This window comes from Rhinatrema bivittatum, chromosome 1, assembly GCF_901001135.1.
Source record: "Rhinatrema bivittatum chromosome 1, aRhiBiv1.1, whole genome shotgun sequence".
NCBI classification, from domain to species: domain Eukaryota; kingdom Metazoa; phylum Chordata; class Amphibia; order Gymnophiona; family Rhinatrematidae; genus Rhinatrema; species Rhinatrema bivittatum.
Window position 1 is genome coordinate 261407258 of NC_042615.1, and position 261608 is coordinate 261668865.

Sequence of the window (261608 nt, forward strand, 5' to 3'; positions counted from 1 at the left end):
ACAGCAGTTAGTGGGTCAACTCCAGAGCCGAGAGTAGCTTGGGTCTATTGTGCCTTGGGGAAAACAGAATGTTAGCCTCTGGCTCACAGGAATGATGGCACGGACATTTGATTCCAAGGCAAGCTCACGGACCTTTCATAGCAAGCAGACACGAGGTGGACAAGCCAAGCACATGCCTAGCGGCTTTTATTGGGGATACAACTGGGGAGCATCTAGGCTAGTGCCGCTGGTTCTCTATCTAAATGATTTCTTGTGATAGAAAAGGAGGTACACCTGAAGGGGTCAAGTTGTTTGACATGCTCCAGGAGCTGTTGACATTCCTTTGGCAGACGATAAGTCTCAAGGCCCGGTAACGGTATTTATCTTCATAGGGATCAAGCTTGATTCAACCACAAAGGGTCTGATTCGTGACCACCACCACTTGCGGATAAGCAGGCCAAGTAGGGAAGACCTAGCTTTATGGTCTATGTCCTACCCTAGACCGGTCAGCAGCGAGAACATCCAAGCATATTCTGATGTGTCAGGAGGCATCGGTTTAGTGTTATGCTAAAGGGATTGGTGCACAGTGCACTGGTCAGACCACTGGACAGCAGGTTGCCCAACCAGGAACATCACACTTACCGAGCTGTCTTCCCATTACAGTCACCATGCACATCTGGGGTGAGGCGCTTGGTTGTCAATGGATGGTGTTGTGGCGTCACTATGCAGTGGTGTTCTGGTCAGTGAATGAGCAGGCTTCCGGGTGCCTCCTGGTATAGAAGCTGCAGTGGGAGTTCGCATTGTGCATGAACATTGTGGCTAGCGAGGCATGTTCCTGGAATGTGCGCTGAGATGGCAGATTCTCTCTCTCACTGCAATGGTCACTGCTAGGGTGGCGCCTTCGGAGAGAATCTGAAAAATCCTGCTAGGGTGAAGTGAAGCTGAGAAGCCCTGCTCGAATGGAGAGAAGCTGAAAAGCCCCACTTGGATGGAGAGAAGCTGAAAAGTATTGCATGGGCGGAGATAAGCTGAGAAGTCCCGCTTGGGCGAAGAGAATCAGAGATATCGAATGATGAATGTCAGGCCCGGGGATTGGGCTTCGACGGATCAACGGCTGGGTATGTTTGAGAGGGGTTCTGGTGGGCCTGCTGTATGACAGCTTGCCCGGGACCACTCCAGTAATAGCGGTCATGATGCCTGTCCAGAGGCTCACAAGGAGTGAAACCCCCTCTGTTCGGCTTGGTCTTTTCAGATATATACTTTGCTGGCAATGATTTGGAAGCGGTGTTGGCCTCATGCTGCTGAACATGATCAGGGATGACTTGAGTCGCACTGTCTCAGCATGGCTGTCTTCAAAATCTGCTGGTCCAAAATTATACCCCAGTGGAAAATGTTGGGCATTGGATGGTTGCCAATTTGATAGTCAGACAGCCAAGGCCATCCAACACTTGGGCGGATATCATCTGGGGCACGTGTAGGTTGACGCGCATTGTGCAGAATTGAATGCTCCGGACAGATTGCATTTGTCAAATATGAGAAATGATTTGTTTCTGCAGGCTTTGCAGAGGGTATTTAGTGGTTAATGCAGGAGCCATAGCTGTTGGTATGGGGGGAACCCGTCCTGTGTGTGTGTGTGTGTGTGGGTGGGGGGGGGGGGGGGGGCGAAAGGGTACTTCCTGGGCCGCACATGACAGGATCCCTGTGGTGGCAGCGACCGAGTCTTGGAAGATTATTGTAACATTAGGGGCTGTATTTGAAGCAGGGAGGTGCTGGTAAAGAAATGAGAGGGGCCTTGGGGCCACCATTCGGCGATTGGCCATTGATAATGCATGTCAGGCCTGGGCATTGGGCCTTGATGATTCAACGGCCAGGCATGTTTATGAGGGGCTCTGGTGGGTTAGGTGCATGGCGGCCTGCTGGGACCCCCTCTGGTAATGGCACTCTGCTGCTGGTCAGGGGGATTTGCAGGGAGTGCGAGCCCCCGCCCCACGGATCCACTCAAGCAGAAGGAACAGAGATAACGGCACTTGCCCTGCGGTTGAGATTCAAGACTCAGCACCTAAATTAGACTCCCCTGTTAGGGTACTCTAATAAATGGCTGCAGCCATTTGCATCCCAGTCATGACTTAGGTTTTCATTGTGTCTGTATATTGTTAGATGTCCAGCTCAGATGGGTGGGGGAAGGAAAGAACCACGGGTGTCTGGGCTGCCCGGTTAATCCCTTGTACCCTACCACTGAGGAGCAGGCCTGGATTTCCCAATAGGCACACTAGGCCTGTGCCTAGGGAGGCAAACATCTGGGGAGGTCAGTAGGCCCACATAAGATTTGCTATCTCCTAGCTTTACTGAATCTCACTCATCAGAGAACAGCCTTCTGCTTCCTTCTGCAGCCCCCCCCCCCCCCCCCGTGAAGAAAACAGGAGGGGAGGGGTGAGGCTGGAAGAGACAGAGCAAAGACATGAGGGGAGGAGGTAATAGCAGATAGAGTTGAGCAAAAAAACATGTGCCTTATACCTTCTCCTCTATTGTCCATTGCTTGGGGGGGGTGGGCGCAAAAGTGCGTCAGCCAGGTCACCTTCTGCCTTGTGCCTCCCCTCCCCCAATCCCCCACCCCCACCCCGGTTGCAGCCCCGACTCCTACCTCTCGTGAGCGGCAGCGGTAAAGAGGAGTGAAGATTCAAATTTCCAATCCTCTTTGCCGCCGCTGCTCGCACTCCTTAATGGTCGGCACCTTAGACCCAGGTCTAGCTCGCTTAATGCTTCTGCTGGCCCTGACATCAGCACCAAAGGTGCCTAGAGGCATCAAAATCCTAAATCCATCACTGCCGAGGAGTATCACCACAGAGGGTCCAGGCTATACCAACAACACAGGAGGTACAGTTGCTTCTGACAAGAACTGAATCTGATATTTTTAAGGAAATGCTCAGCAAATCTATGAAACAGTATTTCTGAATTGGTTAAATAAAGAGGTGTGCTGCTATCATTTATAGCACATGCATTTAAATCATTATTTGTACTAGCAATGAAAGTTTAGGGGAAAAACATGATTACAAATGTCATCCAAAATCTTTAAGACAGTTAAGTAAGTGCCTGCAATAAAGAAAACCATCTCACCACATCAGGAAAGTGTGCAGAACCTGGGGGAAACAACAGAAGAAGAAATGTAGTTAAAAACAAAAACTATAGTACATTGATTGAAAGATAGGAAAACTATGAGATAACGTCCATAGGAAAAAATGTTCATTTAAGTCTATCACTTGAAATAGGAGAGGTTCCAGGAGACTGGAGAAGAGCAAATAAAGTACCCACTCCATAAGGGTGGGAAGAAGGAGGAAGCAGAAAACTATAGACCTGCTAATTTAATGTCAGTGGTGGGTAAGATACTGGAAGCACTACTGAAGCACAGAATTAGTACAATGCCTTGAAGCCAGTGGGTTGCAGGATAATAGGCAGCATGGTTTCACTAGGGGAAGATCTTGCCAAGCAAACGATTGATTTATTTGACAAAGTGCCCAGTGTAATAGATCAGAGAGGCTGTAGTTGTGGCCTGTCTGGATCTCATTAAACCCTTTGAGACTATTTCACATTGAGGACTGGTAAGGGAGCTGGCCAGGCTGGGAGCTGGAAGAAAACGTATGAACTGGGTGAAAAGCTGGATGAGCAAGAGGTCTCAGAGACCGATGGCCAGTGGGATGCACTCTGGTGCAGGGAACATGACCAGCAGGGTGGTGCAAGAATCACTGCTGCCCCAGACCTTTCCAAGGTCTTTAAAAGTGACAATGAGGATGGGTCAGAAGGGAAAGTGGGCCTGTTTGCAGATGACAGGAAAATTTGCTGCAGAGTAGACACGCCAGAAAGGGTAGATAAAACAAAAGATGACTTTATAAAATGGAAAATGGTCAAAGATATAGCAATTATGCTCTTATCCAAAAATGTAAAATCATGCAATTCGGATGCAGAAATCCAAGGCTAAAACTACCCTTTTGAGGAGAGGGTGATAGCAAATGTAACGCTAACTTTCAAAAAGGGCCCTAGAGGTAACCTAAGTAGCTAAGATCAGTGAACCTGATATCTCTGCCAGGTAAAATGGTGGAAGCTATTGTTAAGAACAAAATATGGATAAATATGGCTTAATAGGGATGAAACATCACTGATTTAGCAAAGGGAGGTCGTGCCTTGCTTATCTATTGGAATTCTTTGCAGGTGGGAATACGTATGCGGTGAACAGATAGATAACAGTGCATTTGGGTTTTCAGAAGGTTCTTGATAAAGTCCCTCATGAGAGACTCCTCAGAAAAATAAACTGTCAAGGGATAATAGGTGTTATCTTATTGTGGATTGGTAACCGATTAAAAGATAGAACACAAAGAGCAGAACTAAATGGTCAGTTTTCCAAATGGAGAAATGTAAACGGCAGAGTGCTTCAGGGGTCTGCACTGGGACCAATGTTGCATAATGTGTTTATTAACAATATGGAAGATGGAATAACGCATGATGTGACTGAATATTCAAAGTAATTCAAATGCAAGCAGACAGTGAAGAACTACAGAAGAACTTTAAAAGACTGGGAGAGTGGGTAACTAAATGGCAGAGAAGTGCAAAGTGTTGCACTTAGGGAACATAAGGGACCAAATTTCGCTGATGCTTGCCCAGTTACATTGATAGCCAGCAGCACAACGAATTAAATTCAAATGTTAACACTGGTATTTTAAGTAATCAAGGGGAAGGGCCCATCTTACTTATCTAGTTTGATTTCCACTTATGTGACCCGTTTCCCGGTTCGATGGATATGTTAATATTGACTGTGCCTACATATCAACAGATTTGTCACATGGAAATTCACGTGTGGGCTTTTTCTGTAGTTGGTTTGTTATTATGGAAAGCCTTGCCCAGTCAGTTGCATCTGATCACTGAAATTAAGCTCTTCTGTAAGCAGCTAAAGATTTATTATTATTTCAGCAAACATTTGCTCATTTATCATGTAATTGGTGTCTGTAATTGGTATCTTTCTGATTTTGCTGTTTTTTTGCACTATATGAAATTATTAATGTTATTTTGTCTTAGACTATTTTTCAGAATCAAGGTTATCGTATACACTGCTTAATACAATTGATTCATTATGAGAAGAATTTTGCTTTATTTATTTTTATTTTTTTTCACTTTTTATTTATGCACTTTGATTACAATACATGACATCATCTTGATATGATAAACCTAGAAGCAAAAGATACAATATCATGAGAAATATAAAGAAGAGGAAAAATGTAATAATTCATTTCTTTCCAAGTCCTCTAATAATGGGGACACAATACCACAACTCAAAGAATCATTTAAGTAAATATATAGTCAGCGGCACTTCCTATATAATATACGGTACAGTATTCAGTGAAATTACTAAGCAGACACAGTAACAGAGAACAAATGGATTTCTAATTAAACTGATCTACTATTGATGAAACTGCCCAACAGACTAGGTTCAAAAAATATAAGAAATATCGCTGTATTTAATATAACATTTGCATGGGAATTTAAGGGAAAACATTGCTCCTAGTTGCTAAACTCTTGGTCTCATCAAAAGGAATTGTCTATAGTTCTTCCAAGTCTGCCTAGCAACATCAGGAAAAACTCTTACACTAAATTATAAAAAGGACTCCGTCCGCTACCTAAAAAAATAGTCTCAGGACCCAATCTCTATCAGGTTCCAAATCTAAAGGACGGTGTAGCCAGCACAGAATCTGAAGTCTCCAACATTTGGGTAACATTTAGATTATCCTCAATAGCCACAGCAGGAAACAACTTCATAAACTCCCCTTCTTCTTTCAATAATAGATTTTCGAAACTGGTGGAACTGCATGTTTAGGTACCTTCAAAATCTCCATCAGATATCTTTTAATCATCTCCTAAAAACCAAGAGCAGTTTTGGAAAATTGATAAAATGAAGATTTTTACTTTCCAACCAATTTTCCAAACTTTCCAATTTTCCCAAAATGGAAGAATTAGTCTTAATAACACTCTCCTGAGCAAGCTTCACTTGCTTTACCTTAGATTGTATTTTTGTAAATTGCTGTTCCAAAATTGTAGGCTTTGATTCTAATATCTGCAATCAATTTTCCAAATTTATATGGTACAATATGAGAAAGTATAATGACACCTAATCCCTCTATGGTATCCCATATTGACTCCAGAGTAAATTGTGTAGGTCTCATCAAATTAACAGGATTATTCGTCAAATTGTGTTATGGCCTTATCACGGGCATTAGGACCCTAATGCCCATGATAATGCCATAATGCATGCAATAAATAGCGCATTGCGAGAAGTGTATGCAAATTTTAAAAACTTAGTCAAAAGTGAGGAGTTTATAAAAATGAAGTGTGCTTAATGTTGTGTGCGATAGCATAATATACAATCCTGAGAGAGAGAAAGAACCTCTACGGAGACTCACTCTATTAGTCAAGTTTTTATACCACTGTAAGAGGGGCCATTCTGAACTAGGGGTGAGGTTTTGGTGGTGGCCTAGGTTCTGGGGGGCAGTTTTACATGCACAGTCAGAGGTATGAACAGCCCAGTAGACATTAGTGAAGATTTTATATGATTTGGAGTGATGAAAGGTACACAAAGTTGAGATTTGTACAATGTACTCTTGACCTAGCTTGATGCACTCTCTACCTAGTTTTCCCTTCAGAAAAGGAATCTGAGCAAGATTCTTGCTTAGACCCTCCTCATGGCTACTCTAAGCACTTTGTTTCTCCCTCCTGCAGCTCCAGGGATTCTGACCTTGAGTCCTTTTAAGGAGTAAGGGCCTAGAAATGTAGAGACCCTCTTGGAATCTTCACTAGATGGCCATAGTCTAGGACAGGGGTTCCCAAACTTTTTGGGAGCGTGAACCCCATTTCAAGTTCCAAAGTTTTCATGGACCCACACATTCTACTCTTTCAATTTTACCTGCAGTTATATAGAAAAGTTATTAATGTACTAACAAAGAAATAATTATATGCACACCAGACACATTCATAATATATAAAACTGGCGGGGATGAACTGGTGGAGGGAGAGAAGGGGACTGTTATGTGAGGGACCGCTAGGAGCGCAATCCCATCTTGAGGGAATTGTGTGCCCTTGGGCCTCGGCACAACCCCAGACGAATCCAAGACAGCACCGAGGGTTGGCGAGGCATGTCCCAGCATGGGTGAAGACAAAGTCTGACCATCTGCCGGACCTGCATGCTTCTGGAAGCCAACAACGCAATGTTGGTTAGTGAACAGTCCTCCGACCATTCCCAGCCCTTTCAGACCTGCCGCTAGGTATCGGCAAGAAGCAGCAGGCTGGTCTGAGGATGAGGGCAGATGGAGGCCTTGTGACACAGAAGACTCAAGATGAGACGAGAAGACTCTGGATGTAGACCAGGAACTTGGAAGACTCTAGATGAGACGAGGAACTTGGAAGAGTCTGGACGAGATGAGAAGCTTGGAGGGCTCAGACACAGGCACTGTCTCTCAGTGCGCCCTACACAGCCCACCTACATGGGCGGACCCAATGGGCTAGTCGCGGACCACCCTGTCCCACTGCACGCCCTACACAACCTGAAGAGGCTGGTCGCGGACCACGTGGAGAGCGGGACAAGCGCAGGAAGGGAATCCAGCTGAGACAAAACTCCAGTGATGAGGCTAGGTGTCATCTGGAGAACCATAGGAGCTGGAGGGTCAAGAGGACTTGGAAACACAAGAAGGGAATCCAGCTGGAACGAGACTCCAATGACGAGGCAAGTGTCATCTGGAGAACCACAGGAGCTGGAGGGTCCGGAAGACTTGGAAGCACAAGAAGAGAATCTAGCTGGGACGAGACTCCAATGACGAGGCAAGGTGTCATCTGGATAACCACAGGAGCTAGAGGGTCCGGAGGACTCAGAATGAGCAAAGGAAGAGCGGAACCTCGGAACATCAGGAAGCGAAACATCAGGAAGCCTGGAACATCAGGAAGTGGAACATCAGGAAGCCTGGACTAGGAACCTCGGAACATGAAGATATGGAACATCAGGAAACCACAGGAAGCAATGAAGACTCAGGAAGCAAGACGAGACATAGAGCTCCAACGAGAACGAAGACCTGAAGAAGTGCTGGAAGACGAGATTTCCAGAGACAGGAAACTCCAATGCAAGGCAACCCAGGAGTGCAAGAGAAGCCCTTTTATAGGGCTGAGACAGGAAACAGTTCTTAGGTGGGGCCCAGGGCATATCCGGCCATGGACCCTTTAAATCTGGTAAGGAGGCGCGGCCTCGCGCCTAGAGCAGGAAACAGGAAGTTGTGCAGGACCATGGTCAACGGCCCTGAACAGACGCCGACGATGAAGAAGCAGGGCTGGGCCGAGGAGCAGGCCCCAACATCAGCAGCAGCTCCTGTCGCTGCAGGAGGAATTGGGGACGGCTCCAGCCGCCAGGAAAGACCGGGGACTGTGGACTCTGGCCGCGAAGATGGAACAGACATCGGCAGTTGCCCCAGCCGCGTTGAAGCACGGCGGCAGGCCCGCCGTGCCGGAGAGGCACCCCGAAATCCGCGGCTCCTGCCGCGGTGAAGACAAACAGCTGACTGCAGCTCCTGCCGCAAAGAACATCAGTGGCTCCGTGCCATGTTGGAGAAGGCAGCACAGGAGGTGAGAGGCCTGCTCGCAAGGAGTAGCTCTGCGGGCAGGAATCATAACAGGGACAGGTTGGGATGGACTGTGGATCAAAGACAGAGAATGAGAGATTGATTGGGAAGGGCAAAGGAGGGATGTTTGAGACAGGCCCACATCACTTTAAGGGAGATGTAGAGAGAGATTTGGTGCACAAATTTCCCTTCCAGCCTCCACCCCCCAGTACGGTATTTTTTGAAAATTATTATTACTATTTTTTTAAAAAATCACCTGTGACTGGGGAACCACCCTATTAGTTTGATCTTGACAGGGATCGAATGGCTCTCTCCACATCTACCTGTTACCAAATTGCATATATGTGGAGACAGGACACCCTGACCCATAAATTATGAGGCACTGCTACAAACATTTTGCACCATTATTACAAGGTGCTGAGCAATCATCTCGGTGGCATCTCTAGACAAAAGTAACAAAAAAACCCTGGCCAGTTTCAACCCCTAAGTTGATGGTCGCCGCATCTCAAAAAAGATATAGTTGCAATGGAGAAGGTACAGAGAAGGGCAATGGAGAAGGTACAGAGAAGGGCAATGGAGAAGGTACAGAGAAGGGCAACCAAAATGATAAAGGGGATGGAACAGCTTCCCTATGAGGAAAGGCTGAAGAGATTAGGGCTGTTCAGCTTAGAGAAGAGACGGCTGAGGGGGGATATGATAGAGGTATTTAAGATTATGAGAGGTATTGAACGAGTAGATGTGAATTGGTTAATTACACTTTCGAATAATATAAGGACTAGGGGGCATTCCATGAAGTTAGCAAGTAGCACATTTAAGACTAATCGGAGAAAATTATTTTTCACTCAACGCACAATAAAGCTCTGGAATTTGTTGCCAGAGGATGTGGTTAGTGCAGTTAGTGTAGCTGGGTTCAAAAAAGGTTTGGATAAGTTCTTGGAGGAGAAGTCCATTAATGGCTATTAATCAATTTTACTTAGGGAATAGCCACTGCTATTAATTGCATCAGTAGCATGGGATCTTCTTAGTGTTTTGGTAATTGCCAGGTTCTTGTGTCCTGGTTTTGGCCTCTGTTGGAAACAGGATGCTGGGCTTGATGGACCCTTGGTCTGACCCAGCATGGCAATTTCTTATGTTCTTAAGTAAAACTACTACTACAATTATTCAAGAGCATCAATCAAAAATTCTTCTATATAGGAGTGGGACAAATCCCAATTTAAAACCTGCATCTCATGTTCTCCAATACCCTGTATTCACAGAAACTCCCCAACAAAGGGTGCAGAGCAGAACAAGGACATTTCCCCTTACCATTCACTGCAAACAAAAAAAAAAATTCAAATTCTGTTGTGATCTCTGTAACAGCAACACAAACTCCCTCCACTACCAGTAACATTGTATAATTCTCAGAATCTATAGGAAATCTTCCATATCCTAACTGCTTGACTCAAAAAGGCAACACTACAAATATTACAACAGGCCCTAAAACATCAATGCACCTCCTATAAGGAAAACAGAACAAGTCAGGCTGCTATAGATCCCTATATAGAAACTACATGCTAGCATAATACCTCACCTGTCACACAGAGAACACAGACCCTTGCCAAATACAGAATACAGAGACCAAAAGTATAAATACAAATGTGCAGACAATAACTGAACTAGAAACCACAAGAAGCCAGACTCTGTATGCATTGCAATAATAGAAAACAGAGATTGCTGTTCCTCGTAAAACAACAAATAATACAATCAAGAAATATAAAATATCAGTAACAGTAAAGCCATACTAATAAAAAGAATATTCCAAATCAAGTGACATATAGAACAATAATATAAAACTCGTATAAATTATTTTTACATTTCCCAAACAACAATAAAATATTTCAAAATATCAGACGCATCAAATAGCCAATAATTAAAACTGATAAGGATTTAAAAATTCCACACTCTACATACCTGGGAATTTTTTATTTCCAGTCACCCTGAAATTGCTGAGGGTTAGTAGGGGTGGGGAGAAGGGTTCACAAACTTTCTCCTCTCGCTCATACATACACACACACACACACACACACACACACACACACACACAAACACACACACTCACTCACACATACTCACTCACCCACATATACTTCCTCTCTCTCAAACATGCTCACACAAACACGCTCCCTCTCTCTCATGTGTACATTCTCTCACATATACACCCGCTTCCTCTCTCTCATACACACATGCTCTCAGTCTTTCAAACATACAATCTCATTCACATTCCCCCTTCTCATACCCACACCCACATATACTCCTTTTCTGTCACACAGCATGCTCCCTCTCTCTCACACAAACATGCTCCCACACACACAAATGCTCCCTCTCTCTCTTATACATACATTCTCTTTCTCATTCACATGCGCCTTCTTTCACAGACACACACATGCTCATAACTACACATACACTCCTTCTCTCTCACACAGCATGTTCCCTCTCTCTCTCATACAACTCTCACACACATATACATTCAAGCTCTTATTCACATAAGCTCTTTCTCAGACACACATTCTCGTATACCCTTTCTCTCACCGCAGCTTCTTTGTCCTGGAATCTGCAGGGAAGAGAGGGTCTCGTGGCCTGCTCCTCAGGCTGCTGGTGGTCTCGCACCCTCCTTCACACTTCACCCACTGGTGAGTTGGAGGTGTGCCAGCAACCTAGCAGCCTCTTTTTGTCTTCAACCACCGGTAAGTTGGGGTGTGCCGGTGTCCCGCAGCCTCATTCAGTCTTCAGCCGCTGATGGGTTGGGGTGCACTGGCAACCCAGCAGCCTCCTTTCATCTTCAGCCACTGGTGTGGTGAGTTACGCTGGCGGCCTCTCAGGCCTCCTCTTTCGCTGCCACCACAGGATGGAGTCTGGTGGTGGCCTGTTGGGTCTTTTCTTTGTGGGGGCTTTTTCTTTCTTCTTCCACAACTTACGGACCCCCTGTTAGGGTCTGGCAGATGCCTAGGGGTCCGCGGACTATAGATTGGGAACCACTGGTCTAGGACATGGGGTTAGGAGTTAAAAAAGGAGTGTACCAATTCCTACAGTATCCCCTCTGAGGTTAACCGGAATGGTAAGTTCCTGTCTGCTCCAAGGCTGGCAGTTCAGGGTGGTATTTTAAATTAGCAGTCTAAGTAGGAATATTTTTTCTTTTGGTCCCTTAATGTTTGGTGGGCTAGACCTTATGACTTAGTGTTCCCAGGATAGGAAGGAGATGGTATACCCTATCAGTCCACAACCTGGCTAGAGAGGTTGTCCCACTGTTTTGCAATTTGTTGAGGATATTTGGATTTTACTGAAAGACTGAAGGAGGTAAAGACATACTCTCTAATAGAAAGAAAGGACACGGAGGCTAGCATACGACTGAAGGAGCTAAAGACATACTCTCTAAAAGAAAGAAAGGACACGGAGGCTAGCATATGAATACTCTAACAGGCTTTGGTAAAGTACCAGAAGGAAGCATTTTCCAGAGAATGAAAAGCTCAAGGATCATATGATGCTGAAGGGAGGGAGACAAAAGAATTGAAAAAAAACAAAAAACATTTCCACTTAGAGGAAGATGTATACCTGGAATAGACTTTTAGCAGAGATTATAGGAGACAAAACAGTGGCAGAATTCAAGCAAGCATGGATAAGAGGGCAAGAGCAGTGGCAGACCTTGAACCTAGCTAGTCAGAGGGGCTGGTGTTTTTGTCAGGGCCAGCTCTAGGCTAACTGTTACTCTGTGCAAAAACTGAAATTGGTGCCCTCCTTGGATACAGTATTCCTTCCTTTGACAGTGTCTCCGCTATAGTATACCCATCTCTCTGTCCCCCCACCCCCATATGCCCCTAATCTCTGCCCATCATTAGTATCCCCCTGCCCTGTCTCTTCCCCCTCAGTCTACCATACCCAGCATCCTCCTTCTCTCCCCTTTCCTGCCCAGCAGCATCCTTCCTCCCACCCTTTTCTCTCCTCCCTTTGCTTACCACCGCAAACAGAAGTGTCCTTCCTTCTATACTGTGTTTATGAGCCTCCTGCCCGCAGACATGCTATGGAAGCATGTGGGAGGGAGGGGACAGTGGAACCCCCTTTAACCTTGCACCTTGCACAGATGGCATGCTCCAAAACCTGGCCCTGTCTTTTGTCCTCCGAGCCACGGGTAGGCACTATAGAGAGCAAGCACAGCCAAGGAGTTTTGTACCGAACCTGCAGGCAAAGGAAGAAACCCCACCCCTGAGGAAACAGAATGGTCCTCAGGGCTTACATAGGGGTAGTTGGGAAAAAGGGCTTCATTCCTGGCATCTTGAAGGCTGTGAGTCATGCTGCAGAACTAGGCCAGGGTGATCCATGGGCCTCTGGGTGGAAGTAAGTGGTGCGTTACTTGCTAACAGTGAAGAGAAGGGGTATATAGTCTGTTAAATCTGCTGTAGATGAATAAAATTCTATGTTGTAGTAAGAAAAATGACCTGAGTGTATTTCCTTCAGGATTCCAATCTGACAATGAGATAGACACAAAGGGATTGTAATGGCAGAGGAAGGGAGGGAGAAAACCACACATTGAATAAGACTTATGACAACATGGTAGGCAGGACAGATAGGATGGACCAAGTGTTTATGTATTTAGTATGTTGCTTTTCAAAGCAGATTACATTCAGGTACTGAAGGTATTTTTCTGTCCCCCACAGGGCTTAAATCTAAGCTTGTACCTGAGGCAATACAGGATGAAGTGACTTGTCGAAGGTCACATGGAGCTGCTGTGGGATTTGAATCCTGGTTTATGTGGTTTTCAACCTGCTGCTCTAACCACTAGGTTGCTCCTCCACTTCCTTTTCTGCTGCCATCTCTATTTCTAAGTGTTACCTCCTCAAGGCCTATACCTACACAGTGCACAGTTCTGGAGACTGCACCTTCAAAATAATATGAAACAGATGGAGTCGGTCCAGATCGTGGCTACTAAAATGGTCAGAGGTCTTTGTTCTGAAGTATATGGGGACAGACCTAGATATATATGCATGTATACCTTAAAGAGAAAGGCAAGATATGATAAGAGATTTAAATACCTCCAAAGTTTCCATGCACAGTAGGTGGGCCTCTTTCAAAGGAAAACAAAGGCTCAGGAACGAGGGGTCATGGAATGGTGTGAGAGTGGGTAAACTCAGGAATAATCCAAGGAAATAATTCTTTACAGAGAGGGTCGTGGATGCATGGAACAGTCTCCCAGTGGAGGTGGTGGAGACAAGACCAGTATTTGAATTCACGAAAACAGGGGATAAGCACAGATGATCTGGATGGGCAGACTAGATAGGCCATATGATCTTTTTCTGCTGTCACAGTTCTCTGTTTCTAAGTTTTATTATTAGCTGGATTGAATTGAATTTCTTCTGATATGAATGTTGAATATCTACATAAGAAAATGTAAGCTAAGATATTACTGTGCCTGTGTTTGTTACAGCTACAATGTTATGGGATAGAGCGTTCATGCTTTTCTAGACACATAAATCTTAACCCATTTCTATTACAGAATCAGTAGAGACAGAGAGTCTTTTAGTGGTCTCTAGTGGTTTGAAAGAAGAATGACAATGCTTCTTGTATGTGGTGCCAAGTATGAGAGGGGTTTCTCTCCATTTGTAGTCTTTGTTATGGGAGTGAGAGAATTAACTGAAATTGCTTGGCTATAGCAATGGAAGATCACTTTGTGTCTTATATTTAACAAAACTGAATAAGAATGTGCCATTGCTGCTTTATCTTTTAAGCTGTGCAATTTATGTGAAAATCAGAAATGCTGTAATATAACTAAGAAAAGTTAGACAAAGTATTTTGATGGGCCATGAAAAAAGAACATTTTAAGCACCATAAAGTGAAACAAGCAAATTGCTGTAAATCCTTTCACTTTTAAAAAGCCCCAAAAGTATAGGTACAGTGTGAAAACCCACGATTTCTGCTGTTCCTAAAAGGTGACCTAATCATGGATTCTATAACTTTAACTAAAGTCAATATATGGCAGCATGGTGAGCAGACAATTTATTCTAGGACACTTAATGAAGATAAAACATTACTTTGTCGTTTGGAAAGAGTATGGAGAAGAAACATAAACCCAATTAATTTAGAGAATTATAAACATCAACTTGAGAAATAGAGGAGTAATATTGCGACAGCTAAAAAACTTTTCTTCTCCAAGAAAATTCATGAAGTTAACCTTAATAATAAAATTCTCTTTTCGACAGTAAAATTTCTTACTTCAACAACTAGAATATCTGAGAACGGTAATACTAAAACAACTTTAGGTTTATCAAGTGATGTGATCGCAACAGCCTTCCTAAAAAAACTGAAGACATCTGAGGTAAGTTCCCTAAAGTTCCTGATGTTTTTTTGGCTCCTGATGTAACATTGGTCTCCCAATGAAACACCTTTGATTCTGTCTCTGCATTAGCAGTGCAAACAAATTATTTAAAAAATGAATCCATCTTATTGCCAGTTTAACCCAGTATATTGCAAAGCTAGTGAATTTGTCTTTAATAGATCAGTTAAAAAGGTCTGTAGTTCAACCATTGTTAAAAAATATTAGATCCATCTAATTTGATGAATTATCATCCTATATCGTCTTATCTTTTATGGCCAAAGGTATAGAGACGGTGGTAATTAAACAATTGGAGAAAAATTCTTTATTAAATTCCAATCAATATAGTTTTAGAAGACATGATATGATCTTAAGAGGCTTTGATTATGGACAATGGTATCTACTGTTGCTGCTAGATATTTCGGTGGCATTTGATACAATTGATCATACTTTATTCTTCTCTCATCTGTCTGAATTGTGAATAACTGGCATTGTGGGAAAATGGTTCTCATCTTTTCTAATAGATGTTTTCAGGTGATCTTTGAAAATAAAGTTTCTCAATAGGTCAGTATTAAAACCGGCATTCCACAAGAGCCTCACTATCAGTGACTATATTTAATGTTTATATTTCTCCACTTTATAAACTATTAGGTGGTTTGGGACTGAAATGTAAAGTTTTTGCGGATGACATTCAATTTTGTTTTCCAATAAAAGATTCTATGTCATCAGCTCTAAAAGAATTAACTATTTATCTACAGATAATTATAACATGGCTTTTTCATAATCTTTTGGTGCTTACTTAATGTCAAGTCGGAAATTTTGATATTAACTAGGAGGAATTTAAATGAAAATTAGCCTGTCTTCTCATTTGATGGATCAGAAATTACATTGCCCGGAATAGTTCAAGACCTGGGGATGGAGATTGGCTCTAGGGCGGCTATCCATAAAAGAATATATCAGGAAAACTGTAAAAAGAGGGTATTATAAACTGCATATAGTACGACGTTTAAAACCATATCTAGAAAGTGAGGATTTTCGTTTAGCTTTGCAAATGTTGATTTTCACAAACATAGATGACTGTTTCTAGGATTACCTAAAAATACAATTAGACCTTTACAATTGCTCCAGAACTCTGCTGCAAGAGTGTTAGCTGGTGCAAGAAGATATGATCACATCACGCCTCTCCTATTTAACCTCCATTGGTTACCAGTAGAATTTAGAATACGCTATAAAGTTTTAACAATAATTCAGAAACCAGTGTTTATAACCTTGAGAATGTCTGGCTGGGGACTAGACTCCATTTATACATACCTCAAAGAGATCTAATATCAATGAATAAGGACTATTGATAGTTCCCTCTATTAAACAAGTTCACTTAGGGGAAATGCATTATAAGGCTGTATCAGCTGCAGGCCCACAAACCTGGAATTCTATGCCAAATGAGCTTTGTTTAATGAGGGACCACAGAGCATTTAAGAAGGCTTTAAAGACCTGGCTCTTCAGAGATGCATTTAAAGAGTCGCAAATATTTGGTTTTTATTTATTTATTTATTTGTTGAGTTTTATATACCGTCATTCGGTAAAGCCATCATAACAGTTTACAAGGTTCAACTTGCAATACATTTAACAATTAAGCAAAAAGTATAACAGGATGCATATTAAACACACATGAGAGCCCTCCGATTACAAAGATATTAACTAGAACTAGCACTACGAATTGCACGAAGGGGTGCACAAAGGGGGTGCCCTTTGTGTTGTATCTACTTTGTGTTGTATGCACTGTCTGTGATTGCTGTTTAAAGTAATTGTGTTTGTGAAAAAATGTAAACTGTTTAGATTTGTGATAAGCGGTATAGAAACTAACTAACTAACTAAATATTCAGTAGAGTGCTGCTGATTAGGCACTCTACTGAGTATAGCTGGATAAAGTCCTCTGCAGCCAGATAAACTTATCTGAGGAGCTTTAGAGCCGCTCTCTGGCAAGACCAGATTTAGAACCTTTGAAATCCTCTTCTTCCACTTAGACAATGAAGCTTCTGGCTGGTGCAACAGAGATTTCTGGATGAGTCTCCTACACCCGAAGACTGCGACAGTAACATTTGTGGACCACCGACTGCAGCTGGATTCCTCTTGGAACCTACGCCAGCAGGAAGAGAGAGAGCAACCCATTCTCACAAGTTTCAGGAAGGCAAATTGCTTTTCCTCCTTCAGGAGCATGGAAAGCTACAGTCTTTGCTCCCCTAGATGACATCTCCCCTTAGTGACTTGTGGAGTCCCCTTTACAGTTTTGGATAAATGACCCATCCCATTGGCCATGGACCCTAGGTATCACTCACAAAATGAAAGAAACTCCCTTAACTAGAAGTTTCCACACTTTGCACTATAGTGAGGCATTCTCTGTCTTACAATATCAATTAGAAATATACATGTAACTATTTGAAAGGCAAGTGGTTTAGCTAACCAGTTCTTAAAAAGTAGAAGATATGGTGTCCACCAGGCTGGCTGCTCAGGGGCACTGATGTGCACTGTTATGTTAAACACTTGGGTTCGATTCCCAGGCCCAGCTTCTGCTCCCCGGGCCAGCCAGGGCTCAAGATGCTGCAGAAACTGCATTCGCAGCCCCTGCTGCTAGTGACAGTTATAGATGATTTATGCGGCTAGAATAAGTTGGGGATGTTGCGGGGGTGGGTGGGAGGTGTTTCAGGGAGGAGTGGAGTTGGTCACATAAGTTATGTGGCTAACTCTTGTCGCGCCGTAGGGCTGCCCTAAAGTTAGCCGGCTATACTTATCTGGCTAATTTTAAGAGAGCGAGGTGCTGCCATGCCACTGAGTATCCCAGTAAAGTTATTCAGATAGCTATATCCAGATAACGTATCCCTAGATTTATCATTCTGCTGTATTTATTTATAGCAGAATGATGAGACGCAAAAAAAAAAAAAAAAGAAGCCGGGGGGGGGGGGGGGGGGGGGGGGCCATAGTGGGCAGCCGGCCACATCGCAGCGATACGATTTCACATGCTGTGCTGCAGCTGTGCCGCACACTATCGCCCCCATGGCGCCACAGGAAAAGGTGTAGTTATTTCCTGCAGTACTGCCGGCGCTAATGTGAAAAACATTATTGCTTGCAGCGCTGCCGCAAGATAATTCCGCCCAAACCCCACCCACGCCCCTCCCCTTCCCCTAATTTAAATAATACACAGCATAAAATCACCTAGACATGTAGGTGCATTTTTTATTACTTTTAATGTTAGAAAAACTCAGTATAAAGTACAGTACCTGTTTGATTGCCTTATCATTCAGATGAATGAACTGGATCCATGTCACTTACCATGTACATGGTATCGCGTTCGGTAGGACCTTATCACATGTTTATTTATTTTACTTATTTATTTAAAATCTTTTCTATACCGTCGTTTAGTTATGTACCATCACAACGGTTTACAGGGAGGCACAAATATTTAAGTTTGTGTATACTATTCTAACAAGAGTTCCCATAAGGTTTCGGTTCCAATTTTTCATAAAATAATATATATGGTAAGTGACATGGATCCAGTTCATTCATCTGAATGATAAGGTAATCAGACAGGTACTGTACTTTACACTGAGTTTTTCTAACATTAAAAGTAATAAAAAATGCACTTACATGTCTAGGTGACTTTATGCTGTGTGTTGATGTTTATTAATGATGGTATACAAAATATGTTAAATAAATAAATACATATTCACCATTCTCGCTGTGAAACGCTTTTTTGAAAAGCCATGTATTTAAACTTTTTCTGAATAGTTTTAAATCTCTTTGTAATCTTGTTTCAAGTGGCAATGTGATAAAGCCGTACTGCACACAATACCGGCACATTGCAGAATAAAGAATGACCCTGTTAATTAGCCACTCCATGACTGAATATCGGCTCCATGATAACTTGCATATCAGAGAAATATCTTGCCCTTCTAATGACCAAAATTTCTGTGATTGCAGTGTCACCACATGATTGTGAAGCAACTCCTCCAACATGTGAGGCTATTGTTAACACAATTGGAAAAGAAGAGAGGGGTGTGGTGAAGTAATTGGTATAATGTCTGACAACTTTTGTGACAGATGGAAAAATTTCAGAAGCATACCAAATGCAGCTCCTTTCGTTGGACTCTATGGAGGTAATTTTCATAGGAGTTATGTATGTAAATGTAACATACTTTTGTAGAAATTTTAAAAATCCATTTACATGTGTAAAGTGCATTTTCACGTGAATATCCTATGGACAACTCAATGGCAAATATTGTAGAAATTTTCAAAAGCCCACTTACAAGTAAAATGCCCATTTACATGTGTAAAACCCAGTTTTACACGTGTAAATGCTTTTGAAAATCAGCCCCTAAATGCATTTCAGATCTTTGTTCCATTTCTGAATCAACATTGGAGATATTTCTTCTTCCTAACATGATTCTCTGAGACACAAGTTTAACCCCTTGGGAGGGCACATAAAATGTTGAGAGACTCTGACACCATTGGACTAGCAAGTGTCAAGCTCTAAGGTTTGAGGTCATGCAGATGGTGAAGTGGACCCAAGCTAGAAGCAGTGGAGTAGGTAGCTCCTCTTGGTCTGGACAGCGACAACTGGACAGCTGTGGCCTGATACATTTATAGTGTGTATGTGCATAAATTTACATACGTATTGTCGCGGGCACCTCTGGAGTTCTCACCAGCGAGATGTAGTTCCTTCTCTCACAGGGCTGTCCTCCCTCTAGGCATCACAGCAAGGCTGAAACGGCTGGGCTCTGCTACAAATTCAGACACTCTGGCATTTCTTTAAAACAGTTAGGAGCCAACCTTTTGAGCGAGGTTTCCCCTTCTGTCTCGGACTGGCCCTCATCCAGTCAGGTCTTTTTACTGAGCTCTCACCGAGAGGCAATTATCAGTTCTTCCCCCGCCTCCACAGAGGAAGGATTCACAAACAAACATATAATAGTTTATCAAAATCCAGGCTTTTTGTCCTTTCCTAAGATTGTGCAGAAATTGTAATTCACTATTGCCTCTGCACTGAAACCGAAATGTCTGTAGTCAGGCTTCTAACCTTGCACTGACTACCCAGCGTGGGGATCCAGCATCAACTCACCCCTTCTCCCCTACAGTTGTGCTCCCCGTCCTGTCTCACCTCTATCTCTTGCGGTAATCAACCGTGTCCTCCGTATAAGTGTGTAGTGAAACCAGGTAACACCACTGCTGCATGACACACTCATTCCGTCTCCATGTCAGACCCAGATGAATCCTCAGAAGGCAGCTCCCAGTCCATCTCCTCCTCACTCTCCATGCTACTGCTCTCTGAGCTTTCTCCCTCACTCCTGGACACACCCTCGGCTTCCCACAGCATGCTCTCAGCTGCCTCCAATTCCTCCAGATTACCCTCGGCTTTCACCTCAGCCTCCTTCTGGTTAGGAGCCTTCCCCTGCCGCTCTGGGATTCTGGGAACTGTAGTCCATACAGGGTGTCTCCACGCCCCCTGCTGTTTCCCCTTGGTATCTTTGGACCACTGCTTAGCGGGGACCTGCAGAATATCCTGCCGTGCTAGGAGTTTGTTACTCTTCTCCTGACATATCCCCCCCCTTTTGAAAACGCTGGAACTCCGAGGATTGGGAGTTGCAGTGTTCTCCTCCAAGCGAGATAAGAAATCTGCATTTATATGCTCTTTGCCCGCCCTATGGCGCACTTCAAACGCATAGGCCTGTAGGGCTAAATACCATCGGGTTAACCGGGCATTAGAATCTTTCATTTGGTGTAACCACTTCAAGGGGGCATGGTCGGTAACAAGAACAAACTGTCTACCGCCCAAGTAATACTTTAGAGATTCCACAGCCCATTTCACAGCTAGACATTCTTTCTCTATTGTAGCATAATTCTCTTCATGGGGGTGTAATTTCCGGCTTAAATACAGAACTGGGTGTTCTTCCCCCCCTTCGAGCTGGGATAATACAGCTCCTAAACCTCTTCCAGAGGCGTCAGTTTGTAACACGAAGGGCAAAGCAAAGTCCACTGCCTTTAGTAGGGGCTCTTGGCATAAAGCCTGCCTAAGCGTCTTGAAATCTTGGGTTGACTCCTTTTCCCATATTAACTTATTAGGAGCTCCTTTTTTTAACATATCATTCAGGGAACAGGCTGAGTCTGCGAAATGAGGAATGAACCTCCTGTAATACCCTACTAGACCCAAGAAAGCTCTTAGTTGCTTCTGCGTTTGAGGCAGCACATAGTCTCTTATACTTTGCACTTTATCCAGTAATGGCTTCACTACTCCCCTCCCCACTATGTGTCCTAAATATTTCACTTCTCTTTGAGCCAGCTTGCATTTTGTGGGATTGGCAGTTAATCCTGCCTCTCTCAAAGACTGCAGTACCGCCTTGACATGGCCCAGATGGGTTCTCCATTCTTTAGAATAAATAACAATGTCATCCATATATGCAGCGGCGTACTTTAGATGGGGCCGTAACACTCTATTCAGCAGGCGCTGACAACTTGCGGCGGCCCCTTGTAAGCCAAACGGCATTCTTACAAAATGGTACAAGCCCCTAGGTGTAGCAAAGGCTGTCTTCTCTTTTGAGCACTGCTCTAAGGGGATCTGCCAATATCCTTTGGTTAGATCCAAAGTCGTGAGATACTGGGCTGTACCTAGTTTTCTCCACCAGCTCATCTACCCGAGGCATCGGATAGGCGTCGAAGGTGGAAATGGAATTAACCATTCTGAAATCAATGCAAAAACGCATGGTCCCATCTGGTTTTGGTACTAATACCACTGGACTACACCATGCGCTATTGGACTCCTCAATAACTCCCAGTTGTAGCATTTCTGCTACCTGCTGATCCATCTCTTTCTGCATGGTTTCTGGCAAGCGATAAGGTCTTCTTCTCACCACTTGACCTGGAGGGGTACTAATTGTGTGCGTCACTAACTTAGTGTGCCCGGGTAACGGGGAAAATACATCCCGAGCTTGGTCTATTAACCTCTGGACTTGTCTTTTCTGCATCTCCGTTAGTTCGCTTCCTATAAGTACATTCCCTCCTAATTTTATGTCTCTTATCTGAGGGCCCAATTCTACCTCCTCTTCAGGTCTTACCTCTGCCCCTAACCCCTGCCTTTCTACCCAGGGTTTGAGGAGATTGACATGATATACTTGGGGTCTTTTGGATTCTACCTGTACTTCATAGTCTACAGGTCCTAATCTCCATACCACTTTACCGGGCCCCTTCCACTTAGCCACTAACCGGTTTGGGGAAGTAGGAACCAAAATTAATACCCAATCACCTTCCCTAAATTCCCTTTCTCGGGCTTCCTTATCGTAATAAGTTCTTTGTTTATCCTGGGCTTTTCTTAAATTTTCCTTAGCCATACTAAGCGCTTTTTCTGCATGTTGTTTTAGGTTTTGCATGTAACTCACAACATCTTGCTGCTCCGGTTCCTCCCCCCTCCATTGTTCACTGAGAACATCCAATAAACCTCGTGGCTGACGCCCAAAAGTCAGTTCGAAAGGGGAAAATCCTGTAGACGCTTGGGGCACTTCCCTAGTAGCAAATAATAAAAACGGCACCAACTGGTCCCAGTCACTAGAGTCTTGTTTCAAACAGCTCTGGAGCATAGCCTTCAGGGTTTGATTGTATCTTTCCACCAACCCGTCTGTTTGCGGATGGTAAGCAGCCGTAAGCAAGTGTTTAATACCGAACTGCTTCCACATTCTGGCCAACTCCCGTGACCTGAAGTTAGACCCTCTATCCGTTAGCACTGCTCTGGGGAACCCGAATTGGCAGAAAATTTTAATTAACTCCTGTCCTATTACTTTGGCTCCCGTAGACCGTAGGGGAATTGCCCAGGGGAATCTAGTAGCATAATCAATTACTACTAGTATATATTGGTGACCTCGCTTGCTCTTTTCCAAGGGACCGATAATATCCATCGCTATTCGATCCATTGGTTCTTGCACAACAGGTAAGGGTACTAACGGCGCTTTTGGAGGCCCTCGGGGAGCAACCAATTGACAGTCCCCACATGACCTACAAAATTTCTTGACTGCCGCATATATCCCTGGCCAAAAAAAACGTCTTTTAACACGAGCTAATGTACTATGAACCCCTAAATGGCCCGCTAGGGGATGCTCATGGGCTAACGCCAAAACCCTATCCTGGCAACTGCTAGGTATCAGTAATTGATGATGAGGTTCCTCTTTGGTTAGCCCTTCCTCCACTCGGTATAATAAACCTTGTTGTATCACAAAATAAGGATAGATTCTTAGATCTGTATTAGTCCCATTCGAGCTATCCACCTTAGCCTTTTCCCAAGCTATTTTCAATGAGGGATCCCTCCTTTGTTCTTCCCTCAAATTTGGAACTTGCAATAGTATTTCCTTTAACAAGTTTGGTGCTGCCACCCCCTCTGCCCCTTCCTCTAGCAGCTCATTAAAGTGCTGCTGGGCTTTCTTCCGCTGTGCCGAGGATTTGCGATCCTTCCCTGGAGGTGCTATTACCTCCTCTCCTTCAAACGGAAACACCTCCCCCAAAGTCTGACCTCTGGTTAAGGATGCTTGCTCTTGGGCTCGCGTGGTTACAAAAGTGTGCCTATCCTCCATTAATTCTCTAAGGCGCCTCCATTCTCTTCCCAGAATGAGTTGCACTGGTAGCCCTTTCACCATAGCTACTTCTATGAAGTCCTCGTAACCCCAACATTGGATCCATACCTTCTGGACAGGGTGTCGGATCGCATGCCCGTGTACACATCTAACAGTTACGTAATTTCCCTGTTCTTGTGTGTCATATAACCCTATTTCCTGCGCTGTGTGGTCAGAGATCAAAGACTGGTTGGTACCAGTATCTAGTAATGCCTGAACCTCATGTCCATTCACTTTCACCCTCTGTAAATAGGGATTGCTGGTAGAGTTATTCCCCTCCTTTTCGGCTTGTGGAGGGTAAGTGTAGGCCGCCGTATAGTGCGGACATTCACTACGGTAATGCCCTACAGCCCCACAATGATAGCATCTCCGGGGTCCGGCCATACTACTCCTTACTGGCCCTTTTCCTTTCTCCTTATCGGGAGGCCCCTCCCGCCTAACTCCAGCAGGGTTAACTCGAGGGACACCTAAACCTTCTTGTCCCCCATTACCAGAGGCTTTAGGTCCTTTGTGCTCCTCTACCCTCCCTTTATGGGCTGAAGCTTTTATCGTAGATTCGGATTCAAGATACCTTTCCGTATTTATAATGGCCCTTTCCAACCCTCCGGCCCCTTGCCGTACCACCCAGGTTCTCATTGGCAAGGGAAGCGCCTCTATATATTGTTCTAGTACCACCATTTCTATTATCTTGGAAACCGATTTGCCCTCTGGTTCTAGCCAGCGCTGAGCTAAATCTTTTAGCCTTTGGGCTACGGCCCTAGGGCGCTCATTAGGTTTTAGGCAAGTTTCTCTAAAACGCCGTCTATAGGAGTCCTGCGTTATACCTAATCTATCTAAGATGGCTGCTTTGACTGCTGCATAGTTCAAGGCCTGTTCCGGTGTCAGGGCTCTATAAGCAGCTTGTGCTTCACCTGTTAAACATGGGGCTAGACGCGCTGTCCATTGTTCCCGGGGCCAACTGGCCACGCTAGCCACCCTTTCAAAAGTTACTAAGAAGGCCTCAGGATCGTCCCCAGGTCCCATCTTTTCCAAATGCAGTTTCTGACCCCAGTCAGGCCGGCTTTGTCCTGCCGTATGCACTCCCCTTTCTGTGGTACCTGTGGCTTCCATAGTAGCCTGTCCCTTTAGAAGTTGCAAAGCTTTCTGTTGCTCCTCCAATAACTGCAATAAGGGTCTCTGTTGCTGCTGCTGAAGGTCCATGAATTGATGAAGCATCTGCTGCATGCCTTCTTGCTGCTTTTGCATTTGGCTTGCCAGCCATGTTAGGATCCCCTCCGATGCCATGTCTTAAGACAGTTTCATCAAGCCTTTAGGTGCACTTTCACATCCAATCTTCTGTGGTAAGCGAACTTCAGGATCCCACTGCTGCCACCATTTTATGTCGCGGGCACCTCTGGAGTTCTCACCAGCGAGATGTAGTTCCTTCTCTCACAGGGCTGTCCTCCCTCTAGGCATCACAGCAAGGCTGAAACGGCTGGGCTCTGCTGCAAATTCAGACACTCTGGCATTTCTTTAAAACAGTTAGGAGCCAACCTTTTGAGCGAGGTTTCCCCTTCTGTCTCGGACTGGCCCTCATCCAGTCAGGTCTTTTTACTGAGCTCTCACCGAGAGGCAATTATCAGTTCTTCCCCCGCCTCCACAGAGGAAGGATTCACAAACAAACATATAATAGTTTATCAAAATCCAGGCTTTTTGTCCTTTCCTAAGATTGTGCAGAAATTGTAATTCACTATTGCCTCTGCACTGAAACCGAAATGTCTGTAGTCAGGCTTCTAACCTTGCACTGACTACCCAGCGTGGGGATCCAGCATCAACTCACCCCTTCTCCCCTACAGTTGTGCTCCCCGTCCTGTCTCACCTCTATCTCTTGCGGTAATCAACCGTGTCCTCCGTATAAGTGTGTAGTGAAACCAGGTAACACCACCGCTGCATGACACACTCATTCCGTCTCCATGTCAGACCCAGATGAATCCTCAGAAGGCAGCTCCCAGTCCATCTCCTCCTCACTCTCCATGCTACTGCTCTCTGAGCTTTCTCCCTCACTCCTGGACACACCCTCGGCTTCCCACAGCATGCTCTCAGCTGCCTCCAATTCCTCCAGATTACCCTCGGCTTTCACCTCAGCCTCCTTCTGGTTAGGAGCCTTCCCCTGCCGCTCTGGGATTCTGGGAACTGTAGTCCATACAGGGTGTCTCCACGCCCCCTGCTGTTTCCCCTTGGTATCTTTGGACCACTGCTTAGCGGGGACCTGCAGAATATCCTGCCGTGCTAGGAGTTTGTTACTCTTCTCCTGACAGTATTGATCATACAATTTTCTAACAAGCCATTTCTATGAGTAAAGCACTAATTCAACTACAGAAGTCCCTTAGAAAATTACTTTCTTTTAACATATAGCAATATGTGAATAAATCCCAAGTTGAACTTGATACAAGTTGTGCTCAAGTGTCCTCTGTCTAGCGACCTGATAGCACTGCATATATTTGGTATGCACTATATAAATGAATAATGATAATATCTGTGCTGCATCCTGAGTTGGCTGTTTTCTCTTTCAGCTCCATCATGATGTGCCCCTTCTTCTGGATCTGGAACCAATTGGAAGAAGACGGGATGCCCTTGAGGGGAAGGAGGACCCCGCCTACTGTGGAAGCAACAGCAGAAACCCGATATCTTTTTTTTACCAGGGAGCACATGCCCTGGAAGGGGCACTTAAAAAATCAGCATTATTTTAAAACATTTGTAGCTGGAGATTGGTTTATAGTCCAAACACGGGACAATGGGGTTATTTTTCCTAGCAAGTCAGAGAGGCGTAGAACTGGGCGTCCAGTGTGAGGAAAACACCCTCAGCTCTCTGCCCCATTGTAGAAACGGAGCTCCTTGCAGAAGCTGTTGTGTTCCCAAGGACTTAATGCTTTTATTTAGATAGCCGTAGAGCAGTACAGGAGAAACATGAACAGTTGACAGTATCTTGTATAATCAGTGCCTCTGCTGCTAGGTATTGAGTGAAGCTGAACAAATGAATAAAATACAGAGGTCAGTACCCTTCAGAAATATTTTCCTACCCTGGGTGTGTTGATATAAAGCATTGTCCAAAGGCAGCAGTATTTCCTAGCATCATGATTCATCCCTAAGGTATGTTCCACTTCATGAGCAACATGCCTGGACAGTTACCTGGCATTGACTCCTGTATCCTAGAAGAGAGACATTTATCAACATAAAATGATTGATTTTTTTTTAAGCCCAGGCTGAGCGATCAAGAACTGTGCAGTTCTGATTACAGATTCAGTGAGCATCCAATTAAGCAGAATGAGATCCTCTATAATGGGTCTGGACAGGAATCCCAAAGTAAGGATGAACCAAAAACAAAAACCCCTCACCTCTAATCTATTCAAATTAATGTGCAGACTTTATCTCTAATTGCAAAAATCTAATCTGCTAAAATTACTGAAAGTATTATTGTGGAGTCCACGATTTATGCAAGACAGAACAGGGACGTGCAGTCTATTGAAATGAAACAGTAATGCTTTAATTTGTTTTAAATCAAAAGAAAAACCAATACAATTTAGTTTTCCTTCATTTCAAAAAGTATGATCCCAAAAACTCCCATTACCGGGCCCTCTTCCTGATCCCCCCTCCCCAGCTCACCAATACTCTCTTACTAAGTTGATGATTCTTCACAAGGCAGGAGCAATGGCCGGTCACTCCTGCCCCACTGGTACTGTGATTAAAAACAGTGCCAATGGGCAGAGGCCAGTGCCTTTTTAAATTTCTTTCATCCAAAATGGTGCCAGTCTGAGCCTGGGCCTGGTTGGCAGCATTTTGTATAGCAAATTTAGCAGTGGCACTGGCTATGGTCTTCCAGCACCATTGTTAATTTGCCATTCAAAATGGTGCCGGCCAGGCCCAGGCTCAGACTGGTGCCATTTTAAATGGAAGAATTTTTAAAAGGCTCTGTTCTCAGTCTGCCAGCATCATTTGTAATTACAGTACCAGCTGGGCAGGAGCCATCAGGGATAGCTCCTGCCCTATGAAGAACATCAACCTGGTAAGTGGGTTTGAGTTGATGTTGAATTGGGATAAGGGTATGGGAATGTTTTTTTTTGGGGGGGGGGGGGTTTTGAGAGGGAGGGGGAAATGAGGACAACATTTTTGTTTTGTTTTTTGATTCTTTTTAATTTTGTTTGCTCTTTTTTTCTTTTAAATAAATGAAAAGGAGTGAAAAAAAACCCCCAACCCATCTCCATCCCGAAAAACACAACAAAACAAAATTGTTCCAGACACCATCTGAGCAGTGCCTATTAATTTGTAGATAAAAAGGAGATAGATCTGTGGATCATGCAAAATTGCTTAATTCAACGGAGTGAAGTGGAGTGGGGGAGGTGCCCCTCCCGTATGTCTCCCCCAACATACACTTTCCAGTCCAGGGCTTCCCAATTATGGCCCGAGGGCTAAATGTGACCCTTGGCTGAATTTCATCTGACTCCCAGCAGCAAAGGCAGAAGAAGCCTGATCTGGCCCACCACAGAGATGTCAGAAAGAATGTGATCTGACCTGAGTGGCAGAAGCCGATACCACTGCTATCTCCAGACACTTGAAGTCAGAAGTGGCAACAAGTTAGAGCAGTGTGGGTGGGACATGCTGATTCAAGGCCACCACTGAAGGCCACATGGGCTGAAGACAGGAAAGAGAGACTGCAGCACCGCCATACTGACTTTTTGGTTGCTATGGATAGCATTACAAATCATAGGGAGGCTGCTAAGGAAAACCAGGTAAGGATGGTAGTTTCTGGAGCTCACCATCCAGCTCTTCAAAGCTGTGGGAAAGGGGGCATGGACATGATCCCTCTAAGAACGCAGGCTTTGAAGGCACATAGCGCAGAAATCCTCACTATTATAACCCATATACCAAGTGTCTCTCCTTGCTCTAGAGTCTCCAAAAGGAGTTGTTTCACTCGTACCACGAATCTGGCATGTTCCAAGAGAGAGGAATGAGAGGAAGGGAAAAAGGAGAAGGGGTGAGAGGAAGGGAGGAGAAAGGATGTAGAGCGAGTAAACATCTATTGATTGGGGAGGATGCATGAAAGGGAATGCGCACCATACCACACACACAAACAACCCATCCTGTTGTCCTTTCATCCTATATACCCTCTGCTTCCCTATGTGGGCATATATTGGGGAAGGGGGAGAGGCAGGGCGCAAGGTTACTGGCGGTGGTGTTGGGAATCCAGGCCGCGGGTTGCCGCGGCCGGTCCCCCCCTACCTGCCTTGACTCTCTACATCGCGGGGCTTTTCTGCGCTCGGCGCGGCATGGTTCGGCCCCGAGCCGGCCAGCGGCACTTCCCCCACGTGGCCCAGGACGCCGTCGACATCCTCTCTGCGTGTGTTCCCATAGGCGCGTGCGTGCGGGACTTGCCGGCACTTAAAGGGGACGCGGTGGGAAACAGTAGCCCGGTCCCCAAAGATGACATCACGACTCTGGGGTATTTAAGCCCGGCTCAGCTTCCTGTTCCTTGCCTTGGCAACAGGTCTTGCTCTTTGGAGTGCATTGTTGCTGTGATCCTGCTTGTTCCGGATCCTGAGTTCCTGCTTGTTCCTGGTCCGGAGTTCTTCCTTGCTCCTGGTTCCTGTGTCCTTCTCCTCGGATAGTCCTCCCGATTCTGATTTCGGCTTGGTTTCCTGATTCTGCGTGTCTGCTGCCCTTCCTGACCTCTGGCTTGTCTCCTCGTTTCTGCTCATCTGCTTCCAGCCCTGACCTCTGGCCTGTTTCACCGTACTGCATCTTCGCTGCCAGCCTCGACTCCTGGACTGCCCTCATCTACGCCTATACTCCGCCAGCCTCGATCCGGACCCCCGATGCTGTCTCAGCCTGTTCCTGGACTCCACTTCAACAAGGAGACCCGCACCTAAATCCTGCCAGCCCCGGCATCCAAGGGCTCAACCTGAGGGGAACGAGGGCTGGTATACGTGAAGTTCCTGCTGGGTCTTCCTCACCAGTACCGCCTTCTGGCGATGAGGTCAACTGGGGGGGGTCATCCCTTGGTGGTGGTTCCAACTCTCATCCCGGCCCAAGGGTCCACAGTGCTAACCGGTGTTGCTAGGCTTCCAGCTTTGGTGAAATCTATAAATATAATTATTGACACTATCTGCCTCACTCTATACCCCTGGGAACCCTGATATTTGCCTTCCCCGTTCCCAGCATTTCTAATTACTGAAAGGACTAGACACACTCTCTCCTTCCTCCCACCCACCCCTGCTTTCTCAGCAAACTCTGAGGGGCTCTTTCTCTCTTCTCTGCACCCTCTTTCCCCTTCATTGTTTTGAAATGTCCTATTTGGCCCTTCTCTACACCAGGGGCAGGCCTTTATATCACTCAGCCTTGCTGCCATACCCCAAACTCTTCACCTTGAGGTATTCATGTCACTATGAGTGGCTGTTTTTCACCTCCCATGGTAACTTGCCACTCTTAGTGCTGCTTTATCCTTCTATCAGTGCCTAGATTTTATATCTGCCACCTTTGCTGCTTTGTTCCCCCTTTATGATGTCTTATGATATTCATGCCACTCTTGGTGCCACCTTGCCCTGCTTGTACTGCCTTTGGGGGTTCATGCCACTTATTGGTTTCCTCTTTTGAAGCCTTGGGGTGTTCTTGAAATTTCTACTACTGTTTTGCTCCTCTGACTGTGCCTTGGAGAACTCCTGCCATGGCTGGAACAAGTTTGCCTTTTACAGTGCCTTAGGCTGTTTATGTCAATTTTGGTGCCATTTTGCTATAGTCTAGGTGCCTTGGAGTTCACTTCCCCCTCTTGATGTTGTCTACTATCAGAGAAAAAGTTGTGTTTCCTGGTCTTGAACTGGGGTCTACTAGATTTGGGGCTGCTGTGCTGTGCATGGAGCCATGGGATGGGTAAGCAAAACCCAGCTTCAACCTAAAGATAGCCTGCTATATGGCCCCTTCCCTGAGGATCTGGCTTGGCCTCGGGGGACTCCCAAAGATTGCTGGGACACTTCCTAGGTGTTCCCAGGATTTAGACGTGTGGAGGCCAAAGGAAGGTATGGGATCCTGGAGGAGACATGTGAGTTCTTGCTGCTGTTTTGTGTTAATGTGATACTGTACTGTGAAGTTTTGTCTCTATTCATGTTTTAGCTGTTATTGGAAAGAATCTACCATGCAAAGACCTGGACTGATTCCTGGACTGCAATAAGCCTTAGCTCATTTGTAATTTACCTTCACTGTGAATTATCCTATGTTTGCTTGCAGAGCATAAGTCAGGAAGTGTCTGTTGTTTGCATTCTTAATAAAACCTCAATTGTATCATAACTCCTGTGTATGTGCACTGCAGAGGTCTTCATCCTAATGTCTACCCACACATTTCATAAGAATTGATTAGCAAACCCCAATTTTGAAACTCAAAATAGACTGTTTTCCTTCCCCCATTGATTCTAATGGAAAATGATATGAAAAAAAATTGAGACTAATGAAATGAATAGAAGTGACCTGCGAAATGAATAAATGAACCGAAATGAAAAGTTTGTTTTGCACATTCCTAATATCTGACATGTTGTCGGATACCTCGAGGAGAGCACTAAACAGGCACATGAGTAGTAAAGGTGCATGAGATAAGAATAAGGCAGGCATTAGTTTCATGGTGCCAGCATAGGGAAAGAGCAATAGTGAGTAGGTATGTCAAGAGGACACTTTTGGGAAACTGACTGAATCCTTAGTGGCTGTGGCCTTTATTAAGGAACTTAGTATTCAGATTTGTAGGGATGGGGAACAATTGTTTAAAAGCAGAGTGCAATAGCAAAGGGAGTCTGCAATAGCATACACAGTGCCTATAGGTGCAAGCATGTATTTGTGGAACCAATCCATTCACATCTGTTTAAATCTATTGCTTATATTCCCTTTATGGTGGCCTTTAGATTAGGTGTCAGTACTATACCTATGTCTGCAGTGTGCCCTCAAGACACAGTCTTCTACAGTAGTGGAAAACCTAGATGATCTCAGTTACACTTACACACAATTGTTTCCCTGGACAGAGGAGAGTTTGGTTAATTTACCAGAGGCCTGCTGCATGTGAGCTTAGCTGCTCTAGCCACTTTGCCTCATTTAGCCGGAGGTATTGAGCCTTTTCTTGAGGTCACAAAAAGATAGGAACATATGAAAAGAGAGAGATGATGAACAACTGAGACCTTCATACAGTGTGCATAATTTTGTTTCCAGGGCAATGCCATGGACTCTGGTTGATGTGGAATTTGCCTTGCCTATTGGACATGAATGTATCCTGTGCGCTTCTACCATGCTTTCTGGTACCAACTTTCCATTTCTATCAGATGCATCCATTACCCTTTCCGTTACCATAGCATCATAGTCTCACAGGAGATGCTGGCAGAAAAAAGACAACTTGGCCCTCCATTCAGCCCAGTTATCCTGTCCCCACTGATAAGTATATCTTCTATTTGCTAGCACAGTGCTCCCGTCTAGCAGATATATCCTTCTGTAGGACAACCTTTCTCTCCCTAATTTGTAATGCAGCATCTGAGGCAGATGAGCATATAAATTGACCCCTTAGTTCCTAGCAGCACCCACCTTTCTCTCATGCCTATATATAATAACTTTCTAGTTCATCTCCTTGAATGCTCCTACCTCTTGGGGCAGGAGGCTCTGTGATTAAATTGTTGCCAGAAATCCTATGAGGTCCAGTTCATCCTGCAGTGATTCTTCCTGATCCGACAGATGGGGAACATCTCCCCTCATTTCCAAAAATGAGTCGAGCCAGTCATCTGATGTCTACTTCTGTGAAATTAGGCTTACAGGCTCTGGGTGCCATTTTGTTGATATCCTTGAACATTGCCATGGCAGAACTGGTACTTGCGTAACACATACACAGACTTTCTATGTGTGTAAAATGCACACATATTTTCACTCATGCACGTGCACTTTCGGTGGTGGACATATGCGCACTCAAGTATGCAAGAATCTGCTGACTTAGGCACACTATTGAAAAATTGCCTCCCTAAACAAATTGGAAAAAGTATTTTTTTCATTCAATGCACAATCAAGCATTGAATGTAGAATTTGCCAGAGGATGTGGTCAAGGAATCTAGCGTAGCTGAGCTTAAAATGAATTTGGTCAAATTCCTGGGAGAAAAGTCTATAAACGGTGGACTAAGACAGTTATAATCCAGTGCATAATCCCACTGGGAGATGTCACAGTTGGTCAGAGAGACTCCTAGAAGTCTGCAGAAGAAAGAATTGAAGTTTTGGAGAGAGAAAATATCATCCTCTTGTCTCTCTACCTACAATGGATTGCAGGTGGTATAAAATAGTGTAATAATTCCAGGGCATTGGGTAGTCCTTTACAGTTCACTTTCTGATCCAGTATTGGGATGGAGAACATTCTTCTGTCTGAAGGAAGAAAGTTCAACCCTCCTGGATCTCCAAGGGAAGGAAACCCTGATCAAGGGTTTATCTGAACTGAGATCTGGAGCAGTGTTCAAAGAACCTGCAGCTTTTGTACACATCATTTTTCATTTTGAAAGGAAAAGGAGATTCATGTCAGCTATCTGTTGGTGCAAGGGTATTATCCAGTCATTTTTAAGTGCTTAACGTTTGGCAACATTTCAGCCGAAATTAGGCACCTCAGTTTTAGACTGAAAATTGGTGCATCTTAAGTGCCTAAAACCAAGCTACCTAACTTTAGGCCTACTATTTATTTATTTATTTATTTATTTCTATTTAGTTCATGCCTTTTCACAGATAGCTAAAGGCTAAGTGTTAGTACTTAAGTAAGGCATGTAGCACGGATATCTGTGCTAGGCACCTAATTTTCTTTCCATGCCCTGGCACCTAAATTGTATGCACCTAGTGAAAATAAGCACTAAAATTTAGGAATTCAATCCTAGGCAGTTTTTAAAGGGGTAAAAGTAGGCATCTAACTCTCAAAGTTGAAAACTGATCTCACAGCAACACAGTTGAGAATAGCAGAAAAGACCAACTGGACAATTCAGACCATCCATGCTTCCTGTCCACACTGCTAAATACTGTATATCTCCTCCCTGCCAGCTGCACAGAGTGACTGAAAGATATCTCTCCTTTCCCAGGACAGATTTTTTTGTCTTCCTCAAGTCATTTGTACTCCAGCATATTGGGTAAATGAGCATTTACCCAATTTACCCCGCTTAATTCCCTTCAGCACGCCAGCTTTCCCATGTTGTCTAATCACATAGCTCAGTAATAATCTAAATAGACCTTACCCAAACATCTGGCCTTTTACATCCCCTGCACAGACTGCCTAAGAAGCCCAGATGTTCCAACTTTTGTCAGAAAAAAGCATCAAGGCATCCCGATTAGAAGGGCAGGCTTGTATAGTGCAATATGGGATGAGTACTCAAAAATCTCCAAGAATCCTTTTTGGAATTCTCACTGACCTCAGGAGGAACATAGAAAGCGCACAATGATGACTTGTAAAACTTTAAAAGGTTTTCCAGTTTGTCCACAGAGTGGCAGTGTAACCCCATTTCAGGAAACAAAAGGACACATGCACTTTCGAGCCTTACTGAAAAAATACTTTGTCCAATTCCATGCTTATGAGAAAAAAATGTGTATTGTGTAAGGCCCTTAATATTAAAAAAAAGTTATGATACTTTGTTAGGTAACTACTGTTATACCTCCTTCACCCTCCATCCTCTCTTTCCAAATGCAAATTGACTGGGAAGTATAGCGGGTACATGTTCTTATACGTTAAGGGCTAGATTTAACTATTTCTCAAAAGTCTTGTAAAATAACACCAGAATTATGCAAAATTGTATGAAATTACATTTCGTTATATTTGTATCTCTTCTTCCTTAGACATAGTCCAAACCAAAGCGGTTCTCAAAACATGAGAAAAATATAATAAAAAGAAAGATATCATAAAAAATAATGCATAAAAAATGCAATATTAAAATAATTCAAAAATACAAATTCATACAATTTATACATTTTGTGGGAAATTTAAGGTTCGGGAAAAAAAAGGAATCCCTTGTATTTATTTTATTTATTTGGATTTAGCTCACACCTCATCATTGGTAGCTCAAGTTGAATTACATTCAGGTACAGTAAGTCAATGTTTCCTAACCAATGTGCCATGATGCCTTCGGTGCCTTCAGACTTGATCTGGTGTGCAGCTGAAAAATTACTAATGCTTGATGCTCAGATCTAGACCAGCACACTTTTAGCACTTCACAGCAATGGAGACATCAGGCGCACCTGTCTGAGAACATATGTAATCATGCATGCCTCTTCTTCCTAGTTACAATATGAGCCCAAGGTAATGGACACAGCATGCAAGGCACAGAGCATCTCTTCGTCATCATCATCATCATCATCATCATAATCATCATCATAATCATCTGCATCCTTATCCTGAGCCTCTTCTGAGTCCTTCCAGCCTCCATTTTATCCCCAGGTTGAGTGAGACAGGTAGAGCGTGCACTGAGCAAGGATGTGACTTACTCGAGTATTGGGAATGGTAGCCACGAAGGAGTTCTGGCAACTATATATGGCAGCCAAGATAACTAACTTAACCAGCTGCTCACATAATACTGTCTTCTCTCTTCAGAGGGATAGCGTTGTTAATCTGGATTAGCAAAAATGACAGGAATCAAGTGGTACCTTATAGACTAACCAATTTATTAAAGCATGAGTTTTCGAGGACAGAGTCTACTTCCTCAGATGCATGAAGTGATATACAAGAGATGGGTAAAATATATACAGAACAGAGAGAAGGCATTGGATTAGGCAGGACATTGTGTGGATAGAGTGTTAATAGCATTATAGTCTACTGACACCTAAGGTGTTGCGAAGGCCGGCCTCGGCAACTGGCTCCCTCCTTAGTTGTCTTGGCTCCTTGCTAATTGCTTTTCAAATTCCAGCATTGTCTGACCGCTGCTGGAACCTGACCTCTGCCTGTTCCACGACCTCGCTCGACCACTGCCGGAACATGAGCTCTGCCTGTTCCACGACCTCGCCTGACCGCTGCCGGAACCTGACCTCTGCCTGTTCCATGACCACGTCTGACTGCTGCCGGAACCTGACCTCTGCCTGTCCAATGACCTCGCCTGACCGCTGCCGGAACCTGACCTCAGCCTGTTCCATGACCACGTCTGACCGCTGCCGGAACCTGACCTCTGCCTGTCCAACGACCTTGCCTGACCGCTGCCAGAACCGGACCTTTGCCTTGACATCGACCACGCACCCTTGATCATGGTGGGCATGCCTCTCTACTACCTCTCCAGGAGACCCTGCGAGACCCACCTAAGTCCAAGCGGCCTGGGTCCCTACGAGCTCCAACCGGAGGGACCTCGGGCTTCCAGTGGTGAAGCTCATTCTAGCCTCTGTCTCCTCCTGTGCTCCACCCCATGGGGGCAGGTGCTTCCTGGTCCCTACCATGGAGCTGTTCTCCACTGCTCCAGGACAAGGTTCCACCTCTAAGCGTAACATAAGGTAAGTGTGAAAAGACAGAATGATCTGAGAACAGTTAAGTTCATAGATATTTGTAGTGTGCCATGAAGTCATTGTCTCTATTCAGACCTAGGGTGATGGTGTTAAGGTTTTTGATGAGTTCCAATCAGCAGTTTCACGATAAAGTGCTCCTTTGAAGTTCCTCTGAAGGAGTATGGCAATCTTAAGGTCTGATGGAGAATGTCCTGGAAGGTTGAAATGTTCTCCTACTGGTTTCTGAATGTTGCTATTTATAATGTCAGATTTATATCTATTTATTCTTTTCCTTAAGATTGACCTGTTTGTCTTATGTAGACAGCAGAAGGACATTGCTGACGGGTGATGACATATGTTACATTGGAAGAAGAGTAAGTGAATGAGTCCCGGATATTGTAGTTGATGTTGTTGGGTCTTGTGATGGTGTTGATGGTGGGATATCGTCAGGCTGCAAGTGCCCTAGGAGGCACCCGGCAAGGAGGGGCTGGAGGTAAGAGCAGTGGTCCACAGGACTGCCCTGTGGACTATCAACCGCAACACAACCACTCCCAGCAGGAATGTGTGAGTCACATACCTGGATTACGCCTACATCCTCGGTGCCACTAACAACCCACCAGTAATTTGCTCCCCCACTTTCATCTCACAGTCTCCTCAGGGTCCCTCTAACTGTGGTACTCACACACCACAGGCCACAAGGCACAATCTCCATCCGTGTCCTGTGTCCTTTTCTCCAGCAGTGTTTAGGACATGCCTGGCATCCTCCACACTCCGGTACTCCTTTTAAGGCATTCCTCTTCTTGGAAAAAGCCCCTTCTTCTCCAATTTCTCCTAATTCTCCAATCCAGGAGCCCTCTTCCACCTCAGGTCTCAGGCCTCTCTTCTTGAGGGGGAGAGCCCCATGCAGTGTCCACCAGCCCAGAGGCTGGCTCCCTCCAGAGCCCTACTCCATCCTGGGGGTTCCTCGGTCTCCCTGAGAAATTCAACTCCCTGCCAAGCTTGACCCAGGTTAAAAACCCTCCTAGACTTCTTAAAGGGAAACCCCACACTAGAACCCTTTGGTAAACTTTATCTGGAACATTTCCATTAACATGTATATATAACATAACTCAACAGGTATATAGCATAGTTCACCACTGTTTTCTTAAGCCATCTAGGGGTGGTTCACTATTGCGGCCCAATATAATTTTCTGCTTCCAAATCTCCAACAGAGACACTAAAGGTCTTTCCCACACACAGTTTCTTTATATACCAAACTCCTTGACATGGCTCCAATTTGGGGTCCCGCCGCATATAAGTGTAAATAAGTAGAAAATAAACACAAATTGTTCATTTTAGTTTTGTTTGATGCTTCTTTTCTGCCAGTGTTCTGTGCTTTGTAGTTATGTAATGCTCCCTCTGTACCTTTCTCTGGTATTATATGTGAAGGATCTTCAGTCTCCAGCATCTTCAACTTCCAAGAATCAATTTAATGTATTTGAATTTCCTGCAAAGTCATCAGATTTTCAGAAAATTTGTAAATAAATCTCCATTATAGCACTTAAAGCCTCTGGAGGATATAAAAGGGATGGTGTGGCACAGTCATTAAACATAAAAAATTAGGAGAAACAGAACATTACTATTTTAAGCCACTATTCCTGTTTATCTTCTCATACAGACTTCTTCCTCAAGATAATAATAATAATAATAATAATAAAACAAGCTATATTATGGCACCCTAGCCTGCAGCTAGTATCTTGGCTGTAGTCCTAAGTTCATTAAAAGGAGACAAGCAGATACTGAAGTAGTCCCCTGGGTGAGAATACGTCACTGATTTAAATTTGGAAAGGAAGCAGAAAAGCACAACATAAAAGTCCAGCAAGGCCAGAGGAGAGGGCAGAGGACAATGGAACTGAAGAGATGATTACATTATTCTATGGGGACAATCCCCTGGACCATCCCCCTTCCTATCCCCCTTCTCTTGCCCTCTCCTGTGTTTCATCACTCCATCCCCTTGCTTATTGCACTTGACCTCTCCTGCAAAGCTGAAAAGACTGAAACATTCACTCTGCACAAGATAATGCTTGCTGCACGACTTTGCCTCCAGGCCGCATATCCACTGCTCCCCTGCTTGCTTCATCACTGCTCTCCCTCCACTTCTAGACATAGTGTTCACCCAGAGATCTCTTCGTTCTCCCAGCTTCAGACAGTTCTTTTCTCCACTTCCAGGCCTCCTTGCCTGCCACCACCACCACAATCTTCCTCCTGCTGGCTCTTCCTGCAATGCCTCCAGGCCTCCTTGTTTGCTGCCATCATGCCAGCTCTTGTAAAATATCTGCCTCTAGGGCCTCCTGGCTTGCCAGGCTACTGTAGTGAGCAAATAAATAATGTAGAATCATTGGTAAAAACAGATGATAGTGCAGTTTCTGGAATACAAAGGAGTGCAAGATCCAAGACAGCATAGTTTTAACACAGGTAGGTCTTGTTAGATGAATCTGATCAATTTCTTTGACTGGGTGACTAGAGTGATGGAGCAGGGAAGAGCATTAGATGTAGTATATTTGGATTTCAATAAGGCTTTTGACACGGTTCCACATAGGTGACTTGCAAATAAATTGAATGAAACAGGAGAGTTAGGGCATCCCAACAGAGAGGTTCCAATAAAAGCAAAACTAGTCCATGTGTCTATAAGTAAGGAATCAACTGAGCTAAAGGATTTCAAATTATCCCTATGAACTGAAAATCAGGCTATTAATAGAAACAAAAAACACGCTTTGAAATGTCTGTACGCCAATGCCAGAAGTCTAAGAAGTAAGATGGGAGAGTTAGAGTGTAAAGCAGTAAATGATGAGATTGACATAATTGGCATCTCAGAGACCTGGTGGAAGGAGGATAACCAATGAGACAGTGTTTTATCAGGATACAAATTATACCGCAATGATAGGGGGTATCTACTTGGGGGGGGGGGGGGCGCTTTATATCCAGGAGGTCATAGAGTTCAACAGGATAACGTTTATACAAGAGACTAAATACACAGTAGAATCTATATGGGTAGAAATCCCATGTGTGTTCGGTAAGATTATTGTGATAGGAGTATACTATCGTCCACCTGGCCAAAATGCTCAGACAGGCAATGAAATGCTAAGAAAAATCAGGGAAGATAACCAATTTGGCACTGCAGTAATAATGGTAAATTTCATTTGCTACAATATTGACTGGTCAAATGTAACAGTACAAGGACATGTAGAAAGGTAAAGTTCCTGGATGGAATAAACAGCTGCTTCCTTGAGCAATTGGTTCAGGAACGCTGGTAATTGTTTGGCCTTCCTTCCATCTTTCTTAATATATGGATTATATCTGGATTGTGCTTCTAAGCTGGTATTTTTAATGTCCACGCCTGTGGTATACTCCTAACCTTTGTAGCTACACCTTCCTTTTTTTTTCCTATTTTCCTCATTTTATCAGTTTCCCTTTTGAAAGTTTAGTGTTAGAAATGTAGATTTACATATTTCCCCCCTTCCAGTCATTCATTCAAATGTGATTATGTTATGATCACTATTGCTAAGCGGCCCCACCACCGTTACCTCTCTCGCCAAATCCTGGGTTCCACTAAGAATTAGATCTAAAATAGCTCCTTTTTCATACATTCCTAACTGGCCAATCCAGGTTACAAGTACCTGGAAAGTACCAAACATTAAAAAATCACATGCTGCTAATGCCGGCAGTAAGCAGTGGCTATTCCCTAAGTCAACTTGATTAATAGCAGTTTATGGATTTCACCTCCAGGAACTTATCCAAACCTTTTTAAAACCAGCTACATTAACTTCCCTAATCACATCCTCCAGCAACGAATTCCAGAGCTTAATTGTGTGATGAGTGAAAAAGAATTTTCTTTGATTTGTTTTAAATGAGCTACTTGCTAACTTCATGGAGTGCCCCCTAGGCCTTCTATTATCTGAAAGAGTAAATAACTGATTTACATTAACTTGTTCAAGTTCTTTCATGATTTTGTAGACCTCTATATCCCCCCTCAGTTGTCTCTTCTCCAAACTGAACAGCTCAGTGTGCTTTGGTGGTTAAAAAAGCAAACAGAATGTTAAGAATTATTAGCTCTGCTATTACTGGCAACAGTAGCATGGGATCTTCTTAGTGTTTGGGTACTTGCCAGGTTCTTGTGGTCTGGTTTGGCCTCTGTTGGAAACAAGATGCTGGGCTTGATGGACCCTTGGTCTGACCCAGCATGGCAATGTTTTATGTTCTTATGTTCTAAGGGAATGACGAATAAAACAGTGAATGTCATAATGCCTCTGTATCGCTCCATGGTGAGACCACACCTTGAATAATGTATGCAATTCTGGTTGCCGCATCTCAAAAATGATATAATTGCACTGGACAAAATACAGAGAAGGACAACCAAAATGACAGAGGGCATGGAACAGCTTCACTATGAGGAAAGGCTACGTACGATATTTTCAAAGTCGTCAGAAATCGGGGGCTCCCCGAAACCAATAAGAAAACCCCACGAAATTGTTCGTCGGGTTCTCTTATCATTTTGGGGGAGGGCGGGAAAAATGGCAGACAAAGACAACCCCTAAACCCACCCGACCCTTTAAAACAGATCCCTTAGCTTCCCCCATCCTCTCGACCCCCCAAAAACTTTTTAAAAGTACCTGGTGGTCCAGTGGGGGTCCCAGGAGCAATCTCCCACTCTCGAGCCGTCGGCTGCCACTAATAAAAATGGCGCCGATGGCCCTTTGCCGGCCGTCCATTACTCCTACCATGTGACAGGGGCCGGCCAATGGCACGGATACCTTGTCATATGGTAAGGGCAAAGGGCCATCGGCGCCATTTTTATTAGTGGCAGCCGACGGCCCGAGAGCGGGAGATCGCTACCGGGACCCCCACTGGACCACCAGGTACTTTTAAAAAGTTTGGGGGGGGGGGGGGTTTGTTTATCGACTCTGGCACAGCCGATAAAAAAAAAAACGATCGGACCGCACGAAAAAAATTTCACGATGTGAATCAGAACCGGAATTGGAACCGATTCCGGTTCCAATTCACATCTCTAAAGATAGAGGTCTACAAAATCATGAAAGGTCTAAAATGAACTAAGAGGCACTTCATAAAATTAGTATGTAGCACATTTAAAACAAATTGGAGAAAATTCTTTTTCACTCAATGCACAATTAAGCTCCAGAATTCATTGCCAGAGGATGTGGTTACAGCAGTTAGTGTGACTGGGTTTAGAAGAGGTTTGGATAAGTTCCTGGAAAAGAAGTCCATAAACTGCTATTAATCAATAAGGAATAGTAGCTTGGGATCTGTTTAATGTTGGGTACTTGCCAGGTACATGTGACTTGGATTGGCCACTGTTGGAAACAGGTATCTGTTGAACTCTGCAATATTCAATAAGAGTTCCTGGATGCAATTCAGTCTAATATCATAAGAACATAAGAAGTTGATGGACCTTTGGTCTGACTCATTATGGCAACTTCTTATGTTCTTATGATATTAGACTGAATTGCATCCAGAAACTCTTATTGAATATTACAGAGTTCAACTGATACCTGGTGGCTTTCGTATAAAAAAGAACAGGAATTTTATTGCAAGGACACTGATTTTATGCAATATCGATCATTGAACAGGCAAAATCTGTGGCCACACAAAAAAAATTGAACTGGATATATTGTTTGATAATTTTCATACTAATTATCTGTAACCTTTTTTTGGAGGATTTTTTTCTCCTAAGGGCCAAAACTAATCTATATCTACAGGGTCTGCTCCATCCATCCCACGCTGACTCTTAATCCCTGGGGGTGGGGCTCTTTTTATGGGTGGAAGCTCTCAATTATGGCCAGACACAGAGAAAAGGTCACCAGTGTGTATGTAGTCATTTGGTGCTTCCCATGAGGTGAGAGGCTGTAATAATTCCAACAGGACCAGGTCTGGGTGTTAAAAGAATAATATACTGATTGGTAATGATTAAATAAAGTCCAGAAGTGTGCATTTACATCTGACTGATGGTACATTAATGATTTTCCTTAGAAGGAGGGTGTCCTTAATCCAGACCTCTCTGTAGAGCCCATGGTGATTTTAAATTAGCATACTCTCCCAGCAGCTGTGTGGGAATCCTAGTGGAGGATTTACTGAAAAATCCTACCTTTGGTTAGCTTCTTCCTCTGACACCCAGCCTGTCCTGGTCCCTTGGTGCTGGTAGAGATCCATTTGGGATCTCCTGCTCTTGATCTTCTTTCATACTTTAGTTCTTACTTCAGAGGATTTCTCTTGAGGAAAAATCTTTGGGATCAGGTTAGTTCTCAACTCTGCAATCCCAATGAGACGGGGGATCCAAAACCTCCCCACTCTTCTTAAGTCCAAATAATACTTTCAAAAGTTAAAATGGATATCTTTTCTGCCCTCACTGGCTCTCGCAGCAGGATCCATCACTGGTGCTCGCCTACCTAGGATTTAGAGTAGGCTCACAGGTGTTTGGTCCCTTGTAGAAAGCCCCTTCACCCCAAAGGGATATCAGGCTTAAAATCTATCTCTCTGTAAAATAGAAGAAGGACCCTCAGACAGGGTGTGCACTGGAAGGTGTCTCTTCTAAAAGAAACTCCTTTGGGTGAGACTGGGAGGCCTCACCAGAGTGTGGAAAGAATACATCTTGCTCTCTGACTTCTCTCAAACTGAATCCCATGGTGTCTTAAAATGACTGGACTAAATACTCTTCAGGCATTCATTCCAGACTCTCCAAATGGGTGGGATTGAGGGGTATGGATGGTTTCTCACTAGAGTGTATTCTAAGGGGATGATCTATCTAGGGACAGTGACATCTGGTGGCCAGACCTGGTACGGGTGTCACAAATGTTGTTGAGGAATATGAACCACAGTTGTCGGAATTTAAATCTGAAATGGGTGACTTCAATTATGACCTTCAGAAAATGAAGTATGGTAAATGTTTGCGAGACGAATCCGATTATAAATGGATGCATCCTACTGTATATCACTGTATATTCAGAGACATAGTTACTTTTGAGGAATTCTTCAATGACTCTTCAGTAGGTGGCATAAATGATGCAAGTAAATCTTATCATGAAGATGATCTCTTTTTTTAGGTGCATTTCCACCGCATTCTTCATGTCATAGCAGGACAGAACAGCAAGGACCAGGAATAACACTTGAAAGAAATAGACCCTTGTGGCTACGGTGTGGTTGGCACCACCTAGTGAGTCCTCAGGTTCTGGCGGACAGCAGAACTTAAGTAGGTCCCTAGGGCTATGCTGAGTGAAAGTCCGATCTGAGCAAGGGACATAGCAGACAAAAGAATGGCTAACAAGCATGAGGCTGAGGCAGTCAACAGACAGTGGAAGGTCAGGGGCCAGGCCAGGGTCAGGATCCAAGAAGTCAGTCCAAGACCAACAGGACAGACAAGACAGAGAAGGACAAGACAAGCAAAGAAGGAAACAAGGAGGGTCAGGAACAAGGGCAGACAGGCAAGGAATCGGACAAGGAACAGAGCACAGAGGAAACAAGACAAGGAACACAGAACAAGGCATAAGGCAAGAATGAGACAATGAAAGCACCACACACTGGAACACAATGGCACTAGGAGACCTGTTGCTGAGGTGCTGGATGGTTGCAAGAGACTTCCTTATATACTCCTGGAGGATGTGACATCATCAGCCAGTGCCACAGGAAGTCCCAGCTAGGGGACTTATAAAGGCAGTCCAGATTTATAGGAAGTTCCATCCTGGGCCCTTGGAACAGCATGCTGCCGGAGGCTATGCCAGAGTCGCTTTGGATCAGAGGTGAGGGGCTTAACACCAGGTCCCGGGCGAGAGGCTTGTCATCGGACACTATTTTCTAAACCCAGCAGTCACAAACATCTGCTGACCAGGTCTCAATTTGCGAGAAATCAACAGTTATAAACATTTCTAGTAAGATAATTACTTTGGATCAATTATCCGTACTCAATAAAGGGTTACCAGCACAACTGATTGTTTTCAAATTGAACAGTTTGTGCACAGTTCTTGGTTTTTTTTGTTTTTTTTCAGTACGTTCTTATAAAAGCTTTGACAATGCTATAGTATCCAGATCTTCCCGGTGGTTTCCTCTGGATCCTGTTGATCCTGCAATATATACCTTTTTAGAACATGTAAATAAAGATATTGCAGTAATGGATATTCAGTCTGGATGTCCTTTTCAGAATCTTACTCATTGTGACCGCTTAGCTTTGTATTCTTTAAGAGATGATGATGACCTCACTATAAGGGAGGAGACAATTGTAATTAAGAATACAAGTGATTATATGCTGGATATTAACAGACAACTGTATGATATATTTTTTTGTACTGTGCTACCTACTCTAGAAATGAAAAAGTAACATCAATGAGGTTATAAATCATGGATGCACACAAGGATGTCTTACTGTTAAGGAGGATGAGGTTTTATGTGTAGATTATCTTATTTGTCCTGTTATATATCTTCACAAAAACAGAAAGGGCACTCCAATTAAATATTTAGACTGGTATCTAAATATTTAATTGGAGTGCCTTTTCCTTTTTTGTATGTGTGTTTACCTTGATAAGTTCGGACTTTTGGCTTCCCTTTGTGTTTTGTAGTCTATACTATTGTACATCTTGACTAACATCTATAAAAATTTAATACATCCTCTCAGTGAGCATATTATCTCATCAAAAGATTTTTCATTAGAACCCCTGTCTATTTTCATCTACAAATGTTTACATTCTTTTATTCCTCTGTTGTCATCAAATATTAGAGGCTCTGCAGACATCATTACAGTACTAGACGTGCTCTCCAGACCCTTTGATAATATCAACATTGCTCTATGCTTCAACGGCAAGAGGAAATGTGGAAAAAAGGATTTGCATCCTCAAAAAAAGCAGGGGAGTAGCTTGCTTGTTACGGCGGTTACTACCCCCAAACCAAATAAGCCTGATACTTCATTTTCAATGTATATCCAGCATAGCTCTCTGCTTCAACGGCAGGGAGAATGAAGAAAAGACGATTTATATTCAGACAACAACCAACAAGGAATGAATTACATAGTCTGGGTAAACAAATAAGCATGGGTGTAGCTTGCTTATTACGGTGGTTACTACTCAGAATCAATTAAGCCTGATACTTCACTTCACTTGGAATACATATCCAGCGCAGTTCACTGCTTCAACGGCGGGGGGAATGATGTAAAGAGGATATATAGTCAGACAACCAACAAGGATTGAATTACACAGGCAGGGTAAACAAGTATGGGAGTAGCTTGCTTATTACGGTGGTTACTACCCCAAACCAATTAGCTAGTTACTTCACTTAGATGCAGCTTCAGCACTGCTCTCTATATCAGTGGTGGGGGTGGAAGGGAATTGGAACCAAAAAGTTACACATAAGGGCCCTGACTTCAGCGGTCAGAGTAACAGAGAAGTATGAAAACAATTAGGTGTGAAAGCTTGCTGGGCAGACTGGATGGGCCGTTTGGTCTTCTTCTGCCATCACTTCTATGTTTCTATGTTATGTTTCTATTGTGCTCATCATGATGAAACAGCCTCACTTTATACTAACATTCCTCATGATAAGGCCACTGATATCACATGTTAAACTTCAGACATTAGATACGCGCCAGTGAATGTACCCACACAGTTTGTCAACTACTAGCTACTTTTTCACTGAAGGAGAACATTTTCATGTTTTACAATAGGTTTTTCCAGCAAATGAAGGGGATTCCAATGGGAGTCTCTATGGTTCCTGATATAGCAAATTTATATATTGGTGACTTTAAGCAGAAATGGTTGTCTTCCTATCTATTTAGTAGTAGTTCTATTAAACTATGGAAGTATTATATACTGGTAATCTATTACTGTTAGAAGATTTTTTTTACAAGGTTAAACAATGTTAATGCAATGCAATGTTAATTTAAAATTTACATATTTTGCTAGTACTCAGTCACAATCCTTTATAAACATTACTATATTGATCTTTATGGAAGGTTTTCAATTTTCTATTATTCGTAAACCCACAGATAAAATGCATTTCTGAAATACTCTAGCTGTCACCTAAATAACAATCTTCCCACTGGGCACTTTCTTCACCTCTGTCGACTTTGTTCCTCCATTAATGAATTCAAGTTATATGTAACAGAAATGAAAGTCTCCTTCTGATCTAACATTTTTGGTTCTTGAGAAATCATAGAGAAGTATACTTGGTGGGGGATTATGATTCTGTTCTGCTTCAACATGAACAGAGGGTCTAAATAAAGGTATTGAATGGTCTGTTTTTTATTAGATAGAGATTTTTTGAATAACCAGTCATAGGCTCTGATTGGTGCATTATTCTACCAATCACCTTCATGTCCTAGGGTATGTGAGCTGATTGGATGATTTATACCACTTTTTTGTCTGAGTGTATAAGCTGATTGGGTGATCTGCATTCCATCAATACTGGAAACCAGCTGAATTTATCGGAGCACTCAGTCAAGTATCCTTTACCCCATTCCCTCCCACTGACAGCCAGCATCCGATCAGCCCCAATCCTGCCTGGCTTTGGTGGATTAAAAAAAATAAATTATTATTATTATTATTTTGGTTTCTCTCCGCTGTAAACTTCATCCAAAGCCTCCTCCCTCCCTGCCCGGGATCATGAAGGGATGAAGCAGCAAAAATTGGCAGTTTCATTGGGTGCTGGAAACTTTGCTCCAGCTCTGACCAGGAGTTAAATTTGAAGTGCTAAGAAAATAAGGGTTAGGCCAGTGCACCTCTCTGCAATGGGAGATATTGCTTAATGCCCTCATTTGCATGGCATTTCCATGCAAGGGCACTAAGCAGACCACAGAGTTGGCATGTAAAATTCCTTATTGTATTGGCAATAAGGTTTACATGCACAAAATGCACACACCACTGTGCCCTACTGGTCCAAGCACGTTCCCCCCGCAGTTAAAGTACACTTTTCCTTAATCTTCAGAATGGCAACACCAACATATTCCTTTCCCTCAGGCTTCATGAGACACTGAGAGTATTGCTGCCTGTTCTCCTGTTCCCCCCCCCCCCCCCTCCCTCCCCATAATCCCTGGAGAGGGTCACAGCTACACCCTCCTTATGTCTCTGTGACTCTGGAGAAGAAACCCTTGACCAAGGACAGTCAGGGTTTTTTATAACCGTCTCCTAAACCAAGCCCAAAGGGGCTTTAACCGGCTGTCTGACAAGGAGTGTGAGTAACACCCTCTGACCAAAAGATGACCTGTAATCACTGGAACCTTCCCAGCGCCATTTACGTAACCCTACAGGATTTCCCTTAGGAAGAAAATCACCACCCTAAACATAACACATTCTCATTATATTAACTTTGCACACTTTCTGTAGCACACAGATGTTGCAAAAATAAACTATCCAGTTAAGAACATTTTCTAAACAACCAAAAGTTCTCACATTAAAAAAATAACCTTTCTCTCTTTCTCCCTATTTATCTCCCAGCCAGTCAACAGAATTCTCCTCAGAAAAGAAAAAAAAGACTCCTTTTCCCTCCTTGCCAGCTACCAGTTGATCATTAAAAATAAAAACAAATCCCTCCCTCTCTTTCTCTTCCCCATCCAGTCAACAACCAGCTGGTCATTAAAAAAAAAAAAGGAAAGAAAAATATCCTTCTCTCTTCCCTCACCCTCAAGTCAGCCACTGGCCGTCAATAAAAAGAAGATTTAAGAAATCCCTCTTCCTATCAGCCAGTAACTCTACCAGAGATAATAACCCTTCCCTGTGTGTTATGTTGTGAAGAAAGTCAATAGTGGACCCTTGGGCCGGCTGATATGGACGACGTCCGCAGATGGAAATGAGCCGGGAGGCGGAGCTTAGCTGGAGCAGATGGATGACGTTTTCACCCTGGAAACCCGAGACCCCCCCAGGAGGAGCCTGTAGGGGTCCGAGTCGCTGGGACTTAGGAGAATCGTGAAGAAATCCGAGAGTCGTGGCTGGCTGAAGACAAGGAGAATCGTGAAGAAGTCCGAGGATCGTGGCTGGTTGAAGACAAGGAGAATCGTGAAGAAGTCCGAGGATCGTGGCTGGCTGAAGACAAGGAGAATCGTGAAGAAGTCCGAGGGTCGTGGCTGGCTGAAGACAAGGAGAATCGTGAAGTCGGAGCTGGAGTCAAAGGCACAGCAGGAACAAGCTGGAGCCAGAGCTGGAAGCAAGGCACGGCTGGAACAAGCAGGAACCAGAGCTGGAAGCAAGGCACGGCTGGAACAAGCAGGAACCAGAGCTGGAAGCAAGGCACGGCTGGAACAAGCAGGAACAGGCAACTAACCACTCAAGGAGCGACCACGTTGCAAAGGCAAGGTAAGGCAGTCAGACGCTGGTTTAAATAGCCAGCCAGCGTCTGACGTCAGGGACGGGGCGTTTCAGCACTTCCGGGTGCTGGACCTTTAAGAGCCCCCTCCTCGCGCGCGCGCATGCCCAGGCAGTGGGAGGAGTCAGGCTCGGCCTTCGGCGGCGTCTCCACGTGGAGGGAGACGCTGCCATGCGGCCCTACAGGCCTCAGGCGCGGCGGATCGCTGCAGCCCCGGGGGAGTCGGCAGAAAGGTAAGGACCCGGTCGCTAGCCTGGCGACCGGGACCGCAACAGTACCCCCTCCTTTACGCCCCCTCTTCAAAGGGCTTGGCCTGTCAGGATGGTCTTGATGGTATTGCTGCAGAAGAGTCTTGTCCAAAATGTTGCGGGCAGGTTCCCACGTATTGTCTTCATTCCCACAACCCTCCCAAGCCAACAGATATTCCCAACGTCTGTTGGCGAAGCGCGCATCAAGGACCTCTCGTACCTGGAATGTAGGATCCTCAACCGTAGTGGTGGAACCATCATCGAGCGGTCTGGGGTGAAATCTGGAAAGAATTACTGGTTTCAAAAGAGAGACATGAAAGACATCATGAATGCGTAGAGTGGTAGGGAGTCGAAGGCGATACGAGACCAAACCTACCCTCTCTGCTACGCGGAAAGGCCCACAGAACTTGGGTGAGAGTTTTTTGGATGGTTGCCTCAAATGAATGTTCTTTGTACTGAGCCACACTCGATCGCCTGGAAGGAAAGAGAATGCAGGTTTTCGATGACGATCATAGTGGTGTTTAGCAGTGCGTGCGACTTTATGGAGTCGATGTTGAACAGAGGACCAAAGTTTACTCAGTTGATCTGCGGTAACCTGAGCGGCAGGTGAGGAGGTTGGTACTGGTAGAGGTAATGGTGGTTTGAGTTGTTTACCATACACGATTTGAAAAGGCGACTTCCCTGTCGCCGTATGTATTTGATTATTATATGCGAATTCCGCCCAGGGCAAAAGTTCTACCCAATTGTCTTGTTTGTGATTAATGAATGCTCGTAGGAACAACTTCAATGAACGATTCATGCGTTCTGTTTGCCCATTACTTTGTGGGTGGAAAGCGGTAGAGAAACTCAACTGGATCTTGAACTTTTTGCATAAGGCTTTCCAGTACCTGGCTGTGAACTGAGGACCCCTGTCAGACACAATGTCCTGAGGCAGACCATGTATACGAAATATATGATGTGTGAATAGAGAGGCCAATTCAGTGGCGGAAGGTAATTTGGGCAAAGGCACAAAGTGAGCCATTTTAGAGAAGCGGTCCACTGTGACCCATACCACGGTTTTGCCTTGCGAAGGCGGAAGTTCCACCATAAAATCCGTGGCGATATGTGTCCATGGTTCTGTGGGTACGGGTAATGGTTGCAGAAAGCCTCTCGGAGGGCCATTTAGTGGTTTTTGCAGGGCGCAAGTAGGACAAGAGTTGATGTAGATGGAAACGTCACGTCGAAGACCAGGCCACCAATAGTAACGATTTATAAGGTCCAAAGTTCGTAGCCTACCAGCATGCCCCCCGGTCAGCGAGTCATGTCCCCAAGACAAAACTTTCTTCCGTAGTCTTTTAGGAACAGTAGTCTTACTTGTAGGAACAATGGAGGTGGTACTTAGTTGAACACAAGCAGGGTCCAGGATGGTCTGTGGCGAGTCCTCCTCCTCCTCCGGCTGAGAAGTACGAGAGAGGGCATCGGCCCGCACATTCTTCTCTGCTGGTCGAAACTTGAGGAGGAAATTGAAACGACTGAAGAAGAGTGACCATCTTGCTTGCCGCGGGTTTAGCCGTTGAGCTTGGGCTAAATACAATAAATTTTTGTGGTCCGTGTACACGGTTACCGGATGGTTAGCCCCCTCTAGCCATTGCCTCCACTCCTCGAAGGCTAACTTGATGGCTAGGAGTTCTTTGTCTCCGATGCCGTAGTTACATTCGGCGGGTGAAAACTTTTTAGAAAAGTAAGAACATGGCATCAATTTGCCGGAAGCATCGTGTTGACTGAGAACGGCGCCGACAGCCAGGTTCGAGGCGTCGACTTCCAAAATAAAGGGACGTTGTGGATCTGGGTGTCGTAGGCAAGAGGCTGTTATGAAAGCTTGTTTTAACGCTTCAAAGGCATCCGAGGCGGTAGTGGACCAGTCGTGAGCGTTAGCTCCTTTGCGTGTAAGCGCAGTGAGGGGAGCTACCTTCTGAGAATAATGTGGTATAAAATGTCTGTAAAAGTTGGCAAAGCCAAGAAATCGTTGTAGAGCCTTCAGGCCAGACGGGCGAGGCCAATTAGTAATGGCTGCCACCTTCTCTGGATCCATCTGGAAACCGGACGAGGAAACTATGTAACCCAAGAACGGAAGTGACTCACACTCAAACTGGCATTTTTCAAATTTAGCGTATAGATGATTGTCTCTTAAAGCCTGCAAAACCCGTTTGACGTGTTGGCGATGGGAAGAGAGATCTTGGGAATAGATCAAGACATCGTCGAGGTAAACAATGACAAAGGAATGAAGCATCTCCCGGAGGACCTCGTTCATAAGATTCTGGAAGACAGCTGGGGCATTACATAAGCCGAAAGGCATTACCAGATATTCGTAATGTCCATCTCGAGTGTTGAACGCTGTCTTCCATTCGTCACCCGGACGAATACGAACGAGGTTGTAGGCCCCACGCAAGTCCAGCTTTGTAAAAATCTTAGCCCCTTGAAGTCTATCGAGTAATTCCGGGATCAGAGGTAAAGGATAGCGATCCTTCTTCGTGATGGAATTCAGGCCTCGATAGTCTATGCATGGCCTGAGGGAGCCATCTTTCTTGGATACGAAAAAGAACCCTGCTCCTGCAAGGGAATGTGAAGGGCGAATGAAGCCCTTAGCAAGGTTTTCCGTGATGTAATCCGACATTGCACGGGTCTCTGGCAGTGAAAGAGGGTAAACCCTACCCCGTGGTGGGGTGGAGCCTGGTAAGAGATCGATGGCACAGTCAAAAGGCCGATGGCATGGGAGGAGTTCGGCCTTTTGTTTAGAGAACACGTCAGAGTACTCTCGGTAAGGCTGAGGAAGTTCTAGGACTGAGTGAGAGAGTACTATCTCTGAACTTGGAAGAGGATCCAGGCAATTCTGGAAACAGTGAGGACTCCATTGCGCAATCTGGAGGGAGTCCCAATGGATCACGGGGGCATGTTGTTGCAACCAGGGAAGTCCCAAGACCACAGGGTGCACAGATTTCTCGAGTAGTAAAAAAGAGATTGTCTCTGTGTGAAGCACACCGGTTCGTAAAGTGAGAGGCATCGTGATTTCAGAAATGTAACCTGGTAACGGGGTTCCCCGGATAGAGGTAACCCGTAACGGGGGTCTCAGGTGTTTAGTAGGTAGTCCGAGCTGGTGTACCAGTTCTTCCCAGATAAAATTCCCTCCGGCACCGGAATCAATCAAAGCTAGCGTCTGGAAGGAACCTCCAGGATACTCCAAGGTTATAGGAACTGTACATTGAGGAGCAGGATTGACACAGCCTAGGGGAATCTCCTCATTTCTCCCTAGACTCGACCATTTCCCGGTCTTGCAGGACATTGACCAAGGAAATGACCCTTAGTACCGCAATATAGGCAAAGACCCTGGATGCGGCGTTGTTTCTTCTCTTCCTCGGTTAGAGGTGCCCTTCCAAGTTGCATAGGTTCCTCCGAGGAACTGCCGTTGGCCGATGATGTTTTGTGAGGTACTACCATAGACCTGGAGAAGGAAGGCGCCAAGGAAATGGGGCGACGAAGAACTCGAGCCTCCTTGGTTCGTTGTTGCAATCGTCGATCTATCCTCCCTGCTAAGTCTATTACCCCATTCAGGGTGAGGGGCAGGTCGCGAGCCATCAACTCGTCCTTGATACGACCTGCGAGTCCTTCCAGGAAAATACCCCGTAAGCAGTCATCCTGCCAACCGAGTTCCATTGCCAGAGTACGGAATTCAATAGCGTATTCTGCTAGCGAGCGGGACCCTTGTCTTAGCTGCAGGATTTCAGTGGTAGCGGTAGCTGCACAAGCTGGCTCGTCAAAAGTCTGTTTGAAGTGAGTCACGAAATCCTGCAAGTTGTGCAGCATGGCGTCTTGCTTCTCCCACATGGGAGAGGCCCACAGCATGGCCCTCCCATCGAGCAAAGACAAAATGTATGCTACCTTGACGGCATCGGACGGGAACTGCCCCGGTAACAAGGTGAAACGGATGAAGCATTGGTTCAAAAATGCCCTGCACGATCTGGCATCCCCAGAATAACGTGTAGGCGCTGGAAGCTGAGTCTGTGCGGGCATTTGAGCTGCCGGTGGAGGCGGAAGTTGTGCCACCGGTGGAGGATTGGCGTCCAAGCGACTGGCTAGGCGATCCACCGTAGCAGCCAAGACTTCTAGACATTGCTGTTGCTGCTGGATTCTTTGAGCCATGCCAGGGATGGCCTGCACAGGAGAGGAGTCCGCCGAGTCCATGGCCTTTGCAAACTGTTATGTTGTGAAGAAAGTCAATAGTGAACCCTTGGGCCGGCTGATATGGACAACGTCCGCAGATGGAAATGAGCCGGGAGGCGGAGCTTAGCTGGAGCAGATGGATGACGTTTTCACCCTGGAAACCCGAGACCCCCCCAGGAGGAGCCCGTAGGGGTCCGAGTCGCTGGGACTTAGGAGAATCATGAAGAAATCCGAGAGTCGTGGCTGGCTGAAGACAAGGAGAATCGTGAAGAAGTCCGAGGATCGTGGCTGGCTGAAGACAAGGAGAATCGTGAAGAAGTCCGAGGATCGTGGCTGGCTGAAGACAAGGAGAATCGTGAAGAAGTCCGAGGATCGTGGCTGGCTGAAGACAAGGAGAATCGTGAAGAAGTCCGAGGGTCGTGGCTGGCTGAAGACAAGGAGAATCGTGAAGTCGGAGCTGGAGTCAAAGGCACAGCAGGAACAAGCTGGAGCCAGAGCTGGAAGCAAGGCACGGCTGGAACAAGCAGGAACCAGAGCTGGAAGCAAGGCACGGCTGGAACAAGCAGGAACCAGAGCTGGAAGCAAGGCACGGCTGGAACAAGCAGGAACCAGAGCTGGAAGCAAGGCACGGCTGGAACAAGCAGGAACCAGAGCTGGAAGCAAGGCATGGCTGGAACAAGCAGGAACCAGAGCTGGAAGCAAGGCACGGCTGGAACAAGCAGGAACAGGCAACTAACCACTCAAGGAGCGACCACGTTGCAAAGGCAAGGTAAGGCAGTCAGACGCTGGTTTAAATAGCCAGCCAGCGTCTGACGTCAGGGACGGGGCGTTTCAGCACTTACGGGTGCTGGACCTTTAAGAGCCCCCTCCTCGCGCGCGTGCCCAGGCAGTGGGAGGAGTCAGGCTCGGCCTTCGGCTGCGTCTCCACGTGGAGGGAGACGCTGCCATGCGGCCCTACAGGCCTCAGGCGCAGCGGATCGGCAGCCCCGGGGGAGTCGGCAGAAAGGTAAGGACCCGGTCGTTAGCCTGGCGACCGGGACTGCAACACTGTGGACTATTTCCATTTATGGCTGGTCTTTAGGCCCAGTCTCTGGGAAGGGTATTAGTAATGTACAAGAGGCAAGTCTTTAACAATGGAAAGTAAGCTTTGGAACTAGGGGCTTGATATGAAGCTCCAAGGAGGTTGACTCAGGATCAATATCAGAAAATATTTTTTCATAGAAATAGTAATAGATACCTGGAATGTCCTCCCAGTGAAGGTGGTAGAGAAAAAACCTGTATCGGAATTCAAGTAGGCATGGAATAAACACAGAGTTTCCCTAGGATGGTGAAAGAGCACTAGGGTAACATGCATGAAGATAACAGGAGTTGGGTGGCATATTATTGAGGCATGAACTTTAAAGGACAGAGTTCATATTGTTAGATGCATGAAGAGGCAATTATAAACCTAATAAGCAGGCATGCGGTAACCTGCACAGAGCAACAATTACAATCCTGAAAAATTTTACTGGGCAAACTAGGTGGGCGATTTGTGTTTTTTTCTGCAATCATTTATCACGGGCTGTCCTTAGCCCAAAGCAACTCCTCTCCTTGGCAAAAGCACACATCCCTCCCCAACAACAGCACAGGCACTTCTCTCCCTGACAGAAGCAGACTGTCCCCCTCCTTGCTGGAGCCCCCTACCCCCAGACATATTGCCCTCCCCCCCCCAAGAGTTTTCAGGGAACCTCCAAGCCCCATATCCACCCACCTACCCCGTCCAAAGTGATGAACGAGATAAGTGGGGGCAGAAGCAATTCCCACTCACTCCTGTTCCCAGGGCCAAACTGGAGGGAGGGGGGTTTAAATAGGAGCGATCATCCTGGGCCCCATGCTTTGGGGCACCTCAAACTGCCACAGCAGCCCCACCTCCAGTACTAACATTATCAGTCAGCGTGGGAGGTGTATCTTCTACTCACATCAGTGATCTGGGACCCTGCTGCAGCTAATTCAGTACAGGCCACGCACCCCCCCTCCCCCCACACCATAAGGTAAGCTCTACCTGTCCCGCATGCTCCAAAGTGTCAAGTGACAACAGCTGATCTGACCCTCCCCTTTGCCCTGCAGTGAAAAATGAAGGACATATTTTATTTTACTTCTATCCAGGGGCGGATTGCAGGAAAATATTGGCCCGGGAGGGGGGGGGGGGGGATTTTTTTTTCAAAACTAGCCCATGAGGTATCTGATGCCTTCATGCACTTTCCCTGCAGCACATGTGTCACCAGCTTCCAAAAGCACACTAAGTCAACCCTGAAACCCAGCAGAATGGAGCCAAGATATCTCCTAAATAAACTTAATCTTTCCTAAATAACTAAGATGTTGAACACATTCTAGAGACCATGGGTGAGCAGAGTTGTGCCCCCTACATATCTGCTTATATCTCTTATAGAGATATATTCTGGATTCCTGGTCTGGCTCTTGAACCAATTGCAAGTAGAGACACTGCCAGCCAGTGTCAGACACACACATGCTCAGTCACAGATTTTTTTAGATTGCAGACACTTTATTGGCACAAACATACTAACAACTACAAAGACACAGACTCTTTCTCAGACACCCCCACACACTGAAAGTATATGTGTCTGTGTCATCGACAAAGATACCCATACACACACACACACACACACACACACACACACACACACTCTCTCACAAAGTGTGTGTGGGTGTGTGCATCTCTCACTCTCTTTGACACAGACACACAAACACTCTCTCTGACATGCCACTGTTGTACTGCTGTTTATGTACTCTCACAGTGAGTACCCCCAGTGGAGCATTGCTGCATCACGGTGTAAAGTTCATGCTTGCTGCCAGCCCTTCCCCAATCTGCAGCAGCCCCCTCCCTTTCCCAATCTCATTCTCTAAGAGACTCACTGGTTCCAGGGCCAACTGCTTCTCTCAGAGCTCAGTGCAGTCACCTCAGATAGAAGCCTCCCCAACACTGCATAGGCACTTTCTCCTGGCTTACTCCCTTCCAACCTGTGCCTGTATCTTGCCTCCACTTCTCCACAACCTTCCCACCACTCTAGTGCATTTGCAATGACTGCAGACTACACAGCCTGCTGCTTTTATGGTTCCCCAGGTGCTGCTCTGCCTACTGACTCCAGGGAAGAGGGGACAAGAAGTTGTTGCGTCCGTCGGTTGCAGACGGCTGCGACCGCTTTGCCTTATCTCTTTTTCTCCCCTTTCTCTCTCTTTGGGCAAGATGGCTGCCTCCTGTGCCAAGTGCCGAGGGTCTCAGCGTTTCCAAACCAGCATGGGTGTCACCATTCACCATGCTCACTCCCGTGGGCTCCTAGGGCGCAAGCGCGCACATCTCCTATGCTCAAATACACGTCATGGTGGGAACCTCAGGGGCAGCCCCACTGCATGATGTCAGTACCTCCGGGTATATCTAGCTTCCGCTTTCACTACCATCTTGAGGTAGCAAGGACTTTGGTTTAAGCTACTCTGACCGCTCTAAGCTGCATGCTTAGACGCTGCTTTTCTCCAAGGGCCTCGCTCCAGTAGAAGCTCAAGATACCCACTCCTCGGGGGTCTCTCGCTTCCAACTACCCTTCGGGGTCCTCTCTAACTAGACAACCGCTCCTCGAGGGTCTTTCTCTCTCTTCTACATTTCAGGATATCTGACCATCGGGTACTCGCTTCTTGAGGGCCTACCACACATTATATCCTGCACCACGGACATTCGGTCCCAATTTTCCACCATCAGGAAGATGCCATCATTCCTATGAGTACCTCTATGATCCGGTGCTTCAGCTCCACCCACCAGCTGCGACGTTACCCACACTGCTGGCTTCCACCATTGTGAAACATCTGGGTGAGACTTCACTTCTGAGCCTGTTGAACATACTGGCACTTCTGGGATCAGTGCCTTACCTTCCTGCTTTACTATCTATCTCCAAGCAGTACAATAAAGCCTCTATCCATACTGTGTCTGCTATATGAGTTCAGCCTATCGCAGTGGTTCTCCACAGGGCCCCTCCCCGTGGGCGGAGTCATCTCCATTACGACCAAGGGTCCACAATGCCACAAACACAACAGAAGTGACCCCTACTGTTCCCTGGGCTTATAGAAACAAAAAATTAAGCCTTGGCTGAGACTGGGAAGAGCCACTAACCCAAAGTCGCACAGCTCCAGATGGAATCCTGCTTTCTCTTGTGCAGCCAGAACTGGTGCAACGGTATTAGGTGTCATAGGTAAACGTTACAGCCTAGCACATACTCCTTCCCACAAATACATCCACACGCATGTTATAAAATCCGGGGTCGGCGAGCGCAAGAGGCTGCACACTTGTGCACCTTGTGCGCGCCGAGCCCTAGGGGAAGCCCGATGGCTTTCCCCGTTCCCTCCAAGGCCGCTCCGAAATCACTCACACTCACCCTTAAACCCCACACACCAGGTCTCTTCTTTCTTCCTGCCTGCAGGATGTAGGATCCCAGCAGGCACGCCAAAATCCAGTGCCGTCCTGGGATCTCCAAAGGCATGTCTAGCTGCTGCTGCTATTGTTTTCTTGCCCATGGGGCCTGGGATCAGCGCGAGCGCATCATAAATCTGTGCCACCACCACCGCCGCTATCTTCTTTCTGCTCGCTGGGGCTGAGATCCCTGTGGGCACATCATAAATCCAAATGTCACCAGTGTCTTCTTTCCTGTGGGGCCTGGGATTCCTGCAGGCGTGTCATAAATCCATTCCACCGCTGCCATTTTCTTGCAAGAGCTGGATCCCCTGTATTGCATCGGCCTGTGATGGGGTCTCTTCACTTCAGTTGTGTGGCTGAAGAAAAGAGGCCACTGTCAGCTAGGCCGTGGGGCTGAAAAGAAAGAGGCCCCTGTCAGCTGGGTCAAGTGGCTGAAAAGAAGAGGCCCCTGTCAGCTGGGCCGTGAGGCAAAAAGTAGAAGGCTGGGTAGCCCAAATGACAGCTGCCTCTTCTCTTCAGCCACGCGGCCCAGCTGACAGGGGCCTTTTTCTTTTCTGCCGCATGGCCTGGCTGACAAGGGTCTCCTTCTTTTCCGTGGCTTGGCCCACAATGGCATCTCCTTTTCCTCCGTGTGGCCCCGCACAATTTAGCTCTGCAACCACGTGCTGGCCTCATGCTCAATCGAGGCGTGCCCAAAGTGCCGATAGGCCAATCCGCCCCTGTGCTGCGGTTTAATAATTATTGACCTTAGTGAGTTTCAGTAGTGCTTTGTGAAGTATTGACAATGATAAACAACATTGTCAAAAAGAAATAAATCATCAAACAGGTCAATAATAGAAGATAGAAGTCTGTTTTTGGAAGTGACCCACTATAATGTCTCAGTTGAACAGGCCTGCAATTCCTCAAAGGATAATACCTGATCCTCCGTATCTAGCAAATGAAACAGTTGCATGATCCCCCTATTCTTAAATGAACGAAATCCAATAGACTCCAGTCTTGGCAAGAACACTTAGTTCCCCTGAACTGGTAAGAAGGGGGAACAATGTACTGACGTTCCCAATAACTTTGATAAATGAGCACAAACCCATCTTATCGGATCAATTAAAATATTGTATGAAAGATGTTTGGGAAGCTGTGAAGACTTAGCATGTAAAATATAACACAAATCTAAGGGGACCCCAGAGCTCTCTCTCCTTGAATGTTCATGTTACACGATTTATCAGTCATCCATCCAATCCCTAATGATTCTGGAAAGACTGGCATGATTAGGTCTCTAAATCTGGAAGTCCCATATCACCATGCTTCCAGTCCCACTTTAACTACTCTAAAGGTATCCTAGGCTTCTTTCCCCGCCAAATAAAGTCCCTCAATAAAGCATCCATAAATTTCTTATCCCTTAACTTCAACTGCATAGGTAAGTGTTGAAGAACATAGAGCAATTTGGGGAAGAGAACCATCTTAAAAAGATTTATTTGTCCTCCCAAAGAAAGTGGCAAATCTCGCCACGCTCACAACTTGGCCATTAATTTAGAAACATTCAAATCATAAAGAAAGGATAAATCCAGAGAGATTTGCAAGCCAAGATATCAAAAAGCTCTATCGGCCCATCTCAACGGAAAGCGGTCCCCCCAAATACTTTGCAAAGTATTTGGAAAAGCTAAAGCTTAAGACTTATCGGTGTTCAGTCTAAAGCTTGAGTAAACCACAAACTCCTCAAATATTTCCAACAACGCTTTAAGGGACAGAACTGGGTCAGTGAGAAAAATCAAAATATCATCTGCAAAGGCTAAAAACTTAAATAACTGTGTACTCAGTAGCTTCCCTTTTACCAACACCGAATTTTGAATAAAAGCCAATAGAGGTTCTAGTGACAATAAAGATAAAAGAGGGATAAAGGGCACCCCTGTCTGGTTCCCTGAGTAATTGAAAATGCTTCTGACTGCATACCACTGCATACCATTTGCCACAATCACAGCTTCAGGCTGAGTATAGAATAATCTAATTACTTTGAGAAAAAGACTCCCAACCCTATACGATCTAAAAGGAAAAATAAATACCCTCATTCCACTCTACCGAATGTGTTTTTGGCATCAAAACTGACTACCAAAAAAGGTTCTTTACATTGCTGACAGAGGTCTATGGCTGTTGACAAGGAATGCACATTGGATAAAGCAGAATGTCTGCAAACAAATCCCACTTGACCCAAACTAATAATCTTGGGAAGAAGCACTGCTAATCGATTGGCCAATATTTTAGAAAAAAGCTTTTGATCAAAATTTTAAAGAGATATAGGTCTTTATGGGGATGAAGAAAGAGGATCATTCCTAGATTTTGGTATTATGTGATGTGTGCTAAATTAGCATATACTGGATACTCATCTTTAACTATCAAAGCATTAAAAATTGAACTTAAAGGTACTGAAAGATAATCGATGTGAATCTTAAAAAATTCTGAACTTTAACCATCAAGCCCCTGGGGTCTTGAAAGGCTTAGCTTGGCGAATGCAAACTCAAATCTTTTCACTAGTAATAGCTGTATTCAACCTCGACAACTGGTCTGTGAATCTGGGGATCTTCAACTTCTCACAGAAAAGTTTACATTTTTCCAGATCCCAACTTTCAGTAGAATAAAGTTTAGGTAGAAATTTTTAAAACAATGAAGGATATCTTGATTAGAATTAGTCAATCGCCCCTTCTCCATCATCAATGCTGAATTGAATTTAGATCGTCTATTGGTCTTGATCAAATTGGCCATAAGTTTTTCGGCTTTATTACTGTACTGATAAAGCTTAAACTGATAAAAGAGTATACTCTTTGCAGTGCGCTGGTATATTAAAGAGTTCAATGCTACTTGTGTAGCTATGTAGTTTTCTTTATGAACAATGGTATTAGATTTTAACAACTCACATTTGGCTTTCTGCAGTTGAGCTTCTAAATGTAATAACCTCTTATCAAGAGCCCTCTTCCTATGTGCAACATATGAAATGATGTTGCCCTGTAACATTGCTTTTGCAGTATACCAAAACAGGATTGGATCATTAGAGTGAACACTATTATAAGTCTCATATTCTTTCCATTTGTGTCTCAAATACTATTGAAAACAGAGATCCATGGCTAAATAATATGGAAAACAGTTGATCTTCAGAATGAAAAAAAATCCAAATCCAGACAGGGGCATGATCTGAGATCATAATCCCATCAATACCAGTTTTAGAAGTTCTAGAAAAAATGTCTTGACCAATCAGAATATAGTCTAATCTTGCTTATGTGGCGTGGGCTCTTGATAAGTGTGTGAAATCTTTTTCAGAAGGGTGGAGCACTCTCCATGCATCTACCAAATGTAGTTTGTCTTCCAGAAAAGCTATGCCCCTTCCCTGTGGGTTTTTATCTGCCTTGACTGGGTGAGTCCTATCCAGAGTCTGGTCTCGAACTATATTAAAATCTCCTCCCAACACCAAACCTTGGTAGACATATGGAAGTATATGATTATGAATTCTACGAAAAATTGCGTCATCATAAGTATTAGGGGCATAGACATTGCAAAGTACTAATGACTTTTTATCAAGACAGCTATCAATATCAGAAATCTCCAATTGGGATCTTTAATCTCTTTCTGGATGGTAATCAATACATTTTTATGTATCAAAATCGCAACCACAGTGGACCTCAATGAGGCTGAAGCAAAATGAACTGCTTCCACCCAATCCCATCTTAGCTTAACATGTTCTGAATCATTCAAATGGGTTTCTTGGAAAAAAGCGAAATCTGTAGCTTTCTTTTTTAAAGAAGCAAGGATTTTAGTTCTTTTTACTACCGAATTTATCCCACATACATTCCAAGAAATGTTTAATTTCCTGTTTCTGCATTTAATCAAATTTTCCCCACAGACTAAGTAATAATCTACGTGTTTTGTCAAAAAAGGCAAGAGACCCTCCTAGCACTGGTCCCCCCCTTGAACTATGATGTTGCTCTGCTATTTTTTCATGTGGTACATATAAGGTAAAGAAAATAGAGGTTGACTCTAAAAGGATTACTTTAGAAAGAAACCCTCCCCACCCATCCCAAATATTCAGTACAAACCCCATAGAGATCCCCATATTTTATTAAATGAGATCACTTTCTGTGCATATGACTCTTCCCCTTCTTCCACCCCCAAATGCCACGAACTGGTTTGGCGATATGAAAATGCCACAATTAGATATCAAAAAACTAAGCGTAATAGAGAGAAAACCAAACAGAATTTCCTCCCACTCCTTGTGTCCTTCATCTTTTGTAGAAACTGGAGAAAGTAAAGTGGTCGAATAAGTTTGCCGAACAAACCGGACTCATGCTGCATCCATAGACGTCCGGCGACTTGCAGATTGTGCCACCTACAACTTGTAAAAGAATTCTTGTGCCTCAGATAACTTAGAAAACCATCGAACACCGGTTGGTGTTGCAACCCACAGTTTCTCCAGATAAATCAACGTTGCTCAGAGTCCCATATCATATAGTTGAGAGCATAATTGAGTAAATGCTCCACGCTGCGCTGAAAGACCTGCAGAGTAATATCGAAAGGCTAGGAACTTTTTAGTATTGTAGCATAATTGCTTTCCTGATTGAAGAGCTTGAAATATTTCAATCTTATGTGCATAGTTAAGCAATTTAGTTATTACCAAATGTGGTTTATAAGAGGCAGGTCTCTTGGGGCCTAAGCGATGTGCCTGTACTATTCGCAAGTTGGCATGCTTCTTGGATAAACTTAACTTGACAGGAATCCAGGACTCCAAAAAAGCCTCTAGATATTCTTCTTCCAGCGTTTCAGGTAATCGAATAAATCTCAGATTGTGCCAACGATATCTGTTCTCCAGATCTTCCAGTTTTTCTGCTTGTTTTTTAATTGATGATTATAAGGAGGAGATCTCTGAAAAGGCAGAGAGAAGGCCATCTTGATTGTCAGAGTTCTGCTACTCCACTTCAGCAAATTGTCTCTCGAACCCGTTCATACCGAAGCAATCGATACTTCCTCCAATTTATCAAAATATTTTCGCAATTTGGGTTCTAAAGCAGGAACCACAACTGACTTCAATTCAGCTACCACTGTCGACTGAGCTGGCAAAAGATCCGAGTTAGCAGCCTCCTTTGTCATGTTGACGCAATGTGATTTTTGCCTAGTGCTCTGTATGCCAAAATGAAGAATATCACTTCCAAAAAGGAGAGAGTCTCATTAACAATTGAATGAATGCCCCCTTACTCATGTGTATGATATTGGCACAAATGTACAATATATCAGTGGTTTCTGACCCAAACATGTTGTCATGACTCCATAGCTAATCAGGTTTTCAGGATACATGCCTGCAAGCACTGAAAACAGTATGAAATTGTCCTCCCCATATTTTATATACAACTTATTTTCAGTTTTAAAATAACATGTAATACTTGACAAATGAATTGACAGCTCCCTGTTGTGCAATTAGTAAGTATTTAGGAGGAAAAAATCCATCACATGCTATCCATCCCTCCCCCAGTTATTTACCCCCGCCCCCTCCTTTGTCTCGACTACCCCTATCCATCCCTCCCCCAGTTATTTAATTACTTGCTCTGTTACTGCGTTTATGTTACATACTGTTTTCTGTAAAGGCTTTGCCTATATATCTTTTGGTTGTAAGTTACTTGTAAACCGGCACGATGTGCAAACGGTTGCCGGTATATAAAATTAAATAAATAAATAAATAAATAAATGTTTGCCATATTTTTTAAGAAGAAAGAGAGGGGAACGCTTGTAATTTTTTTGTGCCTCTCAGCTCCATCCCATTTAGCACAATAATGCAGACTTGAGCTGTTTGGGGCCATATGTGGTGATGGTGAGAGGTGGTGTCTGTGTGTGGGACTTATCTTTCACCAAAGTCACTATGATCACATAACCTCTCTTTTGAAGTCAATGCATTGGCTCCCTATCCACTCCCGCATTCGGTTCAAACTTCTCTTTCTCATCTACAAATGCCTTCACTCTGCAGCACCTCACTACCTCTCCTCTCTTATCTCTCTCTACACTCCTCCTCGTGCACTCCGCTCATTGAATAAGTTACTCTTATCATTGCCCTTCTCCTCTACTGCCAATTCCAGACTCCGTGCTTTCCACCTGGTTGCAACTTGTTCTTGGAATAGTCTTCCTGAACTGGCGCGTCATGCTCCCTCTCTTGCCATGTTTAAATCCCATCTAAAGACTCACCTTTTTGAAACTGCTTTTAAATCCTATGTCTTATTATCTGCTTTTAGTCTTGTTAACTTTCTTTTCTGTTTAACCATTGTCTTGCTTTATGAAATACCCTAAGTCTCTTGTCCTGTATGTTTATTAGATTGTAAGCTCTATTGAGCAGGGACTGTCTTTTTATATGTTTGTACAGCGCTAAGTATTATTTATTTATTTATTTATTTAGAGCTTTTCTATACCGGCATTCATGATACAATCATATCATGCCAGTTTACAGGTAACAGGGTGTGCCAAAAACCTTGAAACTTTAACAAGTGGAAAGGAAGCAAAAAAGTTACAAAATAACAGGGTTGCTGGAACTGGGGAAGGAAGCAGACAATAGAAGAAGTATTTTTACAGAAGAAATTATTTACATTGTGCAAAAAGGTCTCTTAAGAGTATGTTGCATAGCGCTATAGAAATGTTAAGTAGTAGTAGTAGTAGTAGTAGTAGTAGTAATAGTGGATATTAGATGCAGGGTTTGTGTGTGTGAGGAATGAGAGACATGTAAGTGGTGTGCAGGAGGTGAAGGTAAGGCAGGTGATTGTGTTTTTGGGGATGAGAGTTCCCTTTTTCTCATTCAGGTAAATATTTATTAATTTATACATTATTCTATTTCTCTACTTCCAGCAAAAATTGTTCAATACGGATCACAAACATCCATTCCTAATTTGTACACAAATGTTGAACATATACACTTTACATACAATATGTATTTTTTAATGTTTATTCCCCCCATATCTGACATGGGTAAACTGGAAGAACCTGCCTCATCAGACAAAACAAGTTTACTGGAATAGTTCACAACCATCAGTTACATTAATGGAGAACATTAAATTAGTTACTATTTGAATTGTCTTCATTATTTATAGAGTTGAATACTGCTGCTTTAACTTACTTATGCTTTCTAAGAGAAATATAGATATATTTGAAAAATAATTTGAAACATGAGCAAATGATCTCTGTTATTTTATCTTGTCTATATACAATATGAACCATAACAATAAAGTTTCTTTAAGAAAAAAATGCTGCCAGGAGGGACTTCAAATCCCATGATTCCTGTGTACTTCCTGGACTCTGATAATGAGATTGTTGTCAGGGTTACTAAAAACAACATGGATTCCCGCAGCAGTTTGCAGAAACTTTGATGCATTGAAATGTGCTCATGTAAAGCCAGAAGAGTGAAACGAGATATGTATACAAAGAAGTCAGAGCAACAGCTCTGTGAAAACAAGGAAGGAGCAGCAGAAGAGGGAAGTAACTAATAAATCCTATACATATTTATGTGCATGTATAATTGGTTGTTTTAATTCATTAGAACTTGCACCGTTTGCTCATAAGGGACAAAGAATAACATTTAAGTGCTCCTAAAGCATGGCAGTAATATTTGATGAAGAAAATCTGCATGAACTTTACACCTGGGTGGATAATATCCCTCTGTCCAGACCGAAAAGGAACATTACCAGAGATTTCAGTGATGGAGGTCTGTATCATTCATCCCCCTTCAACTACAGTGACTCAGCTTTGACAATCCATATGCAAACTTGTCTTTTGCCCTCCAGTTTGCCTGTTTTTCCTGTAAATTCAAATGCAATGACAGCTGAAAGATAGACCTGGCATTCAAGACTAAGAACAGATGCTATCACTGATCTGTTCCCTGGTGAACAGTGTCACCCTCTTCTCATTTGTACTTCAGTCTAACATCAGAACCTGCCACTGGCAGCTACAGTAAAAGATATTATGAAGATGTCTATAGCACTTGATTTTGGCTTTAGTGTGCCAACACCTTAACTTTTGAACAGTGATTGAGATATGTTTCCACCAGGGTTGGTCCAGTAGCAATTCTGAACTTTTTAGCTCCAAATATGTTTGCCATTAGTGGGAGCAGGGGAGAAACTTCTGCTTCTACCTGGTAAATTTAGAAATATCTCAGGTACAGTAGTTGCAGCATTACTAAATCAAGATTGCCATGTAAGACTCCTGAGGAGGTGAAGTTCTGATTAAGTAAATTCTTTCTAGACTGCTAACTGCTGTTCTAAGTGTGTTAAATTTCATCCCATGCTTATTTTTTTTTTTTTGTTCTTACTGAAAAACTGCGTACCATTGGAAATAATTAATTTTAGGTGCTGGGTTTTAACAATACTAAAGAAAAAATACAAGTTGATTGAATGTGCTGCGTCTGATTTATGACTTGATACCACATTCAATAAAATTGAATTTGACCTGGAAAATGCAAAATCTCTGTTTACATATTTGAAAGAGTTCTGTTATAAGGAGTATGGGCAATTTTGCCTAAGACTACTGTGAAAGATTAGTCAGAGAAGTCTCTGGTGATAATGTCAGCACTACACAGTAATAACAATATAAGTGTGTATTATAGTCTGCCAGGAGTTAGATGAGATCTCTTGTAACAGATTTCAAACATTTATGTCTGTGGGAACTGATTACCCCAGCCCATTTTGTCATGGAGGCTACAGAGAGTTAGATAAGAAGATTTGTAGAATAATATAATTCATCTAGAAATGTGTGAAAGTTCCAGAAAGAGTGTTGTAGTAGGGTTTGAAAAATTACTTGAGAACTTACTTGCCTGGGATGAAATGCAATCACCATGTACTCCTGTCACTGCCCCTCTCCCAAATATTTTTTTCAGGGTGAGGAGCACAGCAGGAGTACAAAGTGAATGTATTTCTTCGCTCGTGAGTGCATAGCTCCTAGTGTACCCTATTCTATCCCATCCCCATGCAGTCCTCTCTCTCTTTTCTTCCTCCTCCTCCACTCCCCACCTCACCCAGATGCAGTCCTTTGTCTCCTCCTCCAGTCTCCCTCCTCACTTTCCTCCTATTTTCTACCCATCACCCATCACCCCTCACTCCTCTCCCTCACACGCTGCATATGGGAATTTGTATATATATATATAAAAAAGATATGGAACCAACAACCAACAGCAGGAGGTGAGGGAAATTGAATGACAGATCTATGACCACCCCGACGTCACTGGGAGCTCCGGCGACGGTTGAAGAGCGCCTCACCATCAGGTGCCGCGCGCCGAAGGGGCGCAACAAAGGGGCCCTCCCCTTTGTGCACCCCTTCGTGCAACCCTTGTGCTTGTAAAAAAAAAAATCTTTTATATTTTTCTTTTATTTAAACTTTATTTCAATTCTTTACCTTTTCTTTTCGCTTGTTAATAATTTTAATTAGAAATGTTCTTTGTATTAGACTATGGAAATTTATTTCCTGCTATTCTGTTTAATGTAAACCGGTATGATTTACATAGGATGTAAGAATGTCGGTATATAAAAATTAAAAATAAATAAATAAAATAAATATATCTACCCTGATAAATTACTACTGGGCACACTGGATGGGCTATATTGGCCTTTGTCTGCCATCATTTCCTTTGCTATTGTTACTGCAGCTAAAGACATTCCCTCCTCACCAGTGGAGAAATACACTCACCCCAGCCAAGTGAAATTTTCTAATCCTGAGCTGTAGTATGGCCTGGGATCCACAAGGTAGCTCTTTTTCGAATGCATTGAAAATAAAGTAGCTTCTGAGAGTATGGGCCATTTCATGCAGTCCATTTCTGAAGTTCACAAGAATGAGTTGTCAGCTCTGGTCTTCACTTTATTTTATTGCAGGAAAAATCATAGTTATTTATTATTTATTTAAAAATCTTGTATTCCGCAAATTTCCATGCAAGCAAAGGGGTAGATTTTTAAAAAGTACGCCCGCGCATACTTTTGTTCATGCACCAGGTGCAAACAAGAGTACGCCAGATTTTAATAGGTACGTGCGTAGCCGCGCGTATCCTTTAAAATCCGAGGTCGGTGCGCGCAAGGCTGTGCAAAATTGGCAGTCTGCGCGCGCTGAACTGCGCAGCCTGCCTCCGTTCCCTTCGAGGCCGCTCTGAAATCGGAGCAGCCTCGGAGGGAACTTTCCTTCCCCCCCCCCCCCCCCCCCGCACCTTCCCCTCCCTTCCCCTACCTAATCCATCCCCCCAGCCCTGTCTAACCCCCTCTATCTTTATTGCAAAAGTTACGCCTACCCGAGGCAGGCGTAACTTGCACATGCCGGGCCGGCTGCCAGCGCGCCAACTTCCAGTCCGGGGGCTGGTCCGGAGGCCGCGGCCATGGCCCCGGGCCGGAACTCCTGGAACGCCCTCGGATGACGCGTCATCGCGACACGCCCCCGACATGCCCCCCCAGGAAAGTCCTGGGACTTACGTGCGTCCCGGGGCTTGCGCGCGCCACCGAGCCTATTCAACATAGGCTCGGCGCGCGCAGGGGGAACTTGGGGCAGGTTTTCGGGGGGTACGCGCGTAAGATACGCGCGTACCCCTTTGAAAATCTGCCCCAAAGTGTTCAGTGTGGTTTACATAATAACATACATAAAATTGTTAAATGATAGTACTATAAACATCTAAAAACAAAAAAGCATTAAAACATACAACAATTCAAACAAAAATACAGGAACATCACTCAGCTTCCTGCAAAAGCCTCTTGAAAAAGCAATATCTTAATGCACTTCTTAAACATTTTAACATCAGTCTCCTTCATTAAATTCACTGATAGAGCATTCCATAGTGTTGGAGCTACATAGGAGAATGCTCTAGCTCTGGTTTGTTCATGCCTATAGTCTGTCATGGCAGGTGTACAGTACATAATAAACTCTGACCTTTGGAACACAGTGACCTAGCTGCCAAATACCATTGCAGTTTCTGTTGGATAACACAAAGTCTATCAGCATGAAGCAGCTTAAAGGTTGTAACTAAACCAAAATCTCATTCTGTACTTTATTGGTAATGAATGTAAATGTTATTGGCCCCAGAGTCCGGGAAACCCACTTGGGGAGCGGCATGGGACTGCAAGGCAGGACTTGAGACAAGACAAGGGCCGATCTTCTGCTTAGCCAGCCCCCTCCCCCACAGGTTGGGCCCTTGGGTTCTAAAGGCCACTAGGTCTCTACGGTGGCAGTACATCATAGTGGTGAGTCCACACAGGCAGGAACATGACAAGGCATGGCAACACTGGACAGGTGAGGCTGAAGACGAGGCAGGCTTGGCAGGTAGGACAAGGCAAGCAGGCTTGGCAGGCGGGCTTGGCTGGCAGGACAAGGCGGGCTGAATACTAAGCAGGACCTGGAACTAGACAAGACAAGGATGAGACAAGGCAAGTACAGGACTCTGGAACAGGCAGGATTGGACACTGGAATAGACAGGACAAGACCAGCAAGGCAGACTAGGGCAGGACTTAGACAAGGGAAACACAGAACAAAGAACACAGAAGCCCAAAGGCAACAAAGCTTGGGATAGACAGAATAGGCCCAAAGGCCCAGAGGCAGGATACAAGAGAGAATAGGCCAGAAGCTTCAAGACAGGGAACAAGGCAAGATAGGCCTAAGGGCCTCAAGGCAAGGCAAGAACAACGGAAGAAAGGCCATAGAGTGCAAGGCAAAGCTAGAAGGCCCATAGGCCATAAGGCAGAAGGGTCAGGTCACGGAGCCAGGAGTGACATCATGAGAAGACAAGGAGAATCGAGCAAGGCTGGTTTACATAGGACTGAGACATAGGTATGGCAAGGACTGTGAGGAGAAACTGGACAAGACTAGTGATGAGGCACACTGAGGGCCTCTGCTGGTGGGGAGGTGTCATGAAGATAGGATAAGGTTGCTTAGCAGGTGAAATTCTAACAGTAAGCCTTGCAGGGCTGGACTGATACAGTCTCTTTTAGCTAATCCCAGTAACATATGCACTGCCACAGTTTGAATCAATTGAAGTTCATGTATGTACTTATCCAGTAGCCCAATAAGAATACTACAGTAATATAATCGATGCAGGACAAAGGCCTGAAGCACTGTCTGAAACATATCATGAAGGATCAAACATTTCAAAGGCTTAAGCATCCCTCCTTACTCTTCCACGCTGCTGGCCTGGTTTCCGGCGACAGTGGTGGCCCTTCACCATGCTTCTGGCCTAGCTTCTGGCAGCAGCAGCTGCCTTCCTCCATGCTTCTAGTCTGGCCTCCGGGGGTGGCGGCCCTCCTCCCTCCTTCACACTGCCGGCCTGGCCTCTGGCGGCGGCCCGTGGCAGCAACCCTCCTTTTTTCTGCCGCCACCGGCCTGGAACAGCAGATGTGGCAGGGCAGGGGCAGGCAGGATGAGGTGGACACCACAGTGGTGTTCTGAGAGGGGCATTTTTTTGCCGCCTCAAAATTCTGCCTCCTGAAGCGGCTGCCTCACCCTGCCTCATTATAGAATCGCCACTGCCAGGGGCCTTTACCTACCCAGAGTTTTCTGGTTTTAGAAACATTTAAGACCAAACCATAGGCAGTCAGCCAAGAGTTTACCTCATGCATAGAGTTTTGAAACAAGCTATCAGGCATATTACCAAGGGTTTCGTTTGGAATAAATAGCTGAATATCATCAGCATACAAGAAGTATAATATCCTCAACTATAGTAGTGTGGGATGTAGCTGGCCCAGCTATATCTTCACTTTTTAAGGATAAGGAAGCCCTTGCAAGGCTAGTGAGGCTCAGGAGACAGACCACAACCATAGCAAGGGTGGGTAGAAGGAGAACTCATCTCAAATGCCTCTCTTAGGGGACTGCCACAAACTGATTTGCATGCTGGGCCTCAGAAGTGTAATTAATCATGATGTCCAGTACCGTATTGGCAAAACAATGGGAATGGCTATGAGAGTGGACAGGAAGTGCTTCTTTTTGTGCTGCTGCTTCCCCTACTTCCTATGGCCTAATAGCTGTCCTAAGCAGAGTGAGCACACCTGCTTATGATTATAGATAACAGTTTCCTCAAGGGCAAATTTCCTCAAGGGCAAATGTTAGAAAATTCAGCAGAAAAATTTGTAAAATTCAGAAGCATTTCTATAGCACATGTGCATATTAAATAATGTACAATGTATTTTACTTTATAAAATAAACTTGTGTAGCCCCTCTTCTAGATGAAGGCAGGGGCACACTCAGTATCAAGGCTTAGTCCATACACAGTCCATACTGGAGGTTAAATTTAGGCTCTTATGTAGGAAATTGAAATCCAGAGCCTCCAAGATTACAGTCTCAGAAATGGTCCCTATTCCACACGCAGGATTCCAAAGGCAGGCTGAGTTCCAGAGGCTCAATGCATGGATGAGACGATGATGTAAGGAAAAGGTTCTTTATATTTGTTAGGATTTGTGAAACATTCTAGGGATGGTGGAGCCTATTCCGACAGAATGGGCTCCACCTTAACCATGGCGGAACCTGGCTTCAGGTGCCAACATTTAAAAAGGAAATAGAGCAGCTTTTAAACTAGATCAGCTTTCTCCCTTTAACCTGTTCCATGCCAGCTTCCAAGAAGCTGGTTGCCTGTGGCTTCCAATCTACATCTGTTGGTGAAGTTTATCCTTGGACTCCTTTGCATGCTCATGACTTTATCCTGATGTTCCCAGGCCCTTCGCTCTCTCATTCTAGCAGTTCAGCTTTATTTTTTAATTCAGAAGTAATTCCCTTAATTGCTTTGAGAACATCTGAAGACTACACAGGATGCTGTTCTCAGATGTGATCTTACTTCCTGTCTGGCCTTCAGTATGCTCTGTAGTCCTTCTCCTAGAAGCAAACTACTCCAACTTCAGGAAATGAATACCTACATTCCTACAGGATGGCTAATAATCAGGGCTCCTGGTGTCCTGCAATCAGGCCTGGATTTATCAATAGGCACACTAGATATGGGCCTAGGGAGGCAATAATTGTGTGTGTGTGTGTGTGGGGGGGGGGGGGGGGAGGGGCAGCAGGCTGGCTGAAGATTTGCTGAATCTTATTGAACAGAGAACAGCTCTCTGTTTCCTGATCCAGCTCCTCACCTTCCAGGGAAGAGGAGGGGAGTGAGCCTGCAGCAGACTGAGCAAATGGGGATCATTTAAGTAGATTAAGAGGGACTGAGTAGAGATCAGTAGAGGGTAAGAAGAGAGGCTGGAGAATGATATGGTCTTTGGCTGAGGGGAGGTATATGTCTGTGTATTAGAGTGGGGGGAAAAAGGATCGGTGGGCAGTATTTGTGTGTGTGAGAGAGAAGGGAGTGTGCCAAGTGTGTGTGAATGTGTATGTATATATGTCAGATTAGGTGGGATGTTAGGGAATGCAAGGAGGAGCAGAACCAGAGCATGGCAGAGATTCCTCCCTCTCTCCTTCCCTTCCTTAATCTTTGATTCTATCTCCCAGATCCAAGAATCTCCCGTTTCTTCCTATCATTCCCTTCTCCTCAGTCATGGAACTCACTCCTCAACCTTTCCTCTACCCATGAAAACCTTTTCCATTACGGGTACCTCCCCAACATCCTCTTCAGTAAACACCGAAGCAAAGAAATCATTTAATCTTTCCGCGATGGCCTTATCTTCTCTAAGTGCCCCTTTAACCCCTCGATCATCTAACTGTCCAACTGACTCCCTCACATGCTTTCTGCTTTGGATATATTTAAAACCGTTTTTACTGTGAGTTTTTGCCTCTACTGCCAACTTCTTTTCAAATTCTCTCTTAGCCTGTCTTATCAGTGTCTTACATTTAACTTGCCAACGCTTATGCATTACCCTATTTTCTTCTGTTGGATCCTTCTTCCAATTTTTGAATGAAGATCTTTTGGCTAAAATAGCTTGTTTCACCTCCCCTTTTAACAATGCCAGTAATCATTTTGCCTTCCTTCCACCTTTCTTAGGGGCCGATGCAATAAGGTGCGCTCAGCCGAGCGTACTGAATAACCCGCACTCCGACACGGGTTAAATAGGCGCTAATTCACCCCCTAATGCAATAGGGGGATTATTAGCGCCTATTTAACCCGTGTTGGATGTGGAGTGAATACAATAGCTCTCATCACATGCAAATGCATGTGAATGAGGATATTACTCATTCACTCCGCATGCAAAAAAAAAAAGTTTACGTCTCAGACACACATTTTGCTCTCAGATATTAACGCCTGCCTGGAGCAGGTGTAAATAGCTGAGCGCAGGTAAAAGAAGTACCGAAAAGCAGAAAAAACTGCTTTTCTGTACTTCTTTCTTAAGTAAAAAAAAACCAAAAACTTCGGCAGACCGCCAAGTTATGAAGACCGACACCGGTAAACTCGGCGTTGGTTTTCACGTTATCAAGGAGGCGCTAGCGCCTCCTTGCTAGCGCGACCCCCTAATTTGGGTATTGCATGGTGCCCCCCTTGCGGGAGCCATGTGCACGTTAGGAAAGCAGGTGCTGACTTTTCAGTGCCCGCTTTCTGCGCTTTTTATTGCTTCGGCCCCTTAATGTGTGGAATACATCTGGACTGTGTAGCGGATGATCACCAGGGGCTATTTATTTGGTATACAGACGGTTCGGGCTGGTGGTTATGTCTTTGTAAATAAAGCTGCAGGCTATTTTATTCCAGTCAGGTGTTAGTGTGTTTGGTGTGTTTGTTGTGTGTGTGTGTGTGTGTGTGAGTGTGTAAATCTTTTGTGAAAGAGCGGATGCAGGGAGAGGTTGATGTCCTGGTTATCCATGTTTCATGCTAGTCTAAATTCCTTCATAGTAGGAATATTACGCAATTTCTGATTTTGTGATTGCTGTGATCTCCTTGGAACATAGCCAGATACTTGTTCTGCTAGACAGTTATCTTCCTCATAAACAGCTTTGTGCAGAATAGTATATATTTTGAACCAGACTTACTGAGCTATTGGCAACCATTGTAGCTGTTTCATATATGGTTCCACATCCGTTTCCCCATCATAAATTATGACTGTAATCTGTTTGCTTGTATCTGAGCTGTGACAGCTTTTTGGCTTCAGTACAATTCTAAGTTTAAAAGTTCTCCTGTTTAAGCAGTTTTTCTCTTATGCACAGATGGACAGACTTGGGTCGACCAAGTAATCCTTCCTTCCTTTCTTTCTCTGATGGCTGTGATGTCCTAACCAGATGGGCCTATTTCTTTCCCTACTGACTTTCATCCACCCTCTTTTGGACAGTGTGTTGCATGCTTTGTAGTTTAAAGTTATAAAGTCATGCTGTCCTACGATAGAACTATTGGAGGGTGCAGGCTATAAATCATTTTAAATAAATAAATGTATAGAGTGAAGAAAGAGTCTTCAGAGAAAAGAGATGTGGAGTTTGTGAAAGAGATATTTCTCTTGAGATGCAGTGCTGATCATAAGTGAAGGAGAGCATTACAAAGTTTACAGTAGGGATGAGATATCATTTTTCTTATTTTTGCTTAGTATATCATGTTGGCCACCCCAAACTTCTGTAAGTTCAATACAGATATAAAAGTGCTTTCTGTGCCAAACGTTATAGATTCTCATTTTCTCTTATTTATCCACTTTCTTTTATTGATTCCTGTGGAGTTGGTGTGCCTACTTTAAAAATAAATCATTAAAATTATCTCACAGCCTTATTGATTTTAACCATTTTCTTATTAAATGAAATTCCCAAAGTCTCTTTTGCTCTGTATGATTGTCTTGATTATATTGTAAGCCATGAGATACATTTTAAAAGTATTGGTTGTGCAAAGGCAGTTGCATATGCAGGAGGGGGGAGAGAACCTCTCTTAGAGTGAGAATCTGACACTCTCACTCTCTCTCTCTCTCTCTCTTTCTCTCTCTCTCTCTCTCTATATATATATATATGCCCCACAGTAAGAGGAGTACTTGCAACTCAGGGTGGGTTTGGGGGGTAGTGTTACAAGGTCTACAGGCACTTGTGCCCTAGCCAGACCAATGTAACACTGCCCCCCCCCCAAAAAAAAAAAACAAAACCCAAAACCAACCTATCCTGAGTTGAAAGTTCCCCTCTTACGCTTCTTCTCTGGCTCTCTATAAAGTTAGGATTCAGTTTAAGATATTAGTTATTTTGCATACAATTGTTTATAGTGAAGACCTTGGATCCTTGTAGTCAATCCAGTAGCTCCGGAATCAATGGTAGCGGGTATCGGTCGCGTCGTGTAATATTATTCAGATCACGATAATCTATACAGGGTCGGAGAGACCATCCTTCTTTGCCACAAAGAAGAACCCGGCTCCAGCCGGGGAGTTAGATGGCCGAATGAACCCTCTGTTCAGGTTCTCCTGGATATATGCGGACATGGCCCAAGTCTCTGGGAGCGACAAGGGATATACCCATCCTCGTGGCGGCATGGTACCCGGGATCAGGTTGATAGCACAGTCAAAGGGTCGGTGCTCCGGAAGGAGCTCGGCCTTTTCTTTCGAAAAGACATCCATGTAATCTTGATATTGTAGTGGCAGCGCCAGGGGGGTGGTCAGGAGAGGTACCGAAGGTCGAGGGGCAGCGGTCAGACAGGTATCAAAGCAAGACGGACCCCAGGATGCAACCTGGAGAGTATCCCAACGGATAACTGGAGAGTGCTTCCGAAGCCAGAGTAGACCCAAGATGACCGGTTGCATGGACTTTTCCAAAATGAGGAACGAGATTTCCTCTACATGCAGGAGACCCGTGCGTAGTGTTAGGGGCTTGGTACAGGTAGAAATGGTCCCTGGGAGGGGGGTCCCATGAATGGAAGACACTCAGATGGGTGGCTTTTGAGGTTAGACTCCGATCTGAAGTTGCTGGACTAAATCCCAGAGGATAAAGTTCCCCCCGGCTCCAGAGTCAATCAGGGCTAGCATATCGAAGTTCCCTCCGGGGAGGAGTATAATCACTGGAACAGCACACGGGGAGGCAGAAGTAGTGTTACCTAGGGTTAGCTCCCCGACTATCCCTAGGTCCTGGCGTTTGCCGGTTGCTCACCACACCAAGCAAGGAAGTGGCCCTTGCCATCACAATTTAGGCACTGACCCTGGACACAACGTCTTCTTCTCTCCTCCTGAGAAATTGGGCCCCGGCCCAACTGCATGGGTTCTGCGTCTTGATTCCCTGGAGAGGCAGAAGAGGAGGGCACTGGTCGGGAAAATGTGGTTCCAGAGCTCCCGAGTTTCCGAGCGGACCTCCTCTCCTGGAACTGGTGTTGGATATGGCAGTCCACGCGACCCGCCAAGTCGATGAGGCTGTTCAGGTCATCTGGGAGATCCCTGGCCTCCAGCTCATCTTGGAGTCTTGGGGAGAGACCCTTCAGGGATACACCATGAAGGCTGTCCTCCACCCAGTTCAGCTCAGCTGCTAATGTCTGGAATTCCACTGCATTCTCAGGCAGGGGGCTGGTTGTCCTGGTGTAGCTGAAGTAATTCTGAGGCGGCCGTAGGCCTGCGGGAGGGCTCATCGAAGATCTGTCAGAAGGCTGCAACAAATTGCTCCAGGTTAGCCAGGAGGGAGTCCTGACGCTTCCATAGTGGAGAGGCCCACGCCAGAGGTTTCCCGTCCAACAATGAAATAATGTGGCTGGTTTTAATCTGATCCGTGGGAAACTGGGCTGGCAGTAGGTTGAACCGGATGAAACATTGATTAAAAAATCCTTGGCATAGCTTCGTGTCCCCAGAGTACCATGAGGGTGCTGGCAGTTGTGTGGGTGTGGCTGGTCCGATATAGGCCACAGTTGCGGGTACCAGGGGGCTGAATGCAGCGGCTCCATCTATCCGATCGGCTAATCTCTGCATGGTCATCATCAGGGAGCCAATGCAGATTTGCTGTTGTTGCAACTGTTGTGCAATACCAGGAATGGCTTTCAAGCCCATGGCATCCGCCGGGTCCATGGCCTTGCAAACTGTTAGGAACGTGGACCCTTGAGTCGGCTGAGACGGATGGTGTTGCACTGTGGGAACCCACAGTGGACGTCGCAGCCGGGAGGCGGCGCTGAAGAGATGGCCCTGGAAGGCTTCACCCTTGGAAGCTCGTGGTCCCCCCGGGAGGAGCCCGTGAGGACCCAAGCCGCTGGGACTTAGGCGATGCCTCTTGGTGGACGAAGAACCAGATACCTGTGGATGAAGAGAAGCCAGAAGCCGTAGTCCAGCCAGGGATGGAAGCTGAAGCTAGAAGTCAATGGACAAGCCAAGGTCGGAAGCCAGGAGTCAGAAGCCGAAGACAAAGCCAGGGACAGAAGCTGAAGCCAGAAGTCAGTGGATGAGCCAAGGTTGGAAGCCAGGAGTCAGAAGCCAGAAGTCAGAGCCGAAGACAAGATCAGGGATCCGAAGCAGCAACTAGCAACTCAAAATAGAGTGAACCTCATTGCAAGGCGTTGGACAGGCCTAGCTGTACGGTTTAAATACCCTTACAGCGTCTGACGTCATCGGAGGGCTGTCTTGATTTCTCCCACGCTGGCCCCTTTAAATTTGGAGCCCCCGCGCTTGCATGCGCCTAGGGGACGGAGCCAGACGCATCGGGCCGGCGGCATCTCCCTCGAGGAGGGAGCGCCGCGGCAGGGCCAGGATCGGGCCTTGCCGACCGAGGAGGAGGCTCAAGGCCCGGGCCGGCCTTGAGGTGAGTGGGAGGACCCGGGCTCAGCCCGGGACCGTAACACCTTCCCCATTCGAAGGTGGCTACAAGTGGCAGATTGGTTGTTTCTGAACCTCAGTGATTAGGGATTGTATCTCAGCTCTCAACCTGAGAGTTGACAGGTTTTTCTTGAATGGGTGGTCCCAATTCCCATTGCTTCCCTGTCCCTTCAGGAAGGGGGGATTCAGCTGGGTTCCAGGACAACTCTTACAGGTTTCCCTCATGATGCCTGGTTGTCCACCCCTGCAAGGGGTGTCCCTTGTTCTCCATTTCCTGGAGAAGGCATGTCACTGTTTCTGACTGGCAGTCGCTCTCGGTTCCTCTTGGTATTTGAGAGCTGGTCGAGCAGTAGCGCACTCCTTAGAATCATCCAAAGGCACAGCAGGTCTGTTTCACGAGGGAGCCTTTCCAGAGTTCCTCCCCAGTGAAGATTAGGGGTTTCTTCCATCCAGGAGTCTTCTTTGATACCTGCTGAGTTCAATGGGCAATTTTTGGTAAGGACCACTATTGCCAGTCATTCTCGTCTATGGGACCCTACCTCAGTGAGGAGGGATATAATACATCTAATTGGTGAGTATGCCTTCAGCTTATCACCTTTTCCATGTCTGAAGAGTTGGGAGATGAGGGACCCCACAACAGAGGTGCTGCTCTTTGGTTGCAGTGGCTTTCAAGTTATACTTCCCCATTTTAGGGATAACCCTGTCTGTGGACAGGGGAGTCCTGGTTCATGCAACAATTGTTCCATTTACTGGACTGTGTGCTTCCTTGGGGGAAGTATATGCTGTCATAACTGAGATATTAATACCTAAGCTAGGTTCAGGGCAATCTGTTCTGAGATCGCCCTTGCCCTGCCCTAGTACCCTTAGAGTTTCCGGGCCAGTGAAGAAATCCTGTTCGACAGGGGTTTGCATTTGCGGTACCCTGGTTTCCTGTCTCTTAGTGGAGTATTTCTGGATTTCTTCCCTGTGGAATTCGCTCTCAGTTTCAGCTGTTCCAAGCAGGCTGAGGGCCCTATCTCAGAGGGTAACTCCCTTCTGGAATCGGCAGTGAGTTATTCGCTTGGGGTTGAGTTATACAACCTAGTAACTTATTCTTACCCTGGCAGTCCAATGGTCTGCCTCATTGTATTCTTTGTTCCTTCAGACTTCCAGTTGGAATTTTGGGAGGAGGGGGAAAAAAAGCTAAGGTATTCGTGGTATATCTTAGTGTATACCTGCAGGGAAAGATACACTATATTTCGCCAAGCTCTGGCCAATACTACCTTTAGCTTTTCTCACTTCACTAGGTTGCCCAAAGTGCCTTCCTGCTCACCTGAACTATCCTGTACACAGGATGAATAGCCCTGCCCTTGACAGGGAGCAGTGTGGGTGAACTTCAAGCCTAACGTATCTCCTTGTTCAGGAGTTTGGGCTAGCGATCCTATTCAGGGATTGCCTTTCATCCCTGAAACTCTTGATGCTTTTCTGCTTGTCAGCTATGTCTGGTGCCTTGGCTCGTAGGGTCTGTCAGACCCTGTCGTTGTTGATGATTATTTCCAAGTGTTGCTTGGGTTTTTCTGCCCATTGTGCCTGACAGCCAAACATGGACACACTTCTGCAGATGTATTCTGTCCTTCGGATGCCAGTGGACTGCAGTTTCTTTCTGGGGTGCTCTCGGGCCCCAGTTGGTTTTTCAGTTGTCTTGTAACATCGGATAAAACTATGTGGTGTTTGTCTAAGATTCCTTCTCTTGTTTACATCTCTAGACTTTTTCCTGTATCCAGGAGGTTCTAGACCTGCTGTCATCAGGGTTTACTGATCCGAAACCCTGCTTGTAATGTTATCTGTGACGCAGAGTATGTTTCTTATTGGAACTCTCTTCACTCCCCTGCCTTAGGCGCTTCTGCTTCGCATCAGAATTTTGTGTCTCAGTCTTTTCTATGGTTTTCTATTTGTAGAACCCAACTCTTTTTTTCCCTCCTAGATCCCTTTGTAGGGCTGCCTCACAGGCAAAAGGGAAAGAGGTGGTGCTTTCAATACCCACTTTATCCTGCTTGGACAGCCTATAGCTTGGGATTCACCCATATGTGAGGACTACCATCCTGCTTGTCTTCTGAGAAAGCAGAGTTGCTTAACTGTAACAGGTGTTCTCCGAAGACAGCAGGATGTTAGTCCTAACGAAACCCACCTGCTTCCCCTGGGAGTTGGTTTCTCCATGTATTAGCTATGTTATGGACTGAGGGACACTGCTGGGGGGGGGGGGGGGGCAAGGTGATGACTACAGCTGCACATGCTCAGTAGGGCATGTTTGAAAGTTCTAGATTCTTTGAGATCAAAGTTCCATGCCGGTCTCCATCCGATGATGTTACCCATGTGTGAGGACTAACATCATGCTGTCCTCGGAGAACACCTGTTACAGGTAAGCAACTCTGCTCTTCATTGCCGCACAAAATTACCTTCCCTCCTTCCACCCCCTGGTTTAATCACCTTTCCTCTGCCACTCCTCCCAGGTATCATCACCTTCCCTTCCCTTCCTCTACCCTCTGGCATTGTTACCTTCCCTTCCCCTCCTTGTCATCACTGCAATCCCATCCTGTCCCACCCTCTGACATCATCACTTCCCTTCCCATGCCTCTTCTCTGGCACCATCACCTTCCCTTCTGTTCCCCCTGACCTCACCACTTTCCTTCTCCCCCACCCCCACCCCTAGCATCACCACCTTCCCTTTCCTCTTCCCACTTGATAGTACCATTTCCCTCACCCTTTGTTCCCCCTGACATCATCACCATCGTTTCCCTTTCCTTTCCTTTCCTTCCCTCCCACCCCTTGCCATCACTACTTTCCCTCACGCTCTCATCCCCCTGGCATCATCAGCTTCACTTCCCCTCCCCCCCCCCCAACAGCACTACTTCTCGTCCCCCTGGCATCACAATTATCCTTTTCCTTCCCTCCTCTACCATTTGGCATCACTTTCATCCCTTCCCTTTTCTCCTCCCCAAATCCCTGGCATCACCATCTTCTCTTCCTTCCAGTCTCCTGGCAGCACCACATTTCCTTCCCTTCCCATGCCCCCTGACAGCACTATTTCCTATACCTTTTCTCCCCACAGAATTACCACCTTCCCTTCTCTCCCTTTCCTGCCCCCCACCTTCAGCAGCACATTTCCTTTCCCTCTCCACCACCACCTGACATCGCCATCTTCCTTCTCTTGCCCCTTCTCTTTCCCCCATTTCCTGGCATTAGCACCTTCTTCTCTACCTCAGGGTCATCTCTATTGGGTGAGCAGTGCTCTTTACCTACTGCTGCTGCCTCTTCTTTCCCCTCAGCCAGCTTTGCACTGAAGTCATAACAACATAGGGCCCCATAATCTCATGAGACCTGCTCAGCCCATGCAATTCTGCCTTCAGTAGGAAGCCAGCAGAGGACGAAGTATCATCTGGTATGCAGCTCTGCTTGCTGTCTCCTCTTGCTTGGTAGGAGTTCATGTGCAGGTGATTTGGGGGTTGGGGTGAAGAAGAGACGAAGACTTTGCTACTGGCAGCGGCAACTTTGACCTGCTTCCTTAAGAACATAAGAACATGCCATACCTGGTCAGACCGAGGGTCCATCAAGCCCAGCATCCTGTTTCCAACAGTGGCCAATCCAGGCCATAAGAACCTGGCAAGTACCCAAAAACTAAGTCTATTTCATGTTACCGTTGCTAGTAATAGCAGTGGCTATTTTCTAAGTCAACTTAATTAATAGCAGATAATGGACTTCCCCTCCAAGAACTTATCCAATCCTTTTTTAAACACAGCTATACTAACTGCACTAACCACATCCTCTGGCAACAAATTCCAGAGTTTAATTGTGCGTTGAGTGAAAAAGAACTTTCTCAGATTAGTTTTAAATGTGCCAAATGCTAACTTCATGGAGTGCCCCCTAGTCTTTCTATTATCTGAAAGACTAAATAACCGATTCACATCTACCCGTTCTAGACCTCTCATGATTTTAAACACCTCTATCATATCCCCCCTCAGCCATCTCTTCTCCAAGCTGAAAAGTCCTAACCTCTTTAGTCTTTCCTCATAGGGGAGCTGTTCCATTCCCCTTATCATTTTGGTCGCCCTTCTCTGTACCTTCTCCTTCTTTTCTCCCTGGGGGAGGGGAAGGGAGAACCAAAATTTTGCATCACATATAAGGTTCCTTGCACTAGTTGGGAACTTCTGCATTAATAGAAAGGAGTAGTCTATTAGCAGGGTGCTCCCAAGGATGTCCAATAAATTATCTAGTGAGCACAAGTTCAAGACCAGCCAGTACTTGACAACTTCTTGATATTAGTTTGAACTTTCATCACAGTCAGAGCATGTTCATTTCACTTTCTTATTTCAATTCCAAATATTGGTGGTATCAGACGAGTAACTCTCCTTAATGGGAAAGGGATGATGAGACTAATGCATATTGTAATGAGGCTGATAATGTATTCGGTAATACTAAGTGAGTACTACATATCTATAGTTTATTAATTTTTCCCGAGATGCACAGGGCCTTTGAGCCAAGATTTTGTGACACAGGATATAATTATTTTTATTCTCTAAAGTTGAAAAAAATGTTTTGATGGTAGTCCCAGATTTGGATGAATCAAGCCTATTATGATCCTTCTGAATTATTTGATATTTTTCTTATTGTTATATTATTTTATTTTTTCTCTAGTATTGACAGCAGAAGTAGTAAAATATTATTTCCCTAAATTGGTCGAAATGCATAATTATGTCCCAGCCAACTCCATGCAACAGAAACTCAGCAACTGGACCACTCTTAACAGGTAAACCCACAGGTGTTTTCTTCATGTATGTATATAGTTCAAATTGTATATCAACAAAATAGGAAGATTTATCAATTCCATGAGTTATTTCTCTGTTATAATATTATTAAATATGTTTTTTATTTATATTTTATTAATTTTCATAATTATCACGACATATGCAGTCACATATAATATGGATATCTAATGTTCTAAATATACAGTGATCATTTAATACCAACTTTAATTTCCTAAAAAGCAATTATAACTTAAACTTTAGATATCCTAATTACCATGTAATAAAACAGAAATCCAACATTCAATAATGAGCTTTATAAGGCAAATATCTCAGGTAAGGAAAGTATGGCTTCTTATCTTACTTTTTCGACAACTGATATTTAATCAACTTTATTCCCCAATATCTTTCTTGATTCCAAAAATATTTTCAGGTCCTCTGGCTCAAAATATATATACTTAATATTTTCATACTTTACTAAGCACTTACATGGATATCTTATTAACATTTGAACACTCACTTGTTCAGCTAATGCCCTCATATCTAAAAACTGCTTCCTTCTAAGTTGTGTCGCTCTTGTTATGTCAGGAAAAATCCAGATTTGATGATCTAAGAATTTTACTGTTCTATTATGAAGGAACAATCTAAGTACTGTGTCCCTATCAGAGGGAACTACAAATGTAACCAAAACCGTTCCTCTCTTCTCTATTACTTCTTCAGTAGAAGTCTCAAGTACCTGAGATATATTTAAAGAAGGTACTTGCTTCTCTAATAGATTAGTTGTTTTGATATAATATATCTTAGAAATAGGAGGAGAAGCTTCTATTGGGATCTTTAACACTTCATACATATACTTCTTGAACTGGTCTTGCAACAAAGAAAATCTAGTTAAAGGAAAATTGATAATCCTTAAGTTTAAATATCTTGCCTCATTTTCTAATCTCTCTAGATTTCTAGTTTATAACCTTTCCCCCGGAATTAAATTGACTTGTACTTTTTGCATTTGAGATAACTTTTGTTCAATATCAACCAAGTTTTCATTTTGTTTTTCTGTTTTTCCCTCATTTTCCACAACACGGTGATTCATCTGTAAGGTAATAGTAGTTAATTTAGATATAGCATTTTCAAGAGTGACAATAGCTGTCCAAACAGAATCTAATATTATTGTTGAGGGTTTCTCTAATTTCTTCATGGGGGATAAGGTGACCAATTCTGTCACCCCAGTAGGCATCACATCTGTGAGTAAATTGGGGTGACCTTCCACTTTTCCCTTCGATCGTGGATCTTCTCCCTCAACTAGGGACAAATTAGATGATGATTTTTCTTCAAAAGATCCACTTGATGTACTAACAAGTGATGTATTTTCTTGTAGTATAACTTGAGAGGGAGGAGATGGGGTTGTCGGAGCTCCCGGACTTAGTGATATTGGTGAAGCTAAAAGATCTAGCCTTGGCTCCTCTGCTAGACCTGGAGCGCTTCTCTCGGGAGATTTTTCAGAAGCCGATCTGAAAAAATTTTCAATTTTCCCTTGGGTGGGGGAGGTCGATGGAGTCATAGCTGCCAACTCCCTTAACCTCCCCTTCCTCTTAGTATGAGGCATTATTTAACTAATGGCAATAATCCTTTGTAAAATCGAAAATTTATCAGAACTTTCAGATATATTCTGTTGGATACTGCTTCAAGTTGGAGGAGATGGTAAATATATTAAGATATGCAAAGCAACTTTACTTACTTTGAGGAGAGGAGGTGAGCAGAGAAGCTTGTCAGGCAAAGCCGCGCGCGGTTTGGGCGATGCGCGCCAATGTCGACTGCGCGCTGTGGGTTGGGCGATCTTATAGATCCCGGATGATGACGTCAGATGCGGAAGTGTTCCATTCCCGTCAGGGCCAGGCAATTCTTACCCTCAACGGGTCAAAGAAATTATTATTTCAGATGGCTTTACTCAATTCTGGTGTCCACCAAGATCCCACGAGCTGCTTCACACTCCTGCTCCTCACAGGCAGCTGTGGGTTGGGCGATCTTATAGGCCCGGATGATGACGTCATACGCGGAAGTGTTCCATTCCCGTCAGGGCCAGGCAATTCTTACCCTTAACGGGTCAAAGAAATTATAATTTCAGATGGCTTTACTCAATTCTGGCATCCACCAAGATCCCACGAGCTGCTCCACGCTCCTGCTCCTCACAGGCAGCTGTGGGTTGGGCTAAATATGTTTTTTAAAACTATTTTTAATTTCACCTTATAAGCAAAAAATATTTAAAATAAATTTGTTATATTACAATTAAATGTATTTGTGAGATAACTTTACATATTTTGGAGCAAACCAAGATATAGTACTGTCCATTATGTAGCTTAGGTGATTGTGTTTCCAATTATAGTGACTATATATATTTATTTTAAATATTTGTACCCCACACCATCCACAGCTCTGGGTGGGTATTTAATAACAGTCACATGTTTATCATTAGACATAGCAATAAACAGAGTACAAAACAATAAATAACAATAGCAGCATTTGTCTACAGATCATGACAGCTGAACAATAAAATGGCAAACCTAGGAAACCAACAAGAACTAAGTCTAGCTGTGCAAAAATAACTGGCCATTCCATGCTTGATTTATAACTATTAGTATCAATAATGGCTAAAAACTTGTCAGCCAAAATTCAATGTAGACCAAATCATCAGCCATAAACAGGCCAGGCAGTACAGGTTATGAATTAATTGCTGAAAGCCTGGGCAAATAAATGATCTTTTAGCTGCTTCCTGAAGTAACCCATGAAGTCTTGATCTTCGGTTCCTCTGGAAGTAAGTTCCTGAGGTGGAGACCAGCTACACTGAACATGCTTTCTCGGGATTCAGCCAATCTGACCACCTTATAGAGATTATATCTAAGAACAGATCCCTGGGGCAGTCCATTATTTACTTTTCTCCACTGACCATTTAGCCCTACTCTTTGTTTTCTATCTTTTAACCAGTTCCCAAACCACAATAAGACTCTGCCCCCATTCCATGACTTTTTAATTTCCTAAAAATCTCTCATGAGATGGTGAGGCAAGACTTCCTTTGGCTAAATCCATGCTGGCTTTGTCCCTGTTATGGGAGTCTCTGTTTAGTAGACCCTTGGGCCGACCTGCTGGAGACTAGGAAAGGTGGAAATGTCTCTAATGAAAAGCAGGCCGGGAGGCAGATGTTCTGGCAGGACGTAGATGCTCTTCACCCTGGAAGCTGGCACTCCCCCGGGAGGAGCCCGTAGGAGCCCAACCGCTGGGGCTTAGGTGGCTTCACCCTTGGAAGCCGAAGCCCCCCCAGGAGGAGCCCGTAGGGGCCCGGCCGCTGGGACTTAGGCGAGTTGTGGATCAGGACAGGTAACTGGAACCAGACTAGGACAGGTCAATACTGTAACTGGACTTGGGTTCTGGAACCAGGCAGGAACTGTAGCAAGACTCGGGTACTGGAACCAGGCAAGAACTGTAGCAGGATTCGGGTACTGGAACCAGGCAGGTACTGTGACAGGCAAGCAGGAACCAGACAGGTACTGTAGCAAGCAGGCAGGAACCAAGCAGGTACTGTAGCAAGCAGGCAGGCTGGAACTAAGCAGGTACTGTAGCAGGAACGGAGCGATGAAGCCAAGCGAGTCACTCCGGGGCACAGCGCAACAGGAAACCAGGAGGCTAACCCATTGCAAGGCCAAGACTGGATGGCCGCCGCCGGCTTATAAAGGCCACGGCGTCTGACGTCGGGATTTGGGCGGAGTCACCACTGGCGGGAAACGGCCTAGAAAAGCGCCCAAGTCGCGCGTGTGCCTAAGAGCAGGACGTCCACAGGAGAGCTTGCAACGGCACAGCCCCAGCGGGGACGCCACCATCCAGGCCGCAGACTAGGCCTCTGGAAACAGGAGCAGGTCCGGGAGACCGGAGGTAAGGGCCTGGCCGCGGTGCTCGCGACTAGAACCGCAATAATACCTCCCCTCTTAGCCGGTCCGGGTTTACTTGGGTGGTCCAAATGGAACTGCCGTAATAAGTCCTTGTCGAGGATGTTACGGGCCGGTTCCCAAGAATTATCCTCGGGTCCGCAACCCTCCCAGGCAAGCAAGTATTCCCATTGGCCTTGATGAAACCGGACATCCAATACTTCACGCACCTGATACGTGACCTCGTCCGGTACTGAAGGATCCGATGGTTCCGGAGCCCGGGAGTGGTACCTGGATAACACAAGATGCTTCAGCAATGACACATGGAACACGTCATGTATGCGCATGGAGGAGGGAAGGCACAGATGGTATGAGACTGCTCCCACTCGTTCAGCGACTCGAAATGGCCCACAGAATTTCGGAGCTAGTCTTCTAGATGGAATACGTAGCTGTAGATTTCTGGTGATGCCAGACGCGGTCTCCTGGGAGGAAGATGGGTGCTGACTGACGATGCCTATCTGCCAACTTCTTGGCGGTCCGGGCAGCTTTACGGATCTTTTCCTGGGTAGAGATCCACAAGGAACGAAGCTGACGAGCTACGAGTTGCACTGCCGAGAGTTCAGGCAAAGGTAAGCGCGGACGAAGTTGCTTCCCATAAACAACAAGGAACGGCGAACTTCCAGTAGCAGCATGCGTGTGATTATTATACGAGAACTCCGCCCACGGGAGTAGTTTGGCCTAATTATCTTGTCGTTCGTTCACGAAGGCACGAAGAAAGGTCTTCAGGGTTCGATTGGTTCGTTCCGTTTGCCCATTACTTTGAGGATGGAACACTGATGAAAGACTAAGTTGCACATTGAAACGTTTGCATAGGGCTTTCCAATAACGAGCTGTAAACTGTGGTCCTCGATCGGAGACTATATCCTGAGGGAGACCGTGAAGTCTAAAGACATGCTGAGTGAACAAGCCAGCCAGGTCAGGTGCAGAAGGTAGCTTAGGCAAAGGGACAAAGTGCGCCATCTTGGAAAATCGGTCCACGGTTACCCAAATGACCGAATTACCTCCTGAGAGGCAGGAAGGTCCACCACGAAATCGGTGGAGATGTGTGTCCAAGGTTCCACCGGGATGGGTAATGGTTGCAACAGACCCCTGGGCTTCCCAATGAGCGGCTTTTGAACTGCACAGGTAGGGCATGAGCCCACAAAGGCTTGGACGTCCTGTCTCACCGTTGGCCACCAATAGAAATGGTTTAACAAGTCCAAAGTCCCTTTCCAACCAGCATGGCCCCCAGTGAGGGAGTCATGGGCCCAAGCGAGAACTGCTCTCCGGGAGCGACATGGAACAACGGTCTTCCCTTGGGAAGTCACTGAGGTTGTAGCAAGACTTACTTTCTCAGGGTCCAAGATATACTGAGGTGTATCAGGAGTCTCTTCAACCTCAGAGGAGCGCGAGAGTGCGTCAGCTCGAACGTTCTTCGAGCCGGATCTGTAGCGTAACGTAAAGTCAAACCGGTCCAAAAACAGCGACCACCGGGCTTGTCTTGGATTCAGGCATTGGACTTGCTTCAAGAATGCTAGGTTTTTGTGTTTGGTGTAAATCGTAACTGGATGGTTGGCTCCTTCCAACCACTGTCTCCATTTCTCCAGGGCAAGTTTCACGGCTAGCAACTCTTTGTCACCAACACAGTAATTGCTTTCTGCCGGGGAGAATTTCCTTGAGAAAAATGAACAAGGCAACAGCTGTCCAGAATCAGAGTACTGACTCAGTACGGCCCCCACGGCCACATTGGAGGCGTCAACTTCCACCAGGAAGGGCCGGCTGGGATCCGGATGGCGAAGGCAGGTGTCCAACAGGAAGGCCTCTTTAAGGGCCTCAAAAGCTTGACAGGCAGAAGCAGGCCAATCCATCGCGTTAGCCCCCTTTCGGGTGAGTGCAGTTAACAGGGCCACAATACGAGAGTAATTGGGAATAAAGTGATGGTAGAAATTGGAAAAGCCGAGGAAGCGTTGCAACGCTTTAAGACCCCTCGGCCGAGGCCAATTCTTAATAGCCGCCACTTTCTGCGGGTCCATTTGAAAGCCAGCTGCAGAGACTATGTAGCCTAGGAACGGCAGGGACGTCTTCTCAAAGCTACACTTTTCCAGTTTTGCATAGAGACCATGCTCCCTAAGTATCTGGCGCACTTGACGGACATACTGACGGTGTGACGACAGATCCTGAGAGTAGATTAACACATCGTCGAGGTAAACAATTACGCAGGTGTTCATAAGGTCCCGCAACACCTCATTCATCAGGTGCTGGAACACCGACGGGGCATTACATAAGCCGAAAGGCATCACGAGATACTCGTAATTCCCGTCTCGGGTATTAAACACGGTTTTCCACTTATCTCTGGGATGTACGCTCCTCGCAAGTCCAACTTTGTGAAAATCTTTGCTCCTTGAAGCCGATCAAGGAGCTCCGGGATTAATGGGAGCGGGTAATGGTCTCGCTTGGTAATAGAATTTAGGCCTCGATAGTCTATGCACGGCCTCAGTGAGCCGTCTTTCTTGCTGACAAAAAAGAAACCTGCCCCTGCAGGCGACTTGGACTGGCGGATAAAACCCTTGGCCAGGTTCTCCGCAATGTACTCGGACATGGCCCGGGTCTCAGGTATGAATAAGGGGTAAACCCTTCCTCGAGGGGGCATAGTACCAGGTAGCAAGTCTATAGCACAGTCATACGGACGATGTTGCGGAAGGATCTCCGCCTTGGTCTTGGAGAATACATCCGTGAAGTCCTCATAAGGTGCAGGAGGACCCACGGCAGAATGCTTCAAGGGAAGTGTGGGAGTCTTAGGCACTTTTGTACAATTAGCTAGGCAAAAAGGACTCCATTTGACAATCTGTAGCGTATCCCACCGAATCGTGGGCGAGTGTTTCTGTAACCATGGCAACCCTAGCACCACAGGGTGGACAGCCTTCTGCAATACTAGGAAGGCTAACACCTCCAAATGGATTGCCCCGGTGCGGACCGTAATGGGTGCGGTGGACATCTGGACAGGTCCTGGAAGAAGCGTCCCCTGGATAGAGGTAATTTGTAATGGGACCTCCCGTCTCTGCATAGGGATTCGCAACTGGGAGACTAAGTCCTGCAGGATGAAATGACCTCTGGCTCCGGAATCCAGGAACGCCATTGTCTCAAAGGAGCCTCCAGGATATTCCAAGGTAACCGGGACAGTACATTGAGGAGCTGTAGCACAGCATAGGAGGAGCTCCTCCCGACCTCCTAGGCTTTGGCGTTTTCCACACGCTCCTGGCAGCGTGCCAAGAAGTGGCCCTTCTGGCCACAATACAAGCACAACTTCAACGAACGGCGACGTTGCCTTTCTTCAGCAGAAAGTGGGGCCCGACCCAGCTGCATAGGTTCGGAGGTGGGAGCGTCTGGACGAGAAATCTTGGGCAAGGGCACAGGTCTTGGCCCACGAGCCGGACTATGGCGAGAGGAGCGTTGCTCCTTGGCCCGTTGTTGTAGGCGGCGGTCAATGCGGGCAGCCATCTCAATCAAGGCATTGAGGTCCTCCGGCAGATCTCGCACAGCAATTTCATCCTTTATGCGTCCGGAGAGGCCTTCCAGGAAGATGGCCTTAAGACTACCATCTTGCCAACCTACTTCTTGGGCCAACGTCCGAAAGTCTATTGCATAATCTGCCAAGGAGCGAGCCCCCTGACGAAGTTGCAGCAGCTCAGACGTAGCGGTGGCTACCTGGGCGGGCTCATCAAAGGCCTGGCGAAAGTTTGTGATGAACTGTTGTAAGTCCGTTAGTGAAGAATCATTGTTTTCCCAAAGGGGAGAAGCCCAGATTAAGGCTTTCCCATCAAGCAGGGACAGGATATATGCCACTTTCACCGCATCTGAGGGAAACTGCCGGGGCAACAAAGAGAACCGAACAAAACATTGGTTCAGAAAGCCGCAGCAGGTCCTAACGTCACCATCGTAGCGGGAGGGTGCCGGCAGCTGCGTCACTGAAGAGTCTGGGGCCTCGGGTACCCGGTCCGGGGCAGAAGCAGCCCTGGCATCCAATCGGGCCGATAACTCCCCTACCAAACCGGTAAGGACCTCGAGGTACTGTTTTTGGTACTGCAGCTGCTGGGCCAACCCAGGCAAATCCAAGGGGACAGGCGCATCCGCCGAGTCCATGGCCTTGCATTCTGTTATGGGAGTCTCTGTTTAGTGGACCCTTGGGCTGACCTGCTGGAGACTAGGAAAGGTGGACAATGTCTCTAATGAAAAGCAGGCCGGGAGGCAGATGTCCTGGCAGGATGTAGATGCTCTTCACCCTGGAAGCTGGCACTCCCCCGGGAGGAGCCCGTAGGAGCCCAACCGCTGGGATGTAGGTGGCTTCACCCTTGGAAGCCGAAGCCCCCCCCCGGGAGGAGCCTGTAGGGGCCCGGCTGCTGGGACTTAGGCGAGTTGTGGATCAGGACAGGTAACTGGAACCAGACTAGGACAGCGCAATACTGTAACTGGACTCGGGTTCTGGAACCAGGCAGGAACTGTAGCAAGACTCGGGTAATGGAACCAGGCAAGAACTGTAGCAGGATTCGGGTACTGGAACCAGGCAGGTACTGTGGCAGGCAAGCAGGAACCAGACAGGTACTGTAGCAAGCAAGCAGGAACCAGGCAGGTACTGTAGCAAGCAGGCAGGAACCAAGCAGGTACTGTAGCAAGCAGGCAGGAACTAAGCAGGTACTGTAGCAGGAATGGAGCGACGAAGCCAAGCGAGTCACTCCGGGGCACAGCGCAACAGGAAACCAGGAGGCTAACCCGTTGCAAGGCCAAGACTGGATGGCCGCGGCGTCTGACGTCAGGATTTGGGCGGAGTCACCACTGGCGGGAAATGGCCTAGAAAAGCGCCCAAGTGGCGCGCGCGCACACCTAAGAGCAGGGCATCTACAGGAGAGCTCGCAGCGGCACAGCCCCAGCGGGGACGCCGCAGACTAGGCCTCTGGAAATAGGAGCAGGTCCAGGAACCCAGAGGTAAGGGCCTGGCCGCGGTGCTTGTGGCCAGAACCACAACAGTCCCATTAAGTTATAAGTATCTATATGTTTAGTAATTTTGCTCTTTATGATAGTTTCTACCATTTTGCCTGGCACAGACATCAGACTTACTTGTCTGTAGTTTCCTGGATCACTCCTTCATCCCTTTTTAATAATTGGCGTTACATTGGCAAGCCTCTAGTCTTCAATTACAGGAGATGATTTTAATGATAGTTTACAAATTACTAATAACAGGTCTGCAATTTCATTTTCAGTGCTTTCATGTACCTGAAAATGTTTTGCTTATGAGTTTTTGCTTCCACAGCAAGCTTCTTTTCAAATTCTCTCTTTGCCTTTCTTATCAATGCTTTACATCTAACTTGACAGTGCTTATTCTCTTTCCTGTTTTATTCATTCAGATCTCTTCTCCATTTCTTGAAAGATATTCTTTTAGCTATTATAGCCTCTCTCACCTCATCTTTTAACCATGCCAGTAGTCATTTAATCTTCCTTCTGCCTTTTTTAATGCTTTCTTGGGCTTCCAAGATGGTATTTTTAAACAACCTGCCACCATCCATGTTTCATCAGTCCTGCACCTGTTTCTGGGGTAGGTCTCATGTTTTGGTGGTACCAGTCTGGCCCGATCTTGTTCAAGATCAGAAACAGGTGTGTGCAGCAGGGACCCCATGCCTTTAAGGAGAAATTCTGTGAAGCAGAAATAACTCAGCACTCTTGTAGCTGTATGCAAAGATACTTTACTCGGGAAACTGGGATAGAAAAATAATACATTTATTTATTTATTTATTTAGCACTTTTTTATACCGACCTTCATAGTAATAACCATATCGGATCGGTTTACATTTAACAAGGGTATAACTGTAGCGTAACTAAAGAAAATTAAACAAAAGAAATGAATAAGGCAAAGTTACATTCAACAAGGATAAAGAACTTGGAAGCTTATGTAGCTGGAAGGAAGTATAGGTGGTAATAATTAAGAAATACAATAGAGGATACTGGTTAAAGCTTAAAAGTGCTTTAACCTAGAGGTGCCATAGTCCATCGTTCATGAAGATCAAAGGCCATCTTCCAAGTAAGAGAAGGGCAACTAGTGATTGTCTGGGGGATCCCCGAAAGCTTGGTGAAAGAGCCACGTCTTGAGTTTTTTTCTGAAAGTTTAAAGGCAGGGTTCCAATCTGAGGTCTGAAGGGATATTATTCCAGATAGATGGGCCTGCGATCGAAAACGCTCGGTCTTTGGTAGAGGAGAGGTGTGTGGCTTTAGTTGGGGGAAATTTCAGAGTTCCTTTGTGAATATCTCTGGTTGGTCTGTTGGAGGAGTGTAGATTGAAGGGGAATTGAAGATCTAGTTGAAGTTGATGGTGGATGAATTTGTGAATTAGGGTGATTGATTTGTATAATATTCTAAAATTCACTGGTAACCAATGTAGGTTTCTGAGAATGGGAGAGATGTGTTCAGCACGGCTGGTGTTGGTCAGCAATCTCGCTGCGGCATTTTGTATCATCTGTAGTGGTTTGGTGGTAGATTTGGGGAGGCCTAAGAAGAGGGCACTGCAGTAGTCGATCTTAGCGAATAGCAACGCTTGGAGGACTGTCCTGAAGTCATAGAAAAATAGGAGTGGTTTGAGACGTTTTAGCACCTGTAGTCTGTAGAAGTAGTCTTTGGATGTGGTGTTGACCATTTTCTTTAGGTTTAGTCGATTATCTAGAATTACCCCAAGGTCTCTGACATGAGTATGGGTGATGTGGGCGTTGTGTGGGGATGGAAGGGGGAAGTTTTCTTCGTTTGAAGAGATGAGGAGGAGCTCTGTTTTTGAGGCATTGAGGACCAAGTTTAGGCTGTTGAGAAGACTGGTGATAGATAGGAGGCAGTTATTCTAGTGAGAGAGAGCTTTTGAGATAGAACCTGTTATAGGTATTAGAATCTGTACGTCGTCTGCATACAGATAATGAATTAGGTTGAGATCAGTTAGTAATTGGCAAAGGGGGAGGAGGTAGATGTTAAAGAGGGTAATAAACATTATATACATGGTTACATGATTCTGTTCAAAGGGATTGTGCTAGTGTGACTAGACACAGTAAGCAGGGAGAAAGATGGAGACTTGGGCTAACTAATATAGGTTACAATTTATGTAGATAAACCTTATGGTCCACTCCTTCCTATGCAAAGTCAAGTGACACAGCTAAGGAATGTTTAACCCCTTGCTGTCTGGTTTGGAGGATGATCTTTTGCTGTTGGTCATCCAACAAGATCTATACCAGGAGAAAAGCCGTCATTACTGGATCAAGCACTGCAAACTTGAAAATCTCAAAAATTCTATGGGACTAAAAAGTTTTTATATTTCCAAGTTTGAGTTTTCTCATTCTGTCTCCATTGCCGCCTCTTTGTCTTTCACCTTCTTCCAGTCTCCATCATCAGCTTTTTTCTTTCATCCTTTCATCCCCTCCTCCCTGTTATGTATAAAAGTTTCTATACCTCCCACCTCTGGAACAACTGCAGTGAGAAAAAGCCATGCTGATTGTTTTCCCCTTACCAGGGTCAGCCTGTGAGGGGAGGATGCAAACTAGGGTGATTGCCCAAGACCCATACTTTAGTCCCTGTACCAACACTTAGGGGCAGATTTTAAAAGCCCTACGCATGTAAATCCAGCTGGATTTACGCGCCAAGCCTATTTTGCATAGGCCCGGCGACACACGCAAGCCCCAGGACGTGCGTATGTCCCGAGGCTTGAAAAAAGGGGCGGGGCATGGGTGGTCCAGGGTGGCATGAGGGCGTGGCCAGAGGCCTCCGTAGGGCCTCTAGGCCGGGGGATTGTGTGCCGGCACTTGGCCGGAGCATGCAAACTATGCCTGCCCAGAGGCAGGTGCAACTTGCCAAACAAAGGTTGGGGGGGGGGGGTTTAGATAGGGCTCGGGGGCGGGTTAGGTAGGGAAAGGGAGGGGAAGGTGGGGGGGGGGGATGGAAGGAAAGTTCCCTCCGAGGCCGCTTCAATTTTGGTGCGGCCTCGGAGGGAACAAGGAAAGCCATCAGGGCTCCCCTAGGGCTCAGCGTGCACAAGGTGCACAAGTGTGCACCCTCTTGCGTGCGCTGACCCCGGATTTTATAACATGCGCGCACATGTTATAAAATCGAGCGTAGATTTGTCCACGCCACGTTGCGCGGACAAATCTACGCCCGCGCGTAGGTACCAAAATCTGGCCCTTAGTCAAGAGAGCTAGTGAGATGGAGTAGATGTGACAGGAACTATGCACCACATTTGCGCCACTACTTATGGGTTTGCTGACTAGCTCAATGCTGTTGCCTCTTTCTTTCCCTTCCTTCCACTATGCTGTTCTTTATGGCCATGTCCTTACCCATGCTTCAACATTGGGAGGGGGAACAGATGACCATCTCTGCTACTGTACAACCTCCTGTGGGGAGGGGGGGGGCACATGCTGATACATATTTGCCCCAAGCTCTGGACCACTCTAAGGTCAGCCCTACCCTTAACTTTCCCTCCTCTTCTTCATTTCTGCTCAGTGTGTGCCACTTAGAGGGGAAGCTGGAGGCACAGTGAGCATGCCTCTCCATCACCCTGACCCCATGTTGCACACTACAACTGTAGGAGTTCCAGGGACCAGAAAGGAAGAACCATGTCATGCTATTGTTAACGTGGTCCTGTGACCCCAGCATCTAAACTGGGATAATTTGTGGAAGATCTAGGAAGAGGAAAGGAAACACAGCTAAGAAGTCTCCCAGAAGATCTTGGAGAGTTGAGTTGCCTGTGTCTATCTTTCTGCCTCTAATTCTCATCCCCTTGCCTTCATCATGCTCCTGTCTCAGCCCTATTTTTAGCCTCCTGCCCTTTAATAAATAAAATAAATAAATAAATAAAAAAAATAAATTATCTCTCCTTCCCAGCTACCCACCTCTCCATCTTAGTCCCCTGCCCTACCCGATCCCTTTTCTCTCCCTTCAATCCACTTCCCCACCCCTCTAAGCTGCGTCCTCCTCCATTTCACTTGCCTCTATTCAGCAGAGGCAACAGTATTGAACATGTGGGCAATGTGCAATGCAAGCACACTGAAAGAGAAGTGTTTGCAGTCCCCATAGTAGTCTTTCCATCACCCTCTTTTATTGCACTACTTGCTTCAGATTTTCACAGGAAGTTTGCACAGGTGTCCATATGCTAATAAGAAGAGCAGTAGAAGGAACAACTGCTGCAGGGACAGTGAATGTGTTCTCTTTCCACATTGCACATGTTGCCTGCTTCTTAACTACTAAGTACCTCTACTCTGGGAGACATGATGAACCTGGGAGACCAGACAATCCAGACATCTCCTGGAAGAACCAGGATGTGGACTTTCTGTATGTGACCTCTGTTAGGCCACTAAAGTGTGTCCTATGTGTATAATGGATACTTTTCCAGCAAGAAGAGGATCAGAGAGGTATTTTTAGTTGTGGAGTGATGGTAGGTGTCTTCCCTCGAAAGGGGATGGATTTTGGAGGAGTTATTTAATGTGCTTCCACAAGCACTGGGAGGAATCTGGAGAGAAAGGAGTTCTGAGGCTGAGAAATGCAACCTTGGAAGGTTTGCCTTGAGGATTTCAGGGTATAAGAATTTTAGGAGTTGGTTTTGACTGGAGAAGCAAAGGGAATTTCCCCAGAATGAGTAAGAACCATCATGGGGACAGAGAATCCCTCAATCTATGGGGACTCCTTTTTCTGCCTTGAGAAGTCCACATCTGGAAAATTGTGTGCTAGATACAAGTGTCCTCTGGTTGTTTCATCTGGGACCTGGAAGAGGTAGTGAGCCTTGGTGGAAGTGTTACGTCTCTCGGCCGAGGTAACCCCCGGCCGACCCCCCCCCCCCACCTGCTTCTCGGCTCCTTCTTGCCGCAGCGCTGTGCGGCCCGTTCTGTTCAATGGCAGGCCTTCCCATGGCCTGCCGCATGGCCGACAATGCCGTCCTCCTCCTCCTAGCGGGGCTTTCCCTAGGCATGTGCGCATGGGAGGCCCCGCCCCTTAAAGGGACAGTGGCGGGAAAAGCCAAGCCTGGCCCTGGATGATGACACCCTTTGGAGGGGTATTTAACCCCACAGCTGCTGCAGAAGATTGCCTTTGCAACAGGTTTACTCTGTTGCTGCTTGGCTGTCCGTCGTGCCTTGCCTTCGAGTTCCTGCCTTGCCCTGCCTCCGAGTTCCTGCCTTGCCTCATCGCCAAGCTCCTGCCCTGATCCAGCGCCTGCCTCCGTTCCTGTATCCAGTCCTTGGCTTGATCCCCAGGTTTTGACCTCGGCTTGTCTTCACGTCTCTGATCGCCTGCTGCCCATCCTGATCCTTGGCCTGTGACTCCGCTCCGCTTCTTCGCTGCCTGCCTCGGATCTTCTGCCTGGACTCTATTCCACTTCTCCGTGAAGCTTCGATTCCTGGTTCCTGACTCGCTGGGTGAACGCTCCGAGTACTAGGTGTGTGCATTCGTTTCCTACGTATTGGTAACCTGCAATGTATAGGGCCATATTCATTGTATTCGTGGGGAAGCGAAACGTATCGCGATTCCCCATGAATACAACGAATCTTCACCGAATTATTAGGCCGTCTAAAGGAGCCAATTTAAACAAACCCCCCACCCTCCTGACCCCCCCCCAAGACTTACCAAAACTCCCTGGTGGTCCAGTGGGGGGGCCGGGAGCCATCTCCTGTACTCACGCCTTCAGCTGCCGGTATTCAAAATGGCACCAATAGCCTTTGGCCTTACTGTGTCACAGGGGCTACTGGTGCCATTGGTCGGCCCATGTCATATGGTAGGAGCAATGGATGGCCAGCGCCATCTTGTACTTGAATGTAATCCACAAGATGGTGCCTGCCATCCATTGCTCCTACCATGTGACAGGGGCCGACCAATGGCACCGGTAGCCCCTGTGACATAGTAAGGTCAAAGGCTATCGATGCCATTTTGAATACCGGCAGCCGAGGGTGTGAGTGCAGGAGATGGCTCCCGGAACCCCGCTGGACCACCAGGGAGTTTTGGTAAGTCTTGGGGGGGGGGGGGCAGGAGGATGGGGGGTTGTAGTTAATTCAATTTTAACCGGGAAACAAATAAGAATTAACACATGAACATATCGGGGGCCCCCCTTGCCGAATGCAACGTATCTGCCCCCCAACGAATACGAATCCCGAATGCAACGTATGGCGTCTCTCTGCACATCCCTACCGAGTACCCACTCCTTGGGGGCTCTCCCACGTTCATAGGCTATCCGCTCCTCGGAGGGCCGTCCTGCCTGGTCTCTTGGAACCATTCCATGTGAGTGCTTCTCTTCTCCAGCTTCACCTCCCGGAGACGAGTTCCATCAGGGGCAATCCCTCGATGGTCTTCACCGCTCACTCCGGCACAAGGGTCCACAATCATAACAAGAAGCCTATGAGGGTGAGATTCTTTTGGGACTGGTAAGTCAAGCAGCATGAGAAAATGAATAATTAACTATTGTGAATTTTTGTGAACTGGATAAGAAGAGTGACTACTGTTTTCTGCAGTCTGGACTATTTATTGGCTTTTCCCTGCCTTTACTGAACTTTCATTTTTTTCAACTTTACAATAAATTCTTTCTTTCTGTTTTGGAACTACATTTTGAGTGTAGGCTGCTTTTTTTTCCTGGTGTGTGGCTCTTAAGCCCCATAGTACTTGTTATTCCCTCAATGGAAGAAACCCTGTGCCAGGGCTGCAGACAGATTTGTCCACCACTGAAGGTGACCCCCAATAAAGGTGGGCGCTACATGTATGCTAAATTAACTTTTTATATGCAGGCCAATATAATCTATAGTCTCAAGGTTGATGTAAACAGTGGTCTTGTTTTTCAGTGTCTTGTTTGGGTAGTGGCCCATCCTGCTGAGCTTCGTTATCACTCTAAAATAAATACCAACCATTGCAATATGGCACACTGAGATTCTGACTCCTTCACATTTATACAGCAAAAACAATGAAAAAGAAAAGCAAAGGGTTCAAACAACATCACTATAACAACATATGGGAAAATTGCCTTAGGATACAATTATTCTTTTGTCAAAATCTTCTTTTATAATATACCAAATGGGACAGTATCCCTATATGTATTCATGTGGAATGCACAATGAATCACTTCATTTTATCTGCATCCTTATTTTTAATTTTTAGGAATAACATTTGTAAAATAAGAACAGTATCTAACTGTTGTGAGGCACAGGGGCTTCAGCTCCTGAATGTTACATTGAAGTCCTTTAAGAATATATTTTCAATCAAGCACCTAACAACGAGGGTATATGCATAGCTTTCAGACAGCACTTTCTGGAATGTTCTTCCAGATAATATTCATCTACTAGATGATTTGTTATTCCGGAAGCAGCTTACAGCTTTATTATTCCAGGAGGCCTTTGGTTCTACCCAGGGTGAGGAGAGAGAGTATGTTTTGCATGTGGATTCTGAATCGTTTTTTTTTTGTTTCATTGTGATTTTATAATTTTAATTTTCTTGTAATCCTCTTAGCACTACTAGTTTGTTATAAGCGAAGAACAAATACTTTCAAATTAATAAATAAACCTGAAATTTAAATGCACAGATCAATAATCAAAGCCATTTAGACAGATAACTCAGAAGTTAGCAGGGATGGTGGAGTATCCTAGTGGCTATGAACAAGGAGACTATTGTTCAAGTCCCACTGTCACTCCTTGTGACCTTGGGTAAGTCACTTTACCCTCCATTGCCTCAGGTATAAACTTAGATTGTAAGCCCTCTGGGGAGAGGGAAGTACCTGAATGTAATCCACTCTGAAGTGCTGAAAAAAGTGTGAAAAGCAGCATATAAAAATCTATATGGCAAGTTTTTGAATATTGAGTCCCTTATGCAGCTAGATTTTAACCAAGTAAGTCGTCATCTGGATAAAATCTAGCTGGATAAAAAAGGTATTTTAGGGGTATTCCAGGGATGAGTTAAGTTACCTGGCTAACTTTGCCGATTTTGAATTATATCCAGTTTTGTGTAGCTGGATAACTTTTTACTTAACCAGATATCTTTAAAAGATATCTCATTAAGTGGTGCTGTCATATTAAAAAAATATATCAAAAGAAGTAAAGGGGCCTGTGGCCTGATCTCCTCCCTTCCCCTCAAACTTTTCAATAAGGCTCTGTTGAGTTGTGCACCCACCACCTCTCAAAGCCCTCCTAAATACCAGGCCGATACAGTAAGGGCGCATAAGAAAAAGTGCAGCAGTGCCGGGCGCCTGCCCGTTTGCCGCGCGCACAGTTCGGATCACATACCGCTCGATACAGTATTTAAATTAGACGCAAATGCAAGCCGCGTCCAAAGCACGTCCATAAAGCGGTAGGCGTGCGCAATCCATTTTACTGTATAGAGCGCTATACAGCGCCTATACAGTATCCTGGGTGCGCTGGTACCTGTCATTTCAAATGAGCGCCCGGATGGACGTCCAAGGTCACGGCGTGCGCTCATGCGCCTTCGCTGCCTTGAGCACCCAAATTGGACGTGCGTTCATGCATCTTCACCGGCGGGGCTGCTGGAAGTCGCTTTCGCCGTCGGCTGCCCCCGGGAGGCAGGGGAGCCGCGGTGCGCGCCTCGGGAGGAGGGGAGAGAGGACTGGGGCTGCTGGAAGCATGCAGTAAGTTTACTTTTGTTACAATTTCTATTTGCTTTAATAACATGTTGAGTCGATTTTCACCCTGCGCCTTGCTTCGGGAGGGGGGAAGAGAGGACTGGCAATCCCCGATGCCTGAGCATAGGAGAACCAGGCCACACCATGTTACTCGCTTGCTCCAACCCACCCACTTATTTGACCAGAGCCTGCCTATTGCTGTCACATCCCTCTAATGCCAGGGTCAGGGTAGGCGGTAAATTAGCGGGTTAAAGATGCGGCAAAACAGTTGGTTAAAAAGGCGATAATCGGGCCACACATTACTGTATGGGAGGGAATAGCTAATCCGATCATTTACATATCATATACATGCCGCGGGTGGAAAGGGAAAATCGTCGATTTAAAGAAGCGGTAAGGATTGGTAAAAACGGATAGTGAATCGTGGGTTAGACTTACGCGGCCAAATTGTGGGTACAAAGCGGGTTAGAAACAGGGTAACCGCGGCCACGCTTTACTGTATCTGCCTGTATGTAAGCACGTCCTGATCCACAGACTGGGCACCCCAACCCTTGAACCCCTTTCTAGGTTCAGCAAACCTAAGATAATTAAGACTGTCCCTAGACTCCACCATCTGTAGTGCTTGTCTCAGAACATGTAGCCGGATATCTTTAGGTTAGTATATTCAGCGGGATGTTTATCCCACTGAATATCTGGGACAAATTATCCAGCTAATTTATCAGGATAACTTGTTCACTAAACAGCTTATTGAATGTTGGGCGCAAAGGGGTCAATATTCAATGTCACTTAGCCGGATAAGTCCAAACTTATCTGGCTAAGTGGCACTGGTCAAATATTTGGCCACATTCACTGACCACCACATAGCCAAATATATAGTTATCTACCTAAGTGATGGGTATGACAGAGCATTCCGGGACATCGTTACTTTCCTGGCTAACAAGGTCATTCATCAAAATGTGTTATGGCTCTAACACCTGCGATATTTATCGCAAAGAGCAGTGTGAATGCAAATTTTTTGAATTTATTCAAAGGGGTGGGATTGGGAAGGATCAATGAAAATGAGGGGCATTATCTCACTGTATGATAGTGTATTGCATGCTTTTTACACCAGAAATAACTACACCTTTTTTGAGAGAGAGAGAGAGAGAGAGCGCCTCTGGGATGGCACACATAAAAGTCAACTCTTTATACCACTGTAGGAGGGCCAGCTAGTAACTCGAGGTGAGGTTTTGGTGATGGCCTAGGGTTTTGGGGCCAGTTTTACATGCACAATGAGACATATGAACAGCACAGTACACATCAGCGAAGATTTGACATGATTTGGAGTGAGGAAAGTCACATAAAGATAGATTTCTACAATGTTCTGTCGCCCTAACTTGATGGACTCTCTACCTCGAGTTACTAGCTGGCCCTCTTTTAGTGGTATAAAGAGTTGACTACTATGAAAGCCTTATAGAGTCTGTCTGTCTGTCTGTCTCTCTCTGTCTCTGTCTCACCCTCTCCCTCAGCCCAAAAGTTAGAAATGCCTGCCTGGGCACTTCACAACTTGTGAAGTACAAAATATCATGGGGTCGGAAAAATTTACCCATAGAGCGATAAAGCACCTATGCGAAGCGCTAATATAGCGCATGGTATGCTAACTCTTAAATTATCATAGCCATGCCCCATTTCCTTATCGCTGGCATTATTCATGCGAAAATTATTGCATTTTGATGAATCTAGGCCTATGTTAGCTGGATTTTAGACCTACTATTGAGCAGATCTAAAAGTTATCTGGTAAACTCATCTGGCTAAGTTTTAGATAGCTGGGTATATTCATTGAATAAGTTAGCCAGATAACTGACATTATCATCCTGGGTCGCTCATTTCAGTATGAAATACCAACAATTGTAAATTTTGAAGATCACAACCTTCAGATTTCTCCAACTGCCCATAAACAGATTGTTATGATACATCAAACCTCTTTTAGAACACAATGATTTTAGAATGGTATGACAGGCCTTAGTTTTGACAAGTATTGATTATTGTAACTCTCTATACATCGACCTTTCACAGAACTGACTAAGAGCTCTGTACCTGGCTCAGAATTCCGCTGTCATATTTCTTACAAAAACTCATTTCCGTGAACATATCACACCTATCCTCGAATCCCTCCACTGACTGCCTGTCAAATGGCGAATTTCGTACAAGATTTTAACAATAGTTTATAATTTACTACATAATGTCACCAGACCATAGACAAATGCAATCTTGCAATTTTACACACCAACTCGAAATTTCCATTCCTCAAACAGATATCTTCTCGACATACCAGCTGCCAATACACCAGGCTCTCTTTTACACATGAAAGAGCCTTCTCTATTGCAGGACCAGGCATCTGGAATTCTGTACCTGTAGCATTACGCTCTTTGGCAGATCCTAAGGAATTTAAGAGAGCGCTAAAAATGTATCTATTCACTCAGGCATTTCACGCATAAGTGTCATGCTCAATTATTGCGTTTGACAGCCAGTTTTACTGTGTTTTAGCACCATTTTGTTTGTTTAATGTTGATATGTATGTTTCATCCATTGTGTATATTGTTGATGTAACCCACCCTGAAATTTGGCGGGGCGGGGGGGGGGGGGGGGAAGCAATTTCAAACAAATAAACAAACAAACAAATAAATAACTTTCTCAGCTGGATAGTGGCTGAATATCTGTGATACTTGGCAACTTGCAAGATGCTCCCGCAATCCGTGGCACTCACCCTAACACTGCTGGTCATTTGGGCTTCCTTCTTGTTGCGAATGCCACTGACTTCCACATGCGGCAGGAGGCCACCTTAGCCGCCACCATCTGTGCATATCCTTAGGCGTTCGTGTAGCCGGCATTGCCAGATTTAAAGGGCCCACAATGGGAACAGACCGCGGCATCCCTGTGATGAAGTCACTTCCAGAGCCCTATTTAAGGGCTTTCCTACTGCCTCCTCTTTGGCTCAGCAACAGGTCACTTGCATCCTGTGTGTAGTGTGAGTTGCTGCTTCCTGCTTCCTGCATTCCTGATCCTGTGTCTGTCTCGTCTCTCCAGCCCAGCTTGCCTCATCTCTCCAGTCAGCTTGCCTTGGCTCTCCAGCCTGTCCAGCCTCATCTTATCCAACCCTTGCCTCCCTACCTCCCCTGCTGTGTCAGTCTTTCTCCTAGTTTCCTGCCTGCCTTCAGACTGACTTCTGGATCTGACCCTAGCCCGGACTTTGGCCATTCTTGTTTGCTGCCTGCCTTTGACCTTTGCCTGGATACTGACCATTCTTGTTTGCTGCCTGCCACTGTCCCCTGCCTGGACATTGACCCTTCTAGCTTGCTGCCTGCCTCTGACCCTAATCTGGCCCTAGACCTGTGCTTATTTCACTTCCATAGAGATGCTTGTCTAAGACCTGCTGGCTCCCGGAACCCAAGGGCTCAACCCAAGGGGAAAGGAGTTGATATAGGTGAAGCTCCTATCCCATTTGTTCTCTGTGTAGCTGCGCCAGCTTTTTTTTTTTTATTTAAAACACTATTATTATTTATAATTCATAAGTGTAACCCTGCAGTCTGTATGGATGTGATCCTTAACCTCTACCAGAACTGACCATCAGCCTCTATCCTACTCATTAGTAAACTCTACCTTGTTTATTTATATTCACTTAAAAATGTGTTACTCACTTCCTCAGACATTCAAAGCAAGGTACTACATCCAATAATATATAAAACAACATAAATAATACATAATATTACAGATAATAAAACTGTCCAATCTATATAACTAAAAACCTATTCACCCCCAGTTAAGCAATGCTAGGATCCGTGAGTTGGTGGATCCTTGGCCCGAGGTGAGAGTTGGTACTGCCCACGGGGAGGAGCCCCACTGGGCCTCACAGTCGGGAGGCGAGGTCTGTAGCAGCAGATGACACAGCCCAGGGAGTACAGAGAGAAAGAGAGACTGGGGTGTGGATGTAAATGCCAGAGTAGGAACTCCCTGTGGTGGAGTGCAGAGCAGGCCCCGAGGAGCGGGGAATGCAAGGCAAGGTATGGAGGAGTACTGAGGGAACAACCCCAAGGGGCGGAGCCATGGGGTGAGTCAGTACGGGAGAAATGACATAGGCTTACCCGAGGAGCAGGGAAGGCCCAGGGGTCTCTGGCACTGCACGTAGATGCTACCCCAAGGAGCCCTGAAGTGAAGCAGGGCGCTGCTCCGAGGAGTGGGCATAGTCACTGAAGTACTCAAGGCGTTGCCCTGAGGAGCGGGGGAGCGTGGCACAGTCACTGAAGTAAAAAGCAATGGCCCGCAGAGAGGGGTACACCAACGCTGAGTCTTCAAGAAGCAGTGTAGTTCCAGAAGCGACCCTGAGGAGCGGGGTAGCTGGCAGGCAAGGCTTCCGAGGTGCAGGGCCTTCCGAGGAGCAGATAGCCAGAGACAGGAGTGAGCCCCCGAGGAGCGGGTACTCGAAGAGTGTCTCACACCAGGAAGTGCAGGATACGGGAACCACGGTCCGAGGAGAGATCAGCAGGAATCAGTAATGAAGGAACTCGTTGACAAGTCGATTAGAGCCAGGCCCCAGTGGTGCTTAAGAGTCCAGGGCTAGTGATGTCAGCAGGAGGAGATGCCTCTGAGGTTCCTGCCCTAGTGTCCTTAAAGAAGGGCCAAGTATCGCATGCGCGTGCCTAGGAAGGCCTGGAGGAGACATGGTGGTCGACGGCGTCCCCGCTGCCATATGGAGTCCTGGAACAGGGCAACATGCGTTGGAAGCGGCTAGCCACAGCCGCAATTTCACCCAAGGAAGAGAGGGCAGCAGCACATGAAGTGAGTAAGAGCGGTCGCAGCCGTCTGCGATCGACAGTCATAACAGTACTCTCTCTAATAAGCCCCCCCCCCCCCCCCGGGGGTTTGGTTTTTCCAGGATGTGTGGCATGGAACTGCCTGATTAGATCCTTGTCAAGGATGTTGGCTGCAGGCTCCCAACTGTTTTCTTCAGGCCCAAAGCCCTCCCATGAGAGGAGATACTCCCACCTCTTTCAACGCTTCCTGACGTCCAAGACATCTTGGACTTGAAAAGTGACATCCGCTTCTGATGACCGAGGTTGGGGCTCTAGTGATTTCTTGGAGAAGTCAGACAGTTCCAGAGGTTTTAGTAGATATGTGGAAGGCATTTAGTAGATATGTGGAAGGCATTGTGGATTTTAAGAGACGAGGGCAGTCGAAGGCTGTAGGTAACTGGGCCCAGCCGGCAAAGCATGGGAAAAGGCCCAATGTATCTGGGGGTGAAGCGGGCCGAAGGCAGTTTAAGTCAAATAAACCAGGTGCTGAGCCACACTTTGTCTCCCAGGTTAAATTGAGGAGCTTCTCGATGATGAGCATGGTAGAGTTTCTTTGATCTTTGAGCGGCTTGCTGAAGAAGTTGTTTGGTGTTATCCCAAAGTCGATGCAACTCCTTCGCGGTAGCCTGTGCCACTGGAGATGGCACTGATAGCAAGAGTGGGAGAGGAGGCAGTGGCTGGCGTCCGTAAACCACCTGGAAGGGTGATAACCTGGTGGATGTGGACTGGTGGGAATTTAAGGCAAATTCCACCCATGGCAGAAGGTCGGACCAATCATTCTGCTGTGAATTGTTTGTTCTCTCCGTCTGCCCATTGGCTTGGGGATGGTAAGCCAAAGTGAGATCCAATGAGATGACAAACTTTTTGCAGAGGGATTTCCAAAATTGGGGAGTGAATTGTACTCCCCGATCTGATAGGATATGTGTAGGGAGGCCATGGAGATGGAATACGTAACGGATGAACAGGTTAGCTAGCTCTGGTGCTGAAGGAAGACCAGGTAGCGCCACAAAGTGAGCCATTTTCAAAAATCGATCCACGGTGACCCAAATAGTATTATTGCCACCCGTAGGAGGAAGGACCACAATAAAATCTGTGGCTATGTGCATCCATGATTCACTAGGCACGGGAAGTGATTGCAGGAGACCCCAAGGACGACCCACTGGGGGCTTATGACGAGCACATGTGGGACAGGACTCAGCATAGGCCTGTGTGTCCTTCTTCATGATAGGCCACCAGTAGAACCACTGGAGAGTGGAGAGGGTTCTAGACTGCCCTGGGTGGCCTGCAGTTAAGGAGTCGTGAGCCCATCGAAGTACTTTTCGTCGGAGTTGTTGGGAACCACCGTCTTCTCAGGTGCTACAGTGAACGTAGCTGAAAGGAGGACTTTAGCTGGATCAATAATATGCCGAGGAACATAAGTTACTGCAGATGGAAAATTTAGCATCCAGGACGACGCCGTTGCATCATCGCAAATTCTTGAAGATTTGGAACGTTTACATACAATCTCTACCCCAACTAGTAAGGAGTCTGATACTTACTGACTAATGACGCATCCACCCTGACAATTTAGATATATTGTTCTATAGTTCAGCTGAACCCTGTCTAAATGTACAGATTTGTTTGGTTTTTTTGCCAGCATAACAGAGCATTTCTAGGTTGATTACATGAATCCTAGACGAGAGGAGAGGGAGGGGGGGAAGGGGTGGGTGGGATAGGGGAAAAGGGGGGGGAGTCCTGGAGGAGGGGGGAAGGGGAGGGGGAAGACGAGAGGGGGGGGGGGGAAGGGAGAAAACTGTAAATGAGCTTATTTCTGCTATTTGCGCTTAAGTGTCTCAGGGAGGTATAAGTGTATAAACCTCCCGGGTTGTATGTTCTTTTTTGTTCATGCTCAATAAAAAATCATTCAATCTTAAAACCAGTTGATACACAAACAAGTTGATACACAAACAGAAAAGAACATGCAACCCGGGAGGTTTATACACTTATACCTCCCTGAGACACTTAAGCACAAATAGCAAAGATAAGCTCATTTACAGTTTTCTCCCTCCCCCCCCCCCCCCACTCTCGACTCCCCCCCCCCCTTTTCCCCTATCCCACTCACCCCTTCCCCCCTCCCTCTCCTCTCATCTAGGATTCATTAATCAACCTAGAAATGCCATGCAGGAAAGGAACGTTTATTTAATAGCACAGACATTAGAGAGCATTTTCTCCAGTTTTATTAGGAGTTGTATGGTACAGAGGAATCTATTAAGCACACTGACATTACAGATTACCTTAGTAAAATCTGTCTTCCTTGTTTATCTGAAGATGACCGTGATTGGCTGGATAAAAGGATCACCATTGCAGAAGTAGTACATGTTATTAAAAATCTTAAAGCTGGCAAATTCCTTGGGCTTGGCAATTACACTGCTAAGTTTTACCAACAATTTTCTCTAATTTTGGCAGAACTGTTGGCTAAAATGTTTAATTTTCTATGAGGAGAGGGACATTTTCTCACTGGATTCAATTTAACGGGAGTCATGATTATTGCTAAACCTGGTCTTGATCCATCTCTTTGTGGTTCATACTGGTCTATATCACTTATTAATCTTGACCTAAAAATTTGGCCAAAATATTAGCAAATAGAATGAACATGTTATGACTTGTAGGTGTGTGGGCCCTGGGACGAGGTGAGAGATGGTACCATCCACAGGGAGGAGCCCTGTGAGCCTCACTGTCGGGAGGCATGGTCTCAGCGGACATCAGACACAGCTGTGGAATAGAATCTTTATTACAGAGGTAGAAAGGCACAGCCCGTGGAGCGGGGGGGTGCAGGAAAAGTAACAAGGTCTGAGCAGAGGGGTATACCCAGAGGGAATACCTTAGACGTGGAGATCCGGTAATGGTCTGCAGAGCGGGGTATGCCGAAAAAGTCTCTTCGTAGTGGTGATGCAGTAGTGGCCTGTAGCACAGGGTACTCCGAAGGATTCCTCACTCAGAGATGGTATGGTAGTGGCCCGAGGTACGGGGACACTAGTGAGGGTCCTGTAGCGATGATGCGGTAATGGCCTGCAGCTCAGGGTACACCGGAGTGGTCCCTCTCTTAGAGATGACACTGTAGTGGCCCGAGGCATGGGATACATCGGAGAGGATCCCACAATATGGCTGGTATAGTAGTGATCCATGGAGTCAAGGTACTCACAGAGTGGTAGTTCCAGGAGAGGTCCCAGGGAATGGAAACAGACGGCAGTCCAAGGCAGAAGGCCCTCCGAGGAGCGGATAGCCAGAGACGAGGAAGGGCCCCCGAGGAGCGGGTACTCCGAGCGTCTCACGCCGAATTGCAGAAACAGGAACAGGAAGTCCGTAAGAGTGAAGCGGATCCAGCAACGAGGGAACTCCTTGCTAACTCGTCAATAGGCAAGGCCAGCCAGCTTAAGTATAGCAGAGTGAAGACTTCATCTGGAGGGGACGCCCCCGAGGTTCCCGCCATGATGTGCTTAAGACTGGCCTGTGCGCCTAAGTGATCCCGAAGGCAAGATGGCCGTCAGCAGCACCCACGCTGTCCCGGGAACGCCAGGAAGGTCGACAGTATCTGGTGGAGGCCGCTACTTTCCCCAATGATGTCAAGGCAGCAAAGAAAGAGGTGAGTATTAGTGGTTGCAGCCATCTGTGACCGACAGGCGTAATAGAACAGAATGATGGGACACCTTATCCATCCAGATCAGGCAAGATTCATGTTAGGAAAATTGCTGATATCATGTGGTGGGCAAGCAAGAAGAGTCTCCAATCTCTGTTTCTTACTGTGGATGCAGAAAAAGCTTTCAATATGGTGCACTAGCCCTTTTTAGTTAAAACACTGGAATGCATGAGATTTGGGGATCCCTTAGCTGCTTAAATAAGCTTTACAAGAACCCAATTGCATGTATAAAGGTGAATAGGGGTATTCTGCTTCCTTTTCAGTGGGTAGGGGTACCCGAAAAGGATGTCCACATCTTTTGTTTGCAATTTTCCTAGAACCATTTCAGGTAAATTTTAAAAGGAGTGCGTGTTCACCCATAAAAACACATATTGGGGACATGAGCAAAGATATGCTTAATTGTATATCGCACACAAAAGTACACATACATATAATTTAAAATATTCCTTCTGCGCGTATGTGTGCAGCCTTTACATGCACAAATGACCATATTTTGGGGGGGGGGAGGGGGGGGAGAGAGACAATCTGACACTCTATATATTAGGGATGTGAATCGTTTTTGAACGATTAAAATTATCTGACGATAATTTTAAAATCGTCCTAAATCGTTAGAGTGCACGATACAATACAAATGCCCCCGATAGGGGCTGATGAGTAAAGATGGCCGGCGCCATCTTTAAAGATGGCGCCGGCCATCCAGTGCTCCTACCATGTGACAGGGGCTGGCCAATGGCACGGATACCCTGTCACATGGTAAGGGCAAAGGGGCATTGGCGCCATTTTTTTTTTAGAACAGCTGATGCCTGGGAACGGGAAATTTCTCCCTGAGGCCCCCCTGGATCTCTCCTCTCCCCGAGGCCCCCCTGGATCTCTCCCTGAGGCCCCCCTAGACCACCAGGTAATTTTAAAAGGTTTTGGGGGGGTCGGGAGGGTGGGGTCGATTTAAAGGGTCGGGTGGGTTGTTTTTTTTAGCGGAGCGGGCCTCCCTAAAAAAAAATTAGCGATGTGAATTGGAATCGGAAATGATTCCAATTCACATATCTTAACGATCAGATTCCCCCCCCCCTCCCCAGCCAAATCTGATCGTTAAGACGATCTGGCACACGATTCACATCTCTACTATATATCTCCCACTGTAAGAGGGGCACCTTCAACCTCAGGGTAGGTTTTGGTGGTGGGGGATGGTGTTACAAGGGTCTACAGATCCTTGCACCCTATGCAGACTAATGTAACACTGACCCCCCCCCCCCGCCCCCCCCCACACACACACCAAAACCCACCCTGAGTTGAAAGTGCTCTTCTTACAATGGGAGAAATATAGAGTGTCAGATTGTCTCTCTTTCTCCTCTCTCTCTGTCTCTCTCTCTCTCTCGCGCTGTCTCGCTCTGCCTGTTTGCTGTTAGGATCTGGGGTAAATTAGATGTGAAAGGGTTTGATACAGGCAACATGTTTTATAAGCTTTCACTATTTGCAGACAACAACCTATTCATATTAACATAACCAGGGGACACATTGGAAGCAGTGGTTAATGAGATGAGCAGTTTTACTAGTGTCTCAGGCTTTAAGGTTAATTGGAACAAGTCGGAGATCCTGAATATCTTTGTACCTGATGATCTACAAATGACTTATAAGCTTGATACCCATCCAAATGGGCTCCACATATTATAAAATACTTGGGGATATTATCAGGAAACAAGGTGAAGACCAATACATATTAAATTTTGAGCCATTGCTGGGTAAAATTAAGAAGGATTTAGATAAGTGAGAAACATCCTCTCTGTCATGGTTTGGGCGGATAGCTGTGATTAAAATGAATATTTTGCCCTATTTAGGTGTTATGCTCAGGCTTGTGAACTCTTGGCTGACGGGAGCATGGAATAACTTAGGAAGAGGATCCGTAGGTTCTCCTGTCAGGTGGCGAGGCAGGAACAGAAGACGTGACCAGCTGACCCTCGGCACTGGAGACAGAGGTGACTGTGGAGGCAGACGAGGAGACGTGATGTCGAAGAAAGGAAGTGTGTCTTCGCCACTGGAAGTCCGCGGTCCCCCCAGGAGGAGCCCGTAGGGACCCGGACCGCTGGGACTTAGGTGGACCTTTGAGAGGTCAAGAAGTTCGGTGCAAGGGCCGACTGGAGCTTCACCCCTGGAAGCCCGCGGTCCCCCCCGGGAGGAGCCCGTAGGGACCCGGGCCGCTGGGACTTAGGCGGGCCCTTGGAGACGATGGTCAGGAAGGAGTCCGAAGTCAAGTGCCAGAAGGTCGTCGCTTACCAGTCTGAGGTCACACACTGAGGGATCACCACTTGCCAGTCCGAAGTCACACACCAGAGAATCACCGCTTGCCAATCCGAAGTCAATACCAGGAATCACCGCTAGCCGATCCGAAGTCAGGAAACAGGAACACTAAGATGAAACAGGAACAAGGATCCAAAGCACAAGAACTCACCGAAGCAAGCGGACCTGACTAACCATGGAAGTTGCCAAGTCAAGGAATGAGCAGAGGAAGCCGCCCTATATACTTCCCCTGCTCTGGCTGATAGGGAACAGCTGAAGCTAGTTAAAGGGATCAGGTCCCTTTAAATCTGTCAAGGAAGCACGGCCTCACGCCTAAAGATGGCGGCAGCCATCTTGAATTTCCTCCATGGAGGAAAACGCTGCTGGACCCCGCGAGGGGGGAGCAGCACAGGGACCCATGCCGGAGCGACGGGCCTAGAGTCAGGGCCTTCCCCCGGGACTCCCGTGGTGGTTCGCCGTCGCGGGCAAGGTAGGGGACCACGGTCGTGGCCTACCATGGCTGCAGAACACAACATTTGGATGTTTGTTCCAAACCTTACATGTTAGGATTTCGAATGAGGTCTTAAACTGTGGCAGAGACATATTTGTGATTATATTTGGAGATACAGACCCTCAAGAGTAAAGAAAGGAATAATGCACCAACCCAAATCCAGGGGAGGCCTGGGTATTCCCAGTCTTATATGGTGTTACGTAGCAGCCCAGCTCTGACCCCTGTTAGAATGGTATAAAAGTAAAGAGAAAAAAGAATGGATTTGTATGGAGCAGTATTGGGTGGGAGATATGTCTCTGGGGTTAGGTTATGACAACCTAAAGGTATCTGGAGCCCATGTACAGTGATGCCACTGAGTACTCATAAAACAATTCACATTTGGAGTCAATGGTGTTAAGGGAGCACTAGGGAGTGGTCCCGATTCCGTAGAGATTGGTGTGCCCTTGGACCACGGCGCGACTGCAGAGGAACTCTGACGAAGCACAGAGGCAGGCAAGACGTGTCCAAACATGGGTAAACAAGCTGAGCCCTGACCTCTGCCGTACCTGAATGCACCAGAAGAGACCCAACAACTCATTGCTGGTTTCTGGGGTAGCCCTCCGGCCACTCGATAGCCCTTTCGGACCTTCCGCCTGGAATCGGCAGATGCGACAGGATGGACTGAGGTCGAGGACAGGCGATGACACTTGGAGACATAGATGAGGCGAAGACACTTTTCCTAGAAGCCTCATGAGAGGCTTCTAGGAAAAGTAAAAAGTCATGGGATAGGTGGCGATGTCCTTTCGTGGATTGCAAACTGGCTAAAAGACAGGAAACAGAGAGTAGGATTGAATGGGCAATTTTCTCAGTGGAAGGGAGTGGACAGTGGAGTGCCTCAGGGATCTGTATTGGGACCCTTACTGTTCAATATATTTATAAATGATCTGGAAAGAAATACGACGAGTGAGATAATCAAATTTGCAGATGACACAAAATTGTTCAGAGTAGTTAAATCACAAGCAGATTGTGATAAATTGCAGGAAGACCTTGTGAGACTGGAAAATTGGGCATCCAAATGGCGGATGAAATTTAATGTGGATAAGTGCAAGGTGATGCATATAGGGAAAAATAACCCATGCTATAATTACACAATGTTGGGTTCCATATTAGGTGCTACAACCCAAGAAAGAGATCTAGGTGTCATAGTGGATAACACATTGAAATCGTCGGTGCAGTGTGCTGCGGCAGTCAAAAAAGCAAACAGAATGTTGGGAATTATTAGAAAAGGAATGATGAATAAAACGGAAAATGTCATAATGCCTCTGTATCGCTCCATGGTGAGACCGCACCTTGAATACTGTGTACAATTCTGGTCGCCGCATCTCAAAAAAGATATAATTGCGATGGAGAAGGTACAGAGAAGGGCTACCAAAATGATAAGGGGAATGGAACAACTCCCCTATGAGGAAAGACTAAAGAGGTTAGGACTTTTCAGCTTGGAGAAGAGACGACTGAGGGGGGATATGATAGAGGTGTTTAAAATCATGAGAGGTCTAGAACGGGTAGATGTGAATCGGTTATTTACTCTTTCGGATAGTAGAAAGACTAGGGGACACTCCATGAAGTTAGCATGGGGCACATTTAAAACTAATCGGAGAAAGTTCTTTTTTACTCAACGCACAATTAAACTCTGGAATTTGTTGCCAGAGAATGTGGTTCGTGCAGTTAGTATAGCTGTGTTTAAAAAAGGATTGGATAAGTTCTTGGAGGAAAAGTCCATTACCTGCTATTAAGTTCACTTAGAGAATAGCCACTGCCATTAGCAATGGTAACATGGAATAGACTTAGTTTTTGGGGTACTTGCCAGGTTCTTATGGCCTGGATTGGCCACTGTTGGAAACAGGATGCTGGGCTTGATGGACCCTTGGTCTGACCCAGTATGGCAATTTCTTATGTTCTTATGACAGGCAGAGGCTCAGGATGAAGAAGAGGACTCAGGCAGCTCTCGTAGCAGAGTCCATCTGGAACTTCCGAAGCAAAGAGCCAGGGAATAGTAGGACATCTGGAGAAAGAACATCAGAGGAGGGGAACATCAGGAACATCGACGAAGACACTTGAGTGGATAGATGACAGTAAGATTAAAACTCAGGATGAAAAATCCGGGCGACACTCGAAGCAAGATCCAGTCCAGGCAGAGGCTTCAGTGACCCAGTGTGATCGACGCACCTGACAGGTCATCCAGAAGGCAAAACCTCAGACCTGGCATGGAAGTCGCACCAGAAGGTCATCTAGAAGCAGAAATTGGCGGGAGAGCTAGGAGTTGAATCCAGAACCAGGAACATCCAAGGACAAGGGCATCCAAAGAGAGGAGCCGGAAGAAGAGGACATCTGGAGACAGACATCTGAAGATGAGGACATCAGGGATATCTGAAGACAAGGACATTAAGGACATCTGAAGACTAGGACATCAGAAGACTGGAACATCTGAAGACGAGGACACGGGATCCGACAAGAGACTAGGAACCATTGACGAAGACAAGACAAAGGACTAAAAACCACAGATGAAAACAACAAGGGAATTCCCATGAAGACAAAGTGCCTTGAAGCAGCTAGAATGGAAAAGAAGTCCAGGAGCAGACTGGTTCCTTGCGAAGGCGCAGGAGGACTGACGAAGAGCCCTTTTATAGGGCTGAAGAGGAGACAACCGGATGACATCATCAAATGGGGCTGTGGGACTACTCCCACCGCGGGCCCTTTAAGAAGGCAGGAGAAGCACGGCTGTGCGCCTAGGAGGCAGGACCACGGACAGCGGCATCCATGCCACGAAGAGGAGGGCTGGAGGCGGCACTAGGCCGCAAAGCAGGTCCCAGCGTCTGCAGCAGCAGCCTCCAGCCACAGGAGGGAAGCAGAACGGCAGCTCCATGCCTCGTGAGCAACAGGATGTGCAGCGGCCCCGCCATGCAGGAAAAAATGGCAGCAGTGGTGGCCCTGCCCGCCGCAGGAGAAACGATGGCGGCGGCCTCCGAGCTGTGCAAGGACACGTCTTAACAAAATAAATTGTTCCCCCACCCCCTCTTTCCGAAAACATGGGCTGTGACTGCCACTCAGCCCCCACCAATAGAACCCCCAAATCATTGGGGTTATATTGCCCCCCCTTCTCTCCCTCAAATGAAATAAAAGAAAGCTTTCGTAGTTCATGCTGCTGAATATCCAGGGTGAGTTTGCCGATAAATTGTATATGGCTAACTCACTTAACTGGATTTTTCTCAATTTCTAACTCTAAAAGTTCTGTTTGAGGTCTGTTGAGAGAGTGGCATAAAAATACAGTAAACAACAAGGCAGTATATAACAGTAAGGGCAAAATTCAAAAAAATGTAAAGAGTGAGACCTTCGGTAGCTTGGATGAAGAAAGACTGAGGAACCCACAAGACTGCATGCAAACATGAGAACTCTTGTGCATGCTCAATAGCCTTTACTGATCTCTGAAAGCTGGGTTCATGTCAGTGCCATTGGATGAATTTACCCACATGTTATGGCTAATTCATACCTGCTTGTCAATGGAGAATGTCATTTACAAGGAATGATGACATTGCCTCACTGCATACCACAGGCACGTGCCTATGCTCTCAGTTTTGTCTTTTTTTTTTTTTTTTTCAAAAAACAACAAGAAATCGTGAACAATTTTTTAGAATGTACCATGAATGTTGTATAGCAGTTGCTATGCCTGACTAAACAATTCTCAGTGCAAGAGACAGAAAAGCGTCCCAGAGTCCTCATGCAGAACGCCTGAAGTTTCCAAGCACCTCTGGAACTTCCCCTTTCATCTTACATCTTAGAACTTGCCACCAAATATGATCTTAACTACTATGACCCTCCTAAAGCCACTCCATTTCCCCTTTGCATAAAATTCCCAAAATATAATGCCCTCCTTCTCATCAATGGAAATCCTCTATGCAATGTTCCCCCCTCCCCAATGGCCATGCAAGATACAATGCACTGCTTGTTCCGTTGCCTTGTATGTTCCTATGCACAGTTATCAGTGTAGGAGGATGCAATCCTGCACTGCTATCACCACAGCTACTGTGCTCAACTGCAGGCTATACCACTTTAACCTAGCTCCTGGCACTACCTGAGTAGCTAGCCCCTAGCATTTATATAGTGAGCCTCAGCCACAGGCTTCCCTCATCAAACTGGTCAATTGTCCACACACATGACTGGATCCAGTTTCCTTTGTGGCACCAGCCAGTACTAAACATGTTCCTTAAAAGCTCAAAAAGAATTTCAGAATTGCAAATGGACTAAAGTAGATTGTCTCATATCATTTGTTCGTTCTCCTACCTGCCGTAACACCATATTCAGCTCTAGGTGCCAAAACCTTTATTCTGCAATATGCACATGCTAAGGCATTCTGTTTCCATAAAATAATTTAAAAAGCTGCTCTCAGGAGCATATCACTAATTTCAGGTGCAATTTCTGTTCATTACTTTCTCAGCTGGCAACTTGCCAACTATTTGCAAGATTTTGAGCCTGCCCTATTTTGTATCAGATACTGCATTAAAATCAGTGGTATGTTTTGGGCTCGCTCTTTCTGTGCATGGCAATCATATGGTTTGCCGTCAACACTGTACACAATGACATCATCTGCTCATTCACATGAGCACATGGGACTCCTTGAAGCTGGCTGGCCTCCCCTTGTGTTCTATTTCATGGCTTTTCAAATTATAAGGGGGTTTCTTTCTTTTGCCAAACTGGGAATCAGAAGATTATCAAAATATAGTCTGAAACTGAAATATTTGTTCATTTGTTTATACTTTGATATTTTATTTTGAAGGTATATTTTTAGCCCACCAAACATGTTGGATTGTGCAGGATAGAAACTCTTTTTAAATTAAATTAAAAGGAAAAGCTTTTTGTTTTTATATTTTGCAGTTTGTGAAACGTTTCCTTTAAACTGAGCATGTCTCTCTCCAGGCGAGTGTGAGTGGGAAGATCTTTATAGAAACCAGGCAGTCTTGCAGAAGACACAAAGTGCTGTTGTCAAGGACAGACACGCAGTGCCTCTGTGGCTGCTGTTATTTTGTTAAGCTCTGTGCTGTGTTTTATTCTTTGCAGGAAGGTGCTAAATAAACTGAACTTCTCCGTTCCAGAGGATGTGATGCGTAAAATTGTTCAGTGCTCTCCTGGAGTGGTGGAGCTTGTGCTGTACACTTTGCGGCAGAAAATTGAAGAGAAGCTGAAACAAAACAAGATGACAACAGAAACATCTCAGGTCAGCAAAGAGTTTATTATGTGATGATGGAAGGTAACCACCTTATGGCATGCCCTTTAATAATTATATGATATAGTGCAGTAGTTAGAACTGCTAGCCACATAAATGCTCCTTTCTGGAAGTGCCACAGAAGGAAATTATGTCTCTATTATATGGATCTTCTCTTTGGGATCTGTCCGGTACTTGTGACCTGGATTGGCTGCTATTGGAAACAGAATGCGGAGTTTGATGGACCTTGGTCTGAGCCCAGCATGGCACATCATATGTTCTTATTCTGTTAGGTCTCTACTATATATGACTTTAAATATATTTTAGGATAATTTTATGATATTCCAATACAGTCTATAGAAGCAAATGAACAAAATATTTACCTTAACATTTTGCATTTTGCATTCCGGACTTAACTCGTGCAACATTCCTCTTTTTCACTGGTCTTTGTACTCTTAAAATGGGCTTCACTTTCACTAACGCTTAAACTCTAAGTCTCATTACCAAATATGTCTCCTAGTCAGAGTGCTATGACCAGTTATTGTGCCAAGGAGCAATTCACAGTTTGCCCCTCATGCCAGTTACTCAGGTGTACATAGGTGTTGTGGGATAGTCATTATCTGTGTCAGTAACAGCATGACAACCACACAACTTAGGTGCACTTGAATTTAAATGTCTTGCTACAAGCCACACCATAATGATTTCCTGAGAGAGTGGCAAGTTCTCTACCCTCCTCCAACTGGGAAAAAAAGAATCAGAAAATGTCCCTACTGGAGTTAAGAGGATTGGTGAATCTCTGTCTTTCACTTTTAACCCTATAATCACTGCAAGTACTGTTGCAGCCATTTTCTGCTGCTTCTCATAAGCAAGACCTCTGATTCCTGTGATGCTACAGCAACTGCTGCAGAATCTGCCATTAGCCACTGTCTGTGCCTTTCCCTGGGAAATCACAGGAAAGCATCTAAGCCTGCCTCCTATCAACTGACAAATGCTGCCTTCCCTGCCACACTTCCCCATACTGACAAAGCTCTCCTTCACCTGGGCCACTGCACCTCTCCCCTCCTCCTCTCTCCCAGATCAGCACACCATGCCCAATCTCACTGCTGATTCACCACCCCTGCCTTGGGGATCTCCATCACTGCCCACTCCCTGGGATTCTTCCATACAGTGGTCCCACGGAACTGACATGACTTCGAACTGTCTTGGAAGGCTGAGTAAGACATGAAGGGATAATAGACTTTTAGAAGACAATTTTCAAAGGCATTTACCTGCGTAGTATGCCCTGGCTGAAAATCGTTTCCCTCAACAGGATTCAAAGTAGGGTTGGAATTCACAGCATGCCTATGTTTATCTTCCATATAAAGAGGTGTTCCTGGAAAGGGTATTTAAGTTGGGGGGCAAAACAGGCTGCATCCAGGTGACTTTCAAATATACCTGTACTACCCCTGCTTAGCTGGTACAAACAGATGTGGGTGAGTTTAGCGTGCATACATTGTAGGCAAGTTTCAAAGGGTACCCAGATAGTTTCCCTTTGCAAATAGCTTACAATGAAAGTGCCTGCCTGCATTGGCAACACTGCAGGCTATTCAGAATTGTCCCCTAAATGCTCGACCTGTCAACAGGATTTTCCCTTCCCTTCCAATATATTTCATGCATCAAAACTCCTCTTATTGTGAACAGCTTTCTTACTGTGCTGAAGTGCTGCTTGAGCTGCACAGATAATTTTAACACATATTCTAATGAGCTTCTGCTTCACTAGTCTAATTATAAATGCAAGAATATGATTCACAGTTTCCTGATGGAAAAGTAAAGACAGAAGTGATATGCTTATGTACAGTATGACCTTTAATTACACGCAACATCTATGTGCTATATTTGTATCCTGTTTCTGGCACAGGTGGAGAGATTGTACTCTTCTGAAATAGTGAAGCTCAAAATTTATTATAGTCTGTTGATGAAACAAAAGAGTTCACTGATTTTTAAATCACGTACTTTGCACATTTGTTTTTCATTACAGTGTTTTGTTTCACTATTAAAAATAAAACCTAAAGATGTATCTGCAGGTGGAATGACATGTAGAACAATGGGCCATCTCCCATTGTTTTAAATAAGTGTTGGTAATTATGGAATGGTCCTGTCCAGGTTTTATGTATGATGTTTTTGATGCAACTCATGCTGAGGATTTGTTTACCGCTTTGGATGGTTTTACCAGGAAAGGGGTATACCAAAGATTCTAAATAAATACATAAATAAATACATAAATAAATAAAGATCTCCTCAGCAGGGATAGAACTACTCTTCTTTGCTACAGCGCACAAGCAAACTTACAGCTAGATTCATCAAAAAGTGTTACTATCTCATTGATATCAAAAAGGGGTGTGTTTATGGAAATTTTTTAATTACCACACCACAACTTACTGCTTCATAAAAGGGAAAATTTAGCATGTCATTCCTAAGTGAGAGAGAATCTGCAAGACCCTTATAGTAGTTAAGTATTTATATCTCTATAGGAGGACCATCTAATAGGTCGAAGTGAGGTGTTAGGGATGGTTTAGGGGCCAGTTTCTCATGTAGAGTGAGACGTACAAACAGCACAGTACACCTTGGTGAAGATTTGATGTCATTTGGAGTTTTAAAAGTCTCAAAAAGATGAAATTTCTACTATGTTCTCTCACCCTAGCTTGATGAACGCTATAGCAGGGTACCATCAAGCTAGGGTGAGATAACATAGTACAAAATTTCATCTTTTCGAGACTTTCCTCACTCCAAATGACATCAAATCTTCATCAAGGTGTACTGTGCTGTTCATATATCTCAGTCTACATGTGAAACTGGCCCCTAAACCACCACCAACACCTCACCTTGATCTATTAGATGGTCCTCCTATAGAGATATAAATAGGTGCACACAGTAAGGCCCTCCCTAGAGGTTCTCTCTGTCTCTCTTTCCACTCCCTTCCCTTCTTTCTTTCTCTCCCTGCCCAAGCCTAAGCCCAGAAATGGCCAAAATGCAATTTCAAAAATGTATCACAAATTGCATTACAGCCATTTCAGGCATATCACACAACTTAACACCAGAAAAAAAGGTGTAGCCATTTCCAGCATTAAAACCATGCAATAGCATGTGTTATGCTATCGCACAGTGCAATAACACCCCTCATTTAACTAAATCCTGCCCAAACTCCTCCCTGTTCCCACCCATCCAAAAAACGTATATTCGTGCCATGCATTATGCTGTTAATGCATGCGTTAACACCGTAACACATTTTGAGGAATGACCCAGTTAGTGATTTTGGACTCCTGTGATACAAGAAATGGCTTTAGCAACTGCAGAAGCAGGACAAGGCAACCACTGCTACTTCTGTTTTTCCTTCAGGACCCAGGTCCCTGTGACCATCACTTTTCAAGATACAGCCCAATTCCCCTCACATCACCTTTTTCTGAATTTGTTTTAGTTGTCTTCTACTTTTTACCCCTTCACCCACCTTGTTCTCGCCTCACTGTTCTCTCTGCTTGCTTTCCCCATTCCCAGTTCTCTCTTTCAGGATTAATGCTGAAATCCAGGAAAAGTAGTGTGAGAGACCCACTGTCCAGCTAAATCCAGAATCAAGGGAGGATTCTGTAAAACAATAACCCCTCATCACTTCTCCTTGTTAGTCATCCTCACCGCTTTATCATCCCTGTCATTATTCTCTCTCTTTTTCCCTATTTTCCTTTAGGGTTTGCTAAAAAAAAAAATATAAGAACTATAAGGAGACTTTCTGTGGAAAAGACAAGTATATGGTGAAAAAAGATAGCAAGAAAATGAACCACAAAGCTCATTGGACCTTGTCAGCTCTGTATAATCTCTACATGGTGTTGCAATCCCTCCTGTGGCTGCGCCAGAGGAGGCATCTTACCTTCTCTTCTGGAGGCCGCTCTGAAGCCAGGGCCTCGCCTGCGAACTATCCAGGACTTGCTCCAGGGCCTGGGAGGCCTCGCTGTTCTTGAGGCCTGCCTGTGGCTTGCTTGGCTCTGCTTGGACTTCCTGGTTCGGCCACGCCCTTCTCCCTAGGGGCCGGCCCGCAGCACTCCACCGCAGTTATAGGGCCTGTGAGAGGCGGTCCAGATGAACTCCTCCCAGGGATTTGCCTGCATACAGCAGTATAAAAGGACCTTCACTTCAGTTCCTCTTGGCCTTCGGATTGGGTTCCACAGTTGCCTGTGTTTTCTGACCGATCCAGGTCCTCCGTGGTCTCGCTTGTCTTGACGGCTCCCTGCCCTGTGTCTCTGCCTGTTTCCTTGATGTTGGTTCCAGATGTTCCTAGATGTTTATTCCTGATGTTCTACTTGCTTCAGACTGCCAGGAGTGCAGTATCCTGCTTCTTCCCTGCACTTGTCCCATTCTCAGCGTGGTCCGCAACCAGCCTTCCTGGGCTGTGTAGGGCGCTCAGTGGGACAGGGTGGTCCGCGACCAGCCCATTGGGTCTGCCCATGTCGGTGGGCTGAGTAGGGCGCCCTGAGGGACAGTGCCAATGTCTTCCTTCCCAGCCCTCGTCTATGATGTCTCTGCTTCAGCCCTCGTCTATGATGTCTTCACTACAGTCTTCGTTTGTGATGTCTTCTGTGTTCCAAGGACTCTGTCTGCCCTCGTCCTCTGTCCGGCCTGCTGCCCAATGCCATTACCTAGCGGCAGGTCCGAAAGGGCTTGGAACAGTCGGAGGACCATTCATCAATCAACATTGCGTTGTTGGTTGCCGTGGGCGTGCAGGTCCGGTTGAGGGTCAGACCTTGTTCTCTATTCCTTGCTCCAGCTATGCCTCGCCTAGCTCTCCATGCTTGCACCGGCTCACCTCCCACGGTGGGGCTTGGGGCTCCTCCCTGAGTCTCGCCGTGGCCCAAGGACTCACTACACCTGCTTTAGAGGCGACCGTGCTCGCAACAGAATCCGAAGGTCTCCAAGCCCTCGGTTCGTCAGCAGCGTGGAGGACGCGCTCGTAACACATGGTGCATGCAGTGTAAAACTGATAGATCTTTTCAGTTATCTCATCAATTTGCTGTTGTTACAATGTAGTTCTATTGACTTTACAGAAGTTGATCTGAAGTTGTCCCTGCAACCCATGCAGCAGAGTGCTAGCTTCTGGCAGGATATATTTCATACCCTGTAACTTTACCCTATTTGTACTGTACATATTATTGACAGACACTTTTGATTACAAGGGGATAAATGACATGGAATTGTTTAGGGAACCATGATTACAAAGATGGAAACCATTTTGATCAGAAAGTCAGATTAATCCAAATATCTTCTTTTTAACTGGGTCCTGGAGGCAGAAGGAGCTAAAGAAGACAATTTTGATTGCCACAGGAAAAAAGTGTTTTACATTCATAACCAGTTTATCTCAAAATTGCCCACCCAAAATTGATGCAGCTAAAAGTCCTTACATTATTCCACAATGCGTGTATTTTTATTCACATTAATAAGAGGCATCCCGGGGGTGTTTTTAGATCAGGAGATGGTAAACATGCTTTGTAGACTGCCTTTTTAAATCTTCAGGAGCACTTTTCAAGCAAAATTCTACCCATGCAAAAAATCAGTTCATGTGACCAGGTGGAAATTGTAGCAGCAGCAGCAAGTTTAAAAGAGAAAGCACACACATTGTTTCACTTTGAGAATTGTGAAGAACACCCTTACATAGGAATATAATATAAGACTTGTCATACTGAGTAAGACCAAAGTTCTATGAAGCCCTATATCCTGTTTCCAACAGTGGCCAATCCAAGTCACAAATACCTGGCAAGATCCCATGGGATAGATAGATTCCAAGCTGCTTATCCCAAGAATAAGCAGTGAATTTCTGCAACTCTACCTTACTGATGGTTAATGTACTTTTCCTCCAGGAACTTGTCCAAACCTTTTTTAAATGCAGCTACACTAATAGCTTATACCACATCCTCTGGCAACGAATTCCAGAGCTTAATTATGCATTGAGTAAAAAAAATATTTTCTCTTATTAGTTTTAAATGTATTATCTAGTAACTTCATTGTGTGGCCCCTGGTCTTTGTACTTTTCGAAAGAGTAAACAACTGATTAACGTTTACTCATTCCATGCCACTCATTAATTTATAGCCATCTCTTCTCCAAGTTGATGACTCCTAACCTCCTTTAGCCTTTCTTCAAAGGGAAATTCTTCCATTCTCTTTATCATTTTTATTGCCCTTTTCTGTACCTTTTCTAATTCTGCTATATCTTTTTTTGAGATGTGGTGACCAGAACTGCATGCAATACTGAAGATGAGGTCACATCATGGAGCGACACAGAAACATTATGATATTCTCTGTTTTATTCTCCATTCCTTTCCTAATAATCCCTAGCATTCTATTTTCTTTCTTGGCTGCTGCTATACACTGAACAGAAGATTTCAATGTATTTTCAACAATAACACCTAGATCCTTTTCCTGAGTGGTGACTTCTAATGTGGAACCTTGGATTGTATAGCTATAATTTGGGTTACTCTTCCCTAAGTGCATCACTTTGCACTTGTCCACATTAACTTTCATCTGCCAATTGCATGACCAGTCTCCCAATTTTGCAGTGTTCTCTTCTAATTTCTCACAATCCTTTTGTGATTTAATAACTTTGAATAATTTTGTGTCATCCGCAAATTTGATCACCTCACTTGTTCCCATTTCCAGGTCATTTTTAAATATATTAAAAAGCAGTGGTCTCAGAATAGATCGCTGGTGCACTCCACTATTCACCTTTCTCCATTGCGAAAATTTACCATTTAGCCCTATTGGAGTAAAGTCCGCAGGTGAAATGTACTGTATATGCAGTCTTTGCCCCAGTGCAGACAACTTGAAAATTGCTTCCCAAAATGACTTCCTCAAGTGACAAAGAGGCAGTGGCTGAAGGGAATCCTGACTTCATGACCCAAGGTATCTCTTTAATCACAGTCCAGTGCTCTAACCACAAGTCCATTCTTCCCAATAAAGCTTGTAGTACTCATCCATCCTTTAGGTTACAACACAGATTTCTTACCATTTAAGAAACTGTATGTGTTGGCATTCTTTATTCAATTTGTACAAATATAGAGTGTTTACTTTCAAAGCAAATTGTTACAGTCAGAGGCACAAAAGAAATAATCTGTTCTCATAGGAGGCCAACTAGAGTTTGCTTACCAATTGGGACAGTGTTTCTAATGTTGTAGTGGTTGATCATCTGAGATCCAGTGATCACCAAGTGGTGTAGTTCAGCATTAGAGTGCAGGAAATGATTAATTCAAAGGCAAGGGTCCTAGGCTTCAGGAAAACTAACTTTGTTAAAATATGGGAGTACTGCAGGGACTTGCTAGCTGGATGGGAAAATCTAGAGGAAGTAGAAGAGCAGTGGGCAAAACTAAAAGGAGATATTATAAGGGCAACTAATCTTTTTGTTAAGAAAGAAAATAAAGAAAAAGGAAAAAGAGGCTGCTATAGTTTTCTAAAGAAGTAGCTGAAAAGGTAAGATAAAAAAGCTTAGCATTTATAAACTACAAGAGATTGCAGAAAGAGGAAAACAAGCAATAATATCTAGAAATGCAAAGATGCAAATGGAAGAAAAAATAGAAAAAAATGATAAAACAGGGGGAGAAGACCTTTTTTTTTTAGATATACTGTATTAGTGATTAAAGGAAGTGTAAAAGCAACATTGTGAGACTCAGAAGTGAAGAGGAAGAATATGTAGAGACTACCGAGAAAAAAGCGAAATTGCTTAACAAATATTTCTGTTCGCTATTCATTGTAGAAGAACCAGGAACAGGACCACAAAAAACAAACACAAGATTGTAAGTGAAATAAACCTCAAATGTTTTTCAGAATAGTATGTTGTGAGGAGCTAACTAAACTTAAAGTCAATAAAGTAATGGCGCTGGATCGGATACGTCTGAGAGTATTAAGGGAAAAGAGAAATTTTGGCAGTTCCACTGCTTCCTTGGAAGCACTGGATTAGAGAAAGGTGGATGTGGATTGGAGATGGGTGAATTAAGCCTGATACTTCACTTGGAATACATATCCAGCGCAACTCACTGCTTCAACGGCAGGGGGGAATAAAGAAAAGAGGAATTATATTCAGACAACAACCAACAAGGACTGAATGGCACAGGCTGGGTAAACAAATAAGCGTGGGAGTAGCTTGCTTATTGCAGCAGTTACTACCCCTAACCAATTAAGCTAGATACTTCACTTAGATGCAGCTCCAGCACTGCTTTCTACATCAATGACGGGGGTGGAAGCTAACTAGAACCAAAAAGTTACTAATAAGGGCCAAGAGTAACAGATAAGTATGAGAAAAAAAAAGTGTGAAAGCTTGCTGGGCAGACTGGATGGGCCGTTTGGTCTTTTTCTGCTGTCATTTCTATGTTTCTATGAGAATGTGGTTCCTGTTTACAAAAGTGGAAGTAAGGAGAAGGCTGGGAACTACAAGCTGATTAGTGGTGAGCAAATTAATGGAATCACTGCTAAAACCGAAGATAGAGCAGTTTCTGGAATCCAATGGATTGAAAGATCCGAGGCAGAGAGTTGGATCTAGATGTAGTATACTTGGATTTCAGTAAGGTCTTTGACATGGTTCGACATAGGTGACTTATAAATAAATTCAGCATGCATGGTATGGGCCTTAGAGTAACTGAATGAGTTAAAAACCGGTTGAGTGGTAGGTGACTGTGATGCAGTGCAGTACTGCCGGGGTCAGGAACAGACAAGACAACATAGGGCGGCAGGTAATACCAGAGCCAGACAGCAGAGGGCGCAGTTGAGGACAAGAAAAACTACAAATCCCAGGTTCTTAGAGCCACCACCTGACCCGTGGGGAGAGCCTGAAGGCGTACAGCTGGCAGACTCAGAGAATAACGAGTCAGACACAGGTGAACCGATGGAGTTAGAGGAAGAGGGCGTGCCTACATGGTGGCAATGGCCAGAAAAAGCCAGCTCTGGGAAGCAGGAGGAGGAGGAGATGGAGGTAGGTTCTGGGGGAGAAGAATCCTCCAGCTCTCATATGGATACAGAGTAGCCAGAAAGGGGAGAGGTATAACTTATACCTTAAAGGAAGTTGGGGAGAAGGGCTCTGAAGAGCCTGGTGTGTCTGGTATTTAAATATAGACGTGTGGGATGTGAGAGGTAACTCTGCGCAAGCACCGGGTGTGAGGGAGCTGGAGTGCTTGGGGGCAGGGTCATTTGTCTAGGTTTTGATCCACTCAGAACTGGTGGAGGCGGGGGGGATGAGAAGGAGTAAATGTAATAGATCCATCTATTGCCTTATAAAATGCTTTGAAGAAACTGTCTCTCTGTGTTATCTTTGGGGGATTGGGGGCTGTTTCACCCCCAACTCCGTACAAGGAGAACCCGGAAGCCCAGCAAAGCCAGGGCCTGCTGAGACCCGAACCCAAGGAGTTACGAGCGGCTGACGGACTCCCGGGATATCAGGGACTCACAAAAGGCCTGAGCAAGAGGCAGAGTACCAGCACCCAGGGCAGCGCTAGCGGTGAGCCATTACATTTGGTGGCAGCAGTGGGATTGTGCGGAACTTGCCATCCAGAGGAGCCGGGAGGAGGAAAAAGGACATACCAGGGCATTTACTGATCTGGTGAAGGTAAATGTAGATCAGACAGCCTAAAAGAGGATTGCCAGCAGGGCGGAGAAGAAGCTAAGCTGCAGCGAGGGCAGTAGCCCTGAGGAAAAAAAATAAATTTTTTTCTTTTCGTCTCACGCTTTTTCTGCTAGTGAACTAATAGCCGCTGGTAAGCAGCTAGAGCTACGGGGCGGGAATATCCCGGATAAGGAGCAAGAGGGGTCAAGTGTTGAAAGGCCACACTTGGGTCCCGTCATGTTGGGGTTTTTTTTGCAGAGATGGCATCAGACGATGTATTGAAGTGGTTAACCGCCCAGATGCAGCAGCAGCAGGAAGGAATGCAGCAGCTAATGCGCCAGATGATGGAACTACAGCAACAGCAACAACGTCCGTTGCTACAGCTTCTAGACGAACAGCGAAAGGTTACACAACTATGCGTGGCACAGCTCACCACAGGACCCTCAGGTACCCCACAGCAGATCCCGGGGGCTGCGGGACTTGGACAGACTGAAGCCCCGCTGAACATTCAGTTGGAAAAGATGGGGCCGGGTGATGACCCGGAAGCCTTTCTTATTACTTTTGAGTGGGTGGCCACTGTGGCAGGCTGGCCTCGCGAACAATGGACTGCCAGGCTAGCGCCCTGTTTAACTGGAGCGGCTCAGGCTGCCTACCGGGCTTTGGCACCGGAGCAGGCCACGAATTATGCAGTCTTGAAGGCGGCTATTCTGGACAAGCTAGGGATAACCCGGGACTGGTATCGCCGTCAATTCAGGGTGACTTGTTTTCAGGCCAGAGATAGGCCTCGTGCTCTTGCCCAGCACTTAAAAGACTTGGCATATAGCTGGCTAGATCCCAAGGGTAAGACCATAACAAAAATAATGGGGATGATTGTGTTAGAGCGTTATATAGAGGCGCTACCTCCCATGATGAGGAATTGGGTGGTCCTCCAAGGCGTGACCGGGCTCGAGAGAGCCGTGGTGAATTCAGAAAGATATTTAGAGGCCGAAGCAGCATTAGGGGATGGCTCGACCTCTGCAAAAGCCAAAGGGTCTAGGGAGATAGGAAGAGAACCACGACGCTCCCATAACCTTACGTGACAAATCCCCGAAGGTAGAAGGGGCGACCCATTCGCAAGAGAGGCAGGGTCGGAGCGGGGAACCCCCTTGGAAGCCCAGGGCGCTTAGGTGCTTTCATTGTGGGGAACCAGGACACTTCCAGAGGGAGTGTTCTCGCCTAGCAGTAGGGTATGCTCAACCTCCAAAGCGGGGAGGGAGCGAAGCCTCGAGGGGGCAAAGTCCATATTTTCAATGGGTTAGGATCAACGGGCACCTTATTCAAGCTCTCATAGATACGGGCACTAGTCAGTCGCTGATTTCGGGGAAAACAGCTATGGCCATAGGAATAAACTTACCACAAACCCAAAAGGGGGAGGCACTGATACGTTGCATGCATGGGGAAGTAATTAAGCATCCGGTGCATGAGGTTATCATTCAGTGGGTCCCCTATGAGGATGTATTGGAAGTGGCCCATGGGGAGAGGTTACCGGTACCCCTCATATTGGGACGGGACTGGAAGCACCTCGCGGAGGTACTCAGAGATAAACAAACTATTGTGACTACTAGGGCGCAGGCCCAAGCGCAGGTTGCCGCTGACCCCGAACCAGTAATCGGGGAGGTTTTCCCTTCAAGGAGGAGGGAGTAGTAGGGGATCCTGGGGTAAGTCGCAAGCCCCGCGCCAAGAGAAAGAGGGAAAAACGGTGACAGGCGGACTTTTGGGAAGGGGAAGAAGGGAAGCACACTAGCCAGATAGTGGGAACCCTGTTAGACCAGTTTCCGGAATTTAGGAGGGAACAGGCCAAGGATCCTGCTCTGAAGGCGGCTTGGGAACAAGCAAAAATATCCAATCCTCATATTGCCAATAAAGGAACTGTAGTGTATCCCTATTTTATGGTCCAGAGAGGTTTGCTCTGTAGGGTAGAAGAAGGGCTAGCTGGTCAGGAGCCCCATAAACAGCTGTTGGTGCCCACCTGCTTCCAGAAAGACGTTCTGTCCTTGGCCCACGAGCATCCTCTGGCAGGCCATTTAGGCATGCATAGCACTCTGGCCAGGCTCAAGAGGAGATTCTTTTGGCCAGGAATATATAGCATGGTCAGGAAGTTTTGTAACTCATGCCCCAATTGCCAACTAGTCTCGCCAAGAATACCCTCTCGTGCACCCCTGGTACCCTTGCCGGTAGTACACTCACCTATGGACCACATAGCGGTAGATATAATTGGTCCGTTAGAAAAGACTAAGAGGGGACACCAGTACATCCTAGTGGTTTTGGACTATGCCACGAGATTTCCCTGGGCCATCCCCTTGAAGTCCACGGGAGCCAAAGTGGTAGCACCTGAGTTGATTAAGATCTTCTGTCAGTTCGGTTTTCCCCAGGAAATATTAACGGATAGAGGGACCAATTTTATGTGCCGAGAGTTGGCAGGTTTATGGGCTCAGTTTGGCATCAAGCATACACGCACTGCTGCATATCACCCCCAGACAGATGGCCTGGTAGAGCGCTACAACCAAACTTTAAAGGCCATGATGCGCAGTTGTTTGGAGAGGGATTCTGGGGACTGGGACCGACTCATTCCCTTTTTGTTGTTCGCCTCGCGGGAGGTACCACAAGCCTCCACCGGGTTTTCCCCATTCGAATTAATTTTTGGATGACAGCCCAGAGGTTTGCTAGACGTCCTTCAGGAGCAGTGGAGCGGGGTGGAAGCGGATCCACGAGACATAATAAGTTATGTGGGCAGTTTGAGGCAGCATGCGGAAACTGCTTTGGGCATAACCCACGAGAATTTGAGGCGGGCTCAGGAGAGACAGAAGCAGTATTATGACCACGGGGCGAGAGACCGGGAATTCCAGGAGGGCGACCAGGTCTTGATACTGGTGCCCACCTCTCCTAATAAGCTTTTAGCCAAATGGAAGGGCCCAGGGAGGATAGTAAAGCACCTAGGACCCCTAAACTATCAAGTTAAGGTGGGTCTCAAGCGACCTCAGGTATATCGTATAAACTTGCTCAAACCCTGGATAGAGAGGGAGAGCATGACTGCCGGCATAGTGCCTGATGAGGAGGTGGATTTGGGCCCCCAGGTACAGGAACTGGATCAAAGTGAAGGTGTAAAAATAGGAGCGGACCTAACTCCCTTGCAGAGAGTGCAGATAGAAAGGGTGGTTAGGCAAGCAGGAGATGTGTTTTCCCCGCTGCCAGGGCGGACATCTTTAATTACGCATTCCATACAAACGCCACCTGGGAAGGTGGTTAGGAGGAGGCCTTACCGTTTGCCAGAGGCCATGCAGGTGGAGGTCATGAGACAAGTAGGGGAGATGTTGCAGTTAGGCGTCATCGAGGAATCCAGTAGCGCCTGGTGTAGCCCCATAGTTCTAGTGCCAAAGCCGGATAAGACCCTACGCTTTTGCACAGACTTTAGATTGGTGAACGCTATTTCTAGTTTTGACGCTTATGCTATGCCCCGAGTTGACGATTTGGTGGAGAGACTAGGGACGGCCCACTATTTAACCACATTAGACCTAACGAAGGGGTATTGGCAAATACCTTTGGAGGAAAAGTCACAGGAAAAAACCGCATTTGCCACCCCAGCCGGCTTGTATCAGTGTGTATGCATGCCGTTTGGCCTGCAGGGCGCCGCTGCCAGCTGTCAGCGCCTCCTGAACATAGTGTTACGCCCACACATAGGCTATGCCGCTGCCTACATGGATGATGTCATAGTCTACTCCACAGATTGGGCGTCTCACTTGGTAAAAGTTAAAGCCGTGCTACAGTCACTAAGGGAAGCTGGCTTGACAGCCAACCCCGTGAAATGCCGGATAGCGCAACGGGAGGTCAAGTACCTGGGGCATCTAGTAGGAAAAGGGGTGGTCAAACCCCTAATTGATAAAATTCAGTGTATCAGGGACTACCCTCGACCAGAGACACAGAAACAATTACAAGCCTTCTTGGGTTTGATGGGCTATTTTAGGCGGTTTATACCTCGTTTCGCTGACCTAGCTTGTCCTTAAATGACATGCTAAGAAAAGGGGCACCGAACCAGTTACGGTGGGCCCAGCTAGCAGCGGAAGGTTTGATCGCCTTAAGCGAGCCTTGTGCCAGGATCCGGTATTAAAGGCAGTTGACTTTACCCTCCCCTTTGTATTGCAAACGGATGCCTCGGGGACGGGATTGGGGGCAGTTCTCTCCCAAATTGACCATGGTGAGGAGCACCCTGTACTATATCTCAGTCGAAGGCTGCACTTGCACGAACAAAAATACGCCACTATTGAAAAGGAGTGCTTGGCGGTTAAATGGGCGATAGACTCGCTAAGGCATTATCTAGCCGGGCGCTCCTTTGTACTAGTCACTGACCATGCACCGTTAAAATGGCTCAACGTTATGAAGGAGTCTAACGCACGGCTAACCAGGTGATACCTGGCATCACAAACATACCGCTTTGAGGTCCGCCATAGGGCTGGCAGGGACCATGTCAATGCGGACTTCCTGTCTCGCTTGGGGGAGGAGGCTGGAACTCCTGGGTCCAAGAGTTCCAGGGTTTTTAAAGGGTGTGTGTGTGTGTGTGTGTGTGTGTGATGCAGTGCAGCACTGCCGGGGTCAGGAACAGATAAGACAACATAGGGCGGCAGGTAACACCAGAGCCAGACAGCAGAGGGCGCAGTTGAGGACAAGAAAACTACAAATCCCAGGGTCTTAGAGCCACCACCTGACCCGTGGGGAGAGCCTGCAAGCGAACAGCTGGCAGACTCAGAGAATAACGAGTCAGACACAGGTGAACCGATGGAGTTAGAGGAAGAGGGCGTGCCTACATGGTGGCAATGGCCAGAAAAAGCCAGCTCTGGGAAGCAGGAGGAGGAGGAGATGGAGGTAGGTTCTGGGGGAGAAGAATCTTCCAGCTCTCATATGGATACAGAGTAGCCAGAAAGGGGAGAGGTATAACTTATACCTTAAAGGAAGTTGGGGAGAAGGGCTCTGAAGAGCCTGGTGTGTCTGGTATTTAAATATAGATGTGTGGGACGTGAGAGGTAACTCTGCGCAAGCACCGGTTGTAAGGGAGCTGGAGTGCTTGGGGGCAGGGTCATTTATCTAGGTTTTGATCCACCCAGAACTGGTGGAGGCGGGGGGATGTGAAGGAGTAAATGTAATAGATCCATCTATTGCCTTATAAAATGCTTTGAAGAAACTGTCTCTCTGTGTTATCTTTGGGGGATTGGGGGTTGTTTCACCCCCAACTCCGTACAAGGAGAACCCGGAAGCCCAGCAAAGCCAGGGCCTGCTGAGACTCAAACCCAAGGAGTTACGAACGGCTGACGGACTCCCGGGATATCAGGGACTCACGAAAGGCCTGAGCGAGAGGCAGAGTACCGGCACCCAGGGCAGCACTGGCGGTGAGCCGTTACAGTGACAAAGGGTAATGATACATAGAATTCACTCTAAGGAGGGGGCATTGTTAGTGATATGCCTCAAGGATCATCCTTGGACTATTTCTTTCCAACATTTTTTGTGAGGATGTTACAAATGATAGAAAAGCTTTGCATTTTTACATATGATACCAAAATCTGCAACAAGGTAGACAACCAGGAAGGTGTGGAAAATATGAGGCAGGATCCAGCAGATACATTTAAATGATAACAAATGCAAATGTATTTAGGATGCAAAAACCCGAGGGAGAAGTTCAGTGTACATAAGAACATAAGAAATGCCATGCTGGGTCAGACCAAGGGTCCATCACGTCCAGCATCCTGTTTCCAACAGAGGCCAAACTAGGCCACAAGAACCTGGCAATTACCCAAACACTAAGAAGATCCCAAGCTACTGATGCAATTAATAGCAGTGGCTATTCTCTAAGTAAACTTGATTAATAGCCGTTAATGGACTTCTTCTCCAAGAACTTATCCATACCTTTTTTGAACCCAGCTACACTAACTGCACTAACCACATCCTCTGACAACAAATTCCAGAGTTTTATTGTGTGTAGAATTTATCCTCACCAACAATAATTTATCCTCACCAACAAGCCATTTATGTACATATGTTAGATACTATAGTCTAATGTTCCATGTACTCCTGTTAGTTCTGTTACAACTTGTTATATTTATTACCATGTTATAATGTAAAATATTCTTGTTATATTTATTACCATGTTATAATGTAAAATATTCTTATATCTATTTAATACCATGTTATAATGTAAAATAGGGCTGTTACCACCCTATTCCTTTAGTTATCTGGAAACCGATGTGATATCTCGATCGAATGTCGGTATATAAAAGAAATAAATAAATAAATAAATAAATAAATTCTTATAAGTATGGAAGACTGGGATTTGGGGGTCATCATATCAGATATGTTGTGAGCCATGGCCACCTGCGGCTGCAACCCCCTACCTGAGCTGTGGCATCGGGCTGCCACGGCAGTGCCCGGGGAACCCAGGCCGTTCTTCCTGCACTTCCCCGCAGTGATGGCCGGCGGGGGAGATGCTCCAGGCCTCCCCTCACGGCCTCGGGCCATTCTGCAGGGCTTCCGGGAGCCAAGATGGCTGCCCTGCCCTTAGGTGCGAGGCTGCGCCTCCTTGGCTGATTTAAAGGGGCCTCATCCTCCAAATTACCTGCACCTGTTTCCAATGGACTAGACCAGGGGAAGTATAAAAGGAGACTTCCTCCGGTCACTCCTCGACTTGGCAACTTGTTTGCTACAAGGCTGCTCGCTCCGGTGAGTCTCCTGGTGCTTCGGTTCCTGATTCCTGATTCTTGATTCTTCTTGGTGATTCCTCGGAGTGTGACTTCGGACTGGAAAGCGGTGATTCCTCAGTGTGTGACTTCGGACTGGCAAGCGGTGATCCCTCGGTGTGTGACTTCGGACTGGCAAGCGGCGATCCTCTGGTACTCGACCTCAGACTTCTCTTGGACCATTCTCCTTCAAGGGCCCACCTAAGTCCCAGCGGCCCGGGTCCCTACAGGCTTCTCCCGGGGGGACCGTAGGCTTCCAGTGGCGAAGATCCAGTTGGCCCTTGCATCAACCTCACACCTCGCCGACCTCTCAAAGATCCACCTAAGTCCCAGCGGCCGGGTCCCTACAGGCTTCTCCCGGGGGGACCGCAGGCTTCCAATGGCGAAGATCCAGTTGGCCCTTGCACCGACTCCACATCTCTTCGACCTCTCCTAAGGTCGTACCAATCTCCCCGTCGGTCCAAGGGTTCACGATTCCTCCTGGTCATAACAAGATGATCTTAAGGTGTCCAGATAGGTGAATAAAGTGACTTCAAAAGCCAGAAGGATGTTTGGCTGTATAGGAAGAGGAATGGTCAGCAGAAAAAGGGAGGTGATATTGCTCCTGTATAAGTCCCTGTACAGACCTCATTTGGAGTGCCGTGTGCAGTTCTGGCGAGTGCATCTTCAACAGGATATAGTTGATGTGGATGGGCAGACTAGATATGCTATATGGTCTTTTTCTTCCATCGCATTTCTCTGTTTCTATGTAAGTCATCTTCCATTTAGATTGGTGGGTAGGAATAACAGTTTAACACTTCATTCCCTTACGCAAGCTGAACTTTTCATTCCACTGTAATAACTCTTTTCATTGGGAAAACATTTAAGAGGGCAATTTTCAAAATAATGTATAACTTATCCAGCTAAAGCTAACCGGATAAGTATCCCTCATTTACATGTCAATTTTAAAAGTGTTGCTCTCGCAGAAATGCCCACATATGTGCGTATGTGGGCCGAGCACAAGCAACGCAGGTTTTAAAAAGCCGCAAATTACACATGTATGTACCCATGCATGCATGAGGAATAAAAAGAAGGAAAAAGGGGCAGGGCATGGATGGGGCATGGGCGTTCCAGGGTGGGGCCAACACTTTCAAATGTAACTCTGTATATTAAAACCGAAAAATGCAGCATGCACAAGATATCCGCATAACTTTACTGCTTCTCCTGATAAGCAAGTCTGTAGATCTGGAGTTTTAGGGGCCATAGGACATGGCGAGGAGTCTGGGTGAACTGGGCGTCGTACAGGATGAAGTACTACAGGGGTCTGAAAGACCTTAATATTAACTGGACAAAGTGGTGGAGTAATTGGAAAATTGGGAAAGTGACTCACACCAGCATGTTTTAAAATCCGCACACATATGCACAAAAAAACCTACAAAGTCCTATGGAAGACGCATGCGTTAACTGTGCTCAAGTAACCTCTTAAAATTAGGAGCATGGCTGGGTATAAAATTTCCAGCCATGCTCCATATGATTGCCTCAGCACCAGATCTCCCTGTTTGGATGCAGTGCATGTTATTCCTATATTGGTTCCTGATCATGCATTGGTTCTTGATTCTGCTTCGGATCCTGTTTGTCTTGCCCAGCCTGACCTGCCTTGTCCAGCCTGCCTTGTCCAACATGACTTGCCTTGCCCAGCCTATCTTGCCTAGTTCCTCCTGTCTTGCTCAGTCCAGCCTGCTGTGTCCCTGGCTTCCCTTCATCCTGGCCGTTCTTCAGTCTACTTGCCACTGACCTCAGCCTTGGATCCAGATCTCTCTCTTGCCTGCCGCCTACTCTGATCTCAACTATGAACTCTCTCCATGCTCTGTTGGCTGCCTGCCTTGACCTCCGGCTAGCTCCTGGTAATTGTCTCACCACAGCCTGTCCTTGGCCTTGCCCCAGACTCTTTCTCTCTCTCTAGGCCCTGTGGGATCCTCACCTAACCCTTCCAGCCTAGAACCCAAAGGCTCAACTTGCAGGAAACATGGATGGTATAGATGAAGCACCAGTCTTGTCCCCTGTCCAGGGTACATTCACCAGTTGCTGGCATGGGTCTAGTAGATTTGCCTACTAGGCTGTGTCAAACATGCTGCAGCACAAGGATCCACTATCCTTACAAGTCGCTGAGGCTTGTAAGAACCTGGTGGACTCGTCTGCACTTCAGGCCACACCTGGTCTACCTCAGCGTATCCAGCATCAACAGAACTTGCTGAACCAAGTGACTGGTCTACTTGAGAGGATGGCGGTACAAATGGACTTGATACAGGCACAGCTGTTGTCACTGGCTCCAGTTTCTTTTCCTACAACCTTGCCTTCACCCAAGCCTGCTGGCCTTCTGCTGCAGCTTCTGCCACCTCCCAGATATCCGGGGGATGCCAAGGAGTGCAGGGACTTTATTAACCAATGTAGAATGCACTTCATAAGAATATAAGAACATAAGAAAATGCCATACTGGGTCAGTCCAAGGGTTCCTCAAGCCCAGCATCCTGTTTCCAACAGTGGCCAATCCAGGCCACAAGAACCTGGCAAGTACCCAAAGATGACATACATATTGTCTCTCTTCACTAGATCTGCACTTTCCTGGGCCTCCCCAGTGTGGGAGAGAGAAGATCAAATCCTTTAGAACTTGAATCTCTTCCTGTAACAGTTCTGGTTGGTGTTTGATGAACCAGGCCATACTACCTCAGGCACTATGGAATTATTGAAAATCCATCATGACTTGTATCTCAGGCAATATGCTGTTCATTGGGAGACCTGAGAGGAGAGTGTTGTGTTTTGGACTTTGAAGTGTGGGCTTCACATGGGGCCACCATGCATTAATATGCATCATCTGCAGGCTTGTTAGCATTATTGCTGGCATACTAGTAATATGTACCCTTTGTGCTATTGTTCAACTCCATGTAAATGTATGTGCATAATTTTAGCAACATAAAAAGCCGATCTTCAAATATGCCCCTACATTCATTAAGCCACAATGTTTTATTGCAGGAGGGGTTGCACTATAATGAGGGGTGTTGCCACAATAATGGGGCCCCTCCCCCAAAAACCTTTGTGTCTCTGTGGTGTGTTGTTTTGTCTTGCAGCCAAATACCATAGGACAAAAAATGTGCCTAGTGGCCCTTTAACGCAATAGCGGCCTCAACCTCATGGAACTGCCATCGCCTTAAAGGACTGCTGGCCCAAAGAATAATAATCGTGGCAAAGAGGGGAGATTGAGCAAGGGTCAGGGCTGACCCCACGCTAGGTGGTCCCAACTCCCCCAAATAAAAAAAAAGTTAACATGTAGTCATGACCCCTCCAACCCAAAGACCTTTATTTATTTATTATATACCGATATATCACATCGGTTTACATTCAGGTACTGTAGGTATTTCCCTATCCCCAGAGGGCTTACAATCTAAGTTTGTACCTGAGGCAATGGAGGATAATAAAGTGACTTGCCCAAGGAGCAACAATGGGACTTGAACACTGGTCTCCTGGTTCGTAGCCCACTGCTCTAACCACTAGGCTATTCCTCCTCCCATCAATAAAATATTTTGACCCAGTCCCTCAACCCCTCTCTCCCACCCAAAGAGCATCAATAAAATTAGTGCCCCCAAGAGCGAAAAAGAAAATTAGTGTCCTGAGCCCCGTGCACCCTTTCCATACCCAACATTCTCCCGCACCCCACAAAACCTTACATTTAAGAAGGGGCTCCTATACTGATGCCAGGTGCACCCAGACAGCTGATGCCATTTTCCAAAAAGGCACCTGACCTTGCCTCAGCCATGTGACTGGGGTAAGGTCTGAGGATTGGACCTCAGCACGTGGCCTGGGTCCGATCCACAGACCTTACCCCAGTTGGTGCAATTTTGGAAAATGGCACTGACTGGGCTGGGTGCAAGAGTGCAACCAGCCCCAGCTCAGGAGCCCTTTATTCAAAGTAACATTCCTGGGGGTGCAGGAGGAGGGTGGGTATGAGAAGAGGGGTACTTGGCTCAGGGCCCTAATTTTGTTTTTAAGCTCTCGAGGGAGAGCATGGCCCTGATTTTATTGATGCTCTTTGGGGGTTGGGGAGCCAGAGAACTGGACCAAGATACTTTATGGATGTATCTGAGGGGATTGGGAGACCAGGCCAAGATACCTTATTGATGGCCTTTGGGAGGGAGGGGGACCGGGCCAAGATATCTTATTGATGGTCTTCGGCGGGGGAAGGAGGGTGAGGGGGTACGTCTCCGTGTGACCTCATGTGAACTTTTTTTTACCTGGGGGAATCAGGATTGCCTCAACTGGTGGCCCCTGGTTGAGATGGGGGTCAGCTGTAACCCCCTGCTCAACCTCCCCTCTTTGCTGCATTTTTTTTGTTTATCGCCAGTTGTTGCCGCTTTTCCAAGAGGTGTAGATATTTTATTGCAGCTGACCACCTTCTCTGTGGGCCGCAATAAAATATTTGCATAGGATTGCTTATGCATGACCTTCTTTGCATGCATTTGTATTAGTCATGCATGCAAATTGCATGTATGGAAGGTCATTGTAATAGGGGAGGGAACATGGGTGGGGAGATGCAAAATATTGATTATATCATGCAATATCGCTGCAATAGTGCTCTATCACGTGATATACATGATATAACACGCGTTAGAGAACAACTGCGGCTTGATACTTCTCCTTGATGGTTTGTATGAGTAACTTGTGTTTGCAAATCATCTGGGTTTGTGCAGGCCGAAAAGTATATATGTACTATTGCTCTTAGATGCCCTCTATCGCGTATACCACGTGATAGAGCACTATTGCTGCGATATTGCATGATATAATCGATATTTTGCATCTCCCCACCCAGTTTCCCTTCCCTATTACAATGACCTTCAATGGCAGGGGGAATGAAGATAAGAGGATTTACATTCAGACAACTACCAACAAGGACTGAATTGCATAGTCTGGGTAAACAAATAAGCGTGGGAGTAGCTTGCCTGTAGCGGCGATTACTACCCCGAACCAATTAAGCCTGATACTTCACTTTAAATACATATAGGGGTAGATTTTCAAAGGGTTACGTACATAAGATACGCGCGTAACCCCTGAAAACCTGCCCCTGCCTGTCCTTGTGCATGCAAGCCCCGGGATGCGCGTATGACCCAGGGCTTCGAAAAAGGGGCATTCCGGGGGCGGGGACGGGGGCGGGTCACTGGTCCAGGAGCGTTCAGGGGCGGGGCCGAGGCCTCCTCCTTTGTGGCCCTGCCGAGGGATGGCGTGCCAGCAGCCAGCCGGTGCGCGCAAGTTACGCCTGCCCAGTGGCAGGCGTAACTTCGACAATAAAGGACGGGGGGGGGGGGTTTAGATAGGGCTGGGGAGCGGGTTAGGTAGGGAAAGGGAGGGGAAGGTGGGGGGAGGAGGAAGGAAAGTTCCCTCCGAGGCCACTCTGACCTTGTGCACGCCGACCCCGGATTTTATAACATGCGTGCGGCTGCGTGCGCATGTTATAAAATTGGGCATAAATTTGTTCGCGCCGGGTTGCGCGCACAAATCTACGCCCGCACAAATCTACGCCCGCACGTATGTCTGAAAATCTACCCTCATACAGCACAGCTCACTGCTTCAATGGCAGGGGGAATGAAGATAAGAGGATTTACATTCAGACAACTACCAACAATGAACTGAATTGCATAGTCTGGGTAAACAAATAAGCATGGGAGTAGCTTCCTTGTTGTGGAAGTTACTATCCTGAACCAATTAAGCCTGATACTTCACTTTGAATACATATACAGAGCAGCTCACTGCTTCAACGGCAGGGGGAATGAAGAAAAGAGGATTTATATTAAGACAACCAACAAGGGCTAAATTGCACAGGCTGGGTAAACAAATAACCATGGGAGTAGCTTGCTTATTGCGACGGTCACTACCCCTAACCAATTAGGCTTGATACTTCACTTTTATGCAGTTCCAGCACTGCTCTCTGCATCAATAGCAGGGGTGGAAGGAAATTAGAACCAAAATTTTACCAATAAGGGCCCTGACCTCAGTGGTCAGAGTAACAGATAAATATGAGAAAAATAACTGTGAAAGCTTGCTGGGCAGACTGTATGGGCCGTTTGGCCTTCTTCTGCCATCATTTCTATGTTTCTTGAAAATTTACCCTCATAACACTTAAATTATTTTTACAGTATAGTAGCCACAGGAATGTGAGATGCATGTACTTTGAATATCTGTTGCAGCATTTAACTTGTTTTACTGATTTACAATTTAGGAGCTCGGTCACCCTGTAGAAGAGAACAATTATACAGATGCAGGTAAGATAAAAATGATTTTCTGTGTAGCATGTTTGTTGAATTATTCTGAGTTTTAAGTCTAGATGATGAATACACAGGAGTGTGTAATGCACCTGTATGAAAGAGTGTCTGTATGCACCTTACCTTCAGGCCGATACAGTAAAGTTCGCAGGAGAGCGGGCGAGCACCCGCTCTCCCGGCGCACGCTCAGGCCAGTGTCCTGTGCACGCGATTCAGTAAACCAAAATATTTAAATTAGGCCAATCTGCCCCTGCGCATGCCCTATCGGGGGATCGGGCTTCCCTGGTGGGCCGGTCTAGCTGGTCACGTGGTCTCGACCGCATGGCTCTTCCTCAGCCCAGTCTCAGCGCCTCCCAGCCAGCCCCCGCCTGAGACCAAGCCAGCGGGGGCCGAAGAAATAAAAATCGAGGCTGAAGAAAAGAAGATCAGTCAGCCCCATGAGAGACCAAGCCGGTGGGGGCCAAATAAATTAAAATCGAGGCCGGCGGCGGCAGAGGCCAAAGAAAAGATGGGCGCCGCCCAGCCAGCCCCTGCTTGAGGCTGGCTGGGAGGCACCCATCTTCTTTTCTTTGGCCTCCGCCGGCCTCGATTTTAATTTCTTCGGCCCCCCCTATCTTCGGCCCCCGCCGGAGACCAAGTCGGGGGGCCGAAGAAACTAAAATCGATGCCGGTGGGGGCCGAAGAAGTGAACACAAATTCTGCTAACCGCCGCCAGAGACCAGCTGTTCAGCTGGGGGCCTTAGATCGGAAGGGTGCTTGTGTGTGTGTGTGTGTAAGGAATGGTGCTTCTGTGTGTGTTGTGTGTATGTGAGAAAGGAATGGTCCTTCTATGTGTGTTGTGGGTATGTGAGAAAGGAATCTACCAGTTTAAAAAAAAAAATGAAATGTGATAATACATATACCTCAACTTTTGTGCTGGTAGCGCAACTTTTGAAAAGTTGGATGAAAGATGAAATTACTGAATTTTAAGCATCCCTCTTTTGGAAAATAAAATTTAGAAAAGTGGGTAGAGACAAATACTAATGCAAAAAAAAATTAAAATATTTAAAATGTTCATCTCAGCAAAATCACAAATTTAAGATACTGATGCCAGGTGGGGTTTGGAGTTTTTTTGAAGCATAATTTAAGCATGAAGACTAGAATAGTTCCAATCTGAAACAGTTTTGCTATTTTTTTTAAGCCTTTAGAAAATGTATATTTTTAAATGACTAAGACTGGAATCTTCCCATTTAAAAGGGAAGTTGACTAAGGATGTCTTTCGGTTCCATATCTCCCACATGAATAATCATATGACTGATAGTTTGAAGAAAGACACTTGCTTTATTGCCTGAAAGTGTAAAACAAGAGAAGCTGTACGGTGTGGGTGGCTGTCCCTTGGGAGGACAGAACCTGAAGGAAGGGTGTCATTTCACCTTCTAATAGGAATGTGGTTTTCTTATTTAATGGTTGGGATCATCACTTTCACTTTTAGTAAAAGTGAAAATGCTGCAAGTCTGAAAGCAAGGTGCTTCTGTGAGAGTGTAATGTGTGTGTGAGACAGGGAGGGTGCTTCTGTATGTGTGTGGTGTATATGTGAGTCAGGGAGGGTGCTTGTGTGTGTGCAAGAGAGATGGAGCATGTTTTTGGCCTGCTTGTGGCTGTGAGAGAGGGCATGTGTGTGATTGAGCCTGTTTGTAAGTGAGATAGAACATGTGTGTGATTGAGAGCTTGTGTGTAAGTGAAATAGAGAGAGCATGTGTGTGATTGAAATCCTGTGTGTAAGAGGGAGCGAGAGCATTGTGTGATTGAGAGAGACTGGCCAGAGAGGTGACGTGTGTATGTGTGAGACTGATCAGGGAGATGACTGGTATGTGTGTGCTTGTGTGGGTGTGAGAGAGAGACTGGTTGGGGAGATGATTGGTGTGTGAGAGACAGAAACTGGTCTTAAGGGTATGACTGGTGTGTCTGTGTGAGAGAGAGAGAGAAGAGACTGGTTGTGGTCCCTAAGGAAGAGGACCGTGAGGACAGCTTCAACTGCTACTGCTGCGTCTGGTGTGGCCTGCAAAGGAAAGGAATAGAACTGCTGGAGAGGGTAAGTATTGGTGGCTTTTTAAGTTCATTTTTCTTGATTGACTACCATTTTAATTATTGGGTAGTATGTGATGTGTCTGCTGTTTGAAATATTTTATTGGTGTTTGGTAAAGGTTTCAAAATTTGCTTGAGTCTTTAATTATTGGATATTCTATTCATCAGCTGTTTTGAAATTATTTTATTAGTATGATTTTATAATTATGATTCATGATTTATATATCTTGATTTTATTGATTGTTTCATGAGGAAAGGTGACATTTTTGTTTTTCCATTGTTGCACTGTATAGAGTCTGGCGTGATACATTTTACAGTTTAGTTTTTGTCTGCACATTTCTATTTATACTTTATGTGGCTTTATTCTGTATTTGGTGAGAGTTTGTGTTTTGCATGCAAAGACTGAGATGAAGCATTCTTTTAGCATGTGGTTTCTCTGTAGGGATCTATAGTAGCTTGGCCTGTCCTGTTTTCCTGATAGGAGGTGTATTGATATTTTAGATTCTGGTGTAATATTTGTGGTATTCTTTTTCATAGGTGGGGTTGTTATTCTTTGAGTTTTGGCAAATAGTACTGTGTTGATACAGGAGGACCATGCCGAAATATAGGGGTGTGTATATATTGATGTAAATTATATTGTATATGTAATTGGGTACCCATGGGCCAGTATGGAGAAAAATCCCCCGGGCCACTATTTTCCCTCAATCCGCCCCTGGGCCCCTCAATCCACCCCTAGAGCCTCTTTTTGGACAGGAGCGGCGGCTGTCAGTGGGTTTGACAGCCGACGCTCAATTTTGCCGGCATCGGTTCTCGAGCCTGCTGACAGCCACGGGTTCGGAAACCGGACGCCAGCAAAATTGAGCGTCCGGTTTTCAACCCGCGAACCATGGGCTGATTTTACATTTTTTTTTTTAAACTTTTTTTTTAACTTTTGGGACCTCCGACTTAATATCACCATGATATTAAGTCGGAGGGTGCACAGAAAAGCAGTTTTTACTGCTTTTCTGTGCACTTCCCCAGTGCCGGCAGAAATGAATGCCTACCTATGGGTAGGCGCTAATTTCTTAAAGTAAAATGTGCGGCTTGGCTGCACATTTTACTTACTGTATCGCGCGGGAATGACTAATAGGGCCATCAACATGCTATTAGTCTCGGGGGGTTGGACGCGCGTTTTTGACGCGCTATTACCCCTTACTGAATAAGGGGTAAAGCTAGCGCGTCGAAAACGTGCGTCCAAATGCCGGTTAACAGTGCGCTCCACTGGAGGCCAATACAGTACACTGGAGGCCAATACAGTACAGTGCGCTACACAAATATATTGGCCTGCTAATGAGAAAGGCAACAATCCCACACTTTTCAAATTCAGAGTGCAAAGTGAGTGCAGACAGCAGCCATACTGATTATCATAGTGGACACAAACAGATGATTATCTTCTTGGAATAAGTACTCCATCCATGATCCAGTTCAGAGACAGACTGATTAGAGACATAAAAAGGGGTTGAATTAGCACAGGTTTGAAACTTGTGAAGAGAAAAGCCAATTATCAAGGCTTCAACCCTGGCTAATGTCCATTTGTACATTTTTCATATTCGTTCACAATTCAGTCACTTTAAATAAAAATTTTGTCTAAAATGGAGACTGTATCTCACATTTACTTATCTCACGCTTGGATCAGAAAAGTTTGAGCACAGTTCAAGGCTGCAAACTCTTTAAAGAGTTTTCTTGAGAAATTTAAATATCAATAAGTGAATAGGTTTATAGGTGATGCGATTATCCAGCGAAAAGAAGTCGATTTGCTTAGGTGTATGTCTGTTTCCCCAAAGTATCTCTAACCCAGTGTTTCCCAAGGCACACCTACATTAATAAAAGTTGTGTATGGCCACCACCCTCCATGGAGCAGGCAGTGCAGACATGGAGAGGACTCATATGACCAGAAGAAGTGCTAGGAAAGTACTGAAAGATCTGCCAGTTTCTCTTTGAAATTTTAAAATGGGGGGAGGGGGCAGGCAAAGACACAAATGAACCCATCACCATGGACCGTTCCTTCTACATACAAGTAGAGCAGGCAGCTGGCTAAGTAACTTACCTTGGCTGCTACATGTGCTGCCAATGCTTTTACATTGCTGCTGCTCCCAACACTCAGAATAAGTTGCATCCAATACTTAGTGCACGCTCTCCGTCTCACTTAGCTGAGGGATAAGGCAGAGGCTGAAAGGACTCAAAGGAGGAAGCTTAGGAGGGGAAGATGAGGAAGCACTGTGTGCACTGTAAGTGGTGTTCAAATTGAAACCTAGGTATTCATACTCTGCAAACTGTTTATTAATTCCAACACTCCAGGGCTCATGCTGTAGTTCAGAATGAAAGACATGTAACTATCCATGTTCTAAGAAAGGAGCTTCTATATGTTTAAGAGCCACCACTGGTGTCTCATGCTGCTATGAGGTGCTGAGAGCAGAGCCCAGCTGCTGGTCTAGAACTGAGAATAAGACAGTAGTGATTTTTTCTGTGGTACACCTGATCAGGTCTGAAAGCACACTTGTTGGGAAACACTGCTCCAACCTAGCCTGTATGGAAACTGGAATTGTGTAGTCTCAGATTGGTTTTGAGTTGGATTGTTAATGTGAGCCTGTAAAATGTCAGATTGTGTGTGAGAAGGAAGACTGTGATCTCATTGGCTAAATTTTGCAGTCATTAGATGGAAAGTGATTTTTTAATTTGCTATTCATCCTTGTCTGTAATGTGAGATAGGTCAAAATAGAAACAAGAGTCAAGTCAGACTTGACTTGGATTTTGGAAAACTGATTTCCATTGAATCTGGGCCAGATTAGCTACTCAGATAATACAAACCACTTTGGCGCTTTACCTCTACTACTGTCATCATCAATCCTCTGGTAATTTGAATACTGCTTGAATTGATTGTGATAGCATAAGATTTTCTTTGTCATTAGCTTTTCCTATTTTGTTACCATTGTTTTTTTTCCCCAGCATTCCTCTTGCTCTTATGAGCTTTCAGCTGAATTGACATTGGCCTCTATTGGGCTATGGTATCATGAGACATTGTTTGAAATTATCCAGGGATTTTTCCCTCTCCTATTTTCATATACCTCTCCCAACAAAGTCCAGTCATTGAAGCAACAGCCACAAACCCATGGATCTTAAGTCTGGACACTCGATGTCACCATTGAGCAATTGCTGAGACTGTCCTCTCCAAGGATTATAAATTCTGCCTCCATGACATCCCTAGCCCCAGCTGGCCTGGAAACCAAATGCAGGTCTTCCATATAGCATTAAGCAGAATTTGCCACTGAACCACTGGACCAGTCCAATACTTATATTTTTTTAAGATTCATTCACTTATATATTTTGAAGAAAACATTATGGAAAAATTCTACATTCTGATTGGTTACTGTAGTACTAACTACAGAAAGATCATTGGTATGGGCTCAATACTTAATCAAATGTAAAATTTGTGAAACCCAAGCCTATCAAATTTGAATTGAATTTAAACACCACAGGCATCTTATTTATGAAAATAATTTTTTTATGAAAACATTTTTATCCCAGAACAAGCAGGATGCTAGTCCTCACATACCGGTGATGTCACCGACAGAGCCCAGCGCGGGAAATCTTTCTGTCAAAGTTTCTAGAAACTTTTGACTGGCCCTGTGAGGCCACTGAGCATGCCCAGCATGCCATGATATTCTCTGCCACAGGTGTCTCTCTCCAGTCTTCGCTTTTCCGCGCTGCTTCAGGCATCATGGGACAGGAGCCGTTGCGTTTCTTCACAAAATTTTTCTGACTGAAAAGTCATACTTTTTCGGATATTCTCTCTCATAGAAGTCTCTCGGGGTTCCCTTTCACCGGCTGGTGAGTACCTCGGTCTTGATTTCTCAATTTTGGAAAATTTTTTCTTCTCACGAATTCACAACTTCGACGGCCGTCGATAACAAAATGGCTACGGGCTTCAAGAAATGCCCTATTTGTAACAGAACCATGTCGATCACCGACCCACATTTAGAATGTGTCCTCTGCCTCGGTGAAAAACATGATGTGAGTACATATCCTAAATGCGCTGAGATGACGGCAAAAGGGCAAAAGGCTAGGCAGGAAAAAATGGAACATTTGTTCCAGCTGCAACTAATCTCTTCTCCTTCCAAATCGTCCAAGTCGTCTCCGGCTTGAGCGACTAAAAGAGCCTTGCTTAAAAAAACGGTCGACGATGTCGATGACGATGTTTCAGCTTTAGATGGTCCGCCGACTTCGTCATGGTCCGCATCGACATCCCATGAGGAATCGATGGCAAAGCGGCCATGGGACCAGGAAACACCGGTCCTTTCGACGCCTGGGCCTTTACTTCCATCGATTCCGGATCCTCCACAGACTTCCGCACAGGATCTTTCGTCACAGCCTCCGCCACCGTTTACAACTGCTCTGATTCCAACAGATGTACAGCCGGAATTGTCAGATCTCATCAGACAAGCGGTCATCCAGGCTCTAAAAGATCAAACACTTCCGGCGATCCTGCTGATGCTGATGCCACCAGCATTGATGCCGGTAGTAGTACCGATGCCGGTGCCCTTGTTGGCACCGACGACACCGATGGACTCGATCACAACGACACCGAGACTACTTACGTCATCGACATCCATCTTTGCCCAAATTCCATGGGCTCTTCGATGCCATTCTCGATTCCATCGACGTCGAAGTCTTCCACAATACTTCCACTGATGACTACATCAATGACAACCACTGCATCATCGAGGCAACCATCATCCGAGCCTCCTGAAGTACAAAATCTTGCATTTTATTGATGACTTTTGCAAAGATATAAAAATGTCATCGATAACCTATCATCAACAAAGCCTCAAGGGACCTCACTCTTGTTTTCCTCCGATGATCCACAGCCAGGCCCTTCAGGCCTTCACTTCCCTCCCAGGTCATCGCCAAAATTTCCCTATAGAGATGACACGGATGACTCTTGGGATGACCAGCAGTCTGTAACATCTTCTGAGGGATTCATGTCAGAACCTTCTCCTCCAGATCAGAGAAAAAAATCACCTCCAGAGGATTTGTCATTCTCAACTTTCATTCAGGACATGGCTGACTCCATTCCCTTCAAACTAACAGCAGAAGAAGATACCAGACAACAAACTCTTGAAGTTCTGCAGTTTGTAGACCCACCTAAACAGGTGCTGGCGGTGCCAATCCATGAGGTTCTCTTAGATCTTCAATGCCGCATCTGAGAGCATCCATCTTCTGTCCCCGCAGTGAACAAGCGTGTAGACACCACCTATATAGTGCAGACAGCTCCAGGATATCAAAAACAACAGTTACCACACCAGTCTGTTGTAGTAGAGTCTGCACAGAAAAAGTCGAGACGTGTGCGTCCTCACTCATCAACTCCACCTGGCAAAGACCATAAGTTCCTTGACTCGTTAGGCAGAAAAGTGTATCAGACTGCCATCTTAAACACAAAAATCTCTGCTTACCAATTATACATCACACAATATCAGAGGAACTTATGGAAGCAAATGGAGGAATTTATTACCTCTTTGCCTTCACAATTCCAGGAACCAGCACAGGCCATAGTCAACAAAGGCCTAGAAGCCGGAAAACATGAGGTGAGGGCAGTATACGACAACTTTGAGACGGCTTCCAGAGCAGCAGCAGCTGGAATCACCGCCCGTAGATGGGCATGGCTCAAGGCCTCAGACCTCAGGCCTGAGGTTCAAGAAAAACTTGTGGACCTACCATGTGTCGGTGACAATTTATTCGGAGAAAAGGTCCAAGAAGAGGTACAACAGCTTAAGGACCATACAGAGACTCTACATCAACTGTCTCAAATCCCACAAGAGCCCTCTACACAATCTTCTCATTGCCTTTCCCGAAGAGAACCTAGATGCTCTTACTATAGGCCATGGAGGTACTACCCCCAAACTTCTAGGGGTAGGTCAACCAGACCACAACAACAGTCCCAGGCCAGACAGCCTAGGCCTACCCGTCCGCAACCTCCTGCACTGACAGACCCAGCGGCGGGCTTTTGAAATACAAGCCAAGAACATATCCATTCCCTAAATCCTCGACCAGACCTGCCAGTGGGAGGAAGAGTATCCTATTTTCACACACACTGGTTAAATCAGACCAAAGGGTACTCTCCATAGTCTCTCAAGGTTACAAACTGAATTTTCTCTCAATTCCTCCAGAATCTCCACCACGTTTCTTCCCACAACAAAATTCTCAACTAATTCAATTACAAGTAGAATTATCCATCCTTCTGAGAGCCAGGGCTGTACAGCCAGTGCCCCGGACTCAACAGGGCAGAGGATTCTACTCCTGGTATTTCCTCATTCCAAAGAAAACCGGAGGCCTACATCCCATCCTAGACCTCAGAAATCTCAACAAATTTCTGAAAAAAGAAAAATTCAGGATGGTTTCTCTAGGCACCATGCTTCCACTTCTTCAAACAGGAGATTGGCTTTGTTCTCTGGATCTTCAAGACGCTTACGCTCACATTCCCATATTCCCTCCTCATCGCAAATACCTGCGCTTCATGGTGGGTAATCAACATTTCCAGTACAGAGTTCTGCCATTCGGACTTGCCTCTGCCACCAGAGTATTCACAAAATGTCTGGCAGTAATAGCAGGACACTTGCACAAAGAAGGTGTCCATGTTTTCCCATATCTGGACGACTGGCTCATCAGGAGTCAATCTCAGCAAGGAGCTCTAACTTCTCTGAATCGAACAATTGCTCTACTTCACTCCATGGGATTTCTCATCAATTATCAAAAATCCCATCTCACTCCAGCTCACCTACTTCAATTCATAGGAGCAGAATTGAACACCAATCTAGCAAAGGCCATTCTACCTGTAGATCGAGCACACACACTCATTCTACTAATAAGATCCATTTCCTTACAGAAACAAATGACAGCTCATCAGTTTCTAACTTTACTAGGCCATATGGCCTCCACAGTTCATGTTACTCCCATGGCACGGCTTGCCATGAGGGTTACCCAATGGACTTTAAGATCACAATGGATCCAAGCCATTCAACCACTACATTATCCAATTCAAGTGACCCACCAACTAAGATCATCTCTACTTTGGTGGACAAAAATGGACAACATGCGCAAAGGCCTACCTTTTCAGCAGCCAGTCCCACAGATAACTTTAACTACAGATACATCCACCTTGGGTTGGGGAGCTCACATAGACAATCTCCAAACCCAAGGTACTTGGACAAACCTCCAAGCAACATTTCAAATAAATTTCCTAGAGCTTCGAGCTTTACGTTATGCGCTACATGCGTTCAAGGACTGCCTTTCACACAAGACTGTTCTGATCCAAATGAACAACACAGTGGTACATCAACAAACAGGGAGGTACGGGCTCGTATCTCCTTTGTCAAGAAGCTGCACAGATTTGGGCCTGGGCCCTAACACACTCAATGTTCCTCCGGGCCACTTATCTTGCAGGCACTCAAAATGTACTAGCGGATCGCCTCAGTTGTCATTTCCAACCACACGAATGGTCCCTGGACCCCTCAATAGCGACCAGGATTTTTCAGCGTTGGGGTCAACCGACAATAGATCTCTTTGCGTCACATCTAAATCACAAGGTAGACAAATTCTGTTCTCTACACAAACAGAAGAACCAGCCAGCCAAGGACGCATTTGCTCGCACTTGGAACTCAGGCCTACAATACGTGTATCCTCCAATACCGCTCATAACCAAAACTCTAGTGAAGCTTCAACAAGACAAGGGGTCCATGATACTCATAGCCCAGTATTGGCCTCGACAAGTATGGTTTCCCACACTTCTAGACCTCTCAGTCAGGGATCCAATTCACCTGGGAGTGGCTCCCACTCTCATAACTCAGGATCAGGGTCGGTTACGCCATCCCAACCTTCAATGCCTATCCCTGACAGCATGGATGTTGAAAGCTTGATCTTACAACCCCTCAATCTTTCAAAAAGTATATCTCAAGTGATTATAGCTTCACGTAAACCTTCCACACGAAAGAATAATTCTTCCAAATGGAAGAGATTTACTTTGTGGTGCAGACAAAAGAATATTGATCCTTTCACTTGCCCCACTACTTCTCTTCTAGACTACTTATACCATCTTTCAGAATCTTCGGTAAGGGTACATTTAAGTGCAATCTCAGCTTACCATAACAAGATGGGAAATGCACCTATTTCCACACAACCTCTCATAAGTAGGTTTATGAGAGGTTTAACTCACCTTAGACCACCAATTCGGCCACCAGTCATACAATGGGACCTGAATCTGGTTTTAGCAAGACTAATGCGTTCCCCCTTTGAACCCATAGATTCCTGTGACCTTAAATATCTCACATGGAAGACTATCTTCCTCATAGCCATTACATCAGCTAGAAGGGTTAGTGAGTTACAAGCACTTGTCCCGTACGCACCCTATACAAAGTTCCTACATGACAGAGTGGTTCTCCGTACACATCCAAAATTCCTTCCCAAAGTGGTTACGGAATTCCATTTGAACCAATCCATAGTTTTACCCACATTCTTTCCAAGGCCCCATTCTCATCCAGGAGAAGCAGCCTTACACACCTTGGACTGTAAACGTGCACTAGCATTCTATATCAACCGCACTGCAGTCCACAGGAAATCCACACAACTGTTTGTCTCCCATGATCCAAACAAACCAGGAAAAGCAGTGGGTAAACATACTATATCCAATTGGCTAGCAGATTGCATACAGTTTTGCTATGAAAAAGCAGGCCTTCCTCTCCAAGGGCGAGTAAAGGCGCATTCAGTAAGAGCAGTGTCAACCTCAGTAGCACACTATCGTTCAGTGCCAATCCTTGTCATATGTAAAGCAGCAACATGGAGTTCTCTTCACACCTTTGCAGCTCATTACTGTTTGGACAAAGGCTGAATCTTGTCGTCCTTCTATGGACAATCTGTCTTAAAGAACTTGTTTCCAGTATAATCCCAGCTCCTTCTACAACCAACCTACGGTGATCTGCGGCTGACTCATATTCAACAACAATACATCACTGTTGCTTCACTACGACATGACTCAGCCTCTAGCTTGCTAATCACCCATATGTGAGGACTAGCATCCTGCTTGTCCTGGGATAAAGCAAAATTGCTTACCTTGTAATAGGTGTTATCGCAGGACAGCAGGATGTAGTCCTCACAGAACCCACCTGCCACCCCGTGGAGTTGGGTCTCACTCCTTTATTATTTTATTTTTGTTAAAGCTTATTGCTACATACGAGACTGAAGAGAGACACCTGTGGCAGAGAATATCATGGCATGCTGGGCATGCTCAGTGGCCTCACAGGGCCAGTCAAAAGTTTCTAGAAACTTTGACAGAAAGATTTCCCGCGCTGGGATTCGTCGGTGACGTCTCCCATATGTGAGGACTACATCCTGCTGTCCTGGGATAACACCTATTACAAGGTAAGCAATTTTGCTTTTTAGGATGAAGGTGGTAGTTTCATATATTTTAAAGGTAAAACCATCCAGGCCAAACCTTTTCCGTTTTTAATCATAAAGACACCATCCAACCTCCTGTGTATTAATTTTTGTTGTGCTCCAATGTGTAAAAATTCAACCAATTTTTATATAACTATGTTGAGCCAACTAAAGCTTCATTAATTTCATGGTTTTTATGATTAAAACGGAAAAGGTTTGGCCTGGATGGTTTTACTTTTAAAATATATGAAACCACCACCTTCATCCTAAAAAGAAATTTTCATAAAAAAATTCTTTTCATTTATTTATATTTATTTAACAGCTTTTTTATACCGACATTAAAATACACATCATATCGGTTTACATCATAACAGAAAGGTTGAAATTACAAATAACAGGGGCAGGGGGAATGGGACGAACAGAAAAAAGGAACGGAAAGAGACTCAAACGGAGAGCCTGAAGAATTTGAGAATTAAATTTCATAAATAAGGTGCTTGTGGTGTTTAAATTCAATTCAAATTTGATAGGGTTGGGTTTCACGAATTTTACATTTGGTTACTGTAGTAGTCAGGCTACAGAATGCATGCAAGAACATTTAGAATAACTAGTGCATCAGGAATAATAAAAATATCTTATATGATGTAATTTATTTATTAAACACCAAAACTTTAGAGGAGAATCTACCATTTCTGAATCACATATATACAATTTACATGTTAAAATCATTTTTTATAAATGCTTGGTAAGAATTATGTATGAACTTCAAGACATATACTCTCCATCTCTTTAACCGGATATCATCAAACAAGAAGGTACTTATCTAATCATTGCAGCTTACAGTTTGAGGTCACTTTGGAACACAACATATTCTATATTTCAGTTTCCAGCAACTGAGAGGTCAATATTCAATGAGTCGTTTAGTGGACAAGGTATCCAGCTAAAGTTAGCCAGACAACTTGTCCCATATATTCAGCAAGATAAACATCTCACTGAATACACTAGCCTAAAGTTATTTGGCTACATGTAGTCGGATATCTAAAAACCCTAACCAACTATATTTAAATTTAGCTGGGTAGTTTTTTTAGTTATCCGGCCTTGTGTGGCCAGATAACATAATTCTTAACCGGATATCTTTAAAAGATATCCAGCTAAGTAGTGCTGTCATAAGGAAGCAAATCAGAAGAAATAAAAGGGCCAGCAGTCCAATCCCTTCCTTTTCCCAAAAAATATCATACAAAGATCCTGTCGGGCTCTGCGCGCCTTACTTCCAAACCTTTTAATCATGCAGAAATCACAGCTAGTGTACTCAGGCCCCCTGTACAGGTTTTTTATAAGCTGAAAGATCTGCCTGCCCCCTCACTTCCCTCCCATCCACCTGCAAGGATGTTAAACGGTGCCAGTCCCCCTTCACCCTTCCCCCCCAAACCCTATTCACCCCGCCTACTAATACTAATAATTTTTACTGCTGGGATCAAGGGACCCCCAGTTCTGCTCCCAGTGCCTCCCATGCTGCTTAGCTTCATGTAAGCATTAAGTCTTCTGAATGTGGCCCAAAGGTAGCCATTTAAATATCTTCCAGGGCTTCAAAAACTGATGTCAGATCAAACCAAAAGTGAAACTTAATCAATGTCCATCACAGGGTCTGTCTCTGGGTCGCTCTGCGGTGTGACAATATCCATCTCCATGTCATTTGGGTGATGCAGAGACAGACCCTGAGATGGACATTCATTAAGTTTCACTTACGGTTTGATGTGATGTCAGTTTCTGAAGCCCTGAAAGATTTTTAAATCGTTACCTTTGGGCCGCGTTCAGTAGACTTCATGTTTACATAGAGATTAGATGATCCATATTTGAGGGACTCCCTATTGAGATAAGTATCCCCTGAGGCAGGGATATTCCCGGAACATTAGCTGATGTTGGGTCTTTTGGCTACCTACAGTTTTTCAACTCTAGTGTTTTATGGGGACTTGTATTTTGTTTGAATATATTCATCATGAAATATTTGTTTGATGAAATATTTTTATGTACACTTATATGATATGCAGTCTTGTTGCAACATCTTTGTTGCTTTCTTTTTCTGATATTTGTTGCAGATTTGGCTTTGATAACAGAACTTCATCCCTAGCTGATGTTCAGTTTGTTATAATTTTGGATTCTTTTTACCGTCTCACAAAGAAGGTTGTTGCCCTTACTTTAGTCAGAATGAGCTCTTTTTCAAGTCCCTTGAATCCATGTTCCACTTTCTAGTAAAGATTCTGAGAGATGACATAGGTGAATCGATCACTGGTATTGCTAATCTGTCATTTTCTTCTGGGATTCTTCCTGACCTACTTTTAAGCAGGCCTCCGTTTGTCCACTCCTGAAGAAAAAAAATGCAATTCTTCCATTCTGGCCAATCTCTTCCCTGTCCTGTTTTCAAAAAAAATTGAGTCCATTGTCCATGTTCAGATGACTGACTTTGTCGAAAAACACGTAGTTATAGCTAAGTTTCAATTTGGTTTTAGAAAATTACATAACACCAAGACATTACTTTTGTATAGTTTTGTTGCGGTCCCAGTCCGCGGAGGTCCACGGCTGATCCCCTTACCTACCGCAAAGTTGCTCTGCCGATCCTGGTGTCTCCTGTCTCTGTTCTGCCCTGTCAGGGCCTTCCCGCAGCGCTCCCTCCACTGGAATCTTACATGCTGAAGAGATTTCATTCCTAGTACTAGAAAGAGCCATTCATCCTATCATCTTGGGTCTGCCTTGACTTCATAAGCACTCACCGGCCATCCAGTGGGATACCCTCCAAATAGCGTCCTGGAGCCCATACTGTTTCTCATCATGTCTGGCTCTGATTCCGCGACCCTGTGTTCCGCTTATGACCACAGCAGTAACCATACCTGACCAGTATATGGAATACATAGATGTCTTCTCTAAAGAAAAGGCCAAACTCCTTCCAGAACATTGGCCCTTTGATTGTGCCATTAATTTACTGCTAGGCACCACTCCTCCCAAGGGGCAGGTGTATCCCTTATCTCTTCCGGAGACCCGAGCCATGTCTAGCTACATTCAAGAGAATTTGGACCATGGCTTTATCAGACCCTCCACGTCACCAGCAGGAGCTGGTTTCTTTTTTGTAGCAAAAAAGGATGGTTCACTCAGACTTTGTATTGATTACCGGGGTCTCAATGCCATCACTCTGCATGACAGGTACCCATTGCCACTTATCCCAGAACTCTTAGACTGGCTACAGGGAACCAAGTTCTTCACCAAACTTGATCTCCAGGGAGCGTACAACCTCGTGAGAATACGACCAGGAGATGAATGGAAAACCGCATTCAGTACTCGAGACGGGCACTACGAGTACCTGTTTATGCCCTTCGGCTTATGTAACGCTCCTGCGGTTTTCCAAAACTTAATGAATGAAGTATTATGAGATATGCTGCACACCTCCGTCATAGTATACCTAGATGACGTATTGATATATTCTAAGGATCTCGCCACACATCACCTACACGTCCGGAGAGTATTACAAAAACTTCAAGACAATCATCTCTTTGCCAAATTAGAGAAATTCCAGTTTGAGCAGGAATCTGCCATTTCTTGGGTACATTGTGTCTTCTACAAGCTTCCACATGGACCCTGACAAAGTGGCGACAATTAAGGATTGGCCTCAACCTGTTGGTGTTAAGGTCCTCCAACGTTTTCTGGGGTTTGCCAACTTTTACCGACAATTCATACCACACTATTCTCAGAAAGTGGCTCCACTCACAGCTCTCACCAAGAAGGGAACGAATGCCAAGACTTGGCCTCTGGCAGCACAACATGCTTTTCAGGATCTTAAAGAAGCCTTTCTTTTGGACACTTGTCTTTATCCCCCAGATCCACAGCATCAGTTCATTGTGGAGGTTGACGCATCCGATCTAGCAGTAAGGGCTGTTCTTAGTCAAATATCCAATAAAAGCAAATTACTACCATGCTCCTATTTTTCTTGAAAGTTCTTACTGGCTGAGAAGAATTATGGTATAGGGGACAAAAAACTACTGGCCATTAAATTGGCATTTGAAGAATGGCACCAGTGGCTGGAGGAGGCACAACATACAATCATCGTCTACACAGATCACAAGAATCTGGAATTCTTGTCGGGCTCAATGCCTCAACCCAAGACAAGCCCGATGGTCCTTATTCTTCAGCCGATTTAACTTTTCTCTTCGCTACAGACCAGCTTCTAAGAAAACATTCAGGCAGATGCCCTGTCCTGTACCACAGAGACAGAAGACATGCCTAATCCTCCTCAATACATTTTAGACCCAGCCAAGGTTCTCATTGCAGCAACAGATGTGGTCCCGATAGGTAAAACCATAGTTCCTATTCACCTACGAAAAAAGGTCTTATCATGGGCTCATGATTCCCTGACTGCGGGATACCTTGGTGAAGCTCAGACATTGGAACTATTGACCAGATACTATTGGTGGCCGCAAGTCAAGAAGGACATTCAGCTGTATGTCAGTTCCTGTCTTACCTGTGCCAGGCAGAAACCCTTGCCTGGTCGTCCATGAGGTCTCCTACAACCACTACCCATTCCAGCTGAGCCATGGACTCATCTTTACACTGACTTTATAGTAGACTTACCATTATCGGAAGGGAAGCCTGTGATATGGGTTACAGTTGACAGATTCTCCAAGATGGCTCACTTTGTGCCTCTATCCAAATTACCGATTGCTCCCGAACTAACGCAACCTTTCACCCAACATGTATTTCGGATACATGGACTTCTGCTTCACATCGCCTTTGACCGATACTCACAGTTTACTGCCAGATATTGGAGAGCACTCTGTAAGAGGTTTGGGGTCCAGTTGGACTTTACATCTGCCTTCTATCCGCAGGGCAATGGCCAGGTGGAACACACTAATCGGACTTTGAAAACTTTCCTCTGGGCCTTTGTGGGAGGCAAACAGAATGACTGAGTAGCCCTGTTACGTTGGGCAGAATTCTCATATAACCACCATTGTCATTCAGCTACTGGTTTCTCGCCTTTCCAATTGGTTTACGGGAAACAGCTCAAGCCTCCTTTGCCCCTGCCTCTGACGGTACCATCACCAGTAGCGAAACTTATGGCTCGACAACTGTGAGATCGTTGGGAATCCACTCAGACTAAGTTGCAACAGACAGCCTCATCCACAAAGAGACATGCAGACAAACATCGACGCCCTGCTCCTATATTTTCTCCTAGAGACAAGGTCTGGTTAAGCACCAAGAACATTCGATTGTGAATCCCCTCCATGCACCCAGCTCCTAAGTACATCGGTCCATTTGTTGTTGCGGAGTGAGTAGGCATAGTTTCTTACCGCCTACGCCTCCCGTCTACCATAAGAATTCAAGGATTCACACTGTGTTTCATGTATCCTTACTCAAGCCTCTGGTCCTGTCAGTCTTCCACAACAAACCACTTGAACCCGCCAAGACTGTAGCAGAGGAAGAGTCCATCTATCAAGTACGAGATGTCCTGGATGTACGCTTTTGTCATAGGAGATGGGAGTATCTTCTCTCCTGGGAAGGTTGTGGTCCCCTTACCTACCACAAAGTTGCTCTGCCGATTCCGGTGTCTCCGTTCGGCTCGGTCGGGGCCTTCAGGCGGCGTTCCCTATATGAGGGAGACGCTGTCGACTCTCGGCTTCTGACCCCCACCACTTAGGCGCGCGCACACGCAGGGGCTGGCAATTTAAAGAGACCAGCACGGGAAAACTAGCTCCTCCTCAAGAAATGACGTCAGACGCTCTCTACTATTTAAACCCTGCTCAGACTCTCCTCCTTTGCCTTGCAACGGGTCGTCTCTGCGGTGAAGTAAGTTGCTTGTTCCTGGTTCCAGCTTGTTCCTGATTCCTGCTCTGTCCTCGCCTGCTCCTGCTCCTGCTCTCCCCTTGGCTCGTCTTCCTGGCTCCTGACTTCGGTACGTTCGCTGGTATTCCTGCTCCACTGCCTGCCTTGACTCCTGGTCTGTCTCTGGTTTCTACTGTCTGCCACCTGCCCTGACCGCTGGTCTGTCTTCTCGTTGTGCATTGCTGCTGCCATCCCCGACTTCTGGACTTCTGCTGGATTCTTTGCACCGCTGCCTGCCCCAACTCGGACAGTTCTCCAGATTCCTCTTCACCAGGGGATCCTGCCTAGTCCTATGTGCTCTCCTGGCCCTGATCCCAGCTACAAGTTGCTGTGGACCTTCCCTCAGCAAGTTCACGTCATCCTCTAGCCAGCTCAAGGGTCCACAGATTCAACAAGTTTCAACACTATTATCAAAGATTTTGATTGTAGCACTGAGTACGTTCTAGTTCTGCTTGTCATCTCCGCCGCCTTTGACACCATTAACCTTGATATATTACTGGGTATCTAAGGTGTTGTTCTTAGAAAGAAACATAGAAACATAGAAATGACGGCAGAAGAAGACCAAACGGCCCATCCAGTCTGCCCAGCAAGTTTCACACTTTTTTTTTCTCATACTTATCTGTTACTCTTGGCTCTTAGTAACCTTTTGGTTCTATTTCCCTTCCACCCCCATCATTAATGTAGAGAGCAGTGTTGGAACTGCATCTAAGTGAAATATCTAGTTTAATTAGTTAGGGGTAGTAACCGCCGCAATAAGCAAGCTACACCCATGCTTATTTGTTTACCCAGACTATTTAATTCAGTCCTTGTTGGTTGTTGTCTGTATATAGATCCACTTTTCTTCATTCCCCCTGCTGTTGAAGCAGATAGTTATGCTGCATATGCATTGAAAGTGAAGTATCAGACTTTCTCCCCTGCCGTTGAAGCAGAGAGCTATACTGGATATGCGTGAAGTATCAGTCTTTCTCCCCTGCCGATGAAGCAGAAAGCTATGCTGGATATGCATTGAAAGTGAAGTATCAGGCTTATTTGGTTTGGGGTAGTAACCGCCGTAACAAGCAAGCTACTCCCTACTTTTTTGTGAATGCAAATCCTTTTTTCCACATTTCCTCTTCCTCTTTTGTAGCAAACAGTTCCCAACAAATCAGGCTAGGGAATTCATGCTCAGAATGGAGTGTTGCACCGACTGAAGTACCTCAGGGGTCTGCCTTGGTGGCAACCTTATTTAATATTTACCTCTCACTATCTATAAAATCTTTTCTTCTCTAGGCGTAAATTACAGAATTTACGTCGACATTCAGTTTTTGTACCCGATTCATCCTCCTGGATGGACACATTTAAATATGTTTCCCTGTGTCTGGAATATGCTAATAGCTGGCTCTTTCATAACAAGTTACTGATAAACAGTGAAAAAACTGATATCATCATTTAATTTCCATTGCAATAACGTACCTTCTTTTCTCCAGTTTAATATCTACAACATTCCAGTGAGTCAACATGAACATAGCCTGGGGGTTATTATTAATTTGGATTTATCTCTTGCACCACAGATAAAAGCAGCTGTCAAATCTTCATTTTTTTTGTTGTGGATGGTTAAAAAATTGCATCCTTCACTGAAACCTCAGGACTTTTGTATGGTCCTTCAAGCTTTGATACTTGTTGAGTTGGACTATTGCAATTCTTTATACAAAGGGCTTCCTGCTAGCATGCTGCACTTACTTCAACTAGTTCAGAACAGTACAGCTCACATATTAATGGAGACACAAATGTAAATACATATAACTTCCATCCTATTAGAGCTCCACTGTCTTCCCATCAAATGACAAATTTTATATAAGCTTGCCTCAACCATCTTTAAACTAATTCATGATGATAGGGACTGGACTGCTGGGTTAGCTCAGGTCTCAGAATTTACAGGCTCTGTGGGTCCTTGAGATTGAAAGGAAAAAGCCTTTTAGAGGTTCCATCACTAAAACTGGCATACTTGAATACCACGAGGGACAGAGTGTTCTCAGCAACAGGTCTCAGGTTTTGGAACTCCCTGCCTGATGCTATCCGGGCCCCAGACTGCGAGAAATCATTTAAGAAGGCCTTAAAAACACATTTATTCAATAAGGCATTTAAAGACCTTTAAATAATGAGCTAATAATGTCTTTATTTTGGCAGAGGAGATTTCTTTACATGTTTGTTCTGTTTGTATGTTTTATTTTTAATATGCATTTTGATCTGGTAGCCATTTTGAACTTTTGTGATGAATAACATAGTAATGACGGCAGATAAAGAACAAAATGGTCCATCTAGTCTGACCAGCAAGCTTCTCAAGGTAGTAACTGCCTCTCCGTGTAGGTTACCCCCATGTTTCTCTTAGATTTAGCTTTTTTATTTATTCCCATCCTCTAGTCTTTTAGGGCATGCTTTTATAAGTTTTTTACAAGTCCTTTTATAAGTTTTTATAAGCTTTTATAAGTTTTATAAGTTTTTTTTATAAGTCCTTTTATAAGTTTTAATAAATTTAAATTGAGCAGTCAAATATGCATTGTATTAGTCACCTGTAGCAACTAGCTGATTACTTCATTTAACAGTTTTATAAGTAAATGTTTAACATAAATATGTAATTTCTAGGTGCCCTAAAATTGTTAGTATCTATAAATGTGCACGTAACATTCAGTCACCATTGGAGCCCATACTGAAGTGATTTAGTGGCAAGCTGGGGTTTTATTTTTCCTTGTCTTTGATACACACTTCTCACCCAACTCACTAGTCTTGGGTGGAAGATGGAAAGATCATAAATAAGTGAGATGAAAAGAGGGAAATTTAGGACTGAAATAAGAGAGAGGAAGGAGTGAAATCTAGCTTGGAGTGGATAGAAGTAGAAAAGAGAGGAAAGATGAAGGAGAAAGATTGTCAGACACTAGAGGGGGAGAAATTAACTAAGTCAGAAGGAGAGAGAAGAAACAGAAAATGGTAAGGAGACCCTGGAAGTTAGGAGAAGATAGACATGAGGAAGATAGAAAAGAGACTGGGACCAACATGATTAGATAAATAAAATACTCAGACAACAAAGATAGAAGAAAACATTTTAGTTTCAGTTTAATGATTGGAATATGTCAGTTTGAGAATGTGCATCTCTTATATCTTTGCATTTTGCCCAGAATAGGAGGAAATGCATATCTGTTTCTCTTTCTCCAATGTTTCGGCATCTGTGATTATTTTTAGTTTCTTTATATCTTTATGTTGTACAGTATATATTTTATTGGTTTTATTCTTGTGTTGTTTTGATAGTCTTGTATTTTTATTTAATTATATATGTATTACTGTAAACCACTTAGCATGGTTGTCTTTATAGGTGCTATATAACTATTTGCAATAAATAAATAAATACAGAGAGTTTCTTATGGTTTCAATTTCAATTTTTGTCTGCATGTTTCTAAATGCTAGCTCTTAGTCAGGTATTTTGTATTTCGTGAAGGTCTGCCTGTGTTCTGCATGTATGACCAAGGTAAGAGAATCTCCTTGTCTGTAGTTTCTATATAGGACTCTGTAGACTAGTTGTGGAGCGCTAGGAGAGCGGTCCCACTTACCAAGAGATGTGTGTTCTTGGGCCACGTCTCGACCCCAGAGGAACTCCGAAGAGGTGCCGTGGTAGGCGAGGCATGCCCGAGCATGGGCTGGACAGGAGCGAGGCTGGACTGAAGACTGGAGATACTGACCCTCCTCCGGACCTGCACACTTCGGAAGACCAACAATGCAATGGTGGTCTTATGAACAGTCCTCCGACCGTTCCAAGCCCTTTTGGACCTGCCGCGGGGTACGGCAAGAAGCGGCAGGCCGGATGGAGGCCAGGACAGCGAAGACCGGAACATGGAGATTCAGATGAGACTCAGGGACGAAGTACTTGGAAGCACAGACATAGACTCAGGCACAGACATAGACTCAGGAACGAGGTACTTGGATGCACAGACGAGACTTCGGGGTATATGGACAGTGGCACGATCCCTCAGGGCGCCCTACTCAGCCAGTACTATTGGTCTGGTCACAGACCACCCTGTCCTACATCCGTGGGAGCGGGACCAGCGCAGGAAGGAACGAGGTACTTGGCTTTCGGAAGACTCGGGAACAAGGTACTTAGCTTTCAGAAGACTCAGGAACAAGGTACAAGGCTTGCATCATGAAGTGCCCTACTCAGGCTGCCCGTGGGGCTGGTCGCGGACCACGACATGGCTTGCCGCGGAGTACCAAGCATGCAGAAGACTCAGGAACAAGGTACTTGGCTTTCAGAAGATTCAGGAACGAGGTACGAGGCTGGCATCATGAAGCACCCTACTCAGCCCACCCGTGGGGCTGGTCGCAGACCACGACATGGCTTGCCAGGGGTTCAGGACAACTGAAGAGGAACACGGACAACAGGATCAGGAGGAACAACATCTGGACTGGAACACGGATACTGGATCAGGAGACAGACCTTAGACTTGGAACACGAACAACAGGCAGACATCTGGACTGGAACGTAGCTTACAGGAACAGGGGACATCTGGACTGGAACGTAGCTTACAGGAACAGCAGGTGGACATCTGGACAAGACGAGGAGTTCCAATGAAGAACAGGAAACACAGGACCTTGAAGAAGTGCTGGAACAAGGACAACTCCTGGAGCGAAGGACAGCAGGATCCCAGGAGTGACCAACTCCTTGCGAAGGCAAAGCTGGAATGGACTCTGAGCCCTTTTGTAGGGCTGAAGAGGACAACGCCCAGGGAGGGGTCAGCAGGGGGCCACACCTGGCTGGCCCTTGAAGAACAGGCGAGAGGCACTGCCCGCGCCTTAGGAAGCTGGAGAGAAGAGAGAGCTGGAAGCTGGTGGCGTCCTCAGCCACGTGGAAGGCCTGAGGAAGCCAGGCAGGCAGCGGAGCAGCCCTGCCCTGAGGCTGAAGAGGTGGCAGGCTGCAGGAGCGGCTCCCAGCCGCGAAGACAGAAGCAGGAAGCAGGAGAAGGACTGCAGACACCGGCAGGGATGGCCTCCCTGCCGGCTGAAGACCCCGGCGTCGGCTGCAGCACGTCGGAGAGAGGCAGGAGCAGCAACACAAGACCCAGCCGCATGGAGGAGCTCCCAGCGGCCCGACCCCGCCGCGCAGGACCGGAGGCAGCCGGGGAGGAGCCCGGTGACGGCGGCAGTCCCGCCGTGAAGAGAATAGCGTCAGCGGCCCGACTGGCCGCGGAAGGTAAGGAGCCTGCCCACGCTCCTCGCGGGCAGGACTGCAACAAGACGTTCAACTTTTTTTGTTTTATCAGTAGGAGTTGTATTGGTGTTCTATGTCCTGGTATAATATTTGCAGTGCTGTTTTTTAATGGGTAAGATTATTGGTGTTTGAATGTGGTAGCTAGTGATGTTTTGTACAATAGGTATGCTGTATAGGGTCTGAGGGCATTTTTTGCAAGATTTTGTATTGTTACACAGTATGCCTGACAGTGGAGGGAGTTTGTGTTGCTGTTACCGAGGTGACAGAATCTGAATAGTAATTTTGTATGATGAATGATAAATTTAATATTTAAAAGTGTGATGTCCAATTATATGATTTTACAGGCTTGTTCTTGATGCAGGAGGAAGCTGATCATGATTGTTGAGTGTGTTTGTTGATTTATTTTGGAAACTCATTGTTCACCTTATTACTTTAATACCCAAAGTAAGATACAAAATCTCGGGATGGGGAAGGTAAGGTAGAAGAAGGGGTTACAATCCCTTGCCCTGAGTATTTTACGTAGCTAGAGGAGGAAATGTGAGATTACAGTATGGACCAAGACCGTCACTTCCCTAGGATAAAATCTGCCCAGAGGAGGCGTCTTCTTATCTTTTCTGTACGTCATAGTGGAGATTGTATCTCCATCATGTCCCTAAAAACAAAGGAAATGATGACTTCTTTTAAAGTTGTGGAGGTTCTGGCAGACTGCTCTTTCTCATTTTGGAAACCAGGTCTTGGTTATGTGGTTCTATCTTTGTCTATGCTTCCTGTGTGCAGCAAGTCAAGGAGTGGGATGCAAGTAGATAGCGCTTACATTTTAGAAACATCGTAACTCAGTGAAGGTATAAAGTCTGGTATTGTTAAGATACTGCTTATTTCAAATTAAAGTGTGTAACAGATGCTTGCATGCATGTTAGCATTTCTTTGTAGTGCCATTTTTGATTGGTCCTAAAGACATACATGGATTATTTTCATGACAGCGCTCACAATTATGAAATAGAGATGTTTCTTTCCCAATTGTTTTACACATCCATTATTATGGGGTATTTTTTTTCTTTCTTCAGATGTGCATATACAACAGATGTGATTGTGTTCTAATAGGCATTTGCGGGCTTTTACAATAACTGCTTGATTATGGTTGACTTTCCCATTGATTCCTATGGAATTGCAGCATGTAAGTGTATTTGAAGAGATTCAGATGGGGCTGTTTGGTGAGTGAAGAGTGGGGAAATGTTTTTGGCTTCATGCCTTTAATTCACATCAACATCATGGTCTGAGAGTGCTCAGTATGTTTCTTCTGCTCATATCCAGATGTTGTTGACACTGTGGAGGGATAATGAGGGTTATAAGTATTGGAATGAGACTCTAGTCTTTCTATAAATACATGTATTCTAATTTTTCTCTTGCCGTGACATAGCTTTCTGTTTATCTTGCTGTGTCTTTTCTTTGAGAGCTATGCTAGTTTACTTATTCAGTTATCATGATCATTATGTTCTTAAACTACGGTAATGTCTGTTGTGTATATTTGTATAGTATCTGCTTGAGATAGAGAACACATTATTCTCATTACTGTAGCTTGATTTTGTGTCACAAATTAAATAAGTTTTCTAAAATACAATAAAGAAACATTAGCTTGTTTCAAGTTTAAATATCTTGATCACTTTTATTTATTTTAAATCTGTTCAGCAGTACTTAACCCATATCATGCACTAATGGTCTGCGTGATTAGATTTTGAAAAGGAAGCCTCTTAAATTACAGTAGTGCACATATATGAATCTATAAAGTCTTTTTTATCTATTTATTTTCTTGACTTTTATACAGGAAACTGCAATTAAAATACATATCTTCTTTCCAGTATGTCCTTGTGTGAGTTTGATCACAGCACAATGCAGCACTTGTTCTTTGCTATAAATAATGCATATTTAGAATGGTAGGCTATTTTATGCGATGCATAATTTAATTTACTTTTAATTTAATTAATGAAACTGAATAAATGAAGACAGGAAACCTCTTCTGTAACTTAAATGGACTGATATTTATCAGAATTCAGTAAAATCAGACCAGATTCGTTTAGGTAAGGGATCTAAAACCTTTCAAAACAGCAGGGCCATTTCATGTTTTTTTCTTTGTACAAAATATTTCAAGAGCTGCACCCCTGTCATAAATCATGAAATGCAAATTACTGCTTCCTTCTCTTTTCATCTCCAAAGGTCACTCTCATTCAATCCCTTGTCATTCCCCCATCCTCAGCAGTTACACTCTCTCTCTTCTCTCAATACCCACTAGTCCATTTCTTTCTCAAATACCTCCTCATGCCTAGCAGTCCCTCTTTCTTTCTTAATCCCCAGTCACTCTCTCTCTCTCACTCTCCTCATCCCCAGCACTATCTCTCCCATATGTTCAGTCATCTCTCTCTCTCTCAATCACCCCTTCTCCATCATTCTCTCTCTCACACACAGATAGTCCTCCCTTCCCCAGTAGTTTCTGTCTCTCACACACAATCACCCTATTCTCAGTAGTCTTTCTCTAGCAGACACTTCATTTCCAAACACTTTACCACGTTGGCTGAAGACACAGCCTGCTTCCTGAAGCAGGTACTTCACCAGCAGGTTTGTCTTCTCACAACTTCTCCTCCCACATACTCTCACAGGTCATAGCCTCCGTTCCAAATCAAGGAATATTCCCTCGTACCTACTCTTCCTCACATAGAGCCCCGTACCAGCATGGGCCAAAGACAAAGCAAACAATTTTTGGGGAACTTCTTTCTCTTAATCAAAAAGATCCTTTTATTTTCCTAATATATTTTATTTAAATTTTTGCATCTAGAATTGTTAGGGAATGCTAATCTGAGGGAGATGCAGTACAAGTTCTTGTTGAGAGTGTACTTACTTACCCCCAGTTAGGTTATCTAAAACTGATGTGCTGCAATCTGATATGTACCTTAAATGTGCTTCCGCTAGGGGAACCCTGGGACATTATTTTTGGCCTGCCCTATTGTTCAAGGTTTTTTGGATAAAGTGAAAAGCTATTTAGAACAGATATTTATAGTACCCTTTCCTTTGCCCCAGAAGGAGTGCTATTTGACTATAAAGAAGCTCTGGACAAAGTGGAAAGGGGAGTGTGCCTACACCTTCGGAAAGCTTGGCTGCTGGAGAAAAAGGCTGTGCTATCTGAGTGGTGTGATAAAGATGCCCTAGCATATTGGGCTTGGAGAAACTGTTTACATGCATTAATGCAAATGGAAAATGTAGACACCACGAGACCTTTTAAAAGTAAAGGGCCGGATTTTAAAAGCCCTACGCGCGCCGGGCCTATTTTATAAAGGCCCGGCGACGTGCATAAAGCCCCGGGACGCGTCTAAGTCCCAGGGGCTTTACGAAAGGGACGGTCTGGGGGTGGGGCAGGGGCGGGGCCAGAGGCCTCCGGCACAGCAACCATTTGCTGCTGTGCCAGGGGACCGCATGCCGGCAGGCTGCTGGCGCGCGCAACCTGCGTTTGCCCCGAGGCAGGCACAGAAGGTAAATTAAAATTTTTTGGGGGGGGTTTAGCATAGGGCTAGGGAGGGTTAGGTTAGGGGAAGGGGTGGGAAGGTTAGTTTAGGGGGAAGGGAATGGGGGAAGGCCGCGGGCGTTAGCGTGCGCAAGATGCACTAGTGTGCACGCCCTTGTGCACCAACTCCCGATTTTATAACATGCGCGTGCCGACCCCCGATTTTATAAAATTGGGCATACATGGATGTAGGGAATTATGAGCTGATGCAGTGGGTTAGCAAATCCTACTGACTCAGCCCTTTCACATACCTCGACTTCCCTATCTCCAACATGCAGAGCACAGCAAGATCCAACCACCATGAACTCTAAGCTTGTAAACAGCCCCCATTGCTTAAAGACAGGATGTCTGTTTGCATGCACGCAGCTGCCTGCATGAGACATGCACATTTATAGTATAAGCTTTAGCAGCCCACGAAACTGCTCTTGACACATCCCTACTTCCTCTTATGCGGCTGTCACACTTAGGCAGCTAGGTTAGCACATCTCAACTGCCTCATGGCCAGCTTGTGACATCCCCCCCTCCCTGCCTGAATACACTGCCCGCTTGCACGTACTCAGCTAAAGGCCAGGACAAAGACATATATGGTATAAAGGCTGCAGCAGCCAATAATATGAGGGGCATGTATTTACAAGAGCCAGTGATGTTATGGCACATCTGTATGCTATGTATAATGTACAATAAAAGGAGAGCCCCGGGGGGGATGAGAGGACCTTCCCGAGTGCCTTCACCCCGAATCCTGCCTGATGCGTCTTAATTGCCGCAACACATGTATGTGCGCCGGGTAGCGTGCGCACATGTACGCCCGCGCTTAGGTTTGAAAATCTGCCCCAGATTGTGCATCGTGTCCATATGGGACAAGGATTTGCGGTTGTTTTCTCCCAAAGAAAGAAGCCTGGTGATCAATTATCCGTAGAATGTATATTTGTGGTACCCTTTACTTTGAGCATGGCCATTTCATGTTTTGAAGTCAGTGGTATACCTCATTATGGGATTCTATAAGCAATTCATGTGGTACGAGATGCAAGGGCAGAGGGTTGGGAGGCACCTGAACCATGTATATGAATAATTAGCCAATGCCTATTGTAAATCCTGTTATGGAAACTTAAGATTACGCTTTTCCATTGGTATCATTTGTAATTGACGTTACATTATTTATGAGGGGAGAGTTACCAGGTACATGTTCATTGTTTGCTCTTTATGTTGTTTTAATGCTTTTTGGATTGCAAACTGGTTAAAAGACAGGAAACAGAGAGTAGGATTAAATGGTCTATTTTTACAGTGGAAAAATGTAAACAGTGGAGTGCTTCAGGGATCTGTACTTGGACTCATGCTTTTTAATTTATTTATAAATGATCTGGAAAGGGGTATGACAAGTGAGGTGATCACATTTTCGGATGACGCAAAATTATGCAGAGTAGTTAAATCTTAAGCAGATTATGATAAATTGCAGGAGGACCTTATGAGACTGTAAGATTGGGCTTCCAAATAGCAGATGAAATTTAATTTGCTGTAGTTACACAATATTAGATTCTATCTTAGGAATTACCACCCAGGAAAGAGATACAGGCGTCATAGTGGTTAATACATTGAAATCGTTCAGTGTGCTGTGGCAGTCAAAAAGCAAACAGAATGTTAGGAATTCTGAGGAAGGGAGTGGCAAATAAAATGGTGGATGTCATAATGCTTCTGTATCGCTCCATGGTGAGACTGCACCTTGAATATTGTGTTCAATTCTGGTCGCCACATCTCAAAAAAGATATAGTTGCACTGTTGGCAAGTTGGAGGCAAGGAACGGCTCCCCTATGAGAAAAGGCTAAAGAAGTTAGGGTTGTTCAGTTTGAAGAAGAGTCAACTGAGGGGGGATATGATAGAGGTCTACATAATCATAAAAGGACTTGGACTGGTTAATGTAAATCGGTTATTTACTCACTCAGATAATAGAAGGACTAGGGGGCACTCCATGAAATTATCAAGTAGCTCATTTAAAAGAAATTGAAGAAAATTATTTTTTACTCAGTGCATACTTAAGCTCTGGAATTCATTGCCAGAGAATAAGGTTACGATGGTTAATGTAACTAGGTTTAAGGAAGGTTTGGATAAGTTCCTAGAAGAAAAATCCATAAACCATTATTAATTAATAAGCAATGGTAGCTTGAGATCTGTTTAATGATTGGGTATCGGATTGGCCACTGTTGGAAACAGGATGCTGGACTTGATGGACCCTTGGTCTGACCCAGCATGGCATATCTTATGTTCTTATGTTCTTAAACCTCTCCGGCCCCTACTTGACCTGGTCTGTTGGGGATCCGCCCACTATAACTAGGCCAAAGTCTTGGACTTGCATAGGCCAAGAACGAGAGAGGTTGCTGCTGCCTCGACCTACATAACGCCAATGCTTCAGCCTAAGCCAGAGCCCGGTCCAAGGCCTGATATCACGGCCTGGCCTGGAGGCCAGGTCTCAACACCGGGACCTTGGCCAGGACAGCTCGATGCTGCCGTATATCAAAATGGCACCGTCTACTGGGTTGGAATGCACCAGAGTTCATTAATTCCAGCTCGACCCCAGCAGACGCCATCATATGGCATTGTAGAGCTGAAGAAAGAAGAAGACTGAGAAGAGGAGTCCCCGGGCCTGGGGTCAGACCCAGGCATTGGGACCCGGCCTCCTGGCCTAAACCTCAGCGTCAAGTCTGGCTCCAGGACTAGCCCCTGGCGTCAGACTTGCCCCTGGGTCAAGTCGCGACATTGGGCTTGGTTTGGGCCGAGGCCTCGGCGTTGGCACCTGGCCCCCGAGTCAGGTTATGATGTCAGGCCTGGGGGGGTCGGGCTCCAATTTAGGCAGAGGCCCAGGAATCAGGTCCCAGCTTCCAGGTCAGGTTGCAGTGTCAAGCCTAGGTCCTGGCTGAGGTCCTGGCATCAGGACTCAGCCTCCTGATCGGGTTGCAGCATCAGGCCTGGACTTGGGCTTCGGCCTAGGCCAAGACCCAGGCATCAGGACCAGGTCTCCAGGGCAGGTCATGGTGTCGAGCCTGGATTTGGACTGATTCCCTGGTGTGGGGACCCAGGCTCTGCGTCTGGTCTTGACATCAGGTCTGGATCCGGGCCGAGACCCCAGCGTTGGGACCTGGGCTCTGGGTTGGGTTGTGGCATCGGGCCTGGGCCATGGCCCTGGCATTGGGACCCAGCCTTCATTGAATTATCCAACAGATTAGGTAAGTATTTTTTTTTTAATTTTCAGGGGTCTTGGCCTGTGCTTCTGCCGAGACTAGGCCGCGTCCCCTGCCTTGGGCCTTGGCCTATAACCTAGGCGAGGCCCCGACTTCAGGTGTAGACCTAGGCTCAATGCATTGTTTAAAACTACATGAATGAATAAGGTTTGTTTCGTTCAGGAGGAATCCTGATTCAGTTCATGACACCCCAAATGAAATGAATTAGCTTTATTCATCACATGCTGCACTTTCGTTTTAAACAAATGCACATACCTAATGCTGTCTTGCAGAGCCCATTGAGGACATGAACTGAGATGCACTGGCGAATTGGGAATGCAAGTCGACAGTCTGGCCAGACCTATTATATTATTTATTTTGCCCACCAACCTGCATGCCCAGTGAATGTGTCTTCTCAGTGACAGGGGACAGTGGCAGGGGACATTGTGAACCCTCATTGCTCAAAGCTGGCAACAGAGTTGATGAAAAAGCTGATCTTTTTGAAAATCAATCTGCCTATGCAGAATCTCCATGTAAGTGGCAAGAAGACCGAAAGCACTTGGAGGGCTTGCTGCTGCTCTGCTTACCTGCCATGACCTAGATATATTACCCTAGGAGTCCTGCTGCCACGCTGCCTACATGCCAAGCCTCTGATATACTACTTTAAGGGTCTTACTGCTACTCTGCCTATCTGCCTTTCCCCTGATATACCACCTTGGGAGAAGGTCATGCTGTTAATATGCCTATCTGTCATGCCTATGAAGTACTTGCATGGGAACTTTGGTGCCTCCATGTTGTTTTCTGTTTTTTTCCCAGCCTACTTCTTCCACCCTGTTTTTTTGTTGGTTTTACTGGGGAGTTTTTTCTTTTCTCGTTCTTTGGTTTGTTCTACACTTCAGCAATCCCAGCCTAGTTCTCCCACCCTGCTTCTTTCTTAGTTATAATGAAGTGTTTTGTCCACAGAAAAATAATTTAACAAAAGAATAAAACTACACATTTCTCCTCCCATCCCATTTATTTTCTGGTTTTTCATTTTGTTTTCAAGACCTTTCTCCTAGGACAAGCAGGAAGGTAGTCCTCACAAGTGGGTGACATCAACAGATGGAGCCCTGCACGGAAATCTTTTGTCAGAGTTTCTAAAAACTTTGACTGGCACACTGAGCATGCCCAGCATGCCAGTATCCACATGTCCACGTGGGGGTCCCTTTTCAAGTCTCTTCTTTTCCGCAAAGTATTGTCTCGCGGATGTGGAGCTCACACTGTTTTTCTTGGAAAACTGCCATGTTTGAGTTCTTTTCTCAGTTTTTTCCTGTGCCAGGGCCCTCGACGATGTCCTGGCCCTGGTTAGTGGGCGTCACGGTCAGTTTTACGTGGTGGTTTACTAAGGGTCTCTGGTGCCCGGGGGACCAATGCATCCCCCCCCTTAATCCTTCTTGTATTAATGCTTAAGGCCACAGAAAATCAGTGGCATCTCTAGACAGAAGAATTGGGGGGGGGACAAAATGACATTTCCTCATCACACCCACCTCCATAGCATGGCCCCCTGCTTTAAAATTGGCTATAAAAAAAAGTCTTAATAAGAAAGTCCAAAGGGTCTTCTGCGTAATTTTAAAAAGCTGGCCAGTTTCACACTTCTAGTAAAACTACTATTAAAATTATTTGATAGCCTCATTCAACTAATTCTGTATGGCTATGAGAGTGAAATCTGGAATGTATACAGGAAGGAAAATAATGTCAATATAAATCCACCCCTCAAGTTCTGTAACACACTGTGCATCCACAAAAATTCCCCCAAACAATGGAGCTTGGATGTTTCCCTTACAGCTCATCAGACAAAACGATATTTTCAAATTCTGGTGTCACCTCACAGTAATAGCAGCACAAACGCCTTCCACTGCCAGACACTTTCGGGCCGATGCAGTATGGTGCGCTCGATTGAGCGCACCGTTAGCCCCTGTTTGGCTGCGCGTTTTCGACGTGCTATTTTTACCCCTTATACAGTAAGGGGTGATAGCGTGTGGAAAACGCAGGCCAACCCCCCCCCCCCCCCCCCCCACCCCCCGAAACTAATAGCGCCCGCAACATGCAAATGCATGTTGATGAGCCTATTAGTTAGTCTCGTGCGATCCAGAAAGTAAAATGTGCAGCCAAGCCGCACATTTTACTCTCAGAAATTAACTCCTGCCAAAGGCCAGCACCGGGAAAGTGTACAGAAAAGCAGAAAAAACTGCTTTTCTGTACACCCTCCACCTTAATATCAAAGCGATATTAAGTCTGAGGCCCCAAAAATAAAAAAAAATAAAAAATCTAAAAAAATAAAAATAAAAAAAATCTGCCCACGGCCCGCGGGTTGGAAAACGGACGCTCAATTTTGCTGGCATCCGTTTTCCGAACCCGTGGCTATCAGCGGTTCGACAACAGTCGCCGGTAAAATTAAGCGTCGGCTGTCAAACCTGCTGACAGCTGCCGCTTCTGTCAATAAGGAGGCGCCTCCTTTTTACCGCGGGCCCTAATTTGCATACCTTTGCTTAGTGAATCGCGCGCCCAGGAGAATAGCCTGGGCGTGCGTCGGGAGAGCGGGCGCTCGCCTGCTCTCCCGCGCAGTTTCTGTATCGGCCCAATTGTGAGCTAACACAAAACCCCGCAAAAAAGACACTCAAAATCTATACAGCAAACCTATCATAACGTAACAGTAGTAACACCAAGGACTCAAACAACAAGAACCCTACCTGTGAAAAAGCACCAGTAAATATTACACTGGGTCCTAGAATACCAATACACCACCTACTGAGGAAACAAAACTAACCCGATTGCTATAGATCCCTACACAGACATGCTAGCAGAATCTCTCATCATGGTCACACGCACAGAGCAGAGACAGACCCTCACCAAATACAGAATAAAGGATCACAAATTAGACAAAAACTGAAATGGAAACCCCAAGAAGCCAGATTCTGTGTGTGACAATGGAAAAACAGAACCACTACTCCTCATAAAACAAATAAAATAAAAAAGCATAATCAATTATAATTTTAATATTTTAAAACTACTGATAAATAGAATAATTTCTATTAATTAAAATCATATACATTTTTTTTTTAATTTCCAAGAACCATTAAAATATTTCAAAACAGCACATATATCGAATAACACCCAATAATTAAAACTAATAAGGATTTTTTTAAAAAGCCCCTGCTGTCCATACCTGTGAACTCTTGATTTCCAGACACCCTGAGATTGTCGAGGGTTAGGATGTTAGAGGAGCACATACATTTTATCCTCTCTCTCTCACACATACTCACATGTCCATTCTCTCTCACAAATACACTGTCACATGCACACACATACATGCTCTTATATCCACCATAACCTCTCGCTCTCACAGACACTGACAAACTTTCAGGCTCTAGGACCCTCTCTCCCCCCATCCTACCCCCCACACAAGTTCTTACTCCCCTGGATTCTCTCATACACACACAAGCTCTTACTCTCGGAGACCGAGAGGGAAGGATCGTATAATTACCTTTTGCTGAAGAATCCGGGGGTAAGAGCAGGCGTATTGCCCCGATGGCATTCAGCAGTCTGCCTTAAGTGGAGGGCGGGGTCCCCGGAAGTGGTCCTATAAGACCGGGCCCTTCAGAACTTTTCCTTCGAGACCGAGAGGGAAGGATCATATAATTACCTTTCGCTGAAGAATCCGGGGGTAAGAGCACGCGTATTGCCCTGACGGCGTTCAGCAGTCTGCCTTACGTGGAGGGCACGACCCCGGAAATGGTCTTATAAGACCGGGCCCTTCAGAACTTTTCCTTCGAGATCGAGAGGGAAGGGTCGTATAATTACCTTTCGCTGAAGAATCCGGGGGTAAGAGCAGGCGTATTGCCCCAACGGCATTCAGCAGTCTGCCTTACGTGGAGGGCGGGACCCCTGAAGTGGTCCTATAAGATCGGGCCACTTGCGGCGTGCAGCCGACGCCAGCGCGCCGCTAAAGCCGCGAGCGCCCAAGGGGTGCGCGCCTTTGCCAGGCTTTGCCTGGCTTCGCATGGATTCGAATGGATTTTTGGATGGATTTCTTTCTTTTTTTTTTTTAAATTCTTTATTTATCAAATTTTTCATTCACTTGTACAGTAAAATGAAAACAAAGGTAGCATGGAATCACATCATAAGTTTCAACTTCTTAAATATACTTTAAGATAGAATATTGAAAATTTCCACAAGGGAAATATAACTTCATAAATCAAAATACAATAAGATCTTCATTTTTATAAGATAATTGTACATTGATGTGATACTCTATCTTCAGAAGAAAAAAGAGACTATTAAATTGAGTATTGGTAAATTAAATGTGGAAATATTAATGAGCTAATATTTCATAGGATAAAGCTTAACATAGAACATCAGCTGGCCATTTGTATATATGTCTGGATAGCTACTCACTTAAGGGAATAACACTAGTAGGTGGTTCTACAGTTATGGGAGATATTTCATTATCAGGTAAAGGTGAAGAAACCGTTGGTTGTTGTGCATTGATAAATTGCTGCATTTGTTCTACCTGTTGAAAAATGTAGGTGTGTTCCCCTTTTTTGAGTTCACACCTACAAGGATAGCATAACAAAAATGTATAGCCTAAAGAGGTAACTTGAGATCTTAAGGCTAAAAATTCTCTTTGCCTAGTTCTTGTAACCAACGCCAAGTCTGGGTAGATTTTAACCATTTGTCCGTAAAAATTTATAGGAAACTTTTGAAAATATCTTTTCATTACTTTACCAATATCCTGGGATAATATAATGGAAACAACCAAAGTATTTCTATGAATAGCCTCCAGGTTGGAATCCTCAAGAAAATCGGTTAAATTTGTAGGAATAGGAGATTTTTTAATTAAAAAATAACATGTATTTATTGATGGAATTTCTTCTTCAGCATAGGATAATAATTCTTTAAAAAATCTCTTTAATGTAATATAAGGAGGTTCTCCCAATATTTGTGGAAAATTAGTAAACCTAATATTTAAATGACGAACCTGATTTTCTGAGGATTCCAACCTACTGGAATATTGTATTTGCTCTTTAATCACACATACATTAACTTTTTGTAATGAATGGATATTATCTTCATTAACCTTAAGCTTCTGAGACATCAAGTTACTTTGTTTGAACTGCAACCAGTTTTGTTTGAAAATCTAGGGAAATTATATCCATCTTTTGTTCAACTCTAGATACAGCTAGATTCAAACCAGAAACTGCTTCCCATATTGTCTCTAGTGTTACCTTTTCCTGCTTAGTTAAATGTTTACGTTGATCTTCCAAGTTTGAGGGTCCTGGGCCCTCTTGCTTAGTTGTCTGACCCTTCTGTGAGACAGACGCCGATGCTTCATTCTCCTCATTCCTTTGAGCTGGTGGGAGTCTACTATCCGGACTCAGGGATGCTTTGTCTCGGGAGACAGACACTTCTCCACCTTGTGACGCTCCAAGAGATTCATTAGCTTCCTGTTTTTCCAGCTGTGTCAGGAATCTGTTGATTTCCAGTTGGGTCGTGGAAGAACTTGAGGGTATTGAGGGAAATACCCTAATCTTCCCTTTCCTTTTGGGCGGCATATTTCTTCAAAAAGAGACCTGAATGCTATGTCGCTTAAAATACTCAATTACGTGAGAGAAAAGAAATCGAAAAAGATTTGGATAAACAATTCGAACGAAGTCGAACAAAGTCGTGCGCGCCCCTTAGGCGAGCGCAGCTTTGACGACGCGCCGGCGGCAGCGACGCGCCACGGGGGGCGCATTTTTATAGATCTTCCAGCGCCTCCCTCACCGGCTTCCGGTTCGTTCTCGTCCTCCGGGACAAATCTCACAGGGAACCAAAATTCTCAAGGCTTGAGGTAAAAGACAAACTCTCATCAGTCTCGGATTGGAGCCGCGGGGGGGCGCGTTTTTATAGATCTTCCAGTGCCTCCCCCACCGGCTTCCGGTTCGGTCTCGTCCTCCGGGACAAATCTCACAGGGAACCAAAATTCTCAAGGCTTGAGGTAAAAGACAAACTCTCACCAGTCTCAGATTGGAGCCGCAGGGGCGCATTTTTATAGATCTTCCGGCGCCTCCCCACTGGCTTCCGGTTCGGTCTCATCCTCTGGGACAAATCTCACAGGGAACCAAAATTCTCAAGGCTTGAGGTAAAAGACAAACTCTCACCAGTCTCGGATTGGAGCCGCGGGGGCGCGCGCCGGCTCAATCAGGATGGATGGATTTCTTAAAGACTCCTTAGTTACCTCTCAGTCTCCAGTTGGGGAATAAGAATTAGGATGACCAATCCAGCCAAGCTAAGTACTACTTTTATTTTCTTCCTGGTATATATAGCATGCCTCACTCGGTCCGTAAAAGGAGTGCAAGGGAAAGGTCTGCAAATGATTGCTTGGCTAGTCCGGTGTTGGGCCCAATGGATGCCCACATCAGAAGGGCTTCCTTTCGATCGGGTGATGTATCACTTGAAGGTCTGCAGGAAGGCACGGCAAATATTCGTGAACTGGAGATCTCTTTATTCCCCGGATGTTAGAGTCCCTCCTGAGAATCCTGCTACTATAAGAACTGACCAGATTACAGACAACCCACCGCCTATTGAGAAAAGTAGCGAGTTGGGAAATGGACTGGGAACAACTTTAGATCGGCGAGCAGAGCAAACTAGTTACTAGTAAATCAGGGGGGAAGATAACTGAAGGTTTATTGTCAACTCAGGGCCAAGATTTAAAAGGAGGGAAAATTGAAATAATTCCTATAGAGAGACCTTTAGTCTTTTCTCTGGAAACTATTTGGGAAACGTTAGTTGTATTAAACAAAAATGTATCATTGCAACTGAACCCAATAGTTAATAATATGGAAAAAATGGAGTCAAGAGTTAATAAGATAATTGTTGATGATGGTGTGAGGGACCAGCTCATTGAAAAAAAATATAGCTGAATTGAAGAAAATGAAAAATCTAAATGAATTAATTATAAAAGAAAACCAATACCTCTCTAGGAAAATGGAGGGTATGGAAAATCAACAGAGAAATAAAAACTTAAGGTTGGTTAATTTTCCTAAAGTTCCGCACCTCTCAGCTAGAGAGATGTGGAACAAATATGCTATGGAGGTGTTAAAAATTACTCAGCAAACGTTACCTCCCTTAACTCAAGTATATTATATCCCCTCATGGAAAAATTCATAGGGGTGTGCATCCGTTTTCCACGTATTTGTAATCCACAACTTATTTTGTCATATCTGTTAAATACGTGGGGAGGCGAAACGCATCGCGACTCCCCACGTATTTAACAGATTTCTGTTTTATTCGGCCTCCTAAATAAAAATTTAAACCCCCCCACCCTCCTGACCCCCCCAAGACTTACCAAAACTCCCTGGTAGTCCAGCGGGGACTCCAGAAGCCATCCCTGCATTCCCACACCCTCATTTGCCGTTTTCATCATGGCGCTGATAGCCTGTGTCACAGGGGCTACTGGTGCCATTGGTCAGCCCCATGGTCACCGGCGCCATCTTGTGCTCCTACCATGTGACAGGGGCTGACCAATGGCACCGGTAGCCCCTGTGACCTAGTATGGGCAAAGACTATCGGCGCCATTTTGAGTCCTGGCATCGGACGGCCGGCGTGCAGGAGGTCGCTCTGGGACCCCCGTTGGACCCACAGGGACTTTTGGCCAGCTTGGGGGGGCCTCCTGACCCCCACAAGACTTGCCAAAAGTCCAGCGGGGGTCCGGGAGCAACCTCCTGCATGCCGGCCGTCCGATGCCAATACTCAAAATGGCACCGATCACCTTTGCCCTCATTATGTCACACATAGTGAGGGCAAAGGCGATCGGCGCCATTTTGAGACGCAAAGGCGATCGGCGCCATTTTGAGTATTGGCATCGGACGGCCGGCATGCAGGAGGTCGCTCCCGGATCCCTGCTGTACTTTTGGCAAGTCTTGTGGGGGTCAGGAGGCCCCCCCAAGCTGGCCAAAAGTCCCTGTGGGTCCAACGGGGGTCCTGGAGCGACCTCCTGCACGCTGGCCGTCCGATGCCAGGACTCAAAATGGCGCCGATAGCCTTTGCCCATACTAGACCACAGGGGCTACCGGTGCCATTGGTCAGCCCCTGTCACATGGTAGGAGCACAAGATGGCGCCGGTGACCATGGGGCTGACCAATGGCACCAGTAGCCCCTGTGACACAGGCTATCAGCGCCATGATGAAACCGGCAAATGAGGGTGTGGGAATGCAGGGATGGCTTCTGGAGTCCCCGCTGGACCACCAGGGAGGGGGGGTTGTAGTTAATTTTAATTTTAGCTGGGACACGAATTTAACTCGCCGTATTAACTCATCGGAGCGCCATACGGCCGAATGTAACGCATTTGTGCCCCGACGAATCCGAATCACGAATGCAACGAAAACATTTTGGCTGCACATCCCTAAAAATTCATTAGACAAAGAACAACCATCTTTGACACCACTAAATGTAACAGATATATTAGAATCCACAAATTTAGAATTCGCTCAACCAACTACTATGGTAATTTCTTTTTTGTTAAACACAGATAAAGAATGGGTCCAGAAGCTCTTCTTTAGGAACATAGAAGAGACATTTTTTCAAATGTCTGTAAGAATGTATCCTGACGTTACTAAAGAAACCCAAAAGAGGAGAAAAGAATTTCTTAGTTTAAGAGCAGAAGTTTTACAATTGGGTGCTTCATTCAAACTGAGGTTTCCCTGTAAATGCTGTATTGAGTGTCAAAAAATCAAATATTGTTTCTTTCAACCCTCACAATTAAGAAAGCTTATATTAGATAAACAAAATGAAGTAGCCCTGAGAAGTACAACACCTCAGTAAGAATTCTAACTAAATTTATTTAGGGAACCTTGTTGGATCGTCTGATATTTCCTTTCTATTTCTTAAATGAATGCCTAATTAAGGGCCTCATTTTCCAATATCGCAGTGGTAACGCATGAGGGGGCGTGTCCCATGCAAATAAGGCATTTTTCGTGCAGCGGGGAAACATCGCGTCATGCGATGTTTTCGCCATTTGCGAAATGGATTCGCAAATCGCGAAAACATCGTGCACCGCGATAAAACAACCAATGAATCTTCGCAGTACACGAAAGTGTCCAAACAGCCAGGGTTATCGCTGGGGGGGGGGGGGGGGGGGAGAGAGGGAGAGAGAGAGAGAGCGAGCCTTGCTATAGTGCCTATGCCCTAGGCAGGTATTTGTATCCCTATGGGAGGGCCACCTAGTAACTCGAGGTGGGGATTAGGTATGAGCGTAGGGGGTTGGGGGCCACTTTCACATTCAACATGAGACGTACGTATCTAGGTCAGCCTACCACAGGGTTTGAATGCCGCCGGCTACCGCACCAGTCCGTGGTGGTGGAGTCCACCCTACAGAAGGTAAAGCATTCTCACACTCATGCCTCGGCTCGCCTGGGCCGAGAACACAGGGCTCTGGATGCCCTGGGGAGGAAAGTCTTCCAGGGTGCCATGCTGGCAGCCTGCATCATCTGCTACCAGTTATATATGAGCCAGTATTCCAGGAATCTCTGGAAGCAGGTTCAAGATCTTGTCGAGAGCTTGCCTCAGCAACTGCAGGAGGGCTTCTCGAAAGTGGTCCAGCAAGGCTTGGAATGTGATAAGCATGAGGTCCGGTCTGCGTATGAAAGTTTAGAGGCATCAGTGAGAGTGGACGCAGAGGGCATTGGAGCCCGCTGCATAGCCTGGCTCCAAGCCTCTGACCTCCGTCCATAGGTTCAGGAGCACCTCGTGGACTTGCCCTGTACTGGAGAGAATCTCTTCGGGGACAGGAATAAGGAGGCAAGTGCATAGCTGAAGGATCATCATGAGACCCTCCAGCATCTTCCAGCCAGCACCTCGGACCTGCAGTCCTCAGGCAAGAAGCCCTTAAGGCAGGGGTCGAGTGCCCCTTTTACTGGCTGCACAGGTACTACCCACCGGTGACCAGGGCGAGGTCTCAGTGGGTTGGCCCCAGGGCTCATCCAGGCCAACAATGAGCCCCTAGGACTCAGCCCGCACCCCAGCAAAGTCCCGCCATGGGGTTTTGACTGGCTCAGAGACTGGCTCATAGAGAGTGTAAGCCAGCCACCTGTGCCCTCGACTGAGTGCCCTCCAATCAGAGGTCGGCTGCGGTTCTTTGCAGACCACTGGCCGACCATCACCTCGGACCAGTGTGTCCTGTCCATCATTTGTTGCAGGTACAGGTTGTATTTTCGGAGCATCTTTCTGGACTCTCCCCTGTGTCCCTTTTGGGGCCCTTCAATGAATCAGGAAGTACTCTTGACAGAGCTCTCCGTCCTCATAATGGCCAAGGCCATCGAGCTTGTCCCGCCACAGCAATGAGGGAGCAGGTTCTATTCCAAATGCTTCCTGATTCCAAAGAGAACAAGGAGACTATTCTGGACCTGAGAGCCTTGAACAAATTCTTGAAGTGGGAAAAGTTCAAGATGGTCTCACTGAGAGCCTTGATTCCTCGCCTGCAAAGGGGGGACTGGCTTTGCTCCCTCGATCTAAAAGAAGCCTACACCCACATCGAGATTTCCCCAGTGCACAGGAAATATCTTCGCTTCATGGTGGGTGAGAAGCACTTCTAGTAGAGCACCTCGTGTCTTCACCAAGTGCCTGGCTGTGGTAGAGGCATACCTGTGGTGGCTGTGAGTACAAGTTTTTCCCTAACTGGATGACTGGCTTATCAAGAGCCTTATCCAGGAGGGAGCAATGAGGTTTTCTGGTCAACTTCCCAAAGTTGCAGCTCATCCTGTCACCTCAGCTGGACTTTTTTGGTGCCACGTTTGACATGGCTCAAGCCAGGGCATTTCTGCCCCAGGATCGAGCAATCACTGTAGTGTCCCCGGCGAGAATGATCTCTTAGAGTCGCTATATTTTGGCACACCATATGCTCTGCCTGTTGGGACACATGGCTGCAACTGTCCATGACACTTCCTTTGCTCGTCTACACATGTGCAGGGTGCAGTGGACCCTGTGGTCCCAGTGGCACCAGGCCTTCCAGGATCTTCGAGTATGCATCTGTATTATTCCACCACTCTGGGTCTCCTTGTTATGGTGGGAGAATCTCAATTTGGTGATAGGAGTGCCCTTCCAGGCTTCCCCTACTAAAATTGTGCTCACCACAGAGGCTTCCAACCTGGGTTGGGATGCTGGTCCGTTTAGGAAGCAAGGTGTCAGATAAACTTCCTGGAACTCAGTGCGATCTGATATGCTCTTTGGATGTTTTGAGATCACCTGGCCAACAAGGTGGTCCTCATTCAGACCGACAATCAAGTGGTGATGTGGTACCTCAACAAGCAGGCAGGCCCAATATCGTTCACCCTCTGCCATGAAGCAGTCCAGATCTGGTCTTGGGCTCTGTCTCGGGTCATTCTGCTATGAGCCATGTATCTGCTGGGGAAAGAGAATGTGGTGGCAGATGACCTGAGTCATTTCTTCTGCCCCCTCGAGTGGTCCCTGAAAAAAAAGGTTGTGGATTGTTCTTCCATCTCTGGGTAACTCTGGACATGGACCTATTTGCAACAGGAACGTAGATCAGTTCTGCACCCTATTCAAAGAGAATGGCAAACCAGCATCAGATACCTTCTCCCCACATTGGGACATGGGCCTCCTGTATGCATATCCTCCACTTCCGCTAGTGTCGAAGACTCTTCTGAAGCTCCAACAAGACCAGGGAACCATGATCTTCATTGCTCCATATTGTCCACGGCAGATCTGGTTCTCCCTCCTGCAGGATCTCTCTCTCTGGGAGCTGATCAGTCTGGGGACCTCCCCAGACCTCATTACACAGGATCAGGGCATACTGCATCATCCCAACCTCCAGGCCTTGTCCCTAATGGCTTGGATATTGAGAGGGTGATTTTGCAGACCCTTGACCTCTCAGACGGTGTGTCTCAGGTTCTGGTGGCATCCAGTAAGCCTTCCACTAGGAAGTCTTATGGCCTGAAGTAGAGGAGATTTTCCATTTGGTGTGAGCACCATGGCTTGGATCCATTCACTTGCTTCACACTGTGATTACCTCCTGCACCTCTCAGAAACTGGCCTAAAGACCAACTCCTTCCAGGTGCATATCACTGCTATTGGGGCCTACCACCAAGGGGTGGATGGTTTGCCCATCTCGATGTAGCCCATAGTGGGGCACTTTATGAGAGGTCTGCTGCAGCTGAAGCATCCCCTAATACCTCCCTGCTGTGTCCTGGGACCTCAGTGTGGTCTTGTCCTAGCTTATGAAGGCTCCCTTTGAGTCTTTGTGCTCATGTGACCTGACGTACCTGTCCTGGAATGTCATCTTCTTGGTGGCGGTCACATCGGTACACAGAGTCAACAAACTTCAAACCTTGGTGTCATATCCACCTTACACGAAATTCTTTCACGATAGGGTGGTCCTCCGCACACACCCTAAGTTCCTGCCTAAGGTGGTGACTGATTTCCATCTAAACCAGTCAATCATCCTACCCACCTTTTTTCCAAAGTCTCATTTGCACCAGGGTGAATGTGCTCTGCACAATTTGGATTGTAAGAAAGCCTTAGCCTTCTACCTGGATGGGTCAGCAGACCATAAGCAGTCCAAGCAACGCTTCATCTCTTATGACAGGAACAGACTGGGAGTTGGGGTTGCTAAGCAGACTCTGTCCAACTGGCTAGTGGATTGCATCTTCTACTATGCTTAGGCAGGACTGAAGCTTGGGGGCCATGTCCAGGCTCATTCTGTTGGAGCCATGGAAGCTTCGGTGGCCTACTTGTGAGCAGTCCCCATGGACAAGATCTGCAAGGCTGCGACAAGGAGTTCCCTCCACACCTTTGCCTTGCACTACTGTCTGGACAGGGACGGCCCATGCGACAGCAATTTCGGCCAGTCTGCCCTCTGGAATCTCTTTCAGCTGTGAAACCCAACTCTTCCTACCTTAGGCCCCTTGTTGAGGTTCAGATTGTCTCCCTATGTTACCAACAGCACCTCGGTTGTTGTGCCCATTGGCACCTGGTTAGGTGACTGTTGCTTCCCTTGTTTCAGGAACTGTCTGTAGCTAGAGATTCACCTACTTGTGAGGACTGCCATCCTGCTTGTCCTAAGAGAAAGCCGAGTTGCTTACCTGTAACAAGTGTTCTAGGACAGAAGGATGTTAGTCTTCAGGAAACCCACCCGCCAACCCGCAGAGTTGGGTTTTCTCCTAGTTTGTTATTTTATTTTTCATAATTCTATATTATGAGACTGAAGAGGGGACCCTGTGTGGATAGTGGCATACTGGGTATGCTTAGTGTACCAGTCAAAGTGGCATACTGGGTATGCCACTATGCTTAGTGTACCAGTCAAAGTTTTCCATGCCGGACTCCATCTGATGATGCCACCTACTTGTGAAGACTAACATCCTGCTGTCCAGGAGAACACCGATTACAGGTAAGCAACTCTGCTATCTAGGCCTTTGTGCTGTTTGTGATTGACTGCACTCCATGCCTTGTGGGGATTAGACAACTTTGTGCATTTTGTGATGGACTGCACTCTAAGCCATGGGGGAGGGGGTTAGACATTATTGTGCTGTTTGCAATTGACAGCATTCCATGCCTTGGGGATTTAACTACCTTTCTGCTGTTTGTGAATCCCCACACTGTAATCCTTGGGTGGTTTTGATATCTTTGTACTGTTTTTTTGATTCCCTGAATTATGTCTTGGGAGTAAGCACTTATTGGCACTCTACAGTTACCACAGTTATACATGTAACAGTTGGCATCATAACTAATTTAATGAGCCTATACTGGCTGTCTGTACATAATATATGCATGGCTCAATCTTTGCAGTTTGATAGAACCATATGCTGTTGGTAGGATCAACTTCATTCCTCCTATTGAGATAGGCATTCCAAGATACAGTAAATTTGATTACATTCATTATTTAAAGCATCCCTCCGAACCCCTAAAGCAAAACCAACACCTCCCCATACCACCCTTCAAGTAAAAAAAAGCCAGGTTCCATTACTCATCAAAGCAACCATACATGTATCCAAAATCCTATATTACTTCAAATGGTACAAAAATATTAGCAAGATTCACAATGACATATCATTAAGCACAGAATTACAGATCTTAGCTGGCAAAATTTGAAGATACACATTCCAAGTTTATAAGAAAAATTTCTATCATTTACTCAGGCACCCCACCCTCATTTTTTCTATTAACATTAACTCATGGAAGGCATTTCTTCAGGCCCAATGTGATGGAGCTTCCTCTACTGTTCATATCGAGAGGATACTCCACCAAAAAGACCTTGTGAATTAAAAGCCTATTACCTTTACCCTGTATTTGGCAAGAAGCAGAATCATCAAAAAGTATTCCCTCAGGTGAAAAAGAAATGTTCTGCACAAGCATGGTTTCAAATAAATCTTGAAACCCTTTCCAAAAATTTTTTATGGGCTCACAAGACCAGAAAACATGACCCAAAGTCCCCCTAACTCTCTTACAATTCTGATAGATATCAATTCTAACAATGCCAGACCTATATGACCTTACAGGAGAAATGTAAGCATGCATTAAAAACTTAAATTGTGTCTCCCTCAGTCTCACAGAGGACACTAAAGTCTTGATACGATGAAATCCAGCCCGCAACCGAGCATCCAGAAGTACTATGGAGAGTTCACTCTTCCATTTATCAAGCAAAGGAGCTATAGACCTTAATGGCTGAATCTTCAATATGGATTTATAAAGCCGAGAAATTCTTGTCCTCCTAAAATCTTCAATTTGAAAGAAATCTTTGAATTGATCACAAAATACTTCCTGAAGTTGTACAGCTGGCAAACTACCCACATAGTGTCTCAGTTGTACTTAAGCAAATTGATCTCTGTCTATAAGATCAAACATCTGTTCTATTTCTGAGAAAGGAAGTATCTGCCCATCAACACCAACAACCTGATGCAAATGGGTGACACCCTTAGTTCTCCAAGAAGTAAATAACCTATACTGGGCACACAATGTACACCAAGTCTCCTGAACTCCTAAGCATAGAGGGCCCTGTTTCAGCTTTTAATAACTGCTTGGTCCACTGCTGCTGCCTCCATTCCAAGCCAGTCTTCATACCTGAGGGTGCATCCTCCACTGCTCTGGCTGGCTTCTTTGTGCTTTCAAATACCCTTCCCCTATGTTACTTGCCGATTCATGGTCTTGCCATGGCCATCCTTTGCTTTGCAGGCTTGCTACACCATTCCTTGGGACTTTCATGTCATTCCAGGTATTGCTTTGCTACTCCTGGTGATGTAGACTTTTGATACCATTCTTCTTCCGCCTAAGTCCTCAAGAGGGATTTTCGTCTACTCTTCTTGCTGGGTTGCTCTGCTCCTACCATTTCTAATAGTCAGTACCACTGCTGCCGTGATCACTCCAATCCAGTCTTGTTACCTTAGGTTACTTCCTCTGCTGCTCTGGCTGTCTTCTTGGTGCTTTTCAAATCCCATTCCTCTGTTACTTGCCAACTTTTGTTCTTGCCCTGGCTATCCAATGCTTTAAACAGGTTTATCCACCCAATTATTTTTAATAGTTTCATTTTCTTTTGGACATTTTTTTCAAACTGCATTCCCTTATAGTTCTTGTGATTATTGGTCTTATCTGGGATTTAGGAAAGGAAAGGGCTGTAGAAGTTCAATACCCAGAACCAGGACTGTGTTTCTCTATGATACTGCTACTGAACTAATGGAGGCAGAATTTTCAAAACTGATTCAGAAGAAGAATCATGTCCTGGATTCCTTGATGTCTCTAGGAAGTAGCATCTAAGCCTCCAGTGAAGACCAACTCCAAGCCTGAACAGCTATCTCATTCACTTAATAATACCATACAGAAATTACATCAGGGCTCCTCCAGGGATTTCCTCTGGATTCTCCCTGCCGGGGGCTTCTTTACCAATTTGGTTGGTACCCTTTGGAACCTTGGGGTGTTCTTGCTTCTCTGGAAGGCTGCTTTGTACCTCCCATGAAGCTTTGGGGGCTTCATGCCACTCTTTCACTTGCTTTGACCCTCTATCACTGCCTTGGGGGGCTTTATACCTTTTTTGATACTTTGTTCCCCCTTCATGGTGACTTGAGGTATTCATGCCACACTTGCTATCACTTTGCCCGTCTCATGCAAGCTTAGGGGGTTCATGCCACTGGTGGTGCCCTTTGCCCCACTTTTGCAGCCTTGGGATGATCTGGCCACTCGCTGCTGTTTTACTCCTCTGCCAGTGTCTTGGAGAACTCCTGCCACTGCTGGTTCCATTTTGCCCCATTGCAGGTCCTTAGGCTCTTCATGCCACTTTTGGTGCTCTGTTGACATATAGGCCAATTTTAAAGCAAGTGCACATGTGTACACATACAGACCTATGTGGGTGCATGTGGCAAAATGCAGGAACTGTAAATGAAACACGAAATTATGCACGTACTATAGAAAATGTGCATATTGCCACACACAAATATGTGTATGTATCAACTGCTCATAGGCACGAGCATAACATATCTGGTATGCTTATGTGCATGAGCAAATTATGTGCCCACTTCAGCAATGAACAACTTTCAGATCCACAGGGGCGTTGGACACTCAGTATGCCTTCTTCTGTCTGGTAGCCCAATTTCACCACCAGAGATATTCAACAGCTGTTGTCCCTGGTGGTGGAAAACAAACAAAGTTTATATTTTGTTCACAGGGAGCAGTGGAACCTGCACCACAATAAAAATGCCTGGTGCAAGCTGCGCACCACATTAAACCACTATTCCTTCTATCCATGTGGGGTAAGTAATGTGGGGATAATAGAGGTGGAGAGGGTCAGGCCATGCATGGGGAGACAACTAGGGAGTGGGGAGGGGTGGAAAAGGTTAGGCCATGCATAGGGGCACTACGGGGGGAGAGTTGAGTATCCTACAGTTACTCATGTCTTACAGATTAACAATCTATAGTAACATACCAGTATGGCACATTTACAGCAACCATGCACTATTAATGGGGGTTATCCTTTTTTTCTTCTACAGATTGAAGACTTCTAGAGGAAGGCCCGGGAGCTGCACCTGAAGTGGAGGTGAAAGAGGCTATTTTAGCCAAAAGATCTTCCGTTAAAAATTGGAAGAAGGATCCATCTGATGAAAATAGTTAAACATAAGCAATGGCAAGTTAAATGTGAAACACTGATAAGACAGGCTAAAAGAGAATTTGAAAAGAAGTTGGCCTAGAGGCAAAAGCTCATAATAAAACTTTTTAAAATATATCCAAAGCAGATTGCCTGAGAAGGGAGTCTGTTGGACCCTTAGATGATCATGGAGTTAAAGGAACTTAGGGAAGATAAGACCATCACAGAAGGACTAAGTGAATTCTTTGCTTTGGTGTTTACCGAGGAGGTTGTTAGGGAGATACCCATTCCAGAGACGGTTTTCAAGGGTGCTGTAGCTACACTATGTTAGGTTCCATTATAGGAGTTACTACCCAGGAAAAACATCTAGGCATCATAGTTTATTACATTGAAATCAGCTCAGTTTACTGTGGTGATCAAAAAATCAAACAAAATGATAAGAATTATTAGGACAGGAATGGCAAATAAAATGGAGGATGTCATAATGCCTCTGTATCGCTCAATGGTTACACCAAATCTTGAATACTGTGTGCATTTCTGGTCACTGCATCTCAAAAAACATATAGTTGCACTGGAGAAAGTACAGAGAAGGGCAACCAAAATGATAAAGGGGATGGAATGGCTGCCTTGTGAGGAAAGACTAAAGAAGTTAGGACTGTTCAGTAGGGATGTGAATCGGGCTTCGGACAACTGAAAATATCGTCGATATTTTCAAAATCGTCAGAAATCGGGGGCTCCCCTGAAACGATAGGAAAACCCCATGATATTGATCGTGGGGTTCTCTTATCGTTTTGGGGGAGGGCGGGAAAAATGGCACATAAAAATAACCCCTAAACCCACCCCGACCCTTTAAAACTAATCCCTTTGCTTCCCCCACCCTCCCGACCCCCCCCAAAAACATTTTACAGGTACCTGGTGATCCAGTGGGGGTCCCGGGAGCGATCTCCCGCTCCTGGGCCGTCGGCTGCCACTAATCAAAATGGCGCCGATGGCCTTTGCCCTTACCATGTGACAGGGTACCGTGCCATTAGCTGGCCCCTGTCACATGGTAGAAGCACTGGATGGCCCGCGCCATTTTTAAAGATGGCACCCAACATCCAGTGCTCCCTCCTTGTGACAGGGGCTGGCCAATGGCATGGATACCCTGTCACATGGTAAGGGCAAAGGCCATCGGCGCCATTTTGATTATTGGCAGCCGACGGCCCGAGAGCAGGAGATCGCTCCCGGGACCCCCACTGGACCACCAGGTACCTGTAAAATGTTTTTGGGGGGGTCGGGAGGGTGGGGGAAGCAAAGGGATTCGTTTTAAAGGGTCGGGTGGGTTTTTTGTTTATCGGCTCGGGCACAGCCGATAAACAAAACCGCGATCGGGCCCGATGAAAAAACCCCCACATGTGAATCGGAACCGGAATCCGAACCGATTCCGGTTCCAATTCACATCTCTACTGTTCAGCTTGGGGAAGAAACAACTGGGGGGATATGATAGAGGTCTACAAAATCATGAAAAGAATCAAAGGGATAAATGTGAAATGGTTATTTACTCTTTCGAATAATACAAAGACTAGGGGGCACTCCATGAAGTTAGCAAATAGCACATTTAAAACAAATTGGAGAAAATTATTTTTCATGCAATGCAAAATGAAGCTATGGAATTCATTGCCAGAGGATGTGATTAAAGCAGCTAGTTTATCTGGGTTTAATAAAGGTTTGGATAAGTTCCTGGAGCAGAAGTCCTATAAATTGCTATTAATCAAAAGGAAATATGTTATAATTTAAGGTAGACACACTCTAGCTTAGCTGGCATGCTTTCAGGAACTTTACTCCTATTCCAACATGGATTTCCAAGTGAACAACAGGGTCTGGTACAATAGAATAATATGTAGCTTCACGACTCTACATGTCTTGCTACGTACACCTCTAGCAGTCACTGTTGCAAATTTCTAACCCTCAACCCCTAGCACAGTGGTGGGCAAACTATGGCCTGCAGACCAAATCCGGCCCTAAAGGTTTTATTCCAGCCCGCCTATCACTTGGACACTCTTCATTATGTGTGGCCTGCCGTTACTCTGACCTGCCTGCCTGAGTGTCTGATGTCATCATCAAAGGCCAAGTTATCGCCCTTTATGATGCTCGATGTTTAAGCTGGCAGGTCAGAGTATTGGTACCATTTAGTGATGTGCGGGTGGGGTTCCAAATCTCTGGCAGCAAGAAGTGGCCCAGTGCATCAGTGTGCTGGCAGGGTTCCCACTCCCACCAGTGAGGAGAGATCCCATTCATCAGCACGCTAGGGGGGTTCCCATCCCCCACCAGCAAGGAGAGGCACCACACTGCTGTGAGGAATGGTGAGTAATATGGGAGTAAGGGAAGGGAAAGAGAGGGAAGGAAGTGAAAGTGGTGAGTATGGAGAGTGATTGAAATGAAAGGGACATGAATTAGTGGGAGGGAGCGGGAGAGGGAGGTGGTGAGTGTCATGAAACAGAATGAGTGAGTGGGAGAGAGTGGCTAGTGAGTGGGAAGAAGGTGAGAATAAGAAACAAAAGGGTGAGTGGGAGTGAGGGGATGAGTGAGGGAAGGGTTTTGAATGGGAGTAAGAGTGAATGGGAGTAAGAGTGACTGACTGAGAGGGGAGGAATAGGAGAGGAGGGAAAGAAGGAAGTGACTGAGGGGTGAGTGGGAATGAGGGATGAGTGACAGAAGGAAGAGTGAGAAGCAAAGGAAAAGGGTGAATGGAAGTAAGGGGGTGAGTGACAGAGGGGAGGTAAGGAGATTGAGTGGGAGGGTGAGTGGCAGAAGGAAGGGAAGAGGGTGTGGGGGGTTGAGTGACAGAAGCAAGGAGGCTGAGTGAAAGGGAAGGGAAAAGGGAGGGAGGAAGTAGAAAAGCGGAGTGGGAAGAAGAGAGGATAGAAGGATGCATGAGTGTGTGTGTGAATGAATGTGTGCGTAAATGAGAAAGGGGGAAGTTTGTGTGTATCCTCCTCTCCTTCTCCCTACTAATCCTACAATCTCAGGGTGACTGGAAATGAAAAGTTTCCAGGTATGGAGAGGGAGGGATTCTTTTTTATCCTTAATAGCTTTAATTATTTGGTGTTTGATATGTCTGCTATTTTGCAATATTTGATTGATTTGGGGAAAATGTTTAAAGTATTTTTTATCCTTATTCTTCTTAAATAGATGTTCTATTTGTCATCTGTTTTTCAGCATGCTTTGATTTAGTATGGTTTCCTCACAGTTATGATTGATTTATATTTCTTGATTTTGTTTTATGAGGAATGGTGATATTATTTATTTATTTAAAGTCTCTTTTATACCGATAGCCCATCGCATCGGTTCACAAAAAACAAGAACTTTTGGGCAGAGCCCTTACATATAACTGATAAAAATACAATTAACAGGGAGAGTAGATAATATTGAAAGGCAACGCAAAAACAATAAATCAATAAATAGATACAACAAACTATAAACATAAGTAACAAGTATTGCATTCATTGCATATCAGTCTGGCTTTTCATGGTTTCCAGTCCAGTTTTTTCTCAGCACCTTACTATTTATACTTTTGGCCTGCGTTTGTGACTGAGGTGAGTTAGTCTACTAGCTGGGAAAACTCTTGTGTTGGGTTGAAGGTTTTTCTGATTTTGGTGGAGGTTGGGGGATCTATGATTAAAGGGACTTCTTGGGTGTTAAAAATAATGGCGGTTAAGCCTGCTGGATACTGAAATGCAGCAAGTGTTAGGAATTTGATTTCTGTGTCGAGGTCCCGCCCTGCCCCACCCCGCCCTTCCCTCCGGCCCTCATGGTGCTTGATAACTTGCAATGTGGCCCCAACACAAAATGTTTGCCCACCCCCTGCCCTAACCCATAGTAGCCTCCATCAGTTTACATCCTGTTCACATCAGTAATCTAGATGTGCAAACAATATGGAAGCCAGCGCCTTGATAACAGAATTGCCCCATATCTAACAGTGCTCCCCTTTGCCTTCACCTCTCCATCAAAAGACAATTCCTCTGTCATTATCAAACTCTGCAGCAGGTGCGTACACAAATGACACACACTTACTTTTGTCTTCACAGATAGCAACTCCTCATCATTGTCATCCTCTTCAGGTGAAGATGAAGATGGAGCAGGTAGCAGCAGTAAGTCTCCAGCCCCAGCCGCTGTGGGAGCAGCAGTAGCCACTGCAGGATGCTCCTCCCAAACCCCCATCCACCTCCAAGAGAAGAAGCGGTAGTGGTCCCGCCCCTCTACCCCCAACGGGCACACCCCGGACCTCAGCCTGCACATCCTCTCCCTATCCCTGTAGAGTTTCCTCCTGCGTTTGCCCAGGGAGTTAGGGATACCAGGACTCAGACTAGCCTGAGGGAGGCCAGCATCCTCCTCTGCTTCCTCTGCCAGCCTCTGCACCACAGCAGCCAGAAAGAGGCTCATCAATGGGCGCACCTGCCTATTTGAGGCTATGGTGGAGATGATGGTGATGGAGCAGAGGGTGACACGAGCAGCCCTTAGGGAATCTGCTCAGGATGGACATTGCCACGGTCAGGCACTTCAGCGCCTTGCTGTAGCCATGCAAAATCTTGCCAGGAGGCAACACCCATTCTGAGCAGGCACCTAAGACTGAGTTTGCGGGTATCCTAATTCCCTGGGGTTTTTGGTTTGGTTACTTGTTTGCTGCCTAGTTTCCCCTCCCCCTCCCTTTTTAGTTCAAACATTTTGGAAATAGTTTTAAAATGTTCACAAAACGTTTCAGTGTTCAATTAAAATATGTTATAATTTGGAAAGACTGAGTTTACCTGTGTGCTGATAGCTTCCATGAATTGAATAATCAAAAGTAAACATTTAAATGGATAACTTGGAGTTATATGGCTAACTTGTGAGTTATTTCTCTAAATGGCTGTGAATATTTATCACTTTGAATATGCATGAAGTCAACTATCAGGCAATGGGCCATTGAATGGAGATCCATCTTCTGCAATTACATCATTTACATTAGGAACACTTGATTGCCTTAGGGGGGAGAACCTGGACATAGAAGAGTCGGTGTTTGCTATCACTGAACAGCCATAGAGAATACGCAGGTAAGATTGTGCAGTGACGCAAGCAACCCTGTATGAGTGTTACAATGCTTTATATTTTAATTGGTTATGCGCATAACATTTACCTTCGTAAGCCCTACCCACTTACTCACATTGTATGCATTTGCGGGGATAAAAGGAAGGAGACAGTTGCTTGTCTTTCCATCACTAACATGTCTCATAGACATGCAGGCTAGATGAGAATGCCTTAATTTCTCCCCAAGGAAGTTGGCCTCCTGGTCAAAGAAGTCATGAGGGTGCTCAACATCCTCTACAGAGCTGACTAAGAAAGTGGGCTCCTCTCAAAAAAACAGATCTGGGAGAAGATTAGACACAAAATAAATACTGTATTTAAGAACAAGCATAGTGTGGGAGAGCTATGCCATAAGTGTACCACATTTCAAGAAGAAGCAGGCCCAGATGTGTGCAGAGGGAGCAGATACACAGGTCATCTTGATGACAGCAGAGCGGCTTGTTCTGAGCACCATCTCCAAGTTGGCTGTGGCAGGGGTGGTGGACTTGGACACCTCCCAACCAGACTAGAGCAAGGTGAGCAATGTTTATAACATACCTTGTAATAGTGTATGTCAATGGATTGGTTTATACATGTCATATAGTTTGTGTGGCTATACTAGGTCCTTCTATTATAATGATCCAGGGCACATGTGCACATGGAGAATAGCCTGATTCACTCCTTGGCTCCAGAGCACCAAGTCTGGTGTGCAGGGAACTGCACTATAAGATAGGTGGATCTGTTTAGTGTAGGTACCATGATGCTATAGTAGCACCTATGGTCTGCATGTGGCTTCCTTTATAGAGGACTTGGCTTCCTAGTTGTAGGCACATTGTGTATATATTGTTGCCTTCATATCTATAAGGACTCATGTCCCACTGCTATCCATTTTCCTTTCACCTCTGGCCCCAACTAATTGGACAGTTCATAGGCGCATTACCTATTCCACCCTATGACTTCAGTGTGAGAGCCGAGCTTGCAGGTCACCACATCTAGAGCCAGTAAGCAACCTTTTTCAAGAGTGTACACTGATAGTTGGTGCTTTCAGCAGCTAGGCAGACTGAGCAACAGTTTATGCTCCAGGGAATGTATGTTTGGAAGAGATACACGTTGGAGACTTTCACTAGAGTATCAGAAGCTGCTGAAAAAGGACTTGGAGAGCTGTACTGTTTGTTAACATTGAAATTCTTTAGATACATACATACCTATTATGTGAACCTAAAATGTACCATTTTCCCCTTGCAGGGGACCAGCATGCAGAACAGGCAGGACCAAGTGGCCTATACAGGCCTCACTGGCACATCTGCCAGTTGCCTAACATGTTGGAAGAGGAGGAGACGGAAGAAGGGGCACTCATGGGGGAATATTAGTGGCAGCCATCTGCACGGGAGGAGGCGGAGGAGGAAAACAGTGAGCTGGGCTACTTACACCACCAGGTGAGCTGGCAGGCAGCCAGATGGGAAACAGCTTCTCAACAGAGGAGGAAGATGCAAAAGATGACCTCCAGTTCAGACCAGAACCAGCTGAGCAGATCCTCATTCATCTCACCGCCTGGGTCGTGGAGGAGGTGGCTGCGCTCTACCCAGAGCTCCATGGCCTTCAGGTAGCCATTCGGGAGAAAGGTTAAGCGATGAGGAAGGGAATACGGGGCCTTCGTCGGGCGATAGAAACTCAGACAGCAGTGTGGAGGTTGCTGCTAAACTGCATGACCCCTCACATCCAGCTCCCAGCATCTGGTCCCATCATCCCACCACCTGCCACCACCATAGTCACCCATCCAGATGGTTCCTTCACCACCTGCCAGACCCGCCTGCAGCCTCCTTCCTGAATGGAGGAGGAGCTCTCGCCTAGGGCAGCCCAAGGCCCCTGCACATGGTCCACCTAATCTAAAAAGAGACCCAAAGAGGCAGTAAATTTGTTTATGTAATGCATAGCACAAATCACATGTAAATAAATGCACTTTCACCAGCGAAAATATCTTAGTATCAGAGTGTTCCTTTCCTCTATACTCTGTCTTTGACTGTGGTGATGTATCTCTTGCAATTCCTCCTGACTGCGATGTTGTTCTTCCTCATCCTCCACTTCATCTGTGTTTTCATCCAGTCCCTCAGGAGGAGCAAGCATCTGGTTTTGGCCAAGTTATGTAGCATACAGCATGCTAGGAAGATCACACAGTGTTTAGGTAGGTCGTAGAGGAGGCATCCCTCAGATCTGTCCAGACAGCAGAAGCATGTTTTGAGTACATTGAAGGTTCTCTCAAAGATTGCTCTGGTCAGCCATTGCACCCTGTTGTATCCACTTCTGCAGTGCTCTACAGGGATCATGAACCAAATTTTGAATGGATAGCCTCTGTCACCTCTAAGGGAAAAGCAGAGGAGAACATTAGGATAGGCTTTGAGGTGGTCAGCACATTAGGGGATTAGGCTGGGTCTGAGCTGTCCTCTTGGGCAAGCAAGCTAGCTAGAGATGTGGGAAACCCACAGAAGATGTTAGTTGTGATGTGGTGTTAGCAATGGATGCATTCCTACCTAGTAGCCAGCCCCTAATGATGCATGCTTCCTAGAAGCGGTCATAAATTCCTGACTGCAAGAGGATGTAGGCATCATGAGCGGAACCAGGAAATTTGGGTACAATGTTCAGGATGAGGCCCTTAGCATCACAAACCACCTGCATATTGAGGGAGTGGAAGCTCTTGCTGTTATGGAAGGCCTCATCTCCTCCTGGTGCTTTTATAAGGATGTGAGTGCAATCGATAGCCCCCAGGCAGAGGGAAAGTGTGCCACTTAATAGAAATCATGCATGATTTATTCTTGCTGCTGTCTGCTCTGAGAGAATGATATATATACTGGCATGTTCTTCTTAGCAAGATGGCCAGGAATTGATCAATTCACATGGAAGTGGTGGACTGACTGATGCTGACCGTGACTCCAAGAGGAGTCTGGAAGCTGCCGGTAGCAAACAAAGCTAGAGCAGTGGTGATCTTGAGATGTGCTGGCAAGGCATGGCCCCTCTGGCTGGTGGATTATAGGTCCAAATCTAACCGCTGGCATAGATACTGTATTGTTTCTTTATTAAACCTGAACTTGCACATGACTTCCTCCGCTGACAGATCTAAAAACTGATTCCTTGCCCTGTAGACCCTGTGTGTGAGATGATACCTCCTGCTCGATCTCCTTTCCTCTCTCTGTCTCTTCTCCACCTTAAAGCCATGAGTCACCTTAAAGCCATGAGTGATTAGAGTCAGTTGGAAAGTGTGATCCAGTGTCTCACACCTTTCAATATGTAGCTGCTACTCTCCCTCCTAATCCCCCTGTAGCCCTTAAGTTTGCTGTTTGCTTCAATTTGTTCCTCTAAGGCCCAATTTAATGCAGGACGTTGCATGTACCAACATGATTGTCCCAGTCTATCCCTGATACTCTGATGGTGTTCCTGTGTAATCCTGGCTGTGGCTTTCCCAGTGTCCGCCAGTGGGTCCCAGCCCACACCGGGGGTCCTCCCTCCCACCTATTGGCACTTCCTGCTTCCACTTGGTGGGAGAAGATGGTCCAGCAAATGGAAAATGACTAATCAAAAGTTTGTCTGGCGGCCATGCATGTAAACAACTGTAGCAAATTTGCATGTATAAGTGTGTACGCATCAGACCATAGGTCAGATTTAAAACACGTCATTACGGGCGTATGTATATTCACAACCCGATCACATCCTTAACACTCGCCTAACATGCCTCTTTCTTATGCATATCCCATAGCCCACGCACGGGCATATATGTGGATACTTTACGGCTTTTAAAATGCGTGTTGCTAACTTGTGGCCCAGATACTCGTATATATGGGCTTTTTAGCATGAGCAACACTTTTAAAATTTAGTCCATAGTCTTCACCCACCTGTTGATGTCTATGCATCGGTTTCATTAGAAATTATTAGAAAATTCCTATTTGAAACCCAAAAATAGCCTGCATTGCTTTTCCCATTGACTATAATGGTAAATGAATAAATGAATAAACACAAATTTTTTTGTTTGAAACAAACCTCACGAATGACTGTGACTTATGACACGAATGAACAAACCAAAACAATTTTTTGTCTCTGCACATTAGGGATGTGCAGACCAAAAGTTTATGTTCATAAGTCCATAACTCGAAAGGGGGGGGTCAATTTCGGTCAATATGGACATATGGAGAGAATTCCATAAGTTGAGTCTATGTCCATACATGCACCGATTCCCTAAATAAAAATTTAAACCCCTCACCCTCCTTAATCCCCCCCCCCAGACTTACCAAAACTCCCTGGTGGTCTAGCGGGGAGTCAGGACGCCATTTCTGTACTCCTTTGCGAGGAGCACGTGACGTCGGCGTCACGTCGGAGTGACGCGGATGTCACGTGATTCCCCCACGTGTTCGCTCCGGGACCCTCGTTGGACAAGGGAGGCAGCTTGGGGGGGTCAGGAGGCCCCCCCAAGCTGGCCAAAAGTTCCTTTTGGGTCCAACGAGGGTCCCGGAGCGAACGCGCGGGGAATCACGTGACGTCCGCGTCACTCCGACGTGACGCCAACGTCACGTGCTCCTCGCAAAGGAGTACAGAAATGGCATCCTGACTCCCCGCTAGACCACCAGGGAGTTTTGGTAAGTCTTGGGGGGGGGATTAAGGAGGGTGAGGGGTTTAAATTTTTATTTAGGATCAACAATCGCGATTTCCAACGTATTCAACATAGCTATGTTGAATAAGTTGGAAAACCGATCGTTTTCGCCTCATCACTTTTTTAAGTTAAAAAAAAAAAATAAGTTGCGTTTTACCTATAAGTTCAAAACGAATGCACACCCCTACTGCACATTGCTATTATCAACATTTATGACATCACTGTATTGATTAGATATGTTCGGTCATGTCTATTCCCTTAAATATCTTGACAGAAAGTGTTATGGTTAGAGCATTGTGCTATGAACCAGGGAGACCAGCGTTCAAATCCCACTACTACTCCTTGTGATCTTGGGTAAGTCACTTTACCCTCTGATCCTTCCGGTACAAATTTAGGGCTTCATTTATTTATTTAAGTATTTTATATCCCGTCGTTCCATGTATAGATCACAATGATCTCATTTACCAAGCATTTTTCCCATAGATATGTAATTGGAGAAAAGCCTTTGTAAATCAAGCCTTTAGATTGTGAGCCCTCTGGGGATAGGGAAATGCCTACAGTATCTGAATGTAATCTATTGCGGTCCCGACTGCCCCTCTCCTGATTGGGCTCAGGCCCGCCTACCTCCGCTCCTGCAGCCGCAGGATTCCGCCTGACCCAGGTCCCGGGAGGTCCTCCGTTCGCGCGGTTCCCACGTGGTGGACGCCATTGCAGGCCTGTTCTCTTCCGGCCTCGCGCGCGTGCGCGAAGACGCTCCTCTTGTGCGTCCAGCTCCCGGAAGCCCGGCTCCGCCTCCTCGGCTGACGTCACGCTCTGCTCCCGATATAACCGGCGTTTAGTCGTTCACTAAACGCCTTGCAACGAGGTTCCTAGCTGACTAGTTGCTCCTGTTTGCGTTTTCTGTTGATTCCTTGATACCAGCCTTGACTCCGGTTTGCTTCTGACTTCGCTACAGCCCGCTGCCTACCCTGACTCCGGTTTGCTTCTGACTTCACCACAGCCTGCTGCCTGCCTTGTCTCCGGTTTGCTTCTGACTTCGCTACAGCCTGCCGCCAGCCCTTACCCGGGTTGCCACGGACTTCTTACCACTGCCCACCTGCTTTGGCCCCAAGTGTTACCCTCTGGGCCAGCTTCCTAACCCGGCCTGTCTCTCTGACTCTCTGGCAATCCTCTAGCCGGCTCAGCTCCTAGTGGGCCTCCTGCCTTCCCTATGCACTAGCTCTTCAGGACATTCTCAGCAGTGCCCAAGTCCCAAGGGCTCGGGTCCCTACAGGCTCCTCCCAGGGGGATCCCAGGCTCCGGGTGAAACCTTGCCAGATCGTGCCTCCGCCTCCCGCCCTGCCCTGTGGTCACCGGTAGGCCGGCCCAAGGGTCCACCATCTACTTTCACCGCAGTCTAGCCGTAACAGTAATCCACTTTGAAATGCCAAAAAGCGGAATATAAAAATCAGATGAATAAAAATAAAAAAATATATAGTGTTGGAGTGAATGCCATAGTGTAAGAATAGTCAAGAATCAGTTGAAGGGTACTTGGCCTCTTTCCTGCTTTGTGCCAGTGAGAAGAGATACTTCTGGTTAACATAATGGTGATGGCCAACTTTTCTGCCCAACAATATCTTTGCCTGCTTACAAGCTACTTCAAGGACATTTGACAAGAACTTTATGGAGCATAGAGATCTAACAGCCACTTGCAAAAACTGCCTATCAGCTTGAAAATAATGAGCTACTAACTCAAGGCCAGTTTACGTTCCCACACAGAGATGGGTATACCCCTTAACCTGCAGAAATAGCCAGCTAAGGATCCATCAGCCAAGTGATAGATCAAAGGGTGGCTACTGATAATTGTAAATTAAGGCAGAGACAGAACATCCCACCTAAAAGTCAATAATAATATATGTGTGTTTGTGTATAGGTGGGTGTGAAGCAATGCAGAGAACAGTAACAGCATCAACAATGGCAGCAGATTGTACCTGAACAGTGGTGTTCCTTTTCCCTTCACTTGTGGCCAGAACAGAAGGGATCAGTTGATTTGAGTGAGAAATATCCTATTCTTTGGGAAGCCAGGCTTAGAAAGACATTTCTAGGTGGATTGGCTTAGTGTAGATTCTATTTTGTACTAGCGGTACCCGGCCACGCGTTGAAGTGGCAGAGTCAGGTTCTTTACCCTCCCTCTCCCTTCCCCTTGCTCATTTACCTCAGTCACTCATCCTCCTCCCCCTTGGTCACTCACCCCCCCTTCCCTACCCACTCCAACTCTCTCCCCTGACACTCACCTCCCCCCTCATTCTCCCTCCCCTGACACTCACCTCCCCCCTCATTCTCCCTCCCCTCACTGTCACCTCCCCCCACCTACTGCCTACCCTTCAGATCAGAAAACCTTTGTCTTTCTATTTCTGTGGGAAACCCCCCCCAATCCCAACCCTTTAAATCAAATAATAACCCCCCACCCTCCTGCCCTCTCCCAAGACCTGGGAAATTAAAATTGTTGGTGCTACATGTGGTCTGTCCCTGGGCGTCTGTGCGCATTATGTAGCCAATAGGGGAGTGCCTAACCAAATTTGCACTTCCAAATTTGTTTTGTGGTCTGGGGAGGGCTATTTTGGAGCGTTCCCAAGATCGTGCAAGTTTAGTGTATGTATTTGTGTGTGAACCTCCCCCTTCCCCCAAAAAACAACCCTATGAGAAAAGTTCTCTTAAACTAACCACCCCACACTCTCCTGCCCCCCCCCCCCAGCCCCGCGAAAAACAGTAGCCACCCCCTCGTGACCCCTCCCCAAGATGGTCGCAATAAATTCATCACCACCCCCCACCCTCCAGACCCTCCGAGACCTGATAAAAATGTCAGTCAGTGGAGCGGGCGTTCAGGAGCGGTCCGGGAGCGATGTATTGGCGTTGGTCCATCGGCTGCGAGCACTGAAACGGGTTCAGACAGCCGTATGCCCTTACTATGTCAGTGGGATGGAGCAATGGCAGCGGTAGGTCCTCTGACATAGTAAGGGCAAAGGTCCGCCGGCTGCCAGTCCTGAAAATGGCGCCGAGGGGCCCTCGCCCTTACTATGTCACATGGGCTACTGCCGCCATTGGTGTCCCCGAGTGGCATAGTAAGGGAAAGGGCCATCGGCGCCATGTTGATTGCTGGCAGCCGACGGCTGTAGTGCAGGAGATGTGTCCCGGACCGGTCCTGGCCCCCCGCTGGAGCTTGATGTTACCCAGGTAGAGAGTCCATCAAGCTAGGTTGAGAGAACCTTGCCCAAATCTCATCTTGGAGTGAGTTTCCTCACTCCGAAGGCCAGCAAATCTTCACAAGAGACCACTGTTCTGTTCGTAGGTGTCACATAGAATGTCAAAGTGGTCCCTAACCCCCTACACTCTTACCTAATCCCCACCTCAAGTTACTAGGTGGGCCTACCATAGGGATACAAATACCTGCCTATGGACCATGATATTATGGCCAGTCTCTCTCTCTCTTTCTCTCTCTCTCTCTCTCTCTCTATCAATAAAAATGGTCAGGCTGGGTCAGAAATGACAAGTCAGTCTATGGCAGAGCAGACAGGAACCAGGGCAGACAAGGAGACAAGAACAGGGAAAATAGGCACAGAGTAAAGGCAAGGAAAAACTCTGAAAACAGGAGCAAGGACAAGGCAAAATAAAGCTCAGGGTTGGCCACAGCAAGTAGCAAGGGAGACTCCACCTCATGGGCCTTCGAGGCAAGCCTGTGCAACTCAGAGTGCAGCCTACTGAGGGCCCCTTTAGGCAGGAGCGCTGCACAGCAGTCGGGATCGTTACACCATTATTCTTTTGGAAATATTTGGGAGATTTTGTTATTATGCAAAGATCATTATCCTCTCAAATAACAGATATGTCTACTAAAATAATGGAGTCTTTGCAAAAAGTTAGAGATGTTTAATATTAAGCAGCGCTTGGATTTGTTGGAGGACAAAGTTGTACAGATGTATTCTGATTATTCCTAAGGCATAAAAATGATGAATAAGCAATGGTTTAAATTGCATGAAATGCTTTAATTTTATTTTTATGTTTTATCTGTTTTAGTTTATATTATTTTTATTTCGTATGTTTTTATGTAATCCACGTTGAACATTGTGGAAATAGCGGACTATAAGCCCAAAGAGAACCTAGAGGGATTCAGTAATAGGGATGTGAATCGTTTTTCTGAAGATTGAAAATATCGGAAGATATTTTCAAACTCGTCAGAATTCAGGGGGTCCCCGAACCTGAAAGGAAAACCCCACAAAATTTTTCAGGGGGTTCTCTTATCATTTTGGGGGGGGTGGGGGCAGGAAGAAAGGGCACTTAAAAATAAACCCCAAACCCACCCCGACCCTTTAAATTTAATTCTTTCACATCCCCCACCCTCCAAAAAAAATTTTTTTAAAGTACCTGGTGGTCCAGCGGGGGTCCCGGGAGCGATCTCCCGCTCTCGGGCCGTCGGCTGCCACTAATCAAAATGATGTCATATGGTAGGAGCACTGGAGTGTGACAGGGGCCGGCCAATGGCACAGATACCCTGTCACATGCTAAGGGCAAAGGGCCATCACGCCATTTTGATTAGTGGCAGCCGATGGCCCGAGAGCGGGAGATCACTCCCAGGACCCCCACTGGACCACCAGGTACTTAAAAAATTTGGGGGTGGGGGATGCGAAAGAATTAAATTTAAAGGGTCGGGGTGTTTTGGGGTTTTTTTTGGCATGACACAGCCGATTAAAATGGCTAAGAATCGCGGGAACGAAGATTTCCCGTGGTTTTTACCCAAATTCGATACGGGAAACGAGTTCGGTACCGATTCACATCCCTATTCAGTAGTACCACTACTGCAAGGAAAAAATGTTGAGAAAGTACCTCTGAAGTTGTTTCTGACATCTGCTGGAGAGGAATGGAATTCCTGTTTGAAGAATGATGAATGATGAATATAGTGAACCCTGTTTACATCCTAATTGATGGATTTTATTAATAAAGTGGCCAAGCTTGGAACCAAAGAACTATATAGTCTGGGTGTTTAGAAGAGAACAACAGGACGGCGTACAGCTTTGCCTTTAGGATTGTAAAAATTTATTCTTCCTTGCCTTCTGTGGTCTGCCTGACCAACATGCTAAGAATATACAAGGCCATTTCAGAAACCCTGAAATACAAACGTTTTAGTAGTCTACAAAGATTAAGTTAAAATATGTTCATGCTTTCTTGGTTTTTTCTCTTTTCCTAACAACTCATTTATTTTTTACTTGCAAATTTTTCTTAGTAGGGGAAATTTTCAAATAGCCCACATAATAGCAAAGCACATGGGCACTTTTAGCACACTTACTGTACACCAGTTTTCAAAGTGAAATTACCCATTTGAAAATTAGCAAAAAGTATATGCACTAAAAGCATCTGTGTACTGTGCACCTGCTATTTTGTGCCAGCAGTCTAGGAGGGTGAAATAGCACATGTACCTTAGGCAATGTTATGTACATACGCTATTTTCCTCCCTCAAGCTATCACTTCCCTGTGAATGCCTGCTTGGAGTCTGGCTAAATGAATGTGCACTGTGAAAGCCTGTGCATACTTTTAACCAAGCAGGGCAGGGTAATTTTCAGACAGGGCAAACTAAGCACATTCATCCATTTTAATTCTGCTAGATTGCTTTCATAACAGTCCTCTTTATGTTTTCTCTTTTTCCCACTTATCACTTTGTAGCGGGTCCCCTGTTTGTGTGGTTAGCATCAACCAGTTCCAGGTACAAGTCCAGATGGGGAAGAGTTATATTCCTGGCTAATGGTGTGGTCAATAACTATTAAGTCCAATGGTTCACACTCCAGCTGGATGATGTCCCACAAGTGCAGCAAGACCCAAAATAGAAACAAGCAAGAAAAAATTACTAACAGAGTGTGATAGCAATCAACTCAATGTCCATCCATTCAACCATAGCATTGGAAAATAAACAAACGGAGTGTCTGGCAGTGTTCAAAATAAGCAGTTTACTTTTACATAAAAATGAGTGAGAAAATCAAGAACAGCATCAGAAATATCAGAATGAGAAAAACAATGGCTTCCTTGTTCATTCTCAGTCTTCTTATCAATATCATTTCTCCTGCATCACCAAAACCTCACCCCAAGTTACTAGTTGTCCCTCTTACAGTGATATAAAAAGCTAATATTTGTACCTCGGCAGAGGCCCGCTCTCTTTCTCTCTCTCTCTCCCTCCCCTTCTCCTTCCTGCCCAAAACGGGATTTGCAATTTTTAGTGCAAAGCCCTTTTCAGGCATAACGCACAGCATAACACCAGGAAAAAAGTTGTGTTATTTCCAGCGTTAAAACCCGCAGTAACGTGTGTTACGCTATCGCATGCAATGCTAAGGACCCCTCATTTAATTTACTCTGCAATAACTCTGACCAAACTCCCATTTGGTAAAAATTTTAAAATTTGCATGCGCATCTCACAATGCGTTATTTATCGTGGGCCTTATGATGTTATCATGGGCATTAGGGCCCTAACGCGATCTGAAAAATGACCCTGCCTGTTTGTTCAGGGAAAAAGTTATCTGATTGCAGCCTTCCCTCCAGACTGAACCAGTCTTCTTCCAAAAATCTCTTCTCTCTTACTCGTACAAAAAATACCAACTGTTGATCATCACTCTCCTCAATCACTCAATTGAGATTCAGGAATGATCTCTAGCTTCTTTCCTTCTCATCAGCTCTTAACCACTGAATAATAAGCATGCTATGCTCATAGGCATTTTTATATCCCATATAGGTCTTCCCCCAAAAATATATACATGTATGAAATTGAAATAATGTTACTCTTCAAATACTTAATTGTGACAAGATGTTAACAAAGCTTTTGGTTAATGAATATTATATGGCTGCAGTTTTATAAATGCTGGTTTATCTGCTGCTCTAATTTTCAGTATTTCATTTTTCATAGGCTATCCTACAAAACAAAAAAATAACCCAACAATCAATAACGTAGAACATCCTTCAAAAGGTCAACATGTCAGGTAAGATCTTTTCAGGGAGCAAGCATTAGCTAGTAAGCTTAAAGCAAACCAGAACTATTGAGGAAAGTGTCACGGTTTCTCAAAGACAATGGTTGAGTCAGCACCATGATGTCATACTCTGCTCTGGTTCTCAGGCCACCCACAATAAATATTCATGAGGTAATTGCATAGCATGGCTCTGCTTGAAGATTGCTTTCTTTATTTTGGTTACCCTGAAAACCAGACTTGTATATCGTAGACTGGAGTTTGACAGCCCTGAAAGTTGAAACGTTTGAACAGTGTTGCCATCATCAGGGCTTCAACCGGGTTACCAGGGCCACCAGTGTATGTAGGCAAGATGGGCATCCACCCAAGGCACCAAGAAGAAGGTGAAACGAAATAGTAGAAAAGCAGGGGGTCACGCACTGCTGGCCCCCTCTCATCTCCAGCCTGCCTGTCCCTGAATGCGTGCATTTGTGCTTCTCAGGGACCATTCTGCCCTAATGTGAGGGTGGGAGTTGCACAATCAGCCTGGAAGCTTTCCATCTTCTCCCCCCACTCCCAGAAATATGAACACACTGTCTGAACTGGTCAATAGCAGCCTAGTCTTTCCCAGTGTGAGACGGGAGCCCCACAGCCAGCTGGGTAGGGATGGGCCTAAGTGCTGGTAAGATGTGTCAATGACAGCTGCTGCCTAGGGCACTATGCTGTCTGATGATGATCCTGCAGGCTATCTCAGTCACTAGCCAACCACAATTGTTCATACTTCACTGTTTTTCCAAACAGTAATGTCATTGGTTCAAGTTTATATTTGGATATTTGAAGAAATCGGAGCTCCTCAAACTGTACCCATGGATCTTTCAGCCCATCCTTATTGTAAAAAGAGTTACCATCCTAGGCACATTAATTACCTCCATAGATTTAAGTGATATCATTCTTTTATATTATTTATTTATTAGAATTCAATAACTATTCAAAGTAAAAAACAATCTTTGTATACAGAAACATTGGAAATAATGAAGAAAATAAGAAGCAATAAAAGCAATAACAAATAACTCAGGGAGGTTAGACCTGCTCTCAGATTGCTCCAACCACCCCCAATAAAACACTTACCACTTTTTGGCATTTAACACAGGCCGCAGTTTATTTCCAAACCTGAGCCCCTTTCAATTATAACATTATAACATGTAACCACCAACTCCCCATCCCCATTATCTTCCCCTCCTCCTCCCCCCTCTCTTCCATCTCTACCCCTCGTCCCAGAGGTAAAGCACTGCCACCCTGCTCGCCCTCCCCCCTTGCCCTGCCTCACACCAGTGAGGGCAAGCCCAGGCCCTAAGCTATAACCCCCAAGCTCGCAGGCCTTCTTGTGCAGCAGCCCCCCCCCCCAACTGCACGAGTTGCCCCCCCTCCATTCCCCCCCTTTTAACCTTACAAATTCTTCAATAATAACTAGGGCTCGGGTTTACTGCCACAGACAAGAACTGTTTACCCAGTTCTTGTTCCCCTCACTGTGGCCTCAAACCTCCTAAACAGCACCACCTCCAAACTGTCCTGAAGGGAATTATTAAATAAATCCATGCCAATATCCGACAGATGGACACCATCACCCTGAAATAATCCGTCTTCCACCCCCCACGCCCATCTATGTCTCACCAAAAACCTCCTTCTCTGGGTACCCATTTACCAAACTGCTGATTCATTTTCGTTACCCCTGCTTTCCATAACACTTCTGTTTTACCTCGAAGTCTGACAATGATATCGGACCATCCCAGCAGAACCCTCGGCCATCGAATCCAAATTTGCTAAAGGTCCTTCTTGATACAAGTGATCAATTCCCGGCATGGCTTTTTCCCCACATTGTTTCCCCCAAGATGAATGAGCAAGACATCCGGCACACCCCACAGTTCTGCTCGTTCCCACAGGAATGGCAAGAGTTCATCCCACAGCATTCCCCTCTTGCTGAACCAGGACATGCTCCACTGCCTCTGGTCCAGATCCAAGTGTTCCCCGTATGGCCGCTTCAGTGCTTGCCGCTGCGCCCTGTGGATGAACGAGTGGCCCACAATCAGACGCACCCTGTTCTGCGTACTACCCTGAGTATTTCTGTAATAAAAAAGACGATGTAATTAAGTGTTCTTCCTAACCCCCCACCCCTCCCCCGCTGCCCCCTTGACCTCAACATTATGACTTGTTCCTTCTGCGACCCCCCTCTTTATTTATTTATTTTTTAATGTCCTGATGTATGTAAAAAATGCATTGGATTTCCATCTACCTATAGCTTGAATGCCAGCTCCAGATATTCCCCCTTCTGCCGCTGATATTGCTGCCCCAATTCGAAAGGAATGCAAGTGGTAAAACTTTGCATTCCACCCCACCTGTCTAACTACCATGTGCAATACTCTTGTGAATTGAAACCTAGTTAATGGCTGTCCATTCTTATGAATTAGCAAAGGACCTTGTAATGCTGGCCTAACCCTCATAAATAGATTGGTTAACCGCACTGGACATACCTCCGGATTAGCCGCTGGGAGGAGCATGTTGATATGCCCTTTCCTTTTCTGGTCCGTTTTAGATTTCTGTAAAAATAGCTCAACCACTGCCGTCTCCAGCTCAACATTCCGGACCAAGAGCCCTGATCTGAGAAATCCTCTTTTGATTTCGCAACCAACTCACTGATTCTCATGGCCCCGAAAAAAGCCAATGAAAACGCTGTACTGAACAACAGCACCTCATAGTCGGATCAACATACTGCCGACAAGTGAATTGTTAATTGAATCAAATCCATATATCTTATTGGTCTTCGTAAATCTCCCTCACCATGGCTGTCACTATGCCACCCCCCTAGGTCCCGCTTTATCCGGAAACTACACAGCGGGTTGCCCCATCCTTGCAACTTCTGGAAAAAGGCAAATCCAGCTAGCTGAGCTCGCACCGATCCCGCCGAATACCCTAATCTTCTGGCTCGTAAAATATACCACACTAAACTCCCTTCTGACACAGGCCCTGAATGCCACCCAACAGATCATAAAAAACAACACACAGTTGCCCTGCCCGCTGTATACGCCGCCCATGTAGCCGGCGCCACAGACCGCCGGATCAAACTCCATTCTTCAACCTTCCAAGATTCCACAATTCTTCCGGGAACTTCTCTGGTGACTCCTTCACATGTGGTGCCAAATCCCGAAAAACCTTCCATTGGAAACGAGACAAAGCATCAGCTATGAGGTTCTGCACTCCCAGTACATGCTTGGCCCTAATGCTTATATTGCTACTTAAATAATTCGTGACAAATCTTGAAGCAACCTGGAGACCCTCAAACATCATGCTGTCAATTTATTAATTACCTGAACTACCCTTAAATTGTCACACCAAAATACCACTCTCTGGTTGGCTAATTGCTCTCTCCAAATCACTACTGCTACTACTATAGGGAATAATTCCAAAAACGTGACATTCTTCATCCAACTCTTATCTACCCAGTCCCTAGGCCACGGTTGAGCACACCACTGACCCCTAAAGAAAACTCCAAACCCTGCAATCCCCATCGCGTCCGAGAACAACTCTATGTCCCGATTCCCTACCTCCAAGTCTGGGATCAACCGCACACCGTTGAAGGACTGCAAAAAGACTTCCCACATCCCACATCCCTCTTCCCTAATGGACTGGGTCACCCGTATGTGATGATGACTCGCCTCGATCCCTGTAGTGGCTGACGACAACCAGCGTATGAACGTCCCCCAATGGGTATCACACGATACGCGAAATTCAGCGACCCTATCAATGACTGCATTTTCTTTAGCGTCACCTTCCTCGCGCTTCTGACCTCGCCTACCACCTCCTGCAATTTCACCACCTTGTCTTCCGGCAAACGGGAAATCATCGTATTGGAATCCAATTCAATCCCCAGGAATGTCAATTTAGTAGCCGGACCTTCCGTCTTGTCCTCCACTATTGGAACCCCCAGCTGTTGAGCCACCTCCAAAACCCCTTTAACTGCTCTTGACACAAATCAGTCTTGTTCTCTCCCACAAACAAAAAATCATCCAGGTAATGTAACATTTGCTGAGCTCCGGTTTACCTTTCTGTTACCCACTGCAGGAAGGAACTAAATGCTTCAAAATATGTGCAAGAAATGGCACATACCATGGGCAAACACCTATCAACGAAATAACCCCCCGTCAAAAGAAAATCCTAATAAATGCAAGCTGCTCGGGTGAATTGGTAACAATCTAAATGCCGAATCGATGTCGGCCTTTGACATCAAGGCCCTCTGCTCCGCTTGCCATACCAGTGCCAACGCTTCATCAAATGAAGCATAGTGGACTGTACATTTTTCTTTCGGGATGTAGTCATTTACCGATGCTCCTTTTGGAGAAGACAAATTAACAGCCAACAGAGACAGATGCATTCGGTTAAACGAAGACACATCAAATTGGCCTGCGATCCTTCCTAAGCACAACTCTGATTCTAATTTTCCCCGCACCACCTCCGCCAATTGACCCACCGATTTAGCGTTCCACACCCCACCCCCACTCCCAGGACCTATACACGGGATCTGGAAACCCTCCTTGAAACCCCAAAAAAGCAACTGCGCCACCTTACGATCCGGATAAATTCAAAGTCACGTAGTCATGGCTGCGAACCTCACCGGCGAGCCCACCGGCCTCGACAACTCACGATTTTCCACCTTTAACCGCTGTGGCACCACCTTGAGGGCACTTGGAAGATGGGTGGGCCCCATTGGAATTAGCACAGGTATGCCGAAATTTGCATTCTGGGAAGAGACACATGTCTTTATTAAATCTCCAACATACGTCCCCGCTCCCAGCCGTACCTTTCCCTCTGGCTGTCCCTTTCCTGACTGTCCTGCTAGCCCGAAAGGAATTGTTGCCCCACTCGCTCCGCGTTTCAGATTTCCCGCGCTCTTATTCGTCATTTGGGTTAACCATAAGTTATTGTCTTGAGTCCCCCAAGACATAAATCAGTTTCCTGCCATCTTGTCCCTAAAGTTTTCATTGTAGTTGAGCCAGGCCCAACCTTCATAATCCCTAAACACTCCTAATATGCTATCTCCATACGCCAACAAAGTACCATACTGATCTGGCTGGAAATGCCCCACAACACTAGCCAAGCGAAAAAAACATCACACCCAGTTAATAATATTCTTAGACACCTTAAGCAATTTGGAAGCCTTTTTTTCTTTCTATCGCTCTTGCCCCCCCTTCTACCTTCCAATAATCAGAAAATATTAATGTATTTTCTTTCTATCGCTCTTGCCCCCCCTTCTACCTTCCAATAATCAGAAAATATTAATGTATTTTCTTTTACAAATTTTCCTCCTTAATTTATGTGGAACCCCTTCCCATAATTCTGTCAAGGATGCCAATGCCGGATGACCCATATCCTGTCGCGGCCCTCCCCCCCTTGAATCACCTTACTCTCCGACTCATAGGAAGATGATGAAGAAGTCGATGACGAGCTTGTACTATGCCCTGCTGACCTCCGCCTTCGTTTCCTCTTATGAGCTCCTCGCCCTTCTTGTGTCTCCACTGATCCTTGCAATTCACCTGTGTCACCAATCTTTCCCTGCATTCTTCCGGATACCAGCTTGCCTCCGCTGCCCGGTGTACCAGAAGCCCTCTGACTCTCTGGCATACGCAGCTGGGCTCTACTTCTCCAAGCTTCGTGCTGTGATGTGGATGGTGCTGTCATGTCTTCCTCATCTGTAAATGCATATGCACAAGCCACAGAAACCTCGCCATCGCACACCCTTTTTTCGATACCCAAATCCTGTCCTGAAACTTCAGGCTCCTGTCTCCGTCTCCTGTCACCATCTCCCACACTTTCCTCCCACCCTCCTCCTCCCATGTGTCCCCCTTTTTCCCTCGCCTGTCCCCTCTCCTTCTGCCACGTTTGCCATCCCCCAAAACCATGCTGTCCACTCCATTCCCCAGCAAGAGAAGCCTCCGCCAACTGTTTTCCTGTATACCTACTTTCCTCCCTTATATACTGCCCCCCGAGACACATCCCTGCCGTGGGAAACACCAGCATGAGGGCCCAGTTTTGCAGATCTCATTCCTTGCCCGACTGAGGGTCCACTTCTTGGCATCCGACTCCTCCCGAATTGTCTCAGGCCTCCTCCAGTCGACTCCAGCATCTGGAACTTCCCCTCCCTATGTCTGCATACCAATATCTGCCTGCCGCCCATCCCCGAATCCTCTGCCTCCTTGAGACATTTCCCTTTCGCTCCTCTGCGCCCCCCAAGCTCCATACCTGAACCTTTCCCTCTTCCCACAGAGAAACCACGATCCCCTTTACGTTCCCAGCTAAATTCTGACCTCCTTTAAATCCCCTTTGCACCCTCCCCATAGAATGGCCTGGATGTGGAATTGAATGCCCTATCCGATGCATTACTGGACAGATCTAATGGCAAGGAATCCTCCTCGCCCGCTTCTACCCCCCTTCCCCCTGCTGCTGCGGCCGGTCCTGCCTCTGGCCCGCTTTTCCCAAGCTGGTCTCGGAAGAGTTACTGCCTAACCCACTAGGCCATGCTGCCATGGGTGAACCTGTCGGCCCCTCGGTGTTGTGCACTGCCAACTCTTGTCTCGTCTGTTGGCCGAAGGCCTAGACGAACGGAGGGCCGCACGCGCTCCGCCTTTTCGCATCATCAATCTTTTATTTATTTTATTTATTTATCGAGTTTTATATACCGTCGTTCGGTTTCGCCAACACAACAGTGTACAAAGTTTCAATGTATAACAGAGTGTTCAAAAATGTGTACGCTTGTTAACATAGTTATCTTATTCGTTATAAACATAGCTTGGTTGTAAATTGTACAGGTTAAATTACATATTTTGGATTGCGTCTGCATGTTTATATGGGTCGATTGGGAGGGAAGATGTATCAGAGAGTCATAGGTTGTTTTGGTAGGCTCTGGTGAACATCCAAGTTTTTAGTTCTTTTTTGAAGGTTTTTAGATTTTGTTGTGTTCTCAGTTCGGTTGGGAGGGAGTTCCATAGTTCGGGGCTTCCTCGGGATATGGCTCTCTTCCGAGTTGAGGTAAATTTGTGACGAGCAGGTGGAATTTTTAATAAACCTTTGTTAGCTGAACGGAAATTTCGGTTTGGTGAGTATAGTTTTATGGATGCATTTAGCCAATTTGTTTGTTTTTCATATATTATTTTGTGTATTATGGATAGTATTTTATAGTCAATCCTGTATTTTATTGGGAACCAGTGTAGTGATACGAGAGTCGGAGTAATGTGATCGTATTTTTTCATTCCTGTGATTATTCTCGTGACTATTTTGAAGGATTTGGAGCGGTCGGATGGTGGTGAGAGGTAGGTTGAAAAGCAGGGAGTTGCAGTAATCCAGGTTGGAGACGATGAGTAGTTGGAGGACTGTTCTGAAGTCATTGGGGGAAAGGAAAGGTTTTAGGTGACGTTGGGTTAGGAGTTTGTGATATCCGTCTTTGATTTTTGCGGAGATGTGGTTCTTGAATGATAGTTCCTTGTCAATTATAACTCCTAAGTTGCGGGATTAGGTGCCAGGGGAGATTGCTGACTTTTGATTTAATATGTTGAGTGGTGGTATGTGCGTAGGATTATTCTTTCTATCCAGCATGATTATTTCTGTCTTATCAATGTTTAGTATAAGTCTCATATTGGTTAGTAATTGCTTTATTTTGGTGAGGTAATTGGCTGTTTTTTTGTAGGTGTCTTCCAGCGATTTGTGTATTGGGATAAGTATTTGGATGTCGTCAGCATATATGAAATGAGTCTGTTTAGGGTTTGAGAGGAAGTGGCATATCGGGAGAAGATAAATGTTGAAGGCCCACCGTGGGTCCTGTGCTACCCCTACTGCGGAAACTACCAAGGATAATGGGTTCGAAGAGCAAATATGATGAATAGTGACCTGTATCCCCCCGTGCAATGAGCCTCTGAGGAAACCGATGATGCGGCTGAAGTCTGATCAACTTGTGATTAGCAATACCCTATGCAAACTACGTATTGTATATATATAAATACCGTTTTGATTTTTTTTTTGTTCTTTTTTGTGCAATAGATACGTACACCTAAATGTCTCCCACTCCGGATCGCGAGCCCCCAGGCGCCCTCTCACCACGCCACCCCAACTCAAATGGCGCCAAACTGCTGTTACGTCACTCCCTTCCTTGCTGCCAATCACAACACCCCAATTCAAACCCCTACTCTTTCAACTGTTTCCCATGCTCCCTAGCCTATCCATGTTCCTTCTATTCCTCCTCTACCCTCCCTCCCCCCTCCCCTCCTCTTCAGCTCCTTACTCCTTCCCGCGCTAATCCCGAGTTATCATCGGCTGTCCCAATTTCCAGTTTAGGTCAGTCGACAATTAGAGGGGAATGGAGCTAGAAAATAATGGGAGCAGAAAGGAAATCTATAAAAGGAAATCGCTTAGCATGAACTCTGCTTAATACATATAATTCCTCACAAGCTCAAGTGGGAACAGGGGAAGATGTTAATCTTTTGGAGTCCAAAAGCAAAAAAAATATAAAAATAATTACTAAATCTTTTGACACACAAGGATATCTCAACATAAATGTAGCACCTAAAGGAAATGTAACCTGTCTTAAAGAAAGGAAACTTGTATGCCTCTCTGGATAAATCCAGAAATATTCTATCAGGTTGACCAAAAAAGGGGAAATTTAAATTCCTAAAATATAAGACGGTAACTTTAAAACGAGTGCATGGGCATGCCCATATACTGGCATTTTAAATTAAGAAATGTAAACCAATTTCTTACTTGAATTAGTTTGAGTGGAATAATTAAGAAACTGTGTTTAGGCAGCCATCATGAAGCACAGGGTTCAGTAATATGTTATCTGGTAACCCATGAGCGCAAGCTTCTCTGTGCTTAAGGATATAATCATCAGTCGCTTGAACACAGATGATTTTAAATTTCTTTGCTTTTTGTTTTTGTTTGCAATTGAATTTATAGCATGAAAGGCACTTATCTGGTGCTCGTCGCTGAAGCTGTATATAAATCGAACTATGCTTGGGTTCACTGTAGTTTAAGAACTATATGCCTGTTATGATGTGGTATATCCAAATATTATTATGTTGCTTCACCCTTTTAATGCCGTCTGAACGCCCCTATACTGCAGCATTTCGGAGAATACTCCTTCTTTAGGGAAAACAGCCAACTTGTGAAATCATCATTTAGTCATCATGAGTGCGCATATAGTCAGCTCAGTGCCTACATGGAAATAAATCATTTTTTGCTATATCTTTTTCTTTTAAAACAATTATGAAAAGTCCAACTTATACTGAATAAGGGGTAAAGCTAGCGTGTCAAAAACGCACGTCCAAATGTCGGTTAACAATGCGCGCCATCGGAGCGCACTGTACTGTATCGGCCTGAAACTAATTTAAGTAAGAAATTGGTTTACATTTCTTGATTTTTGTCTTTTCTTAAATCTAGAGGTTCACATTATATAGGAATTTTAAATCATGCACACAATTGTGCACCTATAATGTAAAATATGTCTATGGCGCAAATGTGCTCCTAATTTTAAGTGGTTACTGAAGCAAACAAAATTTGTCAGCTTTAACACACAGGAAAGTGGATTTTAAAACATGCTCGCATGAAGGACATTCCCAGTTTTACCAATTAGTCCACCAATTTGCCCAGTCTCTCTCAAGGTCATCCAGACCCCTCTGGTTCATCAGCCCGTACTCTCCCCTGTTTACCCAGACCCCTCACCCATTTAAGGTTTTCGGCCTTAAATGACTTTTCTTCAGACTTATATCTCATCAAGAGCATAAGTAAACATGCATGGCTACCAACCCGCCATGCACTAAGGCCAATGGATTTAAAACACAGATTTACATGCATAAATCTTGAACCCACCCTGGAACACCCCTGACATGCCCTGACTCCACCCCTTTTCCCTGCACGTTTGGTTGCTCGCATATGCGTATATATGCACATAATTGGGCTGTTTTAAAGTATGAGTCACTCGCACTAGGCCCAGCTACTCATATATATGGGCCTTTTAAAGTAAGCAACTCTTTTAAAATTCCCCCCTGAGCGCATAACTTTACTTAAGTCAGCCTTAGTAACAAAGGAAACCAATAAGGTCTTCCTCTCTAAAAATTTCAGGGCCAGAATTTTCCAAATAGTCACATTTTATCTTTTTATATACTCAAATGATAATGTTAGAGAACTTCAGTTTAAGCACATTCTTGTATGATTTCCCTGTTAATCATATAAATGGACCAGATCCATGTCACCTATCTTATAACTTATATAAGCATGTACCGACACTGTAATGGCACTTTCATAGATACATTTTTTAACCAAACTAAATATATGTGTCCCTATGTAAACCGTTGTGATGATACATTACTAAACGACGGTATAGAAAAGATTTTAAATAAATAAATAAATAAATAACCTCAGGTATAGAATGAAGCAGCTGATTAATAGGTAAATTATGAGAAGAAATTGGCAAAAAATAAAAATGATTGATCAAGGAAATCGAATCAGACTTGCTGTTACGGCTAAACTGCTGTGAGGGTAGATGGTGAACCCTTGGGCCGGCCTATCGGTGATCACAGGGCAGGCCGGGAGGCGGAGGCACGATCTGGCAAGGTTTCACCCGGAGCCTGGGATCCCCCTGGGAGGAGCCCGTAGGGACCCAGGCCCTTGGGACTTGGGCACTGCTGAGAATGTCCTGAAGAGCTAGTGCGTAGGGAGGGCAGGAGGCCCACTAGGAGCTGAGCCGCCTAGAGGTTTGCCAGAGAGTCAGAGAGACAGGCCGGGTCAGGAAGCTGGCCCAGAGGGTAACACTCGGGGCCAGAGCAGGCGGGCAGTGGTAATGGAGTCCGTGACAGACCGGGACCGAGGCAGGCGGCAAGCGGTAGAGAAGTCCGTGGCAACCTGGGTCAGGGCAGACGGCAGGCTGTAGCAAAGTCAGAAGCAAACCGGAGTCAAGGCAGGCAGCAGGCTGTAGCGATGTCAGAAGCAAACCGGAGTCAAGCCAGGTATCAGGGAGTCAACAGGAAATGCAAACGGGAAGCAACTAGTCAGCTAGGAGCCTCGTTGCAAGGCGTTTAGTGAACGACTGAACGCCGGTTATATCGGGAGCAGAGCGTGACGTCAGCCGAGGAGGCGGAGCCGGGCTTCCGGGAGCTGGACACACAAGAGGAGCCTCTTCGCACGCGAGGCCGGAGGAGAACAGGCCTGCAATGGCGTCCACCACGTGGGAACTGCGCGGACGGAGGACCCCCCGGGACCTGGGCTGGGCGGAATCCCGCGGCTGCCGGAGCGGAGGAAGGCGGGCCTAAGCCCGATCAGGAGAGGGGCGGTCGGGACCGCAACACTTGCAATGTAGAATATCCAAAAAATATTTTCTGATAGTCAGCAATGGCTGCTCTCCAATAATTTTAGGAAAATTATGAATACGAATGTTCAAATGCCTAGAATTGTTTTCCAAAAATTCTAGGCATCCGGAAAGAAAAAGCTGTTTTTTGATTAAAGTGCAGTTGAAAACTTTAATATCTTGTATGTCTTTTTCCAAGGCATTAATCTTAATTCCTTGCTCCAAAAGTCTCCTCCATGCTGTTGCACCAAAGGCTCCAATGAGGAGGAAAGGGAGTCAATCTTTTTCTTACAGTTATTGATGGAAGTCCCAAAACCCATCCTAAGTTCCCAAAGAGAATCTAAAGTGACGACCTCCAGCTTAGTCAGCAATAGGAGGAACTCACCATGTGAAGCTAAGCTCTCCAAACCCGGAGAAGCAACAGAAACAGATGGAGAATCCACCGATTCAGGAACCCCTCCCAGGACCTGTGAAAACAGATGCCATCCCTGAACAGGCCCTCCAGGGTTATTCATGTCCCTCGATAGTAAGCAAAATGAGGAACCTGACACCACAGTTGCCCCTCCAAATCCAGCACTCAACTGGTGTCAGGTTAAGCAAAGTAGGGGAACCACGTCCCTCAGTCGGAGGGAGTCGCTGGTCAAGAGGATTGAGGGAAACTTCCTCCCCTAGCGACGAAAGCACTCCCTCGCTGACAATCACAGCGGGGACTTCATCACTTTCAGAAGCAGAGGTCCCAATCTTGGGGATAGAAATACCTGCTTTCTGGGAGGGGGGGGGGGGGGGGGGCAAAGCAGGGTCTGGAGGGAAGACCTGAACTTTCCCCTTGCGTTTAGGAGGCATTTGAAGCAAGGTAACTCAAAACAAGGAAAGAACACCCAGCGACTAATCCACGACTTCGGTGATGCCGCATCTTGCTCCTCCCTGACATCATCCTTTTAAATGTCAGACTATCTTCATTATAATTACTGAAGGTTCCAAAAACCTCACTCGTTAATAACAAAGCTGTTAAGAGGTGTAGGACCCACTGGTGGGTTGCAAGATAAAGAAGCATTATGGACACTCAACTTGGAAAATGTAAAAGATAAAACAGTGAAAAAAATACTGTTTTTAAAGTTGACATTGCCTATGTTAAAGGCCCTGCCATTCCCAGTTATCTATTAAAAACAAAAAAAAAAAAAAACCCTACATATTTACAGTCAGTTTCTTAGAGAAATTGCTTCAGGTCCATTTGATCATTCAGTTTTGTTAGTGTTAGAGACCCTAACTTATAAATTCAGAATTTCTCCCATTGGATTAGTTTCAAATCTCAGTGCCCTCCATGAGGCAGGTTATGACAGAGGGGGTTGGGATAGGGTGGGTAAGGAGTATCGATGTGGGAGAGAGTTGTTTGGGAGAGGGGGTTAACTTTTGTGGAAAGGGGAGAGGTTTGGGCAGGGGAATTGGGCATTACTGCATGACTTTTATTTTCAGTTTATTTACTATATTTTACTGCTGGGCTGCCTCTATATTCGGCAGATGATGGGCAGGGGTCTAGCCAGATCCCTGGGGTGGAGGAGGCAGGAGGTTATTTAGGGCTGGCACGGTCCTTTAAATGTCAGCTTGGAGGCATCGGGATGCACATTAGCACCCTGATGTCTCCGAGAAAAGTTAGCTACAACTCCTTAGCTGTAGCTAACTTTTTTAAAAGTAACATGGCTATTTTTGGGAAGCCACATTATTTTATTTGAATGAAATTAGGTATAAATGAGCTGCTTTGCATTCATTTGCAAAAGTTATGCATGCAGAACAGCTTATTTAAATCCATGTGTTTTTTTAAGGGAAAATATTGCTGCAATAAGTGTATATCGCACGATGAACAGCATGATAAGCATTGTATTTTGCACATTAAATGGTTTAGTAAATATACCCCTTAGATTGTAAGCCCTCTGGGAACAAGGAAATACCTACTGTTTCTGAATGTAACTTGCCATGTGCTACCAACAAAAAAAGGCATGATCTAAATCTAAAAAAAAACAAAGTGACTCTCAGGGCTGCAAGACCACAGACAGGCACAGCAACTCCTGGGGCCATGGGACTGAAGAAACAGAGGAACTCCCAGACATGAACAGATAGGAGGAACCAAAGGAATTTGTTGGATTGGGTTGGGGAGAGGGATGAAGGACTGAGGGGGAGATGGATGTTATCATCATGGCCCTGCAGAATTTACACATGTATATTTCACTCTTGTATTTTCCTTTTCACTACTTGGCTTCTACATATGTAAAACTTTACATTTTGTACCATGCACGCGTGAAGGAAATTACCAGTTTTACCAATTAGCCCATCAGTTTGCCCAGTCTATCTCTAGGTTATCAAGACCCTCCTGACTCTTCAACCTGAATTCCCCCCAGTTTACCCTGACCCCTCACCCAATCAATATTTGGTTATAAAGAATTTTATTCTCATTTATGCCAGATAGGTTTAAATATAAGCAGGTCACAGCCAAACATGCATCCCTTTGGCAGGATATAAAGTACATAAGAACATAAGAAATTGCCATGCTGGGTCAGACCAAGGGCCCATCAAGCCCAGCATCCTGTTTCCAACAGAGGCCAAAACCAGGCCACAAGAACCTGGCAATTACCCAAACACTAAGAAGATCCCATGCTACTGATGCCAATAATAGCAGAGGCCATTCCCTAAGTCAACATTTATGCATATAAGTAGCAATATGCGAATATGTTCTATTTGTTTGCACATCTGCCAATTTGTGTGTGTGTGCAACTCTGAAAATTTACCTTATAGTGAGTGACAATGGCAGAAGCAGAATCTCAGTGCAAGTATCTTTATTACCAGTCAGCCAAACAGGCTGATTAATCCTGGTTTTATCCCATTGCATGCAGGAACTTGTAGTTCTGATTTGCTAAGGGAAATGAATGAAACTACATATCCCTGTATGTAATGGACCAAAACCAGAACTGGATCAGCCTAGATCAGCTTTTTTGGCTGGTTTGGGATGAGTTTTCAGCTGTACTTCCAGTCTTTTATACTTAAACCTAGACCACCTCTCTCTTTTATCGTTATGGTACAGATTGTATATTCAAAACAAAAATAGTGTGAGGAGAAAGTAATAAAAATCCCAAGAGAAATGATTAAAGAAAAAATATATTTCTTTTATTCTGCTTATCGTTGCAATCAGTGCTTCAAAAGAGTTTTCAGCAACTAGTCTTCATTAGAGTCACTTCAAATACACAAACGGAAACATGCAAGCTTTACTCCATACTCCGTATTTAGAAGTGTACAAAGTCCATCCCCCGACACGGCCATGTTTCACCAGACGACTTCTTCAACAGGGACTAAGCTGAAACAAAGGAATGGACATGCAAAAATACACCTAAATGCATCTGTCAAAATGGTGTTATATTGTATATTGTTTGCATTTTTATGCTTTTATTTTTTCTAGCAAAAGTCAGCATCAGGGATACACACACACAATCCACGGTGACACAAGTTTTCGCATTCAGTTAGCAGAAAAGGAACATGCACTGCAAGAAACGCAAGAAGCTGTTCAGGTAAAAAAAAAAAAAACTCCTTTGTTTTCAAATATTGCTGTCACACCAATTCCATACAAAAACTGTTTGCTGTGGGTACAGCACTATCAACGGACATATATATTTGCTTTTACTGCATTTACAGATCGATACTCTAAGGCCGCGGTAGAAACAGTGCGGCAGTGTCAGGCGCACCCTCGTTCCCCGCACGCACAGTTCTCTTCACCTAGCGCTCGATACTCTCTTCTAATTGCATGCAAATGCATGCCGCGGCTGCGAAGCCTTAGGCAAGCGTTAGGCCCGCGCAACCCATTTTACTGTATAGAGCGCCTATACAGTATCCTGGGTTCGCGGGGCTAACGCTTCACGGCTGCGCTGGTATCTGTCATTTCAAATGACATTTGAAATGACAGGTACCAGGAAGTGGACAGTTATGTTCCCCGATGCTCGGCAAACTATCCCCCAGCCCCCGCTCACCTGCCCTGGCCCCGTCCGGTCTCCGGTGCAGCCCCAGTCCTGTCTCCTCCTCCCGAAGCAAAAAAAAAAAACAAAACTGCTCAAGGCGGCCGGGTGGGCGTGCATTCATCCAGGCAGAGGGAGCCGGCGGTGAAAGCGGCCTCCGGCTCCCTCTGCCTGGATGAATGCACGGCCCCCGCCGGCCGTGAATGAATGCCCGTGCGATTTCGGCGCTCAAGGCGTGACGTCACGTCATGTGACTGCCTTGAGCACCGAAATCGCACGGGCATTCATTCACGGCCGGCGGGGGCCGCTGGATGAATGCACGGCCCCCGCCGGCCGTGAATGAATGCCCGTGCGATTTCGGCGCTCAAGGCGTGACGTCACGTCATGTGACTGCCTTGAGCACCGAAATCGCACGGGCATTCATTCACTGCCGGCGGGGGCCGTGCATTCATCCAGGCAGAGGGAGCCGGAGGCCGCTTTCGCCGCCGGCTCCCTCTGCCTGGATGAATGCACGCCCACCCGGCCGCCTTGAGCGCCGAAATTGGGAGGAGAGGAGAAGGGAGAAGGGACTACCGTAGCAGGCCCGAGCCTTGCTACTTTTTCGGGGGTTTTTTTTTTTTTTTTTGCTTCGGGAGGAGGGGACAGGACTGGGGCTGAACCGGAGACCGGACGGGGCCAGGGCAGGTAAGCAATGTTTTTACACTTTTTTTACACCATTTTTTACACTTTATTCCCGTTTTAATTTTCGAACACCACACTAACACCAAGTAGAGGGTGGCGGTAAACTAACAGGTTAAGGATGCGGCAAAATAGCGGGTTACAAAGGAGATAATCTGAGCGCGCGTCACAGTATCGGAGGGGAATAGCTAATTCCTTCATTATACAGCTAATTCGTTCATTTACATAGCATATACATGCTGCGTGCGGAAAGGGTTATGTGTCTGTTTTAAAAAGCGCTAAGGACGCGTGAAACTGGAGACTGTATCGCTGAATCGCCTTACGCGTCTGAATTGTGCGCTCCCAGCACGTTACAGATGGGAAATCTTCAACCACACGTTACAGTATCGACCTGTTAGAATTTTGCCTTGAAAAGTTAAGATCAAGATATGAAAATGCCATCTACATGTGTACTTTTTTGCCCCAACCTAAACATTTATAAATTCTTTTTAAAATTGTCCTCATTAAGGGGTCAATTTTAAAACAAGCGTGCGGGCGTCCATGTGCACACAGTTCCCGGCACGCGCACATGGACATGGCGATTTTGTAACATGCGTGCGTCGCTGTGCTCATGTTATAAAAGACGGTTCCTACGTGCACATGTGTGCCGGATTTTAATATCCGCACTCGCATGTGTGGGCTGGTCGAGACTCACGTGCGCGGGGGGGGGGGGGGGGGGGGTTTAAAAACAAATGTGCAATGACATGAGTAGGCCTTCCCCAGTTCCTTCTCATTCCGCTCCAATTAAAGAGCGAACTGGGAGGGAACTTTCCTATCCCCCTAACTACCCTTCCTACCTTTTCTCCTCTCCTCCTCGACACCTAACCCCTACCTAACTAGTCTAATTTTTTTTGTTTTAATACTTACTGCTCCTTTAGAGCAGAAGTAACTTCCGTGCCAGCCAGCTGCCAGCGTGCGCTTCCCCCCGCCGCTTCCCGCCCAGACCCTGCCCCCGGCCCACCCCTTTTCGCTGGCCCAGCACTTCTGCACATACCGGGAGATATGTGCATGGCTGGGCCGTTTCTAAAATGCGCTCGGTGCATGTACGGCCCGGCCTCGCGCGTATCCCCCGGATTTTATGCGCGCAGACCATCGAAAATTTGGTCTTAAGTTTATTGTAGGGGGTTGGTGAAATTCCTCCAAACTAATTTAAATCTGTGACTATATTTTTGCATTTACTTTGATAATCAGAGTCAGCTTCAACTTAGGCCTGGATCCGGCGGTAACGGGGGGGGCAGGGGGGGCGAAGCGGGGGGTGGTCCTGCGATAGCCGGCAGCGATCGCACCTCTGCAGTGCGATTGCTGCCAGCTTTCGCGCTGAATAGCTACACCATAAAAACTGGCGACGATAAGGAATCTTACCTTTCGCCGCCAGCGATGTGTCCGCAGCATCGGCCCCCGGTGCCGCCCCAACTCCTCCTCTTCCGGGGCCGACTCCGCCCCGAGCTGGCTATCGCACGCAAAAAGTCCCTTTTTGCATGCGATAGCGTTAGAGAATGACCCCCTTAGTTTGAATCTGATTATTTTTAAAGTTAGATTTGCGTGCACAGATTTGAATTTCCAGAAATATTCACAGATTTAGAATATTTAAAAGTATTATAAATCTATGTATTATGTAATTTGAAGTGGAAATTTTGAAATATCAACACCCAAACCCAAATTAAAAAGATCATAACTGGAAAATATGGCAATTTTGAGTTGCATTGTGAGTGGTTCAAATTTTTGGAGTGAATTTGAGAATGACTTACATTTTGTCTGATCTCATTCATAACTTATCCTGCTTTGGCTCTGGCTATCTATAGCACCTCCCCCTGACTTAGATTTAATGCAATCTAGTTCATTTCTATTCTATTTTTTTATTTCATCCAGCATTTGAGCTAATGTTTTTGCTTTCATGAACATGCTCTGCACATTTTTTATACCCACTAGATGTCGGTCTGATCTACTAGATTTTCTTCTAATTCTGTATTTCACAGTCATGCTTATTCTCTTGGAATATTGCAAACATTTGACAATGTTTTTGTTTAGGATTGAAAAAATTAGGGCTGGATGAAAACTGACATTTTCTCTGGAGTCTTCTATGCACCCTATTGTCTGTTATACACAACACACTTTTACAATTGCATACCTTAGGGTTTAATGTTTGTCTTTGCAGATTTTACAGTTGAAAGTGCGCAGACTCGAGCAACTGCTCCAAATGAAGAATATCAGGATTGATGATCTCACCAGAAGGCTACAGCAGGCAGAAAAGAAATCAAAATGAGGCTCTGCTACTCTACCCATTTCTCTGGGTCAAATATGGTGTCTTAAAAGTGCGTGCTTTAAGGGATGCAAACACTGGATGCTGACGTGGTATTCTAGATGATCAGTGTTAATGAAACCCAACACATGGGGCTGAAATAAAATGAGTGTTACGATAAATGGCATTTTCTGTATAAGACATACCTTACTGGCAGTCATTATAACTACCACTGCAGTTTCTTGCCAGTTCCAAATTATTCTCTTTATAATGAATGATCACTTTATGCTGTTACAGATACCATATTTTAATCTCTCCTGGCTTTAGGCTGAAAGCCACATACAGTTTTCTCTGAAAAATGATTTGCTGTGGTTTTCCTAGAAAGAAATAATACACGCTAATATCCAGCCAACTCTTCTTATTGCTCAAAATATGCTCATGCTAAACCATCACATAAAAGGGACCTTGCACTCCATTTGTGGATTAGTATGATTTTGCTTGCTGTTTATAAACACAGCTCAAAAAAATCTTATTTTTGTATATAAAAGAGAACTTGCAATCTGTCAGACTGTAATCAAGCAAACTGAGAACAAATTAGGAACATAACAATGCAATCAAACCAAAAATACCTTCAGTTTTAAACCAGTTTTATGTAACATTTTAAGGGTAAAGTTTCAAGGGTTTAGCTAGGAACTATGTGGGTAAAAATGGGGATTGTGCAGCTAGCAATACTGAATCCGCCTACCTGGATATTCAGTAAAAAGAGGTGCTCGGGGTGGGCGAACCTTAACTTGTTCAGGGGAGAAAACTACCTGTGTACATGAAAGTTTAAAAGATGTACATACATCCTAAATACCCTCCCTTGAGACGACTTCAATTACACGTGGATTTAATATGCACATAACCCACCCTATCTTCAAACAGAAATTATGCTGGTGAGGTGTCATGTGTTTGCAGATCAAGCTGGTTTGTTCGGGCTGAAAAGTATGCATGTGCTTTGTATCTTAGACCCCAGATTGAAAATGTATCCATTCATGTCCATCTGACACAAAAATCATTTATACTCATATCATCAGTAGCATACATTTTGCCTCGATCCAGTGTTACTTCTCATTTTTTACTCCTATTTATTCCTTCAAACTGTAAGTATTTCTTGGATATGTGTTGCAGTTTTATAAAGTTTATACAGTGTTATTATTTGAGTGCAGTTATACTGATGTGAGATACAATGTATGTCACTGATTACACTGGGGGCAATTTTCAAAGGGATTCTCCATGGGTGGATGGGTGTTCTTCCACAGAGTAGGCCACTTTGAAAACTGACCCCTCCTCCTTGAACTTCCAGGGGAAAAAGGGGGGGGGGGGGTCTATTTTCTCCTGGCTGAAAATATGTGCCTGCAAACTCTGAGGTTACTCTTGTACCCACGGTTTGATTGGGCCAGATATCTTCAAAGGGGAATTCCTTGGGGAATTTTGCTTTGAACATGAGCTTGCAAGCTCATTGAGTACAGAGCCTGCAAGCTCTGCATGGAGGCTGAAAATTGACTTCATTACTATTAAGCTCTCTCTTCATGTTAGCTGGACTATATAATAAATAGTATTTCAGATATCATGAAAAATAAGATATTTTTCAGTTTGCTCCTATTGCTACATTTCCAGTACCTTCAGAGATGCACACTATTGCAGTCTGAATTGATAGCAGTTCTTCTTTAAGCACTAACCCTCTCTGACCATGGAAGTAATTCCCTGTTTGGAGAAGATTAGTATTTTTATGTGAAAATAACCTTTGAGACATGTATTTCATTGATGTTTTGATTGTACTGCACTTTATTGTGTGCTTGAAAGGTGAATAATTAATTATACATAACAAATAAACAAACAAACAAACATAAATAAATAAGAAGACAATATTGTAACATAATATACAGGGCTTCTATTCTAAGGTGTTTATAAATTATAAATTGAGGAGTTTATTTTCCAGCTAATTAGGGGTTCTTTGAGAGTGCAAAAAACAATCACTGTGTGTATTGATGTTTCTTCTAGGACAAGCAGGATGGTAGTCCTCACATGTGGGTGACATCATCCGATGGAGCCCAGCATGGAAAACTTTTATCAAAGTTTCTAGAAGTTTTGACCTGCAGACTGAGCATGCCCAGCCTGCTACTATCCATGCATCCACGCAAGGTCCCCCTTCAGTCTCTTCTTTTCCACGGTGCAGTTGCCTCATGGTCGTGGAGCTCTCCAGTTTTTCTTGTTTTCTCAAATACATTTAGGGTTTCTGTCATTTTTCTTCGTCAGGTCCCCCTTCGCGGTTGGTGCCTCCTCATTCTGGTAGGTTCCTATTATCCATTTTTTCCAATTTTGTGGTCGATTCCCTACTTTCGCCTCGCAGTGACCGCCAGTCATCGACCACACACCGGGTGTTTGTATTGCATTGGCCAGCTTTCGTCGGTGCCCCCAGTACCCGCGGACCAAGTCCATCACAGATCCACATGCTGTTTGTATCCTCTGCCTGGGGGCCTCGCACAACGTCCTTGGGTGCCGTCTATGTGATCAGATGACCCCCAAAGGGCGTTGGTCGCACCTCGATAAGATGGAGAAACTTTTCAGGGCCCCAAAGTCTGCTCCTTCTACTCCTGCATCAGTCCCATCAATACCGAGAGGTCGCGGGGAGCCTTCGGATACGCTTCCCCTGGCTGTTCCTCTCACTAGTACCTCCAAGGATTGAGGGGACGTTGATAGATTGTCGATGGTCTCACTGCTCTCCCAGACATCAGGATCTTCCACTTCCTCGGCACCAGGGAAGGACCTGGCCAAGCACCAAAGAAGATCCCGCAAACATCACCACCGGTAGCCATTGAAGCATGTCACCGGTTCTGGAGCAGCATCAGCGCCTGCCGAGCCACCTTCAAAGCAACACTGGCCATTGGAGGCCCCATCCTCCAATGCCCCTGGTAGTCCTCGGCATTCCCCACTGACACCAGAGCTGGGTACCGTGCCACCTCGGAGATCAGAGAAAGAGCTCGTAACGCTGTGTCCCCCTCTATCAGTCCTGACCACTCCAGACTTTCAGGAGGAGTTGGACCGCAGAGTGCAGTCCGCAGTGCTCAAAGCACTCCAGAGCGTTGAGCTGCTGGTGCCACTAGCCCCTGTACTGGTACCCGAGCCTCCACCCTTGATACTAGCACCCTTCTGGAGCATCTGGACATCCTCCTGTGCACTCTTCCATCGCAACCCATGCCCACGGGACCTTCCCCAGTAGCCACGGATGCCCCCCACCGGAGCGATCTCAATTCTCGGGTCCTCCGAGAAGGAAGATATGGCCAGTACCGTGTTTCCCAGACCACGGTTACCCGAGCCTGTGCCGGGTCCTTCTGGGCTACCATGGCCTCTGGTCTCCTCGATGCCAAGGGAACCTTCAATGCCTGCAGTGCCTTTGAGGCCTCCAAAGCCGGGGGTTGATACTCCTCACGGACCTCGCCCACGACATACTGGTCCCAGTGAGGAAGAGGGGCCTTACAACCCTTGGGGTGATGACTCCACGGACTCGTCCTCAGACTATTTGGACGAGCCCTTCTCGGAGTCCTCTCCACTGGAGGAATGGTGCAGGTTGCCTCCCAAGGATTTGTCCTTTGCGGGGTTTGTCAGGGCCATGGCTGAAGCCATTCCTTTTCAGCTCCTTACAGATGCTGGAAGTCCTAAGGAGGTTGTGGCAGTTCTGATCCACGATATTTTTAAGGACCTTCTCCTCCGCATGTGGGAGCATCCCATTTCTATTTCCCGCGTCAATAGAAAGACCTATGCCACCTACTTGGTGCAGCAGGCCATGGGGTTTGAAAAGCAGCATCTTCCCTACCAGTCGGTGGTCATAGAGTCTGCCTTGAAAAAGGCCCAGCGCTCTCGCACCCATGCCTCTGCCCTTCCAGGTCGTGAGCACAGGGAGCTTGATGCCCTGGGTAGGAAAGTCTTCCAAGGCGCCATGCTGGTGGCCCACATTGTCACCTACCAGCTTTATATGACTCAGTATAACCGCAATCTCTGGAAATGGGTCCAGAATTTTGCAGAGAGCCTGCCTCAACAGCAGTAAGAGTCCCTCTCAGCCATTACCATGCTGGATCTCAAAGCGGGAAAACATGAGGTTCGTTCCACTTTTGATGTTTTTGAGACAGCAACCTGAGTAGCGGTGGTGGGCATCGGTGCCGGGAGAATGGCATGACTTCGGGCCTCTGACCTCTGTCTGGAGGTTCAGGATAGGCTAGCCGACCTCCCCTGCACAGTTGAAAACTTCTTTGGGATAAGGTCCGGGATGCTGTAGCACAATTGAAGGATCATCATGATACCCTTCAACAGCTGTCTGCTAGCGCCTCTGAAGGCCCATCCTTAGCCAGGAAATCCTCCAGGCCAGGTTCCTGGAAGTCCTTTTACTGGCAAAGGAAATATTATCCTCCAACCTCCCAGGCTCATAAACCACGCACCAATTCCAGGGGCCGTTCTCACCAAAGCGAGTGCCCAGACCCCAACCGATGCCACAGCAAGCCCTGGCCATGGGATTTTGACTGGCGGCAAGGGAACGAAGGTCAGTTGACTGTACCCCTGACACCGGATCCCCCAGTCAGAGGCAGGCTCTTGAGCTTCGCCCACCGCTGGGAAAAGATCACCTTCGACTGATGTGTCCTCACTGTCATCCATCAGGGGTACTGTCTGAACACAGTCGACTCCCAGAGACCTTGCCCCCATGTCCATCGTGGGGTTCATCCACCCACCAGGTCATACTTCAGATGGAACTCTCCACCCTCCTCGTGTGGGGGCATGGTGGAACCGGTCCCTCACCATCAGCAAGGCCGAGGGTTCTATTCAAGGTATTTCCTCATTCTGAAGAGGAATGGCGGCTTGCGCCCCATTCTCGACCTCCAGGCGTTGAACAAGTTTCTCGTAAGAGAAAAGTTCAAGATGGTCTCTCTGGGCCCACTGATCCCACTCCTCTGAAGAGGAGACTGGCTTTGCTCCTTCAATCTCAAGGAGGCTTACGCACACATTGCAATTGTCTCCAGCCCCCGGAAGTACCTCTGCTTCGTGGTGGGAAAAGCACATTACCAGTACAAAGTGCTACCCTTCGGGCTGGCATTGGCCCCCTACGTCTTTACCAAATGCCTAGAGGTGGTGGCCACCTACCTCAAGCGTCACTCGGTGCACATGTTCCCTTACCTGGACGACTTTTTGATCATGAGCGACTCCCGTTCCAGAGCTTTGCACGCTCTGACCTTGATGGTGCAAACACTGCAGACTGTGGGGTTTGTCATAAACTTCCCCAAGTCTCATCTCTGCCTATCTCCTCAACTGTACTTCATAGGCGCCAGGCTGGACACGGTACAGGCGAAAGCCTTTTTGCCTCAACACCGGGTGATCGCCCTTGCCTTGCTGGCTACCCTTGTCCGGAACAGCCGGAGGGTGCCAGCTTGCCTTCTGCTCCGCTTGCTAGGCCATTTGGCAGTCTCTGTCCATTGACCCCTCTGGCTCACTTCTGCATGAGGATAGCCTAATGGACCCTACGGTCTCAGTGGCAGCAGGCTTCCCAGGATCTCGAAGCTCCCATCTTAGTCATGGACACTCTAAGAGTGTCTCTATCCTGGTGGGAAGATCTTTCCAACCTAGAAAAAGGACTTCCCTTCCAACCCTCTTCACCTCAGGTGATTCTCACCACAGATGCTTCCCATCAAGGCTTGGGAGCCCATGTGAATGGTATCCATATGCAAGGTATCTGGACTGCCTCCAAAGCCCGCTCTCAGATAAACTTCCTGGGGCTGCGAGCAATTTGGTACGCTCTGTGGGTGTACAGAGACCTGTTGTCATCAAGGACATCCTAATTAGGACAGACAACCAAGTTGTGATGTGGTATGTCAACAAGCAGGGTAGCATCGGTTCATTCCTCCTCTGCCACGAGGCAGTACAAGTGTGGACCTGGGTCCTTTCACATGGAATGTCTCTGCAAGCGACCTACCTGCCAGGCCATCTCAACGTGCTAGCAGACCGTTTGAGCTGCTCCTTCCAGCCACACGAGTGGTCCCTCAACCCGGAGGTGTCAGTGGCATTATTTCGCCAATGGGATACACCAGATGTGGATCTCCTCACCTCCCCACACAACGACAAGTTGAGCAGGTATTGCTTCCTGGTATCAGGGGACTGCCATATGGCCTGCGATGACTTCTTTCTCCACTGGGGGAAGGGCCTGCTATTCATGTACCCCCATCTACTGCTCCTCTTCAGGACTCTGCTGAAGCTTCACCAGGACAGGGGGACCATAATACTCGTGGCACCTTCTTGGCCCCAACAGGTCTGGTTTCTGCTTCTGCAGGACCTGTCAGTGTGGGCACCCATTCGGCTGGGGACGGCGCCCGATCTCATCTCACAGAATCAGGGCACCTTGTGTCATCCGAACCTCCGGGCACTGGCCCTAACAGCTTGGATGTTGAGCACGTAGTCCTCCAGCCTTTGGAGTTCTCAGACTGTGTCTCCCAGGTCCTGGTGGCATCCCGAAAGTCCTCCATCAGGAAGTCCTACAGCTTGAAGTGGAAAAGTTTTTCCATCTGGTGCGAGGGCCATGATTTGGACCCTTTCTCATGCCCTCTCCCCTGGCTTTTGGACTACCTGTGGCACCTGTCCAAGTCTGGGCTTCAGACTAGCTCAGTCAGAGTGCACCTCAGCGTGCACCATCGAGATGTCACTGGCATGATCGTTTCGATCCAACCTTTAGTGGGCCGCTTCATGCGGGACCTCCTCCAGCTGAAGCCTCCTCTTAGGCCTCTGGTTGCATCAATGTTGTCCTCGCGCGGCTCATATGTCCTCCATTTGAGCCGCTGCAATCTGTGACCTGAAGTTCCTCACCTGGAAAGTCATATTCCTAGTGCCGATTACTTCAGCTTTTAGGGTCAGTGAGCTTCAGGCTCTGGTTATGGATACACCATACACGAGGTTCTTTCACGATCGTGTGGTCTTGAGTACGCATCCGAATTTTCTGCCCAAGTTTGTGTCTGATTTTCATATCAACCAGTCTATCATTTTGCCCACCTTCTTTCCAAGGCCTCATTCCCATCCAGGAGAACGGGCTTTTCCTACCTTGGACTGCAAAAGGGCCTTGGCTTTGTACTTTGATCGCACTGCCTGGCTATGGCAACGTTGATGGCACATTTGCGTGCAGTCCCCATCGTTAAAATCTGCCAAGCTGCAACCTGAAGTTCTCTTCACACGTTTGTGGCTCATTATTGCTTGGATAAAGATGGGCGTCACGACAGTGCCTTTGGTCAATCTATCCTGCGCAACCTGTTCCAAGCTTGAACCCACCTCTTCAAGCCTTTGTGGTTACCAGACAGTCCCCTGCTGTTCCACAGCGCCACAGTTGTGTTGCGCCCGTTGGCACCTTGTTTGATCGCATTGTTCTCTCCTTTTAGCAGGGGCTGTCTGGAGCTTCGTATTCACCCACATGTGAGGACTACCATCCTGCTTGTCCTAGGAGAAAGCGCAGTTGCTTACCTGTAACAAGTGTTCTCCTAGGACAGCAGGATGTTAGTCCTCAGGAATCCCACCTGCCTCCCCACGGAGTTGGGTTCACCTTCGGTTTGTTGTTTTATTTTTTTACTTGTATTTTGCCAAGTTACGAGACTGAAAGGGGACCTCATGTGGACGCGCGGATAGTAGCAGACTAGGCATGCTCAGTCTGCTGGTCAAAGCTTCTAGAAACTTTGACAAAAGTTTTCCGTGCTGGGCTTCATCGGATGATGTCACCCACATGTGAGGATTAACATCCTGCTGTCCTAGGAGAACACCTGTTATAGGTAAGCAACTGCACTTTTTGCGGCGCAGGTACTATTACTTGGTACCTTTTCCAGTTGAATTCAATGCATACATTTGTGTAGCTGAGGAGTCATTAACATAGAAAAGGCACAAAAAAAGAGCAGAGGATCCAAAGCAGGCAAGGGGATGGATGAGAGAATTCTAAGGGAAGTGGTATTTTTCCTTTATCCAATAAACACCTATTTTATTTTATTTTTTGCACTGGAGGTGTTTTATCAGTGTTTAGTAGTTAAAACCTAAAATCTGAAACCTAATTATATAGCTTCCAAGATGCAAATTGCATCTTGAAAAAGTTACCTTCCACACAGATAGTAGATAATGCACTATAATTTTCAAGCTGGTAAATGGTAGAAAGTCTGTTCCCTCACTAGTACTGCTCTGAACCAATGTTAGATTCATCATGGCCCGAGGTTCTGTTAATAAATCCCTAATGCATTTGATCCTGGCCTGAAAATACTAAGAAAAACTTCATTTTGAGCTGGCTTGGTAGCTCATGTGGAAGATCCTCAGCATCCCAGGTTGGCTGGGACTGGGAATGCCTAGAGGGCAGCATTCAAAGTTCCTTTCAGGAGAGGGAATAGTGGCCATCAATAAGGGTGATGCCTGGTAGCTGGATTTAAAACCCATAATACAGGGTTCCAGAAGAAGCTCTGGCGCATGGCTCTCAACTTCAAGACCATTGCTGAAATAGCCATCCTAGGAACAGTGAGAGAGGGTGAAGATGGGTTTATTAAAAACAGAAGAAAAGTCCCCAGGTAGTGGTGAATGAAGGCTAATGGGACCATGATCCCAGCGCTGGTTTCCAACTGAGCTAAATGTAAAAACAAGAAAGAATGAACTACCTGTAATAGCATATGCTAATTCTATACAATGGAAGGGAGTATTTCTGCCAAGTTAGTGTTGGTCAACTAAGCTGAAATATTACTTTCGAAGGAAAGTAGGCATTTTTCCAGCTTTTTCTTTATTGATCCTGGGTACCAATGTAATTGATGTTGTTGCTTAAAAAATCTTGCTTCCTTTCTTTTTTGGGATTTACAAAATTTCAGTTCTCAAAATGCTGTGTGAAACTCTTCCAACAGAAATGAGATACCATGGGGCAATATTCAGTCACTGAGCGGCTTGGCTAACTAGCAGGGTATATTCAGCGGCACAGTGGCACCACTGAATATATCCAGCTATCTTAAAGTTAGCCGGTTATGTATAACCGGCTAACTTTAGGTTGGCCCTACTACCCAGCTAGAGTTAGCTACATAAGTTAACTGGCTAACTCCGAATATCAGTTATCCATCTAAATGGCTTTTGAATATCGATCGCCATGTTATTTTTAAGATGTGGTAGTGGATGCAGGACTCTTTTACTGCTCTGATACTGCAAAATGACATAAGCTCAGTCATAGTTGAAAGGGATCTCTAATTTTTGCAAATACAAAGGCTGATACAGAACGGTGCGCTCGGCCGAGCGCACCGTTTAGCCCGTTTGGCTGCGCGTTTTAGACATACTATTATTACCCCTTATACTGTACATGGAAAACTGTACTGTACCCCTTATACTGTACATGGAAAACATGTGGCCAACCCCTTCACCCCTCCCCCCCCCGAAACTAATAGCGCTCTTCACATGCAAATGCATGTTGATGAGCCTATTAGTCGCCTGGAATACTGAAAGTAAAATGTGTGGCCAAGCCGCACATTTTACTCTCAGAAATTAACGTCTACCAAGGGCAGGCGTTAAGTTCTAAGGGATCTAAGGATATACAGAAAAGCAGAAAATTCTGCTTTTCTGTATATCCTCCGACTTAATATCCTAGCGATAAGTCATAGGAACCAAAAATTAAAAAAAGAAAAGAAAAATAAAATCTACCTGCAGGTTGGGGGGGGTCCAAAATGGATGCTCAATTTTGCCGGCATCCGTTTTCCAAACCCGTGGCTGTCAGCAGGCTTGAAAACTGACACCAGTAAAATTGAGTGTCGGTTGTTGGACCCGCTGACAGCCGCCTCTTCCGCTAATAAGGAGTTGCTAGGGTTGCTCTTTTTATCCCTAGTGCCTCCTTATTAGCACCTGGCCTCATTTAAATACAAAATTGCGCACCCAGGAGAGGTGCTGGGCGCACGTCGGGAGAGCGGGTGCTCAACTCGGAGCACCGGCTCTCTTGCACCTCTTATTGAATTGGCCTGACAGTATTTGAAAGAAAATAATTATTTTCTCATTATTTGCAGTGGTGGGTCAATATATTTTCAGTATTGAATGAATGAGGCAGTCTAAAAACAAAAATTGCAGGAAAAGAAAGTTTGATAATGTTGACTATTGCCTAACTATGTAACCTCTGCACTACTTTACTTTATTAATGACTCTCCAATAGTTCATTTTATATTGAGTCACATGATCTTGTCTTATCCAGCAGCCAATAGGAAATTCTGTTGTAAATTAAGATGTCTTTGATAATATTCTTGAAACTACTTCTAAATGGCCAAAGACAAACTTCTGGTCCTCCTGCAGTTCATAAAATAAAAACAGCTGACTAAATAGCTTGTAAAAATAAACAGAATTTTTGTGGAGAAAAGAAATATCCCAGTTGACTTTCTTATAAGTAGCGAGCAGCCACCTGTAAGGAGAGCAACTCTAGAGTTGAAACTACACAGGCAAAGTGATTTCCCTGCTTCAACATTGGCATACCTGGACTAGCAAATTGTAGTTAAAAGTATGTGCTGTATACCTCTGCAAGAGTAAAGCACACAACCTTGCTCTAAGTTCCTCTCATCTAACGTTAAGTAAGATCTCTTATTTCACCTGGCATATACAAAACAAGTGTTTTAGGAGCCTATTTTAAAACACCTTTTGTAAGCTTAGATACAAAATGATTAAATGTCTTGCAAATTAATGCATTAGATCATATGAAAAACTGTGCTCTTTAGTACAGATCCATGCTTTAAATTATTTTCAAGCTATCTTCTGTTTGGTTCACTGAAAATACATCTAATGTCATGCATACATATTGTCTGAATTTTTAAGCTAACCAAGTATTGTATAGTCTCTTTTTTTGTCAAGTATTATATTGTTTCTAATAATTTTGATAAATGATTGGGTGCAAATAAAATCCCTATTTACTGGTACTTACTTTCATCAAATTCTTAAGATACTTATTTCCTTTTTCAATGAGAAAACATTTTAGTTAGAGCTACTTTTTGTAAGCTAGCTTTTATAAGAATTGAAAACATCACCAGTGTTCAAGTTAGTTTTTCTTGGAGTTCCTTTTCTGCATTAGCCAAGGAATTGACCAGATCATAAATAAATCCACACTACTTTCTAGGTTCCTCAAAATATGAAGTTATCCAATTTTTGGCTCTTTCTTTTCTATTTGATCTTGGGTTTAGGTCTTTTTTTACTTTTTATATTTTGATGCTTTATTAGGATAAAAGGTGCATAACTTTTCTTCATCAAAGATGAGCATGTCTGAGTCATACTGGTTCACATGATCTGTCAAGGATATAGATGGAAGACACTTCTCCTAATCTACAACTTCCCCAGAGTTCAAAGGTTCCCAAACCTATTCTTAGTGACTACTAGTCAGTCGGGTTTTTGAGATATCCATAGTGAATATGCAAGACATATATTTGCATGCACTGCCTCCATTGTATATAAACATGTCATTCATATTCATTGTGGAAATACTGAAAATTCAACAGCCAGGGATCTGAGGACAGATTTGGAAACCACTGAAATAGTTGAATTTCAAGTCATTGATCCTAACCATTCTATATTCTTCTTCAGCTGAATGGCAAAGAGTCCTTCTTTGAACTTCTGTTCTTACCTTTGGTTCTGATTTTGTTTCTGGATACATTCTCCTTTTCAGTGACTTGTTATTTTTTTAGCTAGTTGGGAATATATCATTTCATTTTGTTTTGTTTTCCACATCAAACATTCTGGTGCTGCTTTTCCCCTCTCACGTGCCTTGTGGTGTTAATGCCTCTGTTTCGGCTGCCCCCCCCACCCCCCTCCCCCCTCACTGTTTTGGCATGACTTGGGAAAATCAGGCTACCTTTGGGACCATATTTCCCCTCTTTTGGAGCCTTGGGGTGTTCTTGCCACTGTGGATGGTGCTTTTTCCTCCTCTCACAATGCCATGGAGTGTTGATGCTATTGTGCTTGCTGCCTTGTCTTTTGCCCCTCTTTTTGTATCATTGGGTGTTCATGCCATTGTTGATGGTGCCCTTTGTCCCACTTATGGTGCTTTCAGGTGTTGATGCCATTGTTGGTGCTCTTTGCCCCCTTTTGCAGACTCGGCATGTTCTTGCCACTGTTGGTGCTTCTTTGCCGCATTTTTTATATCTGAGAGTGCTCTTCCCTCTGTTGATGTCGGCTGCCTGCAAGTTTAACTACATGGATAGAAACTTGGAATTTTAGAGCCCAAAAAAGGATGCATTGCTTTACTCATTGACTTAAATGGAAGACAAATGACCCAATGACATGAATATATGAATAATTGTTTACCCTGAACCAAAAAAAAACAAATCAAGTCGACAAACCAAATGAATAAACCAAACTGAAAATGTTTTCTGTACACATCCCTATGTGTAACTTCTGCCCATGCAATAATCTATAACCTGACTGGCAACTAGGAAATACATTGAACACCCAAGTACTCACAGTTTGGGGGCTAAATGAAAACACAAATGTTCTAATGCATATAAGGCAGGGATGGCGAACTCCAGTCCTGGAGGACCAGGTTTTCAGGATATCCACAATGAATATGCATGAGAAAGATCTGCATGCACTGCCTCCATTGGATGCAAATCTTTCTCATGCTTGCTCATTGTGGATATCCTGAAAACCTGGCCTGTTTGCAGCCCTCAAGGACTGGAGTTCGCCATCCCTGATGTAAGGTATACCCCCATCCCAACACAAAATGGGAGAAAATAATTTATAAATCAGGCCCCCTGTGTGACTCTGGAGCTACATTTCTAGTGGTAGAAAACATATCTAAAGAAGGAATCTGATTTTGAATGCTCATGAACATCTTCATTTGTTAGCCCTTTAAAAGGTCTCAAACCATTAAAACTCTAGGGCCAGAAAAAAACCCCAAAACAAAAATCAGCTAGTTGTGTATGGTTTGCTTGACAGTCAAAACTATGTACATAGTTACCAAACAGAGTGCTCAGAGATGTGCTTACCAATGAATTTTTTCTCACATCTGCCTTCTGTATACTTCCTAGCTGTGGGAGGGAGTCACATAAATAACTCCACTTCTTGACTGTATGATTTGAAATGGGCATGTGTAGTATGCCCACACAACTAATGGTTCTCTCAGGGTAGGGAGGAGAGGCTGGATCAGAAAATAAAAGTAACATGATGTATTACTATTGCAAGTAATGCAAAATCAGTGCATGCACATTCACATAATACATTTGGATTCTTAAACTCTATAGGAAACAGAAGCACATGGCATTATAGTAAAAGTATTTGTTAGCATTGAAAATTAAGAAAACTCACTCTTTATAAATTATAATAGAAAATCACTAATCCTACCCTAAATTAGAAAAATTGGAGTTTCAAAATTCCCTTCTAAATTCTGGCCTGCATGTTTGCATAATTCTCGGTTTAATCTCGTGTGATGGTTGACTCCTATAGATGAACTTCTCTGCAATCCAGACTAGTGATGAAGCAGTTGCTGTTGACTGGGAGATCAGCAATGCACATGGATCTGATCTTCACCAAATTAAAAGAAAATTCCATATATATTCTGAATAAACTCATAGCAAATCTTCTGAAAATTCCCTCCAACTTCGACTAATACTAATAGTGTGCACTGTTTACCCCACTTGAAATAAAACAAAAATCAGGAAATATCTAAAAATCACTTTCCTTTCCCTCAGTTCTGCTAGATTCCCTCAGTTCTGCTAGATAAGTACTTTTCTTCAGAAAACTTCCCACTACCAGAAACTGCTTTTTCTTTGTTACAAGCAAAGCAACCAGCCAGAAGCTGTAATTAAAGCCTCACCACTTGACTATAACCCTCCAGCTCTAAGAACATAAGAACATAAGAAAATGCCATACAGGGTCAGACCAAGGGTCCATCAAGCCCAGCATCCTGCTTCCAACAGTGGCCAATCCAGGCCACAAGAACCTGGCAAGTACCCAAAAACTAAGTCTATTCCATGTTACCATTGCTAATGGCAGTGGCTATTCTCTAGGTGAACTTAATAGCAGGTAATGGACTTCTCCTCCAAGAACTTATCCAATCCTTTTTTAAACACAGCTATACTAACTGCACTAACCACATCCTCTGGCAACAAATTCCAGAGTTTAATTGTGCGTTGAGTAAAAAAGAACTTTCTCCGATTAGTTTTAAATGTGCCCCATGCTAACTTCATGAATACCTCTCTCTCTCGCTAAAACAAAGGCACCCTCACATTTTATTCAATTCATTGTATCTCATTGGCTTCAGGCAGGTATTGCCCACCCAAGCTCTGATGTAAAAGATATACCATACATCAGTTCAAATATAACCATTTCCTAGCTTGTAGCAGATGGACTCAGGACCAATGGGTATAGTGTGCTCCTGATAGCAGTTGGAGATGGAGTCAGATTTCAGTCTGACATTAGCACTTCATATACCCGTGCAGGAAGCTCTGCTCTTCAGTATTTCTCCGTCTCCATAGCAGTTTGGGACTCTACACACGCTTGTACAGCGTTAGAAAATCCAAACCAAAGAAAATTCCAAAACAAAGAAGAAATAATCTTACCTCTACAGACGAGCCCCGTTCTCCTGCGGTGATATCTAAGGGTCCCTCCCCCAGTTGAGAATTCCTGAGGTGATTTCTGAGAACCCTCAGAGGTAAGCCTCGGTCCGGAGGCCGGTTCCCGGCGTGGACTTAGCCCCAGGAACGGGAGTGGCTGAGAGGCAGTGGGTGCAATACCGAGCGCGGTGGTGAAGGTAACTTTCCCTCTCCTTCCCGCAGTCGGAGACCGCCCGGCACGAGACCGGGAAACATCGTAAGGTAAGGTAAAAAAAGGTAAGGCAGAAACCCCTTCTTAAAGCCTTTGGTCTCCGAGGCTCGGATAGCTGAACAGATCGCCAGATGGCTTCTATCCCATCGGGTTGATCAGCCCCGTCCGGGCTAGACCCCGATCCGGCATGAGGTTCCTCCCATGTGGAGACCCTCCAGGGGGCCATTTCCCCTCTTTGATCGCCGTACTGTTCGCTTAACTGAGCTGTGTGCACAGCGGCGACCCCTGCGCATCACCTATCCCCAGCTCGGCCCCTCCTCAGATGGGGCCCTCGGGGAACGCCGCTGGGTTCAATATGGACCCAGGAACCTTTTCCTGGGTGGAATTCTTTAAAGGCCTACAAACCTTCATCCAGGCGCAATCAGCACCACCGGGGACACAGCCACAGCCTCCACCAGAGGACCCAAACCTACCAGGCCCCTCTGGGCCTCCCAGGGATGTCCCCGCCCCCCCCCAGACAAAAGTCTCACCTTAGGGGACACGGACACCTCGGAGGAAGATCAAGACTCCCTGGAGGAGGGGGAAATCCCTCCAGGAACGGAACCATACCGAACCATGATGTGTTTCTTCTCCAAAGATGAGCTACCAGACCTCGTGTCTCTGAGCCTGAAGGAGCTGGCCATCACAGGCACTAGCATCACAGCGGAGCCAAAGATGAATCCTCTTCTGGTCGGGCTCCGTCAGACCTCACGCCATTTCCCTTTGCTACAAGCCGTACAACAATTGATCTACCTGGAATGGAATGCTCTGGAGGCCTGTTTCAAAGGAGGATGGGCCCTAGAAGCCCTATACCCACTGGATCCCTCAGCCAAAGAAATCCTGGTGTTTCCCAAAGTAGACGCCATGGTCTGCGCTGTCATAAAGCACACTACCATTCCAGTCGAAGGAGGAGCGGCACTCAAGGATGCCCAAGACAGACGTCAGGAATCCATCCTTAAATAGTCATTTGATGTGGCAGCTATGTCACTGCAGATTGCTGCCTGCTGTGCCATGGTGACATGTGCCTGCTTGTCACTTGCCAGGAATGCCTCCACGCCCATCAAAACATTAGAACCAGCGATATCCTTCCTCATGGATGCGACTTCCGACCTGGTGCGCACCTCAGCCAGGGGCATCTCATCCATAGTGGCAGCCAGAAGGCAACTCTGGCTCCGAAGCTGGTCAGCCGACGCGACTTCCAAGACGAAACTCACGAGAATGCCCTTTAAAGGAGCCCTCCTGTTCGGAAGTGAACTGGAGAAGTTAGCCGACAAATGGGGTGAATCCCCAGTACCTTGACTACCGAAGGACAAGAACAAAAGAAGCCATCGCCCCTCTCCCCAAACACCCAAGGGCAGAGGATCACAATGTTTTAGACTGTACAAAAACACATACCAAGCCCCTCGCCCCGCAGGCAGGGGCCAGTCCTTTCAGAACAGATACAACAAGAGGGGAGCCGGCTCAGGTCCAGGCCCCAGCCACACCCCACAATGAGAATCAACAGACCCATCCACAAGAAGAAGCCATAGGGGGCAGGCTTGCCCTATTCTACCAAAGATGGGTTGAGATAACGTCGGACAAGTGGGTCCTAACCATCATTCGAGAGGGATACTATCTGGACTTCCACAGCATCCCTTCAGACAAATTTGTGAAATCGCCTTGCCACTCACCCTCCAAGAGGGCGGCAGTGGAAACCACACTGACAAAATTGCTCGCCCTAAAAGCAATAACATCGGTGCCCACACACCAACAAAATACTGGACACTATTCCATCTATTTTATCGTCCCCAAGAAAGAGGGAAAGTTCTGGCCCATCCTGGACCTCAAGTCTGTCAACCACTACCTGAGGGTACCACACTTCCGCTTGGAAATGCTACGCTCAGTCATAAGGGCAGTACAGCCGGGAGAATTTCTGACCTCCCTGGACATGTCAGAAGCCTATCTGCACATCCCAGTCCATCATGATCACCAGCGCATACTAAGCTTTGCGATCATGGATCACCACTACCAGTTCCTGGCGCTACCCTTCGGACTATCTATGGCCCCTCAGACGTTCACCAAAATCATGGTTGTAGTGGCAGTGATACTGAGGAAAGAAGGAATCCTCGTACACCCGTACCTGGACGATTGGCTGATCAGAGCAAAATCTCCAGAGGAAAGTCATCAGGCGACTACCAGTCAAGAATCTACTACAGAAGCTCGGGTGGGTCGTCAACACAACCAAGAGCTGCCTGCAGCCCTTCCAATCACTAGAGTACTTGGGAGTCCGGTTCAACACCCAACAAGACAGGGTCGTCCTTCCCCTTACAAGGAGAAGGAAATTGATGGACCAGTTAAGAAAACTGTTGAACGGCGCTCGCCCCATGGTATGGGACTACCTCTAAGTCCTCGGCCTCATGACATCGACCCTAGACATCATTCCATGGGCAAAAACCCACATGCGACCACTACAACGTTCCTTACTGTCACGATGGAACCCGATTTCCCATGACTACACCATTTGCCTCCAGTTACCGGCGGATGTATGGATCCAGCTCCTATGGTGGCTACAAGAAGACCAGCTGAGCAAGGGAGTAAGGCTATCCCCACAACCTGGGTCTTGCTCACCACGGATGCGAGCCTACAAGGATGGGGAGTCCACTGCCAGGAACTGACGGCCCAGGGGCAATGGGACAAGGAAGAGTCGGGATGGAACATCAACTGACTGGAAGCCCAAGTTAATGTTATAATACTTTGTTCCCTGTAAACCGATATGATATGATCTTTTTTCATGAATGGCGGTATATAAAAGTAATAAATAAATAAATAAATAAATAAATAAATAGTCAGACTAGCCTGCCTTCGATTCAGTCACAGATTCCGGGGAGAATCAGTCAGAGTCATGACGGACAATGCCACAACAGTGGCCTACATCAACCACCAGGGAGGAACCAGAAGCCAACAGGTGTCCCTGGAAATAGAACCCCTAATGGTGTTGGCGGAAGCAAACCTGCAAGGGATTTCGGCCGCCCACATCGAGGGAAAAGACAACGTTACTGCAGATTACCTCAGCAGAGAAAGTCTAGACCCAGGGGAATGGATGCTGTCGACCACAACCTTCCAGTTGATAATAAACTGCTGGGGAACTCCAGCCATGGATCTTCTCGCAACCCAGTCCAATGCCCAAGTTCCAAACTTCTTCAGCTGCAGACGAGACCCACAATCCCAGGGGATCGACGCCCTCATCCAGACTTGGCCACAGGAAGACCTGCTCTACGCCTTTCCTCCATGGCCACTATTGGGCGGGATCATCCACAAGACAGAACACCACCGGGGGCTAGTATTTCTAGTGGCCCTGGATTGGTCATGAAGGCCGTGGTACGCAGACATGTGAAGACTTCTGGAGGGGCATCCCCTGTCTCTACCTCCACACAGGGATCTACTCCAGCAAGGACCGATCCTCCATGAAGACCCAACTCGATTCTCTCTTACAGTCTGGCCTTTGAGAGGACGCGCCTGAAGAAGAGTGGATACTCGGGGGCAGTAATTGACACTTTGCTTCAAGCTCGCAAGTTCTCCACGTCTCTAACCTATATACGAATATGGAGAATATTTGAAGCCTGGTGTGAAGACTGCGACATACTTCCGTGTACAGTCAGAATCCCCACAATCCTGGAATTTCTACAGGATGGCTTGCAGAAGGGGTTGTCTCTCAACTCCATCAAAGTTCAAGTTGTCGTGTTGGCTTGCTTCAGAGCCAAAGGGGACGGCATCAGTCTATCCTCACATTCAGATATCTCCCGCTTCCTGAGAGGTGTCAAGCAAATCCGACCACCACTAAAGTGACCAGTACCTCTAAGGAACCTCAATCTAGTACTAGACTTCCTAGCGGGAGCTTCCTTCAGACCTACCCACGGGCTATCTCTACGGCTTCTAACCTTGAAATTGTGTTCCTAGTGGCAATATGTTCAGCCCATTGCATCTCCAAACTTCAAGCACTATCCTGTCGGGAACCATTCCTCAGATTCATACCGGGATCCATACAGCTACGTACTGTCCCTTCCTTCCTTCCAAAGGTAGTTTCTCATTTCCATCTACACCAAACCATCTCGCTGTCATCTCCAGACGAGCATAAGGACTCGGAAGACTCTCACCTTCTTTGCCATCTTAACATCGGCAGACTCCTAGTCCGATACCTGGAAAGGTCGGAATCCGTACGAAAGACGGACCACCTATTCATCCTTCACAGTGGGAAGAAACAAGGGGAAACGGCCTCGCGAGCAACTATAGCCCGCTGGATCAAAGAAGTAATCAAGGCGGCCTACGTAGAGGCAGGGAAGCCACCACCTTTACAAGTCAAGGCCCATTCCATTAGAGCCCAGGCAGTATCCTGGGCAGAAACCAAGATGTTGTCACCTGCCGGGATCTATCGGGCAGCGACGTGGTCCTCCATTCACACCTTCTCTAGGTTCTACCGCCTGGATGTTCAAGCCCGGGAGGACACAGCATTCACAAGGGCAGTACTAAGTGGACCACGGGCAGCCTCCCACCCAGTTTGGGAGTAGCTTTTGTACATCCCATTGGTCCTGAGTCTATCTGCTACACACTAAGAAATGGAGAAATTACTTACCTGATAATTTTGTTTTCCTTAGTGTAGACAGATGGACTCAGTATCCCACCCACGGCTGCCTCAAAATACGGAAACCTCGGGTCACAATCCCCGAGAGCAAGTCAAGCACGGGTAAGCTGTGCTTTATCCCTAGTTAAGACATCCATAGTTACTGGGTGTCGGCATTTCTCGGTTGAGTGCACTGGCGGTCTCCAGCTAAAATTCACGTCAACCAGTTCAAGTTAATCAAGTTAACCAAGTTATTCAAACACACATATATCCACAATTCCTTTTCGAGGAGAATACTGAAGAGCAGAGCTTCCTGCACGGGTATATGTAGTGCTGATGTCAGATTGAAATCTGACTCTGTCTCCAACTGCTATCGGGAGCACACTATACCCATTAGGGATGTGAATCGTTTTTTGACAATTTAAAATATCGTCTGATATATTTTAAATCGTCAAAAATCATTAGAGGCGATATTTAATAGGAATTCCCCCGATTTATCGTCAAAAATCGTAAATCGGGGGAAGGGGGAGGGCGGGAAAACCGGCACACTAAAACATCGCTAAAACCCACCCCGACCCTTTAAAATAAATCCCCCACCCTCCCGAACCCCCCAAAATGTCTTAAATTACCTGGGGTCCACTGGGGAGGGTCCCATTGTGATCTTCCACTCTCGGGCCACGGGTGCGTTGATAGAAATGGCGCCGGCTCTACCTTTGCCCTGTCATATGACAGGGCAAAGGTAGCGCCGGTGCCATTTTGCTTCCTGTCCCCCGACATCATGAGCGTAGAAGATTGCTCCCGGACCCCCGCTGGACCCCCAGGGACTTTTGGCCAGCTTGGGGGGGCCTCCTGACCCCCCCAAGACTTGCCAAAAGTCCATCGGGGGTCTGGGAATGACCTCCTGCACTCGAATCGTGTTGCCGTACGGCCGGCGCCATTTTGCAAAATGGCGCGGCCATATTGCAAAATGGCGCCGGCCGTATGACAACACGATTCGAGCGTAGGAGGTCGTTCCCGGACCCCCGCTGGACCCCCAGGGACTTTTGCAAAATGGCGCCGGCCGTACGGCAACACGATTCGAGTGCAGGAAGTCATTCCCGGACCCCCACTGGACTTTTGGCAAGTCTTGTGGGGGTCAGGAGGCCCCCCCAAGCTGGCCAAAAGTCCCTGGGGATCCAGCGGGGGTCCGGGAGCGATCTCCTATGCTCGTGACGTCGGGGGATAGGAACCAAAATGGCACCGGCGCCGGCGCCATTTTCTATCAACGCACCCGTAGCCCGAGAGTGGAAGATCACAACGGGACCCCCCCACTGGACCCCAGGTAATTTAAGACATTTGGGGGGAGTTCGGGAGGGTGGGGGATTTATTTTAAAGGGTCGGGGTGGGTTTTAGGGATGTTTTAGTGTGCCGGTTTTCCCGCCCTCCCCGATTTACGATTTACACGATATTTACAAATACAAAACCGCAACGATTCGATTCCCTCCCCCCCCCCCCAGCTGAAATCGATCGTTATGACGATCGATCACACGATACACATCTCTAATACCCATTGGTCCTGAGTCCATCTGTCTACACTAAGGAAAATTAAATTATCAGGTAAGTAATTTCTCCAATACTCCATAAACTCACAAAGAGCTGTTACTTAATACTTATAATAAATTCTAGTATCTTCCCCTGTACAATAATTTCCACTTGGGGTACGTGTAGTGTAACAAATAATACAGCAATGGCTTCTAGCCAAAGGCGTCCCTGCTGACTTCAAAAGATGATAATAACCAACACAAGAAAATGTTGACATTCAAACGGAACATTTGGCATTTGCATTCCTCTGTACCTGACATAAGAAAGATTTCAAGGAATTGTTTCAGGTTACCATTTGTCCTTGCTGCAAACAAAAGGAAATAATTTAACTTAATAATACTTTTAAGTCACTGAATTATATTTCCAAAGTGTAATAGTTTTGTCAGCTGTCCCTGCCAGCATGAGATCTTGCTCAGGCAGTATCTTCACTGCCCATACTGTTGCTGTGTAACTCTGTGGACCGGAACAGAACTCGTCATAAAGTAGTACTGGGGAGAGCTAAAACTTCTCCCAGACCCCATGTACTGTAAAAGAAACCTCATATTAACATAACAGCACACCTACCTGTAGAATCATCATGCACTTATTCTTCCAGACGTTGGCAGTAGTACCCAATAATCTACTCAGGAGTGTGGCAAAATTCCCAGAAAAGAGCTGCAAACTGCAACACAATAACTTCTCTTAACACATTAAAAAACTCAAGATTCTGAACATCAGAGTGTGATGTCTCCAGTCTCTTTACCTCTCTGCTCTCTTTCTGGGATCACTCTGTGGTCGGCAGAAGTCCAAAGAAAATCCAGTCTCTACTTCCACAGAATTCCATTGCAGAATGTGTATTCAAATCGAGGTCTGTGCAAACTCCACCCCACTTGTCCACAGTGATATATCCTTTCTCTTGAGCAAACATAAGACAGCATGAGAAAACCATAAAGGGGAAAATTTTTATTTATTTTTTATTTATTTATTTAAAAACTTTTCTATATCGTCGCTAAGTTATATACCATCGCAACGGTTTACAAATAGGCACATAGACTAAGGTAAGTAAATGTAGGATATCGTACATTCTAACAGGTGCCAATAAAGTTCGGTTACAATTTCATAAATAAAATCATTATTTGAGTAATGTTGGTCATGTCCAGGTGTATTATTGAGTTACTATCGCTTTGAAATATTACTTCTTAAATGTAGGATTGAGTAAATTCAAAACTTTGAACTTCAGGTAGTCGAGGCTTCAGAGTCACAACTGTGGTACCTCTCCCAGGTCATTCACAATAAAGTAACACCATCCTTTCAAGTAAGCACAGCAAAAACAAAAAACATCATATCTGGGCATGCCAGAGGATTATGTGGTTTGCAGATATTGCCTCAGTTCTCAGGCTATCCTGGAATTATATGAAGAAATCTGAGAGGATTTGGATCTGGTCATGAAAAGGTCCCACGCTGTGCCCGGCCTCTAGGGATGTGCAGAGGAACCGCATACGTTACATTCGGTATTCGTATTTGGGGGGGGGGGGGGCAGATACGTTGCATTCGCAAGGAGGGGGGCCCAATCCATTCATGCGGTCCATTCTTATTTGTTTCCCAGCTAAAATTTAATTTACTACAACCCTCCTGACCCCCCCAAGACTTACCAAAACTCCCTGGTGGTCCAGCGGGGGTAAGGGCAAAGGCTATCAGCGCCATTTTGAATACTGGCAGCCGACGGCCCGAGTGCAGGAGATTGCTCCCGGACCCTCGCTGGTCCACCAGGGACTTTTGGTAAGTCTTGTGGGGGTCAGGAGGGTCCCTCAAGACTTGCTAAAAGTCCCTAGTGGTCCAGCAGGGGTCCGGGAGCGATCTCCTGCACTCAGGCCGTCGGATGCCAGTAATCAAAATGGTGTCGATAGCCTTTACCCTTACTATGTCACAGGGGCTATCGGCGTCATTTTGAATACCGGCAGCCGAAGGTGTGAGTGCAGTAGATGGCTCCCGGACCCCCGCTGGACCACCAGGGAGTTTTGTTAAGTCTTGGGGGGATCAGGAGGGTGGGGGTTTTGTTTAAATTCGCTCCTTTATTGGCCGAATAATTCGGTGAAGATTCGTTGTATTCGTGGGAATCGCGATACGTTTCGCTTCCCCACGAATACAACAAATATGGCCCTATATGTTGCGGATTGCCAATACTTTGCAAACGATTGCTCACCCCTACCGGCCTCACCAAACTGTTGGCCACCCTGCATTTCATGGCAACCAGCTCCTTTCAAATGACAGTAGGGGTCGTAGGGGGAATGTCCCAAACCACTTTTTCCCGCTGACTGGACCGGGTCATAATAGCTGTCTGTGACTGCTCACCACTAACTAACGTGGGCCCTCGAGGAGCGAGTACCGGTTCCAGACTGCAACCTGAAAAGCAAGAGAGAGAGCGAGGCCCCCGAGGAGCGGGTACCCCTGGTAAAGTCCGAGGAGGCAGAGTAACAAGGTAAGCGGAGAGCGAATCCCATCCGCAGCGATGCCTGGAGGCAGCTAGGTAGGAAACCCTTTGCTAACTTGATTAGCTAGCAAAACAAGAGACCTTAAATATCTGGTGATGTTGGCGTCATCTCAGGGGGACGCCCCTGAGGTTCGCGCCACAGTTGGTACTTGAGTCGGGGCCGCGCCGCGCACGCGCCTTTAGGCCTCAGGAGAACATGGCGGCAGGCAGCGTCTAGCCAGTCCGGGAACGCCGGAGGAGGTCGGCAAGATGACGCTGCAGCATCCAAACTTCCATCAACCAAAGAGGGAGTCGTCAAAGAGGTAAGGTGGGCGGAGTGGAGATGTCGGGCAGCGATGGTCGCAACAAGCAGTTGAAATCTCACTGGTTAATCACAAGTTGAAGTGACCACACTGCTGGTATTGCCAGATCACATGTGGCCTGTTAGTGATGCGTCAGCCAGAATGTCGGCCACAGTTTGTCTTGACCATCACATAACTAAACCAGAAGCAGTAGCATTTCTTCAGGACAGGCAGGACTTGATGGACTTGAAGAGAGGCTTTTATGCCTTTGCAAACTTTCCCATTGTTTTGGGAGCTATCGACTGCTCTCATGTGGCCATCATTCCACTTCATGACAGGGAGGAGAAAGCTCTTCCACTCCATCAACATGCAAGTGATCTGTGATGCTCGAATGCGCATACTCAACGTGGTGGTCAGGTACCCAGGAGCCGCGCACAATTCCTTTATACTTAGTCAATCGGGCCTCTGTAAACATTTTGAGGACAGGCTGTATGATGACAGTTGGCAAATAGGTAAGAGAAATGCTTTTTTCTCTATTCCAGAGCTTTCCAAACTTTTCATGTTGGTGACACACTTTTTAGACAAACATAATTTCGTGACACGGTAATTCAGTCTACTAGCAAACCAGAGGTTAAAGGTTAAACGAACGAAATGTATTTCGACAATTTATGTATGTTTCCTTAAATATATACATAATAAAATGTTTCACGACACAACCTATCTTGTGAAAACCTTTCATTTATATTAAAATTTATATTAAAAATATATAATATTCCAAGATTAATGTTATTGTTATAATTTATGAGTAACAATAATAAAACAAAGCTTTTGTGTTATTCAATTTACCTCTTTAAATGAGATATATGAGCTTGATGGGATGAACACAGCTTTTGAATATTTGGTGTTAATAAAAACTTCCAAAGGGTCTTTTGCATAATTTTAAAAAGCTGGCCAGTTTCACACTATAAAATTATTTGATAGCCTCATTCAACTAATTCTATATGGCTATGAGAGTGAAGTCTGGAATTTATAGGAAGGGACAGAATGTCAATATAAATCCTGCACCTCCAGTTCTGTAACTCTGTGCGTAGCCGCGCGTATCTTATAAAATCCGGGGTCGGCGTGCGCAAGGGGGTGCACATTTGTGCAACCTGCACGCGCCGAGCCCAGTGCGCGCTGCCTGTTCCCTCCGAGGCCGCTCTGATTTTGGAGCGGCCTCGGAGGGAACTTTCCTTCGCCCTCCCCCCACATTCCCCTCCCTTCCCCTACCTAACCCACCCCCCCGGCCCTATCTAAACCCCCCCCCTTACCTTTGTTGGCAGATTTACGCCTGCTAAAAGCAGATGTAAATCTGTGCGCGCCAGTGGGCTGCTGGCGCGCCGTCACCCGACCCAGGGGCTGGTGTGGAGGCCTCAACCATGCCCCCGGGCTGGCGCCATGCCCCTGGGCCCACCCCCAAAACGCCGGGGCCCGCCCCCGAAACGCTGCGTCGTTTCGGGAACGCCCCCGACACACCCCCCTCCCCTCCCCTTTCACAAAGCCCCAGGACTTACGCACATCCCGGGGCTCTGCGCGCGCCGGCGGCCTATGCAAAATAGGCACGCCGGCGAGCAAGGGCCCTGCGCGCATAAATCAGGCCGGATTTACGCGCGCAGGGCATTTAAAATCCGCCCCTCAGAGTGTAGTATGCTTGCTTTTACTCTTGCTTTTAAGGACTTGATCAAAATAGAGGATATCAATGAGAAGAAGAAGGCAATGCTGATCTGTGTACATGGTGACAAACAGCAGTAACCCACCAGTCAGATCCTGCTGCCAAGCCCAGCAGGAAAATCTATTATGGAAGCAGGGATATTTCCCGAGCTCCCTTATCCACTGGTTTTAGGCTGCAATTGTTCCCAGTTTAAAAGCCTATGGCTTCTAGAGATGTGAATCTTTTTTTGTGTTCATGTTGTTCTTCATATTTCGGCCACCGCTGAAAATGTCGTTTTTTTGCGGTTCGGGTTTCTTTTTTCACGAAAAATCGTTTTTTGAGTTAGTGCGCGCTAACTCCCCGTTAGCGAGTACTAACAAAAATCGTTAGACTTTGTTAGTGTGCGCTAACGGGAATTAGTGCGCACTAATCCAAAACACGAATTTTCATGAAACAACGGTAAAATCCCGATCATTTTTCGGGGTCCCCGAAACATGCCGAATTGGACAATTTTGTTGAAATTTTCCAATTCGGAAAAAACGAATGCACATCTCTAAATTGGCTTCATCTTATGGGCAGTTGATTCAAGATTGGATCAGTGAGCACCCCTCGAACCTTGGAGCCATTTCCCAAATGCTTGAGGAGGGGAAATCTTAAACCGATTAAGCACAGGTCGGGGAGTGAAGAGAGAAACAGGGATCTTCTTACGTGTATAGCCTTAGTAAGCACAAGTGCTCATCCTAAGAAGATTGAGCTGAGGGGGAGGATATTTATTTAAAATGTATATACCACAAATCATAATTTCTAAGCGGCTAGCAATGACACATTCACAATTTCAATTATATATAAAACAAATCACACAGATTAATAGATGCATCTTTCATTGCAATAGGATACTCTCTCTCTCTCTTTCTTATAAGATGTCACAATCTATCCATATCATCCTTGACTTTCATAATGCCAAACCTTATACCTTATGGGCCAGATTTTTAAATCTACGACTGATTTTATAAAATACGTGCGTCTCTCAGCTCCTGGCTCCTCTGTCCCTTGTAGGGATTTTATATGTAGTGCTCTTCTCTGTGCAGGCTAAACAAAACAGCCTTTTCCTTACTTGTTAACACTGAGTGATGGATGCTGGTTCTTGCAGAACATTTGTCATTCACAGGAGAGCACACAGGGGGTTTTGACATATTTTTATATTCTTTCATCTTGGCTGTGGTGGCTTGCAGTCTCTGCAGGGTTGAAAACCCTTTTATGACAGGTCCAAAACACATCACTTAGATCCAGATGCAGCTCAGTTCACATTCTAAGGCTCCAACACGTGATAAGCTTGTGGGGGAAGGAACCTGGTTTGTACTAGCTTGCTATACTCAAAACTGTTGTGACTTAATAAAGTTCCTGAATATGCAGCCAGAGTCTAGCCTGTGTCTATTCTCTGGCAATTCTGACTGCACACAGTGCCACAACCTCCTATTACCACACTACAAGCTAACACCTCTGAAACATTTCCCATTTTAAAACACAGCACATAATAGGGAAAAGTAACAGGGATCACAATTAATATTATTAGTTATATTACTTAATATATTACAATTCAATATTTACCATCAAAACAGTAAACAGACAAATTTAAAAATAAAAAATGTAAAAAACTCAGAAACATAGAATACATCAAATGCAGACAACATAAATAATTGGTTTGGCAGGACCTGGGGATGCTCTAGAGGCAGCATTCACATTCACCAGAAATAGGGAAAGCCAATTAGCAAAAAACAGCCACAGGTGAGATTCAGGACTCACAAGTAACAGGTTCCAAAGTCAGCTGCAACCTGTAGCCCCCCTATTGAGTGAGGACTCTTTCTGTGATAACTGGATGGTAGAAGTGGGAAAGGGAAAGAAATGCTCCAATGCCTGAGAATAAAGTTTCATGGTGCTGTAGTACCAATTGAGCTTGTTTTCAATTGAGCAAGAAACCCAAAAAAGTTGGATCAGTGTTGTCAACTCATGAAAATATTTTTTACTGACAAGTCATTCAACTTTTTAATGGCAACCTGACTTTTTACTGATACATATTTCATAATTGCACCTAGGGATGGATTTGGTCGGCTACTGTCCCTAGGCTCCCCGCATCCCTGGCAAACCTCTAAGATTACATGTGGGTACCCCTGGAACCTTGGCTTCAGCGCTGATCCTCAAAGCATACTGGGCACAGGGACTAAGCCTATGCTCACCATCTCCACACCACCACAGGAAGCCCACAGTGGCCAGGGCCTATAAGCATAGGTGCAGTGAGGTCTAACGCAATCCTCACTGCACTTTGAGGATTGCGCTAGAGCCAAGGTCCTGGGGAGGAGGCATGAGAGGTCCCTTTCAAGGTTTATGGCAGGAAATGTGCCACCCTGTGGTTTATGGCAGAAAATGTGCCACCCTAAGCACCACTTTGTGCACAGCTAGACTTACTATGCTGAGATCCATTGCTGTAAGCACTAAGACACAATCTCCAGTTCCCAGAGTACTGCAGCTTCCCTCAGCCTGAGCTCACAGAACTAGAGACATAGGAAATTGCTCAGGATATTTTTACTGATATGAAATTATTTCTATAGCCCTGTCATTTTTTGTTCCTTTTTGATGACTGTTGGAAGAAACCCTGAGCTGGAGGAAGTTGCAGGGTTAGAAAAAGCAAACCAGTAAGTCAGACATGAAGAGTAGGTACTGTTGTGTAACAACTAATGCTAGAAAAAGTAGAAGTGAAATGTGTGATAAACAATACTCCTTGAAACTGCTTTAAGATTGACATAGGCAGTGAGAAAGTAAGATCTGCTGGCTGCAGGATGAAAGCATGTTGATTTTGTAGTCTGTGAGAAACACTCCCTATCCTTTGGTCTTACAGCAGTAGTCTCCCTTTCATGATGTCTTCCCCATGAAGCCACTCTGACTAGTGTTAGCATTCAGCAACTGATAACAGAATTACTGTATACGGAAAAGAATGCAGGGTACTACAAGAGGTGCAATTCATTTGATTTCTACAAAGGCTGAACCAAGGAATGCAGTCATTCTTTTATAATGGATGCACAGATGGAGTTGTGTGTAAAATTAGTTGTCTTTTTACATTTTCAAACCTTACCTATAGATAATCATTTGATTATATAGGTCAGATGGGCAGAAATGACCAATCAAAATGCAGAATTTTCATCCCTTAGATTTATATTATGTAGTCCCCTTGGGACCGTACTGTAATGTTTTGGCCAGTTGCGGGATGTCCCGCAATTGACTGCACTCACCCCTGACTTCGCAGCATGTACATGCCGCTGATGAGGCCAAAAAGCCCCTTTGCTGCACCAGTTCCGCAGCCTCCTAGGCACATGTGTGCGCGGCACATCTTAAAGGCTCCGTGATAGGAAACCCTTCAGCTGGTGCTCACTGATGATGACACATAGCTGAGTATTTAAACTCCAGCCATGCTACGAGTTGATACCTCAGCAACAGATCCTCCTGTTCCTACAGGGGTAGATTTTTTTAAAAAGCGCGTTCGCACCAGGCGCAAACAAAAGTACGCTGGATTTTATAAGATACGCGTGTAGCCGCGCGTATCTTCTAAAATCCTGGATCGGCGCGCGCAAGGCTGCCGATTTTGGGCAGCTGGCGCGCGCCGAGCCGCGCAGCCTGTCACCGTTCCCTCCGAGGCCGCTCCGAAATCGGAGCGGCCTCGGAGGGAACTCTCTTTCGCCCTCCCCTCACCTTCCCCTCCCTTCCTCTACCTAACCCACCCCCCCGGCCCTATCTAAACCCCCCCCCTTACCTTTGTCCGTAGATTTACGCCTGCGAGAAGCAGACGTAAATCTACACGCACCAGCAGACTGCTGGCGCGCCGTGCTCCGACCCGGGGGCTGGTCCGAAGGCCTGGACCACGCCCCCGGGCCGGTGCCACGCCCCCGATCCCGCCCCCGAAACGTCACGTCAACGGGTCCCGCCCCCGACACACCCCCTTCCAAAAACCCCGGGACACACGCGCGTCCTGGGGCTTTGCGCGCGCCGGCGGCCTATGGAAAATAGGCGCACCGGCGCACAAGGCCCTGCTCGCGTAAATCCGGGCGGATTTATGCGAGCAGGGCTTTTAAAATCCGCCCGACAGTGCGTATTGCAATTTGCTGTCTTCTGCTTACTTTGCCTTGTTGTTTTCCCTGCCTTATTTGTTCCTACCATGTCTTGGTCCCTTTGCCTTTATCTTATTTGTCTGTCTCTGCCTGACCTTGCCTCGAACCCTGAATACGCTTCTGGATTTCTGCCTTTTTTTGACCTCCGCCTGGACCTCGACATTGCCTGACTTCTGCCTACCCCAACCTTGGCCTGGACCTCGATGCTGCCTGATCTCTACCTGCCCCAATCTCAGGCCACAATGCCTCTTTCTCACTGCCCACCCTGACCTTGGCCTGCTTCTTAACTTTGACTACTCCTTACAGGACTCTCGCCTAAGCCCCATTGGCCCCTGGAACCCAAAGGCTCAACTTGTGGGGAATGAGCTGGTATAGATGGAGCCCCAGACTCAGTCCTTGTAAAAGCAAGTCCACCTACTGTTGGCATGGGCCTAGTGGGCTTGCTTGCTAGGCTGCTCAACCACTCTACAACCCGAGGGCTCAATCCGTGACACTTACCTTGTTCTCTTGTAAAGAACAGTGGAAGTATAGTGGAGCTACATAATTAGGAGCAAGTGTTAATGTATAACAGTTGGCTAAACCAAAAGGAACTATAGTAAGAACAACATAATAGAAAAGTAAATAAAAGTATAACCTCACCCTAGGGCACATAAAACGATGGGAGGGTTTTCCCTGTTAAAGAAGGGTCTGTCTCCCAAATATATTTAGTGGATTCCAATGTATGGGTCATACAGATGATGAAAGGCACCAGGATGGAGACGTCAGTTAGTTTACAAATCTCTGGACTGGTCAAGGAGAACCTCCATCATCCTTCCCTTAAACTGTCCAGTAGCTCTAGCAGCAATAAAGCATTAAGCGGAGTCACACCACTTTTAAATAAACACAAACTCTTTGTTATGTGAGCGGTGTTTTTGTGTGCCCTTGGCCCTCAGCCCGACCCCAGACGGATCCAGGACCAAACCGAGGGTTGATGGCGTGTTCCAGAATGGCTGACGGTCTTACCCTCTGCCAGGCCTGCAAGCTCCCAAGGCCAACAACATAAAGATGTTGGAATGTGAATGGTCCTCCAACCATTCCAAGCCCTTTTGGACCTGCCGCTTGGATCAGCATGGAGCAGCAGGCCTGGCCTGAGGTCGAGGGCAGACGGGCCTTGACACGAAGACATGACACTAAGGCTGATGCAGACGGCATCAGAGACGAAGGCTGGAACAAGACATGACACCAAGGTAGTTGAGGACATGACACCAAGGCTGATGCAAGGACATCACGGACCAATGGTCGATGCGACAGCATCCCGGACCAGGGTCGATGCGACGACATCAGGAACAAGACGTTGACATGACACCAAGATTGATGCAATAGCATCCGGGACGAGATGAGGAACTTGACAAAGTCCAGACGAGATGAGAGATTGGGCGGAAGGACATTGGCACTATCTCTCAGGGCGCCCTACACAGCCCACCTTCATGGGTGGACCCAATGGGCTGGTCATGGACCACCCTGTCCCACTGTGCACCCTACACAGCCCGAGGAGGCTGTCATGGACCACGCTGAGAATGGGATGAGCGCAGGGAAGAATCCAGTCAAAGTGGGACTCCGACGATGAAGCCAGATGTCGCCCAAAGCACCACAAAGGCTGGTGGGACATGACGGCTCAGGAGCACAGGACACCAGTCCAACTGCCGGCCACTCCATGCTCGGGAAAGACGTCATCCGAGGGAGTCGGGCCTGACAGGACCAGAAGGCTCAGGAGCGCTGAAGCAAACACCAAGAAGGGCAGGACACCAAGGAACCTGGGACATCAGGAAGCGGAAGATCAAGACGAGACACCAGAACACCTGGACGAGGACCTCAGGCACGAAGACATGACTTGACATGGCGAGACATGACGAGGTAGACAAGACGAAGAGGAGCTCCACGAAGAAGACCTGACGGAGCTCTGGCAGGCAGGAGCCTCCAGAGTGAAGTAACTCCAATGCAAGGCGAAGACTGAAGTGACAGAGCAGCCCTTTATAGGGCTGGAGCAGGAAGTCCACTCCTAGGTGGGGCCAGCACACTTCCTGTGTCTGGCCCTTTAAATCCAGTAGAGAGGCGCATGCCGGCGCCTAAGGGAAGTAGGAAGAAGCTGTGCAGAACCGCAGACAGCGGCCTGCACCGACGTCGATGCCATAAACGCAGGGTTGAGCCTGGAGGCGAGCCCCGAAGATGGCAGCGGCTCCAGCCGCTGCAGGAGGCCCCGGAGGTGGCTCCAGCCACCAATTGAGCCCGGGGATGCGGCCTGCAGCCCCGGAGGAGGACGGTGATGGTGGCAGCAGCTCCGTGCCGCGAAGAATGCAGGCAGCGCAAAGGGCGGCCTCATGCCTTGTTTAGAGAATGTTGGCGGCTCCGTGCCGCTCTGAAACACCGGCAACAGCTGAGGTAAGCAGAGCTTGCTTGCGGGCAGCACCACGGGCAGGAGTTCATAACACTCTTAACTTTATTTCTGGTTTTAATCCAACCAATATATACAGGAATAAAATAGGATAGATATATAAATACTGAATACTCCAAATGCATGGGATACAAACTGTCTGAACAAGTCCCCCCCAAAGTACACCATATGGTTCTCCGCAGGATAAGTGTACTAATAATCACTCAGTCTACATTTGAACATCACCCGGGTCTCTCAACTCCCATTTCCAAATCATTAGATACTCTCTTTTCCTTATCTCAACCCACTCTAAACCACAAGGGACAGACTCCTCTTCATTTTAAACTCCAGACTCAAACCTTTGTAGGAAATGAATTTCACTCCCTTAGGATTTACTCATCACTCCTTCTACACTTGATTTCTCACTATGATCTCTCCACTTCTTCCCTACAGCAATGTGTAGGTCTCCTCAGTTTCCTTCACATCCTGGATCTCATGGGGCACTCCTCATCTCATAACAACTCCTTTTCTCCTTCCTCTAGGCTTTTCCTCAAGAAGAAAAAGCATATTCTACTCCTTAGCTCCTGGACATTTCCTCAATGGGAGGAAAGGTTTCTTCCACTTCATGGCCTTGGGCCGCTTCCCTTGATGGGAAGAGCCCATTCAGGGCCCCACTCCATGTGGGATAGTTCCTGGGCCTGCCAGCCCATAGGCTGGCTAATCCAGGCCACTATATCCTGGAGGTTCCTCTCACACCAACTCCAACCAAATCCTCCCATTCTTATACCTTCCACTAAACCTTCTTCCACCAATCATGTAAACCCACAATCTTAAAGGGGAACAACACACCATCCCTTAAACTCAACAGCATTAACACATGATTTCGCTCAGCTCTCACAAAATGCCATCCAGTAGTCATTCAATATTATTATAAGTACAACATAAATAATGTTAGATAAGAATGTTGAACAATGAACTATCCAGGTCTCCACTACCCAAACTGTTGTATGCTTCTAGAATAGAACATGATACACTTTAAGAGGGTTTCCTCCTACAAAAGTAAAAAGAAAGAGAAAGCAAGGGCAAAAAGAATAGCATTTAAAAAATACAAATGATTTCAGAAAAAGGCACACAGGAAGGAATATTTGGTAAAAATCAAAGAAATGGGGAAAGATGTAGGGTGACTGCTGAAGTTGGTGGTACACCAGAAAATTTGCTGCAGCCATGTGACAGGAAAACAATTCTGAGATCCTCCAACAGAATTATATTTGAATGATTCTCAAACTTGTTGGCAGGGAAGTGTAGGTGAGAGAGGGGGGCAAGATAGAAGAGGAAGGGGGAAGAGAGGTGAGCCAAGGTTGTTGGGATGAGAGCAGCAGGCAACTGTCCAGCGCATCAAGTCAATACTGCATGCAATCATTGTAGTGGCATATGCGCTCCTTAGCCTGTGAGTGACCACCGGCTTGACTGGCCATGTTATCCAAGGTGGATCTGCCATTCCCCCACCACGGCTGGCCATTACCCCCCTCCTTCCCAGATACTCTAGTAAGAGGCCTGAGGGGAGTAGGGAGATACTAGTTAGGGAGGAAGAAGGGGGTCAGGGGGATGCTGAGCAGAGAGAGGAACAGGAAGAGGTCCAGGGACAGAGGGGGTCACTATGGTACACTACATGTTTATCACCATTCTTGTTAAGGAGGTTTCAGTTTTGTGTTTTTTTTTAAATTTCAAAACATTTTTTACCTGGCTCTGGTCTGGCTGCAGCAGCTAGTAGTAGAAGAAGAAGAAACATTAGGCTCCTGTGGCGCTAGCCAAGGTTCAGAGCAGTGTGACGCTGGGTCGAGGCCTGAGGGAGGGAGGCAATGGCAGTAAAGGTACAATGCAGAACTGCGAATGCGGGGGGACTGAGACAGGGGTGTTGCTGCCAGCAGTAGTCAGTGCCCAGAAGGATAAAGTCAAGCAGGACCATGGAAGTCACCGTGCCACATGAAGGGAAAGCTGAGGTAGAAGTTGTAGTGTGCAATAAGGAGTGGGGCCCCACAGGCAAACAGTGGTATTTATTTGATTTACATTCTGCTGAAAGACGGAATGTAAATCAAATTAATAAGATGAGCAGCATACCAGGAATGCTATTTGCTGCAGCTTGAGCACACTTTCTTCCCTTTGTATCTTCTGTGGCTGTGCCGACTGCCTAAAGAAAAAAAGCAGGAAGTCAACTGGTGCAGTGCAGTGGGGAAAGAAATGCCCTTTGGGGAGGAGCCAGATGCTGGAGAGAGGCCAGCAGATGATTGCCACGATAGACCGGCCAGCTGCCTGGGTCCTGACCAAGGCATCTCAGGTTGGTGATGCTCGACTCACCCCTCTTGTAAGTTGATGGTGCCTGTGTACCACTGAGCACTATGGATGCTGTGTCCCTGAACAGGACAGTCAAAATGAGAGTGGAAGACAATAAGGAGAGGTGAGAAGACATTTTGTTTGGTATGGAGGTAAAACCAGGAAATGAAGGGATGGGCTGCTAGACTAAGGAGAATAAGAGGTCTGTGTGGAGGAGCGGAGGAGGAATAGGTAGAAAAGCTAAACAAATACTTTTGTTCAATGTTCACTGAAGAAAAGTGATGGTCAACAAGGATACATAATATAGTGGGTCGGACACACCATCATTTACAAAAGAAAATGTTTATGCAAAATGTGCAAAAGATAGGGAGGGTAATTTTCAAAGGGTCTTCTGAAGGTAAAAGGAGAAATTACTACTTATCTGATAATTTCCTTTCCTCTAAGGAAGGCAGGCCAATCCACATCAGTGGGTTATGCACTCCTACCAGGAAATGGAGAATAAAACGACTGATTCGCTGATGTCACTGACATATAGCCCTGTCCCGACATCAGCCCGATATCTAGAAAAGCAAACTGTGGACAACTGATTATACCTTACACAAACAGTCAACGACTCATGACCTCCACCTAACTTGGAAGCAGTGAGCCTAGATAAAGCAAAATTGCTTACCTGTAATAGGTGTTATCCCAGGACAGCAGCATGTAGTCCTCACAAATGGGTGACATCACTGGATGGAGCTTTATCACGGAAAACCTTCTGTCAAAGTTTCTAGAAACATTTGACTAGCACACTGAGCCCACTGAGCATGCCCAGCATGCCATGATCCCTCGAACTACAGGGGTCTCCCTTCAGTCTCGTTTGTAGCAATAAGTGTAAGCGAAAAAATAAAATAATAAAACGTTTCAGACCCAACTCCGCCCAAGCCTGTAGCTTGCTAATCACCCATATGTGAGGACTACATCCTGCTGTCCTGGGATAACACCTATTACAGATAAGCAATTTTGCTTTATCCCAGGACAAGCAGGATGATAGTCCTCACATATGGGTGATTAGCAAGCTACAGGCTGAGTCATCTTTGTTTTGGACCAACAGCATACAACTTGTGCAACAGGCACAACAACAAGTGTACTGTTGGAAAAAATGAGGCAGCCTGAAATCACAGCAGGTTGGATGTGGAAGAAGTTGGTATTATACTGGAAATAAGTTCTTTAAGACAGATTGTCCAAAGGCTGAATCTTGTCATCCTTCCTTGTCCAGGCAGTAATGAGCTGCAAATGTGTGAAGAGAGCTCCATGTTGCAGCTTTGCAGATGTCAGCAATCGGTACTGAACGATAGAGCAATGGCAACCTCAGTAGCACACTGAGTGCGCTTTTACTTGGCCCTGGAGAGAAAGGCCTGCTTTTTCATAGCAGAAGTCTATACAATCTGCTAGCCAGTTGAAGAGAGTATGTTTGCCCATTGCCATACCAGGTCTGTTTTTGTCAAAAGAAAACAAAGAGCTGGGTGGATTTTCTATGAACTCTAGTGGCGTCTAGATAATACGCTAGCGTGCGTTTACAGTCCAAGGTGTGTAAAACTTGTTCACCTTGGTGAGAGTGAGATCTTGGAAAGAATGTGGGCAAATTTATAGACTGATTCAACTGAAAATCTGTAACCACCTTGGGAAGGAATTTAGGGCGAGTAAGGAAGACCACTCGGTCACACAAATGGCGTAAAGCTCCTAACATTACTACCTTAACAGACTACAGAAGTACCCTTCACTGCTACAGGAACCTCATACTACGGACCAAAAGAGACTTCTTCACGTAGAATCCATGACATTAAATTCAATGCCAAGGCTCTCTTCTCCTATGTCTCCCAACTCACAAAAACGTCCGCCCCGGTTATCCCAGATGAACAAGCACAAACCAAAGCAGAAGAACTCGCTATTTTCTTTCAGAAAACAATTTCAAATACTCTGGCTCTGCTGCTCCCTAACACAACCCCTCCCCCGCCTATTCCCACCTTTCACCCCTACCCCAGAGCCAACCTAGATACCTTTGAACCCACCTCATCCAAGGAGATCGAATCCCTCCTAAAGAGACTGAAACCATCCAGCCACCCGTCAGACCACATACCCACAAAACTTTTGCTACTTATCCCAGACATCATTTCCAGACCCCTGGCAGACATCATAAACTGTTCTCTATCCCATGGAATATACCCAGACGCACTAAAAACTGCGACTCTCAAACCCCTCCTGAAGAAACCCAACCTAGACACACAGGAACTCTCCAATTTCCACCCTATCTCCAACCTCCCTTTTATTGCTAAAATCACTGAGAAGCTGGTCAACATCCAACTTTCGGACTACCTTCTTGATGAACACAAAATTCTCTATCCCTCTCAATATGGTTTTCGCAAATCCTATAGTATGGAATCCCTCCTCCTTTCCCTCACCGATCACATCATCATGGGCCTGGACAAAGGGCACTCATTCCTTCTAGTTCTACTTGACATCTCGGCACGTTTCGATACGGTGAACCACGCCATTCTGTTAAACCGCCTCTCAGACTCTCAGGATCTGTACACAGATGGTTCAATTCCTTCCTAAGCAATAGAAGTTTCAAGGTCAAAATCAACAATAAAGAATTGCCCAGCATCAACTCTTCGGTAGGAGTTCCCCAAGGATCCGCCTTATCTCCCACCCTCTTTAACATTTACCTCCTTCCCCTCTGTCATTTACTAATAAACCTTAAATTAACACACTATCTCTACGCAGATGATGTACAGATTCTTATCCCTATAAAAGAATCTTTCTCAAAAACTCTCATATTCTGGGAAAATTGCATCCAATCTATTAACCACCTCCTTAACAGCCTGAACCTAGTCCTTAATGCCGCCAAGACTGAAACACTTATTATCTCCTCGGACCTCACTTCTACCTCACCTCAGCTCCCCCTCACTACCCAAATAACTCAAGTAAGAGACCTCGGAGTGATCCTTGACAACCGTCTGAATTTAAAGAAGGCCATAAACAACATAACTAAAGACTGCTTTTACAAACTTCAAGTCCTAAAAAGGCTTAAACCTCTCCTCTACTTAAACGACTTCAGGACAGTCCTCCAAACCACGCTCTTCGCCAAGATTGACTATTGTAATGCACTTCTCTTGGGGTTTTCCCTCTCAACCACAAAACCACTACAGTTGCTACAGAACACGGCAGCCAGAGTCTTGACAAACACTAATCGTGGAGACCACATCACTCCTGTCCTCCGGAACCTACATTGGCTACCAATAAACCAAAGAATTTTATACAAATCCCTCACCATAATCCACAAATCTATTCACAAACAACTCCAGCTTGACCTCCAGATCCCTCTCAGACTCCACACCTCCTCCAGACCGATTAGAGAATTGTACAAAGGAGCTCTACACGTTCCCTCAGCCAAAGCCTCACGCCATACAGCCACTAAAGAACGAGCATTCTCGATAGCAGGACCTACCATTTGGAATACTATTCCACCAGACCTCAGACTGGAACCCTGCCTACAAACATTTAGAAAAAAACTCAAAACATGGCTTTTCCGCCAAGCTTTCCTATAATCAGTCCAAACCTAGGATCCTCTCATTTTAAACTCTCCTCGCTATATATGTAGCGAAGTCCTATATATTCACAAAGGTTATCTCTCTCTTCCTCTTTCCTAGTCTCCTTTTTCAGATTCCAAGTTTCTACACCTTGTTAAATGTTAACTTTACCTCCTATTAATGACATCTTGTTAATCTGTCGTTAATGAATGTTACCCCCCAGGTTCTATGTAAACCGACCTGATATGATCCATATCATGAAGGCCGGTATATAAAAGAATTAAATAAATAAATAAATAAAATGTAGGAACCTGGTATAGGGTGAGTATGTTACAAGTACTTGTAACTCACTAACTCTTCTAGCAGATGTAATAGCTACTAGGAAGAGAACTTTCCATGTAAGAAATTTAACATCGCAGGAATCTATGGGCTCAAAAGGAGAATGCATGAGCCTTGCTGGGACTACATTAATGTCCCATTCTGTAACTGGTGGCCACAAAGGGGGTTTAAGTTGAATTAAACCTCTCATAAACCTACTGACAAGGGGTTGCGCTGATATCGGAGCATCCCCTACTCCCTTGTGGTAAGCTGAGATTGCATTCAGGTGTACCCTTGCCGAAGAAGTATGGAGACCAGAGTCTGAAAGGTGCCAGAGATAGTCTAATAAAGATCATGTAGGACAGGAAAAAGGGTCAAGATTTTTCTGTGTGCATCACATGGTGAATCTTTTCCACTTACAATGATAGGATTTTCGTGTGGAAGGTTTTTGAGATGCTACAAGCACTTGAGAGACATTAGTTGAAAGATTCAGTGGTTACAGGATCAAGCTTTCAACATCTAGGCTGTGTGGGATAGGGTCTGAATGTTGGGATGGCGCAACCTGCCCTGGTCCTGAGTTATGAGAGTTGGTGCTGTGCCCAGGCGAATTGGTTCCCTTATCGAGAGGTTGAGAAGTATGGGAGACCACACTTGTCGAGGCCAGTACGGGGCTATGAGAATCATTGAGCCCTTGTCTTGTTGTAGCTTCATTAGAGTTTTGGCTATCAGCGGTATCGGGGGATATGCGTATAGGAGGCCTGAGGTCCAGGGGCGAGCAAAGGCGTCCATGGATAACTGGTGTGTCTGCTTGGGTAGGGAGCAGAATCTGTCCACTTTGTGATTCAGTTCGGATGCAAAGAGGTCCATTGTTGGTTGACCCCAGAGCTGGAATAATTTGTTGGTTATTACAGGATCCAGGGACCACTCGTGGGGATAGAACTGATGACTGAGGTGATTCGCAACTACGTTGAGTATGCCTGATAGATAAGTTGCTCTGAGAAACATGGAATGTGACAGGGCTCAGTCCCAAATCTGCGTGACTTCTTGGCAGAAGAGATAAGAGTCCATGCCTCCTTTTTTGTTTAGGTACCACATGGCAACTGTGTTGTCCGTCTGTATGAGAACAGTCTTGTGTGAAAGGCAGTCCTTGAATGCATAGAGAGCATAACGTATAGCTCGAAGTTCTAGGAAGTTGATTTGAAATGTTGCTTCGAGTTTTGTCCAAGTACCTTGAGTCTGAAGATTTTCTATATGTGCTCCCCAACCCAAGGTGGATGCATCTGTAGTTAAAGTCATTTGTGGAACTGGTTGCTGGAACAGTAGGCCTGTTAACAAATTGTTTGTGTTTGTCTACCTGAGGAGAGATAAACGTAACTGGTGGGTTATTGGAATCAGAGACGACAGCGGTTGAATGGCTTGGAGCCACTGTGATCTCAAAGTCCATTGTGTCATTCTCATGGCTAATCTGGCCATAGGGGTGACGGGAACCATGGAAGCCATATGGCCCAGCAGAATTAGGAATTAATGGGCTGTAGCTGTTTTCTTTGTGCGAGAGATGTCGCAAGTTTGGAGAGTGTGTCTGCGCGGTCTTTGTGTAGGAAGGCTTTTGCTATGGTGGTGTTCAACTCTTCTTCAATGAACTGTAAAAGACGAGATGGTAGGAGGTGGGATTTTTGGTAGTTGATCAGAAATCCCAGCGAGTGAAGCAGATTGATTGTAATTTGGAGAGAGAGTCGAAAGCTCCTTGTTCGGACTGGTTCTTGATGAGCCAGTCGTCCAGATAAGGAAAAACGTGTATGCTTTTCTTGCGTAGATGAGCCGCAGCTACTGCTAGGCACATTGTGAATACAAGGGGTGCCGAGGCCAGTCTGAAAGGCAGAAACCGGTATTGAAAGTGATGATGTCCCACTAGGAAACGCAGGTACTTGCGGTGAGGTGGGAATATTGGAATGTGAGTGTACGCGTCTTGAAGATCCAGAGAACAGAGCCAAACTCCTTTTTTCAGAAGGGGAAGCATGGTGCCCAAGGACACTAACCTGAATTTTTCTTTTCATAGGAATTTGTTGAGATTTCGGAGGTCTAAGATGGGGAGGAGGCCTCCTGTTTTCTTTGGAATGAGAAAATAGCGTGAGTAGTCTCCTCTGCCCTGCTGGGGGGGCATAAGAACTTCGAGCCCATCTCACAGTTTCAATTTTGTCTGCCCTTTGGCGTCCTGCCCTGGGCGGCATTTTTCCACAGTGTTTACAGATAGCCTGGGCCCAGACACACATAGCAGGCAGAGTGGCCATCCATCAGCGACATGATTTTGCCACGGGCACAGGGTTTGAACCCCGATGGCCTGGGCTCTTTACCTTCCTTCCTCCCATTGGGATTCTGTTCTGTTTTCTGAACTTTCCATCGCAGAAAACATTTTTCTCTGAGGAGATGAGAAGCTCCGCGTGTGCTCCCGCGTGCGGAAAAAAACAGACTGGAGAGAATCTGCTTTTCCTATGCGGGAACTCATGTGCAGCCGCACAGAGTTGAACTCTGTGTAATAGCTTTGGAAAGCTCCGCCTTCCCATGCCTGATAGCCCAAGACAGCATGGCTGATTCAGCCCTGCTATCGACGGGAAATGACAAGATCCTAGAATGCTTTTAGACAACTGTTGTCAGGGCTTCATTTTTTCAGTTATGGTCTTCATTTTTTTTTTTTAAATAAGGATGATCTAGCATCAGTTATCCGTGCTCTGATCACAACTTGACTAGATTATAATTCTCTTCTTATTGAACTGCCCAAAAAAACAACTTTATAGACTGCAGCTTGCACAAAACACTGCAACTCATTTATTGCTTGGATTGAGGATGACAGCATATGTTAGCTTCGGTTTGCTTCTTGACCTTCTTTTAAGGTGTTGTCCCTGATTTTTAGAACAATAATGGTCCTAAATGCATAGACTGGAGTCACGTGCCAAAATGAATGTTGCATACTTCTGAGGATTTACAGTGCATCTTGTGGTGCCACTTCCTTCTTAGATGGCTGCTTAAGGCCAGTAAGAGCAGGGCTGGATTTCAGATTCTAGCACCCATAGGCAATGTGCTGCAGCAATGCCCTTTTAAAGCTCTGCTGGCACTTAGCCCTAAAGGAAGGAGATGCAGGCTTCTTTTTTGGCCTGGATATTTGGTGCCCTAGGCAGTTGCATTTTGAGTAAATTCTGGCTTGAGTAAGAAACCCTTTTTCTGTGCTGGACTAGTACTTTAGAACTAATTATTGATAGGCAATTAGCCAGCAGCACACTGCAAACTAGCTGTTCTAGGTTAGTTTTCATAATTGCTATTGTAATTTCTTATTGATTAGTATTTGGCTGCCCAATAATACCTACAGTACCTAAATGTAATCTGCTTTGAAGTGTCTGAAAGGCAGAATTTAAATAAAATACATAATAAAACCTTATTAGTACTATTTGTGAAGATGAA

General features: G+C 45.7%; 1 protein-coding gene and 2 long non-coding RNA genes across 4 annotated transcripts; 1 reads left to right on the plus strand and 2 right to left on the minus strand.

The window, feature by feature from the left end:
* Window positions 1–64646: 64646 nt before the first annotated feature.
* Window positions 64647–221988, plus strand: SPEF1 (sperm flagellar 1). Of its 2 annotated transcripts, none has more exons than XM_029594167.1 (7): window positions 64647–64793; window positions 81593–81704; window positions 115643–115799; window positions 138394–138436; window positions 201552–201624; window positions 216414–216522; window positions 219836–221988. In XM_029594167.1, the coding sequence occupies exons 1-7, from the start codon at window positions 64694–64696 to the stop codon at window positions 219941–219943; spliced, it is 702 nt and encodes a 233-aa protein (XP_029450027.1). In that variant the 5' UTR covers window positions 64647–64693; the 3' UTR covers window positions 219944–221988. The 2 variants fall into 2 exon arrangements, with proteins under 2 accessions (XP_029450027.1, XP_029450023.1); XM_029594163.1 differs by having other exon boundaries at window positions 64647–65019; window positions 219836–221987.
* On the minus strand, window positions 216136–231651 carry LOC115087241. Its single transcript, XR_003855468.1, has 4 exons — window positions 231576–231651; window positions 220126–220296; window positions 219809–219913; window positions 216136–216311 (listed from the first exon to the last, which is right to left on the minus strand). It is a non-coding gene; the product is annotated as an uncharacterized LOC115087241 (long non-coding RNA).
* A 143-nt stretch (window positions 231652–231794) lies between these two features.
* On the minus strand, window positions 231795–241819 carry LOC115080453. Its single transcript, XR_003853564.1, has 4 exons — window positions 241672–241819; window positions 241494–241590; window positions 232936–233087; window positions 231795–232140 (listed from the first exon to the last, which is right to left on the minus strand). It is a non-coding gene; the product is annotated as an uncharacterized LOC115080453 (long non-coding RNA).
* Window positions 241820–261608: the final 19789 nt, after the last annotated feature.

Coding starts and splice junctions, on each gene's coding strand:
- SPEF1 (XM_029594163.1), top strand. CDS start 64,911: ATGGCAGTAATATTTGATGAAGAAAATCTGCATGAACTTTACACCTGG. Junction 115,800..138,393: donor TGACAACAGAAACATCTCAG/GTCAGCAAAGAG, acceptor TTTACAATTTAG/GAGCTCGGTCACCCTGTAGA. Junction 138,437..201,551: donor GAACAATTATACAGATGCAG/GTAAGATAAAAA, acceptor CATTTTTCATAG/GCTATCCTACAAAACAAAAA.